The 236,010-nt window shown below is 34.9% G+C and overlaps 5 protein-coding genes and 1 long non-coding RNA gene across 7 annotated transcripts in view; 3 read left to right on the forward strand and 3 right to left on the reverse strand.

Annotated features, from left to right (window-relative positions):
• Window positions 1-5,818: 5,818 nt before the first annotated feature.
• ACC (Acetyl-CoA carboxylase) lies at window positions 5,819-151,344 on the reverse strand. Its single transcript, XM_074174091.1, is given in 37 exon segments — window positions 5,819-6,318; window positions 6,426-6,569; window positions 7,855-8,025; window positions 9,492-9,813; window positions 15,036-15,213; window positions 15,289-15,424; window positions 18,473-18,666; window positions 23,564-23,684; window positions 23,742-23,885; window positions 23,959-24,167; window positions 24,229-24,324; window positions 24,327-24,340; window positions 24,568-24,722; window positions 29,898-30,127; window positions 30,197-30,602; window positions 30,658-30,894; window positions 35,284-35,644; window positions 35,888-36,122; window positions 42,585-43,184; window positions 47,277-47,365; window positions 47,450-47,550; window positions 47,979-48,202; window positions 48,330-48,579; window positions 57,345-57,556; window positions 57,618-57,721; window positions 57,778-57,998; window positions 60,469-60,728; window positions 65,461-65,623; window positions 65,677-65,847; window positions 65,936-66,145; window positions 71,942-72,144; window positions 77,870-78,050; window positions 78,292-78,540; window positions 81,955-82,072; window positions 137,697-137,850; window positions 141,329-141,460; window positions 151,189-151,344. Coding segments are annotated over 37 exon segments (7,218 nt in total). The 5' UTR covers window positions 151,292-151,344; the 3' UTR covers window positions 5,819-6,198.
• On the reverse strand, window positions 95,909-103,574 carry LOC141481829 (uncharacterized). The gene is made up of 2 exons (XM_074174092.1): window positions 96,684-103,574; window positions 95,909-96,620 (listed from the first exon to the last, which is right to left on the reverse strand). The coding sequence occupies exons 1-2, from the start codon at window positions 97,103-97,105 to the stop codon at window positions 95,909-95,911; spliced, it is 1,134 nt and encodes a 377-aa protein (XP_074030193.1). The 5' UTR covers window positions 97,106-103,574.
• Window positions 148,603-149,830, forward strand: LOC141481830 (uncharacterized). Its single transcript, XR_012465203.1, has 2 exons — window positions 148,603-149,066; window positions 149,128-149,830. It is a non-coding gene; the product is annotated as an uncharacterized lncRNA (long non-coding RNA).
• Window positions 151,345-164,685: 13,341 nt separating the features above from the next.
• On the reverse strand, window positions 164,686-225,687 carry LIMK1 (LIM domain kinase 1). 2 transcript variants are annotated; one of them, XM_074174093.1, is made up of 17 exons: window positions 225,569-225,687; window positions 224,661-224,778; window positions 224,473-224,587; window positions 222,853-222,983; window positions 222,622-222,792; window positions 222,142-222,237; window positions 214,337-214,469; window positions 213,830-214,269; window positions 206,678-206,906; window positions 206,395-206,620; window positions 206,083-206,336; window positions 199,464-199,618; window positions 199,217-199,410; window positions 175,942-176,125; window positions 173,635-173,794; window positions 172,720-172,910; window positions 164,686-166,082 (listed from the first exon to the last, which is right to left on the reverse strand). In XM_074174093.1, exons 1-17 carry the CDS (start codon window positions 225,588-225,590, stop codon window positions 165,872-165,874), a joined length of 3,030 nt encoding a protein of 1,009 aa, XP_074030194.1. In that variant the 5' UTR covers window positions 225,591-225,687; the 3' UTR covers window positions 164,686-165,871. The 2 variants fall into 2 exon arrangements, with proteins under 2 accessions (XP_074030194.1, XP_074030195.1); XM_074174094.1 differs by lacking the exon at window positions 222,142-222,237.
• LOC111509069 (uncharacterized) lies at window positions 180,620-185,932 on the forward strand. Its single transcript, XM_023164743.2, has 4 exons — window positions 180,620-180,877; window positions 181,108-181,298; window positions 185,063-185,138; window positions 185,461-185,932. Exons 1-4 carry the CDS (start codon window positions 180,704-180,706, stop codon window positions 185,677-185,679), a joined length of 660 nt encoding a protein of 219 aa, XP_023020511.1. The 5' UTR covers window positions 180,620-180,703; the 3' UTR covers window positions 185,680-185,932.
• An 8,711-nt stretch (window positions 225,688-234,398) lies between the features above and the next one.
• The window catches only part of Set8 (SET domain containing 8), an 8,068-nt gene continuing 6,456 nt past the window's right edge, over window positions 234,399-236,010 (forward strand). Inside the window, exon 1 of the mRNA XM_074174095.1 lies at window positions 234,399-234,893. The gene's annotated coding sequence lies outside the window, so the exon portion shown is untranslated. The remainder of the gene's footprint in view (window positions 234,894-236,010) is intronic.

The following is a 236,010-nucleotide window of genomic DNA, read 5'->3' on the forward strand; positions in this document are numbered from 1 at the left end:
TCAGAACCTGTTTCAGATCCAGTAACACTATCCGTAGCAGCCTCACGAAAACCAGGCCACCAAACGCGGACTGCGATTTCAAGAATTGCATTTACCGGATACTCTGTGAGTGCGGAAAATCCTATATTGGTGAAACTAAGAGGCCACTGAATGTTCGCATTGCCGAGCACAAGAAGCACACACAGCGAGGAGAAACCAGCAAATCAGGAATAGCAGACCATGTTTGGACTCATCAACACAACATCGAGTGGTCCCAAGCTGAGATCTTGCACAGAGAGGAACATTGGTTTAGGAGAAAATTCAAGCAAGCCGCATACATGTTGTCCAACAACGTATTCAGTTAGGCCAGCGTAGAAATACGCAACATATGGAAACTCATCATCAAGCGAAAAATGGCCAACTCCCACGGAACCAGTGAAGCGGAAAATGTAACGCAGGGATAAGTGAAAGTATTCGAACGACCTATAAATACTCATCTCTCGGAGGAATCAGTCCAGTCATCACCCGAAGACGATTGTAGATACTAACAATCAAAACGTCGTGAACTAACGTGACTTGGAATCTCTACACTTTTTATTTTTATTTTCTTTTTTCATTCCTTTATTTTTATTTTGTTTTTATTTATTCAATTGTTATAGTTTTACTTGTAGTTTATTTCACTATTATTTCATTTCAGGTTTATTTTGTTTAATATAATTGTTATTTTCAGCTAATCATTTTTAATTATTCTTTTTTAGTTGTTTCAGGGATTTCAAATCATTTTATATAGTAGACAATGGCAGTCCGAACTAGTGAAATTCATCATGAAACATTGTCAATCACCTTCAAACAAATGGGATATATCTTATTTTATTGCCACGACATGTGAACTTATGTTCAAATTGTGTATATTTGTTTTCTACATTTTTTGAAACACTATTTTATCTACAAACTTTGTTAACTTTTATTTCTCATTGTTATATTTTATCTATTAGATATCTGAACTCATTTTTGCTCAAATTGTGTTTCTGGGTATTTGTGTTTTTGAGTTGTTTCTTTTCTTTTATTCTTTGAAGTGCACACACCAGATTTTAACAAGCTTTGTCAATAAGATTGTATTTTCTTGGAAAAGAAAGTATGTGTCTATCTATCTATCATTGCAGCCGGATATTCAGCCGCCGAATAAACGGCAGAACGTTGCCATCTGGTGCAACGCAAGAAACGCTTGCCTAGGCGGCGCGCCAACGATTGATTGTAGTGCGTAAATCTTTCAACACCTTGCAGCAGTGCGTTCAGCGAAAGGTTTTTTTTCTGAAGCTGGCCTTATTTACGAAGACAAGCGAAATCGCTTGCTACCTCCTAATGCAGAAATATTAATATTCATTCACCATAATTTGCCCTCAGTGCAGTATGAGTGCATTTCTTGAGTGACACTAACTAAATAAAGTAATTCATTGACAACAAATATTTTGTTGAATCCGGTATTCGGGCCGCCTAATAGTTACCGGATATTAAAATCTGCTTTCAGTAATATTCATTTGTTGCTCTCTACAAAAAACTCTGAACTTTTCACATACAATGGTTCTCGAAATTTTGGTGAAAAGAAATTGACTTGAAATCTTTCCTTCACTATAAATGAACGAAACATTTATAATTTATTTCAGACTATGTAACTTCCTAGCAGTCACAACAAGTATCAATATTAATTTTAAAATAGGTGAGTACCTACCTATGTAATGACAACACAAAACATAAATTTTATTTTACCCTTCAAAAAAGTTCATTATGTAGAACAAAAACCAACGCAATTGCAACCTTTCTTCATCACGCTTGCCTGAATTTATTTCGTCAGTCAATAGTTTTAATCCAAATCCTAAGACATAATTTAAATAATACGGTGTGAAGGGCTATCGTAATTCAAACATGAAATGCTTGAATTAACTAAAATACTTAATTTGATAAGGATTAATATCGTATCTGTCTGAATCACCAATTATTACATTATATGTGACCATTACTTCAAAAACTCAAAGTAAGCTATCATTAAAAGATAGACATATGCCATCGTGGACTTTTGTGTAGATATATTAAATAAGAACAATATGTAATGAGCCGCTCCGACTTCGTGCGAATAACATAGTTATATTCCAACCAATTTACACAAAACACCAATGAATTCATACGCGTAAATCTTCCTCTTAAATCACTCCGTCCAGCATAGGACTTTGTTTTACAATATGTAATGATCTGTCTAAAATATGTTTTTCTGTTAACCAGCTATTGCACTTCTATATATAAATCCTTTTATTTAGTCGAAGACTAATAATACAGGTCAGTGAGTAACAATTTTAAAAGAAATCAATAAAATCTAAAAATAAAATTGATTTGTCACTTGTAGATTGTCATAAAGCAATAAAGTATATATAAATACATATACACACTCATACATACAAAATTGTTAATTACTAATAATTTACATCTCGTCTCAAATATATTAGCATAAAATCTTGTGAATACATAAAAAATAAAATTAATGTCATCATATATAAAAAGTTTCTAAACTAGAAGTTTACGTCTCACAACAAATATAGATACTGTGTGTTTATAAAATAAACGTCAAGTCTCATTACGTTTTTCCATCATATATTTTTTTAATAACTTTTTGAAAAGGTCAATAGAATTTATATCCTTTAATTCTAGGATTAAATCATTGAAAGCTTTGAGTCATTTAACAAAGACAGAATTTTGAGAAGTCTTTGTCCTTACTAGAGGTAAGTGAAAGCAATTTCTTGATTTGGTTGGGTGTTGGTGCAGTTCAAAATTGTAACTTATTTTATCAATTAAGTATTTAGGTGCCCGTTGTGTTTTGATTTTAAAAATGAAAATAAGTGTCTGGTATAACATATAATTTTTAATTGCTAACCATCCTAAACTATCCAACACGGTTTTTAAGGGAGTGCGTCTGCTACATGACAAAATGATCACATCGATCGGTTTTGTAGTTTTTGGAACCTGTTAATTTGGTTTTGGTTCAGTAGGTATAAAATAGTGGAGCAATAGTTCAAATGGGGAAGTATAATACTATTGTATATCACCGTTTTTGCCCATGCATTAAGGTATCTTGAACATCTGAATAAAAAGTTTACTTTAAAAGAAATAATTTTTAATATATAGTGATATCTATGTAGACAGTAACTTTTCATTACACCACATCAGTATAAATGAATTGAAAGAAGTGATAGGAAACATAAAAAATAAGAAAGCATTTGGCTTTGATGAAATTTCTATTAAAATTCTCGAAAGTATTCCTGAGACTGCGCTCAATATACTTGTTGAACTGATTAACAACTCCTTCAAGCAACGAACATTTCCTTCAATTCTCAAAACCTCAGTTGTCATTCCTCTCCATTAAGGCGGCAACAATGAAGATCCAGCAAACTTTAGGTCTACATCGCTCATCCCAACCTTAGCAAAAATAATTGAAAAACTGGTAAAAAAAGATAATGGAATTTTTGTACAGTAATGGGATATTGAGTACACATCAGTATGGCTTTCAGAATTTTAAAAGTTCAAGTGAAGCATTATCAACAGTATTGCAATTAGTGTATAATGAAATCAACAGTGGGGAAGCCACTGCAGCAGTGCTTTGTGACTCATCCAAAACTTTTGACTGTGTCAATCACAGCATATTGCTTCGGAAACTCATAAGGTATGGTTTTAGGGACAACAGTCACATTTGGATTAGTTTATACCTTTCTGACAGAAAACAATTTGTAAGAACGTCATCTAACTCGGACGTGGGAAAGATAAATTGTGGAGTACCTCAAGGCTCTGTGTTAGGTCCTATACTGTTTCTGTTATACATCAATGATTTGACCAACATATCGATTACAGAAAGCTTTACCTTATTTGCTGACGACACCACATTAGTGTGGCATGACAAGAACAAAAACAGATTGCATAACAAAATGTGCCACGACAAGAAAAAAGTGAAGAATTGGTTTGACTCGAATCTTCTATCATTGAATACTAGCAACATAGAACATAGAATCCTTACGGTTATTTCAATATTTATATTGCAAACCGTGCCAATTATACATAAAAATAGGGAGAACTATGAATCTACAGCTTCAGCCACATACCATACAAGGCGGTCAAATGAACTGAGTCTACCAATTCCAAAAACATGTTTGGTTCAAAACTCGTTGATATATAATGGAATCAGGATACACAATAAACTTCCCAATGAAATCAAAGAGACTCCTTTCATCATATTCAGAAAGAAATGTACAAAACTATTAAGTGATAAAGCCTATCATGACCTACAAGAATATTTTGACGATGCCCTGTAATTTAGAATGTGATGAAACTATGATTGAACTGTGTGTGAAACATATATTTTTATTCGTTGTCCTAGTTCTTGTCAAATAACCTCTGTATAAGTATGTATATATAGTTTATATTTTATTTTAATAATTTATATTTTATACACTTATACTTCATGTTTATATTGATATTTATTTATGACATTGTGTTTGTAACAAGAATTTATTCTTAAACAATAAACACATATCAATCAATCAAATATTAGTTTGCACGATCTTTAAACGTAAGTGCACAGTCAACTATAATACCCAAGTATTTGATTTTTTCACTTGTTCGATTGGGTTCCCGCATAGTTTGATTTCGAAATTCTGGCTTGGCAGATGAGGGTGTCATCTGCAAATAAGTGGATTTCACACATTCCAGCTTCTCTTACTATATCATTTATATAAATAAGAAAGAGTAAAGGGCCGAGAATACTACCTTGTGGCACCCCAAATTTATTTTCAATTTCGTCGGATTCTATGTTGTTCAGAAGCAACTATGAACAAACCTCAGAAGTCGAAACTTGTGCGAGATAAGAATTAACGAGGTCTTGCCTTTTAGCATGCGATTTCTAGCATGGGTTGGACGATAGGAAGTTCGTTCGGCCTCGCGGCTTGAACCACCGGTCCACAAAGCGGTCGATCAACTGCGGTCGATAAAATAGTGAAGCAATAGTTCAAATGGAGAAGTATAATACTATTGTTTATCACCGTTTTTGTTCATGCATTGAGGTATCTTGAACATCTGAATAAAAAGTTTACTTTAAAAGAAATAGTTTTTAATATATAGTTTGCATGTTCTTTAAACGTAAGTCCATAGTCAACTATAATACCCAACTATTTGATTTTTTTTACTTGTTCGACTGGGTTCCCGCATAGTTTGATTTCCAAATTCTGGCTTGGCAGTGTTTTAATCTGGTTTTCTCTTGCAATGAGCATACGTTTTGTTTTATTTTCATTTATTTTAAGTAAATTACTGCAACACCATTTATGAATACAATTTATTGTAGAGTTTATCGTTTCCGTCAAAATTCCATAGTCGTGGAAGAAAAATAGATGAAGGTGTCGTCTGCAAATAAGTGGATGTCACACATTCCAACTTCTCCTATCATATCATCTATATAAATAAGGAAGAGTAAAGGGCCGAGAATACTACCTTGTGGCACCCCAAATTTATTTTTTATTTCTTCGGATCCTATGTTATTCAGAAGCAACTATGAACAACAAACCTCAGAAGTCAAAACTTGTGGGAGATAACGATTAACGAGGTCTTGCCTTTTAGCGTGCGATTCCTAGCATGGGTTGGACGATAGGAAGTTCGTTCGGCCTCGCGGCTTGTACCACCGGTCCACAAAGCGGTCGATCAAGTGAGTGGAGTGGAGCAAACCGCTACTGCCAACTACCATTTCTTGATTGTTGACATTTTGTGACCCGTCAATGTGACTCAAAACAAATGAAGAAAAAGAAACATATACGTTTGAAACTATATTTCAACAAATAATTAACAAATATTTACACTAGGTATCGAATTGAATCCTGCATTGTTTGTAATAAATAAAAAAACAATCACATTTAGAGAATGTACAAAAAATATAAACAGTCAAACACCCTCAACAAACACCCTCAAGACTTCTAAAAGATACCTCTACTAAAAATAAAACGAAGTTTTATACAATTCGCCCTCTGGATCTAGGAGATAATTGTAGTTTTTTGTATTTTACATTTGTCGCGTCACAGCGAATACAATTAGGCACTATATTTTAGTGTGGGTCTCTTGCTTTCAAATATTTTTCTTTCTCGTGAAAAAAAAGTTTGTTTTATTTACATCTGTTGCAAGTATTTCACCATTTCACTAATCAATATTTTCCAAGGATCCCAATTGAGACAGAGTCCTTATTACTTCGGCTTTTTGATTATCATTCAATTTCTCAATTATTGCAACTACTGCATCAAGAGCTACATCTGGACAGTCCTGAAAACAAGTAATAACACTATTATGAAGAAATAGAGACTTCACAAATATTTCTAGATTGGAAGTTTTGTTCGTTCATTTACCAAATGAGTGTAGATAAACCCTACCTCCAAAGAACACTTGATCTGATTGATGACTGCGTCCTTCTTCACAGCGTGGATGTTGTGGCTTATCATCGACCTGTCAGCTGGTCTGGAAAGTTGTTCTTCAAGCCATTCTACAACCACTTCGTTCTTGTCCCACTTGTATCCCTTCAATACAAAAATGACTTTGAAGAAGATGAATGCAAAGTAAAAAAATGTACTTTAGATTCAAATATGGGGTTTTGAAAAGTAAAAAAATGTACATTTCACAGTTCTCCATTATCATAGAACAAACATCAACTTCACATGCACTAGATATAGATGACCAAAATACTAAATCAATTTAAAGTTTTTTCAATAACAATTGTATTAGTACAGAAAAAGCTACTTGGCTTTCTACGTCTCCATCTTGATAAAAAAAATGTAGGAATCGTATGACGTTGATTTGCGACATTTTGTTTCAAAGATGTGCCCCGAAGTGGTCGACCTACAGTTATCCAGGAAGAGGATTTAGAGGACCCTGGTGAAGACTGACCCATTAACAATGATGCGTGGGAAGGCTGAAGAACTGGGCGTCAGCATGCGGTTTTTGATGGTTCAAAACATACTGGAAAGGTTGAAAAGTAGGTGCCCCACGATCTGAACGATTGACAGAAATTGTCACTATTCGAGGTCTGTTCTTCTTTGCTTTTGCGCAACCAACAAGATCCTTTATTTTTTGGATTGGATCGTCATATGAGACGTTCAGGACAGTGGTTAGACATCGATGAGCCACCTAGGCACTTCCCAAAGGTGAAAACCCACCAAAAAAGACCATGCTTATAGCTGTCAGCAGGATCCTATTGTGAGGAAATCGACAAAATTCACCTAAAATTGCACCAGCAGCAGCCGCACTGGTGAACCTGTTCCACGAAAATTAAACGAATTGAGCTTCAAAGTTCTGCCTCAGCCACCATACTCCCCCAACCTCTCGCCAACCAACTACCATAATTTCAAGCACTTCGATAACTTTCTCACAGGTAGAATTTTCGTCAATCATGACCATGCAGAAACGGCCTTCGTCGACTTCATCGAATCCCGAGCATATACTTATGCTACGTTGGCAAAAGTGCACTTATTCTAATGTCGCTTGTGTCGAATAATTTGAATGAGTATCCACTGAGATATTACAGTTTAAAGTGGACTAATAAAATCGGTGAGATTATTCACAATTAGTTCTAAATCGAAACCGAGGCTATTTTCTATTCAGCGATTGACATGTCTGAGGGGGTGTAAATGAAATGTCTTATTATGTCAAATGACAATAAGGTCTGAACTTTGCTTAATTCCCCATTATCAATATCAAGTCATTCTCTAATTCAATCATCTTCATTTATATTGTGGAAACTTTAACTAATCTACTGACCAAGTATGTTATTTCTTTTGTGACTTCAGAAACAAATTTGAGACTCACTTCTGAAGCTCCTTTGTCCTCGATGAACCACCTCCTGAGCATAGCTTCTCCTTGACCAAGGGCTAGTTCTGGTTGAGCTTCCATTAGTAATTTGATAACCCTATCTTCGAGTAGTCGCCTCCTCAATCTCCAATATAATATTGTTCTTGACCTTCGCCATGGCACAATATCCTGAAATCAATTAGCATTTTGTTTTTTGTCCAAAAGAAAAGTTTGTTGATTATTAAACAAAGTAGTAACTTTCAAACAAGAAATATGCACAATTGAACAAATCACTTTCTTTGAGATATCCTGAGATATTATTCAGCACGACAAAAAACTGAAATTTCCGAATGTGTGAAGGAACGTTCTTACACCACATGACAGCGAAATATATCTTAGACATAAACCACGGACGAGTCAAAAAATGAACATGGAAGAAGAATGAAATCTGCGTGGGAAAACTTTTACGTTCCAGTAATCATACTTCAGCCAGCGTATTCACCAGATTTGCTCCCCTGTGACTTTTTCCTATTCGCAAGGCTGAAAACCCATGAAAGGACGGCGTTTTGCGGCAATGGGAAATGTTCCTCAATTTGGGTTATTACAGCAAATGCAAGTTTGAACAAAATAAAGTTGAGTTTAATTCATGAGTTTTTCAAATTCACCTTGAAAAGTATTCAAATTGATGTTTCAAATGTTGGGTTTTAATATTTAAAGGGATTTGTTTCTAATTCACATATTGGCAACAGTGCCTAGAATAATTTATACGTACCTAGATATTTCACTTAAAAAAAATAAAAATTATCTTTATAAATCAACAATTATGGCAAAATATAAATTATAGTTCAATACCACCTAAACAAGCCACATAAACAACAGTTATTTTGTTATTTATTCATATAGAGGAAGATAGGTTAAGTGCACAAAATGTCATATGTCACAGAATGACTCTGAACATAAGTAAACAGAACAGCACGCCTCTGAAATATGTCATCTTTGTTTGTCTCATACAGGTAACAGATTCATTGTCCTTTATTAGCTATAACCGATGCCAAATGATGAAATAGAAACGAATCCCTTTAAATGTTGAATGCATCATTTCATTTCTCTTTTTTAAGTATTTAAATAATTTTTTAAAGAAAATTATTGAAATGATAAGTTTAAAATGCGTTGTTTTAGAGCTTTTTTATGAAAACTACTTGATTTTCGTCAGGAGGAACATTCCCCATTGAGGAGATAAAAACCCAATCACGCAGAGAGCTCATACCATACCAAAAATTGCATATCAGAACTGATTTGAGGATTGGAAAAAACGTTGGCACATGTGTATTATATCTGAGGTGGATCTTTAAAGAGGACAAAATAGAAATTGATGAATAAATCAATAGTTTTTTTTTTTTTTGAGGAAAATGAAAATTCGACTAATTTTTTTAACAGACCTCATAAGCATATGAAGTGCCGTGTTTTCTACAAACGTGAAACAAATGGACAAGCCAGAAGGCTTCCATATAGCAGACACCTGAAAGAAAACAGTTACTATACCTTATTTGAATGAACTCAATATGAGTTAGATGTTCCTTTTATCAAAAGGACAGCAACAGAAATGAAAATGAAAAATCTTCGAAAGTTAAGAAAACATTCAGAGACTAACTTACGTGTATTGTTCCTTTTTCTAACATCCTCTCAGGAGTATCGTGCAAGTCAGCAAAGTTGAGAGCAACCTGATGATACATTGGTAGCAAGAAGTTTTCTCTTTCCTGTATTTTCTTTTCGATTGCTGCTATTTCTGGCGGTTTCGGTCTTTCGACCATCTGAGTGATGCTTGCGGACCTTTCTCTGGGCTGCTGCTGTTGGTTGATTTGTTTCAGTTGTTCATCTAGATCCATAACGACTGGATCGATACGGTGAATTGTTTTGATAAGATCTTTTTTTCTGAATTTTATTTCTACTATGCCTTCAGGTTCTAAAACACCACCCCTAAAATATTTAAAATAATCTTTTATATCCTACCGAATAGTCATTAATCTGTATGATTATTTTTACCGTTGTTTTATCAAATTTTCAATCAATAAAACTCTGAAAATTCTTACAGAATCATGTCTCCAAATTTTTATAACAATAATTAATTTCGAAATATTATTGTATTATCCTTATTATCCCAAGAAATATGAAATGTTTATGAATATGGATTAGCTAAATCAACTAAAGATATAAATTCAATAGAATAATGAAATATTGAACAAGAAAACACAAGTAATTGCTATGAGCATAGAACATCAAGTTTTTTAATAGGTATTGAAAAATAAAATATTTTTTTTATTAATAATTGAAAAAGACAACACGAGTAGAATAATCAATACCGTCAGTCAAATGTGAAATTATCCGGATTTAAAATAAAAATATTTAGATGAATCTGGCTTTATGAAAATCATATGATTCTGATTTTTAATCTAATTCATTAAATACTTTTTCTATTGCTTCTTGAATTTGAGAGCAGTTTTAGAATTTTTTATTTCTTCAGGAATTGTAATATACAGAGTGGTCCAACGAAAAGTATGCACCTTGCTTTTCTTCTTTTTTTGTAACTTAATGCAAAAATGCTCGGGCAGGTCAATTTTGCTTTTGAAGGGGGACACATTTTAGATGTATTTTTCTACCTGTGCCTTCAACCCCCTAGCGAGGGTGAGTAACAACCCTAAAATTTTAAATGGAAAGTGGGGTCGAGTGATATATCATTTGAAAGGGCACAAAATTATCTTTCCAATGATACCTAATTTGTTGTATTCCACTCAAACATGTAGGTATTATGAAGAAAAACAACTACAACCCAGTACTTTGAAATGTGTAATTGACTTAGTAGAATCCTACTTCAGCAAGTGCTGAAAATGTGACCCATTTGTTTCCATACAATAATACATATTTTGTTCAAATCTATTCCTAACATTCTGTAGCATATCAGGTGTTATACTTCTCCATTCTGCTGTAAATCGTTGGCGAAGATCTTCTATGGACTCGGGCTGCGTAGCAAAACATTAATTTTTCAAGTGTCCCCAAAGAAAAAAGTCTAAAGGCGATAAATCAGGTGACCTGGTAGGCCATTCGATGGGGCCTCTCCTTCCAATCCACCGTCCAGGAAACCGGTCATCTAAAAACTCTCTTACCAATGCAACATAGTGAGGAGATGCTCCATCTTGCTGGAAATGAAGCCGATCATCATTATGATTTTGGTCATTTTCAATTATTTCTGTTATGAGTGGATCAATTGTATCTTCAAGCATGTTCAGGTAGACCTCACCAGTTAAATTCCCAGGATATGACTACCTAATATGCCACACCAGACATTGATTTTTTGAGGGTACTGAGTATGGACCTCTCGGAATAAGTGTGGGTTACTGTCATCCCAGTAACGGCAATTATGCCTATTCACAGCTCCATTAAAAAAAAGTGTACTCTCATCGGAAAAGCACGTGTTGAATGATAGGTGCGGATCATCAATTAGTAGCTGGCTCAGTTGTTCACAAAATTGCAGCCTTCTATCAGGATCATCTTCATTAACTTCCTGTACTAATTTAATTTTGTACGGATGAAATTTATAGGCTTTCAATATCCGTATTATGGACGAACGGGAGACACCTGAGGCTGCAGCAAGCTGACGGGTACTTTGAGTATGATCCAATGCAACATGTTCCAAAACAGCGACTTCCACTGCTTCATTTCTGATCGGTTCCCGTGGCTGGTGTTTCACATTACAGACAGATCCGGTATCGACAAACTTTTGTACTAACTTGGCAACGTACGAATCATTCACATTTTTCCCGGGATGACTGTTATTAAAGAGGTGAGTAGTAAGTCTAGCACAACTATTATGTTGATAATAAAGTTTAACAATTTCAACTCGTTCAGGAATGGAATAAACCATTTTTACAGTAAAGTTGAAATCATTTCAAAAGCAACCGAACTGAATCAATGAACGTTTGCCTAAATTCTTTTTGTACACTTATCTGCTGTTGTTATTTGAACCAAAAAACGCACGAGAGAAATTGAGGAATGTAGTAGTGATAAAAATGCCGTATTTTATGCACTTTCAGTAACACCAAAAATATCGGGTAAATGTTCTTGCTTTTTTTATAACTATTCAAGTAAATACAACAAATTAGGTATCATTGGAAAGAGAATTTTGTGCCCTTTCAAATGATATATCACTCGACCCCACTTTCCATTTAAAATTTTAGGATTGTTACTCACCCTCACTAGGGGGTTGAAGGCACAGGTAGAAAAATACATCTAAAATGTGTCCCCCTCAAATGCAAAATTGACCTGTCCGAGCATTTTTGCGTTAAGTTACAAAAAAAGGAGAAAAGCAAGGTGCATACTTTTCGTTGGACCACTCGATATATTATAAATCCATCACGATAAATCAATTTTTGTCCAAAATTAGATTGATATTACTAACTTATAATAATTTTGTTTGTCTAGTGTTACTATTATGAATATTATTGATTTCTATGAAATTTATTTTGAAATTTTCGATTCATTTGTTATTGAATGAAAGAAACAACAACAAATTTTTTTGTTTATATAGTGTGTTCAAATCTAATAAACTTTTTGATTTATACAAATTCAATGTTGGTTCTGAATACGACAATTTATATATGCATTGAATGATTTCATTTTGTAAAGAATTCAGAGGTTTCGTTGTAGATTTATCGGCTGATCCTTAAATAGAAATAAGATAATGCAGTTGTGAGTATATAAGACTGAAATGAATATTTTTCAAAAATATAAGAGGAATATAGAATACCGCCAATGAACGGTTGCTCCTTTTTTTGAATAATTTCAATATGTTCTGTCCACGATAAATTTTAATCAATATGTAATCCTTGGAATTTATTAGAATTATTATCAATAATTATACAATAATTGGTAAAACTGTTCAATAATCTTTCTCTTAGAAATATTCATATAAGAAGCTTATTGGAAATTTAGAGTCAGTTTATGTTCCTGTAGCCAACTTGAAATTGTTTTTATGTCTGTTTTTATATCATTAGGATTTTTGTCAAAGTTATCCAAAGAGTATACAATTGTTGAGTAATCAGCAAATAATTTAACTGATCCCTTCAAAGATAAATTTGTTATTAAGTAAATGTATATTGAAAAAAGGGGTGGACCAAGAATAGATCCTTGCGGCACCCCAAAATTTATTCTTCTAATGAAACTCTTTTGATTTTCTATGCAAATGTATTTGTATATCACTCATATAATCACAAACCAAGTAAGGATATTCCCTCTAATGCCAAAGTTATTAGTTCTGATGTACAGTATCAAATGCTTTACACAAATCTAAAGAGAAGAGGCAACATTTTTCATTATTGTCAATTTCAGTTTGAATTTTTAAAATGACATCCATTGCTGCTGCCTTTGTATCCCTAGACCTGTGAAAACCATTCACCACATAAAATATTGTTTTCCAAATAATTGGTTAATCTTTTATGCGTCAGTCATTCAAAATATTGGGCGGTAGTTGAGAGGATCATCTTTTTTGTCATTTTTATAAAAGATTTCCAAAAAATTAAGAATAAAATTGGTGAGATATCAGTCTTGACTGCTTTAACAATATTTATATCAATATCATCATACCCAGAAGGTTTGCTTTGATAAATATTCTATTATTTCTTCAATTTCAGTTAAACTTGATGGCCTAAAAAACATAGATGAAACAGTTGAATATTTTTAGGTCTTTGGCCTAAAAATATACCCTTTCAATTTTTTAGGTCGTCTTGAAATATTTGGAATGGCAGAAGATAATTTTTTTCAAATCGCAACAAAATGATCATTCATTATTTCGCAAATTTCAGATAAACCGTCAGTTTTATGATTATTCAAACTTATGTTATTTTTATTCTTATTATCATTCATATAACTTCTGTTGTCTAACAGTGATTTCATACGTTTCCACATTATTTTTGGAGTAGTATTTGTGAAATGTGAATTCAAAATGATATACTTTATATATTACTAGTACTATGTTGCTGTATCGCTGCTGTTCCATTGTTTTGACAGAATCAGAATCAACGAACTTAGTCGTGCGCAGCGTTATAGAACAGTGCTTTCAAAAAATTGTTCTACAGCGCCATCTAGTGACGAGTTACAGAAAATTTTATAGCCTAAAAACCTTCTCTATGAAAAATTACTTATACATGTCAAGTTTCATCACAATCGGTTGAGCGATGTAGAAGTTTATCACGTACCAACCAACCAACAAATATCCGGTTATATATATATATATATATATATATATATATATATATATATATATATATATATATATATATTACAAAAAGGATTTGAAGCTTTATATCTTCTGTTAATTATCTGCAGGCGCTTTCGACAGTTGGTAGTACTGTCATCTTCTAGGCACTCCTCAAACTGAACTTGTCATCCTGTCGTCTGCCTCTTTATACGGTCAGAGCATCTCAACTCAGGTATTTCAGGTACTTTAGGTAAATTTTCCTGTATTTGTACTGCATCAGGTACTCTTCTTTGTGTTAGATCTTCTCTAGGAATGTGTATGGTTTTGTTTAATATATTGAATGTGAGGTCTTATTGTGTTTTGATTTGTACTTGTTCCTCGATACGTGATTTATGACTGTTGAATTTATGGATGTTCAAGTTTTCCCAAATGTCCATGCGGTTTCCCTTGTTGACTTGTTTTATGAGTTTTATGTTCTCTGGTGGAGGGAAATTATGTTTGTTTTGTATGGCGTATGTTGCGAGGTTTGATTTATATACTATTGGATTTATGTATGCCTTTTTGTGCTCATTGTACCTTTATATTAGCCAAACCAAGAAAAAACTAATACAAAGGTACAATGAGTACAAAAAGGCATACATAAATCCAATAGTAAAGCGCTCGCAGATAATTAATAGAAGATATAAAGCTTCAAATCCTCTTTGTAAAATTTAATATTGAAATACTGAAAATAAAGGAAAATTAGTTGCATCATTCAATATATATATATAAATATATATATATATATATATATATATATATATATATATATATATATATATATATATATATATATATATATATATATAGATTTTAGAAGTGGAAAACCAAAAGAGATATTTCCAAAACTTGTTTTTGTAACGCCAAGCAAGCTGTCAAATATTTCGTTTTGTTTGTTGAATGAATTTACCTGGAGTCATTATCTGCATACATTTCCATATATCTAGAATTGAGCGTGGGATCCACAACTGCCCAAGCTCCACCACGAAGTTCTCCATTCGGGGGAATGTAAATAATAATAGGCTGTTTGTACTGAGTCAGGCCGTCCACAATGTATGCTCCAAATTTAACAATCTGTTCATACATATCTGAGAATATAGATTTTTTTTAAAAAGGATGCTTACAGAAGAGTTTCAAATAATATTAATATCTAGGTGACTGACCTTTCATTCCCCCACTGAATCCTCTCCAGTTGGCAAAAATTATCAAAGGCAGATCTTCTCTAGAGAAATCCTGAATTGCCTGGGCAGTTTTATAGGAAGAATCGGGAAACCATACCTGTCCAGCTTGGGAAATGGTCTAAAAATATAAAGGACTTTTAAAACAGTTTTACTGAGAGACAATGAAAAAATCAAAATCAAAATGTTCTTTATTGACTATTCTCCATACAATTTTAAGGTATTTTTTTTTGTGGTGTTTTTAAAATATATACAAAACAAATTTATACAAATATACAAAATGTACACAAGGGTTTCCCCTATGGAGTGGGAAGGATTGGGATGGGTAGTGAATGGGGTAGAGGGAGTGGCAGGAAAAGACCCCGATACATTTGCGCTCTCAAGAATTCCGCACGGAAGAGAAAAGCGCCTCCACACAGTCCCCCGATGGGGCAGTGGGAGACGCCCCCGCTGGTGTTGGCGGATGGCTCTCCACTCAAAAAAACGCCTTATATCAGAGAGGCAATGAAAGGAAAGGATTATTAGAAAGGAATATTAGCAATCCATTTAAACTCATGTAAATGTAAGTAATAATAGGAAACATCAATTTACTGTTTCATCACACTATACAGGGCGATTCAAAAGTACTTTGACAAACTTCAGGAGGTGATTCCTCACAATATTCTAATATGAATTGTCAAAATAAATAAATGTCCGGAAACGCTTCGTTTCCAAGATACAGGATGTTGAAGTTTTATTTTTATTTTCGTTTTTTTTCATATAACTTTTGAAATACTGAACTTAATTAAACGAAACTTGGTAATAGGAGGTTTTTGAGATGTCGAATTCGAACCTGATGTTCTTATTGCTCTTACTCGTAGGGGGCGCCACCTACACGTCTTTTTCTTTTTTAAAGATTCATAACTTTTTTGGGCGTACTTCTAGCACATTTTTCAGTAAAAAAATCGATTCCTCTATCATATCTACGTAAATAAGCTACCCTTGTTACTAGTCGCTGTAAGCAACCGTTTTCTAAATATTTGGACTTGAAAACTTCAAGGGATTATTTGATAATCGATGCATGTTGAAGTTATTACGAATATTTTGCATTTTTCACAAGAATGCTTTGGAAATAAATTTGACGTTTGTGAGTAGATTTGGTAATTACATATTTTGTGACAGTTAGACGTTTTGTTGAAGTTTCCGTAAGTAGAAGTGGAAAACACTTATTTTGAAAAAATGGATTATTTAAACAATAATGCTCATTTAGCCGATATGCATTTCGTTTCTGGCCTTGCGGATGGCAATGCGCGCGAAGCAAGACGTATTTACCAGGAGCGATTTCCTCATCGAGTACTGCCTTCAGCTTCAACATTTGCTAGTCTCCACCGTCGTTTGGCAGAAACAGGTAGCTTTAAGAGGGCAGCTAATATTATTGGAAGACCACGAGCAGTCCGAACCCCAGAATTGGAAGAAGCTGTTTTGAAAGCTCTCGAGGAGAATCCAGAAACAAGCACAAGAGTAATTGCTGAAGCTGTCAATTCTACTCAGTCCACAGTTTGGAGAATTATCCACGATCAACAGTTTTATCCATACCATATTCAAAGGGTACAAGCTCTTTTGCCACGAGGCTTTCCCCAACGCATTACTATGTGTCAATGGTTTTTGAGAAAATTGGCTGGAAATCCTCAATATTTAAGATATGTACTCTTCACGGACGGGGCAAACTTCTCCCGAAATGCTATCACAAACTTTCATAACAACCATGTTTGGGCTCTCGAAAATCCGCACGCAGCTAGTGAAAGGCATTATCAGTATCAATTTTCAGTAAATGTATTGGCGGCAATAATTGATAATCACTTGATAGGTCTTTTCTCTCTTCCGCTCCGACTGAATGGCGCAACTTACAGACACTTTTTAAAAAATGAATTGCCGGGACTACTTCAGAATGTACAATTAGAAATTCGTATCCGTATGTGGTTTATGCATGATGGGGCTCCGGCCCATTTTAGCGTTGTAGCAAGGGAATTCCTTAACACAGTCTATCCAAATCGATGGATCGGTAGGGGTGTAGAAGAACCTAACCAGGCGTGGGCACCAAGGTCCCCAGATCTAAACCCGATAGATTTTTATTTTTGGGGACATTTGAAGTCACTAGTTTATAAGACTTCAGTAGTGAACAAGGAAGATCTAAGAAACCGAATAGTAGACGCCTGTGAAACAATAAGAAACACACCAATAATTTTTGAGCGGGTACGAGATTCAATGACTAGACTACTGACTGCCTGTATCTTCGCTGAAGGTGGACACTTCCAACAATTTATTTGAATACAATTTAGTTTCGTTTATTTCAGTTTATTCTACATATTCAAAATTTCCTGAAATAAAATGTTGACATTTCTTGCAAATTTTATTAAAACAAATACTGATTATGCACCCTTGATACAAAAGAACTATTTCGCTTAAGGATGTCATAAAGGAACGTACCCAACAGTAATGACCTCTTCAAACGAGTAAAACGTTAAATTCATTTCCAAAGCATTCTTGTGAAAAAAGCAAAATATTCGTAATAACTTCAACATGCATCGATTATGAAATAATCGACTTGAAGTTTTCAAGTTCAAATATTTAGAAAACGGTTGCTTACAGCGACTAGTAACAAGGGTAGCTTATTTACGTAGATATGATAGAGGAATAGATTTTTTTACTGAAAAATGTGCTAGAAGTACGCCCAAAAAAGTTATGAATCTTTAAAAAATAAAAAGACGTGTAGGTGGCGCCCCCTACGAGTAAGAGCAATAAGAACATCAGGTTCGAATTCGACACCTCAAAAACCTCCTATTACCAAGTTTCGTTTGATTAAGTTCAGTATTTCAAAAGTTATTTGAAAAAAACGAAAATAAAAATAAAACTTCAACATCCTGTATCTTGGAAACGAAGCGTTTCCGGACATTTATTTGGACAATTCATATTAGAATACTGTGAGGAATCACCTCCTAAAGTTTGTCAAAGTACTTTCGAATCACCCTGTATTTACAAATGTCTTGAATATGTAAAGATGAATCTAAGAACTTAAGATACAGAGCAGGCACATTATCGTGATACAAAAGTCATGAATTGTTTTTTCACTATACCGTGTTATATTTTACTATGATATTACTCTAGTGAAGATGACAGTGGAACATTTTACCTTAGCCTCAGAATCAAAATTGGCTGGATCAGCTGGTAACGTCAGTTCAACAGCCCGGGTTTCCACTGCTATCACTCCAACAGGAATACCTCCTAATCTGGCTCTTCCTGTCACAACAGTCTGTGCCCACGGTCGCATAATCTCAGACCATGAACCTTTGTCGAAGAAACCGCTTTCCCAAATAGACGGATCATCTTCAATTAATAAAATAAATTAGCTATTCAATTTCAATAAATACTTGTATATGAATATTTTTCTTAGAGAGCCCGTACACGGGCCACATTTTGCGGTCGGATCGATCACACAATTTCAGTCACGTTCCAGCGAACTCAAGCTGCCCATAAGAAATACTGTACTACACGTAGACGGGCGTCCACAAAAGTCAAAACGGGCGTCTGCAGTCAACTTGTTGCTGATCTCCACCGAGATGTCATCGCGACATCCGTCGTACACTAACCACAAACTTGCAGTCGTGCCCAACCGCGTAGAAGTGGTTGTACCCAAAACGATCGTACCTTCCTATGACTTCTTCTTCTCCTCAAAGTAAGAAGTAGTAGTGCTTCTTTTTCGAAATCCATATTGAAACTGGCACTAAACTCTGACACCACAAAATATAGATGTCAGTTGCCTCAACTGCAAGTGCGGTTTATATGACCGCAAGTCGACCACAAAAATGTGGTTGGGTCAACCGCGAAGTGCAGTCATCGTGGCCACAATGTTGTGGATGCCTCGACTGCAAAAATGTGGTCCGTGTTCGGCCGGACTTATACTAATCAATACTCGTACTTCAAATAATTCGATTATGTTTGGCCATAATTCTATAAAATATACAGAAACAACAAAATTTTTTATATACATGGGCAAGCCCAATTCAGATATAAGTAGTACAGCGCTATGTAGTACTTGATGCAATACAGTGGATTAAAAGTAAATTATAAGAATAATACAATTTCAAAGTAAGATCACAAGTAGATTATTTAAGAAAAATTAAAATGTATAACAATATGAACTAATAACAAACCTACTAGACAAAGCGCTTGTCTGGATCATATTTTCATCAAATCAAAAGAAAACAATATCTCAGAGATGATTTTACCTCTTATTGTAAAAAACAGATATAACAGACCACTCAACGATAATCTTACAAATAGTCACCGCAAAACAAAAACCTGATAAACAACATATCACCAAATATATAAAATACCTCAATTATAAAAAACTTTTTAGCAAACTAGAAAATATAACATGGGAAAATATTTATACCACACAAGATCCCAACAAGGCACTAGAAAATTTTGTCGCTAGCCTCCTAACTACTCTCAACGAATGCACTGTAGTTAAACGGCCCCGTAGAAGTAACACAACGATTGCACCGTGGTTAACAAACCCTTTATTAGCAATGATAAATCACAAAAATCGTATTTTCAAAACTCTACAGCAATTCCCCAATTGTATCACTCTGAATAATAAATACAAATATTACAAGAACAAAGTCACCAACGAGATACAGAAGAGCAAACAAAACTATTATAAAAATAAAATATATAAACAAAACACTAAACAACTTTGGGACACTGATCGCGAACGATCAAGGTGAACTATTAATTGACCATAGGAACATAGCCAATGAATTCAATAATAAATTTGTAGACGTCGGAAAGAGTTTATCGAACAAAATACCTAGGAACCCCAACTACACCCCAATCACTAATAATTTACCTAACTCCTTAGTTTTAATTCCAACGGATAAAAATGAGTTAAATTTTATTATTAATGAATTAAAAAATAATAAATCACCAGGGAACGATGAAATCAGAGCGGAAGTTTTGAAAGCTATTTCAAAATTCATTTTAGAACCCTTAGTATTCATAATAAATAGATGTTTGTCACTTGGTATCTGGCCAAACGCTCTCAAAACAACAATAGTCACGCCTATCCATAAAAAAGGAGATAAAACCCAAATCGGTAACTATAAACCTATTTCGCTTATTACCCACCTCTCAAAAATCTTCGAAAAATCAGTGAAGAAAAGATTATGTTCATTTATCAATAAATATAAACTTATTTCGACCAAACAATTTGGATTAAAAGAAAAAACATCTACCGAAGATGCGATACTTGAACTAACAGAAATAGTACACAAATCCTTAGAAAAAGGAAAACCTTCACTTTGCCTGTTAATCAACCTAAAAAAGCTTTTGATACGGTTGACCACCAATTACTATTACAAACACTGAACAATAATGGAGTTAGAGGTATATGTTTTCGAATTATTTGAAAGTTATCTACAAAACAGAAAACAAGTTGTTAGAATAGCAGATAAAACTAGTGATGAGTTAGAAATTAAATGTGGAATTCCCCAGGGCACAGTGTTGGGCCCCTTATTATTCAACCTTTATATAAATGATATATTTAAAATAAATAGCGTGGGTACCATAATAGGATATGCGGATGATACCGCCATATTTTATGAAGCGGACAGTTGGCACGAATTGAAAGAAAAGATAGAGGCAGATTTCCAACTATTGAAACTGTGGCTTGATAACAGACTCATGACTGTAAATGTGGAGAAAACGAATTTTCTTCCTTTCAGTTGCAATGCATCTAATGCCTGTCCTTATGACAACCTCAATATTCTGACTACACAAAACCATACAATAACAATTTAGTCTGTTAAACAATCGAAATACTTAGGCCTATATATTGACACACATCTAAAATGGGATTACCACATCAGATATATTATAAAAAAACTCCAAACAGTACTCTACAGATTTCGGGTTCTGAAAAGATATTTACCTTTCAACGAACTGAAACATTTATATACGGCCCTTGTTGAGAGTCATTTACGATATGGAATAACTGCTTGGGGATCAGCTCTACGTGTACATTTGAAACCACTGGAAACGTTACAAAAGAGATTCCTCAAACTCATAATGTCACAAAACCGGCGATTTTCAACAGAGCGTTTGTATAAAGAGTGTGGAAACTTGGATGTGCGACAGTTGTTTTCTTTCAGTACAAGCGTGAAATACCATTTTAGTTCAAACAAAGCAAAATCTCGTGATCACCCATACTCTACACGTCACTGCGAGAAATTAACATACCCCGTGATACTGAAAAAGTCAATCTCACAAAGAGCTCACTCCTTTATATCCATTAAACTTTATAATAGCATACCAGAAGATATAAAAAATATTAAATCTCCAGCATTATTCAAAAAAAAATTGAAAACATTTTCGTTAATAGCTGGTAGGAAATTTACTCAAAATTTAATAGAATGAAGACACCATTGCAAAAAGACATTATTATTGCCTTTTCCCAAAATTTTTATCAAGAGTAGCCAAAGTTCATTGTCTTAAATTCAATATTTCTCTTATATTTGTGTGTAATTTTGTTCAGTGTACTGTCTATATTATATTTGTGTAGTACTGAATGTATACATGTTCAGTTGATATAAACTAGTCATAGGTATATTTAATTTGAAATGTGTAAAAAATGTGTAGATTGTTAGATATGTGTAGATTGTTATTTTTATTGCGAAACAAGTGTGTTACACTTATCGCTTTCCTAATTTTTCACGTTTTCTGTAATGTCTATTTTATATATTGATGTGAATTTAATCATTTTCATTGTAATGTGAATAAAGTCATTATTATTATTATTATTATATAATTCTTACAGGCAAGTCACACTAGACACAATACAATAACATAAGCAGAAAGTATTAGGGCTAGGTGAAGAATATGGCTTTTAAAGCGGGAAACTGATATATTAAAGACTTGAAGGTTATTTAAAGAATTAGCCAATCGAAGAGTTCTGGGAATGAAGCTGTTATATGAAAAATTGAATCCGTGAAAAGAACCGTAAAACGTTTGCACCTGTCTAGTTGAACGACTGGGGACATGTATAGATATTTTGGAGAGGAGCTCGGAGCTGATACTCAGTTCATAGATAATTTCGAATAGAAGTATTAAATCTCTATGTTTTAGGCGAGCCTTAAGAGAAGGTATGTTCAAAATGCATTCCAATGCAATACAGTCATAGTATACACACATCTTGAAGGCAATATATCGCAGGAAATTGTGCTGTACGGCCTCGAGTTTCACTTTTTGTGTAACGTAATAAGGGGACCAAACTGTAGAACAATAATCGAGATGAGATCTAACCAGGGAAAAATACACAGATTTACTAGCAGTGATGTTGGTGAAATCACAAGTGGTTCTCTTTATAAAGCCAAGCATCTTTATAAATTTTTGAATTACAGAGGAAATGTGTGATTTATAGCTAAGTGTGGAGTCTAGGATCACACCTGGATCTTTGGTTTCAATAGCAGAATGTAAGGTCCGATTATTTATACTATATTCGAAAGTGATTGGGTGACGTGTTTGATGAAAGCGAAGAATTTGGCATTTGGAAGCATTCAAACACATACCATTTTGCGAACACCAGTTAGATAGGCAATCTATATCGTTTTGTAGACACAATGTATCGGCTTCACTTTTAATTATTTTAAAACATTTTATATCGTTGGCAAATAGCAAACCTTCGCTTTCATGGGAACAGCTGACTAGATCGTTGATAAAAGGGTTAAACAACGGTGGTCCCAAATGTGACCCTTGGGGAACACCCGATGTAACTGCGATGGTATGAGAATAGTATGATTAACTCTAACAATTTGCGTTATTTCCATAAGATAGCTCTTGAGCCACTGCAATATTTGCCCATCAACACAATATAAACAGAGTTTATGAATCAATAGCTCGTGATTAACTTTGTCAAAAACTTTGTAGAAATCAGTGTACACAGAGTAGTTAATCAGACCCAGTTCAGCTGACTTTTTGGATGTAAATCCGAATTTTTTGGTCCCTATAGATGGGGAGCAGTCATAAGTAGGGTAATCAAAAATGATGCTCTCAAAACGTTTACAGATTGCGCTAAAAATAGAAATTGAACAGTAATTACACACGTCGGATTTTCGACCTGATTTACATATTGGGGTGACATTGTCATGTCATGTACGTATGTATCTCTCTTCAATAAAGTCTTCAGACACGGTTTGGTCTGTTAAAATGATAAGCAAGTACTAACTTGGCGATGGCCTTCCTTCCAACATCCATCTGGGGTCATATGGTGTCTTTGTAGGTGTAAATGTGACTTCCCTATCTATGGAATCGGCAGATTTTATTATTGGAATAGGAGACATCTTGTCCTACAAAAAATTTAAAATTTTTAGCTCGGAAACTAATGTATGGCTTTAAATTCTTACCTTGGACATATAAGAGAGCCATTTGAGAATGGTGTAAATACCCTCCGAGTCAGTTTGGTCCGTCTTGTGGGTAACACCATTGTTGTACATAATCTGGATGCCACCAAGTTGGTTGTTGGAGGCATAAACTTCTCTAGCAAGTAACTGAAATTTCGAAACAAATAAATTTGAGATATTTCATGAATCATTATAAAAATACGGTTTTCTATTGATTTACCTTGTTCAAAGCACTGTATCCAGTTAGAATTATATGTGAATTTTCAATTTGTATAACTCGCTGGCCGAGTCGCACTAGATATGAACCAATGCCAATAGCTCGGCAAGTAACCATGGAAATTGTTACGATCTCATTGTATGCTATTGATGTTTCGCCGGCTATCATTCCAGCATACTTCAGATTTTCAACTCCCAGACCGTCTTCTTTGCCTAAAAAGAGAAAGTGTTTGGTAGAATAATAGAGACTTGAAAAAATGTATAATACACCCACCAATAATATCAGTCAGTTTATATCGCGATTCTCCTTCATCTTCTATCAAAACTGCTCTAACAGAATTCTGAGCACTCACTTTGGCGTAATCTTCAGGGTGAGATAAAGGTATCTGTGAAAAAATTGTTGAAATTGAATGAGTAATTGCAAAACGAATAAGGTTTTCTCAGTCAGGTTCGCCTGCATTTGTCGTTTTTAAAGATGTTGGCCATTGTTCATTTCGAGTGAATTCCCAAAGTTTCTTCGATTTGAGTAATTGACATCTCGAAGAAAATGATAGAAATAACCGACGGTCAACAATTTCGAAAAATGACAAATAAAATTTCAAAACAAGTTTACCTGAAGCCTCTATCCGGTTCCTTGTTGTCTTCCCACGCTACTTTGAAGATTCCTTTTATTTCTTCGGCCAAACCTATCTTGGCACCACTGTTAGCAGATAAATAAATTCTTGGTATTTTCAACATCCTTGCCATTTCACTGGCCAAATAAAACACCTGAAAAGTAAATCCGTGTTTATATCATGTCAGAAGCATGGCGAGTATCCCGACCATGAATGCTCAGGTTTATTACGTACAAGTCAAGGTTCCTATGCACAAAAACGATACATTTCATTATACATCTCAGACGAGCCACCCCTTATCCCATAGTGAGTGGAAAAAATTTCCCGAAACACGTCGAATGATTTTGTTTGGGGACATCTTTTGATGTATATTTTAGGCTTGAACGAGCAACCCCCTAATAAGGGGCTCTTCAACCCCTCAAACTCGAATAGGGGAGAGTGATACTTTATTTGAAAGGTCTTGGAACGTAACGTTAATGCACTGTTTTCGCCAAAAATCAATTTGCAGCTCGAATGAGCCACCTTGAATAATTTGGTTATTTTTACATGTACACGCCCATTTTTATTAAGCCCTTTTCACAAACTTGAACAATCTTCAAAAAAATCACATTCTTGAAAAAATTTAATTGTTTTATCATCATGCTTACAATAAAGAAAAATCAAATCTGCGTGTTTAAATAAAATGTTCAAATAGTCCTTCATTGACTTCCATACAATAATACAATCTTGACTGAAAACCGTCTCTGACATGGTTCAGCATAATTGGAGTTATTTGACGACAAATTCGTCCATATTTTCAGGGTGAGTCACAAAAATCTTGGACTTGAGATATCCCCACAAGAAGAATTCCAGAGGTTTCAGGCCAGGAGATCGGGCAGGCCACTCCATAGGACCTCTTCTTCCAATCCAACGACCGGGGTGTTGCAAAATGAGGTATTGGCGAACTGGTGCGGCGTAGTGCGGAGGAGCTCCGTCTTGTTGGAAATGCAATTGTTATTCAAGTAGAAATTGTTCAGTTATTAACGCATCAATCGCATTTTCCAGCATTTCAAGATAACGTTCGCCAGTAAAATTACCAGGAATAAACAGAGGTCCAATTAGGTGGTCTCCCGAAATTCCTACCCAAACGTTTAGCTTTTCTGGATGTTGAGTGTGAGCTTCTCGAAATACACGAGGATTTGTATCGCTCCAAATTTTACAGTTATGCCAGTTAACCTCTCCATTCAGTAAAAAAGTGCATTCGTCAGAAAAGCAAACTTTGTACAAGAAATTTGGGTTACTGTTGATACGCTCGGCCATAATTTCGCAAAACTCTTGCCTTCGATCCCAATCATCATTATTAATTAATGAAATTATTTAATTTTGTACGGATGGAACTTGTGTCTATGTAAAATTCTGAAAACTTTAGATTGACTAATACTGGAAACTGCAGAAAGTTGTCGTACAGATTGCGTGTTTGGCATAAGTTGGACATGTCCCAATACCGCCACAGCTGCTTCTTCATCCTTCACAATTCTAATGGGTGCCCTTTTTTTATCCATTACTGAACCCGTCTCCACAAATTTTGAAATCAATTTCAGTACATACTTATGGCGAACGCTACGTTCAGGATGGTTTTGGTTAAATATCCAATTTTGTTTTTGGTAATAAAGTCTAACCAGCTCAACACGTTCTTGCAATGTGTACACGATATTTTTTTAATTTTAAAACGAATCAGCAAAGTAGTAACTCAACAGATTGATTTCAATTCTGAAATGATCGAAGAAACGTTATAACCAGATAATCACCTTCTATTTATTAGTTTGAAGAAAGTTTTTTTGTATGAAAGTCAATGAAGGACAATTTGAACGGATTTAAACAAGCAGATTTGATTTTTTTGATTGTAAGTATGATGATAAAATAATTCAATTTTTTCAAAAATGCGATTTTTTGAAGAATGTTTAAGTTTGTAAAAAGGGCTTAGTAAAAATTGGCTTGTACATGTAAAAATAATCAAATTATTAAAGATGGCTCATTCGAGCTGCAAAATAGATTTTTGACGGAAACGGTTCATCAAATTTTCGTTTTTCATACACCATTGTAAAGAGGCTTCCAAGACTTTTCAAATAAAGTATCACTCAACTCCTCTCCTCTATTCAAGTTTGAGGGGTTGAAGAGCCCCTCATTAGAGGGTTGCTCGTTCAAATCTGAAATATACGTCAAAAGATGTCCCCTAAACAAAATCATTCGACGTGTTTCGGGAAATTTTTCCACTCACTATGGGATAAGAAATATACGGGGTGGCTCGTCTGAGATGGAACATCCTGTATATTAGGTTGTTTCAAAAGTTTTATTGTGATGTGTTGTTTTGGCTCCGTACCTCAATAAATATGTATTCTACTGTGTTGTGGTATACAAGATCTATAGAGAATTTTATATTCTATATATTGATTCTGTTTATTTTTTTCCAAATTTTAATTTTTTGCTTTTTAGCTCATTATTATATGATGTCGTCGAGTGATTTTCGGCCAATTTTTCTCTACGAATTCAAACTATAGCAAACCGCTGCCAAAGCCGCCCGAAAAATCAACCAGGCTGACAATGATGGTTTTAATGAAGGAACTGTTTGACATTGGTTTGCAAAATTTCGTTCCGGAGATTTAAGTTTCGAAGATGAGCCCCGAAGCGGTCAACCTTCAGTAATCCAGAACGAGAATTTGAGGACCTCGGTGGATACTGATCCATCACAAACAGTACGTGAGATGGCGGAAGAACTGGGCGTCAGCTTCCATGCGGTTTTTGATAGTTTAAAATATACTTGAAAGGTCAAAATGGTCAAAAAGCTTGAAAAGTGTGTGCCCCACGATTTGAAATATCGACAGAAATTATCACGTTCAGGAGTAAGGTCTTCTTTGCTTTTACGCAACCAATCAGAAGACGAGAGGATCTTCTACGACAACAGGAAACCTTTAGGACAATGGTTGGACACCGATGAACCACTCAGGCACTTCCTAAAAACGAAAACCTACCAAAAATAGACCATGGTTACTGTATGGTGATCAGCGGCTGGTGTGATTCACTATAACCTGTCCGCACGTTTCACAAATCACGAAAATCTCAAACAAATTGAACGTCGAAGTTCTGCCTCACCCACCATACTCACCAGACCTCTTGCCAACCGACTACCATCTTTTCAAGCACTTCGATAACTTTCTCGCCGGTACAACCTTCTCCAATCAGGACCAAGCAAAAACGGCCTTCACCGAGTTCATCGAATCCCGACCACACAATGTTTGTGCTGACGAAATTGATCGACTATTGGCAGCCAACTACCAGCTTGGACATTGCTTGGTAAGAACCAAGTACGTCCAGAGTCGCTTGACTATCTGAGAATATTTCTATTCATTTATGTATAGGGTTGGGTTCTCTTATTCTCTACACACATAAATCTAAATCAATGATGTATATGTCCGCTTGAAATTTGGTTGCATAGGTCTCTAGGCAGGTTGATATCTAAGCCCTGTGTCTGTATACACCTGCACCATTACGTGAAGGTGTTTTTGATCCATCAATAAACTAACACCGATCCTCGCAAAGAATCCAGATCTCTCTCTTCGGTATTAGGACTGCATAAGGCAGGTCAAAGGCAGATTGTGGTTGACCATTGGAAGCATCAAGTCAAGAGATCATTTCCAGAATATTGTGACTTTCAGTGTCGGTCACTAGTCTGCTACACCCCATACAAGCCTCTCTTGTGCAATTGGCAATATGCATGATTCTGTCTGCTGTCCATCTAGGTTCAGTGGGCTACTGACAATGTGGTGAAAGGTTTGGAAGATAGCCAAGTCTTTGTCCACCAGAGAGCTTCCCCCGAGACATCTGCTGTAAAGCTTTCGACCACCAAGCAATTGCTCTGTACTTGATCGATGTTTTGACAATCACTCTTACACACACACACACACACACACACATACCTCTTATGAAACATCAAATGTCTCCCATATCTAAAGATATTTTCTTATCTTCTACATGAAATTGACGTAACAGTTTCCCCAGACTTCTACAGAAATCAACAAGTGAGGTTAAGTTCAGAAAATGAGCCTTGAAGTGAGAACAATTTGAATTTGCCGCTGTGCGCGCGGTAGCTTCTGATTGGTCGACTGGATTATGACAAACGTGGAGGAGAGACGCGACTTCCAACACTGGCTTCCACTAACACAGGATGGGCTTGTTTCATGATTTTTGGTTTAGAGTTCATTTGGTTGTAATTTCAAATTGAAAAATAGTGTACTTTGTTTCCGCTCTCTAAATAGTGTTATTTTCCCGTAATTAATTATTAAAAATCGGATTTTCTAGGCCCGTGACGTCACGGGCCTAGTCCCGCTTCTTATTCGATTGATCAATAGGAACAATACAAATAATGAACATTGCCAAATTGTAAAATTCGCGGAGCGTATAAACAGTTTCTGATTCATTCGTGATTCAAAGTAAAGGCACACTCACTTCTAACAACTAAATCTAAGAAAGAAAGTGTTAGAAATGCATTGGATACATGGAATACAAATAACACAAAACGCAATAAAAACGTTATTTTTGAAATATTTCCGGCATTAGACATTTTCATGTTGATATCACAGAAATTTTAATAATGGAAGTGTATATGAACCCGTTAACGTTTAAATTCATGAAAAAATTCTCCATATGAAATAAAATGTACTCGAAAACCATGGTTTTAAATAGAATTTAACGAGCTATATTTTCAAATGGTTCTCGAAGGCTCCCGAACCCCAATAAAATAAATCAATTATGCATTCATGCCACCCACCAAAAATAAGAAATTCAACGTTATATATTAGCCATATTGCCACCCAGTCAGCTATCTCTCTTGACAATGTACTCTTTCTAATGTTCCATAACTTCGTATTTTTGTTAAAATAATTGACACTTGTGGCAACACCGGTGTAGACACGATCAATTTTATTGGTCAACAGACACGCGGCCAATTTAAACTCTTGCTTCTCGAATTTTTTTTCTGCAAATATAAAGAGGTATTGTGACCGATTATGCTCGATAAGTATAATATACGCCTAACTCGATAGGTCTATAAGCAAACCAGTATAATTTTCAATATGCTGACCTGTTCAGTGAAAACAAGGAATTATTATTATGGATCTCTGTGACCGAAAAACCTTTTCCTATGTTTTATAGACTCCTAAAATTTAGGATGACCTTAACCCTAATTTTTTGTCCCACCCCACACGATACGCTATGCCCTCTTGAAAATCAAACAGTAAAAAAACTTCGATTGTAAACTACATCGATACTGAAAATTAGAAAACTCTTTTCATACCTTATCTTCTCTAGGTCCGAATGATCCAATAACGTAAGTTATGTCATTCGCTATGACAATGATATTTCTTCCTTCGGGATATTCAGGAGTGTGCAGAGTCAACTTCCAAGCTATCATGCCAACATTATTCTCACCAGGGACTCGCTTTTGCTCTATCAAGCGTGTTTCAGTTTCAGGATCCAGGATCAACTCGACGAAATCCATCAGTTTATCAGGGATATTGATGGCTTCTGAAAATTCAAAGAGCAAAGAAATATGAATATTTCCAACGAAGTTGAAAGACTCGTGGTCAATATTACCTGATAACCTTTCCTGGCTATATTGCTTCCATTGTAGATCCACCATTTGTCTGAACATGTCCGGGTAATCGTAGACATATGTGGTACCCACTGATTGAGCTTGAAATCTTTTTTGCTGCAAGTAATCTTTTGGAATATAAGGCGTGGAAATGGGCAGGCCATGGAGGGGACCCTGCTTGGTACCATAGGCTTGGAAGTTTATAATGCCCGTCTCAGGTTCGACGACTTCCGTGTACATATTGATGTCTAAATAATATCCGCTGTCGTTAGCTATGCACAAACGGATAGTAGTGGTTTGAGCATTGGGCAGTGGGCGGATGATTAATTTGAGTTCGGCTTGTAGAACACGCAACTTCCAAAGCCGAGGCCCGTAGCGCATCACCAAGCTTGTTACTGCTTCTTCGATCTGAAAATTGATAGATAGTGGATGGATTATGGGATGAATAGTTATATAAACTCACTTTGGCGGGATCCATAATGACTGTTGGAATGAAATTGAGGAATATGTGATTGCAGTCCGTTCTCTTTGATTGAGGATGTGAAAACGCAATTTCCAATTCATCCATGGCTTCCAAGATGACTCTCTCTCCTTCGTTTTGAATGTATTCGAATGATGCTTCTTTAGTTATCAGATCAGAATGACGAATTATGGTTCGGAGGAAGAAACGGTAATCAGTAATTTCCTTGCCACCCCCACCCTGAAATATTATCAATTATAATGACTCAACTGCAATAATAAGTACATAAATCATTTCAAATGACAGTAAGTCCTTTTTTAAATGTCGTAATAGATTCACTTTGTTTTATCTCAAGCGGGAGGTTATTGTAGTCCAATAGTCCTTCATGGAATAAGGAGTTCATGGACTGTGTAAAGTTTAAACGTGGTACATATAAATTAGAATTCCCCCTAGTGAGGTAATTATGAATTTGGTGATGGAAAACAATAAATTGGTGAAAGTATCGGGGTGCATTACCGGACAATATTTTGAAGATGAACACCATGGTATAAAACAGACGGTCTTTTACAGAAAGCCAATCCAGAACTTCCCACATTGTTGTAGTTCGGGTTTATTTATTACATCTTAAAATTAGGCGCATGCCTCTATTCTGTAATTTTTGAAATGTAGACAAACAATTTGCATCAAGTTGTGATAATTAAGTAGCGCAGTAATCGAAATGTGGTTGAATGATTGATTTGAGAAATGTAATGGAAGTCAGAAACGATAAGCAACTGTTTACAAGGCCAAAGAAAAATAATTTTTTAGCCATTTTATTGCGGATATAATTGAAATGTTTTTTCATATTCAGAGTTTGATCCACGATGAATCCCAAATATTTGAATTCCTCGACAATTTCAATTTTTTAATAGAAAATATTTATACTTTAAATGTTTTGTCAATTGAATTATGTTTATGTTTTATTGTAATTATCATGGCTTTCGTTTTATTGACATGGAGCTTGAGTTTATTAATGTTGAGGATTGAGATATTCTAATCATAATATCATTAATTTTATTGATAGCTGTTTGTAATTCAGGTTCACTCACTGTAATCAGAGTATTATCTGCAAATAGGCTGATGAATTCACATCCATTAATGAAGTTGATGTCATTAATGTAAAGAACAAACAGAAGAGTGCCCAAGACACTATCTTGAGGTACACCATTATTGACACCTTTTACGTTTGAATATGTATCGTTAATTTTAGTCTGTTGAGTTCGACCAGAGAGGTAGAACTCAACATTGTAAGTGTGTATCAGAACAATTACACTCACAAATAATATTAATCCCTTAATGCTATAGTATGTACCATATTTTTTGGTCCATGTTCAGCTAACACAAACAAATTGGACGGTTTGCCCACATGAGAACATGCCGTATGAAAAACATGGTGTGCTGAAATCCAAGACACAAAATGACTTTGGTTTTGGGACTTATTATTAATCATTACAAATGCCAATGTGATTGGAAATCGCACACCTTTAAAATGAACTGGCACATCTGTAGGTATAAGAGGGATTCTTGGTATTAATACAGGGCTTTTCATGATGAGCGTTAATTAGCCGTTTCTGACAAACTATTTAACGGATCAACCTGAAAATTTCACAGTATGCATAAATCAATATGACCTACAAGCCTAAAATATTTCAGACGAAGCGGCGTTGTCGCTTCTACTATAAAGTAGCGGCTTCTTTGATTTTTCAACTGGAAAACCCCTTATATAATATCATATTATGATTCATTATCACTTTGTCAACAAATTCATATACTATTTCCCTATATCTATCTATTACCGTTAGAAGATATAAATTAATTTCGATATTTTTTTTACCAAACATGAACTTTTATAAATGCTGATAATCTTGAACTCTCTTGCACTAAAACGATAAAATTTGAAATGGAGTGGAGTGATACTATGAGGATCTTCACTCCGAGTCATATTTTCATTTGCCTCATACAGGGCCTTCAAAAAAGGCAGATACTTTGATCTCATGAAAAAATGAGTGGAACTCAATTTTTTCAAATGGAACACCCTGTATATTTCAACATTTTTGAGCAGTTGATATAACAGTATATCAACAAGAACTTTGTTCTTGTGATATACTGTTTGGAACCTTGAATAGTTTGCCAGAAACGGCTAATTAACGCTCATCATGAAAAGCCCTGTATAACAATATGCGAATGATATAAAATAAAATGAATGACAAAAATAATACAATGACTATAAAATCGACAAAATCGAGTATCGGACTGTCTTTAAATATTTGTTTTCGAAAGGCAATACGCTTTCGCAAATCAAAGATGAGTTGGGTTTTATGTATGAGGACTGTGCACCATCATTTCCCACAGCGAAATAAAGATAAATCTTCCTCTTGAAGATGATCACTTGGTGATCGAAACACGAGGTGTAAAAATAACAATTTGGTGTTGGAAAAAAACTCCATTAATATTCATTACTACACCATAGGTTCCAAACAGTATATCACAAGAACAAAGTTAATCTAAAATTGGATGTAGAGCTCAAAAATGTTGAAATATACAGGGTGTTCCATTTTAAAAAATTGAGTTCCACTTATTTTTTCATGAGATCAAAGTATCTGCATTTTTTGAAGACCCTGTATAAGGCAAATGAAAATATGACTCGGAGTGAAGATCCTCATAGTATCACTCCACTCAATTTCAAATTTGATCGTTTTAGTGCAAGGGAGTTCAAGATTATCAGCATTTATAAAAGTTCATGTTTGGTAAAAAAATATCGAAATTAATTTATATCTTCTAAACGGTAATAGATAGGTATAGGAAAATAGTATATGAATTTGTTGACAAAGTGATAATGAATCATAATATGATATTATATACGGGATGTTCCATTTGAAAAATCAAAGAAGTCGCTACTTTATAGTAGAAGCAACAACGCCGCTTCGTCCAAAATATTTTAGGCGTGTAGGTCATATTGACTTATACATACTGTGGAATTTTCAGGTTGATCCGTTGAATAGTTTGCCAGAAACGGCTAATTAACGCTCATCATGAAAAGCCCTGTATATTTTCACTTTTTTTTTCCTGGTTGATTCGGCCGTTACTTGATGAAGATCCATAGTAATTTCTAGTGTCCGACCGAAAGTTCGGTTTCGGTCGAGTTTCGGCAAAAAAAACGGGTTTTAGTTTAGTTTCAGTTTCGGCGGAAAACCTGCCGAAACTACGACCGAAACCGAAACTGCATACAAGCGACGAAGACGTTTTGCCGCGTTCTACGTGCCTAATCAAGTCGTGACTCGTGACTTACTTTGTGATTTACCTTGTTCATTACATAAATATTAAGTACCTATTGTGATATTAGGAAACAACAGTTACGGTCGGACACTAGTAATTTCATAAACTACACCTTACGATTTGATCTCCACAAAGTTTGTGGAGATCAAATCTTGAAGTTTAGTTTTTGAAAATATATTTTCACTTCGGAACTTGCCATTTAAAATGATGGCTTTGACAACGTTTTTCATTAATCTTTTAATGACTAATCGCGAGCGGTTGCACCGCCGTGAAGGAATCATATTACGGAGCGATCCAACGTTCAGTTGTAAATTATGCGGTGGCTCGCCAAAAACTCTGTTGGATAATTCACAGCTTCGGTGGCATCGCAAACTGAATCTACGCTCGATGTATTAACAATAATAGTGGCTGAAAACTGTGTAGGGAGTGAGAGAAGGCTTATTGTGTGAGAGAGATAGAAGACCGGCTTCGTTCTCATCCCACTTCGTGCTGTTTACTGAGAAGCGACACCGTTAGAAGTCTAGCGGGAATAACTGATCTATGATCAGGCCTAAAAATGATTGAATTACTAAAATGGCTTTCAAAAAGTAGGGGTTGGTGATAGAAGGGTGAAAATTGAGAGTTATAGTATTTTTTAATGCCACATAAAAAAATGTGCCCAATAAATTGAAAAGTTTTTGGGGTGGAGCACCCTTATCACTTAGGGATATGAAAAATAGATTAAAACCTATTCTCAGACTTAATGTTCACATGATTGGTACACAATTTATTACTACCAAGTAATATTACATATGTATAGTAGGATGCAAAGCATTGAAAAAAAAAAAGAAAATACAAAAATGTCACTTTATTTAAAAATATATTCTTTTAGTTGTGTTTTGAATTTCGTGTAATTCAGGTATTTTGAAAGTTCAAGCTGTAGAAAGTAAATCTACAAAATAATAAGTGTCAATAAATTTTATATTCTTGAACTCCTCCGAAAATCGTCTCAAATGTATAACAAAAAAGTCAAGAGAGAAATATTATTATTGTAAACTGTGAATTGTTTAGACTTCTCAGAGAGGAAATTGATTAAATTAACGAATTATTATTATAAAGTTAAAAAACAAATATTACTTAAGTTTTTTCCCAACACCTAACCATTATTTTACCACCTCAACACGTGTTTCGATCACCAAGTGATCATCTTCAAGAGTAGTTTAATCATCCAAACAGTGCATCACAAGTATATTAAGTTGAATTGGGTTATAAAAGAGCAACCTTGTTTCAACTGCAGAATATTTTTATACGCCTCCAAAAAAATCAAAACCTTACCTTAGCTTTTCCCAAATACAAGTGCATCTTTTGATTCGACGTAGGTAAAGCCTCTAGGCTATAGGATTTCATTCTATTGATCTCCAACTGGAAAGCGCAAGCTGGTTCCAAATGCCTATAGATCCTGTCTTCCAAAAAGTTTGATCTGGCTCGATACGTAAAGAACTTTGGAGATTGTTTGTGTTTGAGCGGGATGAAGGTAATGCGACGGATTTTTCTCGCCATCAACTCCTCTTTGTTTTTGGCACAGAAGTTTGCGAAAATTTTGCTCATTGCCGAATCGTCTTTAGCACCATCGTCTTTCACTGCCACCATGAGAATATGAATGGGTTCTTGTACCAAATGCTCTTCAAGACTTGCTCTGAAATGATGGTTTTCTTATTTGAGAAATTCAGTCAAAAGGTATTTATTATGTGACTGCAACAAAACAGGAAACAAATCCTTAAAGAAATAACTAGTTAGCACCCGGGAAACAATACAGAAAAAGTTTGACTGAAATAATGGTTTTATTTATATACTGTTAATAGTGTTAATAAAAATTTATCGGAAACGGAATTAATCGTGTTTTATTTACGTGAATATAAATAATAGTTAATACAGTTACCTTCTGGCTTCTAGAGACAAACTAACATTTATCGATGTGCTGTTGCCTCTAGACTCTGATCCACTCTCTACCGCATTCAAATCTTTAGCAGATATAGAAGCGGGACTTGCAAAATCTTCAATTAAATCTAAAATTTCATCTGCACACTCTTCGAACTGCTGAAAATTCTCAAATGCAGCCATGCAACCTGTTCTATGGAAAGTATCAACAATTTTTACTTCCGGTAAGCTAGAATCTGCAAAAAACATTGATATATATTCAGTTTTACCATCATAATCCTGAAGATTTCATTGAGCAGATTCATATCATCAAACCGAACGGAGTTCGTTCATTTCATGAATCATAGATGGCTATTGCAGTCCTCAAGAACACTGACAAAAAATTATTCTCGATATATAGCAAAAAGAAGTTAGTTTTTTGTTAATTTGAATGATATGTTCATGCCAAACAAAAGTTTCATAAAGATACAGTCCAAAAAACTTGATCATCAAAATGAATTTTCAAACTTTCTGTTCAAAAAATAAAGTGAATGTTCAAATCTCGCCGGCTACGTATATTCGATTAGCGATTTATTTATGTTGGTTTGCGTGTTCAACGATTTTCTGCTAACGAAAAAATGGATTAAAGAATTTGCATAAAATTTTGTGTAAAAAATGGAATCAAGTACTCAAAATGGTTGGCAGTGGTATTGTACTCAGAAAAATGTTTAAAAGTGGTACAAGGTTTTCACAGAAGGTCGACAAGATGTGAAAGACGACGCTCTCCATGGACGCCCCAGTACATCAACAACCGATGAAAATGTTGAGAAAGTGAAGAAAATTGCTAGGGAGAATCGTTGAATTACCATTAGAGAAGCTGCTGATGTCAGCATATCGGTTGGCTCATAACATGCAATTTTTCCGAAAATTTTGGGCGAGAAGCGTGTGTCAGCGAAGCTTGTTCCAAAATTGCTGAATTTTGACCAAAAAAACCGTTGCATGAGCATTGCTGGGGAATTGTTGAATAAAAATTTAAGAGACCCACGAAAGGACGACGTTTTGCAACGATTGAGGAGATAAAAACGTAATCGCTGAGAAAGGTCAAAAAATAACCAAAAAGTGCATATCAAACTGCTTCGAAAATTGAAAAAAAATGGTGGCATAATAATAATAATAATATAATATATTACAGGGTATGCTTTACATTGTTCTGCAACATAAAAACATAAAATGCAACAACGTCAGACAGATTGTACGAACATTAAAAAGAAAAACCATCAGTATTCAGTAGGAATAAAAACATCTTAATATAAAATGAAGTTAACAGTAATCCAGATATTCCTGAATTGAATATGGTTCCAAGTCTATAAGGAAATCTTTCACATATTTTTAAAATTTCTTAAGGCTCTCACAGGATTTGATATTTTGTGATAATTTATTGAAAAACTTGATTGATGCTTATCACAGATGCTTTTCTGTTAATGTTGGTCTATGAGTAGGGAATAGTGTTTGGAATCACACGTTAAAAGGTAAGAATTCGTTAATCCTTAGCTCGTACAGACTTTTTTTTAACAGAGATATATTTGCATTACGCAAAGAGTAAGTATGATTTGATCCTGCTTCCAAGAACTTATCTTTATGTTCGAATAAATACATTACACATTCATAAATGCATGTATTGTCATTATATAAATATCTTTGAATTTGCCCCAACAAGTTGGCGGTACTTCAATTTGAACATAGTTCTTATCACCCTTTTTTGAATTCCAAATATATTCGAGATGCCACTACAAGATCCCCAGAATAATATAACAAATTTTGCGGAAGACTCAAAGTTTGATGCATATATGATTTTTAATAATTTTTTTGTTAAGATAATTACTAATAACCTTTACACTGCAGCAGATTTGATTCAATTTTTTTCCTAAATTTATAATGTGTGTATGTCAGTGAAGATGCTCATTGATGTGTATACCTATAAGTGTATTATATCCTACTTTGAAGGAGACTTAATGGTAATTGATGAATAAATATTTTTTGAGAAAAATGAAAATTCATCTAATTTTTTTAACAGACTTGTCGACTTGTTTGCTAGATTCTTTTCTACAGTTTACGTGGAATCTGATCCAGATCCTACGCAATTCTTGTATGAAAAAACTTTACATTTATCATTTTGTACATTGGTATTAGCAAAAATATTTGAAACTTTATGTAACTTGAAATCAAAATTTTCGAGTGGACCTGATGGTGTTCCTTCATTTCTCCTTAAACAGCGTGTATATACTTTGTCAACTCCTCTTTTCATTTTATTCAATAAATCACTGACCAGTGGCACGTTTCCTGATCTTTGGAAACGGCGCTTCATCTGCCCTATTCATAAAAGTGGATCGAAAGAAAAAGTTGAAAACTATAGGAGAATATGTATTCAATCAGCTATTCCAAAAGTTTTAGATCAGCTTGTTGCCAAAATATTAATGAATGTCTGTAGACCCTTGATCTTACAAGAGCAACATGGATTTACATCCGGACGTTCCACAGCATCAAACTTATTGTATTATCATCACTATATAACACAAGCACTTGAGAGGTCTGTGCAGGTAGATACTATCTACACTGATTTCTCAAAAGCTTTTGATAGGGTCAGCCATAACTTATTGATAAGAAAATTATCTGCCATTGGTTTCTCCAGTAATATTCTAGATTGGATAAGCAGTTATCTAATTGGACGCTCTCAATCATTTAGAGTGAATAGTACAGTTTCAGAGCCTCTTTTTGTGAAATCAGGTGTACCACAGGGATCACATTGTGGCCCTTTGTTGTTCTGCCTTTTTATCAATAACATTAGCTCAAATATCACTAATTCAAAAATCTTGGTATTTGCCGATGACCTGAAAATTTTCAAGGTTGTAGAAAGTGTCCATGATGCTAATCTTCTTCAGAGTGATATAAACTCTATTTCTGATTGGTGTAAAGCAAACTGTCTTTATCTAAACACAAAGAAATGCTACTCATTGATGTTCAGTAAGTCTCGATCACCAATCAAATTTAAATACTTTTTGAATGATGAAATGTTGGAATGTAAAGAAGAGTGTAAGAATTTGGGTATATTGTTAGATGCCAAGCTTTGCTTCAACAACCATGTGAATTCTGTTTCTATGAGAGCTCTAAAAATGTTCGGCTTTATTGTGAGATCATCAACCAATTTTTCTTCATTCACAACCAAAGTATTATATTGCTCTTTAGTACGCCCTATCCTAGAGTATAACACCATCATCTGGAGTCCCTACTACCATAAGTATAAACAACAATTAAAAAATGTGCAAAATAAATTTCTAAGGATCATGGCATACAAACTAGGGTTGGTTATAGGTGAATACAGTTACAGTGAAGTGATGAGTATATTATCTCTGTCGTGTCTTGAGGATAGAAGAACAACTGCGACATTGGTTTATCTATTCAAAATTATATCTGGTCTCATTGATTGTCCGGAAATTCTATCTCTTATCAACTTCAACGTTCCACAGAGGTCCACTAGACAAAAAAGCTATTTTTTACACCATATCACTCAACCAAATATGGTTATCATTCTCCTTTATCTGAAATGTTGAGACTGGGAAATAACTACTGTGATAAAATCAATTTTTTCTGTGATAATCAAAATACTTTTAAAAAACAAGTCTCTCGCTCATTAGTCATATAAATGTATTTTATTAGTTGATACTGTCATTGTTTTTGTCTTTTGTTACACACATAAAGGTATTTATAATGATTAGTATAGTATAGTATAAGCTTTTATTGTTACACAATTTATTGTAAACAAATATTGGAGTTCACCCGTAAATAAATAAATAAATAAATATTTTAATTCCTCCACTTTTTGATTTCCTTAACGTTTGTTTATCATCAACTTCAGTACAAATTTCATTAATTTCAATGAGAATGTTTATACCATCAGAAAACGTATTCGGTTTTTTCTCTTGGTGTCTACAGCATCGACTAGTGAGGTCATTGCCTTGTGTTCTAGGTAGATTATACTAATAAATAACAAAGCCACCTAGTGCCTGTTAGCCACTCACGACTGTTCAGTATAGTAATGTCATGTAATGTAGCACAATCAATTCACCTTCAACTGGGTAAATTTTCGGGATATAAATAACAATATCCTAAGGCGGATTTCCACTAAACGGCCTCGCTTGCGACTAGTTTCGTTTTCAAAAACAGAAACAAAAAGCTTGTTTTAGTTTCGAAAACAAACTCGAAACTTGAGTTCCACCACAAATAGAGAAAAATTAGTCTGAGTCACGTGTTTTGTTGTGTTTTGTTTCCACTACACGAACAGCTTTCATCATGTCCCCTCTAGACGATATTTTTGTAATGGCCCGCGTTTTTTTTTTGTGACTGCATCTTTTAAGCGAAAGGAGCTGAAGCCAAAAAAAAAACAAGAAACTGGATGAGATCATAGTTAAGAAAACAAATAGATTATGGAACATTTAATAAATGATGACATACAAAACAACGAAACCTTTTGATCTTTCCGCCGACGGGACATTTCGTTGTTAAAAAAAAAAAAACAGTTGTCCCTGACACAAATTCTTCAAAATGTTTCTGATTTGTTGTGGTTTGGTCAGTTTGGTGGAAATTCGCCTTTAGTTATTGATTTCAAAAATATATTCAGATCAATTGCACTAACAATAAAAAGAAAGAATACAAATACTGAATCACAAGGAGCATATATGAATATACAGTTTTTCCATTAATATGTTACGTTTGATGCAATCAAAGCCTTTGTGAGAACAACATATTGCCAATTGCATCAACAACTCTTTGATATATAAACATGTTGAAATATAAATTATCGAATGGAAAATACTATTCATCTAATATATGTTCATCAAATATGATTTCGTATTCTATAAAGGATACCGATAATAGGTGATTTTTTTTTATAAAGTTCCTAGAACTTTTGTATAGTTTTTGTATATGATCTCATTACTCTCAAATTTGTTTGGAGGAAATCAATTACATTCTTTTTTTTTAATTATAAATTTGTAATTGAAAAATTTAATATTAATTTATGAAATTGCAACCAGAAAGAAATTTTGTTCAAATCATGAAATACTTCATCTCTAATAGAATAAAAGTCAGATCAATAATAAATAGCAGTAGTATCGCCTACAAATAGCTTAATTGAACCTTTCTCAACTTTAACAATGAAATAGAATTAAAATTAATAAAAAAATAATGAAGTTCCCAATACTGATTCCTGTGGAACCCCATGTGTTAAATTTCTACACAGACACATATTCACAAAATGCTTACGGTTTTCCAAAGAACTTTCAAACCAACAGTGAATTTCACACCTAATTTTGATAGCACCTAATTTTTTTTTAGTACAATTGAATGGTCAACAGTGTTAAAAGCTTTACGTAAATTTAGTTTGGTATTTTTTTATCAAGGTTTTCATAAGCCCCTCTTCTCTTTTCATTATTTGTGAATGACAGGTGGAAATATAACGAGCAGCATTATTTTATTTGTTGACGACTTGAAATTATATGAAGTCATTGAATCTCAAAAGGACTGTAAATTTCTCCAAAAGGATATTAACTGTTTAGCTTCTTGGTGTGAAACAAATAAATTACCCTTAAATATACAGAAATGTCAATACACTACTTATACTTTAAAAATCAAATCAATGGAATACTTTTAGGTTAGGTTAGGTCCAAAATGTGTGTGTCTATTCGATTCTCCACCACAACCCGCAAGGGTTTATTGTGGCTCAGTACTCAATAAATCAAATTATAATTAAAACCGCATCGGCAGCGAAAAAATGCTTGGTTTGATTTTCAGAAACTGTAAAGACTTCAAAAATGAAGATAGCATCATTGCTCTCTCTACATCATATGTGAGAACGCCCTTAGAATATGACTCACTGATTTGGTCTCCTATTTATTTGAATCACATTCATTTGCTTGAATCAATTCATCGAATATACTCAAAGTATATTGCATACAGAATTGACAGAATCTATCCCGTGCAAGGTTAAGATTATAACTTTTTACTACACAGATTTTCTTTGTTATCTCTGGAGGACCGTAAAACCTACCACTCTTGCATTTTTATATATAAATTCAACTCAACTATATACGAATATACTATTGAAATCTTCAATTCATTTGTTGTGTTAAAAACTCAATCAGATATGCGAGAAACTGATCGATTTTCAACACCCATTAGTGTTAAAAAAAACATATTCATTCCGCTTTGTGATGTCTATATGAAAATTCAATCCTCTATATTCATACAGGTTATTCATGTATACATGATATTATGTTTTCTTTCCACTGATTGTTTTTTTTTTGTTATTATGCTATAACACTTTCTAGCAATTATTGAATGATTTAATCTATTTCTTGTTCACAGTTACATGTATACTTTATAAAAGCTGTCCTGTAAGTGGGTCTTGCACCTGTTAGGGCAATAAATGTTTTTTTTTTTTAATAATTATCAAAATCCAATCAAAATTGAGATACATTGAAATATTTTGTTGCTGAAGGCATTATGATATTCAAGATGTTTATCTATCCAATAATGTTCATCAGTATAAAAGAAGATATCATTAAAATAATTAAGATATAAACATTAGGATTTTCAGAGTGATGGTAGTTCATTTTCGTTCTGATAAAGGTTTCAAATTTCATGAAAAATCGTAAATATATTACCTCCAGTAGTCTCGGATAAATTATTGATCTTCACCAGTCGGTTGGGATGCGAAGGCGGCAACATGAAAATGAAGTGCACCACCGGAACTTCTCCGCTCAATTCCAGATGTTGCAAACAGCTGATGTCGAAACTTGTGAAAGACCTCCTGACGTAGACCTCCAGAGCCGCATTGCATACTGCCCTGTTGGTGTGGTAGAAGAAATCGTGTAGGATATCGAAAATCGATGTCTCAGATACTATTAGTTTCTGCAAGTTTTCCGGGTGGAACTCCTGACCGTACATATCCACAGCAGAAAGGAAAATGCTCTCCATTTGGTTGTGGCGTAGTTCATAAGCAGGTTGGTGTGCTGCGATTAGAACCTGTCTAGCGCGCAATGCCACACGAGAATGTTCGCTACGATTCAAAGAAGTCAACTCGGTTAGGCAACTAGACAGTTCGTCCGTTAAACCAGGTTCATTACTCCAGAGATGGTCAATGAGCATTGTTACTAGGAGGTTTTTCTTAGCAACTTGACTGTGGGAGAATATTGTCGCTGTAACTGCTGCCATATCATCTTTATGCTTTTCACGCAGTAGAGAAACACATTTGTCATACGAACCTGAACATAAATTGTAAATGATAAACTTCAGAATCAGTGAAAAATTATCATGTTGTTATAAAAGTTTGTCCGTTTTAATGTCATGTGTTTTTGTAGGTCCATATCTCAATAGAGAATTTTGTACTTTATACATTGATCCGAGTTTTAATTTTTTACCTTTTTTCAGATTATTACTATATGATATCAAACGATTTTGGCAATTTTTTCTCTACAAATACAAATTGAACCAAAGCGCTGCCGAAATAGCCTGAAAAATTACCCAGACAATTATAATAATCTTTATTTGAAATAGGAACATCCTAATTTACATACATTCAAAATATTTGTAATTAGTAATAAAAAATACTTAATGCTAAATAAAGAATGCTAAAATATAAAAATACACCTATTTTGTTTCTCATTATACAACACAACTCACTCACACACATGCCTTCCATAATTCATCTTGTTACATGTACAGTGGTGAAATGAATTAATTTAGACGAATTTTGAAATTTTCTAAAGACAGTAAATTTTTCACTTCATTTGAGAAGTTATTGAAATCGTTTAAGCCCTTGAAGAATAATGTTTTCATTGAGCTAACATTTCGAGTTCGAGCTATATGAAATGAAAAAATCAAATGTTTGCAATCGACTTCCACAGGTGTAATTATGGTAAAAATTATCCACTTTCTAGAATAGTTTCTAATGGCAATAAGGTTCTCTTAGAAATAAAGTTCTCTTAGAAATAGATTGAAAAATATTCAACTGTAAATCACAGAAATAAGTGCTCAAATGTTCAAATATTTCTATTTTCAGGTTATTAGTATAATTAAAGTTAGATTAGTATCTTCCTAAAATGTATTGAATTCGTTTATACAAATTGGGGTTACCCCTAGATAAATAAATAATAAATAAATTGTTCACGTTTCTCGTAGGATAAGTGTGGATCTCATTATTATATGTAATTAATGAACTAAGATAACTTGGGACTAACTTTTTTGTTATTTTATAAATGAACACCATTGTGATAAAAAACAGGCGTTTATTTACGTTATACCAGTTCAAAAGTTCTTAACATCAGATCAATTGGAACATATTTATTGCATTGTAGAATGATTCTCATACCCCTACTTTGGAATTTTTGTAAAGTCATTGAACAGTTTTTCAGCAACAGGTACAGTAAGCTAGCACAATAGTCAAAGTGGGGTTGTATTATCGTCCTATAAATGGTCATTTTGGAAAAGAAAGACATGAAGAGAGAGACAAGAATAGCTTTTTTGATATTTTTTTTGCAGATGTAATCGTTGTGACTTTTGAAACTTAGTCTATCATCTACCATAAAACCTAAATACCTATGTTTTTTAATTTGTATTTTGTACTCAGGATCACTGCCTTTGTTTTCTTTGAATTTAACTTCACCTTATTAGTTTTCAAAAATGATTCGATTGAGTTTAAATAAAACATGGTTTAGTCTTGTTACTGTTGCACCTAGGTGAATACCATTACATTCTACTAAAGTATCGTCGGCAAAAAGGTTAAGGAAATCATAGCCTTTTACAAAATTGATATCATTCAGGTATATAATGAGTAGGAGAGGCCCCAAAACACTGTCCTGGGGCACCCCCATATCATTAGCCAGTTCACTAGAAAACGCTTTCTCTATTTTACATTTCTGTGACCTTCAATACGGTAATATTTAAGTTTTGTTATTAGCATTTTTATGTTGATGGTTTCATAGGCTCTTTTGAAATTTACAGAAACCGCAATTATATAGTAACCTTTGTCTATTGCTTGCTTCCAGTTTGATATCGTATATTTTAAGGCAGTTTTGCACGATTGCTGTTGTCTAAAACCTAACTCATTACTAATTAGAAGTTGATTTATTTCGAAGTATTTGGCAGTCATGGTATTACTGAACGCACTGTTCGACGTTGGTTCGCGAAATTCCTTTCCGGGGATTTTACCCTCGAAGATGAGCCGCGAAGTGGTCGACCTACAGTAATCCAGGACGAGGATTTGAGGACCCTGGTGTAGACTGATCCATCACAAAGGGTGCTTGGGATGGCGAAAGAACTGGGCGTCAACTCTCATGGGGCTTTCGATGATTTAAAATGTACTGGAAACGTTAACAAGCTCGAAAAGTGAGAGCCCTACGATTCAAACAATTGACAGAAATTGTCACGTTTCAAAGTCTGTTCTTCTTTGCTTTTGAGCAACAAAAAAGGTCCTTTTTTGGATCGATCGTCATGTGTGATGAAAAGTGGATCCTCTAGGACAACAGGGGATGTTCAGTACAATGGTTGGACACCGATGAGCCACACACCACCATACCCACCATATGGGTATGGTGGTCAGTGGTTGGTGTGATTCACTATACCTTTCTGAAACCTGGCCAATCAATCAATAATTTCCATAATACACAACATACATTGTATAGGGATAGTCACAGATACTACACAACTATAAAACTTACAAACTAATAACTATACTGTAACTGAATAAGTGTAAAACATTTAAGGATGTGATTCCTCATCGAAAAAAAGATAAGATCTTTCATATAAAGAAACTTCATTGGAGCATCCCTTGTTAAGATACACCCCCTTAAAGGGGGTACATAAAATTTGTATAACAATTTTTTTCACAAGCACTGAAAAAGTTACAATTTTGGAATTAACCTGACGTTTTGTACTACCAAAAAGACACTTAGCCAGTAATTTATTTGGTTTGCCCCATGGTTGTAAGGGGTGGAAAACGCAACCCCTAAAATTTATTTCCAATGCAACTTTTTGTCTTATTATTTGTTTACCATTTAAAAATGAATTTCCGATAGCCTGTTTCGTTCTAAACGAAAAATGTCTCTTGGGTTTTTCACCCAAAATAAACCCGCAAAAAATTATTTTACGGACAACTACAGAGATACATCGTCATAAATGCGAACTGGATTTATTGTTATTTTGTAGTTAGTACCTGCATTAAAGGGTAATAAACGAAACTAATTTATTAATAACAAAACACACAACATGTAGAAATCATAGTAAATGTTCAATATGTCTACCTTCAGACATTACGCATGCGTCTAGACGTCGGCACATTGAGCCACGTATTCACTCAAATATTCCTGGAGTCTCTCTGATTACCCTGCATGCATCTATGATGCGGTTTCTTAAGTCCTCTACATCGCGAACAGGAGTATGATAAACCAAATGCTGTAAATGGTGCTACTTGACTAAAATGGGCGGGAGCCCCATCATGCATAAATAACTCCGAGCCACACGTTAAGAGAAAACTCTTCTTGATGGTTAGTTTCGACAATAGCGTGAGGGTTTTCATCAGCCCATATGTGGTAATTAAGAAAATTAATAATCTTGTCCCGAGAAAAACTACATTCGTCAGTGAATTCTATCGTCTTCAGAAAGTCACAATTTCTTCTAATCATTTCCAGCATCCAGAAAGTCTCGCGGTAACAGTGCCTGTACTCGTTGCAGATGGTAAGAGTATAACAGTTGTTCCTTTAAAATTCGAAATACCGTCATATGATCAACATTTAGCTGCAAAGCAATCTTTCTAGTCTGGTAGTAGGTTGTTCTTCAATCAAATTAAGTTCTGCTTTCTCAAGCTGTACTGTTCGTACTTCTCGATGGCGACCACAATCCTGCGTTCTTTTGTCGAATGAACCATATTCTCATAATCGTTGATGAAGTCGAGCAAATATTCAAACGGCAGCAACCGGCACTGGTTAACATATGAGGTCCGATCCTGCTCCACGACAACGCCCGTGTCGTGGATTCGAAAATTAAAAGAATTGAGAGTCGATGTTCTGCCTCACCCACCATACTCCACAGACTTCTCGCCAACGGACTATCATCTTTATCAAGCACTTCGATAACTTTCTTACCGGTAGAACCAACGCCGATCGGGACCAGGTAAAAACGGCCTTCGACGATGTCATCAAATCCCAACACACAATTTTTAATCTGACGGAATCAATCGACTTGTGTAACGTTGGCAAAAGTGCACTGATTCAAATGAAGCTTATTTCGATTAAATTGAATAAGTTTTGACATAGAAACGGACAAATTTTTTTAACCAACCCAATAAGTCCAATTCTTACCTTGCTGGAATTCCTTTTCTACTTCAAAATATTGTCGCAACATTTCTTGGACAGCTTGCTTCATTCGGCCACGAATTCCATTTCTATACCTAAACAAAAAAAATTAATTTGTATAAACAAATGTGATGATATATTACTTAAAAAATGGATATTAAAACATATTTTTCAATTACCTCTGAACTAATTGGATAATTCCTTCGGTAGCCAAGAAAAATGCATCTCTTTCTGTCCTCTTGTGCATATTTGCTGCATGAGTATCGATTACACTTGCTATCTACAAAAGTTACTATTGTTATTTTTCGTTCGTTGTTATCAATTCAACTTTTTAGTTGAATATTCTTTGAAAGCGTGTTTTTTAGTTTTTTTTAAACTATATTTATTTTTCTTCTGACAATATCGTTTCTATCTAGTTTCTATTTAACTATATTGAGCACAAAATCTACTTTGCAATGCAGTTGTTGAAATTGTTAATTTAACTGTATTACTTGGGAACTGGAAACATATTCCTTTCTCATTTCGTATAAGGTTATCAAACGTCTAGTTTAAATTTATCAAAATTCATATGCAAATAATGAAATCCCAGCCAGAAAAATATTAGTCTTAAGTCTTCTAAAATTGATGTTTCAATGATACTGGTTTTTAAGAAATAAGAATTCAAGTTATATCATCAGCAAAAATATTAATTAAACTGTACTAACAAACCTGTTGACTTGGGAACTGAGCAAGAACAGATGTAATGTTCCTTTCGTATAAGGCCATCAAACGTCTAATTTTCTTTTCGACGCCGATTGGAATACGACCGGAAATGGAAGCCATAACTTCCTGTAGTTCCAATAGAGGAAGACTAGGATCTCTCAAAGAAGACATGAATTTTTCAATAATTTCTCTCAAACGAGGAGCATTGTAGGGATCCGGAAGACAATAACCTTCAAAGAAATTATAAGATATCAATTTACTGTTTATAAATAATAATGTAATTGAATATTACACTAACTAAGATAAAAATAACGACAGCGACTACAATTTTTCTTCAAAGCTGAAGTAATTTCTCACCATTCAAAGTGTTTTCCAAAGCAGTTTTGTAGCTAATATGGATATGGTTGAGTTTATCTTGGGCTTGTGGCAGTGAAACATCCAATTCTGGAAAATAACCTTTATACAAAATCGCTTTTGTAACACGTGAAGGATCATCCAATTCAAGAGAAGCAATAATTGATCCGGCATCGAGGACAGCTCCAGGACGTTTCACATAAGACACAGTACCGGTTTCATTGGCTGTGAGAGTCATGACCATCTTCATAACCTAGAAAAGAATATGAAATATATGAAACGAATTTTTAGTTATTGCAAATAATATACCCTAGAAACTATAAAAGAAGCAACAATAAAATAAAAGCATTGTCTACGAATGTAAAGCAAGCAAAGCATAGTTTCAGTCACTCATTTTCTTATTTTAGTGCATGACCCTATTTACAAATACGTATGTTCTAATTCAAAGTGTCTTGCAGCTCTATGTATTCTCTTTGGTGTTGGCGATATGTGTTTTTTCTCAGATGTTGTCTACATTTCGTCTTTCATATCATTTTATTGATCTCTTCTTCGAATAACCTGATACCTTGATATTTTCCAACAGTTCGTCTGTAGGAGCTCTAATTTTTCCGCAGTTTTAGCAATACCTAGTTTAGAGTTTCTTGATATTCTCTGGTATTCAGGTTGAACCAAATTCCAGAAAATGTATGGATTATTGAACGTTTTGTTATCGGTATCACATGCTGAAGTGTCATCCCGGGTGTCCATCTGTTCGTCTTTGACATTATCATGACGTTTCGACAATATCCCACTCGCCATATTCATGTGCCCTGCTTAGTAGCTGAACTTGAAACTGAAATCATCCTTGTCGATGCTTGTCTATTTATATGTTGCCGTAGGCTGTAGTTGTGGCATGAAACGTCCTGATTAGTCGACGGTATGCGGGAGGCGTTCCGGTTGATTGGAGGGGTAAATTAGGTGGTGTGATGTGTCACGCTCGACTGGAGGCATGTTGATTATTGTTTCGGGATGTGTGTTTGTTATTTGTGGTGCACTGGTCTTGGTTTTTGATATGATGGTATGCGTCATTTCTATTGTTTAGACTGCCGATCTTCTCAATTTCGGTTGCCTCCTTTTTCATTCTCCTTTTCTGGTGCTGTATATGTATACTGGGGATCTGTTACGACCTGAATCAAGGTAGTACCTGTATAGAGCAGAGAATGTTAATTTATTGCGAAGTAAGATTTTGTGTTTTTCTCATCTGATTAACATTCGCTTATTTGTTTGGCCGACGTATTCCTCGCCCCAATCTCTACACGTGATTTTATATATGCCTTCTCGTAGGTTGGGCTACCTATCGGGCGCGCCCCTAGGTGGCGGATAGGAGAATGGCCAGGGGAGTAGAGGCCCTGTCCGGGAAGTCAATGTAGCCTTACGGACGGGGTCGCCGGACTCCTGGTCAGTGGCAGAAATGAGTAGGGTGAGGGGAACCAAAACTCCCCAAAAGCCTTTACAAAACATACCACCGTGGACCAGTCTACCCAAGCTAAGGTGTAAGGAATCGTGCCGACAGCTGAATGGCTGAATGGCATGCGGTTACGAACGATCCCCTTGGGGAATGGGCGAAATCTCATTGTAATCAGCCTACCTCTGATAATGTGGGGCTCTGCCAGAGGTGACCAATTCTTCCCTTGCTACTCGTGGGAACACACATTAATGACACAACACAAAAACAGAAACAACAAAAACAAAAACCAATCCCGAGGCTGGACAGTAGTGCTCATCTCAATCTAAGGCGGTGGCTGGGGATGAACAGAAATGTCCACCCACATCTACCACTTGGAATGAGGCTGCACATAGCAGATCACCTCGTGATGTAATACAAAGGCCAAGGCGTAAGCGCATTAGCGGCGCCGAGGCCAAAAGGAGAAAGAGAGTGATAGAGGCAGGAATGGCAGCAACTATAAGTGCACCCTCCTCTTCCCTCACTCCACCTCCAACAGCAAGGGCACTTCCTGCGGCGGACGTCAACTCCGCCTTGAATAAAGGCAAGGAACCGGCTGCCCTGCAGGAAACCTCCACGGAGGGAACCCCAAGAAGGTTGAAGAAGCCGTGCAACGACAGTAATATCAAAGAGAGTATGTGTTCGGCGAGTCTTAGCCTACACCTGCCAATATAAAGGAGATGTCTCCTAGTGACCTGTCCACCTTTCTGGTAAGGACAGGAGGACAACTCCTTGGGAGGAAGTACAATGGGTCACATGTAGCCTATGGTGTTGTAGGTTTACACTCACCCTCCCTACTCTACAGATAACGATATATGCCTTGGTTTTCTAGGTTTATTTTGTCTTTTGTGTTGTTCAAAGCATTTTTGAAGGTACTAGTTGCTTTATGTATTGTTTTTATACCCAGATTTAATGTAATATTTTGCCTATTTTTTTGATGAAGAATAATAAATTCACTTTTCTTTGGATCATCAGAAAGAAAATTGGAGTGAAGCCACTGTTCAAATATCTTTCAATACTCACTAATTGTGTTTTCCTAAATGATTGAGTTTTTATTTGCAAATAAAAGCACTGCGTTGTATGCATATATTCATTCGAAACAATAGACAGAGATATATTAATCCAAAAGCTCAAATATTATGGTAGGTGATGTAGTTTTGAAGTTGATGAATAGTTACCTCAGTACGCGGAGTCAAATAACAAAAATTAATAGGTGCTACTCACAAGAGTTAGTGAATGATTTTGGAGTTCCACAAGGTAATGTATTAGGGCCTTTACTATTTCTGATTTATATAAACGATATCAATTACGTAGATGGTGATCATGTGATTAACTTTTTTGCAGATGATACATTAATATATACCTACAATAAAACCTTGCAAGTCTCTATTGAAAAGATGAATAATTTATTGAAAAATATTGAGGTGTACCTTGGAATAAATAAACTGAAACTTAATATCACTAAAACTAAGGCGATGATCATTACAACAAAGTATGAACAAGTTAAAATTGGGAGAAACACAGTCAAAATTAAAATTAACGAAACTGATGTAGAAATAGTGAGTAAAATTAAGTATCTAGGGTTCATTGTAGATAATACAATTTCATTGAATGATCATGCTGACTATATAATAAGCAAAATATCAAAGAAACTGTATTTTTTTTCTAGAGTGGCATCTGTATTATCAATGTATGCCAAAATAACGTGCTATAATTGCATAATAAAACCTCATTACGATTTTTGCGGGACTCTCTTATATCTCTTGAATCAGAACAAATTAAATCAATTACAAAAATTACAAAATCGTGGAATGCGAATAATATTACTCTGCAATAGAATGACACCTATACATAGTATGCTCTGTAGTTTAAGGTGGCTTAATGTCTCTCAACGATTGTATTATCAAACTGTGATATTTATATTTAAAATAATAAATAAATTGCAACCAACATATTTAGTAAACCTTTTAATCACAAATAGTGAAGTACATTATCATGATACTGGATCGAACACCAATTTTCACATCCCAAGGACAAATTCACGTAGCAGTATGAACTTGATATTTCTCAAAGGTCTGGACAGTTTCAAAAAACTACCAAATAACATAAAAAACTCTTCTTCTCTCCGTCTATTAAAGAGGGACTTGGTAACATTCATAACGAAAAACTGAATTAAAGCTAATTTATATTTAAAATATAATGATAACTAAGACTTTGTTTTGAATGAATATATAAGTAAATATGTAAACGTGTATCCTATAGACCATGGATGCACAGACCGCGGCCCGCATGCGGCCCGCCGGTCGAATACTGGTGGCCCGCCGACAGCAAAAATAATACTCTCGTACATTCGAAGAATATTTAATTCTATTCCAGAATAAAACCAAAAAAAAAAAATGTTCGAAAAGTAATTTGAATCTCGCGCCCGCGCTATTTGAATCCAGCGCCCAAAAATGCTAAGTCAAGTAACATCGCTTCCGGATTGCTCGCGTAGGTACGAGTAGATACACGAAGCTTCCAGAGTAGCATGCGCGGTATAAAAGCCACGCTAACCGCAGCGACCGACAGTGCAGTGCAGGAAACCCACCTGCGCAATGAGCACTTTGGTATACCAAACTACCGTTTCTACCATAGAGAACGAGTTGGACGTGCTGGAGGAGGAGTTGGCATTTTTGTCAAACGTAATCTTCCTCACGTTCAATTCGGCATTGACTCGGATCGGTTACACGGCACGGAAGCCGTGGGCGTTGAACTCCAACTGAGAAGAGGTCGCCATAGACTAATCTCAGTTTATAACCCACCGCGGAATCGTCTACTCCCAGAATCACTGGATGAACTGCTGTTGTCGACAGATACCCCCACAATTGCTGCTGGTGACTTCAACGCCAAGTACAATCTGTGGAGCAGAATCACCAACACGAACGGCCGAGCGCTCCATGCGCATGCTGACAGGCATGAGTACCGAGTGATGGGACCAGATGAGCCTACGTTCTACCGTGGGGATAACAGACCTGACGTGCTTGATATCGCACTACTCAGGAACGTCTCCATGTCCTGCGAAGTGTACACTTTGTCGGAATTAGACTCAGATCATAATCCAGTCATCCTGATGCTGGGTGATGATCCCCCTCCTCAGGAATATCGCCTGAGATCATCCACGGATTGGAAAGCCTTCAAGGCTCATCTAGTGGAGACACCTACAGACCGCGAGGCACTTCAAACTCGCAACGGTCTCGACGCGGCAGTGGCAGATTTCGAACTGTCCGTGAACAACGCTTTCAGCGCAGCCACAACCAGGACGGAGTGTCCTCTGCGAAACTATAATGAGTTTCCTCCCAGGATAAAGAACCTTATCCGGGAGAGGAACAGACTCAGACGAGTTTATCAGCGGACCCTCTATCCTGGGGACAAGACTGCTGCTAATAGGATGGCCAACGAAGTCAAAAGGGCCATCATTGACTACAGAAACGAGAGGTGGAGTGAGTGTTTGGAATCTCTCGAACCTGGGGATGATGAGCTATGGCGAGTCACCCGCAGGCTCGAGAAGAGGAAAACTGCTCCCTCCCCTCTTCACGGACAGCGCGGCATCTGCTACTCCCCCGCCGAGAAGGCGCTGGCCTTTGCAGATACAATGGAAAATCAGTTCCAACTTAACGTTGATCCGGACGATGATATTGACCGTGATATCCGGCTGGAACAACGAGTTCAGCGTATCCTCAGGGAGAATGACGACGATGTGATCCGTCCAGCTTCGGAGGAAGAACTGAGGGGATACATCAGAGCCTCCAAGCCCAAAAAGGCTCCGGGAATTGATTCAATCAACAATAGGTTGTTGAAGCAGCTCCCGGAGAACTTTATCAGATACTTGCTGGATATCATAAACAGCTCAATCGCCCTCAGATACTTCCCTCGAAGATGGAAGCACGCCGTAGTCGTCATGATTCCGAAACAGGGCCAGAACCCGTTGTTTCCCCAGAATCACCGTCCAATTAGTCTGCTTTGCTCAGCGGCTAAGCTGGCTGAATGTGTTGTGCTGCAAAGGCTAACCGAAGAAGTTGAAGACCGAAATGTTCTGCCTGACGAACAATTCGGTTTCAGGAGGGCACACTCCACCGAGTTGCAGGCCCTGAGACTGGTCGAAAACTCCATCTCAGAGCTAAATAACAGGAAGACAGTCCATCTTGTCCTCCTGGATATTTCAAAAGCCTTCGACCGAGTATGGCACGAAGGCTTACTTCATAAAATGCTCGATTTCGACCTGCCTCGGGGCCTGATCCGGTGGATTAGGTCCTTTCTGAAAGGCAGATCATTTCAGGTCCGAGTTGAAGGAGCCCTGTCTCCGGTCAGGGAAATCCAAGCTGGAGTGCCTCAAGGAGCTGTGCTATCTCCACTATTATACAGCCTTTACGTGAGCGACCTTCCGAGGTTCGATCACGTAAAGACTTCCCTATACGCCGATGATACGGCTCTCCTCGCTTCTTCCATGGGTCGAGGGTTGGCGGTCGTCTACATGCAACGTGCATTGGACGACCTCGAACGCTGGTACCTACAGTGGAAGATTCGGGTGAACCCAGATAAAACTCAGGCGATAGATTTGGGGAGGCGAAACGTTTCTCCAGACACAAGAGTCACGATCTCAGGCAGGGAGATTGAATGGCAAACGCGAGTCAAATACCTAGGTCTTTGGGTGGACCGCCGACTCACCTGGGTAAATCACATTGATTATATCAAGGACAAAGTACAAATGAGGATAGCCAAACTCTATCCTCTGATAAATCGAAAGTCAAAATTAAATCTTAAGAACAAGATTTTAATATACAATACGATGTTCAAGCCTGTCATTATGTATGCTTCAGGCGCTTGGGGACAAACCGCTCCGACAAATCTCTCCATTCTGGAGAGATTGCAAAACAAACTCATTAGGATGCTGGTGAATGCTCCATGGTTCGTGCGGAATGAAGCCATCCGCAGAGATTTGAAGCTGTTAACAATACAGCAATCCATTCAGTCGAGGAATCAGAGAGTTTTCGAGTTAGCGGAAACTCATGATAACCCACTAGTTAGGGAAGCTGTAGATTACACTATAGACGACCCCACTCGATTCAGAAGGCCCCGTCGCTCAGTTGAGTGAAGGCCCCACGACGTCCGCTAAAAATGAACAGTTTGTTCATCAATACCCCAGTCAGGAAGGGGTACACAAGGCCAGAGCGGCATAGATGTCATTGACCTCTATGCCGTTAGCAAACAACACCGCTTAGTTATGAACCACTCGTCCTCATGACGAGAGACAGTTGAAAGGGTACGGGAAGAGATTTTCAACCTGATCAAAGTCAAGATGGATTTAGTCGACCGACAGTTCGCTTTTAATTTGAGTGAAATGTCAACAGAAAGAAATAAGCGCGAAAATACAAAGCGAAGTAATAAGTGATTGAGAATAAGTGCAGTTTAATAGTGTTTTGGGGAGGCAATAGTTCTAGTGTAGATTTTAACTCGACTAGCCGGTGTCATATATTTTGATCCACATTCAACGTAGATTTCCTGTTAACCCGTCAAGTGCCGTGTATAATTGTGTTGTGAAATCGTAAGTAAAACTCTGTTATTAATAAGTGTTTCCCTACCTATTAAATCAATTTTAATCAAATTTAGCTTTAATGTTGGCCAAATATCAAAATAAAACAAAGAAATTACTATTTTTATCAGAATTTCTCTAACTGTAATAATTACGTCATTATTTCAGATATAAAATCTGTATAAAAATCTTAAAATTTCTGAGGAATTTAATCAATTATTTTTGATAATTTAAAAAAGAATGGGTAATTTAAGTAGAATCTGTAATTGTTTTTAGGTGCTGTGTTAATCCTAGCCAGGATTAGAACGAAACATGGAGAAGCCAGGACCTAGTAAAAAACGTAAGGTTAAATATGAAAATCGGCAGTTTCAAGAAATTTGAACTGAGAAATACTTTTTTGTATGGTCGCATAACAAAGTCGTTTGTTTAATTTGCAAGAATTCTGTTGCGATTGCAAAGGAATATAATGTAAAAAGGCACTATGAAACGCAGCATCCTTCTTTTGCCAAGTTTACAGGCGAATTAAGAAAGCAAAAAATGTTGTCTTTAAAACGGGAGCTTATTGGTCAGCAAGCTATGTTTACAAAACCCATTCAAGATTCAGAAACAGCTACAGAAGTTAGTTATGAAATTTCTCGAATGACAGCAAAGCCAAGTCGCCCCTTCAATTGGCGATTTTGTAAAAGAATGCATAGAAATTGCCGCTAAGAAAATGTGTCCAGAAGCAGCAAAAAAGTTTGAGAAAATTCAACTGAATCGTATGACTATCCAAAGACGAATTATGTCTTTGTCAGGTAATATTGCGGAACAATTAATTGAAAAAACTAAGATCATTGAATTTTTTTCATTAGCGCTCGACGAATCCACTGATATCTCAGCTCTACGTTCATGTATCATCCTTTCAATGCAAGCTGACACTTTTCAGATCACAATTGAATTCTGGAAATTACAATCATTTTCCGAATTATAAGAAAATGGCTGAAAAATTCAACAAAACTGCGATTAATTTCAGTTATGTAGAAAAGCTAGACAGATTTTCTTTCAAGACAGATTTTCGGAGTTTAAAAAAGTGAAACCTCTATTGGACATATTCAGCAATCCTTTCACGATTTCAGTTGAAAATGCGCCAGAGTCAATGCAGTTAGAAATTATCGACATTCAAAACGATCAAGATCAACAAATTCAACGAAGGAGACTTGCTGAACTTTTACCGCTGCATTGATAAAAATATGTATGAAAAGTTGCGCATGAACGCTCTGAAATGTGCCAGATTATTTGGTTCTACCTATATATTATGTGAACAAACTTTTTCAATACTAAATAATAATAAAACAAAAAATCGAAACCGCTTTGCAAATGAAAGTTTGGAAGCAGTTTGGAAGCAGTTTTACAAGTAAATTTGAGCCAAATATAAAAAAGATTGTAAGCACTATGCAGTGCCACGCTTCAAATTAATAAATTCTTTTTGAATTTTAATAAATTATTATCAATTCTTTATTGTCTTTAATAATTACTTATACTTCTGGCGGCCGTCCGGCCTGCCATCAGTTCATGATTTTCCCGAGTGGCCCCTAGTCTTCATAAGTCTGTGCAACCATGCTATAGACAATACGTGCGATATAGTTTTTTCTTTTTTTGTGATTTTCTGTTATTTGGTTACAATAGACTAATTTAGTTTGATTTTTATGTATTATATTTAGATAAAGTGCATTAATTATGTTTATATTAGGCTTGCCTATCTGGAAATAAAGTTCTTTGTCTTCTTCTATATTATATACCTACTTAAATGAAAAATTAATTTGACAAATATTTTGTACGCACAATAAAAACAAAATTTAAATAAAACACGATTCCTGGGAATGCTCTTATTCATAAAACGTCTGTCAGATATCACGTCATTCTGAGTGTGTGTGTGTCTTTCTATGTTTTCACAGTTACCGCCTTGATTATGAAAATCAATACCAACCTCTATTTCCACATACGCTTGTCCCTTGGTGACATGACCACCATCTTCCACTAAATATCCAATGAGTTTTCCAGCCGAGGGAGACCTCAAAATGGTGGGGTCGTTTTCCTTTTCAAAGATGCACGTTTGATTGCCAATAACAATACGGTATCGATCTACCTCTTCCTTCATGTAAGTTGTGAAAGAGCTGCCATCAACGGAAAGCAATATTCCTGTTCCAAACAGAACAAAATACATAAATTCTGTTAATGGTAACTGGTAGGTTGATCTTACCGCCATCATTCAATCTGTGAATTTCGACTTCCTTGAAGGTTCCATTCATTTGTAAGAAGTAAGTGTTTGGGCCGCTTTTGGTCGCTTGCACTTTATATTTGTTCCTTTAAGAAAGAAATATAACTCAGTTCGAAACTGAAAGAGAGGTCGAGAAACTTACCCATCGTTGATAAGTTCTACATCAACAACATTAGTGAGCGTATTGGAACCTTGGATTTGGCCTCTTTCAAGAGAGTTTTGGAATTCTTGAAAAGCTGTGCTGATTGTTCTGTCGGCAATATGTAAAGCACCACAAATTACCCCTAGCATGATATCAGGCTTTTCAGACTGCATTCTTTCCGAAATTAATATATCCAACCACGCAGTATCGATAGTGTTTTCCTAAAATAACAGAAGAAATCAAATACATTTTCAACTGAAGCATATTACTTCACAGAGTCCTACAGTTGGGCTAGAGTTTTCCAAAAACTATAATAATGACAAAAATTTAAAGAATATAAACTTTTACAAAGTGTTCTTCCTCTTTGGTGTACTTTTTAGATAGTTTATGTTACTTTTTACACATAAACACCAGCTTGGATGCCTTCAGTCCACTGCTCTGATGTGTTTTAGTTTTTTATTTTGGAAAAAAATGCTTTTCAACAGTATTTTCATTCAAAAAGGTATTTTTAATATGTTCATTACTAAGTAGCATTCCAAGTTTATCACACACGATATTTTATGATATTTGGTGTGGACTGTTGTATTTTGGGAAGAAGAACTTCTTTCTTCGATTATTTTTCGGATAACGGCTCATGGAAAATGATTTTTTCGCGAAACGAAAATTGAACTGTGAAAGCTGCCTCAAATGTTATGTTGGTCAAACCGGACGATATCTTAAAACAGGAGTTTCAGAACACATGAAAGATTATAAGAAACTATCAAAAACCCCACATCATTTGTTGAACATGAGAGAAAATATGGACACATTTTTGACTTTGAACATCCGACTATTCTAGATGTTCAACCATATGATACATATCCTCAGACGCGATGGTGTTAACACTATCGATGGCTATGGGAGGGATGCCGATATCCTTAATACGGCATATTTCAATTCTATCAGTAAAATACCTGAAATAATTTCACTTTTTTTCATTCTCATGTTTTCTGTAATTGATAATGACAGATACCACCTCATCAGTATCATAGATAAAGCCATTTGTTTGTTTCATGTCTTTGTTTAGTGTTGTTGTTGTTGTCTCAAAAATTTTGTTATTTCAGTGTTTTTTATTTTAATTATGTATCTAATATTTCTGATTCTGTTTTTTGAAGAAAAATCAATCCTGTTGCTCAACTAACCCTTTCTGTCTTATTAGTCAGTGGGCTATGCTTAAAGACTGTCAGTAAACTAATCTAAAGAAATGAACTTTACATGTTCAAGCCAGTCTCTAATATACCTACCTACATAGTAGGTTGAATGGACTGACGCCTATCAGAAAACAACTACTCCTCTGGCTAATACCACGAAAGGCGTTGGATTATATCCGATAGGTGTCAGTGCAGGAATCTTCACAGAAAATTTCCTGCATATTCAAATGGCAACACAACTGAAAGAGTCGACCTTCAATTTTGGAACGGGATCACTTGCAGACCGGTTTCGGGCTCATTAGCCACTCATCAGTGCAAGATAGTGGCCAGCATCGACCTAAAGTCAATGATATTCCATAATTGAAAATCGGAATTCTTTCAGAGTATTTCATTCCTCTTCCTAAGTTGGAGTGAACAACAAAATGTCACTCCATCTACTAGACGAGGTACTAAACAACTGCATATCCGTAATTTGCCCGATTCCTCTGAATAAGGAAAAAAAACTTTCTTATTAGTCAGTGGGCTATGCTTGAAGACTGGCAGTAATATAAAGAAATATAAAGAAATGAACTTTAAATGTTCAAGCCAGTCTCGAATATACCTACATAGTAGGTTGAATGGACTGACGCCTATCAGAAAACAACTACTCCCCTGGCTAATACCACGAAGGGTGTTGGATTATATCCGATAGGCTTCAGCGCAGGAATCTTCACAGAAAATTTCCTGCATATGCAATTGGCAGTACAGCTGATCGGGCACACTTGCAGACCAGTTTCGGGCTCATTAGCCCGAAATTGAAGGTCGACTCTTTCAGTTGTATTGCCAATTGCATATGCAGGAAATTTTCTGTCAAAATTCCTACACTGATGCCTGTCGGATATAATCCAACACCCTTCGTGGTATTAGCCAGGGGTGTAGTTGTTTTCTGATAGGCGTCAGTCCATTCAACATTCAACCTACTGTGTAGGTATATTCGAGACTGGCTTGAACGTTTAAAGTTCATTTCTTTAGATAGCCTTTTCTGAAAAAAAATATTGGATCATTAAACCTGTTAACTGGTAGTATTATTATTTACAACCACAGTGAGATACTTTTAACAGGTAAAGCTAGTCGAAGATGTTACCATCATATACGTCCAGTAAATTCACGACCTATTTGAAATTGGTCAACGTCTTACCGCTCTTCATGACAAATTTTCTGCCAAGGTCACTATTTTGATTACTTTTTGAACAATCCTTGTATAGTACATAATAAATCAATTCAAATAGCATAAAAACTAATAGATACCGAACACGTCGGCAGTTTCTTTGTATAAATTAATTCTATTTTTCATAAACCTACACGGATTTGTTTTTATTATTAGTTAAAGGGTACTGTACATAATCTTTTATTTAGCTGTTCGGATTGACTTCGTATAGACTATACGTGCAAACTTTAAAAATACACTGCAAGTATTTTCTTAAAAAAAAAAGGGAAACCAACAATTTGCAATAACTCTCACCTGAAAACTTTTTGTTTCAAGAAGTGTTATCAAATATTCAACAGTTGTCCGAAAGTCTCCCCTAATTGACAACTCCTTCAAAGCGATAACTAAATTCTCTCGTGCCTGTTCCCTATTCTCGCCCCAAGAAAAACAATGGCCAAACTGAGAATCAGCAAATTCGTGTAGACCTCCAGAAGCAGCAACAGAGAAGTACCCCCAAACATTTTTCGATGATCTGAAGTTCAATTCTTGCACTGTACCTGAACTCGGTTTGAAACCTATAAAAAAAACAGATTCAATACGATGAGAAACACTTAATATTTTGTAGGTTAATCCTCCGGTAACATCGGATTGGTCGTAGGCCAAACCGCAATAACTGAAGTTTTTCAATGAGATTAGAACACACGAACAATATAATTAATAATATTCATTCACCAGTTGCGATACATAGTGTATATATGGTAGGTCAAAAATGAGTAATTGAATAAAAAACAACTGGTTTGAGAAGTACGTCACTTATTGAGATAAAAAAAAAGAAATCTAATTTGATATCTGCATATACACATATATACACATTCACCAACTTTTGTAATCACATATAAAATAATAATTCAAAATGTGACAATTTTGCTTACTGTAGTCATACATCAATATATAAAATAAATTAAATCATCAGAACAGTAGCATGGCGAGTATCCTGACCGTGAATACTCATGTTTGTTATGTACAAGTCAACGTTCCTATGCACAAAAACGATACATTTCATTATACATCAGGTTGTTTCAAAAGTTCTATCCGTTTCAGTGTCATGTGTTTTTGTAGTTCCATATCTCAATAAATACCTATTCTACTGAGTCGTGGTATACAGTGCTTTTCTTTAATGTCCCCTTTTATTTTTTGAAAGGGTCAACTCAAAATTGAAATTTGGGATAATGAAATTGATGCATGAATACTTTATTTTGAAATGAAATTGACAGATGAAAATTTCGAAATGGCGATTGGGCGCCCTCTTGAAAAACAAAGTAAATGGAAAGGGGAGTCTTGTGATACATCTTTTTGAAGCTCCTGACAAATGCTTCACAACCCTAGAATATAATGTCAATATCTTCAACTACTACAAAATGGCGGAACATTTAATCATTTCCTGAAGACAAACACATTAATATCGATTTGAACCTCTCGCTTCAAATAGCCCCATAAAAAATTCCAAAGGTGTCAATCCTGGCGAACGGTTTGGCCAGTCTGTAAGACCTCGACGGCCAATCCAACGACTGGGAAAAGTAGTATCCAAATAGTTTCTTACTTGTCTGGAGTGATGTGGTGGTGCTTCATCTTGTTGGAATACAATATCCATATCAAATTCATTAGGATTCGCTTCGACGATTTCAGTGATGAGAGGGTCAACAGTAATTTCCTGCATATTCAAGTACAGTTCCCTTGTTGAATTTTGATCAATAGAGGTCCTATAATATGGTTTTCCAATATTCCTGCCCAAACGTTAATTTTTTCTGAATATTGTGTATGTGTTTCCCGGAAAACGTGAGGGTTGGTGTCACTCCAATAACGGCAATTTTGTCTATGAACATTGTCGTTTAAAAAATGTACATTCGTCACTAAAACAAATATTGTGGAGATAGGTAGGATGCCTTGCAATGGTTCCCTTCATGATTATGCAGAATTCTGTTCTTTGATCAGGATCATCTTCAGTTAATTGGTGTACCATTTTAATTTTGTATGGAAGATATCTATTCCTCTTCAAAAGTATCCACACAGTAGAAGGAGACACCTCATGAACATTAGCGATGGAATAAGTGAACTGTTTAGAATTTACTACCATCTTACCAATTATTTGCACTTGCTGCTCTTCCAGAATGGACGGATCACTTGTGAGCTTTTTGTTATGTACACTACCGGTAGTTGTGAATTTGGATACAAGTTCCCTCAAATATTTTCTACAGATAGGACGATTCGGAAAACGTTCATTGAAAATCCTTTCGGTCTAGTGAAAGTTACGCGTCGCACCGTGAATAAAAATCGCTTAAATTTTTTCTTCCAATGTACGAGAATTGACCATTTTGGAGATTGTTGACGTGGTACCTTTCTACTAGTAAAACCGAAAACTAAATGAGAATATTCTAACTGGACAATGATGTTCATTGTCGTACTGACATTTTTTGTCGTTTTTATAAACAAAAAATAACTTAACAAACCTTATCGGGTTGTTGGAATTGTCATATGGCAGATAAAAAGGAATATTTCTAGGAATATCGATATTAATGTGTTTGTCTTCAGGAAATGATTAAATGTTCCGCCATTTTGTAGTAGGTGAAGATATTGACTTCATATTCTAGGGTTGTGAAATATTCGTCAGGAGCTTCAAAATGATGTGTCACAAGACCCACTTTCCATTCAATTTTTTTCCAGATGGCACCCAGTCGCCATCTTGAGAGTTTCATCTGTCAATTTTATTTCAAAATAAAGTATTCATGCATTAATTTCATTATCCCAAATTTCTATTTTTTGAGTTGATCCGTTTGAAAAATAAAAGGGGGGGCATTAAAGAAATGCACTACCTATATACTGATGCTGTTAATTTTTTCCAAATTTTTATTTTTTGACTCTTTTCAGCTCATTACTAGATATTCCAGCAATTTTGCTCTACGAATTCAAATCGAAATTCATTTTTTCTAGATATGCGAGGTCTGTTAGTTTTGTAGTTTTGCTGAAATCATCTATAACTCCCTAGACAATGGTATGCACGTGGCAGGAATATTTTTTGACCTCTCACGTGCATTTGACTGTCTATCTTATGATTTTATTGAAACCAAACTTTTTAATCTAGGATTTAGGGGTGTATTTTTGCAATAGCTCAAACATTTTTTTTCAGACTGTACAATGTTGGTAAAAATAAAAGATACACTATCTGATCCTCAACCAATCAGTTCAGGAGTTCCTCAAGGCTCTGTCATGGGACCGCTTATCTTTCTATTATTCGTCAATGATCTACCCAAATACTTCAACATCAACAACAATAGTCTCACTCTCTTTGCTGACGATACCTCGTTAGCGGTCTCAGCACACAGCCTAGAGGAATTTAAGTCATCAACGGAAATTATAACACACTTTTCAGATTGGTGCAAGTTAAACAATCTGATTGTTAACTTGAATAAAACAAAATGTACCCATTTTAGTTCTTCCATCGGTCTTGATAAACATCCTACTGTCTTTGATATTAGAGGGGTGGAATTGGTATCAACGAATTTTACAAAATTTCTAGGAGTCTTTGTGGATGATTGCTTAAGATGGTCTGAACATATTACAGTCACTTGTAAAAAAGTTAACCAAGCGTACTATGCTCTCTCCAGAATAAAACATTTTATGCCCTTGCATGCCTTGCTGGACGTATATTATAGCTTGGTCTACATCCATTTATTTCCAAAAAAAAATTATCAGAAAATTATTTGATATCCCATGGAGAGAATCATGCAAACAGCACTTCATATCATATCAAATCCTGCCATTCCCTTGTATTTACATATTTAAATGCTGACTATACATCCACGATAATTTAACAAAATATAACACAAATTCTCCTTACCACAGTTACTCAACCAGAAATGGAAAATTGTTAAGTACTCCTAGACACACATCCTCTAAATTTGAACAGTCACCCAAATATATGGGAATAAAATTATTCAATCACCTACCTGATCACTTTAAAACCATGCGTTTGATGTCATTTAAAAGAGAAGTTAAAAATTTGCTCCTGTCTAAGGCTTATTACAGTGTCAGTGAATTCCTTTTAGACGACTTTAACTGATTGCGGTCCAGACTTTCATCCAGATTTTATTATTTTATTATACATCCAATTTTGACTAATCTTGTTTTTTTTCTTTATATTTTATACATTTTTATACTTTAAAACTACTGAGATATTTTATCTTTATGTATGTTTATTTTCTTTATACTATTTTAACGTGTTGTACTGACATGTCCTATACGTTGTTAACGTCTCAAAGGATAAATTATTATTATTATTATTATTAATGTGAATGTTCAAATTAGGAGGGATACGTATATTCGATTAGCGGTTTTTACTTTTTTTATGTTGGTACACTTGTCTCGAACATATGTTCACAGTTTCATCTGTTTAGCATGTTTAGTTTCTTTGTGAGAGGGCATGTGTTTTGCGTGTTCGGCGATTTTCTGCTATAGTAAAAAATGGATAAGAAAATTTTCATCAAATTTTATGTAGAAACTGGATGGAAACAACTGATGGAAATGTTGAGGAAGTGAAGAAAATTGATATGGAAATCGTCGAATGACTATTAGGGAAGTTGCTGAAAATGTCGGCATATCGGTTGGCTCACGACATGCACTTTTTTCGGAAATGATGGGCATGAAGCGCGTGGCATCAAAGTTCGTTCCAAAATTGCCGAATTTTGACCAAAAGAACCTTCGCATGAGCATCGTTGTTTCCAAGATCCATGGAAGGACGGTGTTTTGCAACGATTGAGGAGATATAAAGCGAATTGTTGAGAGAGCTCATACCATACCAAAAAGTGCATATTATAACTGCTTCGAGAATTGAAAAAAAGGCTGATACAAGTGTATTATATCTGAGAGCGACTACTTTGGAGAGGGCAAAATAGAAATTGATGAATATTTTTTGGGAAAAATGTAAATTCACCTTATTTTTTCAACGGACTCCGTACTACTGATCCTCACCAGCACCGTAATGTTAGTTCATTGCAGAATTCTAGCTGGAAAATTGTGGATTTACATAACTTTTTCAAACGCGCAAAAATTAATAGCAAAAACCGTTCCCTCTTCCTTTTTTTGAACCAAATGACGCCGGCCATAATTAGCGTGGCAGTGGCATTTATCCAATGTAATCAGAAACCCCTGTTCTTTCTTATATTTATACTTTCTCAGCAAACACAAGTCTCAATATTACACCTTTTTCTATCAAGTGATTGAAGTAGAAAAAAATTTAAATGATTTTTTTACCTTCGTCTGGATTTTCTGAAGTTATTCTCGCAGCTATAACATGGCCCCACGGCTGGGGTTTGTGTCTGGGCTGATCAAAGTCTATCTCAGTCATTCCCCATGGGGATTCTCCATACAACAATCTGATATCTTTGATATAATGAAGAGGCAAGCCCATAGCAATCTATAAACAACTAATTATACATCTGCTAAATATTAATTAATTTACAATCAAACCTGAAGCTGGGCTGCTGGTAGGTTCACATCGGAAACCATCTCAGTACAAGGATGTTCCACCTGCAGACGGGGATTCAATTCCAAAAAGTAGTAATGCCCAGAGGGGTCATATAAATACTCCACAGTCCCTGCGGAAACATAACCCACCATTTTTGCCAGCCTAACAGCAGCCTAGGATAACAAATGAACATACTTCTACTTCGTATTCGACATTTGACAGGAAAATATGAAATAAAAAAGTTGAAAATATTTACCATACCCTTTCCATATCTTCAAAAATATCGGGTTCAGCTATAACTGCTGGAGCTTCTTCGATGATTTTTTGATGTCTCCTCTGAATTGAACAGTCACGGCCAAATAATGAAATAGCATTACCATACATATCTGCTAAAAGTTGTACTTCCAAATGTCTGGCACATTTGGCAAGTTTCATTACAAATATTGGAGATCCCGGTATTTCTGTTTGTACCTGGAGCAATATTCATCCATTTTATCAGTTAGCATTATTCATATTTCTTTTATATAGTATACAAGTCCGAACAGAAACTAGTTTTCTATTAAAAACACTTATCCCAAACCACAACAAAATATTACCGCTTGACACGAGTTTCGTTAACCAAGTTAACATCATCAGGGCCTGACAAAATTTCCTGATGCTAACTTTTTGGGTTGTTTCAAAAGTTTTGTCTGTTTTTATGAGTCTACTTTAAACTGTCATATCTCCAAATACTGTTTCGATATAAGCGCCATTTGAGTCAGTGCACTTTTGCCAGTGAAAAGATGGTAGTCGATTGACGAGAGGTCTGGGGAGTATGGTGGGTAAAGCAAAACTTCAACGCTCAATTTTCGAACGGTGATTTATGAAACTTGCGGACAGAGCGTCGTTGTGGGGCAGGATCGGATGTCTTCTGTTGACCGGTGTCGGTCTATTTCCTCACAATACGACTCTGCCCGCTTGCAGAAAGCTATAGAAAATCACATCAGCCGCTGACCACCATGGTCTATTTTGATGGGTTTTCCCCTTTAAGAAGTGCCATACCACTGTTGATGGGTCAATCTCCACCAGGGTGCTCAAATTCTCGTCCTGGATTACTGTAGGTCGACCACTTCGGGTCTTATCTCTAATTTGTAAGAACGTCATCTAACTCGGACGTAGGAGAAACAAATTGTGGAGTACCTCAAGGCTCTGTGTTAGGTCCTATACTGTTTCTGTTATACATTAATGATTTGACCAACATATCGATTACAGGAAGCTTTACCTTATTTGCTGACGACACCACATTAGTGTGGCATGACAAGGAGAAAAACAGATTGCATAACAAAATGTGCCAAGACATGAAAAAAGTAAAGAATTGGTTTGAATCGAATCTTCTATTATTGAATACTAGCAAAACAAATATATTAGCATTCAAGAGTAATATACCTGATATCCCCCTAGACAATAACACAATAAAAAAATAACTCCACTTTGAAATTTTTGGGAATTTATTTAGATCATCAACAAAAAATTGGCATCAGGATGTTTCGCACTGAGAAACATCTCAAAGGAACTGGGGTTTACTGCAGCCAAAGTAGTGTATTATGCCTTAATAGACTCTCATCTAAGGTATGGTATACCCTCTTGGGGTGTTTGCAGTAAACAACTTATGCAGTCGGTTTTTGTCTTGCAAAAAAGGGCTACTTATGTAAAGCGAAATGGCGGGATTCATGTAAACACCTTTTTCGAGAACATAGAATCCTTACAGTTATTTGAATATTTATATTGGAAACCGTGTCAATTATACATAAAAATAGGGAGAACTATGAATCTACAGCTACAGCCACATACCACACAAGGAGGTCAAATCAACTGAGTCTACCAATTCCAAAAGCATGTTTGGTTCTAAACTCGTTGATATATAATGGAATCAGGTATCAGTTTATATAATAAACTTCCCAATGAAATCAAAGAGTCTCCTTTCATCATATTTAGAAAGAAATGTACAAAACTATCAGGTGATAAAGCCTATTATGACCTACAAGAATATTTTGACGATGCCCTGTAATTTAGAATGTGATGAAACTGCGATTGAACTGTGTGTGAAACATATATTTTTATTCGTTGTCCTAGTTCTTGTCAAGTAACCTCTGCATATGTATGTACACACATCGGAAATTGGTATACTCGAAAATTGGTACACTCGACCACCCTGTAGATTTCTATGGGTTGAACAAAGCCTGCAAAAACGGTAACTAATCTTTTATCAAGTTTTTTACAAACTGTAGGTTTTCGGCTAAAATGAATAATCTGAAAGTGTCGAGTTTGTACACTCTATGCAGTTCTTGCTCAGCAATTAAACTGGAAATATTGTGCTTTAACATGGAACGCCATCACTTACCATTGGCTGAGATGAATAGAGCTGTAGGGGTTCTTCAAGGTGGCATGCGACAAAATGATGTAGCTATTCGTTTGGGGGTCTCCCGAAGTATTATCAGTCGATTGTGGCGGCGTTTCCGTGAAACTGGCAGTCCAGCCGAACAACATCCAGGGCGAAGACGCGCTACAACTGTAGTTCAAGACCGATTTTTGGTCTTAACCGCAAGAAGACAACCGACAATCACATCACCTGAGTTGGTTAACGTGTTGCAGCAGACGCACCAGGTAACCATTGGTCGTGATACTGTCAGAAATCGACTGCATGACGCAGATCTCCACAACAGAAGGCCACTTAGATGTCCACCTTTGTCGAGAGGCAATCGCGGTAGAAGATTAGAGTGGTGTCAAGAACATCAAAACTGGGATGCAAATGATTGGGCCACAGTTTTGTTTACAGACGAATCCAGATTTGGATTTCATCCAGATTCTCGTCGAGTAAGACTGTGGAGACGACCTGGAAATAATGAACGTTTGAGACACGTCCAGGAAGTCCACACATACAGAGGTGGTACACTAATGCTATGGGGCGGAATCATGATCGGCGGCAGAACCGATCTCGTTTTTCCAAATCGCTCCCTCACAGCTCGACAGTACCTCGACACCATTCTTCTACCTATCGTCCGTCCGTTTGCTGGTGCTGTTGGTGAAAACTTCCACCTAATGCACGATAATGCTCGTTCACATGTCGCGCGTCTAGTGACTGACTGGCTCACCAACGAAGGAGTTGATGTATGCCATGGCCAGCACAATCACTGGACCTGAATCCCATCGAGCATGTGTGAGACATGCTTCAACGAAGAATTACTCCGCATATGGGAAACATTCACACAACGTTTCAATTGAGAGAGCTTTTAATCGCTGAATGGGCAAATGTACCTCAACAAGACATTGACAATCTCATTTTGTCGATGCACGATAGATGTAGGGCCGTAATAAACCAGCGTGGAGGCCATACTTTGTACTGATTCCAATTTTTTTTGTATTATGATTTTTTTTCAGGGGTGCCAAAGAAGAGCCATATTTTTTTTTAGTTTTGCTTATATGCGCACTCAGTATTTTTGACCATTTAATAAATTTTGTTGTGAGTTACATTCAAGTAATAATCACCCGTCAACTTTTTTCCCTAAAGCTATCTAAAAACAAATTATTGCCATTTTTAAAAATATCCCTAGACTTTTCCGATGTGTGTATATATATATACTTTATATTTTATTTTAATCATTTATATTTTATACACTTATACTTCACATATTATACTTCATGTTTATATTGATATTTATTTATGACATTGTGTTTGTAACAAGAATTTATTCTTAAACAATAAATATATTATCAAAAAAAAATCAAATAAGACTAAAATCTCTGGAACAAAATTTCATAAACCAATGTTGAACAATGTATTCATCAACACTATCAGTCTCAAAATCCTGGTTAATTTTTCGGTCTGTTTCGGCAGTGCTTTTATTCAAAATCGCTCAACAACATCATCTATTAATATTCTGATAGGAGGGAAAAAATTAAAATTTGGAAAAAAATTAACAACATTAATGTATAGAGTACAAATTTCCTATCGATCAGTTTTACAACACAATAGAATAAATATTCATTGAAATATGGGGCTACAGACATTCAAACTGACAAAACTTTTGAAACAACTAATAGTTACAGAAATGTGCACGGAAAGATAATATTTTGTTCCACTGTGTAAAACAAGTTTTTATGTAATTCTAAAAATAGTTAGCAAAATCTATATAATTATAATAATGCATACATAATAAACTTTTTTCTCCACTCTCATGTATGAGTAAACACTATTTTAATTCTCTACAATACTTCAATGAGTATATTATTTACCTTTCATAAGAAAAGTCATTAAAAGTCGGTGTATAATTTAATAAAATATTCAAGACATGTTTGCAGGAAGTTGTTAGTTAGTAGCACACGTAAATAATCTACAATTCAAAATTGAATTATTATTTCCTTGAAATAAAGTAATCCCACGAAAAGTTTTCAATGAAATTCTAAGTGAATTCATGAACAATGAAAAGATAACTTGAAAACAAATTTGTCGAGAAATTAAAAACTAGAACAATGTTGAATGTTGGAAACCTAAAAGAAACTTTCAATCCTGCAAATAATTAGAGTTTCATAAGCAAACATCTAGACAGACACCATAATGACCCAGATTGAGAAAAACAATTGTCAAACAAACGTAGAACAATATTATTGATAGTTCAAGGTTGTCCGCTCCAAATTCTTTGAACCTTGGCTCAACGACATGAAATTTGTTGAAAAGTTTGGAGATAGGCTCAAGTAACTGATGCTTTTACAATAATAATAACAATACGACCCTCTTACGGTATTGACGAGACACTGGTGTTGCCCTACATTCCGGGGGATATTGAATACATTATGGGGAACGAGAAGTGCCGAATTTATTGGAACTATTCGTTCCCCACCCTCGTCACCTATCGTCAGAAAAGAGGAGGAAAAACGGATAAAATATCGAGATTTTCTCTTCGAACTCCACAAGACTCTATCCAGATCATTCTGTCAAGATGGCTGTTCTGATTATTGGAGTCCTTGGTGGAATGATTCCCTTTCTACTCTCAAATCTCAAAATCATACTGGCTTGCCGCATTAAAGCAGAAATATTAACCGGATAGATGCAGAAGGCTGTCATTCTTAGCTCACTGCGCTTACTCAGGGCACATAATTCTCGAACCCAATGACCGCTTACCCCACGGTGTGGGGAGTGGTCGTTGGTTGATAATGCTGGTGCGCCTACCGAATGTATCGGGGATTCAGGGGATAGTGCCTGACCAGCGCAAACTTCGCTTAAAATAATAATAATACGACTCTTTTCACCACAAAAGTACAATTAAAACAAACAAAAAGACGAAAAAGAAAACAACTTTCAGTATAAAGGTGAATAGGCGAAGTATCATCCAAGACTGTTTGCAACTCAACCTGGAATTGGCAATAATTGAACAATAACAAAGAAGTCGAGTTAACAGTGATACTGTCATGACAAGTTCAGAAAATTTATGCAACTGCTGTAGAAAATTCCTTTTTGTAATGGCAAACTCGGGAACGAACAAGAGACCAGACAGTTAAAGTAAGTCTTTAGTCTTTTTAAAAAAAAAAAAAATATTGTATAAGATCTAAGCTCATGATGTAGCTGATTGTAATGTTTAGGTGCAGCAGGTGAAGATGGAATATTTATTTGTGTTTGGGGATGATTAGAAGTGAACTGTTCGCTGTATTAAAAAAAATTATTATAGAGAATGTTCTAAGCCTCTTCAGTTGTTGTTGGTTCACAGATAGATCAAAAACACCTTCCTATTCTGGTGCAGTGGTTTTCAGTCGCAGTCACTTGAAATACATTCGCAGGCCTAGGAATCAATGCGACTGTATTTAAAGCGGAAATATGCGCTATTGAATTGTGTGCAAAGAGATTGGCTAAATCCAACCACATACACAAGTCAATAAAAATATTCTCGGACAGTCGAGTGGCGTTGGACGGCTCTTGGCTCCTACCAAGCAATGTCTAAATTGCTCGATAGGAAGACTTAACAGATTGTCTCTGGTATGGAATCCAGGCCAGGCCAGCAGCTAGGAATCCAGGCCAGGCAAGCAGCTTCATTGGACCAGAACCTGTCACTGACATCGATTTAGGCTTTGACAAATTCAATGGAGATTTGAAGGGTTCAAAGGTGTTTGCCAATTTCTATCTTCAAAAATTTGATAATGACTATTTCATATGAACCGACAATTTGAACACTCTCATTAAAAACTATTTGAACAATGAACTTGCGAGAATATTTATTCTATCTTAAGTTTAATCACCTGTCTGAAAGCAGTTGGAAAATCATCAGGGTTTTCTACTTTTCTGATTCCTTTTCCGCCACCACCTTCAGAAGCCTTTATCATCACAGGAAAACCGATTTTGTGAGCTGCTGCTAAACCTTCCTCTGGTGTATTAACACAACCTTTTGCAAAAAGTTCTGATGATATTTTGATTTTCTTCCCGCTGTATTGGGCAGTTAACCCTAAAAATAAAAAAGAGTTCTTTTAATTATAATATGAAAGTTACGAATTAATTCAGGCTACATTGAAAGCTGAAGAGGCACATCTAAAATAGGTTATTATAATCTATGTTTATCATGTAAATCTCTACAAAAAAATATTTTCTCAATAGGCATAGTAATTGTTTCTCATATATTCGGCTTTCGAATCAAGAGAATCATATGTTTTACGAAAATTACAATATTCTGCTACTACATACATAGGCTACTATTAAACTATTAGGTTGTTTCAAAAGTATCGTACGCTTAAATGTCATGTGTTTTGTAGCTCCCTATTTCAATAAATATTTATTCTACTCTTTGTGATCGATAGAAAATTTTGTGCTCTAAATATTGATGGTGTTCATTTCATCCAAATTATAATTTTTTGCCTCTATTCAGCGTGTTGTCAAGCGATATTTAGGCACATTTTCTTTACAAATACAAGCAACCTCAGAACCATCCTTCACATGACTATAGAACTAGAAGTGCTGAAAATCATCACTCAAGAATTTACAACTGCAACAAAAATATAGTTCACCGATTTTCAATACATATTTCACCTAAAGCAGGGGTCGGCAAGTAGGTTTGAGTGGGGTCCGGATACTCTGTGGGAAAATTTTAACGAGGTCCAGAAAAAACAACTGACAATAATTAGGTGCTACTTATGTATTATTTTGGTTTACAGCAAATTCAAGTGCGTCTTCTAGGTGGGCGTCCGTTAGTCTCAAACGATTTCAAAAACTGCACTTTTGAGAAAGATGTTTCACATATGTATGTTGAACAAAACATAGTGGCCAGATTTATAGCTAGTTTCTTGCAATTTTCATGTTTGGTCCAAATTCTTCAGTGGATACCGTTTTATACATTTGCAAAGACACATCTTCTTGCCAATCAATTATCTCTATTTGAAGTGATCTGTGCATTCTGCCGCAACATTAACTAATTTGTATAACTAAATAAGAAAGGAAGTTGGTCAGACATTAATAATTTCAGACCAATTAGTCTTTTGACATGTATATCAAAACTATTCGAAAACGCAATGGCCATAAGACAAACATTTTTCTTCTCAAACTTTAATATGTTTTCTAGTTACCAACACGCCTATTTGAAAAAGAAAATCCATTGAGATAGCTCTTGTTAATTTTAGTAATGAAATTCTGGAAGCAATGGAAAGAGGGGATCTATCCTGTGGGATTTTCATGGACTTATCTGAAGCCATTGATTGTATATCTCAGGGGTCTCCAAACTTTGAAGCCTTCGGGCCATAATGATTTTTTCAGTTAGTTCCAAGAGCCAATTTCTGCCCTTAACTATATTTCTAGACTATGATAGTCGCAAAGTGCGTGACCTAAGCAAACTTACGCTTTTTTTGCATTTCAATTATTATTGTGTATTGTGACGCTTAAAGACATCTAGTGGCGAGTAGTGGTACTATGTACTATCTTTTTCAGCTACCCGCTAGGTGTAATTAAATATTTGGAATTACCGCGTTCGAGAAAGTTCTGGTTCTAGCTAGTGTATTCCGATCACCTCGAGATGGCAGTATAAATTGTATATAAAAAGGCAAGCGGCGCAACTGCGAGTTAGTCTGCGTAGGAAAGGCGAAGGAAGCGAAACTGTCTATTGTGAAATAAAGTAACACCCGTCAATAAAAGTATTTTGATTTTACTTATTGTTTTTATGTGTGATTTGTTACTATGGAAAAGAAGCGAAAAATCGACAGTGAATGCAGAATCTTCCAAGAAAAATGGAACTTTCAGTATTTTGTGATTGAGTCCAGTAATGAGGCGCTATGTTCAATTTGTATTGAAACCACAGCTGTTCTCAAATACTATAACATTAAATGACACTATGAATCGAAACATCTTCAAAGTTACTCCAAGTATACAGGAAGTTTGCGGAAGGAAAAATTTGAAGCTTTGAAACGCGGACTCAAATCGCAGCAATCTTCGTTTACCAAAGCGAATACTGAACAAGAGTCTGCAACTCGCGCCAGCTTTCGTGTGGCTCTTGAAATCGGAAAACGTGGCAAACCATTCACCGATGGAGAAATGATAAAAGAATACTTGATTGCAGAAGCCGAAGAAATATGCCCCGAAAAGGTAAATTTATTCAAAAGTGTCAGTTTGTCAGCAAACACCGTGGCTCGGAGGGTGCAAGACATCGCAGAAAATATATCATCTCAATTGTCTGACAAAAATGGACATCATGAGTAGTTTTCTCTAGCATTGGATGAGTCAACGGATGTGTCAGATACTGCTCAGGTGTTGATTGTTATTCGCGGAGTAGATAAAAGCTATGAAGTGTATGAAGAACTTCTTGATATTGATAGTATTCACGACACGATAACTGGGGCAGATATTTTAAGGGAGTTGAAAATGGCATTAATAAAAAGAATCTTCGATGGAGAAATTTGAAATCTATAACAACTGATGGAGGCATGAAAATGTATGGTATTCATCAACAGTCCTTGTACGGAAAATGTTTGGATATGTCTGAAGTTCTAAAACCAGTCATATCAGTTGTTAACTTCATCAGATCCACTGGGCTGAGTTACCGACAATTCCGCGAGTTTGTTCAACAGATTGGAGAAAATGATTTACCATATCATACTGCCGTACGCTGGCTTAGTTGCGAAAAAGTCCTTAAGCGCTTTTTTGAACTTCGAGCAGAGATCGAAATTTTTTTAATGAGAAGCAGCGCCCTTTTGCCGATTTAGAAAATAGTGAATGGATGTGAAAGTTAGCCTTCTATGTCGATTTGACAAATCATATGAACGAACTGAATTTGAGATTGCAAGGAGAAAATCAGCTTCTCCCTGATTTATACACCAATATCAAATCCTTCAGGCAGAAAATAATACTATTTCAATCGCAATTATGTAAAAAATGTTTCACACATTTTGAAACATGTGAAATATTCAGCCACACTACAGAGACTGAATTTGCCGTCAATTTTGCAATCGGTGCAGTGATATGCTTAAGAACAAATATCAAAATTCATCTTTGTTGAAATTTTATAAAAGTCTTCTGGAACAATTTGATAATTTGCATAAATTTGCTTGTGGGTTGTTTTCTGTTTTTGGTACTACTTACTTGTGTGAGAAAACGTTTTCCAAGATAAAGTACACAAAGAATGTTTACACATTACAATTAACCGATGAGCATCTTAAATCTCTTTTAATAATTGGTACAAGTAAAATTGATCCACAACTACAAAGTATTGTCGGTGGAAAATCACAATTACATAAATCTCATTAGTGTTTTTGTTTTACTGTGATTCGTTTCAATTATTTGTTAGTTATTAATTTGCTTAAACTTAGATACTTAAGTTAAGTTTTCTTTGTCATCATTTCTGTCGTTAAGTTTTACCTTGCAAGTAAATAAAACCGAGTAATTGTCATTCTGTGTTTTCTTCTTCAACTTATCACAGCAATAGTAACAACAATTAGGTAATCATTTCAGCTACGGCCCGCCGGATTTGGCCCGCGGGCCGTAGTTTGGAGACCCCTGGTATAGATCATGATCTTCTACTAGGCAAACTTTACAAATATGGAATTCGAGGGAACTCTTATGACTAGTTCAAGTCAAGTTCAAGTCCACAGGGAGTATATTGGGCCCAATACTCTTCATTATAAACATGGTGGTAAATACAAATTCCGCTCACATAGTTAATTATGCTGATGATACTAACCTATTGTTGACAGGCTTACCACACATAATAAAACATGGTAGAATTGGAATAGAAAGGACAAAAAACTTTTTTTCTGGAAGATAAATTGATTTTAAATGATGAAAAAACAGATTGCGTCATGTTCAAAATTGACAACACCATGGAGACCCCGAAAAGCATCACTTTCAATGATTTTAGAGTGACCTGCAACACTTTTGTGAAGTTTTTGGGTATATATATATATATATATATATATATATATATATATATATATATACTTGTAAAACAGGTTAACTAGGCAATTTATTGAAAATAAGTACTAAGTTGAATTATATGTGACTCAAGAATATTATTTTAATTAATAAAGGTATAGTATACCTTATCTACGTATTAATTTATACTTGGTATACAACACATTACAATATCTGGCGGTCCGAGGTTCGACCTACCGCGGTCCGCCTGTTGCTGACCGTTAACCTAAAGCCTTCAACTTTCTTTCTAGTATAAAAGAGATAAAAACTTTCAAGAAATTTAGTGTTCTATCAAAAAACAAAATTTTACTTAATCATCACACTTTTCTGAAAATACTGAATAAATAAATTATTGCAACATTTACATTCTTCACCGACTTACGCATATGAAGTTATGTATTAATATTAATACTAAGCCATTATATTATCTGAGATAAGACTAATTTGAAATCTGCGTATATGATAGGAGTTGCACCATACAAGTGTTCAATCACTTAGGTGCCAATACTCTATCATCGCTTCACTAAGATAATCCGAGAATTATTAGAATATAAAAAAAAATGTTTAAAATATGTTTTTCCGTTAACCAGCTATCGCACCCCTACGGACAACAACCCTCAGAAGTCGAAACTTGTGCGAGCAAAGGACTTACGAGGTCTTACTTTTTAACGTGTGACTCCTGACACGGGTTGGATGATAGCAAGTGAAAATCGATCGTTCAGCCTGCGGCTTGAACCACCGACTAACACGGCGGTCGGACTAACAGGCATTTGGCAATGAACGCACTGTTTGGCGTTGGTTTGCGGTATTTAGTTCCGGAGATTTTAGTCCCGAAGATGTGCCCCGAAGTGGTCGACCTACAGTATTTCAGAACGAGGATTTGAGAACCTGGTGGACCCTGTCCCATCACAAGCGGTGCTTGGGATGGCGGAAGAACTGGGCGTCAGTTCCCATGCGGTTTTTGATCATTTAAAATATATTGCAAAGGTCAAAAAGCTCGAAAAGTGGGTGCCCCACGATTTGAACGATCGACAGAAATTCTCACGATTCAAGGTCTGCTCTTCTTTGCTTTTACGCAACCAAAACGATCCATTTTTGGATCGGATGAAAAGTAGGTTCTGTACGACAACAGGAGAGGTTCATGACAGTGGTTGTACACCGATGAGCCATCCAGGCACTTTCCGAAGACGAAAACCAACAAAAAAGACCGTGGTTCGTAGTAGTGTTGTAAATCATGCTCAAAAGAAAATAACGACGGCCGCCACTGGTAGCCATAAACCAATGGTGACGTAGCTAAGAGCGCGCGAATGTGCGATGATTTCCCGCCACTCGAGAAGCAGCGAGAATAATACTACCGACTTCGACAGAACTTCGGCGAAGTTTTTACGGCATTGGATTATGATATTTAAACGCTGGCTGCAAGTATATGGACGTTACAGTGCGGTATGCGAAGTGATCTAGTAAGGCGATAAACATTCAAATAATAGTTGAAGTTTTAGTTGAAGTGTTTGTTGTATTGAAAGTGAAATAAAGTTAAGTTTGATTATTCAGTGTAGTCAATTATTGGTCAATAAATGCCACATGTTCCGAAAATTGCGTAAGTAGAAGCTGGCAGATAACAGGCCTCCCGATTATAATATATTAAAGCACTTTAATAACTTTCCCACCGGTAGAACCTTCGCCAAGGTCACGACCACAAAAAACGGCCTTTATCGACTTCTCGACTCTTCGAATCTCGAGTACAAAAAACTTTTGAAACAACCAAATCATTTTCGAACACTTACCAGAACCTGACCATGGTAATGTAGGTACTTCAGCAGTTTGTGCAACAAGAGAGGAAGCAATTTTATCTCCCAGAGCCCACATAGCTTTTTCATTGGGACCAATGAACGATATGTTATTCTTGTGTAATAACTCTGGTAGTTTTGGGTTTTCAGATGCATGACCCCATCCTGCCCAAACAGCCTAAAAGTAACCTATATTTCAAAACGTGAAATAAAGAAAGCACAAAGCACTTGCTGAAAGCAGTGCATTGACAATAATGAAAAGAAATAGTGAAGTATCTCATATTCAGCTTCAAAATTTTTAAAACGACTTTAGGTGGAGCTAGTGAAATTATTATACCATTTCCTCGTAATTTGACGAAAGAACTAAGAATAATTATAAGTAATTCAAAACGCATTCCATGAAATTCATATCCACTCACTTGTACTTGACATCTAACTGCAATGTTCACAATGAGTTCTACGTTGGCATAATTATTGTTGTTGGTGCCACCAGGTACAGGAACATAATGGTCCGCCATTTTTATATACTCGGCATTCGCTTTCAGATCTTCTGGAGTGACCATGACCACGAATCTTACCACCCTCTCGTTTTTGAACATCTCGTAGCACCATCTACGCACTGACCTCATACATTTCACTGCTGCTATACCGTTATTTGCTATGAGAACCTGGAGAAACAGATTGCTTTTGGAAAGAATTATAAACTAAGTATCTATATATATAAAGTTGAGAATCTTAACGACTGGAGAAATGTACAGTAAAATAAATTAACGGGGTCTCTCAGTCAAAAAATAAAAAATCTAAACTCTACTCTACTTTTCCAAGCTTTCATTTCTAATGGGAAGCCTCTACAGGGCAGTAAAAATGAGTGAAAAACAAAAATTGAACCTATAAATTGACGAAAGAAAGTTAAACATGTATGGATTTTTTCTTATGTTCAATTCATTGTTTTTCACTAATTTTTACTGCCCTGAAGAAGCTTGCCATTAGAACCGAAAGCTTGTCAAAGACAGGAGAGTTTTGATTTTTTGACTGAGAGACCCCATTAATTCATTTTACTATATAAAGATAAATATATAAGTACCATTCTGATCATTCCCATATTGATTTCAATTTAAGAGCCACCGGTAGACAGCTGTTTCAGCCTATTGGACATCGTCAGTACCGGTCAGGCGGTCATCGATTGAAGACAAAATGTGAAAAACCAGAAAAGTACTCGATAAAAATAGCTGCGTAAACGCAGGCGAAACATGAGTGGAACCACCTATTGGCGTAACACCCAAGTCAACTTGCCAAGTTTTTTATGTCAGTGTTGGTGGTTTGACCAATCAACCGACAACTGCGGTGGCAGAAATTTGGGAAGCTAACCTGAAATGTCATCGAAAAACGAATCCACATGTTTCTATAAATGATATGAAATCGAGAAAGGGTAATGCAGACAAGCTGCTGGAAAACTCTTTGCTAGTTTGTCAAGCTTTCGGAAATATTTATTTCCTTCTTCAGGACAACTGAAAAGATGATCGTAAAAATTAAAACGTTACAGATATAACTTACTCAACATGAGATTAATATAAAAAATTTGCAGCAAATCGAACGATAAATAATTTGAAAGTTAATTTTGACATGAATCAATAAATGACAATTATTTGTTGATAACATAAAAATAATAATTTGTTTTACAATCAGTCAGTTACGTACATTTTTATGTTATCAACAAATAATTGTCATTTATTGATTCATGTCAAAATTAACTTTCAAGCTTCCCTGAAGCTTCTTCAGGGCAGTAAAAATGAGTGAAAAACAATAAATTGAAGATAGAATTGACATAAAAGTTAACATGTATACGATTTTTTTTTTTGTATACATGTTAACTTTTATGTCAATTCTATCTTCAATTTATTGTTTTTCACTCATTTTTACTGCCCTGAAGAAGCTTCCCATTAGAAGCGAAAGCTTGGCAAAGTAAAGCAGAGTTTGATTTTTGATTTTTTGACTGAGAGACCCTGGTAATCCATTTTACCATATATATATATATATATATATATATATTACAATGTAGGTTTTCACGGATGGTAGAATATGATGTGTTGTTTTTCTGGGTGTTCATCCGTTGTGTACTATTCGATAGTCGACGTTTCGCCATCATCTCAGATGGCATTATCAAGACGAGTTACTGCTTCGCTTCGAGAGGTGTAACTCGAAGCGAAGCAGTAACTCGTCTTGATAATGCCATCTGAGATGATGGCGAAACGTCGACTATCGAATAGTACACAACGGATGAACACCCGGAAAAACAACACATCATATATATACAGGGTGTCCCTGAACTTCCTCTTTTCCTCTCGGGAATGTATAGATGGGGTCAAAATATCACCAGTACTTCATATAACTTTTTTTCCTAAAAGTCTTCGTTACCAAGTTACGGGCCCTCGAAGTTACAAAATGAAAAATGTTTTTCTTTGATAACTTTTCAAGTGAATATTCAAAATCATCCAAATTTTGGTAATTGACTAAACAAATGAATTCCGTCGATGAGCTTTCATGCAGGAGTCAGTTGTTTTGCTACAAAGTCAGGAACGGACTACCCCCGACGGTCCACACCCCAAAACTTTGAAATGACAGATATTTTTCAATATTTTTCAACAAAATAAGGTTACTTGGACAATTTCATGAATAAAAGTACTCGTGTGGAAAGTCGATCGGAGCAACGAGTCTTGATAAAAATGTAGTTCTACTCGACGACATCAAACCCGCTCGTCCACCATTATTTGAAATGAATAATTACCAAAATTTGGATGATTTTGAATATTCACTTGAAAAGTTATCAAAGAAAAACATTTTTCATTTTGTAACTTCGAGGGCCCGTTACTTGGTAACGAAGGATTTTAGGAAAAAAAGTTATATGAAGTACTGGTGATATTTTGACCCCATCTATACATTCCCATATATATATATATATATATATATATATATATATATATATATATATATATATATATATATATAACGTTTATTCACATTTATTTTTTTCTCACATGGTCTTTTACCTTAATCTAAAACAATTAGTAAATAAACAAAGATAAATCCAATTCAAGACCTTGTGGTCGCGCATGGGTCATCATATTTCATAACTTTGAAAACTAATTTATCTATTTTGATGTTTTATGTTGAGAAGTGGCATGGAAAAGAAAAGTTGTAAATGTATAAATATCACAACATACTTGAATGAAACATTATAAAATATGTATACAATAAAATTATAAAAGATATAAATGAAAATTATATAAAGATATCAATGTAAAATAACTAAAACTAATTATATATATTTTTAAAAAACAGCTAGGAGTTAATTCTCTATAATTGATTGGAATATGAATTATATAAATTTCAAATTTGATATTTTTATAGATTTTTGCAGTAGATTTGAAGTTCGGTACTCCCAGTTGCCTGCGACATCTTCTAAAAATGATCAAAATCTAAAGAAAAATATATAAAGCTGACACCATTTCAAAATTATTAATAAAAATACCCGTTTTCTCAATTTATCTTTATTTATTATTGAGGTACTGTGGTTTAGCTTTCTTCTTTTCTTTGGAAAATTCCCACTTTTTTTGTATCAACTGCAAAAATTAATCTCTCCTAAAAATAGATCCCTTTCAATAGAAATAAATCTCTAATGTCAATTATCTGTAATTTGAATTTGATAAATGGAATCATATTTCGATGTTCAAGAAAGGAAAGTTCTATGGGTTACTAACAATTGACTGGGTAATTTATTGTTACTAGTATTGAAAACTTGAAAAATCTCCAAATGACTCATTGTGGTAGGCCAGGCTTCAATTCATATAATATACCCAAAAAAAGCTGAGTACATCCTTAGCTTTGAAATATTGAATGATGATCATCCCAAATGCAATTATGGATGTTGGAGTTATTAAAAATTACCTAAATTTTTATTTAAAATTTTCTTTTTGGTTTGTCTTATTATTTTAACAATCTTCAAAAATAACTTCCCTGCTGTATGTAGATGTACGTTTGAAAAAATTATTATCTGACATGAAAAAAATATCTCCCAATCCTACCTTGTTGATAACTTTTGTTCCGTTGAATCTTTTGACAAATTCTTCGGGCGTGGCTACTGTGAATGTCTTTTCTTCCAGACGGTTATGTATCATAACGGTTCCCTGGGACATGCTAGGCCTGAAAATTGTAACAAGAGTAAGTAAACGGCCGATTTCATAAATGTTTCATAGCATGTACTGTCCCGACCATCAACGACACCTATCGTGATGTAAATGTAACTAGTAGGCAAAATGATGGATGCTTCTGGAAGAAACGGACGAACACCAATGAAGCAAGGAGAAAAGAACAAATTTAGTAGTTGTTTACAGCTGATTCTCGGCCTCCCCCCACCACTATGACGTATTAATTGCTTTTTTTATTGGTTGTTGTTTGGTGAAGTTTTTTTGTTGTGCAGTGAAGTCAAGGCATTGTGACCTTGAAGTGTCTGGTGCATGGATCGTTCAGATTTTTTTTTTCATATGAGATTTTGTGTGTTTATGTGTGTGTGTAGGAGAATGCACGGTACAGGGTTTCATCATGTGCTTGTTTGTCTATGTACAAACATACGTCTGCATACTTCGAAGATCCTCCAAGTAATAAATGCTCCATCGGTGTTAGGGCACCAAGTTAGTAGTGGAGTGACGTCACAGCAATAACCGTTCAACGGCTAGAGAGCGACATGTTCACTCCACGACGTGTGGCAGAGTAATGCGTATTCATCGGTCTGCCCTCACCTCTCCTGAAGCGATGAAGGTTCGCTCTAGCCCCGCTATCGATGGTGACACAACGGCAGCCGAGGACTGTTTGCCTAGCGTCTACCCTCTCCGAGACCGCAACGACCACTGCTTGCTCGTACCGGCAACTGTTATCGCATCAAGTTGGGAGATGGGCTTGGCTGTGACGTCAGGCATCTCTAGTGGATAGCAACTAGCAATGTGAATCTTTCACGGTTTCATGGTGGGGGTGACTCACACTGTTTAATATAAAAGAAATGCCTGGCACACTATGAAATCAGTAGACGAATATATCTGCAGCAGTTAGCAATTGGTAGAGTGTTATTCAGTTCGTAATAGAAGGAAGACGGTGAGTGTATTTGTCTGTTGGAAATTGTTTATATTTTCATATATATTTTCATCATGTCCGTTTCAAAAGTAGACTTGAATAAAATTAATAATTTGATTGTACAGGAGGTTGAAATACTAGAGCAAAAGGCCTTATCATCATTGCCAATTGATGAAGTGTACATAATTAAAAATATGTCAACTTATTCTACACGATTTGGTAAATCAATTTTATTAACTTTGCAAGATGTGAGCAATGATAAATTATTTAAAACATGGCTACCAAAACGTATTTCGTTGCAATTCAGTGATGACGATATATCTTGTATCAACTCATCAGGTGGTAAATATACGATGATGTATTTAGGACAGAGCCAACAAAGTTTTGCTGGCATGAAAACGCGATCTCTAGTCAAATTCAATATGATTGAATAATAGTAATAATTTATAGTGAATTTCTTTAGGTCATAGCTTACAAAGTTATTTTTTGGTGTGAAAACGATAACTCTAGTCAAATTCAATATGATTGAATAATAATAGTAATTATAATGAATTTCTTATTGTTTTATTAATATTCATATATTAGATGATAATTATATGGAAATATAAACATTACTAACTTAGTTGAATACACTCACTTTGTAACTACAAGTAAAATGGGAATGTGAGTATTATATCACTGAAAAATTGGAGGTTGCTTATTGTTTTTTTTTTGTTCGATTTCAGTTCCACCATTTAAAGATGTGGATGCAGTACGCAAGTCAAGATTGGGTCGATATTGTAGATCTCAAATCATCGGTTCAACATTTGTCGTCTAAATTGAAGGTGTTGGGTGATGGAGCCGAACATGCAAGCGTTTATGATATGAGTGTATGCTATGATGAAAAACAAATCGAATTATGCCTTCGTGATGCTGAGAACTATTGGAGTGGTGCAGAAGTTTGCAACAAATTTTTGGATAATGAATTGGAATTGTGGCAACTTTGTGAGGTTATGATTGAACTGAACCTAAGAAGATTCCTGTATAGCCTCCAACCATACTTGCCAGAATGGATTATTCATCACTTTGAATTGAATGATGAAAATCGAGAGGAAATTGAAGATGGTCGCGAAAATGATGATTATGAGGAAGAAGTTATTTTAGATAGTCTGTATGTTCCTGTGAATCATAAATAATGTCAAATAAAAAACTTTGTATTATTTTCATGTTTTATTTATTTAAATCTGATGAAATACAATAGAAAATGATTACAAAACAATAAATATGATATAAAATACAATACATGATATAAGTCAGTTACAAATAAAAAAAAAAAGATCATAAAACAGTACATGATAGAGTGAAAAAAAAAGTGTCAATATCTGCTATGAACTGAACCATCCAATGCATTGTATGTTAAAACTGTATCATGCAAAATTAATGCATATACTTTAGTGTTGTCTGGAAACTTGGTCTTCCTCGTCTCAAACTCAATCTTTATATCAATAGTTGATGATTTTGTTGCATTCGGTTGATGGGAACAATCGATGACGAATAGTGGATTCTCTCTAAATTGTCCAATGTCCATCAGAGGTTCACTCATATCTTTATCATAATAACTTCGCTGGAAACTCTCAAAAGCATAATAAGCAGGAGCATCAAGTTTTTTATCGAAATTCAAATTCCAACGCTCATATGGATAAACTTCAGAATTCAAGTATACTCGAATACTATTGATATCAGCAGTTGTGAATTTTGTAATATCTTGTGTTCTATCTTCAGATGTGGTAGTACTTTGGAATGCGATGATGACAAAACGAGGAGTTTCCAATGCGTTAGTTGTTTTGATGGCCCATATGTCTGAAGAAGTCCCACGTAATGATGGTAGTTCATAGAGGTCCCACATACGATACGCCAACTTGATTTTGGCATTCAGACCGCTTTTGTTTATTCTACTCAAAAGTTTGAGCTTGTGTTTATCATCTGGTACAATATGCCTTATTTTCCATTCGATTTTATTTATTTCCAAATCAGCATCAACCTCACCTATATATGAGTTTTTGAATGATCGAGCGATAATCAAAATCAATTCCTGTTTGGCATTCAAGATACTTTTGTTGTAATCTTCAGCAAAACCCATCAAATATTTCAGTGGTAGTTTTCCACTAAAAACATGACTGTTTGTATCCAAGATATCTTGCTTCAATTGTGAAAGTCCCCAACCAGATGTCAATAATGTGTTAGCATGAGATTGTCCAAATGATATCATGGTTTTCATTGTAGATGTTATCCCAGGTTTTCTAACAACAGCCACTTGTTCACCTCCCATTTCATAACGAATTTCGTCAAAGAGAAATGCAATTGCATTATTCGAGAGATAGCATGTTTTCGCTACATCTTTGGGGGTGAATTTACCTTCTATGTAAATGAAGCTCTCGGCAATATCTAGTATAACATCTTGATTATTGATTGCAATTCTGATTTCATCCGAATTCCTGAATAGCGGTGATCCATAGGGCTTATATGTGTGCTCATGTAAACTTATGAGAGAATGATCGAGCACTGGTTCATTGAATATATTCAACTTTTCATTGTTTGTTTCGAGCACCATTGTTATTTTCTCACTTTCAATCCAATCGATTTCAAAAATTTAAGATCACTCACAGACAGAGCGTTATGTGCTAACTGTTTAGCATACACTTGTGGAATGAGCTTCTTTTTATGCACACCTTTCTTTTTGATAGTGCAACTCGTTTGGGATTGTTCAATGCGATTTTGTCTATTATAAATGAAACCCATAACAACAGTTATTCGATTTTCTTCAATTCCAAAATAATGAAAATCTCTTCTTCACTTCCAAAATCGATAAGGTTATTTTTTTCATCCAAAATACGCACTGTAATGTTGTGAATCAATTGACGACCTTCTGGACTGACAGGCATATATATAATACTGTGTGGTTCTTTAGTGAGATTGTAGCCAGGTTCAACATCAATATCGAATGAGAAAAGAATGTGGGATTCTTCACCATTTATATATGAACCAGATATTATATTGCAATCTAAGCGGATAAGTCTCACAGTTGTAATGTTTATTGGTAATGATGATTCATGTATCTGATTTGGTGGAAATATTTCATGAGCGAACCCCATCATTTCTGCTATTGAATTTGGATGTGTCAGATCAATTTCATATTTGGATCGCATTTCACATTTGAATGTATTATTATTGGCGTGTAGATAGAAAATATCATCTGCAACGACATCATTTGGTTTTTTATCATGAAACAATCTGAACATGATATGTTTCTGTATGACGGCATTGATCTCTTCTATTTCATAAGCACCACATGGAATTTCAATTGTCAACTTTTGGGGTATCGATGAGTTGTCATTACTGATTCTAAAACTAACTAAGTTATTAGCTTCAGTTATATTATTGATTGTATTGCACCCATAGAATCCCAAAAGTCCTAATCCATAACGACTGTTCCTATCCAATTCAATTGGTGGAAAAAAATCCGCACTCAAGACACTTGTCCCGACAGCTTGTAGCTCGAACTTTCGTGACATGACTGATGAATATTTTGAAACACATTTCAATTTATTATTGTACACAGCAACAGCACATTTGAGACAATTTACACTTTTTGGAAGGTGTTGTATTGTAATAAGTATCATTTTTATTGATACCAATATTCACATCCTCTATATTACAAATACAACACATAGATTTCCGAGGTATAGGACCGTCATTAACATCCGATTCTGAATTTTGATCGTGGTGGTGGTGCTCATAACAATATCTATGTTTCATTATATCGATGTCATCTTGCAGATGCTTAGGCAACTTTTCCCAAACATATGCAATCTCATGTGCAACACATGCAAGTATCACTTCCTTAGGCATATTTGCAAGCATCACTTTATCCATTTTTTTCAAGGTACCATATTTTGAAAACATTCTAAGTGAAAACCCCATTCCCTTGATAGCCTCCCGATCCAGTTTTGGTGTTGAATCCATTTTTATTTGGAAAATTATTTAGAGAGAAACTGCAAGCACAAGTGACCACAGAGAACTGTATTAAATTTCTGTTGTCGATCATAGTTATATTTGATTTTTACATTCGAACATTTTCGAAAGAATCGAGTCAATTCCAATGGTGGGGGTAGATCTCCAAAACTATCGAAATATGTGACTTCTTTCCCACATTTTTTATATGCCACCCAATGTGTTCCTGGTCCACTTATTCCATCTAAATTAACAATAGCTGTCTCGTTTTGTTTTGGACCTGAAGATGGTAATCTATCACGCATAAAAACACCACGAAAATGTGGAATTTTCATTTTTTGTGCATAATAACTGAGATCGAGATCAGTAAGAGGCCTCTGAGGTAGGGGTTCAATTAGTTTTTTGTTTTGTTTGTGGCTTTGTATGGTTTTAAATATAGTCCTAAACCTTTACGGTATGGTTTGAGATATATTCCACTTCCGCGTTTGCCTAATGCTACAGCCTCCATGGTTTTATTGTGACGATTGGCTTCCATTAAAGCCGCTCTGCTGGCTTTTGCCGAATTCACGGCCTTGGTAATACCAGCAGCAGCTCCCGCCAAACTTCCTAGTGCGGATAGTCCAGCAAAAATTGGTATCAATGGTAAAAGTCCACCGATCTTGGGAACAGGAATTATGCGTGGTGTGCGGATTTTCTTCTTTCCACCGGCAGCTTTAAGGTATTTACGTGCCGCCTGCAATGCCACAGTGATAGCTTTTTTGCTATTATTCGTCACAAATTGATTCCCACCAGCTTTCTTCAATACATTTCGCACTTTATGGACTATCCCAGCACCAAATGCAACTTTTTTAATTTTATTTTTCTTCGTTTGTTTCCTCTTACATTTTTTCTTATTGGTACTACAACCCATGCCCATATGTCTTTTCGCTTTCATAATGTTGGTGACAAGTAATGCAGCTGCTCTTTCCCCAATACTCGCGTCCTTCGATTTAACCCTATCCCAAGCGCTGTATTCAAGTTCTTTGTCGGCTAAATGTCTTGCTGCAAGATCGGATGGATGCTTAGAATATTGAATATCGTGTTTTTTGCATTCAATATCTAATTTATTGATTCCAGGGTCGTTACGAGCTAAACGTTGTTTCAATTTTGTACCCGGTCCACAGTATTGATAACCTCCGGTAGATGTAATTCGAAAGGAAGTTTGTTTATTAAATCATTAACAAAACCACAACCTCTTTTAATTTTACGATCACTTTCAATACGTCCGTATCGTTTGATGGTACACATTGAAATGAATAAGCTAATAACATTTATATAGTCTCCAACCACGGCACGATGCGCATTGTAAAACAGAAAGAAAAGTTTGCTGTAGATAATCTAGATGAGAAATTTGGTTGTGGATTGAATGGACAAAGGGTATTCAGACATGGTCCACTACTTCCATCATCAGTTCGAGGACTCATTATAGGACCTTCAAATTGTGGAAAGACGAATGCAATGATATCACTATTAACACATCCACAAGGACTGAGATTTAGAAATGTGTATCTCTATTCGAAATCACTCAATCAACCTAAATATCAGTACTTGCGAAGTGTTTTGGAACCTATAAAAGGATTAGGTTTTTATACATTCAGCAATAATGCAGAAATAGTGGAACCCTCCGACGCTAAGCCTAATTCTGTTTTCATTTTCGATGATGTGATATGTGAAAAGCAAGATATTATTAGATCATATTTCTGTATGGGACGTCATAAGGATGTTGATTGTTTTTATCTAGCACAGACATATTCACGGGTACCCAAACAGTTAGTGCGTGACAATACCAATTTCATTATAATGTTCAAACAAGATGAGACGAATTTACATCACATTTATTCAGATCATGTTTCACCCGATGTAACATTCAAACAATTCCAATTGATGTGTGTTAAATGCTGGGAGGACCAATATGGATTTCTAGTCATTGATAAGGATAGAAAAATAGATGAAGGTAGATATCGCAAAGGATTCGATAGTTTTATATACCCATGATCTTGTTTTTGGAACTTATTCGATCACTGAATATTGTAGTGGTCACTTCACCAACGAATTAAGCTTTAATTCAAAAAAAAGGGCATTATGAATACAAAAAAAGATCCTGAAAATAAAAACAATGAAATAAATTTGAAACGTCAACTAGTAGAGACAACAGAAGCTGTCAGGCAGAAATTCAACTCTATCAAGAATGATAATATTGAAAATCGTACGACACTTGAAAGATTGTATGAGCCCATAATGAAACCATTGAATGTTTTATCATCAAACGCTACTTCTAAATCACCAGTGTTATCACCAAATCATGGAACTGTTCAATCTACTTCAAATTATCCCATGAGTACTCCAATAGGAAGAAAACAATCTTTTGGTAGTGTATCATCTGTGAATAGTGACACGAGCACACTTCAAGACGATATGAGAACAACTCTATTCGAAACACCATCATCGTCCCACATCGATTCCTCGGATCCTGACATCTCACCTGTTATGAATGAAAGTGGTGAAGATGTTTTGATGAAACATTTGAATAATATAAAATCTAGAAATCCAGCATATGATGGAACATTTGGCGTACGTATGGATCCAATTACACAAAAGCTGAAAATGGGAAGTCTAGTGGTAAATTTCAAAGATGGAAACATTTCATTTTGGGATGCTAATAAAGTGAAAAAATATGAATGCGCAGGTAGTCCAGAATTGTATGATATGATTTTTTTGAAGAATCCACAAGATGTTGATAATGAAGAAACTCGTCAAGTATATTCCAAAATATTGAAAATAACGAATGCTCCATATAAACAATATCATCTGAAGAATGGTTTTAAAAATACAAATTCTAAAAAATTTCGTGAAGTTATCAAACCTCTATTAGACTCACGACAATATCCAATAAGAAGTAGAAGTAAAATTGGTGGAGCACTCAAACGAGTGAAAATGGAGAAAATATATAATTCTAAACCTGTGAATTATGTGTACTGGAATTCACCGAAAGAGTTAGTTGCTCGCCTACGACTATTGGTAGCTTCAAAGTCAGCCGGACATACCGGACATGATAATGAAATAATTTCAATAATTGAAGAATTACGTGAAGAAGGTATAATATATTAACATATTCACATGTAATGATCACTGTCACATCATCATTCAATGCAGTAACATTATCACCTTTTCTCTTTAATCATATTGAAATAGAATGACTAATGAAATAAGTGATGTCAAACGACAAGTTGTTAATGAATTACATAAACCTGCAAGACGTAATTTTCGTAGAAGAATAACCACCATCAAAGGTTTTGCAGATCTATGGCAAATAGATTTAGCTGAACTGCAACCTTATGCAAAAAGTAATGAAGGATACCGATATATACTTGTAGTGATAGATTGTTACTCCAAATATCTGTGGACTGTAGCAGTTAAAGATAAAACAGGTAGTACAGTAACTAATGCAATGAAACATGTACTGAAAGAAGCCAAATACTCCCCCAAACACATACAAAGCGATCAAGGGAAAGAATTTTTCAATAAAAGCTTCTCATCTCTCATGCGAGAATATAATATCAATCATTATTCAACATTTAGCACAAAGAAGGCAGCTATAGCAGAAAGAGTGATTCGTACAATAAAGGCATGGCTCTACAAGGAATTTTCGATGAGAGGTCACCACAAATGGCTTGATATTCTTCCAATTATAACTAGTAGATATAATAATAAAGTTCATCGTACAATAGGTATGGCACCCATCAATGTTGATTCAACAACAAAATTAAAATTCAAGGGTATCAATGGAATTGGAGGAAGACAAAGTAAACCCAAATTCCAATTAAATGATATTGTACGTATAAGTAAATACAAACATATTTTTGAAAAGTCTTACACTGCGAATTTTACCACGGAGCTATTCAAGATTGTTAAAATTAATAAAACCATCCCAACGACTTATAATCTTGAAGATATGAATGAACAGCCGATTAGAGGATGTTTTTACGAAGAAGAGTTATTACGAACCGAGAATCCTGACGTATATCTGATTGAGAAGGTGTTGAAGAGAAGAAAAAATAAAGTATATGTAAAGTGGTTAGGCCTTCCTAGCGAACAAAATTCTTGGATTGATGAATCAAATATGGTTTAAATGTATATAATAGTGACTTTTATGAATAAAGTAATATTAAAGTTCATTATTGTTTTCATTTCAATTATAAGTATGTGAACTGAAAAATATTGCAGCGGTAAACATTGCCCCAGCCATTCGCAATGTTCTGTGTATACCAAACCAAATTAATTGTATACTCCATTCCCGCTTATATTTTTCAACTCACGATATTGAAAACACATTATCATTCCCAAAACTAATCGCCGTCACTTTGAAATGCAGTATCCAACTCTTTTTGCCAATTATCTCTCACTGATAATGCTGTCTCATAAAGCTTAGTCGACTCCTCAAGCTCAGCCTGAGCTTGCATTCTCGAACGTTGATGGAATTGCTTATCTTTACCAATTTTTGAACGGAGTTCATCAGCATCTTTAGACATTCTAGCCAATTCAACCTTCGCTAATGCAATCTTGGCATCTAATGCTTCAAGAGTTTCATTATTAGCATTAATAGCTCGCTCACTCTTTTCAAGTTCAGCAATAGTCATCTGTGCCTTTACAAGACGGCATTTTGCTTTCCTTTTCATTTCCCCAAACCGATGGAGGGGGCTGAAAGAAGATAGCGGTTCAGCTTTCAAATCACTCTTCATTTCTTTAGGAGTACCTTTTGGCTTCCTCTTCGATCTGTCACTTTTCGTTGCGGGTTTTTTCTGTCGCACAACACTTTTGGATTCTTTCTTTTCTTTAAAGTCAGTGACAATCGATGAAGATGCCTTAGTAACCTTCCTCTTGATTGTTCTAGATTTCTTATCAACACCAAGAGGAAGGGTAGATGAAGAGTGTTTGAGTGATGATAATTGCGAAACGATCGGATTTTCAATAATAATTTGCTCATTTGGTTCTGGCACATCTGCAAAGTTAACGAAGTCGTTAATATCAAAATCATTTATCGAATCTTGACTCGATAAATGTAATACTGGAATATTTTCAAAATCAGTCTGATCGATATCAACAAGTGGTGAACCATCTTCAGCAATCAATAGCGGCATAGAGCTCATGATTATTAAGGTCTGAGGAATGATATGTGATAGCAATAGAATGTGGATAGGAAAGGTGATGATGTTACTGAGACCTCACCATTTATAGAAGAAAATAAACTAGCGCATGCGCTCTTTCATCAACTGGCACATGCGCTCTCTCACTAAACTATTCACGCATGTAACAATCTTTGTCATTTAAGAGGAAAACTTTGTGTTGCATGCATGTATTTTTAAATGTTAGAAAATAATACAAATAAATTCAAAATATATATATTTATTAATAATAGAGGACAATAACGATAATAAAAAATGAAAAATGTTAATATGTCTCTGTGGATGTGGAACGTTCTTTGACTCTATTCCTCAATAGTTGTTGCTCGTGCGTCAAACACCAACATTGAAAAAAATGGATTCTCCTATTGGGGTAGAGTTGACCAACCTTCTCACACAGATCCCAAGTACTTCTACATGCATTGCATACATGATTCCAACAATTCATGGAATATGTATCACAACGCAAACAACGTTGCAGTGGAGTTGGAACGGCAGCACAGGTACCACAAATATTTCTACAGATACCTATATTGTTAAATATTATAGGTTCGGAACACTTCAGACACTGTAACTGTTGTTGACGATAATCCGATTTTGTTCGCTTCGGTGGATGAGAAGGAGGCGATAGTTGAATCCGCAACACGCAATCACTACACATACCAGTACATGGATTGATTGAATCCTTAGGTCTACTTATTTGACAAAAGTAGCACACAATAGCCCCTGCAATCATCATTGGGTAGACACACACTTTTGGTTTTTCATTCCACTCTTTTGGAAACGGCATTTTACTAATTCGATTAGAAATATTAAGAGATGACTTACAGAAACTCTGAATGCTCTCTCCTATACCTACGATCTCTATTTATACGAATCAACATCATGTGGAAGTATAGTGGGATAACTTCTCCTACTATTCCACTCTAAACGAGTCAAGTGGGAGTCGCATCACCTCCTATATAAGTTGACTTGCAAACCTAGAGTTCATTCATTCACTCTCTACAACTGTGAGCAAACAACAACAAGATGAATTCTGCAAAAATAAATGCTGCATTAAATAGAATAGCTGCTGTTGATGAAAACAATTGGATAGACGAATCAGATGATGAGGATGTCAATGTTCCGCTAGAGGAAGTGATAGTTGAAGCAGAAGATGTTGGAGTCGATGAAGATGAGATAGACGAAGTTGAAAACGAGGCCAACCAAAGCGACGAAGATGATGACGTGATGGAGTTTGAGAGGGTCATGGATGAAGAAGGAGATGATGAAGGGATAGAAGCTGACACAACTGAAGGTGATGGTGCTATGAGGATCGGTATGCGAACACTCAATGTCAGTGAGACACTGGAAGATCCCTTGGATTTGTATTGTGCATTGGATGCATACGTATTGATCAGCACAATAGATGGAGAGAACAAAAAACTATGTTGGTGCTGCTTTCGGTTTTATTCGCATAGAAACAATAATGGAGGGTGGTATGCCCATGTCAACACCCACAACACTGTCTCAATTATGGAAATGGGACAGAATTGGTGTGAAGCTTGCGAGAGGCCACTAACAAACTTCACCCGAGTATCTACATGTATTATATGTAATAATGTCCAACCTGTGGCACAATAACCGTGGACCTACTGGTCAAAAAAAAAACAACAGCCCTTTTCAGGGCTACATTATTCACACAAACAGTAGTTAGTTGTATTAGTATTCATAGATTATGTGACAAATGAATACTTTGACTAATAAAAGTCTAAGTTGGAAATTTGTTAGTCTTTGAATATCTATACATTATATGACAAATAAATTACTACTTTGACTGAAAAGTCGAAATTTGGAATTTGATAGTCATTGAATATCTATGCATATGATGAGTACTACTTTAAATGAAAGTTGAAGTTGGCATTTGTCAATCATTCATATGCATATAATGATGAATACTTTCACATACATATATTTCGTTTGAGATTATAATGTTAACATAATGTTAACAATGGTATGAATCTGTTTCTGTTTGAAAGTATAATGGTAGCTCTGAAAAGAGCTATTTTTTTTATTGTTTCAGTCTTTAATTGTAGCCCTGAAAAGGGCTGTTATTTTTTTATTAATCCATGCAATGATATGGACTAACGCTCCTCATCATCAGAAACAATAATTATGGTATCGTCATCTGAATCAGATGATATACTAATGATATCATCCTCATAGTAGTCATCTGAATCAGATGATATACTCATGATGTCGTCGTCGTCATAATCAGCTGAATCAGATGATATACTAATCACATCATCCGCATTATTATCGTCAACAGCATCTATGTCGTCCTGAATACCTTGTTCCACTCGTTCTGCGAAATCATCAGGAAGATCATAGATTCGCTGCAGAAATTGAGCGAAGGTTGTACTCAAATGATCAGACGTTGAATCTATTTCATGTACTTGGATGGGTCCTGTACTCGACATTGTGGAAGAATGATATAGAACTGGGATTGTTGCTATATTTATATTGGAAGAAATGAAATGGAGGGGGTGAAATGTAGAACAGTGTTTGAGATTCGAAAACATCAAGAATGAAACTCTGAGCGATTATTAGGAGAAATTCTAGTGATTATTATGGAAAAAAAAACTAATAAGAGGGCGAGGAAGGGAGGAAGACACTGCCCCAGCCTCGCAGTGCCTCGTGTACACCAACCAAAAAGTGTGTACTCCGTGGAAGGAAAGGAAAGGAAATGATGGACGAGTAGATGATTATATGTCATCATCGGAATTGAGGACATCATCATCGATTAGGATTGGGGATGGCGGAGGACTATCCTCGATGAGGATAGGGGATGGTGGAGGACGTCTAACGTCAAGCTCGTCATCAGCATCATCACCAGAGTCGTCGTCGTCATCATCATCGTCGTCGCTACTCATTGGGACAATGTCATCATAAGCAGGGTCCCACCATCCGTCAGGATCTGGATATTCCGAGTCATCCAAGTGTCCTTCGTCACTGCCAGTGACATGTTGAACTTGCATCCTGATGTCGTGATCCCGGTATTCGTATGGCGGACTGTGGGGTTCCGTGGTGGAAGAGACTACCTGTACCTGGCTGTTATCCCAGTAATTGAAGTTGTACCCCTGATCCGGGCAGCTATAGGGTTCGGAGGTTGAATCGGGTTCCATCTCGATGCTAGCTGATCAACTGAATGTTTCATCAGATGATTTCTACTTTTATACTTTCGAGAGGGAGTGGGAGAGGAGTGGAACATTGAGTAGGGGTAAATTGTAGTGTGACATAAGACATATTCAATGAGTAGGGGTAAATTGCAAAGTGACATAAGACATATTCAATGAAAGAGATACTTGAATGGATAAAATACAAATGAAATATACTTGTCGATTTCACTATGAAACATGTCTATTTTTTATTTTTTAAATTTTCTTCACATGAAATTATTTACAAGTGATTAGAGGACACAAAAATTGATGTGAGGTATTTGTCTAGAAGAACTTGGAATTGAAATAAAAAAAATAATAATAATAATAAGAGGAAGTGAAGAAAAATGCTCCAACCATCGCATTGTTCAATGTGTACCAAACCAAAAAACAGTGTACACCCTTTATTTCACTTCCTTTTCCTTTATTCAATATAAACTTAACAAATATAAACTTAAAACTACCATAATTAAATACTCCTAACTAACCTAAAACTAATCTTACATTTACACTTCATCTACAAAAAGAGTGTCCATAACTGTCACTATTTTTTTGTACAGCTTTATCGAAGAGGTCTCTGCTTTACACCTTTCCTGCAGAGATGCATAATTCCGATCTATTTCGGCCATTTCCTTTTGGATTTCCCTCCGTCGGTTATCCATTTCAGCCATTTGTCGCTTCATGGTAACCAACGCGGCCTCGCTAGATCGGGCAGCTCGTTCTGCTTTCTTGCATCTCTGCAGAAAAACACTCATCTTTTCACTAACCTCTCCGATAGGCTGTGGCACCAACACCTCAGGATCCGCCGGTGTCGCTGGCAGCGGTGGTAGTCGCGTCACCAACGGCGACAATATCACCAACTCCGGAGAAGGACTCCTCGGAATTTCCACTGCTGCTGGTGCTGCTGCTGGTGTGGAGGCCCTCTTACGAGAGGTCGAAAAACTACCTGCATAAGGATTAGTCCTATTGCAAGTAGCTCGGTACTTTGAAATAGGACCAACCTTTGCTGCAGGTCGTTGGCAAACCTTCTTCACAGCCCTGACTTCCTCCTCCTCCTCGAATAAGTCAGGGCTAGAAGATCTGCACCTAACTCGCGAACGCGAAGTGGTTGGCTGGTCAACCGTCACCGCTCTCGAAGATGCTGCCTCCTCCTGGTCAGCGGACACCGGCAGAATAGACGCCACAGCATTATTCACCTCCTGTGTATTGGTTGCCATTCTGAAAAAGAAGAAATAATACAAAGTTAGTTGATATAAAAAATAACATTCCTAATTTACTTACTCAAATATCAAGTTGGTCGTTGGAACGTACTGCCTTGTTGTGGAGTGGACTGCTCTCGATGAGATGACTTCTCGAACTGAATGTTGTGGAGTGCTCTCCGGAGGGTATCGACTTCGATGCGTGAGCGGTGGGAAAATGGTGGGAGCGCACATGCGCGATGAGGGTAGGGGTGTACATGCGCAAATGTTGGGAGTCGGGGGGCGGGGCTTCGGGGAGGGGAGGGGCGGGGCTTCGGAAAGGGGGCGGGGCTTCGGAAAGGGGCGGGGTATCCGAAACGTTGGTGGCGACGGGGGGGGGGGCGTGGCCCTAACGGGCCCCGCCCACTGCCTGGGCTCCGCCCAGGTGGGTGGGGCCTCCGGCCCCAGGTAGGCGGGACATCTGGAGAGACATCTACGCCCTCTTCGCGCGCGCGTTCGTAACATAATATGCAACCGAACACCTAACCTAACGTATTAACGTATTAACGTAACCTAACCTAGTACGCTAACCTACCGCTATGCAACCGAACATCTAACCTATCGTATGTATTAACGTAACCTAACCTAGTACGCTAACCTACCGCTATGCAACCGAACACCTAACCTATCGTATGTATTAACGTAACCTAACCTAGTACGCTAACCTACCGCTATGCAACCGAACACCTAACCTAACCTAACCTAACCTAACCTAACCTAACCTAACCTACAGTAACTATTAACCTAACCTAACGAGGGAATACTAACCTAACACCTAACCTAACGTAAGTATGCAGCTAACCTAACGTAGCTATTAACCTAACCTAACGAGGGAATACATTCACCATGTTGGTTCCATTAATACATCATCAGTTGGTTTTGGTTTTGGTTGTATTATTCTATGATTTGGATTAATGTTCAGTCCTGGATATCCCAGTCCACCTGATGATGATGGCCTGACTTTATAGTTTCTCTCCAAAACTTCTTTATGGTTTTTCTCCAATACTTCAACTCTCTGTTCCAGTACATCATACTTTTTCATTGTAGTCCCTGTTATGTTTGACATAGCATCAAATTTTTTATTTGTAGACGCTGTTATGTCAGACATTTTTATGTCTACATCACTTGTAAGTTTGTCAAATTTACGAGTGAAAGTTATCCGAGCCTCTGCAATTTTATCGTCAAATGCTTGCCGGGCGTCCCGAGCAATATTGCCTATTGTGGATTGTATTGCAGCTTGTAGGGCTAGAAGTATAACTTCCTTTGCTCCATTAATTTCCCCCTCAAGATATGATACAGTTACACAATCACTCTTGTCAATTGGTTCACTTGTATTTTTCAAAATTTTCCTTTGCATGTCATAATGACCATCTTTTGTTAATTTAAAACCATTCCCAGGAGGACCTCGAATGACATTACCACCCCATTTTCTTTTTCTACCAAACTTATCGATTGTTTTAGACATTGTGCACTCTACGATGATTCTCTTCAAACTGATATTTCTGTCATTTACATTATACTATATATTGCAGTAATTGATTAGGGAAATAGAAATAATACAAATAAAATTTTAATCATTTTATATTCATTACAGTAATACATATATATATACATACATAATACATTAATATCACATTACTTTTATCATATATTATTAATTATAAATGGCTACATAAATATCAATATTGAATTTTCCGGTTTTGAAGATATTGAATGATATTTCAATCATTGATCTCGGCAGATAATAAATTAATCAATTGATCCAATGGAGTCTCCTGAGATTGTGATTGTTGAATAATATTACTTATCCAACGAATGTTCTCATTTGGATCGTTTTCATAAAATTCAATATCATTATGACCCCAAGGAAGAGTGTGGGTAGTATTCGGAATGATAAATCGTTTATCGTCGTGATATGATAATGCAACTTTATTTTTTAATTCAGTATACATATCATGTAACACGCTTCTAAATGAATTCATCTTTCTGAATATCATACCACCTTGTTCGACGATTTTTTGATAATCTTCGCATGTCAATTCATTCTTTATTACAGATCGTTTAACCCCTTTGGCTTTCTTAAATTCACCATCAACAGATTTCACATAATATGCTTTAGCACCTGTACCATAAAAACTCATGATTGGATCATTTGGAAATTCATCTTTGAAGTTACCCAAGACTGAACTTGTTACTGGAATATTGAATTGGTTAACTATACTGTAATTGGATGTATCAAATCTACTTATGTTAGTTTTTATGAATTCATAAAAATTTTCTGTGTTTACTTTAAGAATGAGCGAGTCGGTATCTGTGTAAAGTAAAGAGACATTTTCATCAAAGTGTTGTTTGATGCATCCATAGAAAAAGTCATACATGACTGTTTTAGATAATTCTAATATGGAAAATCCCAAATATAATGGTTTATCGTAATGAACCTTCACTCTACCCAATTGAATGGCAACGAAATTATCAGTGAAAATTGAACAATTTTTGAAATTTGGTTTGGCTATGAGAGTGCTGGCACCTATATTTTTCTTTATATTTTCCCAATGTGTAACGAGTCTAACATCAATTCGATTATCTACATTCTCCATTGTCTTTCCATACACCGCATTATTCATTAGTTTATAGAAATCTTTAACAGATTTGTTGTTAGACCTATTACGCATTTCAGTATTAAGATCTATATAGGGTTTCATCCAGCATGATTGTTTGAATTTCAATACTCTATGTGTATTCATTACAATCAATCCATTTTTGACAGCTTGCTGTAGATTCCTATAATGAACAATATATTTTCTTTTATCATTCAAATTTGGAATTAATTTGGGAATTTTCGATTGTGTACGAGGTGGTATTATTTTTTCGACTAAAAATGGAAGGTCAGAATGTTTATCATGCAACTCTTGTGGATAATGAATGTCCACTTCAAATACATACCCATACGGACTATCAGTACTCACATCCATCACATCGAGATTAAGAATTTCATTTGGTGTCAACCATGTAAATTCACTTGTTGGTAGAGGTTGTGACATACTGTGACCGTATAGATTTGTTGCATCTAAATATGTAATGAATGTGGAAGGTTCGTTGGGATTATAATTGGGTAAAAATCTATTATTTGCTATATGTTTCCTCTCGCTACATTGACTAATTCCACCTCGTATACCTTTTTGAAAAAAGTGAATCATATCAATGTCAGTTAGTAATTCCAATTCAACATTAGTGAACTTCAACATGGCATCCCATGATAATCCAGGTGCAGTGTAATATTGTGCCGGATCTAAGTTATATATCTCTAAACTTGTGGTGCGGAAGTTTTCAAAAATATCACATAGTAGCAATACATCCGACTTCAAATACAAATCAGAGTATTCCCCCAAATTCTGACACTCGAATAAATTCCAAACTTTTCTAGCCCTATCATAATCAGTTTCCGATATATGTTCACAATTGAGTGTGTCATAAAACTGATTTTTTGTCGGAAGTAATGGATAATTCAATTTGTCAATGTCATCAACAAAACTATATGGAAATACACCTTTCTGTCTCATCAAATTGAATTTCTCAATTTGTGGGAAATGTTTGTGCATCTCCAAACATTGATCGGAGGTCAAGTTTGCACCCAACTTCTCCAACGAATTAGTCATAAATTTATAACTATCGATAAATCTCATTTTGAGATAATTCTTCCTAACCACACCATCTTTATCGGTATAGCTGTGTGTAAAGAGATGCTTCGTGAAAGATATATATTTCTCTTTAGTTTGCGGGATAACATCAACTTTCTCTTTATTCCTATACAATTCTTTTATGAATAAATGACAATCATAACCACTTAAATTATGAAAAATGATAGGTATGAAGTTTGGTATTTTGAAATTTAAATTACATTTCGAGTGAGCGGCATGTGATCTTTTCTTTCCTGTGACATGACAATGATCTCTTACTTTGACGTCACCATCAGTAAATGCTTTATTACATATACCACAAGTTCTGGCTGCAACAAACTGTTCTTCTTCTTCGACAGTTTGTGTATCCATTGGTTTAGGGTTTCTGAGATGATTTTCATGTATCTCTTTCAAATCATCTTCAATGCTACTCACAAATTTCTGAGCTGCATCTACACCCCTATATGTAACAAATTTTGTCAAATCATCATTATATGAACACTTTATCAAATAAGCAAATGAATATGGGGCATGTTTGAATGTTTTAATCGTGTATGAACTTCCAGGATTTGGCTCATTCACATGAATCGGTTTAAGCACTGATTCAAAATCAGCATACACTACAAATGGCACCCTCATTTGCCTCTCATAGTTTTCAAACATTAGTTTATTTTCCGCAACCATTCTACCATATTTATTGATCTTTAAATTAGTAGTTGGTGTTGTGGTACTAATGTGATTACAATCATACATATTATGACGTAAAAGCAATCTCTCATCAGAAAAATATATCAAACATCCGTCACAAAAATATTTTTTCTGTCTATGAGCTGATAGTTGATTAGAAACTAATCTTGAAAGATCTTTGATCCAACAATAGTGACCATTACCGGAGTCATCAGTTATAAACAACAAATTGACATGTCTCCGGAGTCTTCTCTGTGAGTATCGCAATGGACCAATCACTTCATACTTCATTTTACCCTTCTCAAATGTACTCTCTAAACCGTAAACATTAATTGAAATATCATTCCTATCTTCGAATATTTCGATACTCTTATTATTAACTTTAACCGGAAAATCCATACCTGTGACATCTAAAACAGTGGAAAAATGTGGATATGACGTAAGTTCGGACACTCGACTATCTGCAGGATATAATGCTGATGTTATAGCCCAGGCAAAACAATATTGATCTTCATTACGAACATTCACAACAGCTTTCTTCCATTGAATACATTGAGGCAGCTTCACATATGAACGTCCTTCCAGTGGACTGTATTTATTAATGTTGACCTCGAGAAACAATATTTTTTCACAAGTCCAACCTGAATTATAAAAAAAAAAAAAATTACTATTCAATCTTATTGAAATTTTTAAAAAATAAATACCTGAGTCACGATCCTGGAACTCAGTCGTTTGAGCCACAATTACATCACGGAATCCATCAAAAACAGCATTCAAATCTGAAGATTGGTCCACTATTTTATTTTGGGAATTAAATGACTTCGTGTCCCTCGAATCATCAGTCTGAAGAATATAATTCCCAAAAACTTCCATATTCACCTTGATGCTTTTATGGATCCTGATGGCTGATTCCAGTAATTCAATGACCTTCTGCCTAATCTTATTGAAAAATGACATGTAGTCACTGGTTACAATCGAACTCTCCACCCTGTATGTAGCAATGCGGCAATTGAATGCATTCGTTATAATTTGAACACCGTCAGACAATTGAACACATGCATTATTTTTATGACTCATGGTTCTTCGGTGAGAATTCACTTGGCTCATAGGAATTGTCACATTACAACAATTGCACGTATACATAGGTGTTGCATTATCCACTCTCACCCGTTTCACTGCAGGCCCTCCTTGGCAACTCTGGAGCTGATGCCGACGAAGATTATCACTACGAGTGAAAGATTTACCACAGTCACAGGAATACATTTTATATAATAGTTCTCACTAACTCACTTGATGTAAACTGACATAGCCAACACTCGTACGCTTCTTAAATACACTCTGATAGGACCCGTCAAGACGTCATAGCCAACCCCACTTCTCAACTACATGCGCCAAGATTACCTCCCAACTGAATGCGATAACAGATGTCGATATACGAGCAAGCAGTGGTCGTTGCGGTCTCGGAGAGGGTAGACGCTAGGCAAACAGTCCTCGGCTGCCGTTGTGTCACCATCGATAGCGGGGCTAGAGCGAACCTTCATCGCTTCAGGAGAGGTGAGGGCAGACCGATGAATACGCATTACTCTGCCACACGTCGTGGAGTGAACATGTCGCTCTCTAGCCGTTGAACGGTTATTGCTGTGACGTCACTCCACTACTAACTTGGTGCCCTAACACCGATGGAGCATTTATTACTTGGAGGATCTTCGAAGTATGCAGACGTATGTTTGTACATAGACAAACAAGCACATGATGAAACCCTGTACCGTGCATTCTCCTACACACACACATAAACACACAAAATCTCATATGAAAAAAAAAATCTGAACGATCCATGCACCAGACACTTCAAGGTCACAATGCCTTGACTTCACTGCACAACAAAAAAACTTCACCAAACAACAACCAATAAAAAAAGCAATTAATACGTCATAGTGGTGGGGGGAGGCCGAGAATCAGCTGTAAACAACTACTAAATTTCGATTTTTTCAGGTAACTACTGAAAACTGTTTTTTCCATAGACTTTTGATTGTTATTATGTGTAATGAAATATTAGGTGAGCTGTAAAGTTCGCAGGCTAACACACAGATGGCGCTACTAGTATTAAATTTTATAGTTAACCCTAACCTACAAAAGTCTTGTGTACAAATTTCATAGCTGTCGGATTGTTAGTGTCTGGGATGGAACAACTTTTGTTAGTTTGAAGAAAACGGTTAAAAAAGAATACCGTGTTGGTGAGTTTAAACGAGGTGAAATGAGCACCGAGTGGACGCTCTAAATATATCAAAAGAAAGTGTTGGGCATAATATCGTGCATGAATATTTGGGTATGCGAAAGCTCTGTTCAAAGTGGGTGCCGCACTCACAATCGACCAAAAACAATAAGGAAGTGATGATTCCGAGCAGTGTTTGAAGCTGTTTCACCATAAAAATATCGAATTGAAATGAAATGCTTTATTCGAATAGGATACATCCTAATATACAACAATGATAAGAATGTTAACATTAATATACATTTAAACACAATAATAGAAAAAAAGATCTCGTTAATAAGTAGTATTACCTACGATAATGGAAAATTAATAAAAAAATACATACCTCATAATTTGGTATCACCTTAATGGTCTCTTAAATGGTTTAATACATTTCTTTTGAACAGAATAAGACTGTTAGAAGACTGCATTTTCAGGTAGACTGTTATACTTAATAAATCCTTTAAAAATTAATGTTTACTGTTGAAAGTTTTTGTTTGATTATTCACATACATATTATTTCTTATTCTAGTATTATACTGATGATTTTGATTATTAAAAATTACAAATTTGTCAAAATATGAAGGTAGAAGGTTATGCAACATTTTGTAAATATATATCATCGTTAAATATGTAAGCCTACTTTCTATAAATAACAATTCTGAAGTATTTAACATTAAAGATATATGGGTACTCCTGTCACATCAAAAAGTAATCCTTATTGCGCGATTCTTTACTTTTTGTAGTGTTCCCATTTTATTTAAGTCACCTGTGTATAGAAGAGTGGGACAATATTCGATATGTGGTTGAATAATGGTTTTAAATACAGTTATCCGTGATTGCATAGTTAAGTGTTGGGACACTCTTGTGAAAAAATATAATTTATTCAACATTTTTTTCTGTATGTAAGTGAAATGGTAATTCATTGATAGATGCTTGTCCAAAATGAATCATAGATATTTGAATTCAGTAATGAGCTCAATTTTGTCATTTTTTATTTTTTATTTCAATTTGATTTAAATCTAAATCTCTGTACTTAAACGACGTATTAAGTAGGTATCAAAGCCTTTGCTTTGTTACCATCTAGCTTCAATTTATTAGTTTTTAAATATGTAGCAATATTATTCAATGCTTCATTCATTTATATCTTTATCACAGCCGATACTAGAGCATCATCAGCTGATATCATTAGTGTAAATTAAGAATAGCAATGGCCCTAAAATACTTCCCTGCGGAACCCCGCGGTCTACGCTTATTGCTGTTGAGACAAACTCATTAATTTTGGTCACCTGATTCCTTTCTGTAAGGTCATCACTGATCCAATCAAGTACTTTTCTTTTAATGTCATATTTTTTCAATTTTTTAATTAATATTTTACGATTAACCGTTTCAAACGCACGTTCAAGACCTAAAAATACTGCTACAGTGTACATGCCTTCGCTCATTTTGTCTTTCCATTCATGAACTGTAAGCTGAAATGCGGATTCGCTTGAATGTCTGAATCTAAAACCAGATTGGTTTCTGAATAGTATGTTTTTTTTATTGAAATATTCCAACAGTTGTTGATATACTATTGATTCTAACAGTTTTTCAGCGCAAGGCAATTGGCCGACGATTTATGCGTCGATATGTGAAAAAAAATTAGCATGGGCTTGAGGTCTAACACTGTAATTCTTTCAATGAAAAATCAAATAGTGTTTTGGGACCACCACAGGCCCTTTTGGTCCTCACCTTTCAATTATCGTCAGGAACCGTTTACAATTTCGATTAATTCACAAAATAGGTTTACCTTGCAAGCGGTTGGACTTCAACAAAAATCTGGACACAAACAGGTCAGGTCTGATCCAAAAACGAGATAAAAATCAAAATAAGGTATTCGAAACTAACAAATCTTGCGTTTATCCTTTCAATAGAAACGTCAATACAATGCTATAAAACAAAAGAGAACTGATAAGTCAGGGACGGGGAAATAATTAACCATTTGTTGTCACTTTGAAGTACAGTTAATTATATGGATGAATGAGTTTGTTACAATAACATGAGAATAATATTGGAGACTTTTTTTATTTCTAAATCAAATGCCGCATTTATTGGCATTTGAAATAAGTTCGCCTTATTTTCATAACATTCTTGTTTTGCCTCTTTCCGCCGTCCTAATCGGGTTCCTTACTTATTACGTTTACACCAAAAAGTTGCCAAACTTTTCAAGTGGAACCGGTGTGAAAAGAAGAACTCTCTGACGGATAGTCGCTGTAGTCGATGAAGTTGCGGCACTAAATTAACTTCAATAAAACATGAGGTTGTAACAGAGGCCAGTAAAATTATCCGTTAGACTTTTATCACACTCTTGAGTGATTAAATGGTATATATCTAGAATGTTTTATTTTTTATAAATAAAACAGTTTATAGGGTTGCAAATTATTTCTACATATCTATATTGAAGATTTTAATTTTAAATTTTTCATTCTTGTTAATAATTTTTTAATTTCATCTCGTGTTAATAGTTCTATTTTTGTATTTTTTGGTTGTTGCTTGTATTTTATTTCATTGTAATTTTAGTTGTCTTTTTTGCTTAATGTAATTGTTATTTTTCCAGCTAATCCTTTTCTTGATTTTTTTACAGATTCTTTCAGAGATTTCAAATCAATTTATATCATATTAGACAATGGAAGTCCGAACTAATGAAATGAAACCGTTTCTGTTTTCACATGTGTCGAAATGGACCATTATTGAATACATCATGTCCATGTCATTCCCAGGTACCCCAGGTTTGAAAACAAACAATTGTTAGAAATAATAATATAATAACTCCTATAATAACCGTTAATGAATCTTCAAAATAATTCAAATAAAAAAATAATTCGGTATAATTTGGAAGTCACGCACCAGAGTCCATGATCCCAGAGCCTTCAGCCTTACGTTAATTGAATAACAGCTATATTTTGACAAAATGTACAGGTTGTTTCAAAAGTTGAGTCACTTATTTCAAAAGTTTTTAGAACTTGACAAGAAATGACATACCAAAATCACTCGAATAAAAGTTGCATAATCAAAGAATCATAGCTACATAGACCGACACTAAATGGGAAACATCTGTATATCGAAAACTCACTCTCACAGGAAAGTATCTGAACCAGAAATCCAACCACCATCAATCGACTAAGAGAGGAATCATCAAGACTACTAGACCGTGCTTTCGAGCTCTCGAAAAGGAACTAGGCATCATCAAAAATGATCTTCAACGGAATGGTTACTCCAGAGTGATTGTAGAACAGGCCTTAGCTAGAAGACAGCAAGAACTCCACAAGGAAAAGAAGCCGCCACAACCAGTACTTGTACTTCCCTACATCAGAGATTTATCGGAAAGCATAAGAAGGATTGGGTCCAAGTATAACATAAGGACCTGCTTCAGATCTGGGAACACTATCCGTAGCAGCCTCACGAAAACCAGGCCACCAAACGCGGACTGCGATTCCAAGAATTGCATTTACCGGATACCCTGCGAGTGTGGAGAATCATACGTCGGTGAAAGTAAGAGGCCATTGAAAGTTCGCATTGCTGAGCACAAGAAACACACACATCGAGGAGAAACAAGCAAATCCGGAATAGCAGAGATCAACATAACATCAAGTGGACTCAAGCTGAAATCATCCACTAGGAGGAACCCTGGTATAGGAGAAAATTCAAAGAAGCCACGTATTTGTTGTCCAACAACGCATTTAGTCAAGCTAGCGTAGAGATACGCAACATATGGAAACCTCTAATCAAGCGAAAAACGACCAACTACCGCCAAACGGTCATCTTCCGCTAAAACCATTGAAGCGGAGAGAGGAAAGAGGGGATAGGTGAAAGCACTCGAACGACCTATAAATAGTCAGATCTCGGAGGAATAAGTCCAGTTATCACCCGAAGATGATTGTGGATACTAACAATCGAAACGTCGTGACATAACTTGGTTTAGAATCTTTTAATTTTAATTATCATTCTTTGGTAATGATATTTCTTCAATTTTTTTTCATTTTTCAGCTTTTATTAATATTTAAATTTTTTATTTTTTTGGTTGTTGCTTGTATGTTATTTCTTTGTAATTTCGGTTTTTTGTTTAATAAAATTGTTATTTTCGGTTAATCTTTTTAATTTTTTTTTTCAGGGTTTTCAAATCAATTTATATTATATTAGACATTAGACAATGGAAGTCCGAACTGATGAAATATACATCATTATAATTATTATTTCAGCTTACAAACGACATGCTGAGGTTGTATTTTGGTGGTACTCAAAACAAATGAACTTTGCATCACTTGCCATCAATTTTCAATAGCTATTTTTCGATTTTGTGGTGGTGTTTTGCGTGTTCGTCGATTTTCTGCTATCGAAAAAAGTGCACTCACTATACAAACCAATCGGCTTCGTTAAGAAGCTGGGTTTATTTGGCCGAGTGTGAATAGGTGTGAGCCATAATAACCCCTGCGGGTTGCTGTGGTGGAGGGTCGAATAGACCCACTCACTTTGGACCTAACCTAACCTAACAGTGGCGTAGTGCATCAGGAGCTCTTGCCACATGGTCGTACGGGAAATAAGGAGTATTATCTTCAAGTTATGGCTTTTGTACAATTTTTTTTTAAATGAACAATTAAAAAAAGAATTTTTTTTTCAAAACTTTGAAGAATAATAGAATTTATGATTTAAAAAAAACGGTTCCTTAATTATAATATTTAGTCACAAAAAACGATTGTTACATAACAAACGCATTTTTTAGCAACAAAGAAATTTTCTTAAGGAACCATTTTTTTTTCGAAAAATCATTATTTTTTTCAATTACCATAGGTAATGCAAAAAAAATTTGAATTGCTTATAAACAATATATTTGTTCATAATAAAATTATTAACAATAGCAATAAAAAAAATCAAGTAGTTTTTAACCATGAGACATTGAAAAAATATAAATAAAAAAATTATGTATTATTTTTATTTATAGTTTTCAATTGTTAATAAAAAAGTAGAAAATAATAATTTTTTCATTTTGGCAATGGTAATCTATTTTTGTCTATTAAGAATAACTTCACCAAAGGAAAAAAATGCCAGGGTTTTAGTTTAATAATTATAGGGCTTTTTATATTAACTTTCAATTAAAAAAACTTATTAATCAACAAATACATAATTAATGTTAAAATTTAGATAAATTTTTTTTTGTCTGCGGATTATTATTCATTGATATACCTATCCCAACAATACATGATTTTTTCATTCCATAATATTCGCATTTAATATGTTCAAATATTTTTTTTTGTTTTTATGTCAGAGTGAAGGAATGCGCGCGGAAGCCAGACTATCCGTTTTTTGATCTATTTTTAGGGCTCTGTACAAAGTATAAATAATTGAGAAACAGTTTCGGGAGTCGGGACTTTTTTTACGCAAATTTATTGATCTTTTCAGATCTTCCAAAATTTTGAAAATTTTTCGAGATATTCAAAAAAACTAAAGCCCAATTTTTTTTTCACTTAATTGTTTACAACTTTTGTAATTTTTTTCAGCACCTTTTCGGACCTTTCCTTAAACTTTCTAGGTAAAAATACGAATCCAATGACACCTTGGTCGTAATTTTTGGACCCGTATGTAAAATTTCACAAAAAAAGTACATGTGAACCAAACTACAACATTTTCATCGGCTGTTGATGTGCTGGGTACTCAGAGTACAACACCGAATAACACTGTCAACATTTCGAGTGTTTTTGAGCACTTTTTTACACAAAATTTGATGCAAATTATTTGATCCATTTTTTTCGCAAAACACCTCTGACTTGTACGCCTCTCACCAACAAACTGAATATGCTAAACAGCTGAAACTGTGAACATATATTCGCGACGAGTTTACCAACATAAAAAAGTTAAATAAATGCACGTAGCCCGCGAAATTTGAACTTGCACCTTATTCTTTGAACGTACACTTACTTCAACTTTCCAACCGTCCAACTCACAAATACGCATCTATATGATTCACAAATTACTTAATGAATAAAAAACCTTGGCGATAACTGTTGATTAATGAATTACAAAAATTATTTTTGTAATTCATTAAAAAATTATCCAACTTTGGTAATCTGACTTTTCGTGACAACTAAGAAGCACTTTAGTTTCAATGCACTTATATATTATTATCTTCACTTGAACCTTTGTAATATTGTAATAGTCTGACAAATATTGTAGACAAATTATTACCCATTTTGAGACGTAGGTTCAATGTGTGAAACTTTGTAGACTAAACATCAGTCTGATAACAATACATAAAATTTCGTGATATGATAGAAAAATTGGCCGACAAATACGATAATCTGAAAACCTGTCATAATGGAAATTGATAAGTATGGAAATTTGGAAATTCATAATGGTACCAAATCACTATCCGTGGACTGATTCCACTGAAATTTCAAACTATATGTCTTTGGACAAACTTTGATAATTCCAAATGACAGTTTCAAATTGACGGACAATAATTATTATTTTAGTTTTGATTTGTCAAAATTATCGATATTTGAGGATTTCAAGTAACAGTGAAAAATAGCAAATCCAAAATGAAAGAAATCAGTTTCAAATTGTAAATATTTCTCAAAAATTTCAAAATATTCTTCGAAAGATATTTTTTGAGGAGGACTCAATATTTCTCATTGGTTTTTTGAAAACATAACCTTCCATAATTCGAAAAATAAACAAAGATGAATCAATAGGGAATTTGCTAAAGTGAGATATCAATCAACTGTAATCTCAAGATTAACACACTTGGAGAAATGCCAGTGACAGAGGAGAAATAGCTGAAATAAATAACGTCCAACCATGAATCTATTACAAACTTTCATCAAAATAATTGCTACCTAGTCTAATTTCATACATATTTTCAATTATATTTCATATTCATAATAAAAAATATAAATTAAATTTTAAGTAGGGTCAATTGGGGCTAATGAGATACACCATGAAAAATGGGGCTGATATGATACACCAGGAGATTATTTACGTGCTTTGTGCCAAAAATAGTATAAAAAAAAATACTGATTAAATAATACAATCTATTATTGTACATAACCTTGTATTCAGCAGGACATCACTGGAACTACTTAAATCGTTCTAAACAAATCGTCAACAAGAAGTGAAAATTGATGATGAACTTTCAGACAATCTAACCATACAACAAAGTTACCACAAGGTAACATTCTTGGCCCTCTTTTATATACATTGTATACATCAAACTTTCTTCATCATTTTACCCACTGTAATTATTATTTATATTCCGATTACCTACACCAAAGTTTATTCTTCCTTTAATTATGTGGCACCGGAACAAGTCCGTTTCAACTGTTCGTGCTGCTATTCTAGTGTGTGACAAGTTACTCTGTTAGATTGATTTTTATAAAGGCGTACTTCTACGACTTATCTACGTTTGGTTAGTTCGTGAACATTACTTGATCTAGAGCACCTAGAATAATGATCAACTCATTACAATTCCACTTACGTCAAAGAACTCCTGGCTTGCAACTTCGTCGCATCGCTTCTCCAATCAACTTCCGAAGTTATATCGGAAGATTTCGAACAATCCGAAATCGTAACGTCGGGAAGTTGTGCGGACGTAGGTGAATCATCATCGCCCTCGCCAATGACGAATCTTCTGCTATTTCTTCGACTCAATGAATTCCTATTCATCATGATCTCCTCCCACGCTTCGCATTCGCTTGAATATTCTTCTGTGTTTGTACCGATGTCGATGTCAGAAGTCCCGGGACTCCCTTTTTTGCATTCGCTCGAAGAAAAATAAGTAAAACCAAAATAACTGAGAATGGTGTTCAAAAAACTCGTCATATATCGAGACAGAGTCTGTTCATCCGATTCACTTGGTAAACCGCACACTTAGCGAATTCCAAACACTTGATTCGAAAGTCTACCGAAAAAGAATGTTATTCAAGTTTACTCAGTCAAAATATATTAGTCCAGTCATCTTAGTAAGTTCACCTCGGAATTTGAGATACCCGTCTATGAACTCTTATAAACTTATTTCCAGACATCCTGAAAGTCGTTTCAAAACCTACATAATATGGTAGGGTGTACGCGTGAATTAAAATCTTAGGTCAAAGGTCAGAAAAACCTATTTTTTTACATATATGTTGTTTCTAATGGGTTTTTCGCTATTTGCATTCGTTATCGATATTGAAGAGAATTAAATTCCCTACAACTTTTGTTCCGAAAAAAATTTTATACGTTGAATCGTTTTCGAGATAGGGGGCGGAGAGCGCGTGGTTAGAATATCATTTAAGGTTAACCGGTAATCCTGGTCAAACACTCGCCATATAAAGTTTATTAGTTATTGATAAATTCATAATTAATAACAATTGTCGTTTCTTGATGACTATTACATTATATTTAATAATAATTTCACTTACGTATCCATTTTCAATCAAGAATCAATATATTTAATAACACACCGCCCGTGTAGAATTGTTGAGGAAAAATAATTAAATTATATTTCAATTCTTATGTTATTCATATTGATAACTTTATAAATGAGTTAAAACTTATTCCATAAACTTTAATAAAAATTACAAGAACTACTATAATTTTTATTATCTTCTTCTTCATCGTCGTCCTCCAACCGCTATAGTAATTCCAAGTCCTCTTCTTTATCGTTTTCAACGACATTTGCCTCCAGATCTTCCATGACATCGCTCTGATTGAGACAAGCTTGCCCATTACACTGGGGGCACGAAAATCGCGACGGCCGAGCGATGGCGATCGCGGGCCGATGAGGAAAAATATCTTGCGTGGGTACGAAACTTCGATCGGTCAGTCGTGCTGGAGTAGAGTTGTGATCAACATGTCACGTCATCGTAACACAAGTTTACGTCGAAGAGAACTATTGGAGCCAAGTCCACTAACGAGAAAGGAGTTATTATTACCTAGAGATGCTTAAAACCTCCCGAAATCTTCAAAATCAAACTCTGAAGAGGTGAAATACCTTGGTACTATCCTCGACAGGAAGCTAATATGGAACTATTTAGAGCTACAGATTATAGCAAAAAGAGCATATGTGACTTATGAGCAATGTCACAGGACAGTGGGACGCGCATGAGGTATTTCCCCCCATGTGGTCACCTGGATCTACACTGTAATAATAAGACCTATGTTAACGTACGGAGCCATTGCATGGTGACCGAAAGTTCTACAAGCAACGGCCATCCAAAAATTACATCAAATACAGCGACTGTCTTGTTTAAACATCACAGGAGCCATGAGAACAACACCAACCGCGGCAATGGAATTAATTACGGGTCTGATCCCTCTGGACCTGTACGTTAAGGATATTGCGTTAATGGCCATGGTACGATTGCGCACGGCTGGTGTAGGAATGGGTCAATTGAGGCTGGGCCTCTGCTGCAGGCGACCAGTGATGCAATTTAACCCAGGTTTGTTTGTGTTTAATAAACCCTACAAAATACAAATGAAACAGAACACAGAGTCAGATACTACAAATGCAATACGCACATATACAGACGGCTCAAAAACCAAAGAAGGCTCAGGATTAAGTGGGGAATGGGAAAAATTCCAGCGTGGTCCAAACAGAACTGGCTGATATCTCAATCGCCACAAAAGAAATAACCAGGAAAAGAACTTCTGGCAAAAACATAACAATCTGCACTGACAGCAGACAAGCCCTATTAGCCTTGAACAGACAACGTGTAACCTCAGGGCTAGTACTAGAGTGTCACCAAGATTTAGCCAAAGCTTCGTTAGATAATAGCATTACCCTGAGGTGGGTTAAAGGGCACGATAGGAGTAAAGGTAATGCCGATTCGTTAGCCAAGGAAGCGGCTGGACTAAGAATTTTAGGACTTAGTGGCACCTACGGCCTGATGACTTCGACAATTGCGGAACTAGCCAAATGTTACACCCATGCTCAATCCCTTAAGAGATGGAATGGATTCAAAGGAATCAATCTGGCCAGGATCACCTTGCGTGACCCAGGGAAGCTAGCGCCGAAGAAATGACTGGCGATGACCAGGAAAAATATACGCTCAACAGTAGGATTTCTGACTGGCCACTGTCAACTAAGGAAACACCTCCACAATATGGGGCTAGTAGACACACCTCTATGCACGATGTGTGAACAGGAAGATGAGACTGTCAGGCATGTCTTATGCGAGTGCCCGAAGTTATCGTCAATAAGAGAGCGTGTATTTTGCGAGTCTTGGCCTACACCTCCCGATATAAAGGAGATGTCTTCCAGTGACCTGTCCACCTTTTTGGAAAGGACAGGATGGACGATGACCTAGGAGGACAGCTCCTCGGGAGGATGTATAATTGGTCACATGTGGCCTAAGTGCTGTCACCCTCCCTACTCTACAGATACAGATACCTAGAGATGCTGTTCATTCAGAAAATAAAGGAAGAAGTAATTTTGGCGAACTTTCTACACTTTATTACGAGCTAAGGTGAACATTTTTACTCTCTCATAGAGCAGGTTTTGACAAAATACTCGAGGTAAATTCTTCATTATCAATTTTTATTTGGTATTGGTACTATAATATTTTTCTACACAACACTACTGTAATCGAGAGCGACCTAATCATACTAGTTTTTTCTCGGCCGTCGCGATTTTTGTGCCCGCAGCCCTACAGTTCCAGAATACTGTATTGAGTAATTCCTCTGCCAACAAGATTTGAACTGGAGAGTTTTCATCTTCATCGTGTTCCTTAATTATCAATTTCAATTCAATATTCAATTAATGAAAAAATATTGAATATAATGTTACAGTTGATAAGAAATGAAAATTGATAATAATTATGTATTTATCATTAATTATTGAACTTTATATGGCGTGTTTGTGACCGGGACTACCCGTTGACTTTAAATGATGCTCTAACCGCGCGCTTTCCCCGCTCTATTTCGAAAACGATTCAACGGATAAAAACATTTTTGAAACAAAAGTTGTAGATATTTATTCTTCTACAATATTGATACAGCAAATATAGTAAACGAGATACCGTACCATATGTAGATCTTGAGCCAACTTTTAGAATGCCAAATTACAAGTTTATAGCTAGGTATCTCATATTCCGATAAACTTACATAATTTTGACTGGACCATTGAATTATATGTCTGTTGCCAATTTTTTTTTGGGAAATTCTAGTTTTTCTGGAGAAAACTTTTCAATTACAAATACATCACAGGTTTGAGTATAAGATAATTAATATTTGAAAGTTTTGCAAGCGTCAACTTAACTTATAACATTTTAAAGCATAGGAAGAGAACTAGCACATTGAAAATTTGACTTGTTTGGTTATTTGTTTTTGACTCGATCATTTCGAATGTACAGAGTGAGTCAAATTGGACACTTTTAAAGAGAAACTCCTGTTTTCAAACTAAATAGATGGAAAGTGATGGCTGTGTCCGAGGTTCAAATTTTATGACAAACTTAATGGTGTTACAACATGTTTTTCGAAAATGTGCATTTTCGAAAAGTTGCTGTAACTTTTTTCCTGTCAAAAATTTCTTGTTTCTATGGAAACATTTTCAAAACACTACTTACGTAGAATTTAATGGTGTAAAAAGCTTATTTTTTCAAATGAGATATCAATAGTTATTGATGGAAAACTATTTTTTTAACAAAACACCCTGTATATTCCTGCACATTTCGAAAGACCTTAAAATTACTTTTCCAAAAATGTAGCACACTCCATGTTTGGCTGCAAATTTTGATAATAATTAGATAGCCAACCAAGGACCCAATCGTTGGCCTACAAGGTTACCGGACCTAACGCCTATTGACTTCTACTTGTGAGAAGAGTTGAAAAATCTTATTTTTGAATTACCAACCAATTCTAGATACGAATTGTAAGCACAGTCATGCGAAGTTTTGTTTCTCTCATTCATTTTGAACTAATCAATTCGACAAAAAACGTTAAGAATAGGTAATGTCTGTGGAGAAGAAGCTGGTAGACATTTTGAACACCTTCTCTGAAGAAATATATTTCATTGTTTGTTATTTATCATTATTATTATTGTTGTTGAAGTTTAACAATTCTTTCTGTTTTATCGCCGCGTCGTCCAAAGCTTACATGATCAAAGTGTGCGTTTCAAAGAACACATGAAAAAATCAAGTGTGCTACATTTTTGCAAAGGTAATTTTAAGCTCTATTGAAATATGCAGGAATATACAAAATGTCTCCATAAAAAAAATAGTTTTTCATCCATAACTATTGATATCTCATTTGAAAAATAGTTATTTATTATACGAGGGAAAAACGTATTAGATTTTAGCTCGAGGTTGTATTGTCCCCCGACGCGAAGCGAAGGGAGACAAAGAACCGAGAGCTGAAATCTAATATTTTTCCCATGTACAATACACAATTTTTTCTGTGACGGGAAAAACGACGATTTAATATTGAAAAAAAAAATTATTACAATATGTTAAAGTCAGAAAATAAAGATAAAAATAAAAACAACAATAGACATTAATTGGGGCGATTTCATTGATTCCAGTGGCGCATTTGCTTTTTCAGCTGCAGGAAAACCCGGAAAAACCTGCAGCACCATATCATCTGAAGATCTTGATCTGCCAATGTCCTCTCTCTCATAAAACAAAATGTAGGGTGTCTCCAGAGGCTCCAATAGATTCAATGCATCGCCAGAACACTTCGTGACACGACTATCGTCAAAATTAAACCAGTTCGTTTCGTCTTTGACCAAGGCGTAATAATGACCAAATTCAACGCCAGAACCACAGTGAACAATGACTGCATGAATATTATAATAGTGGTCTGCTAGGTTGAAATGTTCATCTATTTAGAACCTTTCAAAGAGTTTCTTGCTTCCGTTAGAGATTAAGTCTTGTTTGAAAATCATCAGTGTTATCATTAGATTGACTGGTGCCTCAGCTATACTTGTTTCCTTATAACAGTCAGTTAGTTTGGCGCATGTTTGACAATACAGTCGATCATCACCTGTTAAAAATTCCATTTTCAGATGATTTAACAATAAGCTTTGTACGGAATGGTTATTAGTCATATTAGGAAAAGCTAGATGAAGTTCCATAAATTCACATAAGTTTTCGGTACTTCTTGAACATTTACCACAAAGTAAACAAGTGAGGATTTTTCCAGCAAAAGTTTTACAAACACAAGACGAGATGGGCTGTACGGAATCATTCAGTCCAGAGCGGTCAGGAGTATTGATTTTGTTATTGTTTTGCTCCCGAAGAGTATTCAACAAGAACCCCAAGAATTCGGAACAAACGTCTTGTTGTCCTAACGAGTATCTAGTGGACTTCAAAGACTCCAGGAAATCGGTTGGAGGGAAAGATAATACATTCTTACGAAACTGCAGCTGCATGAACAGGTGTTTGAGTTTGATGAATAAGTAGAAAACATTCCCGTTCTCGTTCATCATTAAAATTTCGTTCTTGAAATTCTTCGTCATGAACAACACTTGTAAAATGCTATTCATGTAGCAAGTGTTTCCTTAATTATCCAATCCAATTTTCTTCTCTAGATTTTCAGGACAACTATCTACTGATTCGTAAGGAAGAACATGTTTCACAGAATCTCCATAAGAACCATTTCTCAAGCTGCGATCGATCCTTCCAAGTGAAGAAGAGTTTCGTAGAGGGATCGATTCGGCTCTTACTTCATGAAGCTCTTCCACTGAAAGGGAACCAGTTCTACGAGGACTGCAATTTAATTCTTTGATTTGATTTACCGGAGTTACCACCGGAGTTAGTAGAAGCAGCGAAAGTAGCGTCACAAAAAGTATTGCCAGCTAAATCGCGGAAAATTCATGAAACCGCGTATTCAATGTTCATGGAATGGAAGATGAAAAAGAAATGCAGTTCTTTCTCAGAGATGGTGTTATTGGCCTATTTTTCGGAACTGGCACAACAACAAAAGCCATCAACAGTGTGGTCGAACTATTCAAAGATTAAAAGTATGTTACAATCCAATAATAATGTAGATATTTCAAAATATTTCAAAATTTTACATTTCTGATCAGTTACATCGTCAGTACCGGGCAGGCGGTCCTTGATTGAAGACAAAATGACGTAATCCATCTTGAGTTCCTACAGGTTGAAGCCTGGCTCCCTTCCCCTTTCAATTGGTGTTTGTCAGAAAGACAAACGGAAGACAAAATGAGAAAACCCAAGAAAGTACTTGATAAAAATAGCTGCGTAAACGCAAGCGAAACATAAGTGGAACCACCTATTGGTGGTTCAAGTCAACTTGTCAACTTGCCAAGTTTTTATGTCAGTGTTGGTGGTTTGACCAATCAACCGACAACTGCGGTATCAGAAATTTGGGAAGCATTTCATGGTTGTTGGAGATCCAACAACCTCACAGCAGTTAAAGCCGACAAAAGTGACGCCACAGTTATTATTGAAAAACCGGAATTAAGTATGAAAGTGAACAAATATATAACGGAAAACGATTTTAGCACGATGAATCATGATCCAACCACAAAATATGAAAGACAAATCAATAGCCTAATAAAATCCAACAAACAGATCTTTACCAACAAAGCATTGAACAGATACACAGTCAACAACCCAAAAGCACCAAAACTCAACGCACAGATAAAGATACATAAGGAAAATAAACCTATAAGACCGGTTATCAATTTCACCAGAGCACCTTCATACAAAATTTCAAAAATCATAGCCGACGAACTGAAAAACAAAATCAACAGGAACAACGACCACAGCATCAAAAATTTAATGGAACTCACAGACAGAATCTCTACGACAAATGTCAGTCCGAACACTAAACTGTTCTCGTTCGACATAAACAACATGTACTCCAACATACCAGTCAACGAAAGTATAAACATCATATTTGAGAAACTAAAACACCAAAACATAGACAAAACCTACAATAACCAAATGGAACACAGTCTAAATACAATACTTAATCAAAATTATTTCGAATCTGAACGGAAAATTTATAAACAAACAGATGGACTAGCGATGGGATCCCCACTATCTAGCATTATATCCGAAATATACCTGCAAACCATAGATGAGAAAATCTTAACAATAATAAAAACACATGATGAAAAAGGAGAATGGTTCAGATACGTACATATCACAAAACAATGGAATAAGAATAGAACAAATAAAAAAAGAAGTTAACGAAATAAATCAAAAACTATGTTTCAGCATTGGGGAAGAACACAACTCAAAAATTAACTACCTGGACATAACCATAGGATATAACCACAACAAACACAATTTCAAATGGCAATATACAGGAAACCTACACAAACAAGCTCCACCATACCCGCAAGTTCAAACCATCCACCATCACACAAAATGGCTGCCTATAACGCATTCATATATAGAATGTTAAGGATACCACTCAGCAATGAAGCCCGAAACAAAGAACGGAAAATCATATACCAAATAGCGAACGAAAACGGATACACCCAAAAGACAATAGATAAATTGGAAAACAGAATCAAACAAAAAATACAGAACAAGGATCAAGCCACCCCAACAGACAAAACAACACAACGATGGACAGCATTTACGTACGTAGGACACCAAACCAAAAAACTAACAAACATCTTCAAACCACTGAACATCAACATCACATACAAGCCGAACACGAAGATAACACAAAAAATAAACAACTATGAAAAAGAAGAAGACAAAGACCAAAACGGGATATACAGTATACAATGCTCGGACTGCAACAAATTCTATATCGGCCAAACCAAGAAAAAACTGATCCAAAGGTACAATGACCACAAAAAGGCATACATAAATCCAACAGTATATAAATCAAACCTTGCAACACACGCCATACAAAACAAACATAATTTCCCCCCACCAGAGAACATAAAATTCATAAAACAAGTCAACAAGGGAAACCGCATGGACACATGGGAAAACTTGAACATCCATAAATTTAACAGTCATAAATCACTTATCGAGGAACAAGTACAAATCAAAACACAACAAGACCTCACATTCAATATATTAAACAAAACCATACACATTCCTAGAGAAGATCTAACACAAAGGAGAGTACCTGATGCAGAACAAATACAGGCAAATTTACCTAAAGTACCTGAAATACCTGAGTTAAGACGCTCTGACCGTATAAAGAGGCAGACAACAGAATGACCATTTCAGTTTGAAGGGTGCCTAGAAGATGACAGTACTACCAACTGTCGAAAGCGCTCGCAGATAATTTATAGAAGATATAAAGCTTCAAATCCTTTTTGTAGAATTCAATATCGAAATACTCAAAATAAAGGAAAATTAGTTGCATCAATAATATATATATATATATATATATATATATATATATATATATATATATATATATATATATATATATATATATATCCATGAAAAAAGTAATTTCATAAAAAGTGACATTTTGTTATCTGTCATCAGAGATAAAATGTCAAACTTTTTTCCCGTCACAGAAAAAATAGTTTTTTTACATCATTGAATTCTACGTATAAACGTGTTTCGGAAATGTTTTCATAGAAATTTTCAACGATTATAGATATTGATATGCGGTTTTCACCATTGAGTTTGTCATAAAATTTGAGCTTCACACATCCATCAATTTTCATCTATCTAGTTTGTAAACAGGAGTTTTCCTTTGAAAGTGTGCAATTTGGCCCACTCTGTACAAGCAATGAACTAACGTCAGAATGTTGAAATGCAAGCACCCGTAGCACTCGTTTATAATGCTGAGTGTCAAGGCTAAATCCCAGAACAAGATTGCTAGTAAAAAAAGAGGTGAGAGAGGAGACCAATGGAAATAAAGAATCGATGATGTTGTTTATAAAGATGGTAAAATGTGTTTATGAAGACGGCACAATTTGTTTATGAACGGTGACAACGAAAGGTGAAGATCCGGCTGAAAAACTATAAAACTCGCTAAAACTTTAGCCGGCTACACCGATGAATAACAAACAAATGTATAACGCTGAAATATCTACAAATCCTTTCTTTGTAGTACAAATGACGGCTTCTAGCAAGTCTACAGAATCACATAGTAAACCAGCTGATGTTACAACATGTTGGGTCATCAATGACCATTTTCGACGTTGCCTCAAAAATGAAACGACGACTGTATTTAGATAATGAGAGCAGAAAAAAAGTATTCTCAAAATATGTGGTGAAGGCACAAAAATTATTGGCGATAGGTAGCCCTTCAACTTCTAACAAGTCCCCCTCTTTTTAGCATAATTAAACTTTTCCGAGTGTTAGTCTCAGTATCTTAACCTATTTAATTATTGAATCGATAAACGATATTTTCCTTCGAGCACCTTACTAGTTATCGCCATGGCAACTTCCCCAGTTGCCATCGCACTTTAGGTTATCGAAGTTGATTCATCCTTGCCCGAGATAAGAAATGTACGAAAGATATTAGCGTTAAATGGAGGGGCATATGATAAAGTTTTAGCGACTTGGAAATCTATGAAATTTCCCTCCAATCGAACACATTTTTCTATGCGCCTTCTATTATTTCCTCCAACTCTTCTCAGTTCTCTAGGTGTGATTTCTCTACACGCTTGTATAATTATTGCACGGAGATCTTCCTTATTTGTTGGCCTATCCTTATAAACTTTATTTTTCAAGTTTCCCCATAAATGAAAATCCAGTGGAGTTAAATCTGGGGATCGTGGTGGTCATACTACAAGAGGGCTATTGGGTCCTATCCAATAGCCAATTTGAATTTTGTTCAGCCCAAAACCTCATGTTCTGGGAAGATACAACACCATTCGTGGTAAAGGTAGCCTCATCACTGTATATGATATACTTTAAAAAATTCCTGTCATTGAGATGATTTCCCTGCATCAACAATACTCCATACGGCGGATTTCATCTCCTTCGTGCAAAAATTTGGGTTTGAACGCATGCATTTTATGCATTTTTAAACACCTCCATATTTTACTGCGGCTCATATTGAGTTGAAGCGATAAGTTTCTCAAACTAATTCTAGGATCAGCTTGATGAACCGTCAATATCGTATCATCATCAATATGATGTTTTACAATTTTTCTGTCCTCTGTTACTTGGCCGGTGATCACGAATAGATTATATATTTTATGTATACAGTACAGCTACCTCTAGCGGGTGTCTTCTATTAAATTTAGCGGCCGCTTCACGATAAGACCTCACCCCTTCACCAACAAGTGACAGACGTGCCATGTTGAACTTTGTCAATCAAAATGAGCTGATATCAGTTAAAATGGGAATTTCAGAAATATTAAAATATGAACAGGAATTCACGAACAGAAAACAGCTGGAACACAGGAACAATATCCAACACAAATACAGGAACAATAAACACAATGGGAACAAAAACATGACAGAAACAATGGGAACAAAAACATGACAGAAACAATAGGAACAACGGTGATTCAAAGAACAACAATACTAGAAACAACAAATGCAATGAAAACTGGTCTGGGGGGTCAATACAACAAGATCTTTCAACAATATTGTCAGGTTGACAGTAAATATCAATGAGCAACTGTTTTTCATGGTGATTTCAGGGCACCGCATGATTCAAATGTAATTCAATCCCTTCAAATGATTTCTGACAACAATTCAGCAAGTAGGTAAAATAATCTAAATTCTACCTGTTCACCGAGTGCGATTTTTTCTTTAAAAATTAATAGTTGTTTCGGTGTTGCAATGAGTATTAAGATTAATTTTCTTTCGGATGGTGAAATGTTTCCTCAAATTTTGATAAAGGACTCCGCATATTTCTTAAGAGAAATAGCTTGCCTCGAATTTTTCCGAAATTTTGATATGTTGTAGTTCTTGAGCTGCTGATTGAAAGTGTCCACAGCCAAAGCTCAGGATTGTACAGTTTTCGAGATGTGAACCTTTGAATATATATTTTCTCCATTTTTTGCAGTTTTTGCTCATCAATCGAGAGCTCTCACTTCTGGTTGGGATAGAATTTGGATGTTCAGCAACCAGAATTAGTTTTACGAATAATCTTCTTCAGTTATAATAGATGCCGCAATCGATAATTTTTCATACACTGCTTCACACTATCTCGATAATCTGGGAATGTGGTGCTGTGACATTTTCCTCAGATAGGCTCAAAGTGGATGATAGCATCTCACAGCATCCGTATTTTTCATACCTTAGAGTACTCTCCAGATAGAATGAAGGAGTTCAGGTATTGGAAGCGAACTATTTTGCGCCGTAATATGTTTTACCGTAAAAATGGGGTGTTTCATCGCGAGTGGCGGACAGTGTATATCACTTTGGCCAACCCCACTCAGGTGGTAGGTGCATTTTGAGTCCTGAGAGTTTCATCGTTCCACCTCGAATATTACGGAAGATACGGGGGTGTTTCCATATAAATCGAGACAAATTCGGATTTTTCAGGACTGAAATTTTTTCAGGAAAAAAAAAATGTATTCTCAGTGAGTCGGTAGTCCTGATCACGAATCTGAAGGAATTTTGAGCCTATTTTACCCCCTAATATGTTTTATCGTAAAAATGGGGTGTTCCATCGCGAGTGGCGTACAGCATTTAACCCCATTCAGGTGTTAGGTGCATTTTGAGCATTTCCATCAGTGCTGAGAGTTTCACCGTTCTACCTCGAATATTACGGAAGATACGGGGGGTGTTTCCATGAGAAGTGAGACACACTGTATAAGTTACCCCTACCCCCGAAAATTATATCGCCCTTGCCCTATGGACGAAGGCTCATTTCCTTGGTGTTTCTAAGTTGGATTCGAAATGAATTCTAACCACAGTAAAAATCAACCAGTAGGTCCACTCCCACTACTTTCATTCATAAATTCACAAAGTTCTCGGTGACCTCGAAACGAAGCGTGGAGTCAATTTCGTTCTTTCACCATAGCCGTGCGCTCATACAAAAACGAAATTTAAGGTTATTACAGAATATTTTGTGGTAAATTACTTAAAACCAACTACAAAAACTAAAAACAATAATAGCAACAGCGAATAAACTAAACACAATATCAATTTCCGACCGTTTATTATAACTAATCGGATCCCCGTGGGACCGTCGAATCCTTCGATACTACAGCACTGAAAGCGATGGATGAGAATCTCATCCTAAGAGCGGTTGAAGGTCTCCGGCAACTCGGGCGGATCACGTCTTAAGAGAGCCTACTGGTTGTATTATTCTACTGTGCTCTAACCTCTAACCATTAATACTTCCAGATCACATTTGCCGAACAACCAACTCTCAATATACAATCGTTTTAGATAGTGCTTGTGATGAAGTTTCAAATACCACATATAATTATGTCAGATGTATGATAGATATGCATGCACAGTACATACTAAGTACATATATACATACTAATAAAAATCGAAACATAGATTATATCAGGTGGTCATTCAACGACAATTAATTCAGTTGCCAGGATGTCTTAATTGAAATAAATCATGCGATTTACGAAGTCTGTTAAAAAAATAAGGTGAATGTTTAAATATCGCGGGCTACATACATTCGATCAGTGATTTTTTATTTTTTTATGTTGGTGCACTCCTCCCGAAACCATAATCACAGTTTCAGCTATTTAGAATGTTTACTTTGTTGGTGAGAGGCATAAAAGTTGAAGTGTTTTGCGTGTTCGGCGATTTTCTGCTATCGGTCTGCTATCAAAGAATCTGCATCAAGTTTTGTGTAAAAAATGGAATTGAGTGCTTAAAAACACTTGAAATATTGGCAGTGACATACGGTGATTGTACTCTGAGTCAGATGAATATTTACAAGTGGTACAAGCTTTTCCACAGAAGGTCGAGAAGATCAGCACATCAACAAATCATGAAAGTGTTGATAATGTGAACAAAATTTTTATGGAGCATCGTCAAATCCCTATTAGAGAAGTTGCTGAGGATTTCAGCATATCGGTTGGCTCATGCCATGCAATTTTTTCGAAAATTTTGGGCGAAGTTAGTTCCAAAATTGCTGAATTTTGACCGTACTTATAATAATATAGTTTATTATGCATAAACAATACATTTATACATAAAAAGAAAAGGGTTAGCCCTAAAGGCTATCTTCCACCCCTCTTCCACCTAAAAAAATAATTATAAAAATACTTATTTACTATCATAACAATGATAGAGAAGAGAAAAATAACAGATCATATAGTTGCTTATAACTCTTAATATTCTCAACATTATTCTGGTCAATTCAACAATTTCATTGCACTACCATACATTGAATTTTAAATTTTTTAAATTAGCACTGAGCAGTAAGCATCTGTGATTTTATTTCTTTCCTGAATTGTTGAATATTATGATTTAAAACGGGTAAAATTTCATTCAAATAAGGAGGGGCCATATAAGAAAAACATCCTTGAAATTTGGAAGTACGGTGCGTAGGTATGTTGAATGAGTTAATTCTCTAATTGACCATATGTATGCCAGAATGCCTGCTTAATAAACCATATGAATAACTAGGTGTTTTAGTTTGAAGCAACTTAAACAAAAACATTTCTATCAAAAATTGGACTCTGTACCTCACATTCAGCACCTTCATTTTTAACAAAAATGGTGTGACATGTTCACTATACAGCATTCAGTATACAGCATAAGAATCGCATGCAAGTATTTTGTATACGTTGTAACTTCTGCTTGTTATATTCATCAGGAATTTTATGCGCAGTTCACGAGAGATGATACAAATACAACTTCCGGTATCGTGGCTTCTGCATCATGATAAAGCATCTGCTCACTCGCCATTGTTTGTGCGTAACTTTTTGGCCAAAAACAACACCGTAATCATGCCTGAGCCACTGTATTCACCAGATTTGACCCCATGAGACTTTTTCCCGTTCCCAAGATTGAAGATATCCAAAAAGTGCATATTAGAAATGCTTCGAGGATTGGAAAAAACACTAGAGTGTTATATCTGAGGGGAGGCTACTTTGAAGGAGACATAATAGAAATTGATGAATAAATAAATGTTTTTTTGAGAAAAATGAAAATTCACCTTATTTTTTGAACAGACCTTGTATTATGATATTCAGTCATCGTGCATGTATGTATGATGATGGTTGAAACGGGTTCACCAGCAGTTCCTCTAATCTGCGAGGAATTTCGTCGGTCTATTTTCTATTTGAGACAGTATCGAACGTCTCGGCAGTACAGTATGTACCTACACTTAGAATAGTTCTAATTCCTGACTGAACTGTGTTCGATGATGGTTCTCATGGATGACATCATAAGTCAAATTGAAATAATCAGGAATGATAATTATTTATACGTTGGAAAACTAAACCATAATAAATTAACCTTGGTGAAAATTATTATTATAATTAAAAAGCATTTACTCAAACGGTTCCACTATGCATTTAATCTAAATTGTAACTAATGATGAACTGATGATAATTAGTTCATTTTTTTGGAAGGTACGGCGTGTTACAACCAAGATATCTCCAAAACACAAGATTTTTTCGCTTTCTTAGACCAGTGGCGAAGCCTTCGAAAATGGTAGAAAGTGAAATAAAATAGTAGTAGCAAGAAACCCATTGGAAAAAAAAATATAAGAAAAACAAAGGCAAAAATAATTTACAGGCGATCTGAGGTCGGATAAAAAACGGTTTATTGCGACTTTCAGCGAAATTACAAGTCCTACGGAAAAAAGTTGAATACGACAGTCGTAGGTAATAAAAAGATCTGCAACTTTCATATTTTCACTTTTTTCGTCGAAGTAAAAGGTATTGTGCATATTTAAAGTTGACGGCACTCTCAAAGGCCAACAAAACCAATACATAGCAAGCCGAACTAGTCCTCGTGGCCTGTAGACTTGGCGGTTCGTATTGGATAATTTTTACTAACCGAGTTTCAAGATTGGCTGAAGAGTCATAAATATCAAATTTGAAGTCATGTTACGGTGACGAATAGAAATCGGGGTATGTTATCGCCGACGTGTTGTCAATTTCAGTTCAGGAACAAACCGCGATTTGAGTGTTGAAAGTTGATATTGGTGCAGTTATAATTACCTAAAATTTTTATCTGTTTAAAATGTGGCGTCCTAATAGTAATAACGAGTGTGATAACAACGCAGACTTTTTCCAGTGTAGTGATTCCAATAGCGATGGTGAACAATGCGAAAAAGAGATACCAGTGAATAAGATTCGGATGCATTTGAATATTGAAACACAGAGAGTATGTTTCAATGTAGATGAGAATCTACATCTCATGTTTGGTTTAGAGGGAAACAAACTATTACAAGCAACATCAGATTTGACCGAAATTCATTTCTCAACTGTACGTAAAATAGTCAAAAACAAACCTTATGAACGCAAGACGCAATGTGATACAGGATTACCAAAACATTTAGATGTTCATCTAATAAAATCATTGAAAAAAACAATATATGACTGTTACAGAAGCAACTAGATTCCTACAACTGAAATCATACGGAAGAAATTGAATACTTCCGGTCATAACGTGAGCGGCTGTGACAAAACTCTTCAGAATTCGATAAAAGAATTAGGATTTAGGTTTAAAATAATAAACAAACGTCAAGCAGTTATAGAAAGCAGAAGAGTAGTGGAATTGCGTAACAAATACTTAGAACAAATAACTTAATATAGACAAGAACAACGGCAAATTTTCTATTTGGAGGAAACTTGGTATGACCCTCACGATACAGTTACGAAAGGGTGGACTGATGGTTCAAGAATGTGTACGCCTAACACCTGCAAACAAAGGATCGCGACTAATCATTGTGCATTGCAGAGGAAGAAAAGGATGAGTTCCGAATTCTTTGAAATTATGTGGAAAAAAACCTGAGGAATGCAATGTTGACTATCACAAGAACATGGAGCTAATATTTTCGAGGAATGGTTTGAAAACACATTGATCCCAAATGCGAATGCGAATAGTGTAATAGTTCTTGACAACGCTTCCTATCATTCGCGACAGCTCATCAAAGTACCGAATGAAAATTCGAGGAAAGATGAAATACAAAGTTTTTTAATAGATACCAATTTGTATTTTGAAGATAACCATACCAAAAACCAACTACTTGAAGTTTTACAGACAAAAAAAATTTGAAAAAGTGTATGCCCTTGAGAGTATTGCTGAAATGTATGGACACACCATATTGAGACTTCCCCCATATTTTTGTGTTTTCAATACCATCGAGTTGATTTGGGGAAAATTGAAACAACAAATAATTTTCTAAAATTTGAAAAGAACGTAGTAGAGCTAATTGAAGAAGAAATATGTAATATTACCGAAGAAAACTGGCAGAAAAGGATTAAGAAAGTAATTTTAGAATTTACAAATGTAATTTTGAAAGGAAATAATGAAAAAATTAATTTTCAACCAAGCTATTTGATATTTTATACGCGTAACAACTATAAATACATAATTTGAATATAAAAACTAATTCAAATCTACATAGATAAATGTTACGACATTGGAAACGAAATTCTAATCGCAAATCGCAGATTCCTCTTTCCTTCACATACCCGTAGTAGTTTATTGAATATAGTTATGAACTGCCCAAACCGTGCTTTTGACGAAAACTTACAGGACTCTCTCAAGAGGCAATCGAATGGCTGTGTACTTACATTAATTTATAGTTTGTCATAGAATCTATGATATGAAATCATTATGTCTTTGCAGAGTTTTGTTTACATTTTTATTTTTACTTATAGTTTTTTTTTCGTATTGTAGAGAATCCATACGCTAAATAAATGAAATAAATAGATGAATTATGAACACATTTCAACGCTGTGATCTCCCTCAGATAACAAAAAAAACAAATATTCATTAATAACTTCTCATTGTTACTTTTTCAGTATCATCACTCTGGTTCACTTCTGTGGTAAAAATAAGGAATAATCTGGCAACATTGTCGGTCGACGGACTTTTCATTTATCATGTATAAGTTTTAATCGCTGCTTAATAGTTATTTGGCAAACAGAACAGAGATAAAACTTCTAGAACCAGGTGTTTGGAATACCGATCCACTTAGATATGTATCGTATGTCTTATCAATATTTGGCATGAACCATTTATACCTGCAAATCAATATTTATGCATTTATGTACACATAACCTAAATGTTCACTGTTTCACTTGTTTACATTGAAACTACTCAACATATACTACCCAAATACTAATTATTCAACAATTTGCTCGAGTATTAGGCGCACTTGATGCGTTGACAAAAACAGTACGAAAACACTGATTTTTTTACAAGCATCGAAAGAGCGAACTGAGATGAAACGTCAGCAGAACACAGCACACACATTTAGCGGAAGACCGCGGCAGACTGAACATCGAATACTGAAATTTCAACAGGTGGAATATAACTTATTAATACAGTTGGTGGGATAATTAACTTCTGTCGTATTCGTAACGTCTACTAGATGCATTAAGTATTTCCTGAATGAAAGACTACCTAAATGGGAGAAATCCGCCCTTCTCCCCCGCTTGAAATGTTTTCTGTAAAAGGAAATCATCGATTTTTCCATTCGCCAAGAGCGCATAGGTATGAAGCAGGTTAGAAATGAGAAACGGATGGCAAGGGTTTTAATTACAATCAAAATACACTGAGGATATCTATACTAATATAAATGTGAAAGTTTATGAGGATGGATGTATGTATATATGTCTGCGGCTCTTTCACGCCTCAACGACTGACCGGATCTAGAAGAAATATCAATTTAGATAGGAGTGTAAAAATATTTTGCTAGGCTATGCTTCACTGTCACCTGAAAATCTATAACTAGATTTCGTCACGTAAAATCTTATCTGATATTATTCATTTATATTTATATCGTATAAAAATATATTCATTAGATAGAAAATTAATTAATTGATGCGTTTTTAAGTATAAATTAACACGTTCATGTAAAAATAGTTAATTTTACTAACTTTCAACGTTAATGTCTTAATGTTTATGGTGTTGGAAACACTACAACTCCCAATACATTTTTTTTTTCGTAATACTCTTGAGCAAATCCCCTTTGCCCCTTTAAAAATTGCGTTTTATTACGTCGATTTACTTATAATCGATTACTATATAAGGTAATATTTTTTTACCCGCAAACTTTTCAAGGGTGTAATCGGGACATGAAACTGAACAACTTTTCACAATGAACTTATGTCGAAAAATTCAACAGAATTTTTGGTCTCCCATACAAAATTGCCGTACAGCCGATTAATTTCCTATGGGAAGACCAAAATTTTGCGTCATGACCCCTGGTTGCTTGATTTATTATAAAATATAGAACAATTTCATGAATGAATATAGCTCAGAACTCTTTTATCACTAATCAATCTTTCATTCAGAAATTGTCGATAGTGATTCCTTTATACAGGGTGTCCCTGGACTTCCTCTTTTCCTCTCGGGAATGTATAGATGGGGTCAAAATATTACCAGTACTTCATATAACTTTTTTTCCTAAAAGTCTTCGTAACCAAGTTACGGGCCCTCGAAGTTACAAAATGAAAAATGTTTTTCTTTGATAACTTTTCAAGTGAATATTCAAAATCATCCAAATTTTGGTAATTGACTAAGCAAATGAATTCCGTCGATGAGCTTTCATGCAGGAGTCAGTTGTTTTGCTACAAAGTCAGGAACGGACTACCCCCGATGGTCCATACCCCAAAACTTTGAAATGACAGATATTTTTCAATATTTTTCAACAAAATAAGGTTACTTGGACCATTTTATGAATAAAAGTACTCGTGTGGAAAGTCGATCGGAACAACGAGTCTTGATAAAAATGTAGTTCTACTCGACGACATCCAACCCGCTCGTCCACCATTATTTGAAATGAATAATTATCAAAGCAGAAATAATAATGATAACGTTAATTCAACAACATTTATAACAGGAATAATACAAAGTATGCTAAAATGAAGTCGTAAACAAAAAGTACAGTACTTATATGGAAGTTTAAGTCACAATTGTGATAACAGATATTTTTTCAAAAGAAATATCAAGTTCTGTAGATTCGTGGTGTTTTTATTTAAACTAACAAGCTACTCTACTATGAAATATCGAATTCATTCCATATTTTGTATGTACATAATACGTGTGGAATAATCACGTTTCGTGTTGATCAGTTATCTGAATCTCATGAAACTCAACATTCGAATGTTTCAAATTCTTCTTCACAGCTAAACTGTTGAGGAGTTTTACTGATAATTATAATTTTATGGAAGAAATTCTTTAACACGAATCTAAATTTAGCTGAAAAAACGCACATCGGAAAAAATATTTACTATACTAATAAAAAGCAAACGAATGAACTACAAAAACGGCTGCACATGATCAGGTGAAAAATATCCAGAGAATAATATTTCTTTCACAGATGTTGACAAAAAAACCTTTTAGAAAGTTTTGATGAAAAATGAGAAACTGGAATGCGATTTTGTTTTGTTGAGTGGTGCGTTGTCATATGACTATCATTGTATTGTCAATATTCTATAGGATATTTTGAATTTTTTTGATATGGCCGAATAGTTTACATTCAATGAATATGCAGATATGCATGTATTTTATGGACGAGCATTTTGTAATGCTGCAGAAGCTCGTCGTCTGTATTCCGAGCATTTTCCCAATCGAACGGTACCATCAAGAGAAACATTCGAGCGTGTCGATCGCAGCTTGAGGGAGACAGGTATGTAATAATTGATAATTAATTTGAGCACGTTGTTTTATTTCGATATTATTGTAGGTACAGTTTTGCCAAAACGAGGTGGTGAGGGCGCTCCTAGGACTGTACGTCCTAGGAGCGAACATTGGAGGAAAATATTTTGGAAGCCGTCGCTGATGATCCTTCAATGAGCATCAGAAATCTATCAGAACAGTTCCTTACATCCAAGTCCACTATTCATAGAATAATTAGGGAACAACTGCTCCACCCATTTCACATCCAGAAGGTACATGCCATGACACCTCAAGATTTTCCAGCACGACTGGAATATGCCAATTGGTTCATGGATAGGCAAAGAGAGGATATGACTTTTATTAATCGAGTTTTATTCACTGATGAAGCAGGTTTCAGTAGAGATGGAGTTATCAACTCTCATAATCTCCATATATGGGCCGAAGAAAATCCCCATGGGATATTGCAAACCAAACACCAACGGAAATTCAACGTGAATGTTTGGGCTGGTATCATAGGAAACCATCTTATAGGACCATTCGTTCTACAGGACCGATTGAATGGAGAACGTTATTTGGAGTTCATTCAGAACGATTTGAATGGACTTTTGGAACATGTTCCATTGCAAACCCGAAGAGATATGTGGTTTATGCATGATGGCGCTCCTCCTCATTTTAGTTTGATTGTGCGTGACCATCTGAACCATATTTTCCACAATAGATGGATTGGTAGAGGTGGGCCATATTCATGGCCATCGCGGTCTCCGGATTTAAATCCATTGGATTTCTTTCTGTGGGGGCATCTAAAAAGCCTTGTTTACGCTACACCTATTCACACAAGAGATGCATTGTTGAATAGAATAACATTACATTGTGAAGCCATACGAAACGACCCTGGAATGCTATTTCAAGTACAGAGAGGGTGTCTTCGCAGACTAAGAAAATGTATAGAGAGAGAAGGTGGTCATATCGAGCAGTTTCTGTAGCGGATTTTTCATTTCTGTTTGCTCTTGAGGCTCTTGAGTTTCGTTAGTTAAACGTGTTTGCATTATAAAAATTCGTTATGAACATTTTACCTATCATTTCCATTTTCCTTAAAAACTAATATTTTCGAATAATGGTAGACATCTCAGGATAAATGTTGTTGAATTAACGTTATCATTATTATTTCTGCTTTGATAATTATTCATTTCAAATAATGGTGGACGAGCGGGTTTGATGTCGTCGAGTGAAACTACATTTTTATCAAGACTCGTTGCTCCGATCGACTTTCCACACGAGTACTTTTATTCATAAAATTGTCCAAGTAACCTTAATTTGTTGAAAAATATTGAAAAATATCTGTCATTTCAAAGTTTTGGGGTGTGGACCATCGGGGGTAGTCCGTTCCTGACTTTGTAGCAAAACAACTGACTCCTGCATGAAAGCTCATCAAAGGAATTCATTTGTTTAGTCAATTACCAAAATTTGGATGATTTTGAATATTCACTTGAAAAGTTATCAAAGAAAAACTTTTTTCATTTTGTAACTTCGAGGGCCCGTTACTTGGTAACGAAGGATTTTAGGAAAAAAAGTTATATGAAGTACTGGTGATATTTTGACCCCATCTATACATTCCCGAGAGGAAAAGAGGAAGTCCAGGGACACCCTGTATAAAGGTAACTCTGTAGATGATCCTTCAAATTATCGATCAATATCTCTCATTCCTACTAGTATTGCAAAAATAATTGAAAAACTAGTTAAGAAAAGACTCAATGAATTTCTCCTTCGCCATAACATTATAAGGAAAAATCAATTTGGATTCCAGAGCAACAAGAGCACACATGATGCAATATTCTCTTTCCTGTTTGAGGTGTATTCCAATATGAATGATGGAGATGCTGCTGCAGCAGTATTTTGTGACCTTACAAAAGCGTTTGACTGCGTTGATCATAAAATACTGCTAAGAAAGCTGACTATCTATGGATGTAGAGGGATAACACTACGGTGGTTTGAGTCGTATCTCAATGGTCGCAGTAAGATTGTGAAAACGATTAAATGTTCAAACAGTATTGAAATAAATACTGGTGTACCACAGGGATCGGTTCTCGGTCCCATATTGTTCCTGTTGAATATTAACGATTTGATGAACATAAGTATATCTGGAACATTCACTCTTTTCTCTGACGACACCACTATACTATGGCATAGTAAAGGTATAAATATACTCAATTAGACAATAGCTCATGATATACAAAAAATGAAGTCTTGGTGTGATTCCAATCTACTCTCCTTTAATATTTCGAAAACAAATATTATGACTTTCAAATGTTCTCTTCAGAATTTATCTGTAGCGAGCGGTATCATTGAGAACAGAGAGTGTACTAACTTTCTGGGGCTGTATATAAATGGTTGACTGAAATTTGACGCTCACATCAGAAAAATCAAAAGTAAAATTTCCACCGGCTGTTATGCAGTGAGAGTTATTGCTAGAGAACTGGGAGTTTATACTGCAAAAACAGCATATCACGCTTTGGTAGAGTCTCACTTAAGGTACGGTATACCTTTGGGTTATATGACATTTATGTATTCTTTTATATTTATCAACTAACTTTGTCAACAAGATTTTTTCTTTGGACAATAAAGTATATATCAGCTGACCTTTTTTTGAATCGATTATCATATCGATCATGTTTCGAGATTGTTGAGAGCTAGTGACGGTACTTTGCCTATTAATTTAGAGATGTTTCACTGTAGGTATAGTACCTACCACGAGAAACGTTGTTATCAAAATATACAATAATAATTTAAAATTTTACCACATTTCCAAAATTGAGCACTGGCCACACCAAAAGTTATGCGTTGTTTACTTACACTGCACTACACTCAAGTTGGCAGCACTGCAAAACTAATAGGGGAATTCCCTGATATTGTCATCGAACGAGCTAGTCGTAACAACCCAATCACATGAATTATCAAACAATAATAAAATTCTGTACATTTACTTTTAGCACAACATGAAAAAACTTTTTAAAGCACTTTAGATGTGAGTCATTCTTGAGAAAATTTGTTTTGACATTGCTTCGAGTACTAGCTACGTCGAAGCAATGCAATCTATATTTCCAGATATTGAAGCAAAAGCCAAAGATCTGACCGGCTATGAAGAATATCAACAACAGACTTCAAGACGATGCAAGCGGAATACTAAGTACGACCATTTAATCGGCTCTACTCCAGTCGACGACTTTGTTGAAAATGAAACACCTGGACAACGTTTCAAAATGCACGTGTTTTGTCATTATTGATAACTACTGTCTGCTTTATCTAAACGCATGAAAGCATATCATAAAATTTCTGGTGGTTTTGAAGTATTTCGACAGCTACACTCCCTTACAAAAAAAGAGATTTTGGAAAACACCTCAAGTATGGTCAGTGCTTACGAAGACGATTTGGAGAACAACCTAGGCGACGAATTAGTGCGGTGCATCATCTTTTGTGAAAAATTCAAAGCATTTTTTTGAACTACTAGGGACAATCGAAGTCAAAGAGCAGGATCAACTTGTCAGTTTCGACGTGAAAAGTCTATACATCAACGTCCCTGTCAAAGAAACACTTCAAATCATACAGAGGAAGCTATCCGAAGATGGGGATCTGGCTACTCCAAAGTGATGGTGAAACAGGCTTTAGCTCTTGTGGAGCAAGAGCTCCACAAGAAAAAAAAGCTGTCACAACCAGTACTTGTACTTCCCTACATCAGTGGATTGTCGGAAAAGATAAGAAGGATTGGGTCCAAGTGTAACATCAGAACCTGCTTCAGATCTGGGAACACTATCTGTAGCAGCCTCACGAAAATCAGGCCACCAAACGCTGACGGCGATTCCAAGAATTGCATTTATCGGATACCCTGCGAGTGCGGAGTATCATACATTGGTGAAACTAAGAGGACATTGAAAGTTCGCATTGCCGAGCACAAGCAACACACACAGCGAGGAGAAACCAGCAAATCAGGAATAGCAGAGCATGTTTGGACTCATCAACAAAACATCAAGTGGGCTCAAGCTGAAATCATCCACAAGGAGGAACACTGGTTTAGGAGAAAATTCAAAGAAGCCGCATATACACTTTGTCCGTAAAGTATGAAACAAATTCATTTTTAGCTAAACAGGTCATTTTAAGAAATAATCCTGAAACACGTCGATTTTTGATGTTAATTTACCGTATTTTAAAATAATAATCTAATATACAGGGTGAATTACGTTCGAGTAATGACGTCACCGTCATTTTTTTAAAATGGAACACCCCCATTTTGTCTCAATTTTCGGATTACTCTAGCTGATTCCAAAAATGTATTACATATTGATTCCAATTTGTACAGGGTGGACAAAAATACAGTAGTTGTGTGTGTGCTAATAAAGTAACGCGTAACATTCTTTATTAGGTAAATTAACAATATTATCAAAAATACTTATTGTCTAGCGGACAGAATATGCTGGAATACATGACTTTATATTAAATGTTCGAACTGCAGCCCTTGCTGTATTTGACAGTAACCCAAACGGTGTACAAATTCTTGTTGAACCTTGTGTATGGTTTCTTGCGTAATATTGTTTATTTCTGTTCGAATTTTCACTCGTACATCTTCAATATTTGCTGCTTTCGTTTTATAAATAACATTCTTCAGATGGCCCCACAGAAAATAATCCAAAGGATTTAAATCTGGTGACCTCGCTGGCCACTCAGTAGGTCCACGTCTACCAATCCACCTGTTCGGAAAAATTTCATCTACGTACCTTCTAACATCTACAGCATAATGTGGAGGTGCACCATCCTGTTGAAACCATAAACTTTCATCAAAACCTCCAAGATTACGTCTGCTGGGAAATAAATTACGTAAAGTAGGTACGATATACCCCCTTAAAAACGCAAGGTACTTTGCCCCGTTTAAATTACCTTCGATAAAGTAGGGTCCAATGATTCGATTTCGTACAATTCCAGCCCATACATTTACCTTTTGAGGGTATTGTGTATGATGCTCACGCATCCAGTGGGGGTTTTCTTTTGCCCAGTATCTACAATTCTGACGGTTAACCTCACCATTTAACGTGAAAGTGGACTCATCAGAAAAAATAATGTTTTGTATCAAGAGAGGGTATCGGTGACATTTATCCATCATTTCTTCGCAGAATTGGAGTCGTCTATCGGGATCATCTTCCTTTAATTCTTGCACAAGTTTGATTTTATAAGGATGCCATTTTTCAAGCTTCAATAGTTTGTGTACCGTTGTTTTGCCAACACCGATTTCGCGACTAACTTTACGAACAGAAGTGTGCGCATCTTCTTCGAAACTCAGTAAAACATCTAATGCTGTATCAGCATTTGCAGGGGGACGACCTGATTTGCGTACATTTGCAACCGTACCAGTTTCTCGAAATTTCGTTTCAAGCTTACTGACTGTTGGACGCGTTATAGGTCTTTCTGGATATTTATCATTAAACAAATTGCACACTTCCATCTGAGTTCGCGATCTGTCTCCATACCCAATCATCATAAGTATTTCAATTCTTCGTTTTACACTTAACTCCATTTCTACTTTCAATTAAATCTAAGCAATCATTCGAATATTCACGAATACCAAAAATATTGTAGTACTAAACTGTCACTGAACATCAATAAATTACTAAACAAATAATGATATTTCACAAAAAACTAGACGAATATGTTTTTTATAAATGTAGATAAGAAATATTTTCTTTCATATTCTGTCTGCTAGACCACAAGTACCAAACATGTTTGGAAACAGTTCATTTTTATTACTCTAAACATGTAGCAAACTACAGGGTGTTACATTTGAACCAATTGCCGCTAGACAATAAGTATTTTTGATAATATTGTTAATTTACCTAATAAAGAATGTTACGCGTTACTTTATTAGCACACACACAACTACTGTATGTTTGTCCACCTTGTACCAATTGGAATCAACATGTGATACATTTTTGGAATCAGCTCAGCTAGAGTAATCCGAAAATTGAGACAAAATAGGAGTGTTCTATTTAAAAAAAATGACGGTGACGTCATTACTCGAACGTAATTCACCCTGTATATTAGATTATTATTTTAAAATACGGTAAATTAACATAAAAAATCGACGTGTTTCAGGATTATTTCTTAAAATGACCTGTTTAGCTAAAAATGAATTTGTTCCATACTTTACGGACACAGTGTATGTTGTCCAACAATGCATTTAGTCAAGCTAGCGTAGAGATACGCAACATATGGAAACCTCTAATCAAGCAGAACACGACCAACTCCCGCCAAACGGGCAGCCTCCTCGAAAACCGATGAAGCGGAGAGAGGGAAGAGGGGATAGGTGAAAGCGCTGGAATGACCTATAAATAGTCAGATCTCGGAAGTCCAGTTATCACCCGAAGACGATTGTGGATACTAACAATCGAAACGTCGTGTAGTAACTTGGTTTGGTATCTTTTAATTTTTAATTTCTTGTTAATATTTTTCAATTTTCATCTCGTGTTAATAAGTTCTATTTTTATTTTTATTTTTTGGTTATTGCTTGTATTTTATTTCATTATAATTTCAGTTTTTTGCTCAATATATTGTTATTTTTCAGCTAAGCTTTTTATATTTTTGAACATTTTTTCTGGATTTCAAATCAATTTATATAATATTAGACAATGGAAGTATTCATTTACACTTGTATACCTATATTTCGCTGACCCAGCGACTCTATTTAAAAAGGAAAGCTTAGACATCTCATCAAAAGGTAGAATCATGCAGTAGGTATAAGAAAAATTTAAACTCACTTCAGTCGCTTTCTTCTTTCAATCAATTCAGCTTGAGCAGAGGGCGACCATCCATTATGACCCCCTTGTCCATCGGAAGGGGCAGCAGGGGGTACGCTGTCCACCTCATCGCCAACTTGAGGAAAATCGTCATATTTTTCTGTGTCTTCATCACCTGATGAAGATAATTAAGGAAGTTTTGTACAAATATTGGCTGTGAACATATTCTTAAAGTATTTGCTATTCGCCTATTTTTCACTATCCGCTCTCTTTAGGTTTCATCAGAAATAGTTCCGGTATGGAAGTTTTAAATGGAACACGCTGTATACATACATTCTGGAAAGTTTCTAGGAGATTCTAGGCCTAGATCATTTATTTGCATTTACAATTACAAAGTTTTAGTCACTAGAATAGTAGATAGAAATGAGACAATTTGGCAAAATTACATTTTCGTGTCCAAGTTTCATTTTTGAAATGGCGATCATTTTTTAACAAGAACTTTTCGAACCAGAGATATATTTGCCAATATGACGGTACTAATTTATTTGCGATTGCATTGAGAATAAGAATATAAATTAAATATTGATAAGACAAATAGTGGATAATAATTTTATTACTGTTGTGAAGTATGCCATTTTTTTAAGGACAAAACACACAAAGAAATGAGCGGATCAATATTTTAACAGACAGCAAGAGCGCACTAGGGGCTCTGACAAATCCGAAGGTGACATCAAAACTGGTCTGGGAATGCCACGAAGAACTGAATGAACTTGCAAACAGAAACAAATTAACTTTGTACTGGGTGCCAGGGCATTCAGGAACCACAGATAATGATAAAGCTGATGAATGCGCTAGACACGGATCATCAACTTCATATATGGGTCCTGAACTAGCTCTGGGGGTACCAAAATCATTGGTACGAAACTAGATTAGGACATGGACCAATAAGAAGCACACAGAGTACTGGACAAAAGTACCTGGCAACAAACACAGTAGAACCTTCATTAGGGAACCGTCCGAGAAAAAAACCGAAGAACTACTTTAATATAGTGGGGATCGGCTCAGAATAATTACAGGACTACTAACCGGTCATTGTCCCCTTAGAGGACACCTGAATAAAATGGGGCTGTACAACGAAGACCTCAGCTGCAGATTATGTAACGAAGGGATAGAATCAGCTCTACACATCTTATGCGAATGTGAGGCACTGAATCACAGAAGAATATGACGAACATCCAACACGGAACCTGTACAAATTAGTACAGGGAACGAGACTGATGGAATGGGTGTCATGAGAAGATGGGAGAATAATAGCAATAAGCCCAAGAGGTTGCAGTGTTTTCTGGAGACTTACACTAAATGGACAAATCAGAAAAGCTCCCAAGGGACCCCAAAAAAAAGGACAAAACACAAACACTACAGGAAAATCCTTAAGACGCTCTCAGAGCAGTGCCTGTGCGAAAGTGGCGATTCACATTGGATTTGAATCGCTGGAGATTAAATCCATTTGGGAAAACGTTCTCAGAAAGTTTATTCCACATGAACGAGGTTCTCCAGATGAAAGAGTTCTTAAACAGTGGAGTTCGTGGTGTAGTGAGTTGAACCTCAAAACGATGAGCAGCCACAGCCCGTCGTGTATTTCTGATATGTACCGTTCTTGGTGGAATCAATGTGGAACACTGGAATCACTGGAACACTTTCCGTGAAAGTATTTATAGGAGCGAGACAAATCTCCAACCTTTCTTCAATGTTCCAGGCTATCAAAGTTGCCCGTGATGTTCGCATCTCCAATCAGCATCTGGAAGACTCTCTGAGGGGGTTAGCCCACGTGTTCCCTAATGCATTGTCGAACTCTTTAGAGCATGTCTCACAGGAAGTTACTTTCAATGAGGGGGGGAAGAGCAACTAGATAGCGTTGCGATGGGGAGTCCACTCAGCACAGTGATAGCAAATTATTTCATGGAACACTTTGAAGGGAAGGCGATAGACACTTTTGAATTGAAGCCAATCTTGAGGCTACATTACGTGGATGACACCTTCGTCATCTGGAAACATGGAAGAGACGCCTTTAACCGTTTCCTAAACCACTTGAACGCCTAACACCCGAGCATAGAATTCACCATGAAGATTGAGCAGGACCAACGGATAGCTTTCCTAGATGTACGAGTAGAACGATGTGGTACCAGACTAACCCACAAAGTGTATCGAAAACCCACACACATAGATAGATACTTGCACGCACTATCGAACCACCATCCTAGCCAAAAGAGAGGAGTCATCTCCACTCTAACGGAACGGGATCGGATAATATGTGAACCAGAACCAGAAGGGAACTGAAATACCTTGAAGTGACCTTGAGATCGAATGGATACAGTGCCTCCGAGACCAGAAAAGCCATGAAACCGAAGGGCACCACGGTTCAGAAAGCGAAAAAGGATCAGATGGTTGCACGCGCATATCTACCGTTTATCCTTAGGGTCACGGACAGAATTAGAAAACTATTGGGCAAACACGGCATCGAAACAGTCTTCAAAACCACGAGGAAGATACAAAAAAGCCTCAGGTCGGCTAAAGACAAAAGAGACCCATTATCAGCAGCAGGGGTCTATCGCATACCGTGCACGTGTGGAAAGGTATATATCGGAATCACCAAACGATCCATGGGAACAAGACTAAAAGAGCATAAAAAGAACTGCAGACTAGGCTAAACGGACAAGTCAGCTGTGACAGAACACGCACTTAGTGAAGGAGACCACAGAATTTTGTTTGAAAACACAGAACTAACTGCCCCAAACCAGGGATACCATAGCCGACTGGTACGGGAGGCAATAGAGATCCACAAACACACGGAGAATTTCAACAGAAAAGAGGAAGCGGTAAACCTCAAACGAATATGGAACTCCATTTTAAGGAATTCGAGAATAACGAACAGGACAACAAGCAGAGAGATTGTTAATGTTCCAGGTTCAAGTGCAGGTATGACTACAGGTACAAGAGCAGATACGAGTACAGGTACAAATTCAGGTACAGATACAACGGATTACCTGACAAGGCATAAATACGCCTTACGAAGTCTTAAAGATAGTCATCGGACAGCAAGCCATGATGGTTAAACCTCTGAAGAAGCTAGCCACTCGCGGCAGTGAAACGTCAGGAAGAAATTCCAAAAATCCACAGCTTTCAAACTCGAAAAACAATGACACTGAAAACCTCAGTCGTGAAAGTCTAAACCATTTTGTCAATAAAGGAAGGGTTGGAGACAATATGGCTCTCATCAGTGTTGAAGGTAAAAGTATTCGAGAGATATTCATCGACGGCATGGAACGTTCTTTCAGGAAGCTGGAGAGCCATACACAAAAATGATCCGACAAGCCATAGCATCGAAGTTTGACCGGCAAACCCTCATGCCACACACGGTCAAAGGCCTTACAAATATCAAGAATTCATAGAACTTTTAGAAGTATAACGCCGAAATTCCGGCAAAACCATTTCCAGAGAAACCGGAAGTGAGCGAAAAGTAAAAGATATGCGAAAACGTATCTCTTCATATACCACTTAGCTATTCCAAATCTCATCCGGTATAAAAACAAATTTGATATTGAATTATAGTTCTACGATGATGATATTCAGTTTATCGCTGAAAAATTACTTACCTATTACCCAGTGTCCGTTTACTGATTGTCTTCGGTTTTCGGTCATGGTTGAGTTGAACTGTTCAACCTTACTAGTTTCATCCAGTTGTTTCGACTTCGGTGTGTCGAATTCTAATTTTGAAAAGTATTTTTCTGTAACAAAAAAATAACCGCTGATGTTTTGCTGGAAAGAGCAACGAACTTCTCCGAGAAGAATCAAAGGCTTGTAAAAATGAATGTCGGGTTCAAAGGTTAGATATTAAAGTTGTTAAACCTACGTCATATCATATTGAAGAAAAGAGAATTGAAAATTTCTATTTTTTTACCACTTTTATTTGTAACTAACGTTACTGCAGTTTCGTCCTATAAGAACATTTTCAAACTTATACATTAAATGTATAAGTAAGTTAGAAACGGGCATACTTATACATTAAATGTATAAGTAAGTCAGAAACGGACATATTTATACATTAAATGTATAAGTAAGTCAGAAACGGACATACTTATACATTAAATGTATAAGTAAGTCAGAAACGGACATACTTATACATTAAATGTATAAGTAAGTCAGAAACGGACATGTAATCGAAAATTTCAAAGAACACGTCACCTAGTCCCATACAATAATACAGTTTACTCTCGAAAGCGTTCCGTACATTATTCAAGATGTCCGGAGTCAGCATACGGCATTCCAAAACCATTCTCTGTCGCAAGTCTTCTAGATTTGTAGGCTTAGCAGAGTATACTTTCGACTTCAGGTGTCACCACAGAAAAAAGTGCATCGGTGTGAGATCAGGTGATCTAGCTGGCCACTCCACTGGACCCCTTCTGCCGATCCAATACATTGAAAAACGTTCGTCCAAAAACTGTCTCACCTGAACATCAAAATGGGGGGGCTGCACCATCCTGCTGGAATGTTATTTCATTTTCTACTAAATTGTCATCATTTTCTGAAATTTGTGTAATCATAAGATCTACACAGTCTTGTAATAGATATAAGTATGTATCTCCATTGAGATTACCTTAAATGAAGAATGGTCCAACAATTTGATTACCAAGAATGCCGGGCCAGACATTCAATTTTTGTGGAGTTTGTGACAATTATCTCTATTCACTTCACCATTCAACATGAAACAACTTTTGTCTGAAAAACATGTATTGTATAATAACTTTGGGTTTACTGGTCAATTTCTCGCTGAACACCTCACAAAACTGAAGTCGACGATCAGGATCATCTTAGTTTAATTCCTGAACTAGCCTTATTTTGAAAGGATGGAATTTGTAGGCTTTCAAAATCCGAATAACACTTGTAGCTGATACACCAGACGCTCTGGCTACTTGTCTGATAGATTGTTGATTATCCATTTGTACATGTCCTAAAACTGCAAGTTCAACTCCCGTCATTTCTGACAGGACGGGATACTTCATGTTTTCTGTTGTGAACAGAACCTGAAGTTCGAAACTTATCCATTAACTGTTTAACGTATTGATGGCTCACGTTATGGTCTGGATGATGCGTATTATAAATTCTTGCAGCAGCTTTAGCACATTAATTATTTCGAAAATAGGTTGCAACAATTTCTGTTCTTTCTTTAGTAGAATAAACTATTTGGAACACAGTGAACAAGGACAGTGACGGCTCGTGCATTGGAGAACAGGGGAGGCTAAAGTAATAAAGACTATATACACACAGAAAAGCCCACCGGAGGCGCGAATATTGTTTGGGGTAGCTCACTTATTTGAAGCAAAATACGTAATATTTGCATAAATGCAAACAAAAATTGTGTATTGCCGAAAATTATACGTATACAACTGACCATCAAGAAACACTAAAACGATATTCCGAAATATTTTTCAGTCCCGGTCCGTCACGGCATCCCGTCCGAATTAAATCACAACAAACGCACTCGTACAGTAACGAAGACCAACTGGAGGCTAGCCTCCTCTATCGCTATAATTTCTGCAACTAAAATTACAAATCGGGACGTATGTCGCTGGCTGGATCGGTCTCGCGGAGCTTATGTTTTTTAAAGCGGTCGGAGACTTGGCTCCCTTGCAACGTATCAAAGTATGGCATTTATTATTTCGGGTTGATGGTTTCTTCGTTATTCGTTCGTGGGCGGTGCGTTTGAGGTTTGTTGATGCAGGATACAGTGTGGTACGTGCTACGTAGTGAGTGATAGTGTTTTTTCGGGGGCAGAAATACGTTTACTACTAATTAAATAAATTCTACAAATCTAGAAGACCTGCGACAGAGAATTATTCGGGAATGCTGATTTCTGACTCCGGACATCTTCAATAATGTAAGGAACGCTTTCGAAAGTAGACTGTATTATTGTAAGGAACTAGATGGAGGTTATTTTGAATACTTTACTTTTGTTGATTTTTTCAATAAAATGAGCGACAGCGAATTTTCTGTTTTTTCTTAAATAAAAAGTTCAACATTTAATTTCTCAATATTAACCAATTTCGAAAAAAAAATAGAGGTAATAGGGGTACAAAAGACCTTTCAAATGATGTATCACTCGACCCCCCATGCCATTGAAAAAAATAGGGGTGGATAGTTGGTGACCGCAGGGGGGTGAAGTTTCGGATATGGTTTCCATATCAAAAAATTGACGTGTTCTTTGAAATTTTCGATTACCCGTCCGTTTCTGACTTTCAGAGGGGAGTCAAGTTTTCGTTGGAACGCACTGTATAATAAAATAAATAGAATGTTATAATAATTCAGTACATTTTTTTATTTGAATCTAGCCCGCTTACACATTCTGAATTTAATATGTGGCCCTCTGCAAAATTGATTTTGACCCCTCTGACCTAGGTTAGGGGTCTCCAAACTACGGCCCGCGGGCCAAATCCGGCCCGCCAGTATCATGAATCTGGCCCTCGACAGCCAATGATTACCTAATTGTTGTTACTATTGCTGTGATAAGTTGAAGAAGAAACACAGAACGATAATTACTCGGTTTTATTTACTTGCAAGGTAAAACTAAACGACAGAAATGATGACAAAGAAAACTTAACTTAAGTTTAAGCATATTAATAACTATATTAATAACTAACAAATAATTGAAATGAATCACAGTAAAACAAAAACACTAATGAGATTTATGTAATTGTGATTTTACACCGACAATAACTTTGTAGTTGTGGATAAATTTTTCTTGTACCAATTATCAAAAAAGATTTAAGATGCTCATCGGGTAATTGAGATCTGTAAACATTCTTTGTGTACTTCATCTTGGAAAACGTTTTCTCACACAAGTAAGTAGTACCAAAAACAGAAAACAATCCACGAGTAAGTTTATGCAAATTATCGAATTGTTCCAGTGGAAGACTCTTATAAAATTCCAACAAAGATAAATTTTGATATTTGTTCTTAAGCATATCACTGCACCGTAAATCAATAATTTCCATTTGGACTTCCGGAGCCAGGGTTTCATATCAGAATCAAAAGAATTTTGAAAAAGCTTAATTTCATTCGCAATGACATCAAAATCTGAAAAATGAGTATCAAAATTTATCTTCAAAACACTCAAAGTTTCGATTGCTAAATTGACGGGAAATTCAGTCTCTGTAGGGTGGCTGAATATTTCACATGTTTCAAAATGTGTGAAACATTTTTTACGTAATTGCGATTGAAATAGTATTATTTTCTGCCTGAAGGATTTGATATTGGTGTATAAATCAGGGAGAAGCTGATTTTCTCCTTGCAATCTCAAATTCAATTCGTTCAAATGATTTGTCAAATCGACATAGAAGGCTAACTTCCACATCCATTCACTATTTTATAAATCGGTAAAAGGGCGCTGCTTCCCATTTAAAAAAATTTCGATCTCTGCTCGAAGTTCAAAAAAGCGCTTAAGGACTTTTCCGCAACTAAGCCAGCGTACGGCAGTATGATATGGTAAATTATTTTCTCCAATCTGTTGAATAAACTCGCGGAATTGTCGGTGATTCAGCCCAGTGGATCTGATGAAGTTAACAACTGATATGACTGGTTTTAGAACTTCAGACATATCCAAACATTTTCCGCACAAGGACTGTTGATGAATGATACAATGTAAGACTAATGGTTTTGAATCACCATCATTTTCGACAGCCTTTGACACGAGTGCAACCACTCTTTTATTTTTACCATACATATTTTTGCCTCCATCAGTTGTTATAGATTTCAAATTTCTCCATCGAAGGTTATTTTTATTAATGGTATTTTCAACTCCCTTAAAAATATCTGCCCCAGTTGTCGTGCCGTGAATACTATCAATATCAAGAAGTTCTGTATACACTTCATAGCTTTCATCTACTCCGCGAATAAAAATCAAAACCTGAGCAGTATCTGACATATACGTTGACCCATCCAATGCTAGAGAAAACCACTCATGATGTCCATTTTAGTCAGACAGTTGAGATGATATATTTTCTGCGACGTCTTGCACCTTTCGAGCCACGGTGTTTGCTGACAAACTGACACTTTCAAATAAATTTTCGGGGCATATTTCTTCGGCTACTGCAGTCAAGCATTCTTTTATCATTTCTCTATCGGTGAAAGGTTTGCCACGTTTTCCGATTTCAAGAGCCACACGATAGCTGGCGCGAGTTGCAGACTCTTGTTCAGTATTCGCTTTGGTAAACAAAGATTGCTGCGATTTGAGTCCGCGTTTCAAAGCTTCAAATTTTTTCTTCCGCAAACTTACTGTATACTTGGAGTAACTTTGAAGATGTTTCGATTCATAGTGTCGTTTAATGTTGTCTTTGAGAACAGCTATGGTTTCATTACAAATTAAACATAGCGCCTTATTACTGGGCTCAATCACAAAATACTGAAAGTTCCATTATACTTGGAACGTTCTGCATTCACTGTCGATTTTTCGCTTCTTTTCCATACAAACAAATCACACATAAAAACAATAAGTCAAATCAAAATACTTTTATTGACGGGTGTTACTTTATTCACAATAGACAGTTTCGCTTCCTTCACCTTTCCTACGCAGACTAACTCGCAGTTGCGCCGCTTGCCTTTTTATATGCAATTATTACTGCCATCTCGAGGTGATCGGAATACACTAGCTAGAACCAGAACTTTCTCGAACCAACGCGGTAATTCCAAATATTTAATTACGCCTAATGCCACCTGGCGGGTAGCTGAAAAAGATTGTACATAGTACCACTACTCGCCACTAGATGTCGTTAAGTGTCACAATACATAATAATAATTGAAATGCAAAAAAAGCGTAAGTTTGCTTAGGTCACGCACTTTGCGACTATCCTAGTCTAGAAATATAGTTGAGGACAGAAATTGGCCCTTGGAACAAACTGAAAAAATCATTATGGCCCGAAGGCTTCAAAGTTTGGAGACCCCTGACCTAGAGCATACATTACTTCTACATCATTAATAATGACGTATTCGATGGGCTCCACGCAGAAAAGCCGTGGCGGACATTTCAACGATGTTATAATCTACACATAGGCCTTTCAAACGAATAAGACATTGCGATGATATCTCACACTTTGTTTCATTTAAATTACTGAAACACCCTATATAACAAAATGGTTTAGACTTTCACGGTTGAGGTTTTCAGTGTCGTTGCTTTCCGAGTTTGAAAGCCGTGGGTTTTTGGAATTTCTTCCAGACGTTTCGCTGGCGCGAGTGGCTAGCTTCTTCTGAGGTTTAACCATCATGGCTTGCTGTCCGATGACTACCCTTTTAGGCTTCGTAAAGCGTATTTATGCCTTTTCAGGTAATCAGTTGTATTTGTACCTGAATTTGTACCTGTATTCGTACCTGCACTTGAACCTGGAACATTAACAATCTTGCTACCTGCTGTCCTGTTTGTTATTCTCGAATTCTTTAAAATGGGGTTCCATATTTGATTGAGGTTCACCGCTTCTTCTTTTCTGTTGAAATTCTCCGTGTGTTTGTGGATCTCTATTGCCTCCCGTACCAGTCGGCTATGGTATCCCTGGTTGGGAGCAATTAGTTCTGTGTTTTCAAACAAAATTCTGTGGTCTCCTTCACTCAGTGCGTGTTCTGCCACAGCTGACTTGTCTATTTGGCCTAGTCTGCAGTTCCTTTTATGCTCTTTTAGTCTTGTTCCCATAAATACCTTTCCACAAGTGCACGGAATGCGATAGACCCCTGCTGCTGATAATGGGTCTCTTTTGTCTTTAGCCGACCTGAGGCTTTGTTGTATCTTCCTCGTGGGTTTGAAGACTGTTTCGATGTCATGTTTGCCCAATAGTTTTCCAATTCTATCCGTGACCCTTGGGACAAACGGTAGATATGCGCGTGCAAGCATCTGATCCTTTTTCGCTTTCTGAACCATGGTGCCCTTCGGTCTCATGGCTCTTCTGGTCTCGGAGGTACTGTATCCATTCGATCTCGAAGTCACTTCCAGGTATTTCATAAATGAAAGGTATGAATAAATATAGGTATTTAAGAATTACACTATACTTTTCTGTACAGTACATACATACATGAAGTGTAATCTTATAAATATTATCTGACCGATTCAAGGTACCTATGTAAATTATAATAATATACAAACTGTTCAAGTAGAAGTTATTTATATGTAATACAAAGCCTTTAGGAGTAGTTGTTTTAGAACAAACCCACCTTCATTTTTGTGAACGGATTACTTAAATGTGAAAGATACTATAGATACACATACATGCATGCATGCATGTATGTATGTATGTTTGTGTGTAGATACCACTAATACATTTTTTACAATCAATTACATTTTTATTTGAGAGTTTCAGTTACTAACGTTTGTGAGTCGCTTGTTGAGTATGGTTTCTTTTAATCTGATTGATCAATTTTTCTATTCAAGCGAGTTAATACATAATTTCAAACTGAATTTGATCATATTTGGAATTTAGACGACTCCAAATACAAGTTCAAGAACAAATTCAAACAATATGAACTTAGGCCCATATCTTGGGCCTAAGTTGTTTAATACATTGCCAAATGATATTAAAAATGAGGTCTGCGCACACCGTTTCAAAAAAAAATCTTAAACATTATGTACAAAATACAAGCAGAAACTATTTTCATGAAATTATAGAGAGTTAAATCAAATAGACAATGGATTAAAATGAATAGAATAAAAAAAAAGTATAAATTCTTCAATGTAGATATTTTAGTATGTTTTTGCTTTTAGATTTTAATTTTAGATCATTTTATTAGATGAACTTATACACTCTGTGTATGTATATTTCGTTTCAATTAGTAATGTCTTATGTGTTTCTTTTAAAACTTACAAACAAGTACTTGTACTTCGTAAGCTGTAAATTTTGTAACGTGAAAAGTTGACTTTTATCAACAATCCAAAGCACTTGTTACGAAATGTATCATTTAATTGTGGAAATCATAAAATACATGTATACAATTTCAGAGTTCCAATCTAGTAAACATCAGCTATTTTATTTTCTTGATAACTCTGTATTTCATTGCATAGTTGATATAGTCTGGGGAAGAGAAAAAGAAACGAATTATTATTAATGAAATAAAATTCTCAAAAAGAAGGAATGCTCAATGAATACTTCATTCAAAGGAGAAGTATTGCCATTGGAGTACACCAAATTTCGTCAACGTGTACGTCACGGCGCAAAGGACGAGTTTGTGTTAATACTTCTGGTCGGAGGTCAACCTGAAAGGATTTTGGGTGACGGTTGAGAAACGAAAGTAGAGTGTGTCACGTCAGTTACCATTTTTGTGTTGGGCATTATTTTAGTGGAAGCCTTTCCCTTAGAGGAGGTGAGTTTTTTAACCATTTGATTTCTGGAACCAATATCACAACCGAGATCACTTTCTGTAGATCTGCCGGTTTCCATTAAGCTACGGACAAGTACAGCCTTTGGTATTTTCCAAGAAGCGTGGGTCGTCCAACCATCTCGAACATTTTTGTTCTGGTTTGGAACCTTTTGGATCCCCAAATACCGTCTTTTGCTGTCGACCAGTTTTGAAAAAAAAAAGAAAAGTCGAATTGCTCCAGTTCGACATATATCTTTCGAATCCAAGATATTTATAGTATCGCCTGACAACTGAACTGTTTCGTTTTCTAACCCTCCAGACTACATCCAGAATCTACTCGACCTCTCAGACAGCCTGTTGCTGATAACATCCAGAAAAGAAGGACTCATTTGGTGAGGAATTTCCAATTTTTACATCGGAGTTGATTTCCACTACACAGACAACCTATTTTTGGAAACCAACTATATACCTGGTGTTTCCTTTTTGAATTATATGCCTACATGCATGTAACGTTTCAAAAATTATTTCCAACGTTTCAAAAATTATTTCCAACGTTTCAATAATTATTTTGTGTAGACGTAATGAAAGTCATATGAATTTACTTTATAACGTTGTTTTGTAAGATCCTACTGCAGCTGCAGCGGCGTCGTATTATTTCATTTGTTGTATTACTGAATCACATCCTTTTTGTAATGAAAACAATAACCGCTTTTTGTCTACCATATTTTGGTTTAGTCTGCAGCAACTATTAAATAATTTTCTGACTATGTATATTTTTACTTCTTGATTTTAGCAAAATCAAATCAAGTGGCGCCCCATCCAAAAAAAGGTTGTTCCACAAAATAAAAAACCCACGACCACTGCTCTCCCAATATATTGACTGCCGTTAGCAACTTGTTACCTTTTTTTGAAATTCTCTATTAGCCGTGGACTTTCCTTCGATCATCATTAAAAAATATCAGAAAGAGATAATAATTTATTCACCGTTAGTTTTAGAAATTTGTTTTCAAATTACAATTTTGTACTATTATCCTTGTGTGTGAATAAATATTATTATTGTTATCACCGTAGTGTGCGCAGGTCAGGCCCTATCCCCCGAAGCCCCGATACATTCGGGAGGGCGCGCCAGCATAATCAACCAATGACCACTCCCCACACCGTGGGGTAAGTGATCATTGGGTCCGAGAATCATGTGCCCTGAGCAAACACAGTGAGCCAAGAATGACAGCCTTCTGCATCTGTGCGGCTAAGATTTCTGCCTTAATGCGGCAAGCCGGTATGATTTTGAGATTCGAGAGTAGAGAAGACATCATTCCACCAAGGACTCCAACAATCAGAACGACCATCTTGACACAGTGATCTGGATAGAGTCTGCGGAGTTCGAAGAGAAAATCTCGATATTTTATCCGTTTTTCCTCCTCTTTTCTGACGATATTCGTCTCGCCAGGAGCTGAAAACTCCACGACAAATATCGTTTTGGTCTGGTGGTCGAGAAGGACTACATCAGGCTTATTAGCTTGTATGAGCCTGAGGGTGGGGAACGAATAGTTCCAATAAATTCGGCACTTCTCGTTCCCCACAACGGATTCAATATCCCCCGGAGCGTAGGGCAACACCGGTGTCTCGTCATTATTATTATTATTATTTTTTTTTCACCGTAGTGTGCGCTGGTCAGGCGCACACTATTATTATTATTATTATTATTATTATTGTTATTAATATTCATACGAGGTTTAGTTGAATATAAGTCCCTTCCAAATGAAATTAAAGAATGTGATACACTTGTATCGTTTAAGAAAAAACTCTCAAAATATCTGTGATTGTTATGAATGTAGTTATATTGTATTACAGATTTTCAGCTGAATTGAGTCAGTTGTTGTATAGTTTTGATAATTATATTAAGTACCTCAATCTTACTTTATTTATTGTTAGTAAGGTATTTTATTCTAAATTTATTCACGGATTCATTTATTGCATTAAGTTTTGATATAGTGTTCATTTAATAATCATTTATTGTAGAATTAAAACTCTATATTGTGAATATTAGGATTAGGATTATTCCTATTCAATAAAAAGACTATTATTATTATTATTTTTACAGAATGAATATTTGAGAAAAACTTACGATTTTTGTAATACCTGATTCGTTTCGTAAGGTTGGCAATAATCCAGAAAGTACTAACTAATGCAGCAACAAACTCCCACCTGAATATAAAGTAAGGGATCATTCACCAGTGAGACGATCTTCAACACTAAAATTCGACTTATTTGTAATAAACGTTCTGCTTAATTGATTCTGATAACCTTGCAAAGAACTCGTACAAAATACCCTTGATTGACTTTACAACCTAGTAGGAAAATGATGCGTGATAAGAAGTTCATGGCAGTCATACGTTGATGTGGTGTTAATGATAATGAACATGTGCTTATCAAAATTGTACTTCGATAGTTCAGCATTACAACCAATGGTAGAGACTCTGGACAGAACAGCGATCTTGAAACTGTATGCAAAATATTTCTTTTACCAGTTCATCAATAATCGAATGCGGGGATTTGATAACCTTATGGAACAGTATTCGAGATTTTAACTTTTGTTATTGCAAAACAAACTACAACAATAACAGCAATTCTGTCAATTTTTCTATAAAGGAAAATCACGAACATCTTCAAGAAACAGTTTATTGTGAGATTTTCACTACATCGATATTGGGTACTCTTCCGTCTACTCAAAAATTAAATGAAACATTCCTGAACCCATAAATCAAATCCAAATTTCATATGAACATCGCAAAATGGAGTAAGCAGATTGATCATTTCCCAATTGTCTCAGAAGATGCAGAGGAAAATAAACAAGTTCTGGAATTATCTTTCTCTCACAAATTCAAAAAAACCACCATGAATATATCTGATTCAGTTTCAAGAAATTTATCTTCAAATTCCTCATTCCGTTGGTCCAATGATGGAAAGAATCATAACTACAACACAAAATCATCACTACAACACAATTATATCAGTGATACATTCCTCAATCAAACCCCTTTGGCTTAATGGGTTGAATAATATTGGTAACACCTGTTTCATGAACAATGTTTATCGAATACGAGATGGTTACTGGACGATATCAATACTAATATTTCCAGTACGGAGGGTGCTTTAATCAAAGCTTTCGCAGAAATTATCAAGAAATTGTGGTCAGAAGATTCATTTGATAGAGCAGTGAACACAGTCTCCTTAAAGAGTTAGATTCAGAGTTTTGCCCCTCGATTCATGGGTCATGCGTATCAAGACGCCCAGGAGTTCCTTCGTTATCTTTCAGAACAGAGGTCTCCAAACTACGGCCCGCGGGCCAAATCCGGCCCGCCAGTATCATCATTCTGGCCCGCGACAGCCAATGATTACCTAATCGTTGTTACTATTGCTGTGATAAGTTGAAGAAGAAAACACAGAATGATAATTACTCGGTTTTATTTACTTGCAAGGTAAAACTTAGCAACATAAATGACGACAAAGAAAACTTAACTTAAGTATCTAAGTTTAAGCATATTAATAACTAACAAATAATTGAAATGAATCACAGTAAAACAAAAACACTAATGAGATTTATGTAATTGTGATTTTCCACCGACAATACTTTATAGTTGTGGATCAATTTTACTTGTACCAATTATCAAAAGAGATTTAAGATGCTCATCGGTTAATTGAGATCTGTAAACATTCTTTGTGTGCTTCACTTTGGAAAACGTTTTCTAACACAAGTAAGTAGTAGCGAAAACAGAAAACAACCCACGAGCAAATTTATGCAAATTATCAAATTGTTCCAGTGGAAGACTCTTATAAAATTCCAACAAAGATGAATTTTGATATTTGTTCTTAAGCATATCACTGCACCGTAAATCAATAATTTCCAGGATTTCAATGTCAGAATCAAAAGGATTTTGAAAAAGCTTAATTTCATTCGCAATGACATCAAAATCTGAAAAATGAGTATCAAAATTTATCTTCAAAGCACTCAAAGTTTCGATTGCAAAATTGACGAGAAATTCAGTCTCTGTAGTGTGGCTGAATATTTCACATGTTTCAAAATATGTGAAACATTTTTTACGTAATTGCGATTGAAATAGTATTATTTTCTGCCTGAAGGATTTGATATTGGTGTATAAATCAGGGAGAAGCTGATTTTCTCCTTGCAATCTCAAATTCAGTTCGTTCATATGATTTGTCAAATCGACATAGAAGGCTAACTTCCACATCCATTCACTGTTTTCTAAATCGGCAAAAGGACACTGCTTCTCATTTAAAAAAATTTCGATCTCTGCTCGAAGTTCAAAAAAGCGCTTAAGGACTTTTTCGCAACTAAGCCAGCGTACGGCAGTATGATAATGGTATATCATTTTCTCCAATCTGTTAAATGAACTCGCGGAATTGTCGGTGATTCAGCCCAGTGGATCTGATGAAGTTAACAACTGATATGACTGGTTTTAGAACTTCAGACATATCCAAACATCTTCCGCACAAGGACTGTTGATGAATGATACAATGTAAGACTAATGGTTTTGAACCACCATCATTTTCTACACCCTTTGACACAAGTGCAACCACTCTTTTATTTTTACCATACCTATTTTTGCCTCCATCAGTTGTTATAGATTTCAAATTTCTCCGTCGAAGGTTCTTTTTATTAATGGCATTTTCAACTCCCTTAAAAATATCTGCCCCAGTTGTCGTGCCGTGAATACTATCAATATCAAGAAGTTCTTCATACACTTCATAGCTTTTATCTACTCCGCGAATAAAAATCAACACCTGAGCAGTATCTGACACATCCGTTGACTCATCCAATGCTAGAGAAAACCACTCATGATGTCCATTTTTGTCAGACAGTTGAGATGATATATTTTCTGAGATGTCTTGCACCCTCCGAGCCACGGTGTTTGCTGACAAACTGAAACTTTTAAATAAATTTACCTTTTCGGGGCATATTTCTCCGGCTACTGCAATCAAGCATTCTTTTATCATTTCTCCATCGGTGAATAGTTTGCCACGTTTTCCGATTTCAAGAGCCACACGAAAGCTGGCGCGAGTTGCAGACTCTTGTTCAGTTTTCGCTTTGGTCAACAAAGATTGCTGCGATTTGAGTCCGCGTTTCAAAGCTTCAAATTTTTCCTTCCGCAAACTTCCTGTATACTTGGAGTAACTTTGAAGATGTTTCGATTCATAGTGTCGTTTAATGTTACAGTCTTTGAGAACAGCTATGGTTTCATTACAAATTGAACATAGCGCCTTATTACTGGACTCAATCACAAAATACTGAAAGTTCCATTTTTCTTGGAACGTTCTGCATTCACTGTCGATTTTTCGCTTCTTTTCCATACTAACAAATCACACATAAAAACAATAAGTCAAATCAAAATACTTTTATTGACGGGTGTTACTTTATTTCACAATAGACAGTTTCGCTTCCTTCACCTTTCCTACGCAGACTAACTCGCAGTTGCGCCGCTTGCTTTTTTATATGCAATTATTACTGCCATCTCGAGGTGATCGGAATACACTATCTAGAACCAGAACTTTCTCGAACCAACGCGATAATTCCAAATATTTAATTACGCCTAATGCCACCTAGCGGGTAGCTGAAAAGGATAGTGCATAGTACCACTTCTCGCCACTAGATGTCGTTGAGTGTCACAATACACAAATCATTATGGCCCGAAGGCTTCAAAGTTTGGAGACCCCTGCTCTAGATGGAAATTTCGTAAAATGCATTAGGGACTTATATTATAAATACTGGCGACCGTCAGTTGCGACTCCGTGGGTCGGGCGGGCGGTGGCAGTCTCCCACGGATGAAAAAAAAGTTTTTTTAAACATTTACTCCCATGAATATTACTGGAGTTTTTTCCCAACACCAAACCGTTATTTGAACTCCTCGACACGTGTTTCGATCACCAAGTGATTATCTTCCAGAGGAAGATATAACTGTTTGATCCTACTCTTGAAGATTATCATTTGGTGATCGAAACACGTATTGGGAATTTATTGGGATTTTACGTTTGCTGGCTGATTGAACATGAAAAAAAAATATTTTCAATGATTTCCTCTCAACAAAAAATTTACCTGGTGATAGTTTGTATGCAACTGTGCAACATAATTTCAAATAATTCGAAACATATCCTTTACTTCCTCCGCAATGCACAATGATTAGTCGCGATCCTTTGTTTGCAGGCATGTTAGGCGTACACATTCTCGAACCATCAGTCCACCCTTTCGTAACTGTGTCGTGAGTGTCATACCAAGTTTCGTCCAAATAGAAAATTTGTCGTTGTTCTTGACTATATTTAGTTATTTGTTCTAAGTATTTGTTACGCAATTCCACTATTCTTCTGCTCTCCAAAACTGCTTGACGTTTGTTTATTATTTTAAATCTAAATCCTAGTTTCTTTATCCAATTCTGAAGAGTTTTGTCACAGCAGCTCACGTTATGGCCGGAAGTATTCAATTTCTTTATTACGATTTCAGTTGTAGGAATCTCATTGCTTTTGTAACAGTCATATATTGTTTTTTTCAATTATTTTATTAGATGAATATCTAGAGGTTTTGGTAATCCTGTATCACATCGCGTTCATAAGGTTTGTTTTTGACTATTTTACGTACAGTTGAGAAAAGAATTTCAGTCAAATCTGATGTTTCTTGTAATAGTTTGTTTTTCTCTAAACCAAACATGAGATGTAGATTCGTATATACATTGAAACATACTCTCTGTGTTTCAATATTCAAATGCATCCGAATCTTATTCACGGGTATCTCTTTTTCGCATTGTTCACCATCGCTATTGGAATCACTACACTGGAAAGTCTGCGTTGTTATCACACTCGTTATAACTATTAGTACTTGTCCAAGGACGCCACATTCTGAACAACAAAACAAAAATTGTAAGTAATTATAACTGCACCAATATCGAATTTCATCACTCAAATCGCGATCAGTTCCTGAACTGAACATTGACGACACAACGGCGATAACCATCCCCGCATTTTCGATTTCTATTCATCATCGTAACATGACTTCAAATTTAATTTTATGACTCAACCAATCATAAAACGTAGTTAGTCAAAATTATCCAATACGAACCGCCAATTCTACAGTCCACGTGGACTAGTTCACAGCCGGTTCATTACTATGTATTGGATTTTTTGGCCTTGGAGACTGCCGCAAACTTTTAATGTGCACAATATCGTTTACTTCGACTATACCTTAAAAGATGTATCGCAGTGGCATCTTTCAACTATTGAATCTTATCAGCTGACGACTTTTCCTTTGACTTGCAGCTAGCTGATTTTTTTCATTATTCACTAAAGGATTTTAACAATCTTCTTATGAATCTTCATCTGGGAGGAAATCACGTTTCTTAAGTTATTCTTTTTTTTTACAGACTGAAGCTATACACGAGCCCTTTCTACATTGCATCTAGATTGTGGATTTAAATTACCTTCTCCAGATGCTTTGCTAATATGAATTTTTGTAAAATAGCGACATCTAAATGGGTTTTCGTAGAACTTATAGATGCATTAGTTTCAGTAAAAGCAGAGAAGCATCAAAAAAAGCGAGCGGGCTCTCTATTCCCAGTACTACATTTGTTTTGACCCACCTTATTTTAACGTGAATATGAATGTATTAAATGAAGAAAAGATAATCAAAATTTCCTGTTTTTCACCATAAAAGTGGTAAAAAACAGAAAGTTTCAATTCTCTTTTCTTCATTATGATCTCCTACCACGTAGGTAGGTAGGTCTAAAGTGAGTGGGTCTATTCGACCCTCCACCGCAACCCGCAAGGGTTCATTGTGGCTGACACCTATTCACACTCGGCCAAATAAACCCAGCTTCTTAACGAAGCCGATTAGTTTGTATGGTGAGTGGTCTTACAGGTCACATGATGAGAGTACGGCTCTGCCGAACTCTGAAAACCCGATTCGGTCCCCAGCGGGGCAGGCACGAAGTATATGCTCTGCTGTTTCATCATTTTCCATCTCCTACCATGTCGTAACGGCTACATCCATCAATTTATTAACACGTATTAAATCTTGTGAAGGGGATAAATAAGATAAATAAAATAACGGGGTAGCTGTACTGTAGAAAAGACAAGGTTTATTCTGACTATTTTCTCACAAAGTTCACAATATATCTAATGAATATGATTTTACAATACGATATTCTACCTAGCTAGTTAGAGAGGGGGTCAAATTGGCGTCTCTCAAACTAATAATCCGAGAGCCAAGAAATTTGTACACGGTCTTTCGAAGGTTGGGCTCAACTAACAATCATATGGATTCAATACTGCTAGCGCCATCTATGTGTGAGCCTACAAACTTCTCAGCCTAATAGAATAGAATTTAGACAACTGCCTGTTACTGAATATTTTCTCAAATGTAGAAACTGGTAATTAACTGATACATAAACTCGGGTGATTTCATTCATTACATCTTTATTTAAATGAGTTTGTAAAAGTTATTTTCTTATGATAATGTTAATTGATTCGTTTTCGAACCCAGGTACACATTTTTAACATTAATTGAGTAGGTAAAATTCAGTTATTTCAAATTTCAAAAACATATCCTATCATATATCCTACGTAAAATGTATAAATCTTATCTGAAATCGTAGAAGAAACTATGGAAAATCATGAAATCCGAAATATACTTCTCATACATTTAGTCGTATCAATACGACTGTCGTGAGTCGGCATTATTTAAATTGATTTCCGAGGCTGGCATATTTTTGATAAATGCGACAACCCCGCATCAAACCATTACCATGTGGCATGTTTGAAGTCGGCCAATCAAAAACTAAAGATTTACTCGTCAGAGGCCCAGTAACCAATAAAATTCATCATCATAATTAAAGAATCATTAATCACAGCAATTCAATAAAAGTGAACCTAAATAGTTCAATTACTATCAATTACGCAACAACGTATATTGACGGTAACAGGAAACGGTTAACTTGTTCCTATCCTCACTTGAAATCACTAGAACGTTAGTAAATTAGTCTAAAGAAAAAGTACCTATTTGCATGCTCAGATTCTGAATGAGGACTCTAGAAATTTTGAAGGTCTGCCGATAAAACAAAAAGTAAGTAAGTAAGTCGGTAGCAGGTAACTTCAACGAGGAATTCAATGGTTCAATTAGTTTTGACCGTGAACGTCGTTATGAGGGTCAACTTTGTTTTTTTTTTTTTAATGGGAACGCCTATTTTTGATATGAAAATTACTGGAAATTTTTCGTTTCACAATGTACTTTGATCTATGGTTAACGAAACTCTTACGGTTCAATTGAAGGTCGAAGTACGTCTTCGTAAAGTGAAAAACGAGGGAAATTCACTCTAAAAAAGCATCCTGAGGTGAGATGCGAGAATTAACTGAAAAATCACCATGAAGGGACAAATTCTTACTACGTCCACTGCCTATTAAAAAAAAACGAAGTACACGTATATGACTATTTTGAGGGAAATATAACATACTTCACTTTGAAGACTATACAACACATCGAGGGAATTTGAAATTAAATAAATGAGAAAACATATATGTTTACAATTATTTTCCATCTCTTCTCTCCCAAACTCAATGATCTAGCTGACGATTGAGAGACTTTTATCATATTTTGAAGTAATGGTTTCAGTGATAATGAACAAACTGCGACAAATTGTTCAATATTTCACTATACTATAAACCCAGAGGATGAAATGAATCCCTGAACCTTACACTAAAGCCGATATCAAACTATAATGACTATTCATTGAAAAAAATTGAATAAACATCATAAGCTTAGGTAGTTATATGAAACCACAATTTTGAAATTGAAGATCAGTTCCATAAAGACACTCTGAAAATTTTGTAATAGGTGCTATACAGTCTGGTACGAATTGCATATTGAAATGAGGGTACTTTATTTACAACACACCATATACCATGAATTAAACTCGATGGATTTCAGTCATAGATGTTAATATAAAATCGCACTTACCAAAATAATTTCCAATTTTGGCCAATTATCAAGAAAATCAGTACATAACCTAAAAGAAAACTATCCTTCGAGAAATCGCCACGAAAAGAAAGGTTTGAATATTTCACATAATTCATGAACAGCTTAAAATATTCATTTAGCTTTAAATATGCAACAAGATCAAAAGTCAAATGATTGAAAAACCAAATTTATAATACTGTTATCGAATGTAAATACACTACGTAAATCACGCATTCATAACTCATAACAATTCATCACACAATTTAAACTTGAACTCTGTTTCACATGCGCAGCTCAGATTGAAAATGCGAGCCCAATCATGTCACGACTCATAGTGTCATGTGTCAAACTGATTTTGATAGAAAAATGAGGGCGAACGACAGTCAACTGGACTGATTAACGCGTTTGTGAATTGGAAGTCGTTTCAGTTCCAGCCAACCAAAAATTGTGCAATAAGTATAATACTAAAACAAGGGCGAACTTGAAAAGAGCGACTGGAAAATTCAGTTATATTAGAGAAATGATTCCATATTTTTTCAAAGTTACTTTTTTATTGCTACTCGCTATGAACTGGCATTACTGAGATGAAATTATATATAGGGTTTATCAATAATAGGTAGGTGGACGATAGCTGCTTCCCTATTAGAGATGCAAAAAAAAGTTACGAGAAAAAGTTGTACATTACTGTTTCAATAATTATTATTAATATTCAGGGTGTTCAATAAATGTGTAACAGACCACTCATGTTTTTTTTTCAATAGAATACTCCAGATATTTTCACTCGATTGAATTTCTTCGACAGATTACTTTTAAAAAATATAGGGTAATAGGGTTGTTTGGGTTTATACAGGGAGATTCAGAAGTTAAAGTGAAATTTATGTCAAAAAATGTTCTTACTCAGCATCAAATACCTATTATCTTCTACTCGATCAAATGGAATGAGGAAATTTTTCAACCAAATATCTATGAGGATAGTGTATTTTCACCCTCATTAGTTTACCGAACGGATCTTTTTCTAAACAGGGGTAAAAAAACTGGATTACTTTTTTTTCTGTTTTTTTTTTTCAAATGGAACACCCTGTACAGAATAGTCCACACTATGAGCTTTCAGAAAATGTAGTGATTGACTAGGTACTCCATTTCTATCGAAAATGTATCCAATTCTTGATGAAAGTCATTTAATAGAAGCAATAACTTTTTTTTATCCAGTGCTGAACAAAACAAATAATGAAATGAAAAGAAACAATTTTGAAATGCACACATTAACAATGGATGTGCGAACAATCTTAGACTTTGAGCTATGCATAAATGTAGTCTATCAACAATTTCCTTTCGAACTTCAATTGATGTTGATCTTGTACTAGACCGAAAAACTTCTCTAATCCTATTCTTCATATCTTCTAGTGTCGTTGTTTTCCCTCGATATACCTATCTTTTGATAAATCCACATAAATAGAGATGGCTCTATTTCTTCCAATCTATATATTTCTACGCCACCTGTTTAAAAACCTCCTTACCTGGTTGTGGTTGCGGCAAGGCACGCCATCATGTTAGTTATACGACCTGTGCCTTGTTTCAGTCGGTACATCCTCCAACAAATTTGATAAACCATTTCGAAGGAAATCTCTATAAATATCTCCATTCGGAGGCCTATCAAAGAAATGTGGTCCTATGATCTGTTCCCAAATTATGCCTCCAAATATTTATTGCCGTCTGCTTTGATTATCGACTTCTCTCATCCAATGGGGGATTCTTTGTTGAGTAGTAGTGCATATTATGTCTATTTACCATGCCACTACTTTTAAATGTGGGTTTTGTTCCGTGTTTTGTGTATTTTATTACTCAATTTATTTCCGAAGGCATTAGATAATAATGGCCAAGTTGATGTTATATACACGGATTTCTCTAAAGCATTTGATAAAATTGATCATGGTATCTTGCTCAATAAACCGATGAGTTTTGGTTTTTCGAATACTGCCTGTCAACTGATTCAATCCTATCTGACATTTAGAAAACAATTCGTCTCCTATAACGGTTATAAATCTAGGACATATATAGCTTCTTCTGGTGTGCCTCAGGGCTCCAACCTAGGTCCTCTTTTATTTTTATTGTTTATCAATGACTTATGTGAAAGTTTAGCTTGTGAGCGGTTATGCTTCGCGGATGACTTGAAATTATTTATCATTAAAGCCATGAAACGGTTGTATTTCACCTACATACTTTCGAAGAAAGAATATGCAAATATCGTCTGGAGTCCATTCTATGAGATTCATAACATATCCATTGAAAGAGTTTAAAGAAGTTTTGTAAATTTCTAATTTTCAGGATAGATGGTTCTTAACCTGAGAGAGGTATCAGTAATGATGTCATATATGAACGTTTGGAACTTTTTAGTTTAGAGCATCGCAGAAAATGTGCGTCGCTCATATTTTTATTCAAGTTAGTGAATGAGAGAGTTGACTGTCCTAAAATTCTTGAACAAATTAACTTCAATGTACCACGGCCAGCTTCACGATCTCAATCCATTTTTAGACCCCTCAGAGCAAGAACTAACATTATGCTCAATTCCCCAATATATGTTATGTGCACAAATTTCAATAGCATTTGTGCCCATGGTGATTTATTCTTTACTAACCTTCATAACATTATTAGAATTGCTAACATGTACTTGAAGTAGGTAATTAGAATTAGGTTTTCTTTTTTGTTCATTTTATTTTTCGTTTTTGGTTGAGTATTGTGAATACAATTTTATATTGTCCTGTAAATGGGTAACTGTTGGACAATAAAGCCGTAGTGTGCGCTGGTCAGGCCCTATCCCCCGAAGCCCCATTATATTCGGCAGGGCGCGTCAGCATTATCAACCAATGACCACTCCCCACACCGTGGGGTAAGTGATCATTGGGTCCGAGAATCATGTGCCCTGAGCAAGCGCAGTGAGCCAAGAATGCCTTCTGCATCTGTGCGGCTAAGATGTCTGCCTTAGTGCGGCAAGCCGGTATGATTTTAAGATTCGAGAGTAGAGAGGACATCAGTCCACCAAGGACTCCAATAATCAGAACAATCATCTTGACAGAGTGATCTGGATAGAGTCTGCGGAGTTCGAAGAGAAAATCTCGATATCTTATCCATTTCTCCTCTTTTCTGACGATATTCGTCTCGCCAGGAGCTGAAAACTCCACGACAAATATCATTTTTCTCTGGTGGTCGAGAAGGACTACATCAGACTTATTAGCTTGTATGAGCCTGAGGGTGGGGAACGAATAGTTCCAATAAATTCGGCACTTCTCGTTCTCCACAACGAATTCAATATCCCCCGGAGCTATTATTATCATCATCCTCATAAGGATTATTCTCACAACGTTTCGGCAAAGTCTCATTTGCCATCTTCTGGTGATGTCTGGAGTTTTTCAACAAGACTAATTCATTCGAACTCTGTATCTCAATTTATAGGAATGGATGTTCCCATTTACCTGTGTTTGCTCGACTACCTGTTTTGACTCTATTACCTGAGCTGCCTCTCTTGCCTGTTATTCTACCTGAATTTTTTAAGATAAGAGCATTTATTAATATAGGAATCCTAATATACATAATACTGTTATAACAATCACATTTTGAAAATACAAGCAAAAGTATAACAAGGATAATAAAAATAAATAAAATCAGAGGATGGAGTGTACAACTCCCGATAGACCAATGAACTGAAAAGCTGGTATAAATGTGGAAGATATGTTAAACTCAAGCATATTTTTCTTTCAGATATTTAGTTAGACGGTTTTTAAAAATTAAAATGGAGTCACTACATTTACTATCATTGGGAAGTTTATTGTAGTCCAAGAGACCCTTGTGGAAAAGAGAATTCATTGTCATGGTATATTTTGTTCGGGTAACATATAAGTTCTTATTCCCTAGTGTAGGGTAATCATGGATTTCATTTTGATAAGTTATGAACTGGTTGAAATAGATAGGAAATTTTCCAGTAATAATTTTGAAAATGAATATCATGGAAAAATAGGAAGCCTGTCTTTTACAGATAGCCAATCGAGAACCTGAAGCATGGTCATTATAGGGGTGTATCTATTACATTTTAGGAGTATACGCATACATCTATTTTGTAGTTTTTGCAAAGAGGATATAGAGTTTGCATCAAAAAGGTTGAGAAGTGTTGGACAGTAATCAAAATGAGGTCGAATTATCGTATTATAGACTGTTAGTGATGTTTCAAATGTCAACGTGTTACTAATTCTTGTAAAGTTAATTTTTTCAATAATTTTGTTATGAATGTGATTAAAATGTTTTTTTAGGCTCAGAGTGTTGTCTATCATAAATCCGAGGTATTTGAATTCCTCAACCAATTCAATTGTTTCACTATATATTTTTATGTTTATTGGTTTTTTGTCGGTTAGATTATATTTATATTGAGTGGTTATGATCATTGATTTGGTTTTGTTTATATTAAGTTTCATTTTATTGATATTGAGGAATTCGGATATTCTAATAAGCATATTATTAATTTTTTTGACAGCATTCGTTAAGCTGATATCGCTTGCTGTCAGCAAAGTGTCATCTGCAAAGACGTTTATAAATTCACAGTCCTGAATATAATTGATGTCATTTAGATATAAAATAAACAGTAACGGACCTAATACACTACCTTGTGGAACAGCGGTATTGATGGCTTTTTTTGTTGAAATATAGTTGTTTACTTTAGTACACTGTGACCTCTCTTGTAAATAACTAGAGAACCAATTGAAAACGTTACCAGTCAAACCATAGTACTGTAGTTTCATAAGTAGAATTGAAATATCTATAGTCTCGAAAGCTCGTTTAAAATCAAGGAACACTGCTACAATGTACCTATTTGCATCCATATCAATTTTCCATTTGGATAGTGTTACTTGAAGAGCAGTTTCACAGAAATGACCAGCCCTAAACCTTGATTGGTATTCCATTAAAAGTTTATTTGTATTGATGTAGTCAAGAATTGAATATTGTCATGTGCTGAGTTTCGCTTCTGGGGTTGAGCGGTCTGTTTGCTTTTGTGAAGCAATAAAACGGATCTCCATGTTGTTGGTAATCTTTACGCATCATCCCTCTTGTTCATATTACCATTTTGGATAGCCTCTCTGATTGTTAGAGAGTGGAAGTTTCATTGCTTGCTACTATTTTTGTGTTATCGAAATTGATGTTGTTTCCGGTTTGCAATACATGTTGGAACAGAGATGTGGTGACTTTTCTCTTCACTGCTAGTTATGAAGCGTATGTTGATTTGCCTGTTGGTCTGGCCGATGTAAGTTTTGTTACATCGGCCAGACCAACAGGCGAATCATGAACTTTTCAGAAAGGTGCAAACCGACTGAGTATCACGACCAAACATTGACGCTTGTTCACAAAAAAGATTTGAAGCTTCAAAAACTTATTATTATATGCCAGCGTTCGACAATATAATAGGTAAGTAAAATGGAACCAATGGAATTTTGAATGATGAGCTACCCCTAGGAATTGCATGTTGAAAAGTTTGACTTCGTAAGCATCTGGTCAACTCAATTTTTTCAAATAAATAATTTTGTACATTTTTTTCAATTAACCAATAATAATAAAACATGAAAATGGTGTAACCAATCAGTTTATTCAGAATACAATTGAATTACATAATAACATTTAATACAACTTCGCTGGGAATTTTGTTTTTACAATTTTCAGTTTACTTTCATGAGGCACAATTCACTCCCAGTCAATATTTGGGCCAAAATCTTTAATTTCTTACTGTCGAGTAGAACTTTTCTAACTGAAAATCAGTGATAACATTTTTACTCATAGCCATCATTCAAGTATCGCAATATAAATAACTACCTCACCGAACATTCAACATAAATCAAGCTTTACGGAATATCTCAATCACTTATTGGCATTTTCACAAGTCAATCCATTTGAAATCAATAAACTTCTGAATTTTCCCTATAATATAATCAATAAATTATTTCAATATGAAGATATTCTAATATTACAACAAATTTTCTAATCGAAAAATAGATAACATGCCCATTCAAATGCTTCATGTAAGATCACAAGATAAAGGTTGAATGGCATCTAAATATACGTGTTGAAAAACACTTCTCTTTGAGAAAAAGCAACAATTATCGATATTATTATAAATAATTTCAATTCAACTTCTGATTACGGCTGTACACAAAACAAAAAATCATTTTGATGGATAATTCAATAAAAACTACAAATAATTCAATATAAATACCTTTCAAGTCTTAATATCTTTGCAAAAATGTTGATGGCATTCTTTTTCTTGCAGTGTGTGAACACAAGTCACCAAAACTTCATTATTTTCATCGACCATTGTGGGTATTTTATGTCAATAATCATATTTTATTTTAAAGAAAAAAAAGAACGTTTTCAATAATGGGTTGAATAAAAAAAAATAAGCTTTTACGTCCTGAGTCACTATTGAAGAGAACAAAAACTGGACTTGTGGTTCGTGGTCAAATGGAACCTAAGAGGACGAAAGTTATATTTCGAAGCCTCAGTAACGAACGATTACTTAGAATTCTAGAAATAATTTCGTCACCCCACATACCACTGATGATGTCTGTCGCAGCAGCAGACGGAACTTTATTAAGTTGAATCATTCATCGTGGATAAACGACGAAGTATATTTTAACAAATAAAAAATGACAACAATATATTTTGCAATGTAACAATTCTATCCGTTATATAAAATTCGATTTCCACCAATTTAATGAGATGCTCCTAACTCGGTTACTATCTACTATAAAAATTACAATTAATTAGCCAGCCATGGATGATATTTCAGAGATTCCTTGGACCGATCTCCATAGTCATATAAAACTTCATCGCCTATCTTAATACTGTCTTTGGCTAAAAGTACCAGCCTGGGTTTATTGTCTACCATGACGGTTTTTGTTGTGAGATTTCCATTTCTTGAATGATTCACTAGTCGTCCTAACTTACCGGATTCTGCTGTTGCATCAATACTGCAAATAAAAAAAAATATACACTACAAATTATAATATCAAGAGATTATTCTGGTGCTTTCAAGACAGTTGTTTGGATTGTATTTATAAACTGTGAGCAACGTGATCGTTTTCTACAGATCAAATTTCAAACATTTTTCAACACAAACCATTCCATTTCGATTATACAGGGTGTTCCAAAGAAAACATCAATTTTTGTTTCGAGTGGGTTCAATTTTGATACAAAATTCATACTGAAATCTTCACACACCTGCGAGCATCAGCTACCACCTCCGATAATTGGTTCATTCGTTATTGAGAAACTTGATGTTGAATGTTTTATTCAAGAAAAAATCAACATTTGCTTCACCTTTTTTTCATTGAGGTAAATCGAAAAAAAAAAAACAATAGGAACAGAATTACTGAATATTGACCTCCACTTCGTAAATTATTGACTAAATCCACTCAGAATAGTATCAAAGGAACTAGAATTTCACGCAGCAAAAAATGTTTATTATGCCCTCATAGACTCTCACAAAAAAGTGCGGTACGGTATATCTGTGGAGCAAAGTGGAATGATCCTTGTAAGCCACTGTGTTTAATGCATGAAATTTTAACTGTGACTTCATTGTTTATTCTTGAATCAGTATGCCTTATACACAAGAACAAAGGTACCTTTACTTCTCCGCCTCACCACAATACTAGACAAGCTTGCCAATTAAAGCTTCCTATCCCAACAAGTAGTCAAATCAAGAACTCAATTATATATAATGGAGTAAAAATGTATAACAGATTACCTAAAAATTTAACAGAATTTGTCATGCTACTATCTTTAAGGAGAAACTTGAAGACAATTCTGGTCAAAAAGGCTTACTATACATTAAATGAATTCTTTGAGGATAACCTCGACACATAATAATATTCTGTATATAATTACATATTATATATTCTGTAATATAATTACAGAATAGCACAAACAACTGGGCCAGTTATAAAAAAATTAGAAATGAATATATCAATTTATTAAAAAGTTAAAAAGCAAATTACTATTTCAATAAGATAGATTTAAATGAGAAAGATCCAAATAAGATGTGGAAAACTTCAAAAAGCCTTGTCAACTCAAGGAGAAATGTTAACTGCTTCAGTAGAGCTTTTGAATTTGAATACAATGGGGCCATAACAAAAGTTAATGATAAAAATGATATTGCACAGAATTTCAATTTTTATTACATTGAAAGCATTGAAAATATTTTAAATACTATTGATACTGGACCAGAATGGAGTAATTCGCACTATTTTGTATGTACCTTCTCTGAATTTAAATTAATTGGATTGTTTGAGTTAGCAAAATTGGTCAATGAACTAGACAACAAATAAGGCAGTGAAATAATAGATATGAGGTTTATTAAATCTACTTTTGGAGTCATTGGGCATGTGTTACTTCACTTTATTAACAGTTCTTTATCGTATGGAAAGCTTCCAAATGACTTGAAAACTAGTAAAGTTGTACCAATACAAAAAATTCCAAATTCCATAAAATCATGTGAATTTCGACCAATTAATACATTACCGGGAAGTGAGAAATTACTAGAATCTGTCGTATATAAACAATTACTGAGATATTTGAATGTCAATAATATACTAATGTCAAATCAGTCTGGCTTTAGGCAAAATCATTCATGTGAATCTGCGCTGCAGTTAACAATAACTAAATGGAAACAATCAATAGACCAAGGGCAATATATAGTGGCTGTGTTTTTGGACCTCAAACGTGCATTCGAAACAATTGATAGAAGAATTCTTATAATGAAGCTAAAAAGAATTGGCATTGATGGTAATGTACTTGATTGGTTTATTGATTATTTGTCAAACAGAAGCCAGATCACAAAGATTGACAACTATTCATCGACTCCTATATTAAATGAATTTGGTGTGCCACAAGGAAGTGTCTTAGGACCTCTCTTGTTTCTGATATATATTAATGATATAAGCTTTGCTCATAACTGTGATTTCATAAAATTATTTGCTGATGATACACTACTTTGCGTTACCAATAATAATCTAAATGAAGCAATTTGTAAAATAAATACATCATTGGAAACTATGACAACCTACTTGAATACAAATAAATTGAAACTCAATTCTGCTAAAACTAAGGCTATGATTCTAACTACTCCCTTCAAGTATGCTAACCTTGACATATCTGAATACTACATTAATATTGAGAACACAGAAATTGAAATCGTTATTGAATTCAAATATCTTGGTTTTATGCTTGATAACCATCTCACTTTCAATAAACATTTTTTGTATACTTGTAAAAAATTATATTTTTTCAGTCGTATATCAGCTAGTCTCTCAGCTTCCTCTAACATTACTGTATATAATACCATCATAAAGCCACACTTTGATTATTGTGCAAGTTTGCTCTATTCATTAGATCAAAATAAAATATCAGCTTTACAGAAACTGCAGAATAGAGGTATGCGTATAATATTAAAATGCAACCGTTATACAAATATATCATTAATGCTGGATCAGCTTCAATGGCTCTCCGTGAGAGATAGATATTATCTAAATACAATGATTTTCATTTTTAAAATTTCAGACAATCATCTCCCTACCTATTTTAATGACTTCATTGTTTTCAACTCTGATATTCATAGATATTCTACAAGAAATAATGCAAATTTTTATTTACCTAGATGCAATCTGTCAAATACTATGAAGTCCATGTTCCATATAGGGGTTTGAACGATTTCAATAAATTACTGAATGATATTAAAAAAGCTCAGACTGTTAAGGAATTCAAAAAACGCCTCATCAGATTCATACAAATTGTGAAATGAATTTGATACCTATTTTATATTTTATATTGCTTTGTCTTTAGAGAAATTTATATGTAACTACCTGTATACTTATTTTTATTTGTATTTTTTAATATTAGTCTTGTTAGAAAGTTAATATTTTTTTAAATATTACTACATGTAATTTTGTATGTAAATTATGTTTTTCAATTTTCAATAAACTGTTATTATTATTACAAATTGTGAACTGAATTTGATACCAATTTTATATTGTTTTGTCTTTAGATAAATTTATATGTAACTACCTGTATACTTATTTTTATTTGTATTTTTTCAATATTGGTCTTGTCAGAAAGTCAACGTAAATTTTTTTTCTTAATATTTCTACAAATAATTTTTGTATGTAAATTAGGTTTCCTATTTTCAATAAACTATTATTATTAAACTATTATTATTAAACTATTATTATTAAACTATTATTATTATTATTATTATTATTAGATACTGTTTGTGTATGTGCTCATTTGTGTACATTAGTAAATTCATATATTTACTTAACAGTTTATTAATATTTATAGTCATTTTTTTAGCAGAAAAATATTTGTCGACAAGATGATTTCTTATGAATATTTGATGTTTCAGAAAAACATCAAATATTCATACCCTGTTATAGTCTGCATGAATTTTGCATTCATCGATACTGAACTACAACAATCTTGTATATTCTTTATATGTACTATTTTTGTGAGTTTGTGTTTATATTTGTACCTGTTTTTACGGTTGTAGGTATGTGATGATTGTCAGACCAATGATTATGTACAGAGCAATTGATTCAACAGCAAATGGCTTGGGCGAAGCCCTCTGGAGTAGAAAGACAAGGTTGCCTGGCTATCTCTGCCGAATTTAGCACCACACCGTCAGCGGTCATGGAAAGAGAGGCTAAATGGATAACATACATAATTGTACATCTACCACTTTCAAAGTATGTTACCAAACAATCATTAGATTATATCAGGGATACTCTACATTGTTCAACAAGTCTACTTATAGGACACTGTTGTCATAATCATCATATGCGGAGACTTGGGCTGTCAGAAGACAGTGTGTGCCATGTTCGGAAAATGATGAAACAGCAGAGCACATGTTTTGTGCCTGCCCTGTCATAGACAGAATATGATTTTCAGAGTTTGGGGAAGTTTCATTCTTGCCATCTGAGATAACAGATTACTCAGCAAATAAGATAATCAATTTCATTAAGAAGCTGCATTATCTGACCATAAGGCGGTTTTAAGTTCATTTGACATCTGCTTTACTCAACCAAAAGTACATAAGTATGGGCGAATATACAGCAAAGCAAATTTTGATAAATTCAGAGAATCAGCAAGTTTTTTACAGTGGAATAACATATTAGACCTAGAGAAACCCTTCCAATCTTTTCCTGAACATCATGTAACACTTTTCCATGAGTCCTTCCCTTTACAAAAACTTCGGGGCAAGCGTAAAACAAAGCAATGGTTGACGACTGGAATCAAAACATCATAAAAAAATTTAAGATGCCTGCATTGTATGAGAAAATACACTAACGCAGCTTTTTTCTACACATACTTCACTAAATATCGAAGGATCTACAGGACAATTATTAAATTAGCTAAGGAAAATTTTTACAAAAATAAAATTAATGAATCTGATAATAAACCCAAAACCAGCTGGAATATTATAAATGATCTAAGAGGCAAAAACTACACTAGCAAATCAGATACTGCTCTAACACCAAACGAATTGAATAAGTATCATTGCACTGCTGCCAGTAAAATAACAGAGTATAACAAAAAATACTGACTCGATGAAATACTTTGGCAACTTTACCATTTCTCAGTCAATCTTATTTTATGATACGGATGTGAGTGAGTTAAAAGAAGTCATGTCATTAATTACAAATAAAAAAACGCATGGAATTGATGAAATTTCGGAAAGAGTTCTTGAAAGTCTGCCAGAAGACGCGCTACATACCCTGGCCACCCTGATAAATGATTCATTTCAGAGAGGTATATTCCCTGACTTCCTCAAAACTGCCATTGTAATTTCCGTACATAGAGGTGGTGCCTTAGACGAGCCAGCAAATTTCAGGCCGATTTCTCTTATACCCGCACAGTCATGTCATAAATTACAAATAAAAAAACGCATGGAATTGATGAAATTTCGGAAAGAGTTCTTGAAAGTCTGCCAGAAGACGCACTACATACCCTGGCCACCCTGATAAATGATTCATTTCAGAGAGGTATATTCCCTGACTTCCTCAAAACTGCCATTGTAATTTCCGTACATAAAGGTGGTGCCTTAGACGAGCCAGCAAATTTCAGGCCGATTTCTCTTATACCCGCACAGTCATGTCATTAATTACAAATAAAAAAACGCATGGAATTGATGAAATTTCGGAAAGAGTTCTTGAAAGTCTGCCAGAAGACGCGCTACATACCCTGGCCACCCTGATAAATGATTCATTTCAGAGAGGTATATTCCCTGAATTCCTCAAAACGTCCATTGTAATTTCCGTACATAAAGGTGGTGCCTTAGACGAGCCAGCAAATTTCAGGCCGATTTCTCTTATACCCGCACAGTCATGTCATTAATTACAAATAAAAAAACGCATGGAATTGATGAAATTTCGGAAAGAGTTCTTGAAAGTCTGCCAGAAGACGCGCTACATACCCTGGCCACCCTGATAAATGATTCATTTCAGAGAGGTATATTCCCTGACTTCCTCAAAACTGCCATTGTAATTTCCGTACATAAAGGTGGTGCCTTAGACGAGCCAGCAAATTTCAGGCCGATTTCTCTTATACCCGCACTCAGAAAAATAATTGAAAAAATCGTGAAAATTAGAATAACAAAATTCTTTAAAAAAACATATTATAATATCACATCATCAATACGGATTTCAGGAAAAAAAAACTCGAGTGATGCCGTCTTTTCATTTCTCCAAGAAATATACACAAATGTCAACTGCGGGGAGGCTGCAGCCGCCGTGTTCTGCGACTTCAGCAAAGCTTTTGATTGTGTTGATCATCAAATACATTACTGGCTAAACTATACCATTATAGCTTCAGAGGAGTTGTATACAATTGGATAGAATCCTACTTAAAAAATCAAAACTTCATCCGTTTCTGATAAAGTAATAGTAAACTGTGGTGTACCACAAGGGTCCATTCTGGTCCCCACCCCTTTTTTTTTGTTATACATAAATGATTTGATGAGAATGGATATCTCGGGTAAATTTACAAATTTTGCAGATGACACCACTATTCTATGGCATGACAAACATACTATTGACCTGGAAAGAAAAATAAACTGCGATATGCAAAAAATAAAAAGTTGGTGTGACTAAAACCTCCTTGCTCTCAATGTTTCAAAAACCAATATATTATACTTCAGGTGTGATCTTGTATTTTATTTATTTATTTTTTTTCTTATTGTTAAGGATTTTTATACTATATGTTGACTGACAAATTGTACCTTTTAGCATTCAGTGTTTTATTTATATAAGTACTATGTCCACAAGAATTCCTTGTTCTTTATGACAATAAAATATTGATTGATTGATTTATGGATTAACAGGTTGCAGTGGAGAGGCAATTACACTCACTCTGTTAGAACCTATCTACCGTATAGGTAGATAGGTATAGGTTGCTTTGCAAATTGGACGCCCCAAAGCAAAAATTGACGAGTTCTCAAATGTTTGTACACAACACGTCTGTTTCTGAAATACAGAGGAGCCAAGTTTCCATTGGAAGGGAAATTTTATAAAAAATATAAAACTATTTTTTATGAACTGTATACAAAAAGCGGCTTACCAATACTGTTGATCATTATATTTGAAATAATACATGTAGCATCCAGTATTTTGGTCACGAGCATATTTTTCCTCCCTCACTTTAGCTTCGATTAAATCGATTAGATCTCCAGAATATTCAACAACAAAATCCCCCTTAGTGAAGTCTTTCGCTGCTACTACACCTCTTCCTTTGTCTTCAAAAATCCTAACCTGGAAAACAAAATAGTTGTAGGAAATAAATTATAATTGGGGAATCATTTAAGTAGATAACAAAAATATTCATTTATCATAAACAATATCAGAGCTGAAACAAGATTATCCTCAATTTATATTGATATTCAACCATTCTTCAGATTAGAATAAATTTGGAAATAATAATGACAATAATAATAATTCTTTATTTCCACAAAGACAATATAAAGTTGTATTGGAAACTGTCAACACAATTAAATAGAGATACTGAAAATTGATTATAGAAATTAAATGAGGGGATAGTAAAAGAAGAACAGACTAAGAATTATTAAAAAATTCTGCTAGTGTATAATAACAATGTTTGTTTAAAATTATTCAGTTGCTTTGAAGCCATCACATATTCAGATTACTGTAAATTTTTGGACCAATGTATTCTGGCCCAAATTAAGTCACTTTCGCAATTGCCAGATAAAGCTGACTTTCTATTCTTGTGTTGTGGTGGTTGAATCCTCTTATTTAATGTAAAATTTGACTGAAACCGGTCCTAAAAATAAAATAAGTTGTGGAAATTAGACAAAAACTGATTCCATTCATTTCATTAAACTGTCTACAAGAATCTCTTTGGAAAATATTTGCCCTAAATTTTTTCTGGCAATTGTGAATACGAATAACCTATATTTTATATAAAAATAAATTGTGTTTTGAATCGACAGCTTATATTATCAAATAAGACAAAAGTTACCTCTAGCCCTTCTTCTTTTTCATTTTTCAGTGCTTCTTCTAAGTTCCTCTGTTTTTCTTCTTGAACAGTCTTCTGAGTTTTGCGACTTGACCTCCGTTCAGGAAAATATTCAGTTAGTTTGTGATTATCTCTTTCTACATTTTTGCCTTTTTGATTTGTCCTGAAAAGTGTTGGAAATCAATAAATCATTTATAACATTCACTGAATATTTTTTGACAATTTTGACAATAATTTTTGAAACAACAACAGCTAATTTAGATTACGACAAGGCTGAAATGTTCAATTCTTTTTTCATTGATTGTATAGTATCAATTAAAAATAGTATTCCCTTAGCCCACCCTTGGACAAACCATAACCTTCCAATAATTGAATCCACTCTGGTAGTTTTTAAGCCTTTATCCTTGAATGAGCTAAAAATTTTAGTGAATAGTTTTCAATACGTCACTTACTACTGGTGTTTTTCCTCATCAGCTTAAAACAAGTACAGTTGTACCAGTTCCCAAAATAATAAATACAAACGAGGCTATTAATTTCCGACCTATCAATACATTACCAAGCTTGGAAAAAGTACTTGAATTAGTTGTGTACGATCAAATTCTTGACTACATCAATACAAATAAACTTTCAATTGAATACCAATCAGGGTTTAGAGCTGGTCATTCCTGTGAAACTGCTCTTCAAGTAACACTATCCAAATGGAAAATTGATATGGATCTATGATTTTCAACGAGCTTTCGAGACTATAGATATTTCAATTCTACTTATGAAACTACAGTACTATGGTTTGACTGGCAACGTTTTCAATTGGTTCTCTAGTTATTTACAAGAGAGGTCACAGTGTACTAAAGTAAACAACTACATTTCAACAAAAAAAAGGCAACAATACCGGTGTTCCACAAGGTAGTGTATTAGGTCCGTTACTGTTTATTTGATATCTAAATGACATCAATCATATTCAGTACTGTGAATTTATAAACGTCTTTGCAGATGACACTTTGCTGACAGCAAGCGATATCAGCTTAACGAATGCTGTCAAAAAAATTAATAATATGCTTATTAGAATATCCGAATTCCTCAATATCAATAAAATGAAACTCAATATAATCAAAACCAAATCAATGATCATAACCACTCAATATAAATATAATCCATTCGACAAAAAATCCATAAACATAAAAATATATAGTGAAACAATTGAATTGGTTGAGGAATTCAAATACCTCGGATTTATGATAGACAACACTCTGAGCCTAAAAAAACATTTTAATTACATTCATAACAAAATTATTAAAAAAAAAATTCTTCTTTACAAGAATTAGTAACACGTTGACATTTGAAACATCACTAACAGTCTATAATATGATAATTCGACCTCATTTTGATTACTGTCCAACACTTCTCAACCTTTTTGATGCAAACTCTATATCCTCTTTGCAAAAACTACAAAATAGATGTATGCGTATACTCCTAAAATTTAATAGATACACCCCTATAATGACCATGCTTCGGGTTCTCGATTGGCTATCTGTAAAAGACAGGCTTTCCTATTTTTCCATGATATTTATTTTCAAAATTATTACTGGAAAATTTACTACCTATTTCAACAAGTTCATAACTTATCAAAATGAAATCCATGATTACCCTACACGAGGGAATAAGAACTTATATGTTACCCGAACAAAATATACCATGACAATGAATTATCTTTTCTACAAGGGTCTCTTGGACGACAATAAACTTCCCAATGATATTAAATGTAGTGACTCCATTTTAATTTTTAAAAACCGTCTAACTAAATATCTGAAAGAAAAATATGCTTGAGTTTAACATATCTTCCACATTTATATCAGCTTTTCAGTTCATTGATCTATCGGGAGTTGTACACTCCATTCTCTGATTTTATTTATTTTTATTATTCTTGTTATACTTTTGCTTGTATTTTCAAAATGTGATTGTTATAACAGTATTATGTATATTACGATTCCTATATTAATAAATGCTCTTATTATTATTATTATTATTAAACATTATAACAAAAAATATTGCAATGAGTAAATGAGACAATCATATTATAATCACATATATAACTTGAAATCTCAGACGCTTGAGAAAGCTTTTGTATAGCGAAATACTTGTCGCGGTTTTTGTAAAACCCTTCATAGTGAAAATCATACAATAAACTGTAATAATGAGTTTTGATTTCATTGAATTAATCATTTCTATCATTCTATTGAAAGTATTCTTTATGTAATTTACATTTTTTTTCGTAAAATATTTCTTCACATTACTGCAGAAACAACCACTTACCTTCGTTTTGTTTTCGTCGCAGGCTGAAACAATCTAATCAAAGATTTCTTGCAATCTTTGCTCTCCGAACTATCACTCCTCAGTTCAATTCGGTGCGGAGTTGGTGGAGACAATAATTGGTCACATGCAACTTTTTTTATACTCCTTGTTTGAATCACTGGCGTGGTTTGTTCAGCTGGCGTAGCTGAAACGATAAATAGATATGAACCGAACAGAAACAGAACATGAATTTGTTCGTCTACTAGATAGATAGATAGATAGATTTTTATTTGGTCTAGTTACGAATATACATTTGTGACAAGCCATAGACAGTTGGTACAAATTAGTGTACAAATAGAGAGAACAATATAGAAGCAGCATTAAATATAAATTTTGAAAATGATTTACAAAATAGTTAACAAATAAAGAATCGAATTATAAAAAAAAGATACTTAAGTATATAAATAGTAATGTAAATAGTAAATTAAGGCTACTTAGTCTGAATATGTACTTTGCATGAAATCAAGTACGGAATAAAAACAATTTCGTTCCTTTTGAACAAATTAAAATTCAATTCAGTCACATTATATGGAAGTTTGTTGAATAATTTAACGTCCAGAGAATTTCGTAATGACATTTCAAGTCGAAATCTTGGCTGTCTGAGTTGTCCCGCATTTCTAGTTTCATAATTATGATGATCTAAGTGTTTGGAAGTTGTATTTTATTTTTATGTGTTCCTAACCGTGAATAGAAAATCAACATACAGGGTAAAGACATTATTCCCAATATTCTAAAAAGTGGTTGACAATTGTGCGTCAAATGGAGCTCCACCTATAATTCTGATGGCTTTTTTCTGCATGCGAAAAGCTCTGATCGCGTAAGTAGATCTACCCCAAAGGAATATCCCAAATGAAAGGTGACAGTGAAAAATGGAATGATACGAAATGAGAAGTGTTTTATGGCTAAATGCTTTTTTCAACTGGCGAAGTAGAAACAACTGTGTCGAGAGTTTTTTACAGAGATGGTCAATATGTTTATCTGTTTATTTATTTACGGCAATGCCTATTTTTCACAAATAATTAACAAGTTTAAACATATGTATTTAACAGTAATCTAAGGTAGATTTAAGAAAAAAATCTTAAAATAAATAAAAAAAAACGTAAAAATAATGAATTAAAATCTTTTCAGACTTTAAAAATGTTTCTAAAGAATTAAAAAATTCTAAATCTACATTGAATGTATTTGCAAGTCTCAAAATTCTACCCACAGATTCATTCCGGCCATAGTTGGTGCAACAAAAGGGTACTTTGAAGATTTGACTCGTTCTGGAGAAATGATTCTACCATTGATTATTTTATGAGTTAGTGTAAGATCTGCTTCTAATCTTCTATGAGCCAGAGTATTCAAGTTAAGAATGTCCAATATAATTTTATAGTCATATTCACCAATATGATATCCCAGTTTATATGCAGAGTACCTTAAAAACTTATTTTGAACACTTTCAAGCATATCAATATCCACATGATATGAAGGGCACCAAATTGTGGAATTTTGTTCGATTATTGATCTAACAATTGAACAATATCTGATTTTTATTGAAGTGGGAGATATTTCATTTGCAGATCTAAGAATAAAACCTAACATTTTTAGTGCTTTAGATTACTTCTAGTGCAAGATCTGATTCTAATCTTCTATGAGCGAGAGTCTTCAAGTTAAGAATGTCCAATATAATTTTATAGTCATATTCACCAATATGATATCCCAGTTAAGTCATTTACAAATAGGTTGAAAAGCAGTGGCCCTAAATGAGAACCCTGTGGTACACCCGATGAAACTGTGATTGAGGAAAATACTGAGTTACCATATTTTACAAATTGTACTCTGCAGGCTAGATAATTTTCAATCCATTTCAGAATGTTTTCTTGAATATCCAAAGCGTTTAGTTTATGCAACAAGGAATTGTGGGTTACTCGGTCAAATATGTGATTCCCATCGAAGCGACTCATCTATAATTATACCCAATAATTTAACTTTAGCTTTGATTACCTAGAGCAATAAAAACTTCGACATCTCACAAATTTTTCAGACTACTTATAAACGTTAATAGCTGAAATGGGAGTTACACTCTGAAAATAATAGTTTTAAATTTAAAAAATGTATGTTCACTATTAAAGGCGTGAGGAGCTAAAAAATTATTCAATGTCTGCTTGAAGCGTTTGATGTTTTTCAGCTTTGGATTTCTGTATCCATTATTGACATTTTGTCTAGCACTAATGAAACAAAACAATTAATGGATATTTACAGATCTTATAATTGATATGTAGTGAATAATGGTATTCCTACCTGAGGAGTAATCAATAGTTCTACTCTCATTGATCATTTCCTAACAAATACACAAAACAAAGTACACCTCTTCATTACAAACTCTGCCATCAGTGATGATAATATGTACATTTCTTATATTGAAAAGAACGACTCAAGTAGACCTAAAGATAATTATATCGAAGTGAAAAAATGATACCAAAAAACTAAAAGAAAAACTAGCATATTTGCATACTAGAATTCATTTAATAATAATAATAATATGTTTATTATCGCATACACTGATATACATTACATAGAGTGCTATCAAAAATAAACAAGATAATCACAGAAGCCATAGAAATCTATATCTTGTTCGTGATAAGGATACATTGTAATTAACTGTATAAATACTTAATCTAACATTGAAAGATAATGAATGATGAATTAATCAATAACCTTATTAACAGAGACAGTAGACAACTACTCCCCTGGCTAATACCACGAAGGACGTTGGATTATATCCGACAGGCGTCAGTGCAGGAATCTTCACAGAAAATTTTCTGCATATGCAATTGGCAATACAACTGAAAGAGTCGACCTTCAATTTTGAAACGGGCACACTTGCAGACCGGTTTCGGGCTCCTTAGCCACTCGTCAGTGCAAGATAGTAACCATCATCAACCTAAAGTCAATGATATTCCATAATTGAAAATGGGAATTCTTTCAGAGTATTTCATTCCTCTTCCTAAGTTGGAGCGAAACAACAAAAAGTCACTCCATCTAGTGGACGAGGTACTAACCAACTGCATATCCGTAATTTGCCCGATTCCTCTGAATAAGGAAGAAAAACTTTCTTATTAGTCAGTGGCTATGCTTGAAGACTGGCAGTACACAAATCTAAACAAATGAACTTTAAATAATGTTCAAGCCAGTCTCGAGTATACCTACACAGTAGGTTGAATGGACTGACGCCTATCAGAAAACAACTACTTCCCTGGCTAATACCACGAAGGACGTTGGATTATATCCGACAGGCGTCAGTGGAAAATATAAGTTTGAATAATCAGAAAACTGATTATTTATCTGAAATTTGCGAAATAATCAATGATCATTTTGTTGCGATTGGAAAAAAATTATATTCTGCCATTCCAAATATTTCAAGACGACCTAAAAGTGTCTCATCTATATTTTTCAGTCATGTTGAGTAAGTGAACGTAAAGAAATGAATTTTTTGTGATTACAACAATTGATAAAACTGGGTATAATTTGTAAAATATTTGTTTTTCATATAGTATACCACTGATAAAAAATGTAGTGAAATGTTGAAACATTTCATACAAATGAAAAAATACAGGGTGTACCATTTGAAAAAGCTGAATTATGTCTGTCTGAAAATGAATGAAACTTGACCGGTTTTACGTACTCCCATAAAAAGTATGCTTGATTGTTTGAATAGGTTATCAGTTGAAAGTAGACTCTACTATTTTACAATGACTCTAGTATACAAAATTGTCAATAGAATGGCACCAGAATATTTTAAAGATAACATCAAATTCAATAAACACATTCATAATTATAATACAAGAAATTCCAATAATATACATATAAACAGACCGGCAGTCGGTAGTACCATGAATTCGTTATTTTTTAAGGGCTTCCACGAGTTCAATGAATTACCGGATGAAATAAAAAAATATCCATTTTAAAAGAGCTCTTAAAGAATTTTTAAAAAAATTATAGAATACAAATTGTATAGTTATGTGGAATAATTTGGGACATTATTTGCTATCATATATTGTTTTTAATTGTTCACTAGGGTATTTGTATCTGTAATGAAACCAAATATCACTGTTTTAATAATAATTTAATGTATATATGTATTTCATTATCTATTTAAATGTTACTTAACATATGATACTGAAATATTTATATGTAATGTTCATTGTCTGGCTACATGCTAGTTTAAATCTCAAATTGTTTAAATTTAAAATTTTTGACATACATTTTGTTCAATTATTCACTGTGCTTGTGTTATTAATTATTACACTCATAGATATGTATATTAGGTTTCCTATTTCAATAAAGATTATTATTATTATTAACTTGGCAATGCTGCAATGGAAATTCGAAAACAAAAATTTTTTGGACAGCTAAAAAATACGGAATCGAATGACGTATTCATATACTGGGTGTTTCATTTGAAAAAGAATTATTTTGGTTGGCCGTGCTCAGTATACGAGAAAATAATTTTAAAAGATGGTATTTATCGATATGACTGCAAAAAAATTGAGCAGTTCGAAAAATTGTTTTCTTTGATAGCAATGGACCAAGGGAATGTTGTTGACTCACCCTGTAGAAATACACAATTCAGCTCCAAATAATATCTCAGATGACCATGAAGGAACTCTCATCAAAAGATTGTCAAAGTCAACATTCGAAAAAATTTCATGTCGAGATTAACACAATTTTTTTTTAAAGAATGGGTAACGAAGATATGGGAAGAGAGTTGAGAGAGAACAATGAAAAAATTGTTGAATGCATATTACTTTTAAAAGAACAGAGAGATGAACTAACCTTTATCATTGATAAACAACAAGAAGAAAGAAAAAAATTGGAGACCGAAATGGAGAGGATAACTTATAAATTATGCCTGGTAAAATTATTCTGTTGCTGATATATCTCCTTATTTTTTAGTAACATTTTAAATATTTTACCACATCCTCTTTCTCAACATAAATATACACAAAAATTAACATTGATTTCTTTTCAAAGATGTTGAAACTAACGAATATCTGTTTGTGTTATTAACTGAAGAACTGAAAGTTTTTATGGAGGGAGAGGGGATTGATTGCTCAATTTGTTTTTTCAAGAAAGTTATTTTAGATAAATAAAAGTCTAGCTCAGAGGATTAAGGCAAAAAGTAGCTATGACAATACTATCAATGAGATAGAAGAAAATTATGCAAAGTTGGTTAGAGAATCCGATGACCTACTTGGTCTGATTAAAACAGAATTCGACAAATTAGAATCATTGATCAACAAAAAAACAAGTACTGAAGATGCACCCAGTTTTGAGTGAGTGGAATCATGAAACCTTCTGAAATTTTCATGAAGCTTATCACTAATTTATTTGATCTACAGGACCATTCTCACCAAAGTGGTAGAGTTGGCCTGAAAAGTAAGTAGGCTAACGAAATTTTTTTCTAAATTTTGATTTCATTACCTAATATAGTTGTCTTCGAGGGCGATACAACGAGTGAAGCAGTAAAACAATTTTTTGTTGCCATTGTGATACCATACTATCAGTCTTTAGATTCAAAATAGGCCTCAGTTTCGACAATTATCTCTTCATTGAGGTCTAAGAACAAGAAAAAGTCGCTGAGGATCAGATCTGGATAATACGGTGGATGCGGAAGCAATTCGAAGCCCAATTCATGCAATTTTGCCATCGTTTTCATTGATTTATGACATGGTGCATTGTCTTGATGAAACAGCACTTACTTTTTCTCAGAATCATCAACCTAGTTGTTGTGTTTGGTCGATTGTGAGTTCGCGCGGAACCCACTTTGAACAGAGCTTTTGCATACCCAAATATTCATGCACGAAATGTCCAAGACGTTCCTTTGATATCTTTAAAGTCTCAGCTATCCTGATCAACTTCACTTTGCAGTCATCCAAAATGGTTTTGTAGACTTTTTTGATGTTTTCGTCGAAACAGCCTTTTTAGAGCGTCCACTGCGTCGTGCATTCTCCTCGGTGCTCATTTTACCTTGTTTAAACTTAGCAAAACACTTTCAACGGTTGATTTTCACGTTAAAAAGTCCGAATAATATTTATCAAGCCAAGCCTTGACTTCAACAGTATATTTTTCTCCAAAAAGTAATGCTTTATCAAAACATTAAATTCCTTTTTCTACGGATGCTATACAATGTGCCACTTCTCACAATCGACCAAACACAACAACCCGAATTTATGCGTCGATATGTGATAATGGATGAAATATGGCTCCGTCATTTCATACGTTCAACATGAAAGATTTCTCACGCAGTGAGAAATATCCGCCATTAGAGTGAGAAATAATTTCTCACTGTTATCACGATAACCCAAGTCAGTCATTAATTGTTACATGTCAGATTGTTATGACACGTTCTCCATGTTGACAACGCTACCCCGACGATTCGCGTGCAATATCCAAGTAGCCCATTGTCGGCGTTTTCATAACAACAAAACCGAAGCACTGCATAATTATTGCTGTCAACTTACCCAACGAAAATAGTTTTATTGTTATAGTATAAACAGTTCAGATTATTACATATTGAATATGATGGAATACGAAGATTTAGAGTTGGAAAATACACCTCCAGAAATTGTTCAGAAAGCAATAGATGTTTGCAATAATTTGCTACCAAGCACATCAAGAGAAAAATATTAAATCGCTTACAGAAACTATACGGACTGGAAAATGAAATTGATTATTAAAAACTGTGTTGATATATCAAAATACGTAAAACTACGTGCATTTTTGAAACGCAAATCTGAAAAATATGCTCCAAAACAGTCAAAAACCTTAACTTCTCTGAAAAAATTCAACAATTTTTGAAAGATGCACATGATGAAAAGTATTTGCTGGTAAAGGTATGAATTGAAAAATTTTAAATTGTTATCGAAAAATGAATGTTTGGTTTTGATTTCAGGCTGCTTTAGCTATTGACCTTATAGAGGCATGCCTTTGTGATGAACTTCGAAAATTAAAAACTGATGACATGGAAGATCTTAATTCGGCACTAAAATTACCCGATACTAAAACCAAGGTTCCTAGAAATTTCACAGTCACAGGAGAGTTCTACCAAATTTACAAAAAATTGATGAAGCTTCGACCATGCACAAATGAAACACGTGTTTTTTCAAATTCAAAAATAGCAAATATACGAAACAGCCTGTGGGGATAAATAAATTTGGCACCATGGCGAAAGAAATAGCGAAATTTTTGCTATTACCGAACCCTGAATTATATACTGGCCACTGTTTCCGAAGGTCATCTGCGACTATTTTAGTTAATGCAGGGGCAGAACTTTCAACTTTTTAACGCCATGGGGATTGGAAATCCAGCAATGTTGCTGAATCTTATATCGACAACTCCATAGCTAACAAAATGAAAATTTCAAACAACAAACCTACCAGGAATTACCTTACAAAATTGTTCAAATATAACTGTTAATTACAATTTTAGATAAAATATAAAAATAAGTTAATGACATACAAGTATTATTATATATGTATTTTAATTTTCAATACTTGAAAACAATGCAACCGTAGAAAAAGTACAGTGTACAATGCGTGAGAAAATGACATATTTCTCACTCGCTTGATTTGCGCTTGTCAGAAATATGTCGTTTTTCTCACTTGTTGTACAAATACAGTGTACAATGCGTGAGAAAATGACATATTTCTCATTCGCTTGATTTGCGCTTGTCAGAAATATGTCGTTTTTCTCACTTGTTGTACAATATACTATTTATCCATTTTCTTCAAACAAACAAAAGTTGCTTCACTCAAAATGTTCAATCCTCCAAACTAATAGTCCGATAGCTGTGAAATTTGTATTTGTGTCGTACGAAGGTTATATTATATTTATTACATCCTTTAAGATCACAAAAAATGATAAAGGATACGTCTTATAGAAAATAAAATATATACATACAAACATAAATATAAATATACATACATATAATTATAAATATAAGTGTAAATGCAACGATAAAGATAATACATACACATAAGTATAAATGAACGCAAATAAACGTACATACATATAGGTATAGATAAACTAGTTGGCAGATAGAACTTAACATAGCATCTATTATTAGTCCTCACATTGACTCAAATATTCTGCAATACTGTAAAAGCAACCGCTAATCAGAAACTTTTTAAGTTTAGCTTTGAAGATAATATCCCTTTTTTCACTTCTAATTATGAGAGGTAGATTATTAAAAAATTTTGCACCAGCAAAAGACGGGCAGTTTTCAAAAAACGAGGTTGAATGTTGTTGAAGTCTTATGAAATCACCATGTCTCGTTTGGTACTAATGCATTTCAGAATTTCGGTATTTCTTAAAAAAATAGTATGCACTTGTAGATGTATATACATGGTACACACATAATTCCATTTTCAATAAAATACGTTTTACATGACTCCCGGTAGTATAATTTGAATATTAAGCGCATAACTCTTTTCTGGAAAACAAATATTTTATGTAGCTTGGTGGAGCAACCCCAACTAGTGATATTATAGGAAATGTGGGAATATACCAGGGCAAAATAAACATTGAGCAGCTGTTTTCTGTTAAATAATGATTTTAACTGTCTAGTAGCAAAGTAACCCGAATTAACTTCTTCACTCACTTGTGCTATACTTGATTCTCATGCCATATTACTATCTATCAAGGTACCAAGAAATTTGGTTTTATCTGATGACTCAATGTTCTCATTTCCTACCCTAACAACAAATTCTTCAATTTTTTTGGTTGTTCTAGAGTAAAATTGCATTAATACTGTTTTACTTGAATTAACTACCAATGAATTCTTCTTGCACCAATTCGTGAATTCAAATGACAATAAGTTCAGTTTATCTTGAAGTTCCTCGGAACTTTCAGAATTAGTTGCTAGAGTTGTATCATCCGCATATAAGACAATACAATTCGTGTTAACATGTCTGGTTAGGGATAACTAAAAATCATATGGAATTAATACCAGTAGCGCCATCTGTGTGTTAGCCTACGAACTTTTCAGCGTCCATCTAGTAATAATACACCAAGCATCACTCCAATCTTACTTTTTTAGCCCTACACACCAAAATGGAAGTGGTGAGCAGATTCTCAGAACAATAGAAATCCAACCAAGTGGATCCAGGACGAAGGTAATATATTGGCACTGGCTGATCTTGAAAATTAACTGATAAGTTTGAACATTTATGAAGTTACATAATTGAAGCAAAATTTTTCGTGTACAACACCACCGTGATTATTCTCCAGTGAATTCAAAATGCAAATATCTCTGAAATTTCAAAAATTTATAATGTTTGTGGCTGTTTAAAAGGAAAAAGCGTTTTCAAATCAACATATCAAATACATTTTTTCTCTATATTTGCTACTCCAATTTCAATTGATAAGATTCAACACTAAACGAAGAGAAATCAAAATTTCTTGTAGCAAGAAATAAAAGTAAAAATTTGATTACAGATTTGTCAATGCGCCCATAAACCTATGAAGCAGATAAGGAAGAATTTGATCGACAAAGCAAACCAATCAGTTCAAGCAGACCAAGAAGTTCCCACTAAACTACAAGATTCTGCATCAGTGAAAAATGATTCGAATGAAATTAAAACACAATTACCAAATGATAATCTGTCCGAACCTGAACAAACGAACATGCCAAAGGAACAATCAAATACAGATTAGTTGCTTTCATCATTGTGTTACTTTGGTAAAGAACAACTTTTTCGTCATGGTTATAGCAAAAAGAAAAATATGTATAGGCACACCTGAAATATGTGAGAATATTTTTCATGAAACCAACAACAAAGATTTATATTTATTTTTCACTATTAGGCCTGGTGATAACCTTGCATTTATGGAAACCTAACCTAACCATGCATTTATGGAAATTTTATTTTTGTAGTCATAATGAGTTATACGGTTGTTTCGAAAGTTTTGTCATGTGTTTTTGTAGTTTCATATCTCAAAACATATTTGTTCTACTGTGTCGTGGTTTATACCACGTATTCTATTAATGTTTTCAAAGGTGTAGACGTCTTCAAAGTTGTAGGCATTGACCGCAAGAAGAAAGGTAGTCTCAGCAATGACTAACTGCACTAATAGGTCTTTATTTTTTATAAGAGTCACTTCATGTCAAATCAATCAATGGTCTGGATCATGACTTCTTGGACTTTCATATTTGGATTATTTAGTTTTCAAGTTATCCTACACACTACTTTAATATAATGTTCAAACTTGTGTAATTTTTTCAGCTTTTGAAGGATTAATTTGATCTACATGACAGTATTGAATAATTTTTTTCGAAACAGAAATTACTTTTTTCAACATTTAAAAAGGGGGTTTTTAATTTTTTTTTTGGAAACAGGACAAGCCCTTCTATTTATTAGTGACTAAGGGCCTGTTAACATTAGTTATTTCCATCCAGACAGTCATAAATTAGCAGCCTACAATTCAATGTTGCACAGAGCATTCTCATTGCTTTTGTCTGCTAACAATCTAGCTAGGGAAATTGATATAGTTACAGAGGTCATAATAATGGTTTCAAAGCAGATACAGAAAACAAAGCCGTAAATTCACTTACAGATTAATATACCCTCAAATCAAACAACCAGAAATCAAGAAATGGGTAACGCTAACATATTTTGGAAAAAGAACAGATAATTGCGGGTTTCTTCAGAAAAAACAATGTGGAAGTGGCATTCAGACCACATGCCAGGTTATCTGATTTCCTTTTCAATGCCAAAGATAAGGTGGACAAGTTGGAGAAATCTGGAATTTATAAGCTTAAGTGTCCGAAGTGTAATCATTTATGTAGCACAATGTGGTTGAAATTTCCAAAAACGATATGCTGAACATGAAAGGTTCTTCAGACTTGGAAAAAATGATTTGACTTTTTCAAACCATTTCTTGGCATGCAACCACAAGTTCCCGAATCTAAACGATACCGAAATATACCGATACATTCCCATTGTAAATTTAGGTACTCAATCAAGCCAAGTACCACTGTTATTACCTAATAGGTGCTATATATGGGCTAATGTAATAAACCATTGTTACTTTAATGTATAAGTTTGAAAATGTCCTTATAGGACGAAATTGCAGTAACGTTAGTTACGAATAAAAGTTGTAAAAAACATGGAAAGTTTCAATTCTCTTTTCTTCATTAGTTTTTTCGTTAACCAGCTTTCGATCCCCCTCCCCTCTGAAGTCGAAACTTGTGCGAGCTAAGGATTAACGTGGTATTACTTTTCAATGTGTGATTCCTTGGTCGTGAAAACCAATTTCATATCTGCAAATCATTTTTTTTCTGAGGAAGACATGAGTTAAATCACGACCACCCATGTCAATCCAACCGGCTACCGTCCCACCCTCTGAGATAACGAATTATAAAAGAACAAACTAGAAGACGAAATTTCCACTTTACTTTCCATTTATGACTTTTAATTAACTGAAAATTAATCTCCCTGAATATATGAAATTTGAGATTTTTATCATTTGTTGAAGGTATGTACCATTAGTAAACCAAAAATTTATAAAAATCCAAGCAGTCATGATCAAAAATTATTTCTCTACTGATTCATTAGACAGTGTTAAGCAGTGCTGTAAAGGAGCCACTTTAGAGAGGCAGATGTGCAAAGACTGGCCTCTGTGTATATAAACTGTATATTCAGTTAGTAATTCGTCTTTACACATTTTTCCTATAAATAAAATAAATGATTGGATTTTCATATACTTAGCTTTCTTGAAATGACTAACGTTTTGGTTTCAACAAGTGATTCCTTTCGTTCTCAAAATCTAAAAAATTATTGGCAGAATTGAAATGATTGAAAATATGCATTTTTACTTTTCAAAACAGCGATTTTATCGAAGCCAAGGAAGTATATACAAAATGATACAATATTTGATTTTATTCATAGACAAAATTATAAATATGACAAGTTATGTACTAATAATTAGACCCGACAAAAATTGCAGCTTTGAAGTGCGAAATGGCACACTACTTCATAAACAAAACTCAGTTGAAACTTGAAAACATGCGAAAACTCTGCACTTGTGAAGGCAAGGTGTCGTTACAACCCCGGTAATACATAGCTGAAGTTATACATAACCCCTATTATTATTAAACGCAGGTGAACATCTTGTATTTCGCAGTGATTCCATGCCATATAAAATATTCAAATTTTACTTTTTGTAGTCACCTATGAGGCAACTATAGAATAGTTCCGACGCTCATTCATCAAAGCCAATTTATAGTAATTTGTACAAAAATATTCTATGATTTACAGGATCGAATGCCTCAAAATAGTGGTGAGTACATAATAATGAGGAATTATATTATTGAATTGAAAAAAGTCCTCGACTTAATATTTATACTGTTAACAAGTGGACTAGAAATTCAGAGCCCCTACTACTTAGATTCCCAAGATATTTCCGGACTTTTTATTCCAGTATGAAAATCACACGAAAAAAATTCAGCTTTGGAAGGATGGTTGATTCACTCTCTTATAATCTTCAGAGCAGGATAGTCATTTTCTGAATACTATCTGGCATCTATTGAAGAACGTCTCCACTACTACTACCTATCAATGAGTGGTTCAACTTATACTTAGTAACTTTTGAGGTTATCTAAACATTTCTTGTGGCATTTTCAAGAACTGAAGAAAAATATTGAATGCTGGCACTTAACTTTTAAACCATAAAATTTATTCACTTACCTCTAACCATTTTGAATTCCAGTTGGATCAAGGGAAATTCAAAATTCTCTTTTCATTGAAAACTTGGGTTCAATTCGGAACTTGAGTTTTCATGGAATATCATGCCATTATACATATATTTTGATCGATGATATACAAAACTCAATGGAAATATAAAATCCCGTAAGTTTTAAAATAAAACTAATTCGTTGGAAGATACATTTAAATTTGTGTTTGTTTGAAAATAACTGCTTATGATACAACTAGTGAATATCCACTGACAGTAGTGACAGTTGTCAATTGAATACTCTTCTTCTTCTTCTCGTTTTTTATAGTATTTGCTTCCTTTCGGCAAAGTAGACCAGTCTCCTCCGAACTTTTGACAGTTTTGACTCAGTGTTGCCAACTGGATAAACTACAAAGTCGCTACACAAGAAGCAAAATTCCGCTACACTGCTTCATATTTTGTTACGCTTGAATATCTGACGCAAATCAATCTTTTAGTTTCAAAATATTGGAGATTACTCAGCTACTAAGACTATAACGTATTAACTGTGCATTAAATTCTTTGTAATCGATCATCAATACGGATTTCGTATTAATCCTATGGAGCAAATTTTTTTCTCTGTTGAATATTCTGTTATATTATTAGTTTCAATTATCAAATGTTTTTGATGATTTTATGGTATTTGAGTTTTATTAGAAATTCATTTTTATTGTACTCATTTTTTATTTAATTTTTTTGATATTTAGTTTTGATATTTAGTTCAGTGAATAATTATCATTTTGACTAACTAATTGAAGTATACAATGTAGCCAACTGAAAGAAATGAATTTGTTCCAAATGAAATTATCACATTTTGAATAATGGAGAAGTAGAGAACCGAAAAGCTTTCATTCCAAATATTCGTATATATGTCTTAGAATGTGTATTTGATTATTAATGATCTAAAAATTCTTTCACTGAGAATCTTGGGAAAATTCAGATTTCTATATTGATCAGAGTATGTTAGGGAAAGTTATAGGGTTATGTCAAAAGTTTTGTATATGAGTCTACTGCAAACTATAATATATCAGTGATACTAATTCAATTAAATCGAAATTAGCGTCATTTGAATCAGTGCACTTTTGCCAACGTAACAAGTCGATTATTTCCGCCAGCATAAAAATTGGGTGATCGGGATTCCATGAAGTCGACGAAGGCCGTTTTTGCCTGGTCCTGATTGGCGAATGTTCAATCCGTGAGAAAGTTATCGAAGTGCTTGGAAAGATGGTAGTCGATTGGCAAGAGGTATGGAGAGTATGATGAGTGAGGCAAACCTTCAAAGCTCAATTCGTTCAATTTTCAGCCGATAATTGAAACGTGTGGACCGGCTTGTCGTGGAGCAGAATCGTACCTTTTCTGTTAACCAGTACCGGTTGCTGATGAAGCAAATTTTCAGTACATTTCGTCAGTTTCCTCACAATAAGACTCTGCTGTGGTGGTTTGGCCCATTGTGAATCATACAAGCTGTTGATTACCATATACAATAACCATGGTCTTTTTTGTTGTTTTTAGCTTAGGGAAGTGCCTGTGTGGCTCATCGGTGTCCAACCAATGTTCAGAACATTTTTGTTGTAGTAGAGAATCCACTTTTCATCATACGATCCAAAAACGAATAGTTTATTCACTTAGATAACTCGAAAGCCGTTGCATGTATGATTGAGGTAACAGACATAATTGACAGATAATACATATAGTAACTAACCCAGAAAACGGAGTTCCTTGGTGGTGGGACGTGCTGATAACGACCGTCCACAAAGAAGATATGTGGATGTCACGTGCTATCGCTGGGCTGCTTTATGTATTTATTGTATTTGTCCATGTGGTTTAGATAACCACACGGAGGGGGCCATGTATGTGAAAAAGATACTCAAAGATCTGCTGAGGAGGAGGCGACTTCTTTTAAAATAATGAAGTGTTTTTTAAATAAACAAAAAATGTTCGAAAACACTCAGGGTGGCAGCATTGTTTCGAGTAAGACTTTTGCGCCCTCGGTGAAGCTCTTGTCAACTATTGATGATGACCCTCCTACCGAGGGAGAAGCAATGACTATACCACACCACAGCATAACCACACTCAGAGTAACAATTACTCAATTACTCTGAGATGCCACAGATATGTAATCTGTGACTATACGGTGATACAGAAAGAGAGAGAACCCAGAAAAAATGTGCCATACCTTTGTCCATAGACTAACCCTAAACCTATATACAAAGGATATACTGAAATTCCACAATAGTATGCACTAAATTCTCACAAATATTATTTCATTAAAAGGAAAACGTTCCTGTTGGGTTGTGATTCTATATATTTTATCAGATGACAGTAGTGGAATTATAGAATTTTAGTATACCAATGAAATCTAGATATGGCCGATTTAACTTTAATCCGGCATCGAAAAGTAGTAGATATTATATTTTATTAAAAAAAGCAATAGATTTCTGAAAAAAATTTGCCTGCGTCGGACTTTTGATAGGTACTTGCTGAAGGATCACTTTCAATTGTTTAAAAATGTAAAAATCATAGGAATCTTCAACAGACGTTTTAATCTTTTGAGCATCTTATTCTTGATATTGTCTTTTGCCTTCCATTGTAATTTATAGTAAAATAACAAAAAAAAACTTGGTGTCTCCAGAAAAAGTTGATTAAACGGGATATCGACAGTACAGAAATGGAAAGTAAAGTTACGAATGAGTTGGATCTTTTAGAAGTTGAGAAGAATGCCACAGAAGACGAGTATTTAGATATTATTCAGAGAATGACTATCATGACCGAAAAACTGAAAGAAATGTATAATGACATTGTGTTGATGAGATTGGAAGCAACCAAAGGAAAACTGCGTTATTCCAAGACTGTTGAATTGCCGGAATTGAATGAACGTGGAAAATCAGAATTATTTACAGAACCCTCGTCTCTCACCTCAGACCACTCTGGTGAAAACTCACTATCTTGAATATTTTATAAATTTGGGGGACCCGCTTGAAGAGTTTGTGTTGAAAGTTTCAATAAATTGATTTAAACATTTTGGGTACAATTTATTACTAGATGGACAATGATCTTTTTTTTGAAGTAAGGGTAGTTTAACTCGGAGATTTCAGTTGTCTATTAAAGACACATCACTATATTTTACTTCAAGTTTGTGGCAGAGATCAGAGCTGAAAGCGTAGACAATTTCAAATAAGGTTTTTAGTTGCACAATTTACTTCATCATTATCATGAAACAGGATCATAAAATGAGAGGACCACAATAAGAAAATCTGAGTAATTTTTGTTCAAAAATCAATGCTTATCACAAAACTGTTATGAGAATTGTTTTTTTTTTCTCTCAAAACAGGAACGAAATCAACATAGAACAACCGGCTTGCAGGTTTGTGTCACAGTTTCTCTAGTAATCACAACAAAAATGATTTTTGAGTTGGTTCCGAAGGTCTTCAGCAGAAAAGTTGTTTCGAGGTATACTATAGGTAGGTACATATCTAATACCTATTTGTACTGTTTACAAGATGAAAAATTGGCAACTCTTAACAACTTCAGCTTTGATGCAAATATCTCTAATTTTTATTGTACACAAATAAGATGAAAAGATCCTTATGTTCAAGAAGCAGCGCAATGCTAGTGGATATCGATGAAACTTGCACGTGGTTATGGTAATTTCTCATTTTCATTGCGATATGGAGCTACAAAATACATGACATTTAAACGGACCACACTTTTGAGGTTACACTTTGCTGATACCACCACCAGGCCTAATAATGGAAAACAGATTCCCTCGTAGACATCAAAAGCTGAGAAATAGATCTCTGACAGATATTCGATAGTTTCATCCTCTAGTTTGTAGAACAATAAGTTGCATTTAGTTGTTGGTATTATGAAAACATTTCTCATATATTTGGGCTTGGCAGGCTATCGTCTATTATTTGGATACCCCTGTATTCATCCTATTTAGAGAGTATCGTTAAAAGAACTACCTTCACTTAATAAACTTTTGGCTGTCTCATAAAAATTAATCCAAAGATGCTCAAAAGGGGTCAACCATTTATTTTGTTAAAGCCTTTTCATTCACATTATCAGTTTTATCTATAAGCTTATTGGTAAATTATCACACTAAAAATTACAAAAAATAAATCTTATTAAAAATGTTCTGAAACAATATGGAATGTTTAACATTCATCACTTATATACAAAATACTTAATTTATCACAGTAAGATTAGCAGACCTAATTTTTAAAAATTAGAAAATAAAATCAAATAATGTAGAATACAAATATCAAAATTACTAAAACGTAGACTGTTTCAAAGACAAACAAATACATATAGAGAGCAAGAACATTAGTGGGAAACGGTTTTTTCTTGGTATAAAAATCAATAACAACACAAGTTTTCACCATCCCACCAAATCTTTTGGGATTTCTTTTAGTTATGTAAAACAAAAACGTATTATTCAAGATATCGAAAAAAAAATATGTACTTAATGTATGTACAAAATGTCTTTGACTTATTGTTAGTTATTTAATTTCATATTTGGCTTTTTGAGTTACATTATACACTTTTTTATAAAATCATTATTTATGTTGATTTGAATTTTGTGATTCTAATACAACTGTAAAAAGGATCAAGAAATCATGTCCACTTTCAAATAAACATATTAAGTTTGGGGTTGGCCACAAATAGTTCATCCCTATAAACTACCAGACGAGACAATTAATAACAATTTCATTTTTATTTAGCAAACTTTCTGTTCAACTTAGTCAATTTTTGCAACAATCCACGTATTAGGAGCTTTTCTTCTGGAAAAACACTGATTGAAATTTCTAAGATTATGAAAAAGTTTATTGAAAAAATTGCATTAACCATGTACACTGTGACAGTGTATGGCGTAGATTTGAGCGGCACCGTGTTTCACTTAGATGTGCATGGCGCATATGCGAGTCATAAGCCAGTTTAAAACAATCACGTTATTATTTTACGAGCATTTGAGGTATGTAGATGTGATTAAGTAGCGCAGATGGCGATACTAGTATCAAACGCATTTTTTTAGTTAACCTTAACCATCAAAAGATAGTGTACAAATTTCACAGCTGTCGGACTATTAGTTTGTAGGATAGAATATTTTGAGTGAAGCCACTTTTGTTAGTTTGAAGAAAGTGGATAAAAATTTCGGGTGCTAATAAAGCATTGATTTTTGGAAAAAAAGTACTATTGAAGCCAAGATTTGGCTTGATAATCATTATTCGTACTTTGCACTAGGAAAATCAACTATTGAGAAATGGTTTGCTAAGTTTAAACGAGGTGGAATGAGCCCCAAGAGGCTGTTAGCAATGAAAACATAAAAAAGTCCACAAGTCAACTCTGGATGACTACAAAATGAAGATAATTGAGATATTTGAGGTTCTAAAGATATCAAACGAACGTGTTGGACACACTTATTTAAAGTTCCTTACCATTCTACTAGCTATGGCTTAAATGAATCCATTACTAGAATGCTTGAGCTCGAAAATATTACCACCTATATTGATTTATTTGATTCATCCTTATATTATTTCAACAATCAGATTAAAGGTATTGACCTACTATGAAGAAACTACTGATTATTATGAATAATTAATTGATATTTTGTATTCTAATTTCTCTATTATATTGTTCAATTGTTTATTTTTCTCTCACACTGTTTATTGCCAAATGACATGTCCGTAAAATAAATAAATAAATATCGTGTATGAATATTTGGGTATGCTAAAGCTCTGTTCAAAATTGGTGTCGTGCGAGCTGACAATCAACCAAAAACAACAATGAATTGATGATTCTGAGCAGTGTTTGGAGCTGTTCCACCATAAAAAAATCCGAATTTATGCATCGACGGTTGAAATATCTGAGCGGACTGCACGTGGTGAACAGACCTCAAAGGTTATGGGATCAGTATTGTGGGATACGCATGGTATAATATTCATCGACTATTTTGAAAAGGGAAAAACCATCAACAAATGATGTCGCAAAGACAGTTTACCATGCACTTATTGAATCTCAACTACGTTATGGAATACCTTTTTGGGGAGCATGCAACTCATCCCGTCTCTCTTCTGTATTGATATTACAGAAGAGGGCACTTGTTCACTGCCAATAAAATTTTAGCAGTCACCGCACTTTTTATAGAGACAGTTTGCCTTATTTATAAACATAAATCGAAGTTCAACTTTGCTTCTACTCCTTATGGTTCTCGTAAAAGCAATTATACCTTTAGACTTCCCATCCAAACTTCGAATTTAATCAAGGATTCCATATACTATAATGGTGGTAAGTTGTTCTGTAAATCTAAGCAACATTCATTTCAAAAAGGCGTTGAAGAACCTACTTGTTGATAGACCCTATTATAGTTTGGAAGAGTATTTTAGCAAATCTTCTTAACAATATATTAGCAATTTATTCTTTGTACAATCACTTTATACATGGTGGTATTTTATCTATACATTTTTAAACCTTTTTTTATATTTACATTCATATGGAACTTTTTTATATCTACATTTATATTTTTTTAGTACTTTTTCTATATTTTCATTGTATTTCTTGGACTTGTCGAAAAGATTCAAATCTTCGGGCAATAAAGTATATTTTGATCTGATTTGATTACATAGCAGCGTTATTGGGGCTTTTGAAGGACGAAATCGCGGAAAAACACTCCCATTTGAAGAAAAATAAAGTGCTATTCCACCAAAACAATGCACCATATCACAAATCAATGAAAACGACGGCAAAATTGCATGAATTGCTTCCACATCCACCGTATTCTCCAGATGTGACGCCCAGTGACTTTTTCCTGTTCTCAGACCTTAAGAGAATGCACGCTGGACAAAGACAAATCGTACTATAAAAATGGTATCGATAAATTGTTAGACCGTTATAATTTTTGTATCGCCCTCGAAAGCAACTATATTGAATAATAAAAACGAATTTCATAAAAAATTATTTTTTCTGTCAGCCTATGAACTGTTCAGCCCAATGATAAATATAGAAAGTAACGTGACAGGTTATCATCAACGCCCATAGAAAACTGTAATACAGTCGAACAAGTTCACAAAAGTGGAACTTAAAAACATTTAAGCAACTTAAAGACAATAAGCAAAGCTTATTGTTAAATCATCTGAAAATGGAATAGGTGATGATCGCCTGTATTGTCAAACATGCGCCAAACTAACTGACTGTTATAAGGAAACAAGTATAGCTTAGGCACCAGTCAATCTAATAATAACACTGATGATTTTCAAACAAGACTCAATCTCTAACGGAAGCAAGAAACTTTTTGGAAGGTTCGAAATAGATGAACATTTCAACCTAGCAGACCACTATTATAATATTCATGCAGTCATTGTTCACTGTGGTTCTGGCGTTGAATTTGGTCATTATTACGCCTTGGTCAAAGACGAAACGGACTGGTTTAAGTTTGACGATAGTCGTGTCTGACCATGCATTGAATCTATTGGAGCCTCTGGAGACACCCTACTTTTTTTTTATAAGAGAGAGGACATTGTTGGATCAAGATCTTCAGATGATGTGGTGCTGCAGGTTTTTCCGGATTTTCCTGCAGCTGAAAAAGCAAATGCGCCACTGGAATGAATGAAGTCGCCCCGGAGCACCAATTAATTTTTATTGTTGTTTTTATTTTATTTTTATCGTTGTTTTAATAAAATTAAAAATGTTATATTTCAACATAAAATGATTATTTTTTAATAATAATTTTAATGTGTTATTCCTATTATGTATTTCTTTTATGTATCTAACATATAATTTTTATTGCAATATTTTTTTTATGTACCATGAACTGCCGTAAATTTTGTTATATGTAACATGGTTGAAAAAAACTCTACTCTTCTCTATATCGGAAGATGTGGAAAATTGCAGTTATCTGAAAACAATTCCAGGCGATGAGGAACTACTGGCTTTTTGCCTAACTCTAGATGATGAATTGATTACTTTATTTGGTGAACAAGCAAACTGTTACGCAGGAGAGATTTTTTTTGAACAAATTAGTGAGAAATCTGGAAATGGAAATCTGTTATCTGTTAGTTTTTATAATCGATAAAAAATATTTTTGTAGTATTTTTTACAAAAAAAAATCGCAATATTTCCACTGGATCTTATAAGTATTCTAATTTTAGTTGAGTTTGAATTGTTTATTAATGAAATAGAAAGCAAATTAGTATGACTCACACGAACGCCAGACAGCACATAGCAAGAACATTTTACCTTTTTATACATATCGTTTCAACAATGAAAATTTCCCACCTAACAAGAAATTATATATCTTTCGAAAAAGTACTGAGCCACACCAGGCTTACACCAACCTCAAAAAGTGATCAGTCAGAGTGTCAATATTTAAAACTGATCAAAATCAACGCAACTTGTGACCATTACTAATAATTCATTTTTCGATTTTCATTCATTGAGATTGGTTCCTTAATGAAACTATGAAAGCCACACTATGTTTTCAAAGCACTCAACGTATTCTTCTCAACTTTGCTAACAAGAAATGACCATTAGAATAACACAATGATTGTCAAAAAATATCATTACCAAGTTCAGATTATACTCCTGAAGTACGTATTCTTCTCAACTTTGCTAACAAGAAATGACCATTAGAATAACACAATGATTGTCAAAAAATATCATTACCAAGTTCAGATTATACTCCTGAAGTACGTATTCTTCTCAACTTTGCTAACAAGAAATGACCATTAGAATAACACAATGATTGTCAAAAAATATCATTACCAAGTTCAGATTATACTCCTGAAGTACCAATTAGGTTATTCATCAAAATGTAGTTCACGAGATTTGTAAAATTATACTTTATCCAGACACATTCTAGAGAGTCTTCTCAGTGAACTGTCAAGAGATTTCATGAACTATAAAGCCGTATACTCGTCTGATGGTCCACAGCTCCTCCTAACGTCTGTCGAGTCGCTTTTTGAAGTACACATTGCTTTTAGAGAACTTCGACCATAATTTCCCCTACTTCCAAAACCAAGTCCTCCTTTTTTGTTGAGATTCTCTACCATACTTCTTACCACGCTGCCAGAACTCGCCACGGTTCCCAATGACCTTTTGGTAGGATCATCAGGATTGTTTTCTATATTCAAAAAACCTGTTTTTCTCTGCAAAAGAGGCGTGAGTTTAGTCAAAAACGAAGGTTTATCTGTATTGGTGGAAGTTTTTTGTTTAGTACTAGTTGAAGTCCTTATTACTGAATTTGTTTCATTCTCATGTTCATTGGCAGACTTTATACCTAATACTGTGATAAGAGGTGCGGAACTCAAAGAACTGCTACTGTTCTTATCAGTTACTGAACTTTCCAACCTTTCAGATATAGTATGTGAGGGCTGCTTTGCAGAAAGACCACTGTGTGTTTCCACTTCATTTTGTTTGTGAACTGATTTTCTCTGCAGAATAGGAGTTCTCTTCAAAACAGGACTATTCTCTGAATCTTTGGTATATCTTCGACGCGGCAGACTTGAACAGACATCCGCAGTGGTTGGTGTAGAATCGCTGCGGTTGAAAATGTGTTTACCAATATTGAATGGGTTTCTCACATTAGTCGGATGAGGGTTTTTCGAAAACGTCGACGACACCAAATCAGGAATGAAGCTATTGATATGACTATCCACATCGCTGAGAGATCTTTGGTAAAGCACAGGGGTAACTTGCGGCTGCGACACCGGGTGTTGCTTGTTCAAATTAACATTTTTGATGGAACCGACATATTTTTCAGTAACCTGTGAAGGCACCGTGGAACTCTTCAGTCTTATGCTATCTAAATTCAGATTCGATACTTTCGCGGTAGTGTTGAGCAAAGGTTTCATTTCCAACGTCTTTGTTTTGCCTAAAAACTTGCGTTTTTCCCTCCCTTGATTAATCTCGTCATTCTTAATGCTATTCTCTTTCATTTCTTTAACTAGACGATTTCTGGTGAAATTTTTAGGCACTTTTCTCAAATGAGCGCTGAGAGTATTATCCCTCATATTATTGTCTTGATTAGAAAGTGAGCCTAGTTTGGGTTTGTGATTGATATTTTCCTTTGCGTTTTCAAAATTCGAGTGTTTGTCACTTTTACTTAATTCAGTCCCATTGAGCTTTTGTATACAAATTGGTTTTTCAACAATTCCAGCATAAGCAGCATCGTTTTTCAAAAAATCAATATTTTCATAATCCGGGAACTTCTTGGAGTCTGGTTCAATATCAGCGGGAAATTTATCGTCTGTATACACATTTTCACAACTTTTTGTTGTGAATTCGTCTTTGTTAGACAACTTTGGAGTCAAAGCATCAACGCTAGAAACTTTAATTATGGGCTTGAGCCGCCCCTTTTTATCGTCCAATACATTTTCGGCAGAAGATACTTTGATAATTGGCTTTAAATTCTCGTTACTTTTCTGTAATTTTTCACTGCTCTTATAAATCTTTTCCGAGCTTCTTTTAATATCGGCCATTTTACCTTCACATATTGGCTCTAAAGCAGGACTTCTGTGCCCGGAAGGAATGCCTTCTGGGGTTGTACTTCCCGATGAGCTTGGACTAAGGCCTCGATAATGTTGGATATCAAATAGAAGGTCCGGAGGAAGAGGCATTCCAACGGACAGATGCATGGAAAGAGATTCTAGCCATACTTCCATCACTTCAAAAGGGGGTCTGAAAAATATTCCAATTAGTTCATCGGAATTTAAAACTGTGAAAACGAGCACCTTTTATCTGGATTTAGATCTGTGCACAAAAAGGCAACTTTATAAAATGGCTCGGGACAAGAGGAACAGAACTTTTCTTTGAACGTCATTTGATTCAATCCAAAGTCATTGGACCTTGGTAGGAAATCTGGGTCAGCCTGTACCCTCCCAATGATCTGCAAATAAAATAATATCTGTTCATTGATGTTGAGAGGTTTTTTGAGCGGAACATTTCTCATAAAATGTTTCAAATACACTGCCGGGCATAAAATTAGGGTCACCCCATGTGTTTTCATTTTTTTTTATTCTATTTATTTATGTACATGGGTAATCCCCGTGAAGAAAAAATAATAATACAATTACAGTGTTTCCTTAAAAATAACTTAACCTTAATGTATGTATAAATGTAAATATATAGAATTCAAATGATATAAACTTAAAATCATCATCCTAGCTGGATACCTACACTGGAACCTTTCCTATTGTTCGTCACTAACAGCACCAAAATTTTCTGGGAAAAATTCAAATGGGAGTGCAAGAAATGAATTTTGAGAGACATGCGACATCCCTTTCTGCAGTAGTTTTCAAGTAAACTTCTACAAGTGTTTCGTAATTTTCTACTTTCTTGTTCCCTAAAAACTCCGAAACAATTCTTTTGAAAGAACTCCTCGCAGCTAATTCAACATTACTTAACTTTTGATCAAACTGTTGATCACTTAGCAGTTTTCTAATTTGTGGTCCAACACATTTACCTTCCTTGAGCTTTGCATCACTTAATTTTGGAAAAACTTATTTAAGATTTTTAAACTTATCACCTTCTTTGTCTTGTCTTATCACCTTGCTTTTATAAAAATTTTCATTAACCCCAGTTTAATGTGTAATGGAGGTAACAAAACTTTTTTGGGATTAACAAGATGTATATTCTTCACGTTAGCTTGAACTGGAATATATTTATCTCTCGGAAGCCATTCTTTTACTTGATAATGGCTCTGTGTTACCCCACTGTTCCAAAGGCAAAGAAAACAGCAAAATTTCGTGAATCCGCCCTGAAGACCTAGTAATAGTCCTATGACTTTTAGGTCACCACATATTTGCCACTTAAACATATTATAACTTATTGCATTTAGAATAAGTGACATACTTTATATACATACATACCGTGTTAGAAATCACACGTTAAAAGGTAAGACCTCGTTAGTCCTTAGCTCGCACAAGTTTCTCAACTTTTGAGAGTTGAAACTTTCGTGTGTTTCCTTCATGGCAAATGCATGTGCAAGAGGAATGGAGCAGAACGGCTTTTTAACTTGTTTTAGACGCCGTGTTTCCAGATTTTAAACAAATTCCTCAATTTAGGGGAAAAGCAAATTTGGAATGTCGTGTTCATTAAATTTTTGTGAAAAAAATCATAACTCAAAAATCTTACATGTTACGAAATTTTTACTACCATTTTCGCATTTAGGAACCAAAAATTAACAAAGAACTACCTTCGGCATTCCAGTCGTAAATTGGCTGTAAACTAGTGTAATTAGTATGGTGATTAGTTATTTTCACAGCATAACATCCAGATTGAAGTTTTTTGTTAAGTGATAGTATTAATAGCCCAAGAAATTTGTTGCATGACATGTTCTCAATCACATTCGAATTCGAAGCTAGAGGAATATTATCAATAATGCAATTAAAGAATAAAACTTTGGTTTTTGAGACATTGAAAGCTAATAAATTTGCCTTACACCAATCTGAGAGTTTGGAAATATCAGAGCAGATGGCATTATATAGATCATTAGTGTTGATTTTGTGCCATAATATTGTAGTGTCGTCAGCAAATTAAGTAAATTGACCCCCTACATCGATGGTAGCCAAGTCCTTGATATAGAGTAGAAATAGGGTAGGTCCGAGTACTGAGCCTTGTGGTACTCCATTAGATATGTCATAAACATCAGATACTGTTGTATATTTATTCCTTTGACTTCTACCCGATAGATAAGATGCAAACTATTTATGAGTAATACCCTCAATAACATAGAGATGAAGTTTTCTCAGCAGAATATCGTGATTAACACAATCAAATGCTTTAGAGAAATCGCTGCTGTGATCTTCAGTCTATTAATGTTACTATACACTTCATATAAAAATGAAAATATGGCATCATGAGTATTTTTATTTGACAGAAATTCAAATAGTTTGGAGCTTATTATATTACTGAAGTTCAAATGTTCGGTTGAACGTATTTTTACCATTTTTTAAATAATTTTTGCTAACGTCGTAATGAGAGAAATTGGGCGATAGTTCGAAGGATTCTCTTGATCACCACTTTTGTAAAAGGGGATTACAATAGAAGTTTTTAAGAATGAGGGAAATGAACCCATTAAAAATGAATGATTGATTGCTTATAAATAGCTTATAAATGAGGTTCAATATAAATATATTTATTTTATCATGTTATGTATAAAATACATTTATGACAAGTCAGAAAGTCTATAAAATAAAATAAACAGTAAAAATTTGTAACAAGTTTACAAGGTACATTACAACATATTCAAATTAAGTGTAGAGGTTCAGCGAGCATCTTCCTTGCGTGAAAAGTGTTCTAAATATTCTGAAGTGGAATAAAAACAGTTTGTTCTAAAATAATTTTTATAACTTTTTTAAAACAAAACATATTCATATTTTTAATATTGGTAGGAAGTGCATTATACAATTTGTAATCATAGGAGTTTTTTGTGATTTCATCGGCCTGAAACGTTGAGGTCTAATAAAATTGCTGTTACGTGTATCATGATCGTGTAAACTGGATTGTTTGGGAAACAAGAGGGCTCTTTTGTGAATATCTAATAGGCTTGAGGAAACATACAAAGAAGGCACCGACATAATTTCATGAGTGATGAATGATTCACGGCAAGAATCCCTAAAACCGATTCCAGCAAGAATTCTCAGAGCTTTTTTCTGTAATATAAAAATGCATTGGGCATCACTAGTAGAATCCTCAAAGTAGAATACCGTAAGAAATGTGAGACTGTATGAGCGAGTAAAATACTATTTTCAGCGTACTGAAATTTGTTATTGGTTTCAGCTGTCTAAGTAAAAATAAGGCACTCGATAGCTTACTTTTCAAACTTGAAATGTGGCTTGACCAATTTAGCCTAATGTCCAGAGTGAAACCCAATAATTTGACACACTGGAATTCAGGTAATGGCAGAGCCATAGAAACAATTATGTTTTGTGGTTTTTCCTTATTCATCATGAGTTTGTAGACACTGAACCAGTGCTCCGCTTTTTCTTGTATTTCCATAGACTTATCAACAAGAGCTGAATAATTCATAGAAGAGTATATCAAGGATGTATCGTCAGCAAATAGTACACTGTGACATGGCTGCATATAGTTGTAAAAATCATTGATGTAAATAACGAACAAAAGCGGGCCCAAAACCGATCCCTGCGGTACACCTAGGTCAATCGGCCTCAGCTCAGAAAATGTATTGTTGTAAAAAACTCTCTGGAAACGATTATTCAGGTAAGGAGTGCCTCTTACACCATAATATGACAGTTTTTCGAGTAAAATGCTGTGGGAAACACAGTCGAAGGCCTTTGACAGGTCCAATAGTGTGACCCCCACAACTTTTCCGGTCTCAAGTCCCTCAACTATGCCTCTGACAACACTCATAGTAACATCGGTGGTAGAGCAGTTTTCGCGAAAACCAAATTGATAACTGCAAAAAAAATTGTTGATTTCGAAATAATTGGTGAATCTTTTCTTCACAGTAGTTGAATGTATAAGGCGTGACTCACGGTCGATGGTAGGTTAGACGTTTCTGGAAAACGCAAAGCATGATTTTTCTGAAAATTTCACCTCTCACATTTCCTTATCTGTTCTATCGATCTAAAATATTTTCAGCATTGCGGCGTTGCCACTTCCATCAAAAAGTCCTAGCAACTTAATTTTTTTTAAATGGAACACCCCGTATATTAATACATTTTTGGAATTGCTCTGGTATTTTAATACTTTTTTGTTAATGATGTCCTATACCTATCTCTATCTGTTTTCGAGATGAAAAATAAATTGTGCTAAATATGGTCCAAAACGTGGCCTTAATTGAAATTAAGTACATCAGTACTCTCAATTCATGAAAAGTTGATATTTTGATGATAGTTTGGACAAACTCGAAATATTCAAATAACACCAAGAAATCGACTCCACATCATACAGGGCGAGCTAAAATTACTATTATTTCCATTGGGCATAAAAGTAGTCAAAAGTTCATTTTTTCAAATGAAACCCCCTGTATATTACTCGGTAAATTGAAAGATGGTGAAAAATGCTTCAAGATGATATATCACGTCCCTATACCTAAATCGACAAGTTTTCTCAATAAAGTCGCTTCTTCTAGAAACATTATTTTTTTTAGAATTTGGATTTAGGTAGCAGTGGAATTATCAAGCTTATAGCAATTCGGTTACTTTTATAAGTAATTTACAAAGAGTTATCGACGGTGTTTCGAATCATCTTCCAAAATGAATGCAAATATCGATTATTCAAACGAAGTTCTTATGAAATTATTTATTATACACGGACAGTGTGGTCAAATCATTGCCAGAACTTGTAGAAAATTCAACCAAATGTATCCTGAATTAACACATATGAACGAGAGGAAGTTTGTAAGATTACAAAATCATTTCCTTAACTATGGCTCCATGTGAAAAGCGCCTTCAACATTACCAAAACCTGTTACTTCAAATGAGGACAATACTGTTAACGTTTTGGCATATTTTTATGCATATCCAGAAGCTTCCATTCGCAGTGCAGAAAAAGATTTAGGTGTATCACACACATGCTTCAGTAGAACGAATTTTGAAAAATCACGGAATGCATCCGTATAAATTTACCAAAGTTCAAGCTCTAAAAGCAGAAGACTTCGAACGTAGAATGCATTTTTGTGAATCCCTTTTGATTCATACACAGGAAGATCGGGAATTTTTGTCAAAAATAATTTGGGGCGACGAATCAAAATTTACGAGGGATGGTATTTTCAATAGAAGGAATTACCATTTTTGGGCTGATCATAATCCTCATGTTACAAAAGAAATGGGGTTTCAAGAAAAATTTGACCTGAATGTTTTCTGTATTCTGAAGAACAATAAAATTATCTTTTTTATTTATGAAGACACACTGAATGTAGAGAGATATCTCCAAATATTAAGGGTGACTAACCGATTTTCTTGAAAATTTGCCTTTAGAGGAATATACGAATTCGTGGTTTCAACTGGACGGAGCGCCAGCTCATTCCACCCAGGAAGTTTCCAGGAAACTTGACGAACTCTTCGAATATCGTTGGTTTAGGCGTTTAGGGCCGTGGGATTGGCCACCGAGATCACCCGATCTTACGCCACTTGACTTTTTTTATGGAGTGTTTTAAAAGAAAGGGTATACAGTACTCCAGTGCCTACCAAAGAAGAAGAAGAAAATGTGATATTTTGTTTACAATTTTGTTATTTTGAATCATCCTATTCTGTTATTGTCTGTACTTTCACATGTTTTAGCCTACAAAATCTTACTTTTTATCTAGAAATGATTGATTTTTGGTACAGTTGTTCCCTGGAAACTTTGAGCCATAGTTAAGGAAATTATTTTGTAACCTTACAAACTTCCTCTCGTTCATTGGAGTTAATTCAGGATACATTTGGTTGAATTTTTTACACGTTCTGACAATGATTTGATCACTTTGTTCATGTGTATAATAAATAATTTCATAAGAACTTCGTTTGAATAATCGATATTTGCATTCATTTTGGAAGATGATTCGAAACACCGTCGATAACTCTTTGTAAATTACTTATAAAAGTAACCGAACTGCTATAAGCTTGATAATTTCACTGCTACCTAAATCCAAATTCTAAAAAAAAAATTATGTTTCTAGAAGAAGCGACTTTATTGAGAAAACTTGACGATTTAGGTATAGGGACATGATATATCATCTTGAAGCATTTTTCACCATATTTCAATTTACCGAGTAATATACAGGGGGTTTCATTTGAAAAAATGAACTTTTGACTACTTTTATGCACAATGGAAAAAACTATCATCAAAATATCAACTTTTCATGAATTGAGAGTACTGATGTACTTAATTTCAATTAAGGCTATGTTTTGGACCATATTTAGCACAATTTATTTTTTATCTCGAAAACAGTTAGAGATAGGTATAGGACATTATTAACAAAAAAGTATTAAAATACCAGAGCGATTCCAAAAATGTATCAATATACGGGGTGTTCCATTTAAAAAAAATAAAGTTGCTAGGACTTTTTGATGGAAGTGGCAACGCCGCAATGCTGAAAATATTTTAGATCGATAGAACAGGTAAGGAAATGTGAGAGGTGAAATTTTCAGAAAAATCATGCTTTGCGTTTTCCTGAAACGTCTAACCTACAATCGACCGTGAGTCAGGCTGTATATAATGGAATTCGGAATATATATCTTCACCATGCCTTGAGAATCTATGGACAGCTGCATACTTTCAATGTACTGAACACATTTACCCTTTCTCTGATTCACATTCACTTTCTTACATTCATTATCGTTCGGTTACCAACTGTCACTTTTCTACAAATCAATCAATTTCATACAATACCAATTGAAAGCTTACTTCGCACAATACTATGCCAAAGCTGAAAATGTCAACCTTCTCGTCATATTTGTTTCCCTTCATCATCTCAGGCGCCATCCAGTAAGGGTTGCCCACAACAGTATAACGTTTTTTTCGTTCTTGGCGTTTATTTGCACTCTTTGGAGAAACTCTTCTGGCACTGTTCGTTGCATGTGATATGATTCGGGCTAATCCAAAATCAGCAACGATTACTGTTTTATCATCACGTACCAAACAATTATGAGAATTGAGATCTGTAATATTTATTATGCTCAACACTGAAAATTACTCCTGCGACTATTAATGACTTACCTCTGTGAATTATATTCATGGAATGAAGATATGCCATACCGGCAGCTATATCTTTAGCAAAGGAAACCCTTTGTTCCCAAGGTAGAGGTTGAGCTGAATCATGCAATAACTCCGTCAAAGTTCCCCCTGAAATATACTCTGTAACAAGATGTAATCGTCTCTCTTTATAAAGGACTCCTATGAAACGAAGAACATTATTATGGTTCAAGCTCCGCAGTACTGCAACCTTAAAAAACAAAAAATTTAAAATAATTTCAAAGGCCCTAGCTGCTTATTATATCACCTCTTTCAAAAAATTTTTTTGAGCTTCTTCATCGACACGATACAGCTCTTTCAGTACCATCACTTCAGCTGTATCTCTAGTTGTAACTTTGAATACTTGCCCAAAGAAACCCTGCCCCAAAAGTTCTCCTTTCACTAGATCTGATGCTCTGAAGACACGCTGTTGAGGTCTTGGTTCTAAGAAGGAGTAGGCCCGGGACAACTCTAAGCACTTTTTCGAATTGGGTGATCTTGAAAATAATTTACAGATATAATATTTGTTGAGTTTCTTCAATTTCTAGATGTGTATGTATAAAAAATGTTTCAATTTTTTTTCTAACAGTTTACTTGTTTGATCAAACTAAAACATATTTTACTGTCGTATCTCAAATACTGAGTAATATGAAATGATATTATGTTCCCACAGTTTATATTACTACAAGTACAACAAACGAATTGCTACCCACTCCAAAATTCAATGAAAATATTTGTCATCGCTTTTTAACTTACACACTACCTAAAATTTGTAATATTCTACCCCTAAGAATAAAACGTATTAAAAACTATAAAATCTTCTCTATAGAATCAAAAAAAATTATCTTCGAAAATTACTTCGAATTTATCAAAATATTAGAACACCAATAGATACACTGGCACTAAATTGTTTCCTAATTCTGTGTACACAACGGTAATTTTATAGATAGATAGATCTTTATTTAAATAGGATATACAAATCAACTGGAATGGTAGAAATAAAAAAAAGGTATGTGTTACATATAGAAATGACTTAAATGTATGACAAACATAAGTTCAATAACATATTTTTAAAGACATTACTACAAAAACAGCAACATTATACATTCGAAAAATTTCAATGCAACACGTAGAAAGATAAATTACATAATTATTTGAAATATATAACGAACATTAGATGAATGGAATTATACAAATTACAGCTACAGGTAACAAAGACATAATACATATCATATTTGTACATTTAAAACAAATTTCTTCACTTCATTTTTGAACATGTTCAGAGATGGGCTATTTTTAATTGCATTAGGTAATTTGTTGAACCGATCAAAACCCTTGAAAAACAATGAGTTCATAGTATTTGTTTTTTGTTCTGTTAATATAAAAGTTATTATTATTTCGAGTGAAGTGGTGGTGAATATCGTGATGAAAGACAATATACTGATTAAAATAAGATGGTCCTAAATTGTTCAATATTTTGTATACGAAGATCATTGTGAAGTATAGCAGTCTTTGGGAAATGAATTGCCAATTTAAAACATTGAGCATAATAGTGATAGGAGTATCTCTACGGCACTTCAAAATGATTCTCATACCACGATTCTGAAGTTTTTGGAGTTGAGACAATTTATTCTGATTGAATAGATATAGGATAGAGGAACAATAGTCGAAGTGTAGCTGAACAATTGACTTGTAAACTGTGATACTTGACTCCGTTGAAAGATTATTGGCAATTTTAGAAAAAAAAGAATAATTTCTTTGAAATTTTTTTATGAATATACTCAAAATGTTCATCAAACGATAGAGTGTTATCTATCTGGAATCCCAGATATTTAGTTGAATTCACTATTTCAATTTTGTCACCATCAATGTGATTATCATCGCTTTAGTTTTCATCACATTCAGCTTGAGTTTATTAATTTTTAAATACTTGTTGACACTTGCTAGAGTATTATTCATTTTTTGTATAGCCATCGTAAGGTTCACATCGCTACATGCCAATAGAGTATCATCAGCAAAAAAGTTCATAAATTCACAGTCGACAAACAATGACATGTCGTTTAAATATAGTATGAATAGAAGGGGTCCCAGAACACTACCCTGGGGAACTCCAACGTAATTGTCAATTTCACAAGAGAACATGTCTTTAACTCTTACCCGTTGTTTTCTGTTGGTCAAGTAATTAGATAACCAATTATACACTTTGCCCTCAATTCCATATATATTCAATTTGGCTAGTAGTGTAGACCTATCAATGGTCTCAAATGCTTTTTTGAGGTCAAGGAATATGACTACAACAAACTTATTATTATCCAGCTCAGATTTAAATTTGTTTAGAGATAGTTGCACTGATGACTCACACGAATGCAATTTGCAATGTCGTTTTTTTCCACATATTCTATTAGTTGGTTATATACTGCTGTTTCAAGTACCTTCTCAATCGGAGGTAAAGTGTTGATTGGCCTGAATTCTTTACATTTCATAGTATGAGGAATTTTGGGTATAGGAAAAATAGTACTACTTTTCAATCTTTCTGGTATTTCGCCTGTTTCAAGAGAGGTGTTGATAAGGTGCAATATAACGTGACCGATAGTCTCAAAAACTTGTTTCAATATTTTGAAGTTGAGGATTTCATGTATACTGCACTTATTATCCAAGGAAATTATAATTTTACGTAGGTCATTTAACGAAAGCAATCTGAATTCTGAGAAAGTTTTGTATAAATTAAAGTTTTTATTGCACCATGACTCTGAATAGTCAATGCTCGCCACAATTTCATTTAAGCTTTCAACAAAATAATTGTTGAAGTTATCTGATATTTCAATAACATCTTTTAGTAATATAATTAATATATTAATTAGTATTACCTTGTAGCATAACACAAGTGTTAAGTCACTTAGATGCTATTTTATACACAATCTTTACTTTATGTACTGCAATTACTGTCTTTATATCTGTCTCTTCGTTAGTGTTTTATTCTTATTTTCTGTATTTTTATGTATAAATCAAGTAAATGAATAAATATTTTGTATTTGAATATCATCAAAATCTAATCATTTGCTGAAACTTATCTGAGCACTGAGAATTATGAAAAAGTGGACTGTATTAATTCATAAAAAAATGCGATGCAAATCATGACAAAATTAAAACCATATTGAAACATTTTACCCGCTTCTGCATATATGAAATTTTATGCCTTGGTAGTACTGTGTAATTAGCTCTTATTATATTTCTCATTTCATATAACTTGTTTTATATGCAATTGTCATTCGGAAATAAACTGATATTATTATTTTCATGAAAATATTTGTGAACCATAAACCACAATGCGAATTTTATGACCTTTTCATGTTAAAAGTGAACTTTACACTGAAAAGTCTTGTAAAACTTCAATGGAAAAAAGGGCCTCGTGACTCTGAGTATTGATATTTAATAATAATAATAAATGTAACTCAAATTGAAAAAAAAAACTTACTAAGAATAATAGAACAAATAAAAAAATTGTCAATATTTTTCAAGATATATTCTTTCAGTTGTATTTTGAATTTTGTAAAAAAAATTCGAGCAGTTCTTCTTATCAGTTTTTTGTTAAATAAAATCCCTTTTTTAAAATCAATATCCACCCCTCTTCTTCCAGTTTTCATTAGTACATCGTTCGATTGTTTTGTTTAAACGGGTCGTGTATTGTTATTTGTTTAAAAATGCCTTACACTACTGCTGAAAGGGTTTCAGTTATTGCTTTATTTTTTGGCAACGACCAAAATGTTAATAGAACATCTATTTTATTTAACGAGCAAAACCCTGTTAAACACCTAAGCAGAAATCACGTTCTGGATTTGTTCACAAAATTCGTGGAGACAGGTTCGGTTTTAAATAAGAAAAGAAATATTCAGAGAAGGGTAGTGAATGACGATAATGCGATTGGAGTGATTGGTCAAGTCATCGCCAATCCCAGGTTAAGTACCAAAGGTTTATCAGCCCTAAAACAGTTTTTTAAACTTTTCTGTGTCATCAGCATTCAAGGAAATCAGCAGGTTGTATTCGTTGTGTAGGTAACTTTTTTATCAGAAGCATAAAATATACACGTCAAAATACAACCTTCAAAAGGAGGTGCCACTCAATTTACCTAAAATGTAAGGGTGGTAATCAACCCCATCCCCCGAAAAAATCTCCTCGTAATAAGCAAATAATTCTTACTTTTTTACGAAATCAAATATTAGCAGGTTGTCATAAAAAGCAAAAATTTATTTTTTTATGAAAGTTCTGAACGTAAATTGTACCTTAAAAACAATTTGATTTATTTTAAAAAGAGTTGAACTCAATAAAAATACCTTTAAATCTTCAAATTATCTCGAAAACTAATCGTTACAAAAATTTTCTTTTAACAGAGATGTAAAGGTATTCGAAAGACCTTTAAAACAAGGTGCCACTCGACCTACTTTCCCTATCTAAATAAGGGTCGTCGGACGCAACCCTCCGAGGGGGTGCGTCCGACTACAAAAAACCTGATTAGTCTGAAAGGTGTCCCCCTTTAGCTAGAAATCGACGTGTCCGAGCTTTTTTTAAAAATCTTACTTTTTATGTTCAAAAACGGCTCTGTTAAGTTTTCGTTGTTACACACTGTATAAATTAATTCCATCATGAAAAATACATTTTATGACCAAATTTGCTTTTGTGCGGTTGTGAAACTATATTTTCTATTGGCTATTTATTATGATCATGAATTGAATTGATTTCATCAAAACACAGTACCGAATGTTTTTATTACATTCTCTACATGTTGTGGAATTGGCAGCGGTGGTAGTGCGCCCGACTCACGATCGGAAGGTCGTGGGTTCGATTCCCGCCTCGACCAGATGTTTATCTCGTGAGAATTTATCTGGTTGAAGCTGGGATGATTCTGCAACCGTGTTAGGAATCACACGTTAAAAGGTAAGACCTCGTTAGTCCTTAGCTCGCACAAGTTTCTCAACTTCTGAGAGTTGTCCTTCGTATGGGGGCGACAGCTGATTAACGGAAAAACAGATTTTTTTAAACAGATTATAAATGAACATGCATATTTTGAAATGGTATATTCCCCTAATATCAAATATTTTTGTAGGCCTATTGCTGGTCCTCTCAGCTTGTATATAACAATAACTTTATTCGCAATAACAAATTACATATACTAAATTCCAATCATTTACAGATTTGCAAATAAAATAGTTCAGTCATTTAGGTCCAGGCGAACCTGTATATGACAACTACATACAAGCAGAACGATTATCATTAATGAATTTGATATATTGTATATACATTTTATGATTTTATTTTGTAATTTTGTAAAGGTTTCAAATGAGAGGAATTAGCTGTTGCACAACCTGATGTTAGGTGTTAAATATTCAAATAAATTGTTTTCAAATAATTGAAAGGAATTTCATATTTTATAAAATATACCTACAAGAGATGCAATTTTCTTTCTGATATGAACCTAAAATGTTTACTTCTTTCTTAAATTCTATCAAATTAATATTGGAATTGAGAAAAAACATTTTGTAATCTGAATTTGTTCTGGATGTAATTGTAAAACAAGATTAATCGAAATTCAAATGTAACTCATGAGATCTCAACCAAAGAGATATTATTTTAAAGTCTTTTAAAATTGATTTTTCAACGATATTGGTATTTTTAGAAAAATAAATGAGGGTTATATCAACAGCAAGACAGATAGAACCATATAAATTCAGTTCTGTAATAGAATTGATGTACATTAAGAAAAAAGTCGGACCTAAAACAGAATCTTGTGAAACTCAACTTTTGGTGGTTTTCAATGCACTCTTTTTATCTGTATATAAGTATACTGCTTGGCGAGTAAGTTCATTCGGCGATGTATTTCGCACATCCAGCCATTGATTCCCAATAAATGTTTTCCAATTCAAAAAAAACTCATGAACTATATAAAATCTCATCCCGGATTTTCTTTTTTCTGTGTTGTGATATATTTGTTATGTATATATTTGTTATGTTGAAACCATTCTGAAATCATTGAAAAATGCGTATCTTTTTTTTTCTTCTATCTTATCATCATTTTTGTTATTTATGTGTTATTTATTTATATATTTTTAAAATAATGTACCTATGTATATTAGGATGTCCTAAAGAAATCAATTAATATTATTATTACTAATTAGTTCATTTGAAAACATATTTGTTCACGACTGAAAATGTGCTTAAACATAGCTGAAGATACTTTCTACTATTACAGATTGATTCAATAAATCTAAGCTACTACTACATGACAAAATTAAGTTTTTGTGGAGGAAATTTTTTTTATTGATCTGGGCAATTCTTAGCTCTTTGTTGATAGTTAAAATTATAAAATATGACAAGTTTTCCATTCTGAAAAATACATTGAATTCATACAGTAACTTATCATAATAAACTAACAGTCTGCCCTTTCTAGCCGTATATGAAGTTCTCCATTATAATTTTAATTTTTTTTTAAATCCTCAGAAAGATCCCTATTTCACATTTCAAAACTCTTTTGACATCTCTCCATGGGCATTTGAAAATAAATTGAATCAAAGAAACAAACTGCCGTAGACAGAGGGAAATGAACCATGGTCGACCATGAAGTGGATACTTAATCGTAAGAAAATTCAGGACCTGGTAATAACAAGTGGGCTGAAAAAAGTTTTTCTGCGATTTCGTCCTTCAACCGCTCCAATAATGCTATGTAATAGTCGCTGTTGATGGTTTTTTCCATTTCAAGATAGTAAATGAATATTATACCATGTGCATCCAAAAATACTAATACCATAACCTTGCAGGCCGACTATTGCTGCGCCCTTGCAGGCTTTGGAGTCAGTTCACCACTTGCAGGGATGGTTAATTCACCTTGTTTCAAATTAGCAAACCACTTCTCAACAGTTGATTTTCCTGGTGCAAAGTATGAATAATGTTTATCAAGCTAAGCTTTGGCTTCAACAGTATTTTTTCGCCAAAAAACAATGCTTTGTCAACACACAAAATTAATTTTTATCCATTTTCTTCGAAATAACAAGAGCTGCTTCACTTACAATGTTCTATCCCACAAACTAATAGTTCGGCAGCTGTGAAATTTGTACACATGTCTTTTGAAGGTTAGGGTGCCGTCTTTGCTGCGGATCAAATTAGATTCTTGGCCTAAAAGATCACTTACCAAATAAAGTAATAGGCTTCATTGACAATGTAGATTCATTTGATTAAGTTGAAATAGTATGGCCAACAATAAACCTTCATTTTGGACCCAGCTATCTACATACCCATTAAAACTTTTTAAAAAAGGAAAATTCCAGTGTCATAACATTAACCTTCTCGAAAAATCATAAGGGGGTGTTTGGTCGCAGACCAAATTATTCAAACAAAATTTTCAGGAGTCATATAGAATAAAAAGACTCACTCATCCAAAAGTCGACTCATGGAAGAACTCCTTTCCTTGTCAAGGCTCGGTCGGTTCTCGGACAAATTATTTTTCCTCCGCAATTGTCGAGATCTCGTTCCACTCATATAACCTTCATCTTTTCTTCGAAATAGCCTTTCTCTTTGATCTGTCCTACCGGTGGAACCAATATTATTACTGTTATTATTGGATTCAGTACTAACAGATAAATTATCTTTTGAAGAGAGCTGTTGAGGTATTTGAACTTCTAAGGTGTTGGTTTTAGGCTCATCATGTACAGAATCGGTTGATCCAAATTTTAAGAGATCAGTTGGAATGTTTTTGTGGCACGGAATGTTGGTATCACTGGCTGTTGTTGTTAGAGGAACGTTGGACTGAGTTAACTCTGTAAATTTGGCGATATTTCTGGATATCGTATCTGGATCATGCTCTATAGTAAGCTGAAATATAAATGAGATTTTATATTTACTATTGAAATAACACTTAATGACTGAAATTCATTTTTACCTGTATTACTGTATCTGAATATCTCAGAATATTCTCTACATTTTCTAAAGGGGTATCTCTCACAGGTATTCCATTTATTTCTAAAATTTTATCGCCAATGTGTAATGACATCAAGTCATTATTCATATCCAACCTGTATGGGAAATAATATTCAATAATCACATTTGAAATATGTTAAAAAATAAACAAACGGAGATTTATTAAAAGTACTGGTAATCACTGAAATTGAAGATAATTTTCATGCAAGTGTTTCACATTATCTGTCAAATTTCAATTTAAAAAAAAAATAATAAAATAACGGAATTAGTAACTAATTTTTCTCAAATTGAAAGGGGTATATTTTTAGGAGAGATTAATTTTTGGAAAGAAAGATTTTGACCTTTTACTTCTTCATTGCTATACCAAAAAAACGCGATAATCTTCCAAAGAAAGGAAGAAAGCAATCAATTTATTTATATTCCAGCATCTGTAAGCACTGAGACTTACGAACTATTTTGTGAATCGTTTGTTTGAAGGTGATTGACAATGTTTCATGATGGATTTCACTAGTTCGGACTTCCATTGTCTACTTCCCTTAATACAACCATTACAAGGAAAAACATCGTCTTTTGTGAAGACCTACTAGGGTCAATTGAGGTCACACAGGAAGATCAACTAATTAGTTTCGACGTGGAAAGCCTTTACACCAACGTTTCGGTCGAAGAAGCACTCCAAATCATACAGAGAAAGCTATCCGAAGACGGGAACCTGAAAGAGAGAACGAATCTACCTATAGAAGTAATCATGGAATTATTAGGATGCTGTGTACGAAACTGTTATTTCCAACTGAAGGACGAATTCTTTACACAAGATGAGGGACTGCCAATGGGATCGCCACTTTCACCAGTGGTTTGAAACTCTGGCCATTGAAGAAGCCCACAAGAAACCTCGAGTCTGGTTGAGATATGTTGACGACACCTTCATAATATGGAACCATGGGAATACTGAACTAGACGCCTTCCTGAAACACATCAACAGCATGAGACCTTCCATCAATTTCAAAATGGAGAAGGAAATCCACAACGAATTGCCATTCTTAGACGTTTTGGTGAAGACGGCCGACACTAAGTGGGAAACATCTGTATACCGAAAACCCACTCATACGGGACAGTATCTGAACCACGAATTCAACCGCCATCAATCGACTAAAAGAGGAATCATCAAGACTCTATTAGACCGTGCTTTTGGGCTTTGTAATACGAAGGAAGGTCTCGAGAAGGAACTAGACTTCATCAAAAATGATCTTCAACGGAATGGCTACTCCAAAGCGATGGTAGAAAAGACTTTGGCTAGAAGACAGCAGGAGCCTCGCAAGGAAGAGAAGCCGTCACAACCAGTGCTTGCACTTCCCTACATCAGGGGATTATCGGAGAGGATAAGAAGAATTGGTTCCAAGTACAACATCAGAACCTGCTTCAGATCCGGTAACACTATCCGTAGCAGCCTCACGAAAACCAGGCCACCAAACGCGGAATGCGATTTCAAGAATTGCATTTACCGGACACCCTGTGAGTGCGGAAAATCCTATATTGGTGAAACTAAGAGGCCATTGAATGTTCGCATTGCCGAGCCGAGCACAAGAAACACACACAGCGAGGGGAAACCAGCAAATCAGGAATAGCAGACCATGTTTGGACCCATCAACACAACATCGAGTGGTCCCAAGCTGAGATCTTGCACAGAGAGGATCATTGGTTTGAGAGAAAATTCAAGGAAGCCGCATACATGCTGTCCAACAACGTATTCAGCCAAGCTAGCGTAGAGAAACGCAACATATGGAAACCCATCATCAAGCGAAAAATGGCCAACTCCCGCCAAAACGGTCATCTCCCACGGAACCAGTGAAGCGGAAATAGAAAGCGGGAATAACTGAAAGTACTCGAACGACCTATAAATAGTCATCTCTCGAAGGAATCAGTCCAGTCATCACCCGAAGACGATTGTAGATACTAACAATCGAAACGTCGTGAACTAACGTGACTTGGAATCTCTCCACTTTTTATTTTTATTTTCTCTTTTTTTTTCTTTTCTTTATTTTTATTTATTCAATAGTTCTATTTTTACTTTTATTTCACTTTTATTTCATTTCAGGTTTATTTTGGTTAATATAATTCTTATTTTCAGCTATTCTTTTTTAATTCTTCTTTTTTATTGGTTTCAGGGATTTCAAATCATTTTATATAGTAGACAATGGAAGTCCGAACTAGTGATATTTTGTGAATCATTAGATCAACTAGAAATTTTGCAGACCAAAAATGTAGCTTTGATTGGTGACTTCAATGCTCCTAACTTTGTATGTGTCCCCGCTCTTGATAACAAGTCCCACGCTCTTTATAATATGATTAACTCCTTGAATATGAACTCGAATAGGTTCTTGGACCTGATCATTTCCAATATGAAATGTGAGGTGACAAGAGACAGAGCTCCAATGTTCTTGAAGATATGCCTCATCATCCAGCTTTAATTATTGATTTAAATAATTTTTTTATTGACGAAACTAGTTTCAACTCAAATGATAACCAAAACCAAAAAAATGATAATTCCAAACGAGCCAATTATCCTGCATTATATAATGCGCTACTTTCCACGAACTGGTCTTTCCTTCGGAATTGTGATGATGTGAGTTTAGCTAATACTAATTTTTATGTCTTATATAATATTATTTATAATAATAATATTTTCAAAGTGTTTATACACAAATATCCCAAATGGTATATGTCCGAGATTATTTGCAATATCAAAAAGAAAACTAAACTACGCGAAAAGTACAAGAAAACTGGTAATATGCAGTACAATTATGAATTCAAGAGCCTTAGACTTGTCATCAAAAACCAAATCAAAGCTGCATAAAATTATTTATTTAAATTCTATACAAGAATATGTAGTATCTAATCTTCAATCATTGTGGTCATAGGTACATTCCAAGAATAGAACCTTCCGTATTCCAGGTAGGATGAAATATGATGGCTTCACTATTATAATAATATAAACTTCAGAGAAGAGGAAATCTTGATTGCGGCACGTAAACTAAAAAATAAGTTCACTTCTGGTCCTGATAAGATAATGTCCTTTTTGTGAAAGATTTCATCGGTGTATTGGTCTCTTACTGACACTTTTCAATCTTGCAGTTTAAAATAATTATTTTTCTGAGTTATGGAAGATATCACGAGTTTGTCTCATTTTTAAGTCTGGAGATCCATCTGATATTCGGAATTATCGTCCTATCTCAATCCTATCGAACTTTGCAAAACTTCTCGAAATTGTCATCTACAATCGCATACATTCCTCAGTTCGTAATATCATATCTCCGCAACAACATGGATTTATGTCAAACAGATTCACCATAACAAATTTAATTGTATTGACCCAAAATGTTAGTGATGTCTCAGATAATCGTGGTCAAGTTGTTGTGATATATACTGATTTTGCTAAAGCATTTGATCGACTTGATCACATGATCCTTCTACAAAAACTCCACCAATTTGGTTTCCATAATTCAGCAGTGCTTTTCATTAAATCCTACTTACTTCAACGCGAACAGTTTGTATCTTATAACGGCAATGATTCTTTTTATTACAATCCTTCATCTGGAGTACCTTAGGGGTCGAATCTCGGACCACTTCTGTTCTTATTATTTATTATTGACCTCAGTAATTATGTCGATTGTAATAAGTTATTTTTTGCAGATGATTTGAAAATATATTTACCTGTCGAAAATATCGAAGACTGTAATACATTGCAACGACAATTAGAAAATACACAGACTTGGTGTGAAGTAAACAAACTGTATCTCAATGCATCCAAATGTAAAGTTGTGTCTTATAGTAGTAGGAAAATGTCAGTCATCAAGTACAATTATCGAGTAGATACCATTTCACTGTCACAAAGTAACTCAATTAAAGATCTTGGTGTATATTTTGATCAGAATTTGTCTTTTTCCAACCACATTAGATCGAAAGTAAGTGAAGCGTTGAGAGAGAGCCCTTAAACCATTTAAATAGTTTTTAACTGTTGGGTAATAAAGACTATTATTATTATTATTAAAATAAACTCTTTACAAAGATGCCAACTGCTTCAGAGCCCATTCAGCAAACACGTCGTTGTCTATGGTTGTTTACTTTCAGTTGACTCGGGTTCTCCTGCACACCCTCACAGACAGTTCTCGGCAGATCTTCTGTTTCATTGACGTTCGTGTGTTGGTCGAGTTTACTGAACCAGTGGACTCAAATTTATCCACTGCATTGCGGACGATTATGATAGGACGATTATGGCGGCCGTAAAATTGGCGAAGCGAGTGGTATGTTAATGAACAGAACACCCATTTTGATAAAACATTTTTTTTTGAATGATATCAATTGTCAAAGTTCGAAAGTCCCTGTTGGAAGACCCCTGTTGAGATTGAAAAAATTTGTTGAGTATCATAAACTTATTCCACACTGTCAACATGGTTTCAGACAACAAAGATCAACATCATCTGCAATTTATGAATTATGTGACAACATCTACAATAATCTCAATAATAAAAAATATCCAATCGGATTATTCTTTGATTTAACCAGGGCTTTCGATACAGTTGACCATCTCCTGCTGCTTGAGAAACTGAATCGAATGGGAATACGAGTAGTGGCTAATGAATGGATAGCCTCCTATTTAAAACAAAGGTCGCAAATAGTAGTTATAGACTCAATTAAATCTTAACCTGCCCCTGTTTCAATAGGAGTCCCACAGGGTTCAACCTTGGCTCCACTTTTCTTTATAATATTTAAGAGCGATATAGGGTATTCATGTGTATCTTCCCAAATAACAATAATCTATTCAGATGATACCTATCAAATAATAGGAAAAAATGAACTATCTCTTTCTGTTCAGACTGCAAATACATCTGCTGATGAATTCTCCCAGTGGTGTACAAATAATGGTCTACTAGTCAATGGTAATAAAACCTTTTTCATGAATTATCAACAAAAAAACATTTCGTTAGACTACTGTCCCCTAATAAAAATAAATAATAGGTCTATAGAGCAGTTAGGCAAATATAAGTATCTAGGTTTGATAATTGACCAAAAATTAACCTGGGAAAAACACACTGACTATTTGACGTCCAAATTAAGTAGTGTTTGCTTTGTACTCAGGCAACTACATGGAACAGTATCTCATCAAGTACTCAAGTTGGCTTATTTTGGACTTGTACAGTTCAATATATCCTACGGATTAACCTTTTGGGGAAATTCAGCACACTCGATAAAAGTATTCAAAATGCAAAAAAGAATAATAAGATGTATTACTGGCTCACACCACAGAGAATCATGTAAGAACACTTTTATTAAATTGGGTATATTGACGCTACCATCACTCTATATATTATTATTAGTTTTAAATATAAAAAAAATGTATCCCTCTTCACAAAAAAAAATATGATACATGCATACAACACTCGTCGGGGTTATGAACTGAGGCTACCCTATTCACGGTTGACCACCGGGCAGGACTCTGCAAGCTATCAAGGTGTCATCTGTTTTAACAAAGCAACAAAAATATTGGGAAATATAGACAACTTCAATAGATTTAGGACAGCTTTTACAAATTATCCTTTATCAAATGCATTTTATTCTGTTGAGGAATTTATAAACTTTTAACATTGTCAACTTTAGAATTTTATTATTTAACATTGAAGCTTTTGGATTTTTATTATTTTATATTTACAATTTTATTATTTTATCTTCACATCAACTATATGAGGAATTTATACAACACATTTAAAATTGTCAGCTTTTAGATTTTATCTTTACAATTTTATTATTGTATTTATTTATTTACAATTAGATAGAAAGAATTAGTATTGCTATTCAACGTGGCAATGCTGCTTCAGTACTTGGAACTATTCCTCCTTCGCATAATTTTGATGAGATCATGCATTGCCCTAATTTCAGTACGGAACTGAAACCTCTTCGAAACAAGCCGTGAATATTCATGTTAATATTCATCAGTCTCCTATCAAGGTTAATTCACAAGTGATTGATCCACCTTCTTCTTTTTCAGTGCGGTCAGTGGACTCAGGTCATTCTTGCCCCCAAAAAATGAGTTGCAGTCCTCGTGATACTGGTACCCTTTCAGTGGAAGAGCTTCTTGAAGCAAGAGCCGAATCGATCCCTCTACGAAACCCTTCTTCACTTGGAAGGATCAATCGCAGCTTGAGAAATGGTTCTTATGGAGATTCTGTGAAACATGTTCTTCCATACGAATCAGTAGATAGTTGTCCTGAAAATCTAGAGAAGAAAATTGGATTGGATAATTTAGGAAACACTTGCTACATGAATAGTATTTTACAAGTGTTGTTCATGACGAAGAATTTCAAGAACGAAGTTTTAATGATGAACGAGAATGGGAATGTTTCCTACTCATTCATCAAACTCAAACAACTGTTCATGCAGCTGCAGTTTCGTAAGAAGGTATAATCTTTCCCTCCAACCGATTTCCTGTAGTCTTTGAAGTCTACTAGATACTCGTTAGAACAACAAGAGGATTGTTCCGAGTTCTTGGGGTTCTTGTTGAATACTCTTCGTGAGCAAAAGAATAGCAAAATCAATACTCCTGACCTCCTGGACTGAATGATTCCGTACAACCCATCTCGTCTTGTGTTTGTAAATCTTTTGCTGGAAAAATCCTCACTGGTTTACTTTGTGGTAAATGTTCAAGAAGTACCGAAAACTTATGTGAATTTCTGGAACTTATCTAGCTTTTCCTAATACGACTAATAACCAGTCCGTGCAAAGTTTATTGTTAAATCATCTGAAAATGGAATTTTTAACAGGTGATGATCGACTGTATTGTCAAACATGCGCAAACTAACTGACTGTTATAAGGAAACAAGTATAGCTGAGGCTCCAGTCAATCTAATAATAACACTGATGATTTTCAAACAAGACTCGACCTCTAACGGAAGCAAGAAACTCTTTGGAAGGTTCGAAATAGACGAACATTTCAACCTAGCAGACCACTATTATAATATTCATGCAGTCATTGTTCACTGTGGTTCTGGCGTTAAATTTGATCATTATTACGCCTTGGTCAAAGAAGAAACGGACGATAGTCGTGTCACGAAGTGTTCTGGTGATGCATTGAATTTATTGGAGCCTCTGGAGACACCCTACATTTTGTTTTATAAGAGAGAGGACATTGTTAGATCAAGATCTTCAGATGATATGGTGCTGCAGGTTTTCCGGGTTTTCCTGCAGCTGAAAAAGCAAATGCGCCACTGGAATCAATGAAGTCACCCTGGAGCACCAATTAATTGTTATTGTTGTTTTTATTTTATTTTTATCGTTGTTTTTATGAAATGTTTTTAATTATTATATCATTAAATCAACTATATTCAATTGTTTTGACTAGTCTGATAAAATGTTATATATTATGTGTGTAATGTTTTTAATGACAAATAAATTCTATTCTATAGTTTTTCCCAGTTCCCACCTAATTCACTCAGAAGTATCGGGAAAATTATAAGGAAATTATTTCATATTTTCATATACCCTTTAAAATTTTGTCAGTAACCATTTTTCTGACAGAATGTGGAAGAATCTTCAAAATTATGTGAAACAAAAGTATAAAAACCCTTAGATCTGAATGACATTTTGGTCGGCATCAAATACCTGACCGTATTTTTAAACAAATTTCAAAATGATGTTAATGTTTCACATGTTGCTACTCAATCTGGGAATAACGGTATACGAGTATTTTTACAATCAGTCTCCTGCTGAAACTCTTACCTATGAGGAGGCAATAAGTAGCAGCAAATGTTAAAAGCAGATGTTAGAAATGCAAAAGCCACCCGAAGAAGTTTTCCTTGGATTCTCCATAACAACCTGAATCAACAAGACAAAATATTAACAATAGTTTTGTGTTGAATTTTCTATTCTTTGTGCTTCCATTAAGTGTGTATTTCTGTTGAAAGATAAATATAACAATGTTAGAATTGTTTTTGACACCAAACAGAAATAAACATTAAATTTCTCTTAATTATAAATGATTTCTCTATTGAATGGTTAACGTGACTACAATTTTTTGCTAATATAAATATAATACTGACATTTTGACACCAATAGATATTTATTAATAATTGTATTAGTAGCAAAAATATGATTGCAAATCAGCAAAGTTAAGAATATGAAAGTTATGAAGCAGGACTTCTAAATTCAGATATAGCAAGCAGAATAATATTAAATTTTTAAAAGTGACTCAGCACTCACTCTGAAATCGTAAAACACTGACTATTCCCATTTTGGACAGAGTTTTTAGTTAACTTGATACCTTTCTGTCCTCCTGGAATTTCTACTAGCCTAATTGAGTGTGGTTTTCTCATGAAGGAAAATCCCGTTGATTTCTGTAACGGTTGCATTTGACGTTTATAGCACTGACCACTGAAATTAAAACATATTTATGAAGAATTACTCAAATATTCTCCACTTGATTAGACTCACCAGTATAATTTGGACCGCTCAACCAGAGCGTAGGAATCTCCATCTCCAATGAAGGCACTACATGAACCACAACAAAAGCATTCGGGGTGAAATTTATGTTCTCCAGCTACCATGACTGGCCCTGTGATAATCTGCAACCAAATTTTATGGCTACACAAAATATGAAGAGAAACTTCTGTGTATGCACTCAATATCTTTATTAGGAGTTTATATTGTAGTTATTTGTTTATTCTTTTCTTTTTCCATATTTTTTGTTTAACATGGAAGAAGTAGAAAGCCAAAAAGATCAGAATTTCAATTAGAGAAAGAAAGCAGAACCTTTTTTCAATCCAATTTGAACTTTATTTTTTGATTCATTTTTAGTTTCTCTTGAAGATTATTATACAGTGCATTTTTTTAATGTCTCCCCCCCTTTATTTTTTGACTGGGTCAACTCAAAAAATTGAAATTTGAGATAATGAAATTAATGCATGAATACTTTATTTTGAAGTGAAATTGACAGATGAAACGTTCAAGATGGCAACTGGGCGCCATCTGGGAAAACAAAATTAAATGGAAAGGAGAATATAATGTCAATATCTTCAACTACTACAAAATGGCGGAACTTTTAACCATTGCCTGAATACATTAACATTCAACTACATAATATAAGGTAATAAGCTTGAAGTCAGTTCAGAAGATGCTCGAAATGGTTGCCTTGAACTTCTTGACATATGAACAGCCTATCCGATATTTCACGCCGATAATTTTCGAACACAGTAACGTCAATATCTCTACAAATATTTATTATTCTCTGCCATATATCCAATAATGAAGCAGGTTCAGTTTCGTACACCTTTTGCTTCAAATAGCCCTATAAAAAAAAGTCCAAAGGTGTCAAATCTGGCGAGCGGGCTGGCCATTCTGTAGGACCTCGATGGCCAATCCAACGATCGGGAAAAGTAGTATCCAAATAGTTTCTTACTTGTCTGGAGTAATATGGTGGTGCTCTATCTTGTTGGTATACAATATTCGTATCGAATTCATTAGAATTTGCAACAGTAGTTTCCAGCATATTCAATTACAGTTTCCGTGTGGAATTTTGTTCTATAAATAGAGGTCCTAAAATATGGTTTACCAATATTTCTGCCCAAACGTTAACTTTTTCTGAATATTGAGTATGTGTTTCCCGGAAAACGTGAGAGTTGGTGTCACTTCAATAACAGTAATTTTGTCTGTGAACATTGCCGTTCAAAAAAAATGTACATTCGTCACTAAAACAAATATTGTGGAAATAGGTAGGATGCCTTGCAATGGTTTCCGACATGATTTTGCAGAATTCTGTTCTTCGATCAGGGTCATATTCAGTCATCCTCTTCAAAAGTCTCCACACAGTAGAAATAGACACCTCACAAACATTCGTGACGGAATAAGTAGACTGTTCAGGATTTACTACCATCTCACCAATTATTGCATACATATGTTTGTATATATGTATGTATATGTGTATGTCTGTGTATATGTACTTGTGGTTAACTGTTATATTTACCATACATTTATTCATTTATTTATTTATTGTATAACAAAATCATGTTTATGGAAATATATCATTATTAATTGCATATATTTGTTCATAATTACCTGACTACACTGTTGGCAAGCTTCCCCATACCTAGTCCAGTAATCATCTTTACAAAAAAGGAGACCATCTTTTTCGAAATACCAGTTAGACAGGGCTGCATCGCAGGCTGAACACCTTCAGAAAAATCAAGACAGTGAATAAAATTATTAAAGCGGTTTACTTTAATTTTTCATTCCATTGTTTTTACCTGAAACACTCCATATGCCATTCTTGACAGAGAGCTGAAATAAATTCCTCTTCGTCAATGATGTTGAGGCATCCTGCACAAACATTTTCAGATGGTGAAAAAATATTCGTCTCTCCCTCTGCAATGAAAATTTATTCATAAATCATTTTGGTATATTTGACAATGGATGTATGAAATATAAAAAAACTTCTTTTTGCCTCTGGATGTTGGACAAGAATTTTTATTAGAATCTGATTAATCAGAATATTTGTTAATCTAGATTTATTTATTATTCAGATCTTGAATGTTAAAGGCCCCAAAAACATAAAAAACATAGACTCCTTCATAAAAAAATGTCTTTTGCACATTTATTACATTTGGAAGATAATTGTTTGTAACTTCATCTTTTAGAATGCTGGGAAATTGATAGCTTTGAAAGATCAAGTGTATTTAAATTCTTTCCCTCTGTTGAATCTGTTTTCTGATGTGATGTCCGTTTGATCAGTTGGTTATACTGTTTCACATTTGTTGTAATCTGATATGAATCAACTTGCAATGCGAAGATTTGTTCCTTACATTTCATCATCATCTTATTTTTTCAATAAGGAGCTCTAGCTTTTTTTTCAGTTATGTATTACAATACATGTCCGTATTTGAAAGTATAGGGCTGATGATGAAATCTAATGAACGAAACGTCGCATTGCAAATTGGCTTATATCATACTATAACAAATATGAAACAGTACTGAAATAACTGCCAATGAATGAAAAGTTCATTCAAGTTCTTCAGGAAATCTGAGTTTTGTTATCATTTGATAGTCATGAAATTTGTCGCCCACGCATTAAATTAAAAAATAATGAAAAGACGTGGACATACTTCTAACGATCCCAGAAAGGGGTATATTTTTTTCTTTTTCGAATAATACTTACCATTATTCGATTGTTCTTGCATATTTTATATTGTTTCAAATTGTTTTCCACATCAGTTGACATTAGTCAACATTTCAACAACAACCATACTTCAACCTTCAACTAGACTATGTGACATTTGATTTTCACAGTGTTGCCAATTACCCAGGTTCATTCTTTCTATTCAGGCTCAATCGGGTGGACGTAGTTGTTTTACTCTAGGCAATGCTACAAGAACATGTTTTTTTACGATTTTCTCGTCTTCACATGAATCACATCCATATTTTTTGTGGTTCTTTTCAAGGACAAAACACAAGCACTACAGGAAAACCTTTAGGTCGCTCTAAGACCAGTGCCTGTGCGAAAGTAGCGATTCACATTGAATTTGAATCGCTGGAGAATAAATCAATTTGGAAAAACGGTCTCGGAAAAACCCGGAAAAACCTGCAGCACCACATCATCTGAAGATCTTAATCTGCCAATGTCCTCTCTTTCATAAAACAAAATGAAGAGTGTCTCCAGAGGCTCCAATAAATTCGATACATCGCCAGAACAATCAGTGATACGACTATCGTCCAACTTAAACCAGTCCGTATCTTATCTTCTGGCTATATAGGTCTTCCCCAGCCTGCTAACCAAGTGGCTGTAATACCACCCGTTGACGCATCTGCCACCAGTGGAAATTATCAGAACACGCAGGGCACTCCACTGAATAAGACCTCTTAAACTACAAGAACTGGTTTGTTTGGATATCAGAAAAGTCTGACATATGGCAAACTAACACCGCCGTTAGTCGCTTTCCGAATCGGAAGGACGGTATCCCAGCCCGGCGGTTCAGAAGATTGATGAGGGCGGCTAAGATGAAGTTGTCGAGACAACACGCGTCTCATATCTAATGGGTAATGGATTACAGGGCGGCCAACAAGCCTTTCACTCATCTTCCACATCACATTTTGAGTCAAGGCGTGGTTGCTTACCACCAAAAAGTTCTGCCTTGATAGCGCTGCAAGCGGCCGCTAAAAAGTCACTATATAGTGAGAAGTATCACGAACAAGTCCCACTTGTTCTGACCCTTTTTCTGTTTTGTTCGCAACAACAGGTTTGTTCTGGTTCTCTGCCCGGACTGTTCCTAACAGTCAAAAAACAGTCACCCAACTGAATACTGAAAATTTTGTCACGTTAACCTTTTCAGTCTACAACTGACTCACTGATTTTGGACGATTCAAAACAGTCTAGCTTTGAACCAGCAGAGAGCAGAATTGGATCATTTCTCTATAGGACAGTTTTCCAAGCGGCTGATGATGAGCTCGGTTTAGTTTTTGACACTGAACGGAGTCACTCTGTACTTGTTATGCATTGTTTGGAACCTTTGGGGCAGAAATGAATATTACTGGAGTTCTACTCCAACACCAAACTGCTATTTTTAACACCTCGACACTACGTGTTTCACCAAGTGATCCATCTTCAAGAGGAATATTAAACTGATTAATAATAATATAGTCTCGGAGATCAGTTTGATCCACGGTGAGGTCATCTTTAAGAACATCGAAGATTTCGGCTTATCAAAGCACCTGACCTTCGCTTTCCTCGGTCGATTGGGCTAAAGTCGGGAACAAAGGGGTTCATCGTAGTCTGCCAAGAAGATGTCTTCAACACCTTAGTCTACCGCAACCGCGTGATGGGTATAGAGGTACCTGACACCAGGTGCAGGGTTTCGGAGAGTCCTATGATACCCTAATAAGATTACTCAGTCTATTTCCATCGACATAACGCGGCCCTACAGTGCCTTATTACCACCTGGTACTGTATTGACTAGACACCGGCGTTGCCCTACGCTTCGGGGGATATTGAATACTTTGTAGGGAATGGGAAGTGTCGAATTTATCAGAACTATTCATTCCCCACCATTAGGTAGGAACGAATGCGTCGTGGGTGAGACGAATATCGCCCTAAAAGAGGAAGAAAGTCAGATGAAATATTGAGATTTTTCTCTGAACTTTTCAAACCTCTCTGTCAAGATGGAGTGATTATTGGAGTGGTTGGTGGTACTAAAGCAAAAATCTTGGTCAGAAAAATTCAGATGGTTGTCAGTTTCGGCGCATTGCATCTGCTTAGGGCACATGATTCTTGGAGCAAAGGATCACTTATCCTGCGGTATAGGGAGTGGTCATTGGTTGACAATGCTGACGCGCCCTCCCGAATGTGTTGGGGCTTCGGGGATAGGTGGGGACATGGCCCGACCAGCTCAATCTTCGGAAAAATGATAAATAATAATAATAATAATAATGATGCTCATCTGTATAATAATAGTTATTTACCAAATGTTGGTAGAGGCAATATTGTTTACATCAAATTGAAATGATTTTTTTTAATATTGAAGTAGTTACATAACTTTTGTACAAGTATTTGCAAGGTCTTATATATTTAATTAGGTATGTTTCCATATGGTAGGGGTTTGGTTTTTTGTAATACATAAACGGGTTTAATTCAAATAAATGATTCTCGTTCACCCTGAATAGTTGAAAACCGTTCTTTAAATTGTTATAAATCCATAATCTCTCTAAGTTAAAACTTATTTTTGACTATTAGGAATAAATGAAAGAAAAACAAATTGAACTATGTAACTATTCAATTCAATATTAAATTATTCAAAGAATTATCATCTACCTCTTTTATATATTAATGTATTTAAATGTTTTAAAAAGCATACTTTTTGAATAATTATTAATATTATTAGTGTTAGACAACATATATAACCTAAAAAACAGTTTTTTATTTACTCATATAATAATACAATAACATTTTCAACAATATATATATATATATATATATATATATATATATATATATATATATATATATATATATATATATATATATATATATATATATATATATGTATATATTTATATAATCTAAAAATTATAACAGAAAATCCGTGTACTCAGGTGTATATATTTTAACTAGTTTGTGCTGAAAATAGTAAAGTGTGCAAGATACATTGTAAAGGTTAGATAAAGTGTATGATATTGTGTCTAAATTTGAGCAAATCGAAGTTGACGTTAATTCTATTAAAGACAATGTATATTCGTCAAGTGAACGATATTAGTTCTAAAAATATACTAGGAAACGTGCCTAACTTTTGTAAATTCATACAAAAGAGCTTAGGAAAAGATAAAAGCAGTTTGAGACACTCTGAAACTCAGTTTACCAAAAGTGCCTGTTGCAGATGGAATTTCATATAAATGACACATATGAATGACACAAAATGACTAACCACTCTCTGCTATGGGTCCTGTTTTCTAAATAGGATCATAAGTCCCAAGGCCAAAGTGTTTCAGTCAATTGGAATTTTCTCAAAAACTGGGTAACCATTTAAGAACAAATTCGTGCTTCATAGAGGAAATGAAATTAGCAGACATTTTGTGTTTTCATTACAACATAATACGTATCAATTTTTGAAGGCATATAATATGTTATATACAGATCTGTATTTTCAGGTACAAGAAAATGAGTATTCATGAATCTAACGTATTGCGGTTATAATCAAGCCTCTCAGATCATAATCATAACATTCAACATCTCATCTTCTTTCGAAAAGATATTGTTTCCGTTACATACCGCCAAAGCATGCACAAGCAAGAAATTGTATTTTTCAGAACAATGTAGTTACAATTCTATACTTTTCAGTTGAACTGGTACCTTATAAGATACAAGTGTGGCCATAAAAGTCTCAGGTATCTTCTTGTAATCAGAAAAGTGATGATATGGAGGAAATTTAGAATTGAAAATAAAGTAAAACATTTTTTCAAATCTTGTGGACCAATGAAATCAAGATAAATAAGATTGGCTGATAAGAAAATGAATCGGACACATTACTACTGAGCCAATTCACCGCTCATTAATATTTTATAATCGATATTACTTATTGACAACTGCAATACGAGGGTGATCTGAAAAGTTTCAGACCTAAAAAAAAAAGATACGACATTTTTTAAAATTTGTTTTGCTCTCAACAGTCTCCTTTCAACTCTACCTACTTCTCCCAGCAATGCTCCCATCTCTTTACGCCGTCCAAATAGTACTCGGCATTTTTCTCTGCAAAATAATTGTTCACGAAGGTGACTGCCTTCTCATTTGACGAAAATCTCTGTCCTCCGAGCGTAATTTTTAGATGATGGAACAAAAAGAAGTCGCTTGGGGCTAAATCTGGTGAGTGTGGCAGATAGTCAAGCAGTTCAAACCGTAATTCGTAGATTTTTGCCATGGCAACCGCTGAGGTGAGAGACGGTGCGGTGTCTTGGTGAAACAGAATTTTATTTTTCTACAAATGTGGCAGTTTTTTCGATATGCATATGATTATTCAAATGACAGTGGCCTGTACGAAGGCCTGTTAGACATCGTAGTTCATCCCTACTGTAGTCCAATAAACGCCTTGGTGTGAGCCAATCCTGGAAGATTCTGCCAGAAGTCCATAGACCTTCTTGCCATCCAGGTGTTCAATCTTTGTTTGCTGAAAGCGATGCCAGTGACAGGTTCTGGTCCGATGAAGCTGCTTGCAGCACATGCGAAATATACTCCATGACTTGCCCAAAAAAGTTTTTGCTTTTTATGGAGCCGGTTTCCCTTTGCAGTCCACTGTTTAGACTGCATTTTCGTTTCGGGCGTATAATGGTGTATCCAAGTTTCATCTACATTCATTAATCGGCGCCAAAATTTGGATTTATTGCGCCTAAACTGCGCCAACAGAGCGTTGGAAATGTTCATTCGAACACGCTTTTGTTCTAACGTGAGCAAACGCGGCACCCAACGCGCAAACAGTTTTCTCATGCCTGCATGTTGATTTAATATGTGACAAACACATTCTTTTGACATGTTCATAACCTCTGCTATCTCTCTTACTTCAATTCGGTGTTCGTCTAGCACTATTTGGTGAATTCTGGCGATGTTTTCGTCGATAGTTGCAGTTTTTCGACGTCCCGAACGTTAATCGTCTCCCTAGCTCTTACGGCCACGTTCAAATTGTTGACCAAAATTTCACTGTGGTAAATGCTGGTGGTACAAGCGTTTCCATATACAGAATCCAACTCATCTTTGATTTGCGTAGGCGTATCGCCTATTTAATGACAGCTCGATACTCAATGAACCTTTTTCCTAAAGTACGAAAAATCACTCACTAGCAGCGCTAGTAGTTCGGTAGGGACAAACACTGCCTAATCCTCATATGAACATATGGTAAAGTACAATTAAAGAAGAATGTTTTCAACAGAAGATGGTCCTGCAGCAAAACTAAAATTTGCAACTGTAAAGGATAACAATGTTGTACCATTAAAACGTTGGCTAGCGTGGCGTAATTTAAAAGTAACTGGGAAAAAAGTGAATTAATAGACAGGTTAGTATACAGACTCTAGTAAAAGAGTAGCGGTAGATTCAAACTGTAATAAAAGAAATTTAAAATAATTATGAATGTCAGATTTATTTCCGAGTGAAATATGAATCAAATATAGATGGTAATGAAATAAATTTAACTAAATATAATTTAATGAACGATTGAGATTATATCTCATTCTAATCAATGGTAATTAACTATGAAAAATTTACTATTCATTTCATGTTCAGAGCATACATATGAATATTTATTTATTTTTTGCAGTGTTAAATCCACTCTCCTCGAAACATGTATCCATTTCTTACATCTAACCTCATTATTACGAGTTTTTATAAATGGTATAAAAACACGTTTTCTTCCTGATATCGATTATCCGACGTATAATTCGTAAAACAGCAATGCTTTGTTGGAATTATACTTGCAGAAAATAATTTTTTATATCAGATTTATATTTTTAAATAATACCTACATTATTATGTAAATAACACTGTTTTATTGTTAAATTGCAACCAGGGTTGCATAATATCAGGTCTGTTCTTGTAAAATGTTTTGCCTCAGATCTGTGCGATTCAAAATCGGCTTAATTCTAAAAATTGAAACTTAAACCTAATATTGTTGTATCAAGTGATAGTGAAGCCTAGAATACCTTCATTCTAGGCTTCTTCTTCTTCTTCATTCTAGCCTAGAATGAAGGTATTCTAGGCTTCACTATCACTTGATACAACAATCGTCCATTAATGATTGGGCCCTGCTGACCGTATAACTAGAATATCTTCATTCTAGGCTTCACTATCACTTGATACAACAATATTAAACACTGTTTTACATGTGAATAGTTTATTGTTTGTCCCTACTACTAGTGCTGCCTCTCGTGACACGTTTGCTGTACTATTCTCAGGAAAAAGGCTCATTTTGTCCAACCGCGCGTCGGAAACTTTTCAGACCACTCTTGTACTCATATAGAACAGTTTTCCAATTGTCCTCACTACCCCAGTCCAGTTAAAACTTTTTCCAAGACCAAATATGTTGATTACTAGTGATACAAAGGTTTGTTAAAGTTGGGAACTAATTATGAGGGCTGCTTTTGGGAACATACCAGAGACTATAATGATTTTATGTTAAAACTTTGAAAATATAATTTTATCAGCAAGTACAAAACTATAATTTTTCAATTTCTGCTTACTAGCTCAAATACTAAAGCATTCACTGCATTCCGTCGTTCATGCACAATGAGAAAAATATTAAAAAATCTGATCAGGGTTTCTTTATCATTTAAACATGCTTATATATTAAAAATTCTAGTCTCAGATAAATTGACACTTTTCTATGAATGTATATACTAGTCTATTTACACAGATGATATACATTTTACTTTATTCTAAAGATAACAACTTTAATTTTTTAGCTGAAAGTAGACTCATAAAAACAGACAAAACTTCTGAAACAACCAAATATATTTTTAAAATGTTTTCTTTTCCACACACAATTTTCAATTGAATTCCGATCTATTGGTTGTTGTTCAAGCTCCAATGATTTGAAATATTGAGTAGATGATTGTTTTGATTTTAATCTTCAACCAATACCTAATATCTAATGAATAAAATTGAACTACTCATGTGTCAGTATTCCACACAGAACTTACAAATCGATTCACAATTTCAACAAAATAAGTTCAAATTTTCAATTAATTCCGATCTATTGGTTATTGTTCAAGCTCCAAATTCCTAATAATTTGAAATATTGAGTCGATAATTGTTTTGGTCTTGATCTTCAACCAATACCTAATATCAACAACATGCAATTTCTATGTCAGTAGTCTGCCGATTTGATATGTAAGCTATTTACCAGGAATATGATTTCAGAGCACGTTAAAAAAAATATTTTCACAATCAATTAACGTTTCCAAGTGAAAATCAATCCATATTTCAACAAATGCAACATGTCTATCATTTTCCATAATATAATTCTGGTCATTTATTCTTTTAAATCTTTTGAGGGTATACAAATACAACTGAATGAACAATAAAACAAATTAGAGTGGTTTTAGTAAAGGTTTGAAAATCTCAAGGAAGAAAGTTATATAACTTGTGAAATGATTTGCCCAATTCGATCATTCATCAAATAAAAACATACGCCCTGAATACCTATCATATTCTTCAACAGAAAGTCAAAACAATATTTAGAATCCTTAGTTTCAATGCAATTACAAAAAACTACAACAAGCACTTATACTAGAAATGAAAAATAATAAAAACAAGGTGAATGATAAATAGAAAAATGCAATTCAGATTTTCCTCAAGTTGTGAACACTTCCAATGCTTCAACCTAGAAATCTCACGATAAACTGTAAGACACAGTTAATACTTAGCTCTCACAAGTTTCGACTCATGAGGGTTGTCACTTAGTAGCGTGACAGCTGGTTGATGGAAAACAGATTTATCAAACTTACGAGTTATTACTGATGTCATTTGTATATTTATGATTCAAATTCGTTTGATAATGATTACACCTATTCAAAAGCTGTTGGGAGAGCAATCAAACTTTATGTTCACTTTCTGAATTCATCGTGATAGTGTTAATGAACGCACTGTAAAACGTTGGTTTGTGAAATTTCGTTCCGGAGATTTAAACCTTAAAGATGAGCCCCGAAGTGGTCAACCTGCAGTAATCTAGGTCGAGAGTTTGAGGACCCTGGTGGAGTATGACCCATCACAAACGGTGCGTGGGATGGCGCAAGAACTGGGCGTCAGACGCTATACGGTTTTTGATGGTTCATAACGTATTATGGAGGTTGAAGAGCTCTAATAGTGGGTGCCCTACGATTTGAACGATAGACAAAAATTGTCACGTTTTAAGATCTGTTCTTTTTTGCTTTTGCGCAACCAATATGAGAAGTGGATTCTCTACAACAACAGGAGACGTTGACAGACAATGAGAGACACTGGTTGGACACCGATGAGCAACCCAGGTACTTCCCAAAGGTGAAAACCTACCAAAAAAGAATGGTGGGTTTTCACCTGGTGCTGAATGGTGGTCCATAGCTGGTGTGATTCACTATAACTTTCTGCAACCGGGCCAAATCATTACATCAGAGTCCTATTGTGGGGAAATCAACGAAATGTACCGAAAATTGCGTCAGCAGTAACCAGCACCGGGCAACAGAACGCAACAACGCCCATCCGCACGTTTCATAAATCACCGTCTGAAAATTAACCTAATTGAGCTTCTAAGTTTTGCTCCACCCACCATACTCCTTAAACCTGTCGCCAACGGACTACCATCTTTTTAAGCACTTCGATAATCTTCTCACCGGTAGAACCTTTGCTAATCTGGACTTCAACGAATCCAGAGTACCCAATTCTTATGGTGGCGGAATAAATCAACTTGTGTTACGTTGGCAAAAGTGACCTGATTCAAATGACGCTTATTTCGATTAAATCAAATAAGTATTCACAGAGATATTACAGTTTAAAGTTACCTCATAAATTTTGAAATAATCTGATAACATGTTTTAATCTCCAGAAAACATTGTCCACTCATTTTGTGACTACCAATAAACTACTATTTATGGCAATTATCTTCAATTCAACAAATGACGGGCTTCAAATGTGTGTGTTGAATGAGTCTAAAATAATCTCTGTTCCAATGCAACACTCTTTTCAACTCAACTCAAAGTGGCGACATCGAAAAATTAGGTAGTCTGGTCGGAGAGAGGCCAGTTGTTTAGCTTTAGTAGTTCGTTCCACTAATTTAAGCAACGTCTATGTGAATGTTGAGTCAATTCCAACTGCTGGATGGTGAAGTACCAGTTTTGACTACTGAGGGTTGTTACCCATAAGGGAGAAACAGCTGCATAACAGTAAAACACATTTCAACATATTTTACGGAAACCTGCCCAATACAACTGACATAGAAAGGAAATTGAAGGAAGACCATCTAAATAAGGGGATTTAATAGGTAATAAGAATTGGAATGTTATGAATTTCAATTAGGCGATTATTGAATGTGTGCACTTTTTTTGAAAAAGGTATCTACCTACCTTTTTGATGTTTGCTACTTAATATTAAATTATTTAGTTCAATTAATTTTTTCTTGCATCTTCTTGAAGATCCTTACTAGAGATTGAATTGAGTTTCAATAGTAAAGCTTCAACTTCAAACGCTTTTTTCTCAGGACGTCTACAATGTCACTTCGGCACTTTTGCTTCTACCCTTTCATATTCATAACAAAATAGGTCATTAGCAATACATACATGTATTGACTTGTGAGATATATTTCTTTCATTAGAGCCCATGAAACTATTTTGAAAAATCTTAATGTTTTTTGAAAATTTTGACTGCATCATAATACCAATCTGATGAGATGAGATGAAAACTTCCATAAAACAATGAAAATGTATGAAAAAACTAGATATTTCAAAATATTGGCAAAATATTCTACAGTAAAAGTATTCAAGCGACTACAAAAATGTTCTTTGCAATCGGCAATAGATGATACAGCATAAAGCAAAAGGTTATGTAATATAAAACTCTCTCTCGAGACTCTCTAATAAACTTGCAAAACAGTCATTCAAACATATCACACATTCAACAAATGATTTTTTTAGTCTGTTTCAGTTCTCAAACAGTATTATGTGTTTGCAAAACAATAATTCTATCAACTCGATGCAAATTGATTATGTTTTAGTTGAGTTGATATGACTGCTTCTGAACGTATGAAAAGCCTAAGTAAAAAAAAGCTGACTGAACTGGTCCTCCACAGTTTTTGTCCTGCCAAAATGTTTTAAGGCAATGCAGCAATATATGCGAAGTTCATTTCTCTCCACTTACGCCACCATTCCTGTATTGAACTGACTCTGGTCTTCCTCCTAAAGGTGCTTGGGGAAGTTTCTCTTTAAGCGTATTGAACTTAGCTTGCATTAGTTTAAGTTGAGTGTGCAATGAGCTACTGAGCTGTTTTTGTAAATCTTGCACTTCCATTAAATCTTTGCGCAAGTTTTGGTAATTAGTTCTCACTTCTCCCACTGACTTTAGAATATCATTCACCTGTACATGTTCTCCATTTTCCGAGAAAA

This window comes from Leptinotarsa decemlineata, unplaced genomic scaffold (assembly GCF_025532065.1).
Source record: "Leptinotarsa decemlineata unplaced genomic scaffold, Ldec_3_MD MMD2_tig00000505_RagTag_RagTag, whole genome shotgun sequence".
NCBI classification, from domain to species: domain Eukaryota; kingdom Metazoa; phylum Arthropoda; class Insecta; order Coleoptera; family Chrysomelidae; genus Leptinotarsa; species Leptinotarsa decemlineata.

Coding starts and splice junctions, on each gene's coding strand:
- LIMK1 (XM_074174093.1), bottom strand. CDS start 225,590: ATGCAAGAACAATCGAATAATG. Junction 206,337..206,394: donor CATGAATATAATTCACAGAG/GTAAGTCATTAA, acceptor TAAATATTACAG/ATCTCAATTCTCATAATTGT. Junction 199,411..199,463: donor GATCTAAATCCAGATAAAAG/GTGCTCGTTTTC, acceptor AATATTTTTCAG/ACCCCCTTTTGAAGTGATGG.
- LOC111509069 (XM_023164743.2), top strand. CDS start 180,704: ATGGGTAACGAAGATATGGGAAGAGAGTTGAGAGAGAACAATGAAAAA. Junction 180,878..181,107: donor TAACTTATAAATTATGCCTG/GTAAAATTATTC, acceptor AAGTTATTTTAG/ATAAATAAAAGTCTAGCTCA. Junction 185,139..185,460: donor CAAGTGGATCCAGGACGAAG/GTAATATATTGG, acceptor ATTTGATTACAG/ATTTGTCAATGCGCCCATAA.
- LOC141481829 (XM_074174092.1), bottom strand. CDS start 97,105: ATGTTACGAACGCGCGCGCGAAGAGGGCGTAGATGTCTCTCCAGATGT. Junction 96,621..96,683: donor ACGACCAACTTGATATTTGA/GTAAGTAAATTA, acceptor CTTCTTTTTCAG/AATGGCAACCAATACACAGG.